This window comes from Choloepus didactylus, chromosome 6 (genome assembly GCF_015220235.1).
Source record: "Choloepus didactylus isolate mChoDid1 chromosome 6, mChoDid1.pri, whole genome shotgun sequence".
Taxonomy (NCBI): Eukaryota; Metazoa; Chordata; class Mammalia; order Pilosa; family Megalonychidae; genus Choloepus; species Choloepus didactylus.
In genome coordinates this window covers 58014754-58303111 of record NC_051312.1, presented here as the reverse complement: position 1 = coordinate 58303111, position 288358 = coordinate 58014754, and the positions used below count along the sequence as shown (strand labels likewise).

The 288358-nt window shown below is 37.1% G+C and overlaps 4 protein-coding genes and 1 pseudogene across 8 annotated transcripts; 1 reads left to right on the top strand and 4 right to left on the bottom strand.

The window, feature by feature from the left end:
* Nucleotides 1–37839: 37839 nt before the first annotated feature.
* Nucleotides 37840–41095, bottom strand: FANCF (FA complementation group F). The gene has a single exon (XM_037841281.1). It carries the CDS (start codon nucleotides 41055–41057, stop codon nucleotides 39975–39977), a length of 1083 nt encoding a protein of 360 aa, XP_037697209.1. The 5' UTR covers nucleotides 41058–41095; the 3' UTR covers nucleotides 37840–39974.
* A 29431-nt stretch (nucleotides 41096–70526) lies between these two features.
* Nucleotides 70527–218413, top strand: GAS2 (growth arrest specific 2). 5 transcript variants are annotated; one of them, XR_005217529.1, is made up of 10 exons: nucleotides 70765–70784; nucleotides 72081–72167; nucleotides 78648–78812; nucleotides 89471–89592; nucleotides 136891–137032; nucleotides 148351–148414; nucleotides 156498–156639; nucleotides 163219–163326; nucleotides 176798–176854; nucleotides 217140–217195. XR_005217529.1 is itself a non-coding variant. In XM_037841071.1 (10 exons), exons 2-10 carry the CDS (start codon nucleotides 72083–72085, stop codon nucleotides 217356–217358), a joined length of 1101 nt encoding a protein of 366 aa, XP_037696999.1. In that variant the 5' UTR covers nucleotides 70766–70784; nucleotides 72081–72082; the 3' UTR covers nucleotides 217359–218413. The 5 variants fall into 5 exon arrangements, 4 of the variants coding, with proteins under 4 accessions (XP_037697001.1, XP_037697002.1, XP_037696999.1 ...); XM_037841071.1 differs by having other exon boundaries at nucleotides 70766–70784; nucleotides 176801–176854; nucleotides 217140–218413; XM_037841073.1 differs by lacking the exons at nucleotides 70765–70784; nucleotides 72081–72167 and adding an exon at nucleotides 70527–70678 and having other exon boundaries at nucleotides 176801–176854; nucleotides 217140–218413.
* Nucleotides 218414–246786: 28373 nt separating this feature from the next.
* LOC119538275 (small VCP interacting protein) lies at nucleotides 246787–258289 on the bottom strand. Its single transcript, XM_037841143.1, has 4 exons — nucleotides 258119–258289; nucleotides 256158–256208; nucleotides 255500–255613; nucleotides 246787–251828 (listed from the first exon to the last, which is right to left on the bottom strand). The coding sequence occupies exons 1-4, from the start codon at nucleotides 258170–258172 to the stop codon at nucleotides 251814–251816; spliced, it is 234 nt and encodes a 77-aa protein (XP_037697071.1). The 5' UTR covers nucleotides 258173–258289; the 3' UTR covers nucleotides 246787–251813.
* Nucleotides 258290–270544: 12255 nt separating this feature from the next.
* Nucleotides 270545–271884, bottom strand: LOC119536946 (annotated as a pseudogene).
* Nucleotides 271885–282472: 10588 nt separating this feature from the next.
* CCDC179 (coiled-coil domain containing 179) lies at nucleotides 282473–285380 on the bottom strand. Its single transcript, XM_037839606.1, has 3 exons — nucleotides 285295–285380; nucleotides 284359–284403; nucleotides 282473–282628 (listed from the first exon to the last, which is right to left on the bottom strand). The coding sequence occupies exons 1-3, from the start codon at nucleotides 285337–285339 to the stop codon at nucleotides 282473–282475; spliced, it is 246 nt and encodes an 81-aa protein (XP_037695534.1). The 5' UTR covers nucleotides 285340–285380.
* Nucleotides 285381–288358: the final 2978 nt, after the last annotated feature.

Genomic DNA, 288358 nt, shown 5'->3' with positions numbered 1-288358 from the left:
GAAATTTGGAGAGAGCTGAGAGAAAAGCCCCAGAGAATCAAGCAAGGAAAAACACACACAGAGAAAAGCCCCAGAGATGCTAAGAGAGGACCCACAGAAGCTCAGAGAGGAGACCACTTGTAACATGAGCTGAAAGCAATGAAACCTGGGAGTGAAGGCGCAGCAGACGCCAGCCATGTGCCTTGCTATCTGACTGAGGAACCCCTGATGCCAGTGGCCTTTCTTCAGAGAAGGTATTGTCCTGTTCATGCCTTAATTGGGACATTTGCATGGCCTTAGAGCTGTAAATTTGTGAACTAATAAATCCCCATTGTAAAAGCCAACCCATTTCTAGTATATTGCATTCTGGCAGCCTTAGCAAACTGAAATATTGGATTACCATTTTTTTTCAGTCTGTTGTAACAGATGGTATGTTATAACAGTTTCCTCACTGCCTTTCCAGCTTCCACCAACAATTTGATCACTATTACTCCAGACCTTGCTATGTTACTGCACTATCTTTTTAGTCTCCACCTACCCACCCAATTCCCAAGCCAATGCCATATGTTTTCAGTTTTTGTTACAGCAGCACTTCACTCCCAGTACCATTTTCTGTATTATTTTGTTCCTAATGAGTAACAAACCACTCCAATACTCAGTGGCTTTAAACAACAACCACTTGTTTAGCTTAAAATTCTGTGGGTCTGCTAGGCAGTTATTCTGGTCTATGCAGCTTTCCTTATCTCTACTGTGCTTTCACATATATTACAGTCACCTAGAAAGTTGTAAAATTCTATCATTTTGTCTTTCACTCCTAGCTCATGATGACTCCTTAGAGACAGAAGCCATGCTTTATATCATTAAATTCCCACTTTCCACTGTGTTAATATTGAGCATATCACATGCTCAATAAATATTTGCTGAATGAAGGAAGAAAAGAAAATTTGTACTCTGTAGTAGATGATAAAATCTGAATGGAGGGGTGTTTAACAATCCCGTAAATAGCATCATATCCTGGGGTTCAAAGCTCGAATGCCTATAGGGGCTGATAGCTTATACAAATGAATTAATCAGGATAGGTGTAATACAAACAAAATAAATCTATCATGAGGGGTGGTTCACAGGTTACTGGTTTGTGGCAATCTATAGACCTTAAACTTCTAAGGCTAGTGCAAGGCACATATATTTATTCCCTAATACGAAGATCTTACAATGTGTTATAAAGATTTTTGGTTGTCACATTTTTAAGAAGGAGGACAGTTTAGAAGCAACTTTTTCTGAACACAAGGAACCATAAAACCAACAAACCAACAATAGCTAATACTAGATATGGTATACTTTGTTTCAGTTACTGTGTCCATAGAATCTCATTTAATCTTTACAGCTACCTTATGAAATAGGTACTATCATTTTTCTCATTTTACAAATGGGGAAACTCAGAGTTTAAAAACTTGCCCAAAATCTAATTATCGGAACTGGGATTTGAAGCCAGGTAGATCCAACTACAAAATCTAAATTCTTCATAAATTTGCGATATGATCAGAAGTCTCAAGCCCTAGTTGATATTTCTTTCACTTTACTACTCTGCACCTGCACAGGCAATATAGAATTTTTAGATAAAACATTCAGATAAGACATTTTGTGATTCTCATCAGTCTCACAATATTCAATGAATGAGATAGTCTGTTTTATAAATGAATTTTAAAGATGTTTATGATTTTATATAAAATGATTTAAAAGTCTAAATGACTTTGAATGAACAAATTGTAAGAATGAATTTCCTTCTTCACAACTGTTCCGGTTTGCTAAAGTTGACAGAAATGCAAAATACCAGACTTGAATTGTTTTACAATGGGGGTTCTAAGTTCTAAAGCCATGAAAATGTCCAAATTAAGGCCTCAAGAGGTAGATACATTCTCTGAGGAAAAGGCTGATGGCATCTGGAACACCTCTGTCAACTGGGAAAGCATGTGGCTGGCATCTACTGGTCCTTTGCTCCTGGGATGTGTTGCTTTCAGCTGCTGATTCCAGTGTCTTTCTCCTTAAGTGTCTGTGGGTTCTCACTTAGTTTCTCTGGGGCACACTCAAGGATTCATCTCTTAGCTCAGCATCTCTAAACTTCTGGGTCGGTGTTGGCTCTGAAGCTCTCTCTCTCTCTCACACAGCTTCTTAAGAACTCCATTAAAGGAATCAAGACCCACCTTGAATGAGTGGGGCCACATTGCCAAGGAAATAATCTAATCAAAAAGGTCCCATCTTCAATTGGGTGGGCCACATCTCCGTGGAAACAACCTAATCAAAAGTCCCACCCACAGTAAGTCTGCACCCACAAGAATGGATTAAAAGAATATAGTCTTTCCTGGGGTACATAAGTTTCAAACCAGCACATCCATGCACAGTAGCACTCCATCATAAAATGGAAATGGTATATATGAGAAAGAGTTTGAGCAGGTCCTGAAGGCACAAGTAAGTTAAATGAAGAAGTGGCCCAAATGCCCATTGCCCCCACTCCTGCCACAATACCTTGTCTTTCCCAGCCCAGAACTATGGCCTCTTGGGGAATTCCTTGCAGTCCATTGACTGATGAAGAGAAAACTCAAGCCTGGTTTCCAGATGGTTCTGCACAATATGCAGGTACCACCCAAAAGTGGACAGCTGCAGCACTGTAGCCCCTTTCTGAGATGTCAGTGAAGAACAGTGGTGAGGGGAAATCCTCCCAGTGGGTAGAACTTTGAGCAGTGCACCTGGTTGTTCATTTTTCTTGGAAGAAGAACTGGCCAGAGGTGCATTTGTATACTGATTCATGGGCTGTTGCTAATGGTTTGGCTGGATGGTCAAGGACTTGGAAGTAGCATGATTGGAAAATTGATGACATAGAGGTCTGGGGAAGATTTATGTGGATAGACCTTTCTGAGTGGGCAAAAAACATGAAGATATTTGTATCCTGTGTGAATGCTCACCAGAGGGTGACTTCAGCAGAGGAAGATTTTAATAATCAAGTGGATAAGATGGCCTGTTCTGTGGATACCAGTCAGCCTCTTTCCCCAGCCACTCGTATAATTGCCCAATGGGCCCCTGAAAAGAGTGGTCATGATGGTAGGGATGGAAGTTATGCATGGGCTCAGCAACATGGACTTCCTCTCACAAAGGCCAACCTGGCTTTGTTCACAGCCCAACCTGCCACCAGCAGAGACCCACACTCAGTCCCCAATATGGCGCCATTCCCCAAGGTGATCAATCTGCTACCTGGTGGCAGGTTGATTACATTGGATCACTTCCATCATGGAAGGGGCAGCAATTTGTTCTAACTGGAATAGACACATACCTCGGATATGCGTTTGCCATCCTTGCATGCAATGTTTCTGCCAAAAAGGACCACCTGTGACTTACAGAATGCCTTATCCTCCATTATGGTATTCCACACAGCATTGCTTCTGATCAAGGAACCCACTTCACAGCAAATGAAGTGAGGGAATGGGCATTTGCTCATGGAATTCTCTGGTCTTACCATGTTCCCCATCATCCAGAGGCAGCTGGGTTAATAGAACTGTGGAATGGCCATTTGAAGACTCAATTATGTCACCAACTAGGGGGCAATACCTTGCAGGGCTGGGGCAGTGTTCTCCAGAAGGCTATGTATGCTCTGAATCAGCGTCCACTCTATGGTGCTGTTTCTCCCATAGCCAGGATTCATGGGTCCAGGAATCAAGGGGTGGAAATGGGAGTGGCACCACTCACTATCACTCCTAGTGATCCACTAGGAAAATTTTTGCTTCCTGTCCCTGAAATCTTAAGCTCTGTTGGTCTACAGGTCTTAGTTCCAAAAGAAGGAGTGCTCCTACCAAGAGACACAACAATGATTCCATTGAACTGGAAGTTAAGACTGCCACTTTGGGCTTCTCATGCTCTGAATCAATAGGCAAGGAAGGGGATTATTGTACTGGCTGGGGTGATTTTTCCTGTTTATCAAGGGGAAATAGCACTGCAACTAAGCAATAGAGGTAAACAAGAGTTTTCCTGGAATACAGGAGATCTCTTTGGGCATCTCTTAGTACTACCATGCCCTGTGATTAAATTTAATGGAAAACTGTAACATCTCAATCTAGGCAGGACTACCAATGGCCCCAAAACTTCAGGAATGAAGGTTTGGGTCACCCTACCAGGCAAAGAACCACAGCCAGCTGAAGGGTTTGCTGAGGGTAAAGGGAACATTGAATGGGTAGTGGAAGAAGGTAGTGATAAATATGAACTACGTCCATGTGACCATTTACAGAAACAAGAACTGTGATGGTATGAATATTTCCTCCTTGTTTTGTTATATGTTTTTATTTGTACTTAAAGCAAATATCCATCTTCCCTTATATGACATAAGTTGTATTGTTCATTTTGTAGTATTTAAGTTGTAGGATATCAAGTTTAAAAATGAATGTTACCCAAGGACTTACACCCTATTCTGGAGAGATTTAGTGCATTTCCCGCTATACACAAGACAGCTGAGTATTGTTAGGTGAAAATATGTCTATTATTATGTTCTATTTAGAGATTAAGTATGGTTTAAAGTGATGTGTAAAGCTTCCAAGTTGACAAGGGGTGGACTGTGATGGTTAGGTTCATGTGTCCACTTGGCCAGGTGATGGCGTCCAGTTGTCTGATCGAGCAAGCACTGACCTATCCATTTCTGCAAGAACATTTCATGACTGGTTTATTAAATTATCAGTTAATTGATTGCATCTGTAGTTGATTACATCTACAGTCAATTAACAGAGGGTCTTCCATAATGAGCTAATCCAATCAGGTGTATTTAATTTAATCAGTTCAAGACTTTTAAGGGAGAAGAGAGAAATTTCATTTTTTTCTTCAACCAACCAGCCTCTTCTGGGGAGACCAGAAGACCTTCATCAGAGTTGCCAGCTTGCCCTATGGAATTTTAACTCAAGCATCCCCACAGTTGCATGAAACACTTTTTAAAAATCTCGTAGTTACAGATATCTCCTGTTGGCTCTGTTTCCCTAGAGAAGCCTGACTAACACATCAACTGAATAATCTGAAATTGCAAAAAACAGCAAGCATTTAGAATAAAAGCATTTTGATTGATCAGACTTTTTCTCCCACTCTCTATTTATCTAATAAATTAGCTATTCTTTGTCAGTTGTCCTATTTCTGAGGTATGGTAAAAAATTACTTTCATGGAAGTCTAGTAATCATTTTCTTTTGTATCTAGGATACTTTAAATGGAAGTTGATGTTCAGATTGATGGCCTCCAGCAGTATTAAGTTGCCATCATCAAAGATTGAATGACATCACCCCACACATAGTAAGGCACCCCTCAGTCAAAAAGAAAATCCACCCAATGAAAACATCTTATAACCCAGAAAGTTCAACTAATCCATTGGACAGCTGAAAAAAGGATGAGTAATAATAAGGGCAAACTCTGTAAAAGGATAGGAAGGGGAAAACATGATTGTGGAACCCAAATTCAATGATGGAGAATCAACACTGGGTAAGGTGGACTGTTCTTTGCATTGGCCAGAAACATTGTGCAGGAAAAATAATTACTGTTAATGAAAAAAGTATAATTCTGTGAGAGAATTTCCCAAGGCCTTATGCCAAGGTCTACAATTTTATTATTATTTTCTATATAAATACGTGTTCTGTAAAATGGACCCAGGGTGTTTTAACATGAAGACCTCATTCTTTAGCAATATCCAATAAATAACACCCATGACAAAAACCCTCACAGAGCATCTAATCCTGTGGCACAGTTACTTACAATATGGGCTGTAACTAGAATTGTGAAGTTATTAGTTTTGAGATTTTATTGACTAGCTTTAATAGATTCAGTATATTCAAGGCATATGGGGTGGTACTGAAAGACCCTTATGGAGTTTTCCATTAAAGTTAGCTTAGGATAATCCTCTAAAGTACAAATCATAATTCATGTGTAAGAGGGTGTATGTATAAGGATTTGTTAAAGTATGAGCACATAACTAAGGATTCATTTTTTATAGAGTGAATATTCTACAAGAAGGAGTCTGATGATATACAACTAAAGCAATCAATAAATAAGATAATTTCTGATGGTTGTAAGAGGTATGAAAAAATAAAACAAAGTGATATGATAGAAAGTAAGTGGTGAGAGGGCAGGGAGCTAATTTAGGGAAGAGTAACTGAGGTGAAGGCTGAGTTGAGACCTAAATTATCAAGAAAGAGACATGCTGAAAGCTGGGTGCATAGAGTAATGCCTACTTCCATTTGATACCACCTCTGGTTTTGTGTTGGCCTTTCACCATTTATTTTATTTTATTTATTTATTTATTTATTTTTTTTTTTTTTTCAGGTAACTGGGTATGACTCTCTAGATCTGAAGCTGGTAATCTCACAATTCATGGATCTGGTTATCCTTTCATGTTATCCCTCTTTGTAGTCATGTGCATCTCTGTAGCAAAGCCCTGTATCTAGAGAACCAACTCAAAATATCAGTGTTTCCTAGAATTTCCCTGAAAGTATACATCTAAGTGTGTGACTATCTGATTGTGTGAGCTGATAATGTTTAAATTACATGCTTTGGGGAGTATGCTACTTTTCCCGTTTGATACCATACTCAACTCTTAGTGAATAGAAAGCTATAGAAAATATGGAACAGGTTCTCTAAGAGGTTGAGGAATGATGGCTTGACTAGTATTGCTAGAAGAGCACTTCAGTTTTTAAAAATATTGGAACACTGATGCCATTTTACCCAAGGGGAACCAAATGGATTAAAAACCCATTGCTTTTAGTTCCTTAAATAGCTTGCATATGGCACAAAGAATTTATAATCAAAGGCAAAATCCAAGATTAATGGGGAAGAAGGGATGACATAAATAATTTTATTAATAGATTCAGTTCAGCTATTCATAGCTACACTATGTATTTCAGAATCATGGGGGAGGGGTATTGATCTGTCTAATATTGCATGTCCTTATGTTCTTGAATGGCTCAGATTTACTTCTTAAATTTACATCTTAAATATTACCCTGTATTATCTAACCTTGCCAGCCATTAGCATGGTAGAAATTCCTGCTCAAATAGGTATTAGAGAAATCATTAAATCCTGAAAAATTAAAAAGATATTATCAAATGCCCAGAACTCATCATGGAAAGTATAATGAATAGAAGGTATTTTCGTCAAACATTTATATGTTTTTCTATAATGACTAAGGAGACAGTGTATTTAGAAATTGAAACATATGTCCTATTCCTGGTTTCTACAATTAGGTCACTGATGTTTTCTATAGCTTTCATTTCAGCACTTAAAATTCCCATGCTATTTATGTTTGCCAGGTAACTGAACTTTAACCTAGTAATTTGACATTTTAACTTCCTGTGTAGTAAGTGAAATAAGAAAACAACAGATGTGTAAATACTATTTTAAATCATTGAAACATTCATGATTCTGTAGCCAAGTTCTCTGAGATGAGAATGGACCATGTCCTGTTCTCTAGATTGACATGCTCAATATCTTTTCCACCCTCCTTTTAGAGTCCTTTCCTGTGTACAGTGTCTAGAAAGGTAAAAATGAAATTTCAGACTCCCTTGAAGTTAGGATTCCAGATGTAATATTGGTTCTGCACTCTGTGGAGAGAGTCAAAACCTACAGCATTCAATCTACTGGATCAGATCCAGCAGGTGGAATGTGGATCTGGACCCAATCTTTTCTTCCGTTTCTTCCTAATTTCCATATCACTGCTAGGAAATGTGTTCTGGAGAAAAGGATATGGTAGTGGCAGCAGGTTCCTAATTGGATTGTGGATAAGATTATGTGGTGCTAGAGCCAGCAGTTGGTTTACCGATTTCCTGATTATTCACCCTCTGCATTGTGGAAGCTGAGTGACACTAAGCTTAATAACACTTAGTAAGCTAGTGTTGCAGTTTATTCGGAGTCTTTCCTGGACATCCCAGTGTACTCCTTCAGCTCTTCCAGTGATTTTATAAGCACTTAGCTTATATCAAATCTCTTTTTGCGTAAATAAGCAGAGTGGTTTCTGTTACTTGCAACTAAACTCAATATTACTGAACTAAGAGATTAAATCCTAAACTGGTGAAGATTTATGATTTTAAGGGTAGAAGAGGTGTTTCTCTCTTGGTTAAATTACTGTTTTTAATTGTGAGAGGGATTGCTTTATAAGCCTCATGGTTAAGTTCCTACCCAATATTCCTGACACAGTCCCTCACTGTGGTAGAACTGTTCAAATGAAAGTACTTAAGTTTGCAACATTAAAAATTCTCCTTAAAGATGAAAAAGGCTGTTGCATAATTCTTAGGGAGGGGGAGTTTTCAATCATCCTCCCATGCCAGGAAAAATCTCTGTTCATCCAAAGGGAAATATATATATTACATTTATTTCTAGATTACAAACACTGATTGAGACTTATTTGCTAGAAGTGAAGTTACAATGCACCCATAAGAATGCTATGATGCTAGGTAGGTAAACTGAGTTTTACTTCTTCAGAGCAGAAACAACCATCTGGCTCTTTGCTCCTGATTTCTCCCCTGCATACTAGAGCACTGCCATTCCTCCTAAGTCAGAGGCCAGCTTAGGGTAAGTTTTCAATTTGGACTAAGAAGAAAGATGGAGGCCCTAATTTAAACCTGATTTTCCAACAGAGCTTTATCAGAGTGCTACATTAAGTGATATCAGGCACTTTTGCTAATAAAAAAGCAATACTTAATTCTGCTATTGTTTGAATGTAGAGCTTTCTGTGGGACTTCTTAAAACATGGACAGAGGCAATAGTTATTCTTGAGTTCTTCATGATCATAACATCAAAACCTCTCCCTAGAATAAGGAGTGGGAAGTAGAGAATTTTTTCACTACTCTGCTGGTAATTCAATATTTTAATGGGCATATGGCAATCTAAGCCCTAGACTATAAAATGAAAAGAAATAGACTTGCTGTGTTTTAGATAAATATTCACACTTAACAAGATAATATTTGCATGAATCCTTGGCTTACTTGGGTAAAGATAGTTGAACTGTCAGGCATTCTACTTAGACCACAAAGGAGTTAGTAAAAGCAATTACAGAAATAGCTAGAATTCAATCACTTATTGGGCAAAAAAAAGTAATGTTTTCTTGTTACCATTTTTTCATGCTTTTCCCCCTCTAAAATAGATATTTAGTTCCCATTTTAAACTGGTATATCAAGATGAAAACAAGCTTCCCAACTACTTAATAGTCCATTATGCAAACCTGGTCATTCAAATTCATTTGATCCACGATAAACAAATTCTCAAGTCCTTAAAAACCATGAGTAATTCTGGTCTAAGGTCAGATACCTCATTCATTAGCTGTTTAAAAATGTGTATCACACATGTATAGATTCTTGCAGCAAATTTAAACTTTTCTAGACAATAGACCTCTATTTGCTGTGTGATTGGTTCTATGGTTTATAGTGATCTGCACACTGACAGTCTGAGTGAGAATCTTGATCTATTTCATTAGTGTGATTCATTTGGACTCCAACTAGGCTGTAAACAACTTAAAGGCAGGGGTTGGTTTTTAACACTTTTACCTAATACAGAACTTGTCCACAGTAGAATTTCAATGAAAGCTTGTGAAATGAATTAACTATTTGGCAGTTTCATTTCCATCTATGTTGATGACCTCAAGAGTGCTAGCCAAGTGCTTCTCAAACTAAAGGGAATATGATTACTGAGGGTTTTGTTAAAATTTAGATTCTGATTCAGGAGATCTACAGTGGGGTCTGAGATTTTGCATTTCTAATAAGCTCCTGAGTGATGTAGACACTGTTTTTCTTTGGACCATACTGTCAGAAGCAAGGGTTTAGCTCACTTCTAATGGTCCTATTTCTGTGAGGCAATGTTCACAGCAATTAAGAGCATGAATTGGAGTCAGTGAGATGTGAGCTCACATTCTAGTTTCATCACTTACTAGTTGAGTAAGTGTAAAGAAATTATTTAATTTCTCTGTGCTTTAATTTCTTTATTAAATTTTTATAATAATAGCATTTTTTTCATATGAGTATCATGACATTTAAATGAAAACATGTAGCAGAATGCCTGGCATAAAGCAAGCACTCATGAGTTCCCCAACCCATCCCTGAGATCATAGATTCAAAGAATTCTTTGCAGGCTAAGGGAGGTCCAACCTCAAACCTTTCCCAGTTAGAATCTCCAAATCCCCAATTTGTAGAAATTGATTTGCAAATTCAGAAGGCCTAGGATTGTGAGGTAGGTCTGAGTGAAAAAGTATGACTAATGAAAAACAAAAGTCTTTTGAGGTGGCAGGTAATAATGGGAGGTTTGTCACTGAAAGGGCAGGATTTTCATAGGAAGTTAAAGAAGAAAAGTCAAAAGAACATATAGAAAACCAGTCTCTTCAATGGGGGAAAATGGAAACATATGCACATAATATAAAAATGATATTTTAAATGCTTCTATTTGCCATGTCTCAGGTCAGTGAGCCAGACGAAAGATCTTGAGATAAGGATTCATGGCAAATGGTATATTAAGGAAATGCTCTCAGGGAAAACCATAAGGGAGCATGGGAAGCTGACCAGGGAAAGGGAGAAAACCAAGCAAAGGCAGGCTCTCAGGCAGTCTCAAGACAGGTAACTTCAACCCAATCCTTCAGGGAATTCCTCAAGTGTAAATTTGCCTCAAAGTTGTCCAGACCTGAAGGGAGGGAGCATGGGTTACAGGCTTCACCAGAAGAAAGGAAGTGGGGCCAGGTGGGGGTTAGGGGAGCAGACCTGAATTCAAATCCCCACAGACTTCTAGTTCTCCACAAGTGCAGCAAAGCAGGCAGCAATAGCCTGAGAGCAGTCTTCTAAAAAAAAAAAAAAAAAAAAAATCCACAGGCACAGGTCCTGGATGTTCTTCACTACATCATACAAGAAGAAAGGAGGGAACCCAAAAATGATGGATGCCAGAATACTAAATATTAAATCAGAATGAAACTATTGTTTATAGCTTCCCAAGACAATTACTAACAATGAAAGTAGTTATTCATATCTGTGATTCTTTCAATGCTCACATGTTTCCTACTAGTCTGGAAGATTTTTCAGTATGAGCTCCTTTTATTGGTTTGTTTTTGCTGTTGTTGTCTCATTTTGTTTTAAAACCCTTCAGCACAAGATCCAGTGAAAGTAAACACAGCAAAGGATGTGTTAGTAAACAGTACCAGCATATATAGAAATTGGAATGACAGTCAGCTATAGCCAACTTCAAAAGTAGTGCCTTGGGAGGAGGTGGGACAAGATAGTGGCATAGGGAGGTGTGGAATTTAGTTAGTTCTCTGGAACAAATAGCATATAGCCAGGAACAACTAGAAAATAGTCTGGAACAACTGCTAGGGGACAACTGTGACCGGACAAACATCATACACCAGTTTGGAATGGGTGGAATGGCTACGATCACAGCATAAGAACTGAAAATAAAGCTCCCCAAACTGTGGAGCTGATGCACCGCCCCCCCCACTGGCATGGCAGGCAGAGTTGGAAAACTTCCCTGTGGGAAAAAGAACAGTCTACTAGGAGGAAGGGAAGGTAGCTCAACCAAGCTCCAACTGCAGTTTTAATTAATGAATTTGTACTACTGAATATAAGCTATGAGCACAGATAAACCCAGAACAAGCAGGAAAGGAATCCAGAAGTTTCTCCCAGCAGAGGGGAGGTGGGCTGGTGGAAAAAAATACATAAATAGATAAAAACAGAGGCTTTTGAAATTGGCTGAGCTCAGAATACTGGAAAAGGGATGTATCCCAAGAAAAGGGACACATAGAACTGGGCACCAACTCCGGTTCTTGATTAGTAATGGGGTGGGTGGGGGGCTGGGGACTGGCTCTGTAAAGGGGATTTTTTTCTTTTTCCCTTTTTTCTCGCATTCTAAGTAGCTCATTAGAGAAAGCCTCAGGCATTTTCCGTTGTCAGTGCTGACCCAGGCAAGAGTGAAGTTAAGATGGAGAGTCAAAAGGAAAAGTCAAGAGTAGGAGTTAAATCCCTAAAGGCTTATCTTCCCTAAGAAAAGGGGGCAGTGGTGTCCACCTCAAGTGGCTGCCCTCCCTCGGAGAACTCAGACCCTAGGGTCTGAGGAAACAGAAATAGCTCTAGCTTGACTTCTGACACTCTCAGCCCCAGTCAGGGACAGGATCTACTAAGAATTAAAGACAATACACCTCTTTACACCAGTGGGGAGCTGTGGGCTGGCAAGTGCCACCTGCTGGGTAGGATAGGAAAAGCAGAGCATCTAGAGGCCTCACAGGAAAGTGACAACTTGCTGGATCTCATCTTCAGGGAAACCTGATACAATTACACCCTCTTCCTAAGACCTGGGCCTGTCTGGTCTGGGAAAATCTGATTGGTGTAATCAAGGAAGCCAGATGCCTAGAAAACAAAAAACTAGGAATCACACTAGAAAAAATGATATGGCCCAGTCAAAGGAACAAACTTATACTTCAAATGAGATACAGGAGTGGAAACAACTAATTAAAGATATTCAAACAAATATGTTAAATCAATTAAAAAATCAAATCAATGAGTTGAGGGAAGATATGGCAAAAGAGATGAAGGGTATAAAGAAGACATTAGGTGAACATAAGAAAGAACTTGAAAGTTTGAAAAAACAATTTACAGAACTTACGGGAATAAAAGGCACAATAAAAGACATGAAAAACACAATGGAGACATGCAATAACAGATTTGAAGAGGCAGAAGAAATCATCTGAAATCCTACACAAAAAAGAACGGAAAGGGAAAAGAATGGAAAAATAAAAGCAAGGTCTCAGAGAATTGTATGACAACATGAAGTACATAAATATATGTGCCATGGGTGTCCCAGAAGGAGAAGAGAAGGGAAAGGGGGCAGAAAGAATAATGGAGGAAATAAACACTGAAAATTTCCCATCTCTTATGAAAGACTTAAAATTGCAGATCCAAGAAGCACAGTATACCCTAAACAGAATAGATCTGAATAGACCTACTGCAAGACATATAAAAATTAGATTATCAAATGTCAAAGACAGAGAGAATCGTGAAAGCAACAAAAGAAAAGTGATCCATCACATACAAAGGAAGCTCGATTAAACTATGTGTGGATTTCTCAGTAGAAACCATGGCGGTGAGAAGGCAGTGGCATGATATATTTAAGATACTTAAAGAGATAAACTGCCAACCAAGAATCCTATATCTGGAAAAACTGTCCTTCGAAAATGAGGGAGAATTTTAAATATTTTCAAACAAACAGACACAGAGTGTTTATGAACAAGAGAACTGCTCTACAAGAAATACTAAAGGGAGCACTATAGGCAGACAGGAAAACACAGGAGAGAGAGGTTTGGAGAAGACACTATAAATGAAGACTATCAGTAAGAGTAAAAAGAGAGAGAAAGAGAAAATAAAAATAAGACGTGAAATATAAAATCCAAAAGACAAAATGATAGACAGTAGACATTACTTTGAGTGAAATTAGCCAAAAACAAAAGGACAGATACTCTATGGACTCACTAATATGAACTAATATTGATGAGTGAAATTTGTCAGGAGATAGGAAGAAGTTAGAAAATAGGTGTTTGGTGCTGAACGAGTACATAAGGTTTAACAGGATTGCTTGTATAGATCCAGAAATGGATAGCATAATACAGTGTGATGTTAGCACAGTATTTTAAGTACTCTGAACAAAGAAGAATATGATTATGGTTGAAAGTGGAAGGCTAGGAGCGTGTATGACAACAGAAGGAAAGATATGATGAAGACTGGGATTGTATAAGCAAAACCTAGAGTGGTCAATGATGGTGATTAAATGTACAGATATAAGAATGTTTTTAAAAGAGGAAGAACAAATGAATGTCAACATTGCAAGGTGTTGAAAATTGGATGGTATAGGGGGAAAAATGCAATCAATGCAAACTAGAATCTATAGTTAATGGTAACCTTGTAAGATGCTTCAATTAATTGTAACAAAGGCAATATACCAAAGCTAAATGTCTGTAAGAGGGGAATATAAGGGAGTGATATGGGATTCTTGGTGGTGTTGTTTTTGTCTGATCTTTTCATTGTATTTTATTTTATGTTTATTTTTCTTCTATCTTTCATATTTTTATTGTTGATTTTTTTCTCCTTTTCCTCTTTCTTTGTGGAAGAAATGGAAATGTCTTCATATAGATTGTAGTGGTAAATGCATAATTATGTGATTATACTGGGAATCATTGACTATTTACTTAGAATGGATTGTATGGTGTGTGAATAAAACTGTTCAAAAATAAGCAGAAGGACACAAGTGCTGGAGAAAATGTGGAGAGAGGGATGTACCAATTCCCTGTTGGTGGGGAAGGAGAATGGGGCAGCCCATCTGGAAGGCAGTGTGGTGGTTCCACAGGAAGCTAACTATGGGGTTGCCACATGGTCCTGCAACCCTGTTATTGGGTACATACTTGGAAGAACTGAGAGCAGGGATACGAATGGTCATTGCACACTGGTGTTTATGGCAGCAGTATTCACAATTTTCAACGGATGGAGGTGTCCTAAGCATACATTGACCGATAAATGGAATAGTGAACTGTGGTTTATACATTCAATGGAATATTGAGTATTGGCAAGAAGAAATGAAGTTGTGAGGTATGCAACTAGGTGAATGGACCTTGAGGACAGTAGGTTGAGTGAAATAAGCCAGAATCAAAATGTAAACATTATAATGCCTCACTAAAATGGACGAACTATAATGTGCAAACTCTGAGAATTGAACCTGAGAGCACAGGTTATCAGGGGAAGGCTTATTAAAGGTTCCTAGATTGTAGCTCTTACAGTAGACACATCTATTCATGAGTTGTAATGGTTATTTCTAAATTCTGAGATTATGAGCTATTTGTGTATAACCTGGTCGGTCCCTGTAACTTTGGGTACCTGTGGAACACCTGGGGTTCAGAGCCAGAGTTTGGCAGCTATGAATGTCAGCATTACCCCATTCTGCAAATGTTAAAGAAGGTGAAAAAGAGATCAGACTTTAATTAGAGATATTACCAAAAGGACTTGGTTAGAATTAAGGTAAACCAGACTAAAGGGAAAAGGGTGATATTGACTGTGTTTTAACTTCAATTTCTATGTGAGACCAAAGGAAGAGATATTTATTTGGTGGAAAATCTGTATTTCCTGTAGCATGCTATATAATGTAACTTGTATGGTCAGTTTACTCAAACACCATAATTACATGGAAACTTGAATAGGGGGTGAAATCTAGTTGGTTTGTACAGGTTAGCATGAAATCCTGATATATCCCAGAGTAATTTGGGTAGGGAATAAAAAGTATTTGCAAAGCCCCCTTGAGGGACTGGGGAAAAATTGGAGATATTAAACTTCTCCACCTGGGGAATTCCTCATGCTTTCTCAAGCACTGGGGACTACCATTGTAGTAGGCCAATCCCTTGATCTCAGGGCTTGCCCTTATGAAGCCTGTTACTATAAAGGAGAAGCTAAGCCTACTTATAATTTTGCCTAAGAGTCACCCCCAGAGAACCCCCAGGCTCAGATGGTGGCCTCCCTCTCTAAGCCAACACTGCAGACAAACTCACCGCCCTCCCTGAATAAAAAGAGAGGAATACAATGTTCCCAGATGGGAAAATGTCAAAAAATTAAGAAAATACCAGCCCTAAGTTAATATGAAAATTAAATGTAACCCAACGAAAAGGCTATTAAAATTTTAGATGGAATTTGGTTTGCTAATGCTAAAATTCACCTGCAGTAGTAAAATGTGAAAGAATAACTAAGAAATTCTTGGGAAAATATAATGCAAGTAAACTTACCTGACTAGATATCAAATCACATTATAAAGATACAGAAACTAAAGCAGAGTAGTTTTAGTGAAGAAATAGATCAAAGAAAATAGAGTCTAGAAACATCTGCAGTGGTCTAGATTTTAGTTTAGTTTATAAAATGGTATCATTGAAAATTAGCAGGAAAAGTATGGACTAACTCATAAATGCTGCTGGGATAACTGTCTATCCATTTGTATCAAGTAAAGGCAAAAAATAAATTCCAGGTGGTTTTAAGATAAATCTTTAAAAGAATTAAATATAAATTTTAAGACAATATATAAACATTAAAGTAAAAATATAAAATTTTAGAAGAAAATAAGTATCATTTTGATAATATTGAGGTAGGAAAAGCTACCCTAAGTAAGGAAATCATAGACAAAAGAAAAAGCAGTTTTGGCTTTTAAACATTGAAAACATCATTACTATCAAAGGTGCTGTAACGACAGTTAAAAGATAAGGGGCAGTTTGGAGAGAAAGTATTTAGAAAATTTTTAACAGATAAAATACAAATATATCAAATATATAAGGGGAGCAAAACCCTATAAGTTAAAAATAGGAGTAAAGGTATAAACAGGTAATATTCACTAAAAAAAAAAATACTAGTGGCCAATGACCATGCAAGAGATATTTAATGTCACTGATAATCAGGAAAATACATTTTAAAATGAGAAGTTAGCATATAAGATATAGAGTACACTCATAGGCATATTGGCAGCTCATCTCTTACAGGCAATTACTGTGATTGCTCTGCTGTGTATTCTTGCAAAAATATTTTAGGCATTTATAAACGATTATAGATTGAATCCTGTCTGCCACAAACACATGTTCAAGTTCTAACCCCCGGTCCTGTGAATGTGAGCTAATTTGTAAATAGGATTTTTTAAGATGTTGTTAAAGGTGAGGCCAGACTGAATCAGGGCAGGTAGCAGATGGCGATGGATTGCTGATAAGCCACTACCAGAAAGAACTCTGCAAATTTCAGAGGAAGCTTGGCCCTACCGACACCTTAAATTTGAAGTTCTAGCCTCCAAAACTGAGATAATAAATTCCTGTTAAGCTGACTAGTCTGTGGTACTTTGTTATAGCAGTCCTAGCAAACTAAGACACAAGTAAATACACAATGCTCTGCACTTTAATTTTCACACATATATACATGGAGCTTTCTAATTCTATTTAATGGCCTTATAGCCTTCCATTGTATGGTGCTGGATATACTGGTTGATTACAGTGCTACAAAAAAGAAAAAAAAAATATGCATGTCTTATACAGAATAAATTTCTAGGAGTAGAATTGTTGGATCAAGGGATATTTGAGCATTTGTAAATAAGTACTGTAGGACCTCATTTTGCATGACCAATACATTCCAAGACCCTTCACATAAGTTGAAAAACAGTCATAACAGTGATCCCCATTATTCAGTAAGTATTTCTTATGTGAGCATATTTAGCACACTTTTTAAATAAATAAAGTAAATAAACACTCTAGTATCCAAGTAAACAAAATTAATGATAGAAATAATTTTTTAAAAGTTTAATTCTCTTTGCCTTTATTTTTTTTTTTGATTGCTAGTGATGTATACCTGAATTTGAATTTGCATGTGTTGAGTTCACTTAAAACAATGTCCTACTATATAGCCTTTTGAGAGAAAATTTGGAGATAGCTTTAAAATTTAAAATAGATATTCATTGGACCCAGAACCTATCCTCCAGAACTATTTTTTAATGTTAAATAATGAAGTTTTTAAACATTAAATAATGAAGTCCTTAAAAAGGATGTATAGTGCAGCATTTTAATAGCAATAAATTGGAAATCTAAATGTCTGTGTTATGGGATCTGTCCACATTACAGAATAATATGCAGCTATTAGAAGGAATGGGTTAGATCTATATGAATGAGGTTGGAAATATCTACAAGATATAAAATTAAGTGGAAAACAATCAAGTTACTGAAAAATATGTATGATAGGATTTATATTTACAGAAAGAACCACCTCTTCTCTTTGAAAGAGTATACATTGAACTGTTAAAAGTGATTATCTCTGTATAATGAAGAGAAATTGGGAGTAGATGATGGGGGCAGTGTGAAGGAGAATGTCTCCCTTTTTTTGCTCTAGGTACAGATTTAAGTTATTTTTAAATTAAAAAAAGAGAAAATATTAAGAACACTACCTGAGTTGTGAGAGGCAGGGACATATATGAACTCGTAGGAAAGGGCCAGCTTCTGAAATCCCTTGATGGCCACACACTGAGATCCTAAGGTGTAGACTGTGCATAGGACAGCAGGGGAAAGAAAATGTGTCACCAGCAATGACAGTCTGCCCAGGTCAGCACAAGCAGAATGTGGACTTCCTTTGCTGGTGCATATGGTATTTCCATTTTAAAACTGTCTTTTCTGCTAGAAGTAATAAATCTCATTTTAAACTAAAAAACAAAGAAGAAAGCATAGCTGCAGTCTGCAATTTTAAAATGATACAATGTGATAACTTTGGCACAATATAGCAAATGCTTTTTATTTAAAAAGGAAAATGTGGAGCTAGTTTAAATAAATTATAGTTTATAAGTTATTTGCAATTGACTGCATCATATGGATCTACCATATGAGCCTACACTTACACCTTATAAACATGAAAAAAATAACTAAATCAGCAGGAGGGATTTCTTTCCCTCAATAAAAGAACCATATGCCAGGTAAAAACGTAAAATAATCAGGTCCATCAAAATTGCTTCTGGAGCTCTGTCCCTGCTCAGCAATGGAAGTGTAGCAGAGCTATACCATCCATTTTATATAATGACTTGCAGTAGTCTTTTTTTTGCTTCTATTTTTTTTCCTTGCAATTTTATTGAGATATGGTCACATACCATATAATCATCCAAGGTGTACAATCAGTTGTTCACAGTATCATGATATAGTTATGCATTCATCACCATAGTCAATTTTCGAACGTTTTCATTACTCAAAAAATAAATAAAAATAAGAATAATAAAAATGAAAGTAAAAAGAACATCCAAAACAACCCATCCCTCCATCTTCCCTCCTATTATTCATTTACTTTTTGTTCCCATTTTTTTCTACTCATCTGTCCATACATTGGATAAAGGGAGTGTGAACCACAAGGTTTTCTACAATCACATGGTCACACAGTATACGCTATATAATTATACACTTGTCTTCAAGAAACAAGCCTAATGGGTTGCAGTTCAACAGGTTCAGGTATTTCTTTCTAGCTATTTTAATACACTAAAAACTAAAAAAGGGATATTTATATAATGCATAATAACCTCCAGAATGACCTCTTGACTCCATTAGAAATCTCTCAGCCCCTGAAACTTTACTTTGTTTCACTCCCCTTCCCCCTTTTGGTCAAGAAGGCTTTTTCAATCCCATGATGCCTGGTCCAGACTCATCCTCAGGAGTCATGTCCCATGCAGGGGGATAGGGCAGTGAGTTTACCTGCAGTGTTGGCTTATAGAGAGAGGCCACATCTGAGCAACAAAAGAGGCTCTCTGGGGGTGACTATTCGTCACAATTATAGGTAGGCTTAGCTTCGCCTATGCAGTAACAGTCTTCATAAGGGCAAGCCCCAAGATCAAAGGCTTGGCTTATTAAATTAGTAGTCCCCAATATTGGCAAGAATATAAGGAATTCATGGAGTAGTCTTTACTTATGATGTAAGTCAATAGGACAGCTAAGTAGAGAGACTCAGTTGCTGATCTGATCACCTGATAACCTACACACAGAAATAGTTCTAGTGAAACATAGGTACAGCTCACAGTATATACCTGGTGTACATGCCCTTTGTCCCTGTCAGCAGAAATTAATCCGCAAACACTGAACCCCAATATGGCCTTAGAATCCCTCTCAGCTCAGCAATTCAGACAGCTGCTATCAATTAAAAAGAATTATCACAAATCTAGGTGACAATGAAAAATTCATTTTGCCATTTGAATCTTTTTCTCTATTACACTACTTATTGTAGGTCAAGATATTTGGTCCTACTATTGATTTTGATAGTTTAGTCTTGTAAATTTCATTGAACTTTCTTCTGTACTTAAAATGATCACAAACTACTTGTTGGTTAATTGATTATGATCCTATTTGAAGTTCCTTTTATTATTTCCTATTTATATTTTATATAAATATTCCCATTTGTAGAAAATGCAATATTTTCTTTTTGGAAATGTTTGTGTTCCCTTTAGGAAATTAATAAGAATACCAGATTTAATGAAGAAATGTTTTTATTAATCTCACCTGTTTTCTATTAAAGTCACTGTGTTTTGAGTTATATGGAATATTAAGAATTTAATAACTTACCTGGTAGCTTTTTTAGTACTCCATATTGAAAAAAACTGTAAAACTTATTTTTTATTTTAAAAACAGTTTTGATTTATACTTTCAGAAAGTTCAGTTTTTTCTCACAATATTAGAACTAATCATTACTTAATATTTAGCATATAAGTTCATCTGCTTCCCAAGCCTCGTGACAGAGAAAGTTCATTTACAAATACCTCAGTACAAAAACAGGACAATATGAGGTGTCTGCCTCTTCTGGATGTCTGACTTTTATCATTTTAAAGTAAGTTTTTTTTTTTCTCTCTAATCAAGCATTTGTGCTTGCTTTTCCTTTACTTTCAATACCTCTAGATAGAAAAAAAATCACTTATTAAAGACTTTAGAAGATTCTATTTATTATTTACGCAATAACAAATAAGTAGAATTTTATGAAAAGGGATAAATCAAATAAGGAAAATCTTGCTTGGTATATGTTCTAGTTTGCTAATGCTGTCAGAATGTAAAACACCAGAAATGGACTGGCTTTTATAAAGGGGGTTTATTTAGTTACAAAGTTACAGTTTTAAGGCCATAAAGTCTCCATCAACAAAGGGTACCTTCACTGGAGAAGGGCCATTGACATCCAGAAAAGCTCTGTTAGCTGGGAAGTCACGTGGCTGGCATCTGCTTGCTCCAAGGTTGCATTTCAAAATGGCGTTCTCCGAATGTCTGCATCAGCTTCCAACGGCCATCTTCAAAATGTCTGTCTCAGCTCCAGCTATCTATGAGTACCTTCTCTCTGAGCTTATATAGTGCTCCAGTAAACTAAACAAGGCCCATGCTGACTGAATGGGTGGGGCCACGCCTCCATGGAAATTATCCAATCAGAGTTACCACCTACAGTTGGGTGGATCACATCCTCATGGACACTGAACCAATAGGTTCCAACCCAATCCACACTAATACATCTGCCCCCACAAGAATGCATTAAAGAATATGACTTTTTCTGGGGGACACTGATAAACAGACCGGCACAGTATAAAACTAAAAACTTAGCAAACGTAGAACTTAGGGCCCTGATTACATTTCCATTGTCAAAACTAATTATCAAACTACTTAGTTTTAAGCCTTGTGGTTAAAAGTGGATGACAATGTTGTTTATAACTTTATGTGAAGAGCAACTCTAAATTTCATAATGTTGTATTTCATTGTTGAACTAATTTAATTGCTAGTATTGTTTTCCTGAGCAAACAAATCTTACACTATAAAATAAGTGTGTTTATTTTCTGCATTTGCTAATTTCTTATCATGATCAGAGCCTTACCTGGTTGGAATTATGATAGGTTGTTGATTGGGTAAATGAAGGAATGAATGCACAAATAAAGTGAATGAGGAACACTTTTTTTCTTTTGATAAATAGATGCTCTGAATAGAGGTAGACATTTGCAGTAATTTTATTTAAAGGATGATTAAGAATGACGTATTATGCACTGATTTATAAAATCTGTGTATATTCATTGCACATATATATAAAGGAGTCACATGTCTTTTCATCTGTGTTGCCAACCTTTATAGTCAGCAGTTCACATATTTTCCAGGTTTAATGTGATAATGAACCTTTCAATAAATGGCACCTTATAGTTAAGGAAATAGAGTAGTCTCTTCATTTACAGTTCAAACATTCCTCTTTAGCCACCTCCTTATTCTAGGAATATGAAGATGTAGCCAGAAGTATGTGTAAACAACACTCACACTCAGTGTTGAATTATAGTGATGGATGGCCTGATTGCTTTACCATAAAGCTATTTTGGAAATTAAAATATGAAGACATTTGACAAGTGTCATATATCACTGGAAATTAGAGACCTAAAAGTTTTCTTAAATACTACACTCTGTATTATTCATATATACTCAGTATAAATATATCATCGACACCTAGTCATTTTTCTTTCCTGGAATATTAGACATATTGACCAGAAAATGACTCAAAAGCAAAATATATGTAGAACAGTAAAATGAGTTTTGTTACTTGTATCTTTTAAAATTAGAACATAAGGTCCAAATGGTATATTATGTTGGATATATTTTAATGTGCACTCGAGTTTCATTTTAAATGTTATAACTTGCATTGCTAAACTGGGTTGGTAATCTTTTCCAAATACATACATACATTAGGGGCACAATTAAGTCAATGCAGTGGAAATTCAGCCATTAATTTAAATAAAAATCTTTATAAAAGGTGAAGTTTAAAAGACAATATATCAATTTATGAAAATCTGCTTTATACATATGGTAGTCTAAAATATTTATCATATTAAAATAAACAGAAACATAGCAGCTTTATTTCAATAAATAATTGTATATATTCACCAAGGAACCAGGAAGTAAATCATTAATTTTCTTGTAAATGGCCCCAGGGAAATAAGATTTGATATAATTCAGTTACCATTTATTATTGAATTAATATAATGTAACAAAATTATGCAAAGTTCTGCATTATTTTATTGGAATTTATTCATGACTTGGGCAATGTGCCATTGTATTTTGGCTGGAAAAATACCTTATGTTTCAAACTTCTCAGGTTCTTAACCTGAAATCAAAATAATATCACAGTAATCCAAATGCAGAATTCATTTCCCCATGAAGGAAGAAATATATTTGAGATAGTGTTACTTAACAGTTATAAAGGCAAATACCTAAAATTGCACACAGAAACTGACCAAATTTGGAAATTTGTTATCAGAATATATCCATGTGAGTACCTAATAAGACTAGTACTGGGAGACAAATTGAGCACAAAGAAATGAGTCTGTAGTCTTATTTGGGGGAAATAACATATTTTCTCTCTGTATCTTTTATTCTATGTATGTCTATATTTGTCTAGGTGTGTGTGTTTATTTCTTATCTGTATTTAGTCTATAAATTCCATGATATATCCATGTTTATTAAACTCAGCTAACAAAGGGTAGGTAGTCAACAATATAAAATGTCTCTCAATTAGAAATTAATGATGTATACTACCATACTAAAAGTTCTGACTAGTTTTTCAGTAAAGGAAACTATTTAACTTTTAAATTCCTATTTTGCAAGTTGTTCACATTCTTTAAAATCAGGCTCGTGGAATTTATTTTGGGAAATGATAAGCTAATTGCAACTTTCCAACTCTGGCAATTATGGTCGTAAATATTAAATATGAAGGTAAGAGAAGAAAAAGACTGTCATGAGGACAATTATCCAAATCAAAATATATGTTTAGGGCACAACTTATTTTGTCATCTATCTGGGAATTAAGCAATCTTTGCTGAATACAGCTACTTTTTCAGTGGATATGACTTAATTGTTAGTTTATTTTGATTCCATACACATATTGTCAGCTATGTATGAGCAAATTACTGTTTTAATACCCTCTTTACCTGGATAATTTTCCCATGCCCATGTTAACCTAAGGTATTTCTAAATCTTGCCACAATAGCAATGTTAAATACTGTGCTCTTCTACAATATTAAAAGGCCTACTTGATAACTGATATATAGTTATGGTGATAGTCTTCTAGTTTGCAACAAGTCCATATTATTGATAAAATTTACTGTTTTCATATGATGAATTTTTATGTAGATGCAACACAGGCTTAATCTTCCAAGCTTTGGTTCTGAGATAAATCTACTGTAAAAACATTTAATACAAACATATAGGTATGTATATATTATGTGTGTATATATATGTATTATTTATATGTATATATATATAATACATGCATTATATAAAAGTGCCTTTTGCATTCCTACTTTACCCATCTGCAGCTGCATTTTACATATTTTTCTATTGTTCTTGCAGCCAAAACTACCAATAGTAATAAATATATTGACTTTTGTTGCTTAGGATATAAACTCTAGGAACACAAGTCTAGCGATAAAGCAAACCTTGTTTTAATGGTTGATCAAAATGTATTCAGTGGCTATGTCAGTCAAATAAGTAAATCCTTCAAAGGTAGGAATTGATCATCCCCCCAAATTAATAAATGTAAATTAAATAAAACTTACTTTTAAGGAAATTCTCTGTGGCTGTAAGAAGTAATCTTATACTCTTTCCCATTCCCATGAAAAATATTATTACAGATGCAGAAAATGTATATTATGTATTTAATAAAGATAAACTAATTCTCTACGCATCTTCAAATCTCTCTTAAGAAATTACGTCTTTGATTTTTTGTTTTTGCGTAACTATATGAGAATGGAAGATAATGGACAATCACTTTTTAAATAATCCTCATATTTAGGAGTCTCAAATTATACCATTTTTATCTTCCCATATTTTATAATTCTAGCATAGTAATTCATATAGTACACATGATAAGGAACACATCTTTCTGTTCACCAATTGGTATTTTATCTGATCATCTCAATTTGAATTCATCTCTTCCTCCTATATACTTTCATATGTTTCCTTTACTATTCTTCCTTAGAATTACTTATGCTATATCCCTCATTAGACTGGATGTTTCTGGAGACTAGAAAATCTCAAATGTTGGATTTCCATTGCTAAATATATGAACCAGGATAGGAATATCTGAATAATTTTTCTTTCCCAACTCTTACTGCTCCCAGATGCCTGATATTTTACAGTGGAACTGTTTCTTAAACACCAATGCATACTGCACAATTTTTCAAAAAATATTATATATGTGTTAAATTATCATTTGTGATTAAATAGTTTTGATAATAGTTTCTAATTTAGAATGTAGAGATTTTCTTCTTAATTTAAACTAGAAATATATGACAGCATTAGTATATGGATGAAAAATTAGTAAACCTCTTGCAAACAGATTGAAACTATAAACAAATACTAGTTGCCTTAGCAGTTCTTATTACCTATATACCTTCCATTTGGATTATTCTGGCATATTATGCAATATGAGTAGGTTTTGAGAATATCGCTAGATGAATAAGATACTTAAGATCTGGAGCGGCACTGTATGATACAATAGCCACTAGCAACATGTGACTATTTAAATTTAAGCTAATTAAAGGTAAATAAAATTTAACAAAATTAAAAACTCAGTTCCTCAGTCACACTATTCCATTTCAAGTGCTCAATAGGCGCATGTGTCTACTGTATCGGACAGCACAATTTATAGACTATTTTCACATTCACATAGGAGTTCTATTGCCTTCACCGGACTGGAGAATTGACATAAAATCAACTGTAGCAAGTAGAAGGTATTTTTTCTGAAGTCATAAGTTGCATATTAATAATTCAAGGTTTTCCTTCTAATCTCCCCCAATATTTCAGTGTCAGAGGCAGCCATTAGGTAACAAGTAATGTTTCCTGCACCTTTCTGACAGATGTGACATGGATGTGATTATTTTTTTATATTTCTCTGGGGTACATCTTGCTTTGAGTTCACTGTGGTACTATGCCACTAATTCCAAAGATTTCATCACTCTTTTAGACTCAAACATTTCACTGTGGCTGAAAATCTAATTTTCAACTTGCTTGATGTAAATTACTTTTCATCATTACTTGCTGCCAAAGAACAAGGATCCTAGATTAGGTAATAAGGCTTTCTGATATTGGATGATTTTTTCATGAGAAAAGAATATTAGGAGGTTCAGTGCTCTTTTCCTATAATTTAATATGAGGTTTTCCTCATATTAAAGGTCTGAAAAATCCTTCTAGTTTCATGAATTCTCTCCTTCCAGATGACCCCTTGTGATGGCTGTTTCATAACTTCTTTCTTCTTAAGGTCCCACTTCCTTCCCTATATCTTCACTTAGAGCAAATGATTGTGCAATATTTCTCTTCAGCAAAATCAAGGTCATCCACCTGTGCTTTCATATATAAATCTTCTATTACCTTTTGCTTCCACACATTCTTAAGTTTTTATATTATATTTTTGAACATTTTTATTTGTCCCATTTGGGGGATTGTCTACTCCAAAGACATCAAATACTCTATCTTTATCCCTCACATCTCTTATCTTTTTTCTAATACCATTAATTTTTAGTCTCACATTCCCCCTCTAATTACTGGGATTATATCAAACTTTTCTCTTTCTTACGGATTTAATTTGCTTCTTATTTCCGTAATAGTAGATGTAGTCCACAATTTGTTACTTTAGTTCTTGAGCTCTCTTCTTCATTTGCTTCTGTGTCTTTGAGATGTTGTTTCATTGAATCCATTAACTTATTATGTTTTCTACAGCATGAAGAATCACTGGGGTATTTTCTGCTTTTCTTTGGGTTATATTTTCTTTAAGACTAAGTTCTTCCTTGATTATAACATGCTAATTTTCTTTCTTTCTTTCCTTCTTTTGGTATATTTGCATAATTTTCATACCATTTATTTTCATTTTGTTTCTGCTTAAAATGGGCAGCTCTGCCAGACCTGCTTATTATTAGTATCCATGAATTAGGAATATTAATTTGAGGTCTCCATAAATGTTTTACTGCCCACATGTTGTAAATAATTGCAGTCAAGAAAAGGACTATGTTTTGGAAAGGATGAAACTTTAATCCTCTCTCTTTCACCTACTAACTGAGTGATCTTGAGCAAGTGATTTAATCTCCCTGAGCTTCCAATTTCTAATTTTTAAAATGGAGATGATGCTATTTATTATTGTGGTGATTAAATAAAATAATGTAAATAAAAAGCCTACCAAAGCAGCTGGCAAATAATACATGCTCAATAAATATTAATCTCTCTCTCTCCACATCCCTGGACTCCCCACCCATCACTCCAATGCTTTGTTCATTTAACTAGACATTCCTATCTCCATTAGAAGCGCTGACATTCTTAAGAAAGAAAATGATTGGTGAATGTGAAATAAGACTCAAGAAGTTGTAAATTATGCTCATTTTAAATCTCACTTCCAAGGATAACCATGCTTTCCTTCCCTTCTCCTCTCCAAATCAAAATTAAAAGTATATCAATAGGATTCTCCATTGTTCCTTAAAGGTACACTCCCAAACCTTTTTATTTGTTGGACTTTTTAACCTACCTTTTTCATACTGTGGCAATGTAATATTTTGATAATCATTGTTCCTTGTGCCCTCATTTACCCTCTCCACCAGTGAGGAAGCAGCATTTATTGCATTGGAAGAAGGCAAATAAAACTTGGAACAATGATATCAAATAGGATTCTAAACACATTTTTCAAAACTTTTTTCATGGTTGTTTGTCTCCTCTTGAATCCTGAGAATATAACTCTGCATAATTAGAATGCATGCCTGGAAGACTCAGACCATAGGATTATACAGTTAACCACAGAATAAGCAAAGGGCATGTGATGACATAAAATCAGTCCTTCCATAGAAAAATAAATTATTTTTTTTTTCTGGGATAGTCATCTGGGTTTGGAGAAAACTTGGGGGACAGAGTAAGAGAGTTTAGATGTGTACAAGTCTCCTCCAACGTTTGCCTTCCCTTGAAGTAAAACTGTCTAGAGGGGTCATAGGAAACTCTCGATAGGTTTGGCCATCCAAAAGCAAAGGGAACTGAGGGACTTTTGCAACAGTCCTTATCTGTAACTCTGAGAAGAGACCATCATGCAGAATGTCCCGTGCTATCTTGTAGATGTTGCAGCAGAGGGAACTGCAGGGCCCAGGAGATAAGGACTTTAGATTCCTCCTCATCCTCCTCTTTGAGTTTACTTAGCTTCATCAAGATATTGACAAGGTGTGAACATTTCTAGCATGCCTGAGATTTGAGAGCCTGTATGCCTAATGAAAAGGGGTGCATGGGGAACCAATAATGGCAGCTAGGGGATGGTCCTCCAAATCTGCAGCCCCAAGAAGGATGTGACTATTTCTCATGGTGTCACTACTGCCAGCAGCACCAGAGCTACGGGCATACGCATCAGGGAGTGACCACCAAGCTCTCCGTTCACAGCCTATGCCAAGAGAACAGATAAGTTACACCAGTAGAGTAGTGCCCAGAAGTGAGAGGCCCTTCCCACAAGGATGCCAGGATGACATGTAAAGCCCTCCTGGGCTGAGATCACCTATGGAACACAAGGACAGAAAGGGGAGTACTTATCCAAAGAAAACTGATGTTTGAACTACAAGAAGTTGTGCTGTCTTGTAGTTGAAAAATCAAGATTTCTGCCATCAACAGCAATAAAGCTTTGAAAGCTAAGCTTAGTCCAGTTTTAAGAAAATAAAATTAACAACATTCAACACCTTATGATGTAGTCTGAAATTTTAAAGTAGCTATGGTACCAGGGCATTTATTCGAGAAAGAACTTCATGATTTCCATGTAAGTTCTTATTTGCAAAATTGGAAAATAATAGTAACCCACCTCAGAGAGTTGTTATGAAGGTTACATACATTAGTATATGCAAAAGGAATGGCTAAATAAATATTAACTATTTATTATAATTACTGATTGTGTCATGGACTATGTCGATTTTGATAAAGCAGCTTGCTGAACAAACCCCAGACAGGATAAACCCAAAGAAATCAAACTTCTGAAAACTAAAAAAAAAGAAAACAAAGCAGCAAGAGAGAAATGATATCTTACCTATTGGAGAAAAATAACTCAAATGACAAAATTTTCATCAGAAACTATGGAGGCCAAAAAGAAGTGGCATGTTTTTTGAATGCCAAAAGAAAAAAAATGTTAACCCCAAATTCTATATCTGGCATAATTATCCTTCAGGAATGAAGGAAAAATAAAGACATTTACAGAAGAAAGAAGAATAAGGGAATTTGTCATAGCAGAACTACCCTAATAGAAGGGCTAAAGGAAATTCTTGAATATTTATGCTCTTAATTGTTTTACTGAAGGAAGATGTAGTTAATATTCTTATCTAATTGAAACATAGACCAAAGAGAATTTACCCAAGGTTGTTCAGAGATAGCATTATCTTATAAAAGTCATTTATAAAGGGAAACCATTTTAATTCAATTAAAAATTTTTTTTTCTCTTTTTTCTCCATAATTACCCTTTAGTTTCCATACCATGAATAAAATTGTTGTTTATTTGAATCTTTTTTTACCCTTAACTGGAATTATGACTTCTATTTGTAATATTTAGTTGTAATTTTAATATTCCATTCACAGAACTAGATTCTAAATATGGATATAATACCTTTAACCAATTGCAGAAACCATATTCTTCAAATATCCTGCCTTAGCTAACATCTATAATGACAAACAGTGGAATTATTTTTAATCAGCCGGGGCCAATTTGTAGTGCAATGCACAAGGTCCAATGCTTTCCAGCTATAATTAGAAAATGGCACCTGCTCTCAATTAGTTTTGGTCACTATAGTAATTCCATATGCAACCTATGTCTGCTGACTAGTGAACTATATCGTGTATCTTCTGTAAATTGCTCTTGTTAGTCACTTGCAATTTATTTTATGTTTCCAACAACAATTCAAACCAGCCATGTCAGGAACACATGTTTTGCAATTATTGGAAAAGCAAAATAAAGAATGTATACTTCTCATTCCCACCCCTACTCTTGGCTTTTAATGTTAAAGTAAACAACTGAATATTTTAAAAAATCATTAAAGAATATGAACATGATTTTATGCTTTCATGTTTTTGCAAATTTTAAGATAGAGAACATACTCCCATCTGCCAAGAATATTTATTACAAAATTATGAGATCTCTTTACCCCTTGAAGAGAATATAAAACAATCTACAAACTGCCTTGTTTTTCCTTTTAAGTATTTTGATAGCCAATTTGACAGTGATAGATTATTTAAAATTTCATCTTAACATTTATTGTGGATTCAAATTAACATTTTTAACATGCCTACAGTGTACCTGGTATTAGCAAAGATCTTTTGCCCATTCTCATTCTTGAGTGCATTCATATTCAGTGAAAGCTAACAGCATACTATTTTCTTATTCTATCTTGGCATGTTATCAATGCTCATGAATATACACATAGCCTCCAACAGAATACCTTACAAAAAAAAGTATTGATAATATGCCAGATGCTTGAATGACAATGAATATTTCAGTAGCTACCCCACAGAACTTTGAACAGTTATGGAGGGTAAAAAATCTAATATTGGTCTACACATATATCTATACTTTACATATTGCTTTCCACACTTAATTTCTTAACAAACTGAAAAATTTTTATAAGATAAAAAAATACAAACTAAGTAAATTGATTCATAATAATTTTTTAGCACATTAAATCACAGCCTAACATATAGCAGGTGATCAAATGTGTATTGAACAAATTGATTAGTAAAGCTTTGTGACACAAATATAAAACCAAGAAGTTATGTGTAAGTAAGGAGGCTTTGTAGTGAAAAACAAATACATGTGCCTTTAGAATAAATTTATTTTAAATATTGACATGCAAAATCCAAATTTCAAATACTACAATGTATCCCCAACATTTATAGTTTATCATAGACTTCATCCAGAGCTTGACAATCCTATTCATATTATATAGATAGATAAACCATAAACTGATTATTCACATTTTATATCCCTATGCTTATACTTCTGAGTCACTGCTATATAAAATATTTCTAAGATTTAAGTCCTGATCATCCATGAGATAAAAGGATAAAACCACAATGGGACTTTAAAACACTGTAATCCCTTCTAAACTCAACACCTTTCCCCCAATATTAAGAGTAATGAAGCTCCAAGAGACAGATGTATACTCATTAATTATTGTAATGATTCAAGCTTCTTTCCCTTAGGGCCACCATATTTCTAAGCCAAAATGGATTTCTTAGCCCACCATGACAATTAGCATCTGATGAATGATCCTATGGCCAGACTTCTAATATAGCGATTGATCATTTCCAATTAATTCCTGAAAGAAATCAATATTTTTTTTCCTAAGGCATTCACATCAATTAATTTATGTTAATAATGAATACCCTGTATCCACAATTTGCCAGGGAATATAGGCCATTCTATTTATAGCTGGTTTATATGTTAGAGCTTTGGTATACTGTTTCAGAGGTCCAAAAATGCATAAAAGAGCTATATAGAGCAAGTAAGACTGGACAATTTAACCACAGCACTAAATGCAGACATTGGTGAATGTCAGTCTGACTCAAATGGAACAAAGTGGCTGTGGAAAATTTTTCAGATTGTGAGTTGTAGCTTGAAAATATTACCATCTACTGGGGCCTCCACTCTTTTTGTTTGGATTTATATTCCTTGTAGCCACTGTTAAGTGACATGTTTCTTAAAGATATGACCCAGGGAATGATTCCCTAATTGAATGTTCACTCCATTCCTTGCCAGAGATTTTTCTTAGAATCTTTATACAATCTCCTGCCTCGAATAGATGGATGATACTCATTCAAAAATAGTTATCAGCTACTTACTATATGCCAGTCATGGCTAGAGTGGCTTGGACATTCAATGGTAAGCAAAACAAAAGCGGTCCTGCCCTCACTGAGTTTAGAGACTAGTAGAAAAGATAGACAAAATCAAACTACAATTTATAGGGGATGGGCTGAAGGGAAAGAAAACGGTGAAGTATATTTAAAAAAGGTATTAAGATGAGAGGATGAGAATTAAGCTGAGAAGCAAAGGACCTGGGTGAGAACATTCTTGGCTGAAGGACTAAGGTAAATAAAAATTCTCTGACAGGAAAAAGCTCAGCCCATTACAGAAACTGAAAGAAGTCCTGTGTTCCTGGAGTTTTGGAAAGGAGAATGGCAGATGAGCCTGTCAAAATAAGTGGGGGTTATACTGGCAGGTCCTCTAAAGCAAGGAGGAGAATGGAAATGGAAAGCCATCATAGGGTGTTAAGTAGGAAACTGAAATCATAAAATTCACTTCATAAAAGCTATTTTACTCATTCATACGTTCATTTAACAAATACTTTTTGAGTTTTCACTTTGTACTAAGAACTATACTCTTAGGATGTATTACTGACTAAAATAGACAGAGAATCCTCTCCTAGAGGAGCTTGCATTCTGGAAGATAGAAATTTAAAATATGTATCATAAATGAATGAATGAATAAATAAATAAAGTGATATATTAATAGGTGATGGAAAGTGCTAAGGAAAAAAGAAAGAATGGAATAGCACAAGGGGATTATGAATGGGGGTGGTGAAACTGGGTAAAATCTGGTGGTTGGGAAGTTTGCTATATTAAATAGAATAATTAAAATAGGCCTTAAAGAAGTGAGAGTTGAACAAAGAATTGAAGTAGGTAAGTAAGTTAATTAAGCAGATAATTGGGGGAAGAGTTTTCCAGGCAGAGAGGACAGCCATAATGTAGGAACATGCCCAGCTTGTCAGAAGAAGAACAAGGAGGGCAATGTGACTAGAGCAGAGTGACGGGAAGAGTAGGAAGAGAATAGGTGGGAGAGGTAAAGGGGAAAATGCTGATCACGCAAGGCTTTGTAGACCATTGGAAGGACCCTGAATGAAATGAGTAGCCAGTGCAGAACTTTGAGAGGAATATCAATATCTTTCTTATATTTTAAATAACTCTTAGCTACAGTATTGAGAATGGATAGTAGAGGGACCAAGATGAAATTGAGAAGTCCTGATTAAAAGGCTATTGCAGGAATCCATGTAAAATATGATGGTGGCTTGGACTAGGGGGTTAGCAGTAAAGAAGGTAAGCAGTGGTCAAATTCTGGGTACTTTTGGAATATTGAACCAATAGCCCTGTCAGATTAGATATGTGGCGAAAGATAAAGAATCAAGTGTGATTCAAAGATTTTTGGCCTGAGAAACTGGAAAGATAGAGTTGCCAATAACAGGGATGAGAAAGACTGTAAATCAAGCAAGTTTTGGACATGTTGAGATTGAGGTATCCAAGAAGAGGTCTTTAGTATACTGCTGATACAAGTCTGGAGTTTGAGAAAGATGCCTGGGCAGCAGAATATATGAATCATTGACATGCAAATGATTTTAAAGGCATGGACTGAATGAGATCAAAAAGAAAGTATGTGTAGATAGAGAAGAGAAGAGAAACTAGGACTGAGCCTGGAAGGACACCAATATTAAGAGTTTTCAGAGGAGAAAGAATACAAAAAAGGAGTGACAATGGAGGTAGGAGGAAAATCAAGAGACTAAAGTATCCTGGAAACCTAATATAAAAAGTATAAGCAGGTGAAAGGAATCAGCAACTGTGTCAAAATTTACTGATGGATTAAAAAAGATGAAGCCTGAGAACTGGCCATTGGATTTAACAACGTGGAGGACTCTTAATTGGCTGTAAAAGGGCAATTTTGATGGAATGAGAGGGTGGGTGGGAAAAGCATGACTGAAATGGTCTTATGGGAAAATAGGAGGAGATGAATTGAAGACAGTGAGTATAAGCAATTATTTCAGAGTTGAACAGTAGCAAATAGTATAAAGTAAATGAAGCAGTAGTTGGTAAGTGAAATGGGGGCAGAAGTTCTGTTTTGTTAAGGATGGTAGAAATAGCGGCATGTTTGTAAGCTGGAGATGTAAGAGAAAAAATTGCTAGAGCCATGTCCTTTAGCAGGTGAGGAATCAGATCTGTAAAAGAGCAGAAATTAGCTTGATATAGAAAAGTTTATCACTGAAAATAAGCAGAAGTTGAATTATGTGGGTAAAAATGTTGGCATAGAGGTAGCAGTGAGAAGCTTCCAGCTGCTTCAAATATCTCAGTGAACGTAAGCCAAAACTCCACTACTTGGACAGTTAGGTGAAGAATGCATTGTAGAAATGCAATAAAGTCAGCAGGGAAACTAGCAAAGTCACAATTGCAGTGATCTGACAGTGACCATATAAATTATTAGCCAAACCAGAGCATCTTAGAGAATAAAGTGGGACACTTTTAATAATTATTCCAGACAACAAACTAAATCTGTACTGAGCAAACAAGTATTTATGGTCACATAGCCCATACTACAATGATGACACTAGAGAAGGGAAAAAAAAAAAATGGAAAGATTTATGGAATCGATGTGGTGATTAGGAGAAAGGAACAATTCAAGGATAATTTCCAGTTTTTACTGAGCAATATATAGGGATAAACAGACTTCTATGGGGATAAAACTAATTCTGTTTGGGATATGTTTGATTTGGGAGGCCTGTGAGACTTTCAAATGGAGATATTAAACCTGGACATAACATCCTGAAGTTCTAGTGAAAAGCTGGGCTGGAGGTATAAATTGGGCAACTGATTGCAAACAGGCAGTGTTTAAAACCATGGGAATGGATGAGATCATGTAGGGTGAGAGTGTATACAAAAGAAGAAGCTGGCTGTTACTAAACTCTGAGAAATCCCCAACATTTAAAGATTGAATAGGGAAGGAGGAGCCAAAAATCAGAAATCAAAGAAAAAGTAGTTACAGAGGTAAGAGGAAACCAGAATAAACTTGTCATATAAATCAAGAGAATAGAATTTCAAGCCCAGTTTCAAAAAAGGAGGAAGTGGTTAGAAGTGTCTAAAATGCTGCTAAAAGAAAAAAATAACTTGATATCAGAAAAGTATCTTTTCAATTTGGCATCATGGAAATGATTGGTGACCTTGAAAAGACATTTCATGGAGTGTTGAGGGCAAAAGTTTGGTTGGTGTTGGTTAAGGGGAAAATGAGGACTTCCACTTCTGGCAAAGTAGTGACTAGCTACTCCATAGGGCCCAAATGCCATGAAACATTAGATTCTAAGTAAAACGTATTTTTTAATGCCTTTTTGGGATTTTAGGAAATAAGGAAAATTTCCAAGCCACCCTCCATGTCAAATATGTAAATAGAAAACCAAAAGCAAGATGTGAACAGTGTGCAAATGGGATTTTGAAACCATGCTTTGCGCAAGCTACAAGTTAGAGAAACTGAACATAAAACCCTTGCATTAAGCCAGAGATACAGCCAAAGTGGTCCCAGCTTGACAATGTTCCCTACCATAGGCAGAGACAACTGAAAATCCCCTCCCAGGGAAAGAATATCCTATTTAGACCCAGAAGTCTAGTAAAGAAACAAACAAAAATTCAAACAAAAAGAGCTGAGAGAGAGAAATTAAACACAGAAAAATCAACACAAATAGAAAGCACAAAGTAGCACAGTAAAAGTCCAAATATATCCATGACAACAATAATAGAAAAAAGGACTTTACAGCAGTCAGTACAAAATAAAAGGTTCAATTCATTAAGATGATATAACAATTCTACACTCATATGCATATCATAAAATATCTCAAAATACATAAAAGAAACACTGATAAAACTTCATGGAGAAACTGATAAAACCAAGTTCATAGTGTGGGATTTCAACACTACTTCCTCATTTATTTCATCAGATAGACAATACATAAATAAATATCTAGAATAATTGAACAAAATATTAACAATTAATTTTAAAAACATGTAGAATTTGCACCCAACAATTGACCCTTACTTGAACAATACAACAAGTCTCAAGAAAGGTTCAGTATAATAAAACTATATTTTTCTGACCAAAATAAAATTAATCTGGAAAAGAATAACAAAATTATAATTTTTTAAAAACCTTCATCCATTGAGGAATTTTAAAAATGATTCTAATTCTCATGGATTAGAGAAGAAATCATTGTGGAAAATATTTAGAACAGATGATAATGAAATTGTCACCAATCAAAACATGAGACTTTCAGTAGAGTTAGAATTTATAGAACATACTAGAAAACAGAAAAAGGTTAAAAATTGATGATCTACCAATGTGGCTTCTTTCTCTCTAAGCCCAACTCTGCAAATAAACTCGTTACCCTCCTGGCTACATGGGACATGACTTCCAGGATTGTGAGTCTCCCTGACATTGTGGGACTGACAATGCCTTCTTGACCAAATGGGGGAAAAGAAATGTAACAGAATAAGGGTTCAGTGGCTAAGAGAGTTCAAATAGAGTCGAGAGGCTGTTCTGGAGGTTACTCTTACGCAAGTTTCACCTAGGTATCGCAAATTGCCATGATATGCCCCCACAAATTGCCATGGTACACCAAGCCCCAACCAACAATATTCCTGAAAACCCTAAAGAATACCCAGGGCTCTAGCTGAGATTCTATAAAAAAGTTTCACTCACTAAGTTTATTGTGCAGAAACTTACTGTGCAGGAACTCTAGATTGATCCTATCCCAGGTAAGTCCTGAACAGTGTCTGCAAGAACATCAACCAATTGCATCCCCCTACCTCATAATGTCGACACCCCTTTTCAACATGAAGAAATTAGAATGGTCATTGCCCAAATGTTCCTTAAGATTGAGACAATGATCAAATGAGAGGGAGGAGTTGTAACAGAGGATAGCATTTAACAAATGATTATGACTACTGAATCATTATATAGATTTTTGTTTTTAGTTTCTAGTGTATTAGAACAGTTATAAGGAAATACTTGAAATGGTGGAACTGTAACCCATACTATACTTTGAAAATTGCTTTATAACCACTTGTTAAAATGTACTTTGAAATTTATCACTTTTCTGCATATATATTTCACAATAAAAAATGTTAAAAAATTAATGAGCTAATAATGTTGGGTCCAGATTTTATTAGAGAAGAATCCTATAAAACTCTCAAAGAATTGATCATTCCAATCTTATAAAGCTGTTCCAGAAAATAGGGGGAAAAGGGAATACTCTCTAACTCATCCACGTGGCCAGTATAACCTTGACATTAATTTCAAACAAAAGAAATGCAAGAGAGAAAAATTACAGGCCGATCTCACTTGTGAACTCAGAATCAAAAATCTAAACAAAATAGAAACCAACTAAATTCAAGAGAATACAAATAAGTTAATGCATTATGACTAAGGTTGGTACTGCAGAAATGCAGAAGTACATTAACATTAAAAAAATAAAATAACAATGAAAAGAAACCTCAACATTGTCATCTCTTTAAGTATAGAAAAAACATACAACTATTATTTACTGAGGGCTTACTCTGAAAGTGGTGCTTATGGCCCTGACGTTAATTTTAAAGACTACATAAACATGAAGATATTTGATAACTTAAAAAACCTAGAAATGTCATGCACACATTACAGCTATGGAAATAGCATACATATGACAAAAAAAGAAAAAAAGGAAAGGAATACACAAAAATGAAAATAGTGCTAGGGGGTGGGATAATGGATGGGGTTTATCTATTATATTTTTCCTCTAATATTTTTATTTTATGTCCAAAAAGATGTATTTAAAAATCAAATTCCCAATCTTGTTTTCTTTAATGGTTAAATCTTAATGTGATGATTTCCATTCCTATTAGTTTTATCTTTGGTCATTTTTCATAAATATTGATGGCTTAGGTGTGGATCATATCTTTTAGACATTTATTTACATGTTTATCAATTTTAAAAAGAGAAAGTAAGTGAATTTGCCTGTTCATAACTTCTGACATCATTTTCATATGCATTATCATTTATCCTTTAATTATGGCAAGTCGGTAGAAAAAGTTGAATTCTTCCATTTTGTAGATGAATAAACCCTGATTCAGAAATTGAAGTAACTTGGTAAAAAGCCTACCAGTAGCTAATAATCCACATTTAAACAAAATTCAACAAATATAATGCCTCCCATATGCTAGGCCCTATGTTAGTTTTGGGAACACAAGAATGATATAGACTTTCTAATTCAATATTGGTTTTCAATCACCAGTACAGCTCCCTAAAATAGATTTGTGGAAAGGATTTAAGTCAGGAAAGATCTGGATCCTTCTTTGCTCTACCACCTAAAAGCCATCATTGTTGGACAAATCACTACCCGAGACTCAATTCCTTTATTAATAAAATTTGAGGCTCATAGCACATTGCCCTAATTTATAGTTATATTAAGAGGTTCTCCTAAGATGATGTAATGGCAGGACTCTGTAAACCATATGGCACCATATAATGCAAAGCGTTATTTATTCACTAAAGCTAAATCCTACAAATTGTCCATTAGAATTAAAACCTTGAATTGCATTTAATAGGTAGTCAGTGTATAGACAACATTCAGATTTTAAATATTCTAATATACTCAGTAAATAAACAGGCAGGGGAAGGTCTAGCACAGCATGAGATTTCTGTGATTAAAATAATACTAACAGGAAACACAACAGACATGCAGTCATTTTATGTGCTGGCTCAAGAAAGGCTTGAATTTATTCAATTTTCCATTCTTTCCCCTCACTTTTTTTTTGTCCTATACATAGATTCTTAGATAATAAGCTTAGTTAATTAAATGGCATCATTTCAGGTCCTTAATTTGATTTATAAATGCAAGTATACAGATGTATAGTTCTACCCTGGTTTCATTTATTCACAAATCCGGAGTACCCACCACATGCCAGGCACTGTGCTAGGTTCTGGGAAACATTTTACTTAATCTTTCTTAGCTCATATCTTTATTTGTAAGAATACAGTTTGGGGGATAAGATTAAATAAGGTAATGTATGTAATGAACATAGTATGGTGCCTAAAATTAGGAGCTTAATAAATGGGAAGTATAAATATGGATTTTACAATGTCCTCCACTTAAATCTATAACAAACAGTCTTTATCATTTTATCTTAAATCATAGTCTCAGATATAACTGCAGAAATGCGGACAGTTCTGAAACATACCGTTCACCGTTCTCTGAAATGAAACCTAATATTAGGACTTTGCCCAGGTAGAACTCTTCATTGGGTTTCTTTTCCTGAAAAAAGAAGAGAAATTGCCTTTCTCCTTGCATTAAGGACAAATGCATTGTAAAAGATGGCCTACATGGAGTACAGCTAGAAAATGGAACTGGACTATGAGAAATAAGAATGTGCTAGTGTAAATCCAAGATCATCTAGAAAAGCATATTTGCTAGTGGAATAGTTCACCCGAGGTTTTACCATAGAATAAAAAATTCTGTGAGATTATGTAACTCCTCTTGCTCTGAACTCCATTCTCACCAATTAGCTTTCTGAATACCAATTTGTCTTCTAAGGACTCTAACTATCTGGTTATGGACAAAAATACCTTTATTCCTAAAAAGTTTTATCCCTTAATAAAAACGAATAAATTGCTCTTAGATTTGGTTATTGGCAATCACTGCCAGTTGGTGAGCACTTTTGTAAACTGACAGAATTAAGTTTTCACACACACTCAACAAAAATTCTAAACTGTCCCCATAGGCCAGGTAGGTACCAAGCAAAAAGAAAGTTTATTTTATTCTAAACACTTCATTTTACAGATAAGGCAACTATATCACCAAGGTTGTGACATACTAACCTAGTTACTAGTGACAGAAGCAGCACTAAACCTTCAGTCTTCTAATGTGGACTTTTGTTTTATTTTACCAAATGCTAAATTAATATCCAAAAGCATATATTTGTATACAGCATGCTTTAAACAGCTAATTTTGTCTTTGAGTCAATAATTTAAATTAAATTACTATTTGGTTTTTTACCTCTCAAAGAGGAGTAATTTACAGAATGAGAAACAAACTTTCTGAATAACAAAAATTTTAATACATATTGAGGCTGGTTAACTGGATAGAACGTTGGGTTAACAAGGCCAAGGCTCAGGGTTTACATCCAAACAGTCCAGTTAGCTTTTCAAACCAACATTTCTAACAAAACATATTGATTAAAGAAAATTCAGTACTGAAAAAACAACTGTAAATGTAAACTATACTGATGGTAGGAAAAGGGTGGGTTTTGTTTGTTTTTTTACAGCTCCTATTTGTTGAAAAGTCCGTATTTTTTTCCCCTGGCATTCTTAGAAAGTGGCCTTCTAAAAGGCCATTGCTAGTTATGGCTATAAGTGAAGATACTTCCAAAGCCACCTCCTCTATCCAGAAAATACATGGCCAATTATTTTACATATTTATAATTAGATAATAAACCACTGAAAATTAGCACCTACAAAAATTGTATTTTGGACACATGAAAATATAGGAGATTTGTTGGAACATCAAATTTTTAATTATGTAACCCATATGTTCAAGAGATCAATTAACAGAATGTTGCCCGTGGAGAACTGGGCTGAGACCTAGAAATTGTCTTTTCCCAGATGTTGTATCATGCACCACACCCAAGAGCTAATAACAGGTCTGTCCAGATGCTAACACCGGGGACTTCGAAATCTCCATCCTGCGCCTTACAGGACTTCAGGGCAGTCAAAACTTCGTCTTTCAGAGGTGGAGGGGACTGGCAGAGGCTTTGAAACCTGTCGTACAACTCCTCCCAGGGAACATCCTGGGACTCAATTCCAACCCACGTGCCCTTCTGTAGGTCGTACTGCAGATGTCGACCCCAGTCAGTTAGCAGACTCAAATAGACCCGGGAGAGTTCTGGGTGGCACCCTGCCACTGAAGCTAAAAGCCTGGCGGGGAGGTTGCGGCAAAAGGCAGTCATGATGTCAGACTTCCCCAGAAGCCAATGGACCAGCTCCTGACCCCCCTCTCTGGGTGTTTTGGGGCTGCCCATTTCAAACTCCTCTCCACCGGACCCGGCAGAGCAGGACGGAGGCAGCAACAGCGCGACCGCTACCACCTTTAGGAAGTTGTTCTGAGGCAAGCGCTCCCACAGAAAGCTGAGAAACCTGCTGGGTCCCTCCGCTTCGGCCTTCCCCACCTCCTGCAGGCGCTCCAGCAGCAGCTCCGCCTGGGTCTTCATCAGCGAGTCCTCCTGAAGGACCGGGTTCTCTCTGTAGCCGTTGAACAGCAGCATGTGGACGGCGGAACGGCGGCGGGCGAGGCAGGCCAGGCTGTCTTGGAGCGTCTCCTGGTTGGCGTCCGGGTAGCTGGGGCCCGGAAAAAGCTGCTGCAGTAGGTGGTGACAGGCGGCATGCCCGAGGGCTCGGTTCTCTAGCAGGCGAAGAGACAGAAGGATGTCACAGCGCCCCAGGGACTGGAAGTTCGTCAGTCCGGAGACTGGACGGGGCCCAGGACCGCCCTCCAGTCTCCACAAGTTGTGCAGTTGCTGCTCTAGAGCCTTACGAATGCGGCCATGGCAGCCAAAGCGCCGGTGGATGTGGCGCAGATAGCGAGCCCACTGCAGGGCCCGGCGCACGGTCTTTGGGTCCCAGGTGCTAACGCGGGTCGTGCAGGAGACCGCCAGGACCTCAGAGAAGCGCTCCAGGTGCTGCAGGAGCGTCTCCATGGGGAACGCAAAAGCCTCACTTCCGCTTTCATCCTCTAGACGGCAACTCGCTGCGGGCCGATTGGGCGGTCTGTGAGAGGATACGCCTCTGTACAATGTTATTGGACCAAGTCCCTGTCAGTCTGACAGCGGCTTTAATCCGGGTTCCTTGACCCTGGGACCCAAACTAGAGGAAGTCTCCTGCTGTTGATCTTTGCCGCCGCTATTGAAAATGCTGTGGGTAGAGCGAGAACAAATGTAGGGCATCCTAGCGAGAATTTTCTTAGCCGTGTGCAAAAGTATGATAGTTATATGCGTCCCCCCGCTTCCTTTCGCTTCAAGAATATCCCTAGTAGAAATTTTTTGAGCTTTGCCTGAAAAGAGGATCTGTGTGAAGGTCTATTGTAATTAGATAATGCCGCCGAGTATGAGAACGTTAATAAATGAAATATTAAGTTCGATTTGGTAAAAATGTACTGCTCTCGTCGTAATTGTCAGGCACTATGCTGAATTCTAGTCCTTCACAGTGCTTTTTCGTTGTTAGAATGGAAGCCCAGATGAATTGGAACAAAACAATAAACTTCAAGATCAGTATTTTATTAAGAATTTTAAAGGAACTGAACATTTTATTTCAAAATAACGCTTTTAAAATTTTTGTACCTTTCAAGGCAAAATAAATGGCTTGCTTGACTTATTTCACAAAAATAAACAACTGATGGAAAGAAATGCAGAATGGCATTTAGCGAAAGCTAAACAAATGTTTTACCAGAGATTGTGGAAAGAAAAAGCAGTTGGAAGAAGGGCCCATTTCTGAATTGTCATCTGACAGTAGTGAACAAGACAACAGCTCTGAGTTTATGTTCATCCTGTTAATTTTACAGTTAGTAAAGATAATGGTTGGAACAGTTTCACTCTAAACTCTTGCATTGTCCTAAAATCCACAATTTCTGACTTACTGGACTTGACATAATAACTCTTTTGAGCTGAATTTCTTCCCAGTCCTAAAGACTAGTGTGGCAATTTGGAGGCTATGTACCCCAGAAAAGCCCATGTGCTTTTAATCCATTCCTGTGGGTGCAGACCTGTTGTGGGTGGGACCTTTTGATTAGTTTATTTCAATTTGAGCTGTGGCCCACCTCATTCAAGGTGGGTCTTAATCCCTTTACTGGAGTCCTTCATGAGGGGATAAAGGACAGAAAAAGCTGAGAGAGCTTGGAGAGAAAAGCCCTGGAGAAGCCAAGAGAGGACCCACAGAAGCTCAGAGAAGAGGCCACTATGAAACCTGGAAGTGAAGAACCAGCAGGCCCTGGTCATGTCCCTTGCTATCTGACAGAGGAACCCTGGATGCCAGCAGCCTGTCTTCAGAGAAGGTATCATCCTGTTAATGCCTTAATTGGGACATTTTCATGGCCTTAGAACTGTAAGTTTGTAAGCTAATAAATCCCCATTGTGAAAGCCAAACTTACTGGTATATACATTCTGGCAGCTTTAGCAAACTGAAACACTAGCCAGAACTAATAAGTAAGCAGAGTTGGTGTTTTACTTTAACAAAAAGGGTAAGAGGAGCACAGATTTAGAAAAGGGGGAGAGTCAGTTTTCATTTGCTGAAATGTGTTCACCCACAACTTTTAAAACATAAATAAAGCAACAGTGCCCATGCTGTTAATTCAGATTAATTATTTGATTTTTTTACTCAGTTAGCTTGAACTCTCAATTGTTCCTGAACTAGTTATTTTATTTCATCCTAAGAAACCATGAATCCTAATATTCTTTGTCTTGGCTACTAGAAAACACAGCCAAATGTGCCGTCTGCCTTTAGCAAATGCATGATTCACTCATTCGTTCATTTATTCTTATATTGAGAACTTATGTCACATAGACAATGCAAGAACCTAGGGATTTAGTGGTAAATTAAATAAACATTGTTTTTGCCCTAGGGGAGGAGTCCATCTTGTAACGGTTATGAGAGAGTTTGAGCAAGTAACCTCAAATGTGATAGGAGGAAATAATGGAGGAGGGGTACCAAGTCTTAGGGGCTAGGGAAGTCCTCTTTAGAAACTGATTTGTCAACTGAAAGCTGAAGCATGAGTGTCAAAAAATGTTTCTCAGGCCAGAGGAACAGTTGATTGAAGGCACCTGAGTTGAGAGAGACCAAGGTGAAAGAAGTCTGCTAAAGCTGCCTTCAGTCCAGGATTAGGGTGAGAGCATATGGCAACAACTGTGCATATTAACTTCTCCAGCTCCATAAGTTTCTATTTTCCTTATCTAAAATTTAATTTTATCTTAAATCTTTGCTTGAGCATTAAACTATATAAACATACACATATTTCATATTAGGCTATTTTCAATAAATAAACAGGTCTGTGTAGTATTCCTCTTTAGAAGAAAGAAAACCTAGAGTTTGGAGCATCTCCTCAATGTTCCGTCTATTTCAAGAAAATTCGGTGTGTATTTATTAAGAACCTACTATGAACAAAGTACCAGGGATTGAAAGATGATTAAAACAAGGTCCCTTCAAGAAACCCACAATCTAGGGGTGGTGTATTGCAAATCAGGTTTTATGAATTTTAAAAAGTGTACGAGTGATGTTATGAGAGACCAGATATCAACTCTGACAAGAGAGTTCTGGGAAGGCTTTACCGAGGACTGATATATTCTTTAGGCCTTAATGACTTTTGAATAGTCATGGGGTAAAGGAAAACCCAGATAGGTGCAATAGCATAAAGCAAAATTTATAAGGGCATGTACCTGTATAGTGTATGCTACAAATACCAGGACCAATCCCCACCTCTTGATTATGATTCCTAAGTTTCTGGAGGCAGTAAATTATGACAGAGACTTGACAAGTGAAATTTAAGGAGATTTTATTAAAAGATAATGTCAAAGGAGCCAAGCAACATAAGCAACCGAGGATCAGAAAAAGAGACTTTCACAGAGAACGTACCTCATAGGTCCTGGTGAAGATTAAATGTGATAAAATGTAAGATGCCATGTTGGATGTTGTGTTTTGTCTTTTAGTAGCCAGTCCACCACCATCACCTCTCCCATTGCATAATAACCTTGCAATTTGGGATCTGATCCCAGCTCAGCTCAAGTAGTGGGGCCTGATAATTTGGAGCCAATCATGTTAATCTATCCCTCTCTTAATCCAGTAATTTAAGAACCTGATCTTAATCTATTGATGTATCCGTCTTAAGTCTATCAAGTATAGCATTCCCTAATGGCAGAAATTTCTTCACAAATGGTCAGGTGACTCAATTTCAGCCTTGACCTACATGAATAGACAGGCATAATAGACTGTGTGGGTGTGTACAAGTGAATATCAGACATGCTTAAGAGACAGTTTTTCTCTTCCTCTGGATATTATTATATGAGTATAAGAAGCCCAAAACTGCCACAGCCATTTACTTCCCAGGACCAAGAGAATCTCGGAATTACAGAGCATAGGACATTGGATTAAGACAACCATCAAACTAACCCTGTTTAGAATTATGTAACCCTGTACATTTCCTGATTGTTTTTACCAGTTTCATTTTTATTTTCTGTTGCTTTCAGCTAAATGCACCCAGCTGATACAAGCCCTTAGAACGGTGTGTGGCACATACTAATGTCCAATAAGCATTGATTGTTGTTAGTATTATGTAAGCTCCCAATTTTAACATCTTCCCAAATTTTCTCCCAATTCCATTGCTTCTCAGTATAACAGAGCCCCATCAACTTTGTTATGAGCAGTGTGAAGGTAATTTTATCAGACATAGCTTGCAACTGCAACATTTACTCCTGGTCCTGAGAGGTTTTTAATACAGTTTTGTTCAATGGCATAGTAAGACTTGAAAAATCAGAGTTGTTTCCATTCTCTAGGTTAGGTCAATTTTTTTGGTTGTTTTAAGATAAGCAATAAGCCAGAAATTATAGGACACTATGAAATTTAGAGAGCAATGACAGCTAATTGTTCTGATGTCTCTTTATGCTATTTTGAACAATATTATATCCATATATTACCACACTGATTTCAAATCTATACTTGTTGAAATAAGGTTTTTTCTTTCATATGAGTAGCAGAACTGGAGTCCCCATCTTTAGGCAAAGCAGATGAAAGTTTTTCCCTCATCCTAGAATCTGCTCAGAAAGGAAAAGTTTCAAGTTTTTTACAACTCTTAGGGGGCAGATATTATGGGCAAAGAAGACCTGATTGACTCCATTACCTCATTCAGGACAGGTGTAATGGTGCATCTCTCTATATATTGTTGAATAGCAACAATGAACAGGAGGCTGGCACAGTTTTTGAAGAGATTTTCTGTAGAAACTTTACAAATGTTATTTTGTCATTTGTTGTGACAATGCACACCCTAAGTTTTGAGAAAAGGGAATACAGATCTTAGTGGGATTTACTTCAGTAAATTAGCAGTCACAATTTTCCTATTTAAATTTTCTCATTAAATTCCCTTACAAAAGGAAAAATATCAAATGTATGATAATGGACACATAAAGGGAAATATGACAAAGGTTTCTAGGAAAAAATGGCCCTGACTTGCATCCTATGATATTACAACTAGTCCCTGATCAGACTGTAGAACCCTAAAATAAATCTCAAAAATATTAAGTTTATACCAGATAGAAGAAAATACACATATTTTTACTTTTCCCACCTTTCAAATTGTTTTCAGAAGACTATAACTGACTAACTAAGCAGAATTTATCTTGAGTCTGTGGCTTCCCAATCAGTGCACTGAAGAGTTATAATTGCATGCCTGAGATATTGATCTAAGGCCGTGGGGCATCTGAATGAGGTGCCAAGAGACTGGGATCATTACTGAGATGAAGAGATGCTTGATAATCCATCCTGTGTCCCTCCTTGGACAAGCTCTACCACCTGGACATTTATTCAGTGGCTTCAGAGAGTGCACGTTTGCAATCCGTCATGGACAAGGGGCCATGAAGTTAGTAGAAGAGTTCCAAGTGTCCAAGGAAGACAGAGAAGAGCCCTTGTGAATTCAGAGGAAGGTAGAGGAGGAGGCTTTAAAGGTTGATGTTTCCTTTTGGGCACAGATCTAGATGATGGCTCCAAATTGCTGTCTTCACAGATATCAGATACTGCTTTTATTTGCAGTGGATGTGCCTTAAGTGCCCTCAAACCTAACAGCAGAGAGACTGCTGTAACAGTGCTTGTGCATTCTGCAAATTAGAATGTCCTCAAAATTTTGAAATACTTGATATGAAAAAGTTCGTCTGAATTCAAAATTCATTTCCATCAGTAGAGTGACATTCAACATTATATTGCATTTAGAAGGAAAGAAAAATAAGAGCTTTTCTTTAAAGACAATTTCATTTCTTCTAAATCTGTAATGGATATAAAAATGGTTTACCCATTTTATCATTACTGGTCAATGGTGACTCTCAATAATATGAAGAGAACTTTGATAAAAAGTCTTGATCATAGATTACAATTAACAATTTCAAATAGAAAACCCAATATTAAAAATTACGTTTATTAGATGTAAGCTTAATTTTTCTCTTTAGATGTTCTTGGGAATTTCAAATAAATTCAAAATTTAATATCATTTCTATTACTTTATATTTTATTTTTTTATCATAATGATATAATACAAAGTGCAAAGAATTTCTTTCTCACCAGGCCTTTTGTATCTGCCTCCCAGCTCCTCTCTGGTTGCCCAGATTTGGAAAAGTTTGGAAAGCACCACTGCTAACCTCCAATATAGGCATTCTACCACAGTTAGCCAAGAAGGCACAAAAGAAAGGTCATTGTGATTCAGATTAGCAAATTTGAATTACGTTTCTGCAAATAAGAGATGAAGAAATATATTTGGTTGGTTATTCTCTGTTTGTCCTTCCGCCTCCAGCCCATTCATTTTCTCCCCTTTCCCTGTTCTGTGTAAGGGAGTGGCCTGATTCTTGTTGACTGTCTCAACCTAGTTCCCAGCCCTCTGGCTTGCTGCTGAGTTTGACCTATGAGAGGCATTAGCAGATAGTGCTTCTACTTAGCTCTGCTTAGGCACCAGGATTCTAGTTCTTTCCCTATAATACAGTTTTATAAGGCCTCCGTGGAACTCCAGTAACATCTGTTCCTCTCTGCTGCCCCAAGGGCTTCCTGCTGTTGCTAATCTCTGAATGCTCTAAAGTACCTTATTGATTCCTTTAACCTTGCCCATACTTCTGTAAATATTGCTCTATTAAATTATTTTTAAAATCCCTGCTAAGTGTGTCTATTCCCTGCCAGGACCTTTACTGACACAATTGGTCTGAGTTCTCAGCCATGCTTATAATTAATTAAGGCTCTGAGTCATAATATTATCAATCACTATGTGTTCTGGGAATGGTGAGTAGTCTAGTGCAGTGATTTCCAAATACCCGTTGTTCTGATTTGCTAATGCTACCATTATGCAAAATACCAGAAATGGATTGGCTTTTATACAGGGAGTTTATGGTTACAAATTTACGGTATGAAGGCCATGAAAATGTCCAAAGTAAGGCATCAACACAAATATACCTTCACTGAATGAAGGCCAAGGGCTTCCAGAAAACCTCTGTTAGCTGGGAAAGCAGTGGCCAGCATCTGCTGATCCCAGATTGTGTTCCAGCTCCACTCTCAGCTCCTGGGTGTTCTTCAGAATGTTGCTCTGAGTTACTTCTGTCTGTGAACTCCCTTACAGGACTCCAGTGATTTAATTAAGACCCATCCTGAATGGGTGGAGTAATACCTCCGTGGAAATTATCCAATCAAATGTCGTGTCCACAGTTGATTGAGTCACATCTCCATGGAAACAATCAATAGGTTCCAAACTAATCAATACTAATACATCTGCCTCCACAAGATTGCATCAAAGAATATGGCTTTTTCTGGGGAGACATAATATATATATGAACCGGCACATCTGTTATTGTCATATACCACTGCCAATCTATGACAAAATCATCATTGTTACAATGATAAATGAAAAATATATGACAGAACAATGTGAAGTGTTTTCATAGACTTAATTCATTCAGTGAAGGGGAAAAAACATCCTTTTATGAAATAAGGGTGGTATCAAATGTTAATTTTGTATTTTCTAAATTTAGAAAAATTAAAGTGTTTGGAACATTATTTTTAGACACCTACTTAAAATATATATATATCTTATTAGTCTGTGAAATCCTTAATTCTGAAAATCTCCTGACTGGTGGAGGAAATGGTAGAAGTCTTTGTATACAGAACTGAAAAAAGAGGTTGGTCCAGATTGTGAAGAGTTCTGTACTGAGGAATTCAATCTGTGTTCAACTGGCACCAAGAAACTGTAGACAATTTTTTAGCATAAGAATGACAATTATATCTAGAGAATTATATTTAGAGAATTAACTGTAGCTGGCTGGGACAATCTAGTGGAGGACCACTAGAAAAATATGGTAGCAGTCCAGGTGAGCAAAAATGAGGGTCTCACTAAGGAAATGGCAGAGGAGTGGTGATAAGGTTTGGAAATTATTTCTAAAGAAGAATCATTAGATCTTGATACTCTATTGGATGTTGGAAATAAGGGAGAGGGAAGAGCCAAAGATTACTATGCATTTTGTAGTTGAAGTGATTGGCTAAAGTTTCTTTACCTTTGGATTGGAATTTGGATTAGTATTGATTTGAACTGATGCCAGTAATTGGGAAAGAGAAAAAATAAAAACACAGCAGAACATTGGCTCAGCAGAAATTCTTATGAACTTGTTTTATTAATCCCCAAATATTTTCAACTTCACATTCTATAGACCCTTGTGGTAGATTGAATCATACACACCAATTTAGACATGTTTTTAATCTTCAACATTTTTGTGGGTTTAAACCCATGGTGAATAAGTTCTCTTGAAGGTGTTTTTTAAAATTAAGGTGTGGCCCAACTGGAATGAGGTGGGGTCTTAATCCAGATTACAGGAAGCTTTATAATGAGAAAGCAACTGGAAGCCAGGGTGCGAGAAAGCCAGAAGCTGGAAGTCAACGGAAACCTGGAAGAGAAAGGAAAGGGCATCACCACATGACAGGAAAGCCAAGGAATCCAAGGACTGCAGCCAGCCAGAATACTGCCAACACTGGGAGAAATCAAGCCTTCTACCCTCTGAAATAGTGAGCCAATAAATTCCATTATTTAAACAACCCATTGTGTAGTATTTGTCATAACAGTTCAGGAAAATCTAAGACAAATTCCCTGGATTAGGATATTAGATAATAGAATAGATAATTCATGAATACTATGTTAACTCTGGAAGACATGTAGATTGCATAAGAAGAAGGATAATTTATTAAAATCATAAATTAAATTATTCAAAAGAAAAAATTTAAACAGAATTTCTCCCTTTCTTTAAATAATCCCCCATAATCTGATTATTTAACTTGGTATCTCTTTCATTTTACAGCCCTGGATTTCTATTTTCAGAATCCTACTTAAATATTTGAATTAATCATACTGGAAGGGGCTCCTCTGACTTTTTTCATTTTTATACTTTCTACCTCATGCACATCTCTTTTGAATAAATATATATATATTAAAAGGACAACAGTGAAATTTATATTGATGTATCTTATCTTGAAACTATATATCAATAAACATTGTACATGTATCCTCTGTGTATATGCATGTCTTTGGATAGTAGTTAATGAGAGGAAATTCCTAAGAAGATACATTAACTAAATAATTGAACTAAATTTATTTTTAAGATTTTATTTTTCTTTACAGTTGGGGGCATTTTTTCTAATGTACAAACCAGAGAGAAGAAAGTATGAATCAGGCTCTCTCTTTACCTTTGAATAGAAACTTGGATTTCATGTAGGGGAGTTCTGTAATAGTGTCTGGATGTCTCTATTTTTTTTTATCCCACAGTTATCGGTATATTACTATATGAGTACATGCCAGGAAGGACTTTTTTCTGGTTCAATAACTTTTTAAGTGTCTGTTGTTCCCATTTTCAAGTCTTCAAAACTTTTATGTGGATTCTTTCAGCACATTTTTTTCATTATTTCCCAGACTTCTTTTTTTTCTGGATGGCTGAGGCTTCCAGACATATAACCTGAAATGTCCTAAGAGAATTTATATATAAAATAAATAAAACCAAGGAAATGGAAAGCAAAGAAAAGTGTACATGTATAATGCATGTAATAGAAATCTAAACTCATTTTAAATTTTCCTTAAAAATATAATAGATGAATCTAATTTTTCTTATTAATACTCTCACTGAATAGCAAATATAGTGAAAAGCTATCAAGAAACTTGTTTGTTAAAAACTTCTTAGTTCTTAGACTCTACTAGTCTGTTAATATCATTAATGTTAAGGAATGTTTTCCCAAAGATTCTAGTATTTCAGAATAAACTGGTTAAAATAAGTCAAATAAATATTAAAACAAAATTCACAATATAATAGAAACATTTTACAGGAATGTAAAAATTATTTCTGGTAATGTTTTTATCAGTTAGTTACCAAATTTTAAATATAAAGGGATGCTTTAAAGGGAATATCCCATCATATTTGAGGGAAACACCCCATTTAGGGGGAGAAACAGGTGTTTGAAGTTGAGTGACTACCTAATAGTTGTTTCCCCTTTATTCTTTTGAATGTATTAATGAATGTTGCAATTTTCTGACAGCTTACATATCCTTATTTAAACAGGTGTAGTGGGTGGAAACTACCATTTCTTGTTATCTTGGGATATGGTGTGCCTTAATCTTTCCCTTAGTTGATGTACCTTTGGTATTCATTTATTGATGCTGGACATAGAGAAGCAGATGTATGCATTCAAGCAACATTTTTCTTACAGGGCTTTGGTAGTACCAGGACCCATTTGAAGATTTTTTAATAATCCGTGACCAATTCTGTATGCCAGAAAATGCCAAGAGTTCATTGGATAAGATAACTGAGGACTTACAGGGTAGAAGGAAAGTAGTGGTAAAAATAAAGGCAAGCTTTAAAAAAATATATAGCAGACTACATTTGATTATATAGTGGGAAATATTGAGAAAATTTACAGAGCATCTATTTCCCTAAATAATAATGTTATTAAAATATTACCAAGTTAAGAATTAAAATTGATGATATAATTTTAAACATTAAAAGAATGTTAAATTTTTAAAGTAAAAAGTTTTGATAGCCAAAAATTTTTCAAGTCCAGTATTCTTAACTTTTGCTAGTTCTGTCAAAGTTTTCTTTCTTGGTGTTCTTGGTTTAAAAAAAAAGCAATGTGTATTTTATTTTATTCATTTAGTGAGAAAAAACAATTTGGTGTTCATATCCTCTGCCCAACCTGGAGAATATCAGATAATAGCTGCAGTTTTGTATAATGGGAAATGATTCAACTGAACACTTAGTTCTCCTCTGGCTCTTTTATATGATGGTTTTTCTTAGTTTGTTTACAGATTTCAGTAAAAAGGGAGGGAAAGGGCCTAATTTAATTTTAATAAGATTACTGAATGTCTCCACAGAGTGTTTTAGGATCAATTTACCTTTTATTGCCTATACTAGGTGCCAAATTTTCCCCCATGCTTCTCTACTTCTTAGAGCCTAGAGTATACTAGCACTTAAGTTCTAGGAGTCCAAGTAGTATCAACTTTAAATCTCGCTCTGTTTCTTGCATTTGGTAATCTCATTAATATATGGTTAAGGAACATTCACTGTAAATTTTAGTCTGATACCCAGATGATAGGAAATTGGAAGAACTTCTGGCACAGCATTAGAGGAAATGTGCAATTGAAATTGCCAATGGAAAAATCTATTTTGAGAAAGCAGGAATGTTTTGGAAACAGGGAGTCATAAGACATTTAGCTTAACTGCGCTTAACTGTATTTATCTGGCATCTCTTTTACTAGGTAATCTAAAAAACAAAAACCTGCTTCATACACCTTCCATGGTAAATCCATGGTAGTATTAGCAAGCCACCAAGTTTACATTCTAAGATTTCCTTCCTTCCTTCCTTCCTTCCTTCCCGCCCTCCTATATGTTTACTCATTTGCTTCTATATGTAGTAAGAATAAGACTCACTAAATATGCAGGATGCAAATATTCTCATATATAACAACTCAGAAAAGAGAAGCTAGTATTATTTTGTCTAGTATAGGAGACTGGAGCAGTCAAAAACATATGCAGGTTTTATTTTATGAAGTTTTCTAAAAAAAATACTCACCATACCTCTAATTAGACCAAAGTAGTCTCATTTCTATGTCAGAACAGTCTTCTTCTTTCTTTCCTCAACCCCTTTATGCCTAATGTTTCTTGCATCTGGAAGTACTGTCTTCCCTTCTGCTCCACATGAAACACTCCCTTCTATGCTACAAAGCCCAAATCAAATTCTACCTCTTCTATAAGTCTTCCCTGACAACTCCAGCTGTAATTGGTCTTTTTCACTCCAGGTTCCTATAACACTTGTGGTTGGATTGTTAATTTGCTCCCATAAGGATTCAACAACCCAGGTTGATCAGGCAAGCTACTTCCTCCCCCCCAAAAAGGGCTAGAACACACAGGTCAGTTACCTTTTCAAGTGGATGTGTGCAGCTTTTCAAATGGATGTGTGCAGCTGAGCTCCAACTTAAGGCTTTTGAATGTGATGAACATTTTTAACGTGATTTTTAATCTCCACAGTACTTACTACAGCACCTAACAAAATGTAGGAATTCAAGATAATGGAATGTAAAGAATATGAACTTTCTTAGATTGGGAGACTTCTACTTTTTCCATTAAACTTTGACCTTCTAATGGGCAAGGGCTGTCTTTGTACCTTTGGTTCCCAGCATATTCACTGACACATGGTGTTCAGTGTTTGTTGAGTTTGAGGATATTTTGGAGTAAGGCAGTCCTGGATTTAATATCAGTGTTGCTTTTAGCTTTACTTTAGGCCAGCGATTTAACTCTCCTGAGTTAGTTCCTTCACCATAAAGATGCCATAATAATACTTATCATGAAGTTGTTATGAGGACTCAATGAAATCATCTTTACAAGGCATCTAGCACAGTGCCTGGTATGTCATCTGCATACAATTGATATTAGGCAGTTCCCTTCTTTCTCTTTTCTCTAATTAAGGAATTAGATTCTCTAATTATATGAATTGGTAGAAAGAGTAATTCAGAGAATATTCTAGCTATGAAAATTAGCAAAATGAAAATATGAGCAAGATGCATTTGGGAAATAGTTCATTCATTCTTTCAACTAATACTTTTTGAACCAATTCAATATGTCATGCCAGGTTCTGGAGATATAATGAAGAAAATAGAATCCACACCAGCCAGACCCGGTCTAAGAGTGTAGGAAACTTCAAATGGTGAATAGTTATGATTAGGATTGGGTTTTCAGGTGTGGCAATTTTTAAACATCACCCAGAATTCTTTGAGACACCTTCTGTTGAGAGGATGGGCTTTTGGCTGCTGTGGCCAATATAAAATAACAGAAGTAACACTGTATGAATCCTGAGGCTAGATCCTAAAAACCAATGCAGCTTCTACCTGCTCTCTTGGATCACTAGTTCTCAAAACACTCCCCCTAGCAACACTCCCTTTGGAATTCTGGCTTCTGTGCTATAAGAAGTCCAAGTCACATGGAGAAGCCTTCAATCATCCCAGTCCAGGCAACAGACATGTGAGTGAAAAAGCCCCCATATTATTCCAGTCCCCGACTGTTTGAGTTTTCTCAGCTGAGGCCACAGACATTGTGAAGAAGAAATGAGCTCTCCCCCAGTGTACCATCTAATCCCTCCCACAGAATTCATGAGCAAAATAAAATAGTTGTTTACTCCACTAAATCAATAACTGGAACATTAGGTTATGTCTGGGTGGAGGAGTGCTTAAATCAAGACCAGAGGAAAAACTTTGATGCCTTTGTCACTTAGTGGTCTTTGGTGACTTAAAACTCTATGTACCCCAGAAAAGCATGTTCTTAAAGTTAATCTATTCCTGTCGGTTTGAACCCATTTAAGTAGGACATTTTGACAAGGCTATTTCAGTTAAGATGTGACCCACCTTGTGATGATTAGGTTCATGTGTCAACTTGGCCAGGTGATAGTACCCAGCTGTCTGGTCAAACAAGCACTGGCCTAACAATTGCTGCCAACATGTTTGTGGCTGGTTAATAAACCAACAAGCTGGTTTATTAAATCAGCAGTCAATTGACCACAGCTGTGACTGATGACTCACCTAAGGGTGTGTCTTCCACAATGAGAGAATGCAATTGGCTGGATTTAATCCAGTTAATCAGTTGGAGACTTATACGCGAGACAGACAGAGGACCTTCACTTCTTCTTTGGCTGCCCAGCAAAGCGTTTCCTAAGGAGTTCGTCCAAGTTGCTGGTTCATTTCCTGAGGAGTTCATCGGACATATTCCTTGGAGTTGACAGTTTGCTGACTGCCATACAGAATTTGGACTCGTGCATACCCACAGTTGCATGAGTCACTTTTATAAATTTTATAGTCATAGACACATCTCATTGATTCTGTTTCGCTAGAGAACCCTAACTAATACAACTTGGTACCAGGAGTGGTTCTTGAGAAACAGAATCTTAAAATGGGCTTTTACAATTTGTTTTCTACTCTGATTAGATTCAAAGGCACTAATGACTCTATTTCCAATAATCAAGAGGGCACTGACAGTCCAAGGCATTAGTTGGCAAAGGAGATGTAAAAAATAGCACCATTTGATTCTCCTAATCATACTCTAGTATGAAGCAAGGCTCTGGGTGACAGTGTTTTTGACACCTTCACAGAGTTTTGCAGAATTATGAGGTATAATGATGTTGGCTGGCTGCTCTTAGATACTTTGGATAAAGTTGTAAGAGAAAGGGACAAGCTAAAGGCTTCAAATTCAAAACTTAAATGCTGTACGACAGATGTAAAGATTTCTGTGTGTTCCCTGAAAGAAAATCTTATTTCCTATGCCTGCAGACTTGAAGTTTCTGAAAACCAGATGCAGAATCTCATTGTGTGAGTAGCAAATTTACAACATAAACTAAAATCTCAACCTCTCAGGGTGTCTGCTGTTAAAGTAAAGGCATTAATTGGAAAAGAATGGGATACGGAAACTTGGGATGGGGACATGTGGGTTGATAATAATGGCAGTGAGGACATTGGAACCCTGAATTCTGTGGAGTCATTATTAGATTTGCCTGTAGAGGGCTGTCCTGAGGAAACAGCTTCCCCACCTCCAGTCTGCCCTAAGGAGCCTGCCATTCAACACCTACCTAAAGAGATTAACCCTTCAGTGGCTGCTAATCCTGTAATCACCTCCCCTGAGGAAGCAGCCCTCACTCCTCTGGAGAGATTAATCCAGTTTTAAGAGATGAAAATGCAACAGAATGTCCTGAGGTAAATGGCTTGAGGGATAATTCTAACTCTTTTCATGACCCACCCTCACCATCAGTCTTTGCTTCAAGACCTATAACTAGGCTAAAGTCCCAACAGGTCTCGAAGGGTGAGGTACAAAGTGTGACCCATGAGGAAATACACTATACTCCAAAAGAACTGTATGAGTTTTCCAACTTATACAGACAGAAACCAGGGGAATATGTGTAGGAATGGATATTAAGGGTGTGGGATAATGGTGGAAGGAATATAAGGTTGGATCAGGCTGAATTTACTGATATGGGCCCACTAAGCAGAGATTCTGCATTCGATGTTGTAGCTCAAGGGGTTAGAAAGGGTGTTAACAGTTTGTTTGGGTGGCTGGCTGAAACATGGATCAAAAGGTGGCTGGCATTACCAGAGGTTGAAATGCCAGAACTGCCCTGGTACAATGTGGAGGAGGGGTTTCAAAGGCTTAGAGAGACTGGAATGTTCCAGTGGATTTATCATGGAAGACCTGCTCACACACCCCTGGAGTGTCCAGAGGACACACCTTTTACCAGGACTGTGAGGAATAAATTTGTGAGACTAGCTCCATCATCCCTGAAGAGCTCTGTAGTCACCCTTCTCTGTAGGTCAGATATTACTGTAGGAACTGCTGTCACTGAGCTAGAATCCTTGAACACAAAGGGGATAATCAGGTCATGAGTCCGCAGAAGCCAAGTGGCTGCAGTTAATCGCCACAGACAAGGTGGGCATGGCTACTATAATGCAAAGCAGACTCAAAGTGGCAATCAAAATAATATGACTCACAGAGACTTATGGAGTTGGCTAGTGGATCATGGAGTACCAAGCAGTAAAATAGACGGGCAATCAACTAAATTCTTGTTTGAACTATATAGGCAGAATTCTAGGTCACATGAACAAAAGTCTCCCTTGAATTACAAAAACAGAGAGTCACAGCCCATTAATCAATTCCCAGACATGAGACAGTTTACAGATCCAGAGCCCCTTGAATGAAGGGAAGGCCGGGTACCCTTGGGGAAGGACCCTGTTACACTGCCAAAAATTTGTTCTGTTAATCTTCCTCCCAGCCTTCCCCAGGGGGACCTACGGCCTTTTACCAGGGTAACTGTGAATTGGGGAAAAGGAAATGATCATATATTTCATGGATTATTAGACACAGGTTCAGAAGTGACATTAATTCCCGGAGACCCAAAATGTCACTCTGGTCCAGTCAGAGTTGGGGCTTATGGAGGTCAGGTGATTGATGGAGTTTTAGCTCAGGTCCATCTCACAGTGGGTCCAGTGGGTCCCTGGACCCATTCTGTGGTTACTTCCCCAGTGCCGGAATGCATAATTGGAATAGACATCTCAGCAACTGGCAGAATCCTCACATTGGTTCACTGACTCATGGAGTGAGGGCTATTATAGTGGGAAAGGCCAAGTGGAAGCCACCAGAACCACCCTTGCCTAGCAAAATAGTGAACCAGAAGAAATACTGGATTCCTGGAGGGAGTGCAGAGATTAATGCCACTCTTAAGGACTTGAAGGATGCAGGGGTGGTGATTCCCACCACATCCTCATTCAACTCTCCTATTTGGCCTGTGTAGAAAACAGATGGGTCTTGGAGGATGACAGTGGATTATCATAAGCTTAACCAGGTGGTGACTCCAGTTGCAGCTGCTATTCCAGATGTGGTATCATTGCTTGAGCAAATCAACACATCCCCTGGTACCTGGTATGCAGCTATTGATCGTGCAAGTGCTTTTTTCTCAATTGCTGTCAGTAAGGACCACCAGAAACAGTTTGCATTCAGCTGGCAAGGCCAGCAGTTTACATTCACTATGCTACCTCAGGGTTATATCAGCTCTCTAGCCCTATGTCATAATATTGTCTGCAGGGATCTTGATTGTTTCTCCCTCCCACAAGGCATCACAGTGATCCATTATATTGATGATATCATGTTGATTGAGGACCTAGTGAGCAAGAAGTAGCAACTACTATAGATTTGTTGTTAAGGTATTTATGTGGCAGAGGATGAGAAATCCAACAAAAATACAGGGTCCTTCCACCTCAGTAAAATTTCTAGGTGTCCAGTTGTGTGGGGCCTGTTGAGATATTCCTTCTAAGGTGAAGAGATAAGCTGTTGCATCTGGCCCCTCCTATGACCAAAAAAGAGGCATAGCGCTTAGTTGGCCTCTTTGGATTTTGGAGACAACATATTCCTCATTTAGGTGTGCTACTCTGGCCCATTTACCTAGTGACCAGAAAAGCTTCTAGTTTTGAGTGGGGACCAGAACACAATGAGGCTCTGCAACAGGTCCAGGCTGCTGTGCACGCTGCTCTGCCCCTTGGACCATACGATTCAGTTGACCCAATGGTGCTGGAAGGGTCAGTGGCAAATAGAGATGCTGTTTGGAGCCTTTGGCAGGCTCCTATATGAGAATCACAACACAGGCCCTTAGGATTTTGGAGTAAAGCTTTACCATCCTCTGCAGATAACTACTCTCCATTTGAGAAACAGCTGTTGGCCTGCTACTGGGCCTTAGTAGAGACAGAACACTTAACCATGGGCCACCAAGTTACCATGAGACCTGAGTTACCTATCATGAGCTGAGTATTGTCTGACCCACCAAGCCATAAAGTTGGGAGTGCACAGCAGCACTCCATCATAAAATGGAAATGGTGTATACAAGATAGAGCTTGAGCAGGTCCTAAAGGTACAAGTAAGTTACATGAGGAAGTGGCCCAAAAGCCCATGGCCCCCACTTCTTCCACCTTACCTTCTCTTTCTCAGCCCACAGCTATGGCATCTTGGGGAGTTCCTTACAGTCAGTGGACTGAGGAAGAGAAAACTCGGGCCTGGTTTACAGATGGTTCTGTGGGATATGCAGGCACCACCCAAAAGTGGACAGCTGCAGCACTGAAGCCTTTTTCTGGTATGTCACTGAAGGACAGTGGTGAGGGGAAATCCTGCTAGTGGGCAGAACTTCGAGCAGTGCACCTGGTTGTTCACTTTGCTTGGAAGGAGAACTGGCCAGAGGTGCATTTGTATACTGATTCCTGGGCTGTTGCTAATGGTTTGGCTAGATGGTCAGGGACTTGGAAGGAACATGACTGGAAGATTGGTGACAAAGAAGTCTGGGGAAGGAGTATGTGGATAGACCTTTCTGAGTAGGCAAACAACATGAAGATATTTGTGTCCCATGTGAATGCTCACTAGAGGGTGACTTCAGCAGAAGATTTTTAATAACCAAGTGGATAAAATGACCCATTTGGTGGATACCAATCAGCCTCTTCCCCAGCAACTCCTGTCATTGCCCAATGGGGTCATGAACAAAGTGGTCATGGCGGTAGGTATGGAGGTTATGCATGGGCTCAGCAACATAGACTTCCACTCACCAAGGCTGACCTGGCCACAGCCACTGCTGAGTGTCCAATCTGCCAGCAGCAGAGACCCACACTCAGTCCCCAATATGGCGCCATTCCCCAAGGTGATCAGCCTGCTACCTGGTGGTGGGTTGATTACACTGGACCACTTCCATCATGAAAGGTGCAGTGATTTGTTCTTACTGGAATAGACATATACTCCAGATATGGGTTTGCCTTCCCTGCACTACATGCCTCTGCCAAAACTACCAACTGTGGACTTACAGAATGCCTTATCCAACGTCCTGTATTCCACACAGCATTGCTTCTAACCAAGGAACCCACTTCACAGCAAAAGAAGTGAGGGAATGGGCATTTGCTCATGGAATTCTGTGGTCTTACCATGTTCCCCATCATCCAGAGGCAGCTGGGTTAATAGAACTGTGGAATGGCCTGTTGAAGACTCAATTATGGTGCCACCTAGGTGGCAATACCTTGCAGGGCTGGGGCAGTGTTCTCCAGGAGGCTGTGTATGCTCTGAATCAGCGTCCAGTCTATGGTGCTGTTTCTTCCATAGCCAGGATTCATGGGTCCAGGAATCAAGGGGTGGAAACAGGAGTGGCACCACTCACTATCACTCCTAGTGATCCACTAGGTAAATTTTTGCTTCCTGTCCCTGCAAGCTTAAGCTCTGCTAGTCTACAAGTCTTAGTTCCAAAAGGAGGAGTGCTTCCACCAGGAAACACAACAGTAATTCCATTGAACTGGAAGTTAAGACTGCCACCTGGCCACTTTGGTCTTATTATACCTCTGAATCAACAGATAAGGAAGGGGATTACTGTACTGGCTGGGGTGATTGATCCTATCAAGGGGAAATAGCACTGCAACTCCACAATGGAAGTAGAGAAGAGTTTTCCTGGAATACAGGAGATCCCCTAGGGCATCTCTTAGTACTACCATGCCCTGTGATTAAAGTCAATGGAAAATTGTAACAACCCAATCCAGGCAGGACTACCAATGGCCAAGAAACTTCAGGAATGACGGTTTGGGTCACCCCACCAGGCAAAGAACCACAGCCAGCTGAAGTGCTTGCTGAGGGTAAAGGGAACATGGAATGGGTAGTGGAAGAAGTTAGTGATAAATATGAACTATGGCCAAGTGACCAGTTACAGAAATGAGGACTATGATGGCATGAATATTTCCTCCTTGTTTTGTTATGATTATGTTTGTATTTGTCTGTAAAGCAAATATCTTTGCTTTCTTCTCCATCTTATCCTCTTATCATATGGCATAACCCATAGTGTTCATTTTGCTGTATTTAAGCTAAAGGAAATTAATTTTAAGAGCTAATGTCACCCAAGGACTTGCACCCTATTCTGGAGAGATTTAGTGCATTTCAACTTGTACACTGCACAGCAGAGTATTGTTAGGCAAAATATATGTCTGTTATTGTTATCTACTTAGAGATAAAGTATGGTTTTAGGTGATGTTTATAACTGCCAAGTTGACAAGGGGTGGACTGTGATGGTTAGGTTCATGTGTCAACTTGGCCAGGTGATAGTACCCAGCTGTTCTGCTCAAGCAAGCACTAGCCTAACAATTGCTGCCAGGACGTTTGTGGCTGGTTAATAAACCAACAGGCTGGTTTATTAAATCATCAGTCAATTGACTGCAGCTGTGACTGATGACTCACCTAAGGGGGTGTCTTCCACAATGAGAGAATGCAATTGGCTGGATTTAATCCAATTAATCAGTTGAAGACTTACAAGCAAGACAGACAGAGGACCTTCATTTCTTCTTCGGCTGCCCAGCAAAACGTTTCCTGAGGAGTTCGTCGAAGTTGCTGGTTCATTTCCTGAGGAGTTCATTGGACGTCTTCCTTGGGGTTGACAGTTTGCTGACTGCTCAACAGAATTTGGACTCGTGCATACCCACAGTTGTGTGAGTCACTTTTATAAATTTTATAGTCATAGATATCTCTCATTGATTCTGTTTCCCTGGAGAACCCTAAATAATACACACCTCATTCAGGACTGGTCTTAATCCTCTTACTGGGGTCCTTTATAAATGGAATGAAGAGAGAGAGAGAGAGAGAGAGAGAGAGAGAGAGAGAGAGAGAGAGAGAGAGAGAACACACCATTGAAGCAAGAAGCTGAAAGAAACAAAACCAGGAAGAGAAGGGAGAGACAAGTAGATGCTGCCTTGTGCAACTGGTCTTTGAGAAGAAAGGAGTGCCTTGGTGATGCCTTGATATGGACATTTTTCTCTGCCTCAAAACTGTAAACTAATAAATTCTATTGTTAAGCCAGCCCATTTCATGATACCTGCTTTCAGCAGTCTAGAAAACTAAAACGTGGTCTCGATTGTATTTTTTAAATCTCTGTAATTTAAATTACTTACATTATTTTCTTTCTAAGTAAATGTAAAATGACTTGTAAGACTTTGCGATCAAGGTGATATTAATTAATAAGTAACATAAAAGTTACCTATTTATTTTTCTGTTAAAGAAGACATTCCTTTCCAAAATGTCTCCCTGAAGTTTTATTATGAAACCAAAAGGTAAGCCATAAAGAAATATGGTTAACATAGAGCTACATACTATTCCTCGTGGTTAGAAAATGAAATCTTTCATCAGAATTAAAACATACGTAGGGGTATAATGGTTAAACATGAAATAATCAAAATTGTTACAAATTAGTTGAAACTTGAGTTACACTATTAAAGAGTTCAAACTGTTTAAAATGTTATTCAAAAGCATCTACAACCTCATCAGAACCTCATCCCTCCACTTATTACCATCCATCAACTGAACCCCCAGGCTCTCCAGACTGCCTCCCATTCCATGAAGACTTTGCACAGGTTCACACCTCCTACTTGGGCTCAATTCCTGCATTTAACCTGTAAAGGCCATCACACCATACTTGTCGACTCTAATTCCCAGAGATGCAGCAATCTTACTTCTCTTTGCTCCTCCGTGGAGCTTTGCTTGTATCTATATTTAGCCCTTATATTATTCTGTGTTTGGCTGGTTGTTCATACCTCTATTTTCCCCACAAATGGAAATTACTCAAGGGAAAAAATTTATCTAATTCACCAAGATAATAAAGATTTCATAAATGTTAAAAACAAGAGAAAACACAGTGAAGTAAGTTTGTCATATGGCAAACAAGTATTTCAAAACATTACAAGTCTCCTCTGCTCTTTCATTGTTCCAAAATTTACTCTAAGTACTTGGGAAAAAAGAAAGAAACAAAAATCACTGCATTTTGTTGAAACCATAAACTCCTAACTGTGAAAATTTCAAATTTGTTTTAGTCAAAATGGGTGTCTGTGTCCAAGTTTGCCAGGACTGCTCTAACAAAATATCACAGACTGGCTGGCTTAAAAATATGAATTTACTGTCTCACAGTTTTAGAAGTCCCAAACCATGGTATCAGCAGGCCATGCTTTCTCTGGAGTGTGTAGTATTCTGGTGGTGGATTGTGATAATCAGTCTCTACCTCCATGACACAGCGTTTCTTTCCTTGATCTCCTGTGATTTCTTTTTTTGGGGGGTCCAAATTTCCTTTGATTATAAAGATTCCATTCATATTAGATTAAGGCTTACCCTTTTTAGTTTGATCTCATCTTAATAGGATCTTCAAAGATCCCCTTTATAAATGAGTTCACACCCACAAGACCAGAAATTAGGACTAATCAATCTACCACAGTCTCTATTCATGATGAAATCTGTATAATTTGGTTTCACTTACAAACTCTGCCTCCATGAAATAAATTACTGTACAATTTGGTCTGGCAGGACTTATAAATGTCTTGTCTGCTAGCTCAGCAGAGAAATTAAACCAAATCATGAGACGTAAATCATATTCTTCTCAGTGCAAAGCTTAGCTTTATTTCCTTTTCTTCTATGTCTAGAATGTCCTGTTGTCCTCAGAATTAACGCAATGTTGAAAGCTGACTACATGAGATTTTAGTATTGATTATTTAAAAGTTCTGAGAAAGCGTTAAGCAAAAATTTTGTCTGTCCTATGTTTCATATTTCCTCTGCCTCTTGAAGAATATTTCCTGTTATTTCATAGAAATATTCTTATTTGCTAAAAAAAAAACAAGAATATATTTATGGTGTCATATTGTCTGAATAAAACTGCGATAAACTTATCCATGATTGAGGAATTTAAAATGTTTCAAAACAAAGTGGAAAAATTTCATTTCAAGCACATGCATAATTTTTACAAACTGTAAAAGCATAGCTTATACTAGTTGCCGTCATCTCTTCTAATTCTTGGCTTAGAGCTTTAGGTCTTAAATTTGGATATATTTCCTGAAACTTGAAACGTTTCATACTCTCCTTATGAGTTGCAGCAACATATGTCATTAATGAAGGGAGTTGGGTAACTTCCCTCACTATTGTTCTTAACTCAGCACATGAAAGACACCACCACCAATTAGGGGGATATGCCTAAGGCGTATTATCATTGAAAATAAAGATCTGTTGACACAAAGAATATTGATATAAGGAAAAGAAAAATAGCACAGAATTTGTGTAGTGGAGAATTGGAATGACTGTATAAAGAATATCCACATATTGGAGTAAAAAAAGAACAATACATAATCTAGGTAAACTATGAGAAATTATTGGAATTAAAAACACACTTATAGAAAAAACACCTCAAAGTAAATCCTATGATTTGACAAATCCATGACCAAGTGAAAATCATCCCCATACTTTATTCATAAGCCATAAGATGTATGAGCTAGAGAAAATTGCTTATGGTAGAAATGGCCAAAAGTAGTTCAAATTACATTGTATATCAAAAAGAGGTATTCCTTATTTTCCTACTGGAGGAATCCATCATGGTGTGTGTGTGTGTGTGTGTATACGCGTGCACATGTGTGTGTAGGACTTAGAGCACTTAAATCTTTTTATGTTCTGTAATGGGCATGATTTATACTCTATGCTGGACATTTTCATTTTTACTCTATTAAAGTTTTAATATTTTCTTACTCATTTCTTTTATTTAGTCTTAAATTTTATGAAGTATTTTGAGATACATTGCAGAAATCCTTGAGCACAGGGCAAGTATAATCACTGTTTCTATACAGAGGAGACAGTGAGAAGGAACAAACATTTTGAAAGAGCAGGAAAATGAAGCAGAAAGAAATGGTAAGCATACAAGAAAAGAGGAATCCTGAAAGTGTAAGATGAAGAAAGGGAAGTAAGTGGTCAGAATAAAAGCAGGCCTTTCCATCCTTTCATCCTTTCATTCCCTGAGCCAAAAAAAGAAAAGGAGAAGGAGGAGAAGAGAGGAGAAGGAGGAGGGTAGCAGCAGTGACAAAGAACAGAGAAAGTAGAAAAGGTAAAAACAGAGTTGGCTGTCTCCTGATTAGAACATGCTTTATGTGGTTATTTGCATTTTAATCCACAGGATCCTGGCCATTCTCTCCTCAAGCTCTTTCTCAACTGAATTATGTGAGCATCAGAACTTGGCCACAATCACACATTACTCCTAATGCACTTTGCTACAATTTTAATTCTGTTTAACGTTCAATAACAGAGTTACTAATCCAGAGTTATACCACAGGTAGTTTACAACTAAAAATGGTATTTACTATTTCTACCTTTATTCAGCATTTCATCAATATTTAACATTAAAGAGTTAACACAATATGGCTTAAAACAATCTAGACATATTTGTGAGAAAGGGAGAAACAAAGACCATTGAGTATTTGTATATACAAAAAGGTTTACTTTTAAAAGACACAATTATCTTTGATTCACCCTTGTACTGGCTTCCACTGACCACACAGTATCTCCCCTTGGATATCAAACAGGCACCTGAAAGTTAACTTGTCTAAACATAAACACCTGCTATGTACTCTCTTCAAAACAAGATAAGTAAAAACAAAACAACTCCTTCCCCCAAAGTCTTTGCCATTTTAGTAAATGGCAGCATAGTTCTTGAAATTGTTAGCTACAAATCCCTCGCGGTCCTCCTTGATGTGCACAGTCCTTTATTCTTGTATCTGGTATCTTTCCCATTCCCCAGTGGCACCCCCTTTTTCCCTTTCAGGTAACTGTGTTTTGGGGGGCTCATTTATTCATTGATCCAATCATTCAATTACCTTCGGTTTGTTATTGTGCTAAGCGCTTGATATACAAAGATGGATAATTTAATCCCTGCCATCTAGTGACTCAGTTTAGTATAAGCAAATACCTGTGATACTGCATTATAAATTAGTAGAAAAGAAAAGCCCAATTGCTCAGAGCATTGAACAAGAGGATCAAGCAATAATTTGGTCAGGAAGATCAAGGGAATCCTAAAGAACATGATGATTAAACTCATCCTGGAAGAATGTGTCTAATTTCTGCAAAGGGAGAAAGTAAAATGTAAAAGGTCATTCTAGTCAATATAAGGTATGAGGCTGTATGATATTTGGGATGTTGTGATGTTATATCATGTTAAGTCTATCACCAAAAATATACATACACATCAGTTTTTGTACCTTATAATGAGATCATCTGTTCATTGATACACTATCCCAATTTTGATTGATATTCACCTTAGTTTCCCTTCCTTAAGTCAGTTTTTTTTTCCAAACTGATGGTCGTGAAATAAATTAAGCAGTTCAAAAACAGCATTTCTTTTCAACTAAATGGCATAGAAAAGACTAGAATAAAGTAGAGTAGAAAAATATCAGAGTGCACTCACTTAGGAAATTAAATATTCTTTGTGAAACATGTTTTGGTTATGTATGTTTGAGTGAGTTTCTATTTGCCTCTTACATAATGCATTTCTTATTGTGGGTCACAATCAAAAAAGGTTGAAAGCCACTGCAGTAGTGATATTTTATATTACTTTTCATTGCACTCATATTATTTTGGTTATGATTGCACCTTGAGCCCAAAGCAACCTTGGTTTTTAATGAAGTGACAAGTGACACAGACTGACCTCATTTATAAGCCTGGCACTCAGGCAAGCATCTGTTTTAGTGAACTCTAGGTACATTTTACCAGATGAAATGCTTCTAGCTTGGGAAAGAAACCACCATTTGTAACACTATTGTGACATTATTTTTCTATTGAATTCCAAACTGGGAACTTAAACACAATATATAAAAATATAACCAATTAGTAGTAAGTTACCTAAGAGACTGTCTTCTTTTATAATAATTATTCAGTTATTCAGCAATTATTTATTGAGTACCTACTGTATGCCCAACAGTATTCTAGATGCTGGGGATATAAAGTTATACAGAAGACAGACAAGGTTATTGAAACAAAAGATTTTTATATTAAGCATTTGTATTAAATCTGAGCTTCTTGCAATTAGGATAACATATGTATTTTTAAAAGATTTAGAAATCATGCAAATGTTTAATGAAAGAAAAATAAAAGAAAGAATTCCAACTTAGACAAGGGAACTCCTAATAGTCTGTATTGCATAAGCTATTTAAAACTAGATCAAGTGGCATATTTCATGAAGTGTTTTCAATCTGTCCCCTGTGGAAAAATATCAGATATATGCTCATACGTAACACATATTTTGAAAAAATATGAGTCTTGCACAGTAGGGAAGGAATATCTATGCTACTGTTGTGTTGTATTTATAAAGTTTAAAGTTCTCCATTGAGAGTAAATCTATAGATTTTTTTTAAGTTGCATGTCAAACAGAGTAAACCTTGAGCTTTCCACATGAAATTTTTCTTATTTAATTATTTCCTTGTAGTTTAATATATGGATTGTAATGTAAAGTAGTAGCATTTACTGTTTGAAATTTCAGAAACCAGTCTCTTTTTATTCCTAAAACTTTTTGTAATTACCATACTAGGACTTATAAAATCCATTTCGTTTGACTTATGAAACTTTTAAAATTTTTTATTCAATATATATTTATTGACAGCATACTACGGACAAAGATGCTACGTAGGGAAAGATATTTTACATCATTGTCAAAGTTATTTCAATAAAATATAAATAAATGTTGTAACTTATTACATTGTTTCATATCCTTTTTCTATTTCCTTGCCTGATTTAATATTGCTATCTGTACTATTATCGTCACTTGCTTCTAAGGCTATCACTTGCTATTTTTAATTGCCCTTTAGAAGCTATTTAGAGATATGAGAGTTTCTTAGTCACCTTTGGAAATTTATTTTACTTTAATCCAGTGTCTGTTTCCACGTTATTTAACTTTTATTTCTGAGAGTCTCTAGTCTCCATTATTTATTGAAGGCTCGCTCTACTTTTTGGAATAAATGAGTATATATTACTTCTATCAGGAAAAACAGAGAGGGAAAAAGACTAAAATCAGGAGAAAAAAACACCAGAGAGTATTTTATTGCTCATTTAAAATATATATTTTTTCAGAACAGGGGCCATTTTATCCATGTTTGACACAATGTAACACATATAGTAACCCAGAAACTTTTAATATTAATATCCTTTAATTGGGAAAATATAAAAAAAACAACTAAACTCTGTTTTCTATAAATTTGGTTTGACTTTTTTTATGGTATTAAATTTTAAGGATGTATTTAGACATTTTCCACCTTGTTAGCTGAGGCATAAACCTTCACATCAAGTAGGTTATATTTGAATCAGTGGACCATGGCTTCCTAAGGTGAACAGGCTTGGAGTGAGAACAACTAAGACAACTCTTGGACAAAAAGTTTGTCTTTGACAAATATATTAATGATTTATTGGAATACATAAATAGAAATATTAATTTTAAAAAGAACAAAATAAAAATCAAAATAGAAATATTAATTTTAAAAAGAACAAAATAAAAATCAAATGAGAATCTTTACAAATGCTGAAACTATCCAAGGAAAGCACTATTTTGATACCTCTTTTGTATTACTTGTCTTTTGTCACCAGAAAGATACTCAGCACCTGAACTCTTAGATGCCAAGGGAAGAAAATGCATATTCTTTAAATTTCCTGCTATTTTCATTTTGGCTCTTGCTTAAAGGACAGAGGATCTTATGTAAGGCAGAATTTAAAACTAAAAATACCTGGAGGGAATGATTTTGAAAGATCATGCTTTTCCAGTGCTTCTGTATGTCTCCTTAGTTTTCCAAAACTGGGTTTAGGTTGTCCCTGAATAAACAAAAATAGTGCCTTACACTTTGTTTTTCATAACATCAATATTGAACATCTTATTGAATAATATTAAATATTTATATCTGGATAGGAATAGGATGTAAGAGTCTCAAAATCCAAGACAAAGTTTTTTATCTCATTATATACCCTAAAAGTGCTTAAATTAAAATTTATTGGCCAATGATCTTTTTGTTGTTGTTGAAAAGAAGTAGATTTAGAATTAGCCAGCTGGATTCAGTTTAGGTAATACCAAATTTGTTGGCAACATTCAAACATCATAGTCGGGAACATGTTGAACTTATGCCTTCTTTCTCCATCAGGCCCCTTCAAGATGTTGACTTTGGCCATGCCAATGTCATGGAGTTTCTCCACAGCCTGTTTGATCTGGTGTTTGTTGGCCCTGACATCCACAACAAGCTCAAGTGTGTTGTTGCCTTTGTTCTTCTTCACAGCTGACTCAGTGTCAGGGGAACTTGATGATGGCCTACTGGTCAAGCTTGTTTCTCTTGGGGGCACTTTAGGAGAACATTGGCTGTATTCAGAGGAGCAGCTTCTTAGGCTGCTGGAAGGTGAGTGTCATGTGGGATATTCTTTTTTTGTGGCTGCACTACCTTCTTGCCTTCGTGCTGGTTTGGATGGGATGTATTATGTCCCCCAGAATGCCATGATCTTTGGTGCAATCTTGTGGGGGCAGACGTATTAGTATTGATTAGGTTGGAATCTTTGGATTAGGCTGTTTCCATGGAGATGTGACCCACCCAACTGTGGGTAGTACCTTTGATTAGATTATTTGCATCGAGGTGTGGCCCTGCCCTTTCAGCATGGGTCTTAATTAGTTTACTGGAGCTCTATAAAAGCTCACAAATAGAAGGCCCTGAGAGCAGCTGCAGCTTAGAGAGGCATTTGGGAGAACACCATTTTGAAACACAAACTAGGAGCAAAAGCAGATGTCAGCCACGTGCCTTCCCAGCTAACAGATTTTTACAGAAAGCACTGGTGATCTTCAGTGAAGGTAGCCTACTATTGATGCTTTTGTTTGGATATTTGCATGGCCGTAAGACTGTAACTTTGTAGCCAAATAAACCCCCTTTATAAAAGTCAGTCCATTTCTGGTATTTTGCTTAAAGGCAATATTAGCAAACAGGAACAGCCTTTAAAACTTCTGTTTTGGCTTTGGTTTTGAGAGGGACCGGGGCTTCCTTCTTTGCTTTCAGTGCTGTCTTCATGAAAAGCTTGACTATTGCTCTTTTGATCATGAAAAATTGTCATAGATGTTGTATAGGTTCAGAAAACTCAGAATGCTTTGATGGAGGCTCTAGGAATACTCAGATCTGGCTAAGTTTTAAGAAATTTTGAACTGTATGATTCTGATTCATTTGCTCAATTTCATCAGTAACTTGTTCTGATATTTTATTGTTTCTTATGTATATCCAAGCAATTATATAGGCTTTGTATGATGCTGTTTTTCTTTAAATGAGGAATGTTGCTTTTTTCTGCCTTCTGGGAAGCTAAGGAGGAATATGGAGCTGACAGCTGCAACACAAAATTGAACTAAAATAAAAAACTTGGAGTCCAACGCTGTCAAACATTTCAATCTGTTTTCTCCCCTTCCTTCTTAATTATTTGTACTACTATTGCAAGCAAATAACTAATGCTGTTTCTAGAGCAAATAACCACTTCCAGATGAAAGCAATACTAGGGGCAAAATTCATTTTTTTAATTATACCTAAAATTATCCAATTTTTCACATTCCTTTGTTATTGTGGATCTACAGATAGTTTATCTGTCTCCTTTTTTTGGTGGTGGTGGTAGGGAGTGTTTGATGAAGGTAGGTAACTCACATTTTAACAGTGTTTTCCAGGAGAGAATAAGAGTATCTGTGCCACCTCCATCATGTACATTAGATGGAGATACAGAAGAAAGTGATGAATATGAAAAAAACAATTTTTTTAAGTGTAATAACTTTTCTACTACACACCATGGAAAGTGGTAACCTGACACCATGGGGGCACTCAGCAAGAGACCACGTGTATGTTAGAGGTGAAGCAGATACTTGAACAACTGTCCACTTCATGGGGGGCTTTTCATCTCAGATATTGTACTAACAAACAACAGTTGGGGAAAATTGTCTATGACATTCAACATAATGCTGAGCTGAGGCTGAGCGTGGGAAGGGTGGAATTGTATTTCCTTTTGTAAAACGAAAACAGCCGTGAGTGTAAGCTCTTTAAGCATCTGATATTTAAAGAGAATTGTAAGAAATCAAATGTTCAATTTAGAGCCACAGAGTGGCCGAAGTTACTGGAAAGCTCATTCCTCGGAGTCTGCAAAATCACTGGCCAGGAAAGTAAAACTTTCCAACACCCAATTTTAATACTGTGCTAAAGCCATTGACTGTTTAAACCCTGGAATTAAATACGATCTCCTCCCCGCCCCCAGCCTTTCCTCTCTTAGGTTAGTGTTTGGGGGACAAGAAGGGGGCTGGAGCTTGGCCCCAACCACGGAATTGCTGCCAAGGGCTTGTAATACAATCTCTCCCGTTTGAAGGGTAAATCAGTGTCAATTGCGTTTGCTGTCTACTAGAAAAAGTAAGCATTTTACTTCCGCTCGGTCTATGTGGACTGATGAAATGTAGGAAATCTGTTTCTGGCAGGCGGAAAAATCGTTTTCCCAAACAGCACCAAGAGGAGCCATCAGAGAAGTATGAAGAGGGGCAGTGCGGCTGGAGCTGCTGCCGCTGCCGCCCGACTGTTGGGGTGCGGAGAGCGGCTGCTGCAGGACCTGCGCAGGGAGGGGCCCGGCCCCCAGACGCTGCAGGAGCCGCGCTGGGAGCCTCGGCGCCTGTGAGAGCCGCCAGCAGCCCAGCTCCGGACGCGGGGGTGAGCAAGGCGGGCTGGCTCAGCTCGTCACCAACGCTGCTGCAGCGCGTGCGCCTCTGCAGTCGCGGGTTGCGGGAGCCGCTGCCTGTCTGGTGCACTGGTGGAGGTGGGGGAGAGGGCAGTCATTGAAAATAATCTCAGAGACTTGGCGGGGAAGGGCGAGCAGCAGCTGGACAGGCTCTGGCGCTAAGAGTGGGTGGTCACCGCATTGGGTGACTCTGATTTTCTGGAAACAGCCAGATATCCCTCATCCCTATTCTGGAACAGCCCAAATGACCACAGCACGAAAAGCCCGCTGGGGCGGCACAGCCAACCAGGGAAAGAACCAGGGTTTCTAACTGGAACATCGATTATAAATGCACACGTATACATTAGTGCGCAAGTGTGTGTGTAATGCATGCTCAGCCTTGTCTGTTGCTGAGGGGGAGGGCGGGAGTGGTCTCGTGGATCGATCTTGAATATTTTGTTTGAGTCAAGGGGTCAAGGGGGCCAAGATGGGAGGAGAGCGTGCCACACGTGTGCTGTGTGCTTTGAGGGTATACTGGCTATTTTCGACTGATGAGTTTGACAGAGTTGAGTTTTTTTTTTTGTTTTTTTTTTTTTTTAACGTGAATAAACAAAGACTAGCTATGAAGCAGTCCCCTCTGCAAAGCTTTTACACAGTATCTTTGTTTTCGTCCAGTCGTAAGAACAGGGTTTTGGAATCTGAAATTGGTCAGGGAGTAGAGCCGCCAACTTTGCTTTGAAAGCGTTATTATCCTGGCAAAATTAAATTGTATCAGTTCAGTTAGGTAGATTGCAATCAGCAGCCCAGACACCCAGTTTCTACCATGCTTAACAGAGAGGGAGCTAAAGCAGGGCTTAATAGATTCTGTTTTCTACATTCCCGTGCAATTAGAGAGGGTTCTTCAGTATTTCCCCCAGTTAACCTTTTTGGAAATCACAGCCCTTATCTTCCCTGCCTTCTTCAACTTCTTCCTCTCACCTCCATCTTCATCCTCTTAGAGTAAATGGTTTGCAGAACTTTACTGTCCCTATTGCAAATCCCCCACCACCACTACCCCCACCTCACCCATAGGAACCTTTTCCAACAAAGCTAGATCAATTGTGTAGGGGGACTTTTTGTAGAGGAAATTAGATCCGCATGTGCACAGGAACACCCATTGGGCCTCCTAGTGTTAAAATAAAGTCTCAGTCACTTTGGATGTGCCAGCCAGGCAAAGGAAGTCCACCTCTCCTCCCCACCTATCCCCTGAGGTTCCTGGAGTCAAGACTAAGAACAAGCCCTTGTGCTCATTGCTGCTTTCCCCAGCCTCCTCGCAGTTTGGACACTGATTAACTACAGCTGGGATCTGATTTGCCCAGCCTGTCTTTGAAATTGATCAATGAGTTCCTTCTCTAGGAATGCTCCCCCCTAACTGGGGAAGAGGTTGTGGCTGTGGTGGTCCTCTCCGACATGGGCGTCCTGATTCTAACTGCCTGAGAGAAGGTAAGGGCAGTTGTCTTGAGGCATGGAACAGGCAGCCTTTGGAATGTATAGTGCACCTTTGCACATGGCCCCCTGAATGGCTTTTAAACAGCAAGATAGTTTGGATCTCAACCTGTGTGGTTTGGGGCTTATTTCTTGACTGCCAAACACCACACTTGGGTGATGAGGCCTCTACTTACACTGGGAAATAAATTCATATGGCAAAATTTATTTCACCTAGAACAAAAGGTCTTCTGATTGCCACTGCATTTTCTGGTAGTTGGGGTAAGAAACTAGTTAAATCTTAAGCTTACAGGTATGGTGAAATATAAGGTCTTATTTTAGTCCTAAACATATTGTGTGTTATTTTAGAATTTTGCTTCAAGGCTGGAATCCTGCATTAGGACTTCGGGAGACTTTGGAAGGAACTAGTGACCTTGGTTGAAAGCAAATAATGAAGCTCTTAACAGTTTGTTTGCAGTAGGACTTTTGTTAAAACTGTAGCTGGTATTGTAAGGCTATTTTGATGTCTTTATGATTTTGATATTGAAGTGACAAACAGGATCAGATTGTTTCTATTTTTACTGAGTGACTATTAAGGCTTTCCATTCAATGTTTTCTGCATTTAGAAAAGAAGTGGAGAGAAGGTATTTAAATATCTGTCATTGGTAATCAAATTGAGTAAGATGCTTGCACAATTTTTTATCTGAAATATCTTCAGGGTCAATTCAATTGTCTTTTTTTCCCTGTTACATGACGTAATTAGATATATTTTTTAACTGAATTTAGTACGTTACTGTCTCTTATCTACATTATTGTTAAAACAAATATTTTTATTAGATGCAAAATAAAACAAAATCTTCTCATGACTTAGGTTTACTTTATCAACTTGGATGAAATTTTGATGTAAGCCTTTAAATATTCTAATTGATTAATGACTTTCAGATGGTTTTCCATTCAAATTATGTTCCAAGTTAATCTGGTATGGGTCCAGAAACCTGTGCTAAATGGTTTGGAGGCATAGTTTAGTAGAGAGTTTAAAAAAAAAAAAAAAAATCTCTAATGCTATGAAAATATAAGAAATCAATTCCCACTGAAAGGGTTTTTTAAATGATTTGAGAGGAATTATTCTTGTAGATATACCATCAGTTGGTTCAAGATGAATCATGAAGAGGCTGCAGGATAAGAAAGATACCAGGAAGAGTGTCCACACTATACATAGGATTGAGCAGCAGGAGGGTCGTGTAGGACACTGTTAATGACGTGGACTGAACAGCCTTGTTACTTCGGACAAAATATTTTTTTTAAGGCCTCCAGTCCCCTCTTCATAACCAGGAATTTGACTAGATAAGTCATCTAAGTTCCCTTTGGGTTTGAAGATTTTATTACATAATTAAATGAACTAGTGATGAACATTATTTTGCCTGTACTTCAGTGCTTTTTTATTTGTGGACAAGTTGCTCTCCTGAGTCAGAAGTGGAAGTCCAATTCTAAGATCTAAAATTAACTTTCTGATGAAATTTTGGATATTGTCTTCTGATTACAATCTTAAATTAAGATTTTGCATTGATGGCATTGGTTTAGTATATATAAATTAGCCAAAATGAATCACCTAGGAGGAAAGAACCCAAAATGGTGAAAGCCATCTAGAGCCATCCGTGGCTGCTTATTCTTTGAGTCTAGCTTGAAATGCATTTTTTCCTTCCAGATTTTAGAAAGGTGTTCGGTTCTGAGTGTTTTTGTCTTTTTTTAATCTTTAAGAATGGTGTTATTGACCTATGCGTTACATGAACTTTGTTTCTTTATTGTTTCACTCCCATAACTTGGAGCTACACTGACAATTGACCAGAAATTGGTGAGGTCAGTGCTGCAGATAAGAGCAAAGGTGGCCTTCAGGCACTGTTACTGTGGATTCATTATGACTTATTGTTATAAATGGCCACAATTAAAGAGGTTTTCTTTTTGAGGAGGGTGAGATCCTCTACGAATTATTTTGAGAGGTGACTCACTTTCCTATCTTAAAAGTTTAAGATTCTTAACTAATGCTAACAAATGCAGTATAGTTTGTTACTAAATATTTTTAAAAACACATGTAAACTACTCATTTTAGAGATCAACATTTTATCATCATCTTGGGGGAGTCATCTTTTTCAATTTGAAGAAAACTTGTCATTTTCCATTACTGATGGTTGCATTTCATCAATACCTTATCTGTTTTCATGTGTGCCTACCCCCCCGCCTTGTTTTTGATGCTTTCTTAATTGCTTAGAGGTCTAAAATATATATTCTTATATTGTTACAAAAGTGCTTTTTTTAAAAAAAAATATAAGTCAATGGAAGTTTTATTTTGGCACAATTCCTGTGGTGATGATTTAGATTTAGTTAGAAGTTGCTGAATACAAAATATATACTGAGCACTGGTACAAACATTGAATCCCCACAATTATCTCTGAGGTTGTATCCTCCACTGTACATACTAGATTACTTAGGCACAGAGAAAGATGTGTATGACCAAAATAAAACAGCTACCAAATGGCTAGGTAGTGGAGCCAGTATTTGACCCCAGGACTCCTGATTCCAGTTCCTATATTCTATCCATTAATCAGGCTTCTTAATGGAATCTCATAGCAGATATTAGTGATACAATGTTAATCCTTTTATTCTTATGTTTCCTTATTTCCAGTTTATTTTCTGTGCTATATTGCAATACATTTTCTCTAACTTATCAGCCAAGTAGCAAGATTAACCAGAAGTCATTATGGCCATAATCAAAGCACACCTCCAGGTGGCGAGAAAGAATACTTCTTGAGAGTCAAACCTGTGATATCTTCAGCTGGGATTCTGGAGCAACAGTAGGCTAGACAAAGTCTTTAAACGTGATATTTTACTTATGGAGTCACTAATTTTTTCTTCTTCCCCTGGGTTAGTTCAAGTCTCATCATATTGATAATTGTTATTCCAGAATCACTTCCACTATGGAAAGAAAGAAAAAAAAGAAAGAAAAATATACACACACATTCTTTGAAGAATTCTCTATTAAGTTTCTGCATGTTTTTCCTCTTAAAAGTTATTTTTTTGAATTCCAAGTCCTGAAGGTTGAGTTATCTACTTTTAGATACTCTGTAAAGCTTAGAGGAGCCATACCGGGGAGGAGTCATAGAAACATTTTAATTCTTACTCCTCTTTTCAAAGGGGTTGGTTTTGCTTGGTAATTACCAAAGTTGTTTATTAAGATTTTTAAATATTTAGATTTTGGAAATTTTATTGGTAACACCTTTCAATGTTTAGATGTAATTTCCAAATTTTTTTTCTTTCTAAACTAATTTTTTTTTTCTTCAAGTCTAGTTTATCACTAATCATTTCATTTCACATCTCTAAAAACTACCTCAGCACATTGGCATCGCTTCTGGTTTTAGGAGAGTTTTAAGTGAATTCAAAAGATGAGAAATTACCTTTTTGTTATTGTTTCTTTGTGATATAATTAAACTAATGCACACTGGTTAAAAATTATACAGTTCTGTAATGATCTTTATATTTGGGTAATATAAATTTATCTGTTCTTTCTTTACCACAGTTTAATAATTTGAATTAGAAACTACTTCACCATGGAGTAAATGCCTCCCCACTAAAAATTTTGATCCTGCTAAATAGACATCCATCTCCATGTTTCCTGTTGTCTCTGCCAAATTTAAATCAAAGACCTCCACATGGTGCCTGTCAGCTAAACCAATGAGTCATGCTAAGTCTAATGGTAATGTGAAATACGAAAAAAGGATCAGGAGAAATGGGATTGACAATCCTAATTCTTTTCTGAAGTGATGTGAGAAGAGGAGTCACAGTCTATGACAGTGACTTTAGATTCTACATATTTGGCACACATTTAATTATTTACCTTCTCTTGTATGTTGATTACTCACTAAGTCTTCCCTTACCCACTTCTGCCTACTTTGAAAAATATAATTCTCTTGCTTTTTATCCCCAATAAACTTGATTATATATGAAATAACATAAGAAAAAATGGCTTAATTACTCTTACTGTTTTTACTTAATGATCATCTGTAAACATTAGAAGATAGTTTGAATTACATTTCTTGCAAAACACAGGACAGATTACATGAGAAATAAATGTGCCACTGTCAAGGAAAATAAAAACTTCACTGTTTAGAAGTATTAAGGGGAAGGATTGTATCCCTCAGGCTCATTGAAACTGTTACATGCCGTTAGGTTTACTGTAAACTATCCCTTGCTGAATTCTTTGCTGGACAATGAGTTTAAGAATCTGAGGTGGCTTCTTGCTTTTATAGAATAAAATAGGACTCCAATGGTTAAATGGAAGTTGCAGAGCACATAATAGGGTGAAGGTAAAGTTACTGAATTACCGCTTCTCACTTTCAGGAAAGTAGTAGGAGAGATTGTGTCTTGAGAAGAAAGCATTTTAAAGGTAACAGTTTTAAGGTTTCAATTTGTTATTTAAATGTATGAATTACTGTGCTTAAATATATTATTACTTAAATGTTTCTGAGGCTAACTAGCTTATAGGAAGTCTAACCAGCTATAGGGATATGTTTTATTTTTCTGGATCTGGAAATATTTTTGTAAGAACTGGGACAAAAATGTTTTAGGTTTCTGGTGTTTAATCATAGAGCCTGGAGAAATTTTAGTGCTCTATATGAATAATGTCATTAATAAATGCAACAGTATAAACAATGGCAATGCTTGCTTACTATACTGACAATATAGTAATATGGCAAGTTGTATTAAAAGCACTTCACCAACTGTATGGTTTTGCAGCAGAGGCATCAAAAAAAAAAAAAAAAGGGAATTTGTCCCATTTAAGTAAAACACAAACATTTACACTGGTTTGTTTTCGAAATTTAAATATATAGAGAATGTTTTTCAAAGAAAATTTGTGGTAAATGTTTTTCAAAAAATTACTCTAAAGAGTAATTGCTTTGGAAATGAAATTAGTTGTGCTTTAAAATTGTATGTTTATAACACATTTCAGATGTTTACTCAACTCCCAGGAATCCTGTTGTAATGCTACAGCAGAATGTTTGGGAGATAGTCACATTTTGAATTTTTCTGAAGACTGGTATCTTATTTTTTTTTCAAAAGCAGCCTCTAGAGGACAAAAATTATCTTATGCTACATCAATTAGTGTTGTGATTCACTGGAAAGGAATACTATACAATATTTCAGATAAAACCAAGAGAGTATATAACTTCTATTGGTAATTTAAAAATACCATATATATTAAAATACATCTGAAAATCCCGTTATATTTTATAAACCTTGCTTCTTCTGGCCAGTTGCAAAATCACTTTTCATTTTCATCAGTTACAATGGTTTTGGTTCTTTCATGTACATTATTGTGTACAGAGTAGAATCCTATGTACTGTCAAACTTATTCTGAGTTTGTTACTTTAGCTGCATCTATATAAATTCTGTGGTCTTAGCTCCTGTAACTAATGCATGCAAATATGCTACATTCAAGGCCAACTAGATATTCAACCACCTTTTCTACAACCCACACAGGGGGTGTGGCTGCTCATAGGTGATCAGGTTAATGAAGCCATCTCATGCTTTACAGATGCGAGATATTTAATTTCTTTTGTTCTAAAGATGATTACAAACAAAACCAAAAATGTAAAACATAAAGTGGGACATTGCAAAGAAAGAAAGAGGGGACAGTAGTGGACAAAAGAAAAATCTGTGGCAATATTTTTCAGATTTATGGTCTAATTTTTGGATTACCTATATAGGTCATTGATGAATCTATTTTGTAAAAATGTGTCATTCTGGACTCAGCATATGAAGACCCAGGTTCAAACCTGATTCTGCCATGATATATTTGTATGATTTTGTCTAAGTCACTTACCCTTTCTGGTTCTTATCTTCATTGTCTATAAAATGAGAGAAATGTGGTAGAGACTCTCTGAAAGCACTTCCTGCCTGGTTCCCCACCAGTTCTCTCAATTGTGAGTCCCTGATTGCTTAGTGATCTGTAAAGAACCAAGTGCTGTACTTAACCTTTTAGGCAATAGTCTTAAGAGTCATGAACATATGTTTGCAATAATGTCATTACCAGCACTCAGTCCTAAAATTCTGTGGAAATCTATGGCTTCAAAAATGAACCCAAACAATGGAAGTTTACAAATTGGACATTAAAATTATAATTCAACTACTTTTGTAGTTTGATTAAGTGGAATTTCTTGCCTTAGAAGCTGAATTTTCCGCAATATAAGATTTTTCACAAACTCAGAGCTTACTGTTTGATTTTCTCTTTGACCTTTGATTGCCACTGTTTCCTACCAAGTGGTTAGCCAGAAGTGTCAGGGCCAGTACAGATAAAGCAAACAGTGTTTTATGGAGTTTAATAATTAATAACATGACCTGTCAAGAAAACAAGCCATGGATCTGGTTCATTACTATGCCCCTGATGAAAGATTTGAACAAGAGAAGTCTTTGTAAAAAGCAATTGCTCCTTTGTTTCCCAAACAGGTATTAGAAGTGGATACATAATGTGCTCTGCTTTGAGCCCGAAGGTACGCAGCGGTCCTGGCCTCTCTGATATGCATCAGTATAGCCAATGGCTGGCCAGCAGACATGAAGCTAATTTGCTACCAATGAAAGAAGATCTCGCCTTGTGGTTAACCAATCTATTAGGTAAGATTATGAGATCTCATACTGTGAGCAAACAGGTTTTTTCCTACCGTAGCGTCCTTCACCTGAGCATGTGTCAACCCCTTGGAAAGAAAGACTTTCATTATTTGGATACTTCATCTAGGAAAACTGAAGCATGTGGAAAATTTAAATTAATTTCTCAATGTCTCTCACATTAACTATGCTTAGTAAATCCAGAGTCATGCATTGGGATGTGGAAATATGTGGTCAAATTGGTTATTTTGTCTATATGCTGGTCTGATTTATATTTTAGTTTTCTTTAATACAATTGATCAATTTGACTTATTCTTTTGACATTGCATACAGGCCACAGAAATGCGACTTCTAAAGCTAGATTTCTGTGCCCTAGTTTTATAGTACACCTTGTAAAACTGCTGAATACCCGAATTCAGGAACAAAAATATTCATCCTTTGTCCAAATGAGCTGACTAGAGTCATTCAACCTTGGACTAAAATTTTTCTTTTCAATTCTTTATATTTTTTAGGTAACTTTCCAAAGTATTGTTATGTAGAAAAATGCTACTTCATGCTAAGGCTGCCACTTTTTTTGTTTGTTTCTATTGTGCTGACATGTTCATAGGATAAAATATAAACCATGCCATAATGGAATAATACATTTAAGGGTATAACAATGCTATTTCTACTGATAGTTTATCGTAGAGGATAAAATTGATTGAAACCTGAGGGAAGGACCTTTATAGAGTTTATAAGATATAAAGTTTGAATATTGATTAAATGTAGACTCTGTATGGTGCATTACCATTTGCAAATGGGGTTTCCCCAATATTATTTTATTATTTAAAGAATTCCTCAAGATAAGCATTATTCCCACTTTCTAGCTGATGAAACTAAAAAGCTTCGGGAGAAGCACCCCGCCCATCTGAAATTTTAGCACAATTTTCCTTGCTTACCATGGTTCTGGAGTTTTGCATGGATACAGTTAGCCCTGTATCCTATGGTTTTATGTTTCCTTTTTTCCCACCATGTGCATACTATTTTGGCAACTTTTTGTAGCCTAACCAAGGCTACCATGTATGGGTATACAAGTTACACCCTTCTTAAGGGCAATCAGCCAAGGACAAAAATGCAGAAGGTAGTTCCCAGCAAGACCCTGTACCCTGGGGTGGTGCTACACCCACCACAAGGAAGGGGCTCCCACCTTTTAGGAATTCATTATGCAGAGGAAGAGCTTTTGTCTACTTCATGCAGAGAGGGTCTATGAGCTAGCCTCAGCTTCAGTTCTAGCAATTGATTCAATTTAGCCTAAACAGATGGACACTCTTTCTTTTGTCCTCCCAGGGTTCACTAATGATTGTTAGACTGTTTTAATAACTTTGGGCTGTTTGCAGAAATAGGCTATCACTGATATGGCAGTATAGAGTAGAAGTTAAGAGCAGAGATTCTGGAGTCAGACTGCCTGTGTTTGAACCCCATTCTGCCACGTACTAGTAGTGTGACCTCGAGCAAGTTACTTGACCTCTGGCCTCAATTTATTCATCTTTAAAGAGGTATTAATAATAGTATCTACTTTGTGTGTTTGCTGTGGGATTAAATGATTAAATAACTATAATACTTAGAATACTATTCTGGTACATAGTAAATAATATGTATTATTATTGGTCTCTTTCTTGTTATATAGTTCAGTGAAACTTAACTTGGTTTTGTGCATAAAATTATTCATTTACTCAACAAATATTTGAGTGTGCAGCAACATAATGTATTGGTTAAAAAAGTGGACCCTGGAATCATAATGCTTGGATTCAAATCTCTGTTCCGTCACTTAAAAGCTATGTGGTACTGGGCAAGTGTCTTAATAATCTGTGCCTCAGTTTCCTCAACTGTAAAATAAGTTTAATAATAGTATAAACTGCAAAGGATCATTTGAGTTTTAAATGAGATCGTGAGCTTTAAGACAATGTCTAGCACATAGTAATGAATCATAAAATGCTAGGTGTACTGATTATTTTATTCCAGACAGAATCTGCCAGGTCCTGGAGGGTAGAGGCTGATTAAGAATAGACCTAGTATTTGTTCTCATAGATCTTGGAGTAAATTGGCACAGAAGCATATTAAATAAGTAAGTGAATAAATAATTTATTAATTTCACTTGTCATAATAAAATTGTAGGTTGCAATAAAAATGTAAAATTGAGTTGGTGGGGATGGGGCAAGGGATCCAAGGATTTGGGGAAATCTTCCTTAAAGGGACTTCAACTGAGAGCTGCAGAATAATTAAAAGCTAGTCAGACAAAGCATAGGAGAGGCAGCCTGGGATCAGCCTGTGCTGAGGTAGGAAGGAGTGTGGTACACTGGAAGAACTGAACAAAGGCCAGTGTCAACAGCCCAGAAAAGAAAGGCAGAGTTTCAGGAGTCTAGTTGGGGCCAGATCATATATTGCCTTGAAAACCATATTAAGGAGCTTATGCTATACACTATGATCAATGAGTAGCCATTGAAATATCCTAGGCAGGGGAAGAGCATGATTAATTAGAATAGAGCCAGATTATGCAGCTATGCTCCAAGGTCCCATGACTTGTCATCAAAGTCATTTTATTTAGTGAATATAATCATTTGCAAAACAGCTTGAGTAGTGTGAGCAGTTCAAGATAGCCTCAAAGAATAGAGAGTCAGTGTGTATAATGGAAATATTCCTGGACTAAAAGTCAGGAGACCTGGCTTCTAAATCGGCATCAGGAGACCTGGCTTCTGGTTCTGGCTCTGCCACTTGGTAGGAAACCTGCCCAAAGTCACTCAGCTATCTTTTCTGGGCTCAGTGTCCTTAACAGTAAAATAAAGGGGTTGAAGTAGATGATCTCTGAAATCCTTTCCAGCTCCAAAATCTAAGTATCCAAGAAACCATCCCTTGAGACCCAGTTGGGGGCAGCTGAAGTCATCAATAAGCAAAAACAAAACAAGGAAAAGACAATTTACATAAATAAATGGATTTTCTTTTGAAGAACTAGAAGACTGATATTTTGTGTTTTTTTTTTTTTAATGTTAGCAGTGGTAAGACAAGTACAATTGATGGCTTGTGAAATTTTCTCAGAAAAGGGAATGTAAAAGAATGTCAAAATTTGGGAAAGGATCACCTTGCATTGACTTGAGTTCATACACAGTAGTTAGATAGACTACTTCAAATAGATATCCACTTGGTAACTTGGCAAGTAGATAAATAACTTGAGGTTATTTAAGGTGGTAAAACAATTGTGGATGAGAAAAGGTGTTAAGTACCAGAATATTGGTAATAAGGAGGGGATGGAAAAATGTATGGCCTTGTTAAAGATATTTTTTTTACACATAATACATCTGGTATTCACATATTTTGGAAATGGAGCCATTAAAGTAAATTTAAAAGTTATTTATTACTGACCTTTTTGTTACCTCAGGAATATTTGCAAATTTATAAGTTTATATCAAATTATAAACTGAAATATAAATGTGTATGTCAAATCTTGCTTTTTACCTACTTAAAAGTAAGATATCTCATGAAAGTGGTTTCAAAGTTTCATCCTGTCTTCATATGAAATTTCTGAAATTTTTGGTATGGTAGAAATGCAGTTACTGAATTAAAGCTTTTCATTAGGCTTGTCATTAAAATGTGGGACCTTACTTGCAAAAAGACTTTCTGCTTGTTTTGTAGTAATTCTTGGCTAAAATCTAACTTCTTTTTCCTTTTATGTCATTCAAAAGGAGAATTAATTATATCCTAAATTTTATATTTCTGATCCTACTTTTAAAACGTTAATGAAAAATGTCAGTTCTTAAAGAGCATTCAACTCTTATTCATAGTTTTTATGTATAAGAAATATATGGTAGAGTAGAAAATGATTTTCCACAGACCAATATTCACATTCATGCCACATACACAAGTTTAATCCTATAATTTTCGGGTGCTATGTCATTATGTAATCAGTAACAGTGATAAATACCACTTTAGATTCCAAGGCATAGAATTAAATCAGCAATAGAACAATTTTAGGTCAACTAAAATTTATATATTAGAATAAAATGACTGCCATCTTGTAATAAATTAACTAGTTAGGGTAAATACCTGGTTGGGATTTTGGTTAATGGGTAGCATACTAATGTGATTCATGAGATCATCATGTAATTTACTGATGTTGGAAATGTCTACTGACCTTAGAAAAAACAGTCCTTTTAGTGTGAGAAGTATGTTTTCTAATAATAGCTAGTGCCATGAAGCAGTTTTATGACCCACATTCAGAAAAGACAGCAAAAGAATCATGAGAATTCTTTTACCCTTTCCTATTAAAAAAACGTTTCTTTGGTCATCATCCTTTGTTACACATTAAGTATACTCATTTTATCTCTATTTTAGGCCCTCTGTTTTGTTATGTTCATGAACCAGCCATTGCCCATTTGTTTTTTAACTGTGTCCTTCAGACTTATTACAACATCCAAAGATTATACAAATATGTCTTGGGAAAAAACTTAATTGTCACATTCAACAAATAGCATGTTATTAAATTAATTGTCCTAGAATATAGCAACTTCCCATGATTCAAATAGGTAAGAAGTCTGATTTGTAACAAATACAAATATAAGCATTTTCTTATTTCTTGATTATTGATGAGCTTTAGAAAATTGTTGTCAGCCTTGATTTGACATGAATATACTAACATAAATGCTGTCACATTGTTTATTTCACTTGCATTTCTTTAATGAGTTGAAAATGTTGGTTTAACTTTATCTTTAGTTAATATTGTCTAATAACACTATATGCATCACACAGGAGTATATTTTTGAGAAAGGACTGTAGCCATTAAATATCAAAGAAATTGACATTGTTCCTAAAAGACTTAAATTTTTAGTATGTATTCATATGTTTGTATGCAGGGACTTAGAGTAAATCGTAAGATATATTACAAATCAAATTATGTTGAATTAATTTTATTTATATATAGAAAATACATTTTAATATTACAGTTGATGTCATGGTGATTTTCTCTAACCTTCCTACAAGGAAATAAAAGAAAATTCAATTGTTTTCTTTTAATACGATCCTTATAGAATATTTCCAATTTCTCAGTTACTTCTAAAAATAACATATGTTTGGCATTAAAAAAGTTAAATACTTGTTTGTTGGGGTTGCTACAGTCAAATACAACTGCTGTCAAATACAAATGGGTTTGCAACAGCTTTCTCTTTTTTCCCATTAAGCCCTTATTTTTACCAGATACTTATCCTACAGAATTCTCATAGTCTTATTATGATCAATAAAATTTCTTTAGGAAAGGAGGCATCTTGTGCTAGTACAAAAGTTTAAAGAATCAAATTCTTGTTCACAAGTTGACAACTTTCAGAATAGTTAGTGCCTAATTTTTTTACTAAGACTTTTCCAACAGAACCAGCTTTGTCTTTTCTTTATATAAATGCAGGGTAGACACTTGGGAACCAGTATGGAGCAGGTGCTGATCTGGGGTTTCTGAATATAATGAATCATTTCCTGTCTCACAGTCTTCAAAGTTCAGTCTCAAAATGCTGAATAATTAAGGTTAAGATAGAAAATGGGTTGCTTTGAGTTCTCCAATTAGGAAGCTATATTGGAATTGAGAGATGCTGTAGGGACAAAGGCAGAGTCTGGAATTTTGGATCACCTTTAGAGATTAAAAAATATACCAGCTTTTTTTCTGCAGTGTATCTTGCCAAATATTTGAACATGCTTTAGTTGCATTCTCAGCCATTCTTCAGTTTGGAAGGTGGACTGCTATACATTTCTGTGTACCGCTATCCTCTGCCTCAAACTGCTCTTTTCCTGAAGGACTGTCTGTTGAGTTTCTCTAAAGAAAAAAAAGCAAGTGTGCTAGAAGAATGCATTGTTATAGGAAAATAGTCATTCATGTATACAGCAAATATTTATTGAAGTAATCAAACATAGTGGCTAAAGGCATAGACTCTAAAACCGAAGTTTTGTGGCTTAAAAAGCCAGATTCTTCCGTATGCTGACTGTGTTACCTGAGGCAAGCTACTTTATTTACATACCTCAAGTTCATCATTTGTAAAATGGAAACAATGGTAGTACCCACTTCACAGGTTGGTGGGAAGATTAAATACATTAATACATGTAAACTGCTTAGAACAGGGTGAGGCATATAGTAATTCAAATGTTAAATATTATTGGATGTCATATTTTTCAGAACCTGAGTTACTAATTACTAGTTTATTTGGAGGAAGACATTTTTTTTTCTCAGCAATATAGAGGATAACATAAACCTTTTGTCCAAATGGCTCCAGTCTAAAGCACTTTATAGGTTAATGCTCAGTTTTTTGGAAATTATGGCAAACAGATATTTTTGAGAGGAATAAACTAATGTGTATGAGCATGAATGTTGATTTTGTTTACCAGGTGAAAGATTTCAGACAGATGTTTATTTCATATCATTGTACCCTAATATTTTAAAGGGAAGTGACTAACCATAATATATCATCACCCGCCACCCCCCCCCCCCCAACTCCTGGATCTCTGTCTACTGGCAAGCTGTTGATCATGAAGTAATTTGTTGGTGTGAAGTTCAAAGTCCACAATAACAAACCCAGGACATAAAGATACTGTTTCTGGACTAGGATTTTTCAGATTAGTCTTCAAAATAGTCTTTATAACACAGTGTAGGTCGGTACCTCAAGACAATTTAATCATTTCTATATTTTATTATATACTCCCTGTCCTTTCGTGTCCTAATTATACTAACAACATGGAAAGGATGGCATTAGGAAAGAAATGATTCCCTGGTGCTAGAGTCCCTCTGCTCTGGTATTTATAATCTGACATGTCAAACAAGCTATGCAATTTAGATTAAAGAATATCTAATTCTAATTATCAGAGATATTTAGGTTCGTATGTCTTGTTGTTGAGAAATTGCAATTATTTCTTCACAGCCTGTTCTTATGGGTCTGTCAGGGTTAAGTTCAACTAGCTTTATATTGTTTTTTTTTTTTTTTAAATCTCTACTGGTACTATCAATGCAATATATCATCCCATGCAAGGACTATAACTGATTTCTTATAATTATGTTGTACATTTGTTTATTTTATTATTGATCTTCAGATGGAAAATATATTACATATGATGGTTTTTCCTTAATTCTCAGTCTTGCATTTTTTCCTTCATTTGAGGCCATGTGTTTCACCTATAAAGTATGTAACAGTGTCTGTTTTAGCCAAAAAAAAGAAAGAAAGAAATCCCACCTTTTGGAGCTATAAAATATACAGAATTGAAAGCTGACACTTAATATAGTTTTCATTAGATACAGATGTTCAGTGTAAAATTCTTTCTTAAAGTATTCATGAAAAGCAGGATAAAAAAGCTTCAGATATAATGCATAGAAAGTAAAAATCATACCTTTTGGTAAACTGCAGATGGCTTTTAAATGAAAGTCATTTTTCATTTTATAATTCTTTTGAGTTTATTATAATCATCTTGTCACTTAACATTATGAATGACATCTTTCAATTGCCATGGAACTCAAGTGAAAGAAAAATACTTAAAGTTCTCTTCCATATGTAGAAAATCTTACTTGTAATTTATAAAGGATTCATTCAACAATTTAGGGCCAAGTTTACCTTCTTCCTCTTGACATTTAATTACACTTGAATAAAGTGTTAATTTTGCAAAATTATTTCTAATATTTTGTTTTCATACTTGTTTGTAAAGTATTTATTATTGTTAGAAAATGCAGGCCCATATAGTGAATTAAAAACACAAATTCTTTTATACTGGCTTTTTTTTTTTATCTTGAGATGATTACTTTCATTGCTGAATTGAGTTAAGATGTATACAATTTTGAAATAATAGTAGGCTACCTCTGTGGTGAATATTAAGAGCTACTGATGTTTTGCCACCTGCAGAAGTCATTATTCTGACTGGAGGCTAAAATATGAACTATCCAGTAGGGAAAAAAAAGAAACGTAAAAAATATATATATATATTTTTCCTCCTTTATACACTCTTTCCCCCAAACTAAAATAAAAAAAAATCATTTTAAACAGATATGTCTTGAAGTTTAAATATAATAGATATAGTGAGTTTTACTTTAAACAAGTAGTTAACCTGATGTTCCTATTGGGTTATATTTACTTTGAGTAGTCATGGAATTGAGCTGCATGCATGTATCTCAAGATAAAAGGTAACTAGACATTTAACCTATGTGAGTCTCAATATAAAACTTTAAAATATCTCCTTTTAATGTTTTGCTTTTAATGTAACTACTTTTCACAAAATTCACACCCAACGTTTTCTCAAAGTTTCCCAGGAGCTTATTTCTTCAACTGCTAATTCACATACTCACTGAATACATTTACTGGGTACGGACTGTTTAAATAAGCTTCTATAGAAGATACAGAAAAAAGATAGCTCAAGAGATATGCAATATATTGAGGAAAACAAGAACTTTATATAAAATAGGTTACCAGCAAATAAATGCCAAAGTGGGTGATACCCATACATATGTCCTATGGAAATGAGATTGGTATGTACTAGGGAAGCCCTTTCAAGACCTGTGATTAAGGGAAAGATAGCACTCGGCCAGCCAGGTAGGAGGTAGGGGAGGATGCTGAAGGTAGGAGCCCTGGCACAATGTCATGGCAGTAGATACGAGGTCTGCCAGAGTAACGGTGAGGGCAGGGTACAGAGTAGCAGCATTATATGGAAAAGTTAGATTGGAAAGGTAGATTAGAGGCTGTTTTAGTTTCTCTGGCTACTAAAACACATACCCAACAATGGGTTGTTTAGAAAGCTTGGTTCCTCATGAAGTCAGTGTCATTCTGGTAATCCTTGAGGTTCCTTGACTTTTCCGTAACATGGCAATGCCTCTCCTTTGTGTTTTGAGTTCCACTGACTTCCTGTTTCATCTCCTACACTTAACTTTCTTTTCATAAAGCTTCCAGTAATAGGATTAAGGCCCAACCTCATTCAGTTGGCCAGACCTTACCTAAAAATAGCATCTTAAAAAGATTTGCATGGGTTCATATCCACAGGCATGGATTAAGATTAACAGCATGTTTTTTTTTTTTTTCCTGGTGTACATAATTCAACCTACTGCAGAGGTACATGGGGAAACCTTTGAACACTGGGCTAAAGTAGATAGATTTCATCCTCTAGGTAGTGAATATTAGGAATTGTGCACTAAAGGTTTCCGAGCGGAGAATAATCCAGTGAGAATAGCATTTAGAAATAGTTATTTTAGCACTGAGTGTGGCCTGTATTGGAGAGAGAAGAAGACACAAGAAACCCCATTTTTCTTGTTGCTAGAAGTTTAGATATCACATCACGAAGATTTTTATTAAAATTATGGTACCAGCAAGAGAAGTAAGTCTGAATCTACAGTACTTGCAACTAATAAATTACAGGAAATTAATTCAGGAAAATAACATATTCTGAAACTTAAAGAATTAAGAATTGAAGAATTAGTAATAGTAACCAGGAAAATGAGAGAGCTTTGGGAGAGATGAGTTTAAGGTGAATTTAAGAAAGAAAATACTGGTTGTCTAAGCCTGGGGAGAATGGGGAAATTGTGGTGGGAGGGAGAATGGCAGCTGAAATGTACAGGGTTTCTTTCTAGGGTGATGAAAGTGTTCTACAACTGATTGTGATGATAGTTGTACAACTCTGTGAATACACTAAAAGCCATTGAATGATATACTTAAAATGGGTCAATTGTATGGTATGTGAATTACCTCAGTAAAGCTGTTTAAAAGAGAGCGAGAAGGAGGGAGGGAAAGGAAAAGAAAAAAGAAAATATGCTTTTAGGGGGCATATAAAAAGGGTAGAATATACCCTTTAATGGGAACTAGTTAAAAGTCAGGGATGAGGAATACTGAATCATGTTCTTAAGAGCAGTAGTTGAAACTGTGAGGATGGTTGGTGTAAAGAGAAAAAAGAGATCCGAAACAGAATTCTGCAGTTCAAGGGCTGCAGTAGGAAGGGGAAGGGTAAAAGAGGTAATGTTTCCTATGAAAGTTTATCATGTGCATTATTTTTACCTGTTTTATCTTAATCAAGAAAACTAGTTCAACAGCCTTTAGGGCATGGCTTTCTGCATTGACTATTAAAGTTGTCACTGGTGGTTGGTGTTTAATATAATTTAATATAATAAATTGTTTTAAGTGAAAGAAAAGAATCTATGGCCTTCTTTTAATGAAAGACATATATACCTAACACAAAATACCAGCCCTATTTTCTGTGCTGCCTTGGTGGCCAAAATAATTGAATGGGCCTCTGAGGATGAGAATTGAGTGAATTACCCCAGAGGCCAAATTTCTGTTAGTGCTGGTTCTTTGAATTTCATTGACTGGTTGGTTTTCATTCCCTCTGATTGTTAAATGGTAGGAATCTTTCACCTAGGATTTCATCTTTGTTGCCTTTACCAAAGGATTATGTGAAATAAAACTTTTATGTAGGTATAGCTATATTATAAAAATATAACATGTTGAAAGAGACTCTTTTGCTATGAAAGGAAAACAAAATTCCAAAGAAAGCATACTTCTTGTTAAGTACCTTAACAAAATACAGCTGGCGTAGAAATTTTAGGGATAAAATTGTGTCAAATGAGTAATTTAGCATGAATCTGACATTTGTATTGGGGCATGATTATGGTTTTATATTGGTTCTTTTTGTTATTGAAGGGAAAGAGATTACGGCAGACACCTTTATGGAGAAGTTGGATAATGGTGCTTTGCTCTGTCAACTTGCAGAAACTGTGCAGGAGAAATTCAAAGAGAGCATGGAAGCTAACAAGCCCACAAAGGTAAATAACCCTAAGCAAAGTCACTGTTAGGAGGTAGATTATATTTGTAGTTGCTTATGAATTGAGTTTAATTTGAGGATTTTAATGTGAATGGATGCATCAAGGTCTCTATTACAACAAAGCACAGAGGGTGTTTTTTTAATTAGGTAATGTTATTTACACACTAATTGCATAAATTACATAATCCTTTTGGTAAGTCTAATTAAAGGAAAGGTTATGAAAATTGATGGTATTCATACAATGAAAGTACTGTGTATGAACTGGCTGAACCTGATGTATTGATTAAAACTTTTACAGAGAAATAACTTGTTTCATTGGATAATAAACACAGTCTAGCCAAGAAAGATTTACTGAACAGATCTTTGCTTTCAAAAATATTATTGCATAATATTGGACCAAAATATCTGGAGTTCAGTTTTTTGTTTGTTTAAAGTAGGTGGTAGCGTTGAACCTATTAACTTTGGACATGTTATTTATTTTTTTTCTGACAGCTGAGATTTCCTTTCTACACATCACTTCTAATATTATTTCCTGGTTACAATTTAATTAGAAAACTTGTGAACAGATGTAATTATTCTTCATAAAACACATAATAAAAGTGCAGCATTTGATATTTGTAGAAGAAAACAAGCTAGATTATTCCTTTCTTAATTTTTAATACAGAAGGAGAAGAGGGAAGAAAAATAAGATTAAAATAATGTTGAAGACAGCTTAAAATAAAATTAGAACACCCACAATGTTAAACTGTTTCAGCAACTCTGGCAGAAAAGAGTAAAAATGATTATTTATATATTGTTTCTTTATGTTTACTGAGCTAATATTTGAAAAAATAAGAAAAGATCAAGCTCCTTGAGACAATGTTGTTTATATCACTGTATTTATTTTAGGGATAATATTTTATGTAATTCCATGAAGCTTTATGTAATAAACCCCCCACTGTGTTTTTTTTTTTTTTTTTTTTTTTATCTTAAAAGCAGCTTTGTGAAGATATTCAGTGGCTCCCTCCCAAATTTTGCTGCACATTGAAATCATCTGAGCATCCTTAAACACTACTTCTGACAGGCTGCAAAGCCAGAACATTCTGATTTAATTGCTATGGGGTGCAACCTGGGCATTGGAATTTTTAAAAAAACTACTGGAGGATTCTAATGTTCAGCAAAGTTTGGGAATCACTGAGTTCATTTTAACCCCTATTATATAGACCTAGACTTGAAGTCATTTGCACAAGATCACAAGGCTAGTAAGTGGCTGAGCAAGAATTTCTTTCCAAGTCTAGTGCACCCTCATTTTGGTTCTCTTTAGGTAGCACAGACGTGGGGACACTGTTTATGAAAATGCTTCATGTCAAGTGTTAGTGTTAGAACAACACTTACTCTTCTGCTGTGGATTCCGTGGTAATGTGACTGGTCTCTAATTAGCTTGTTGATGAAAAAACATAATCCCTAATAGGAAGGAAATTTGTCTAAGGAGTTTATTGTAAATAAATTAATATAGGAAAAAATAGTGTTGTGCCCAGACTTTATAGGAGTGTTACATTAGTCCTGTATAGGTCCTGAAACCTCTATTTGTATTGCTTGTTGCTGGAAAAAGAGAGCCCAATGCCTGTGTTAAGATTACTTGGACTCTGTAGTAACAAAGAATAAACAACACTACTTCAGCTGTTATGCAGTTTTCAGGTTTTGTTTTGTTCTGTTAGTGTTTGCTTTTTAAAACAGAAGCACATATCCCCAAATAGAATTGTAGTTATTTTATCAAATGCAAGATAGTCCCAAAGCATTTGTCTACAGTTCAAAGACTTTGACATCGAACAACTTTTGCTTGGGTTCTAGTTTCATTATTTATGAATTGAGAATCTCTGATCCTTAGTTCCCTTGTCTGTAAAATAGTATTAATAATTATGTGTATATTTACAAAAAGGGCTCTTGATATATATTTCCTTCCTTCCCTACATGAAAGAGAAGGGGCAATTACGAGATCCTGATTAAAATTTTAGCTTAAGTAGAAGAAACTTAATCTAAAATTTATAAGAAAATAAAAATAAGTACTTTGTAAATTTTTCCTGTGTAGCATGATGACAACTATGTGTGAATATATAGACATCTGACCTAAGTCTCCATGATAATATGTATTATTTAGAATAGTTACAGGTCAGGTTTTGATATATGTTTTCCTTTGAAATATTTATTTCAAAATTCTATAATATTTAAAATAACACTATAAAACATAAAAGGAAACAGAGGAAAAATTCCCTTCAAAGTGAGAACTGCAATGTTGTATTAAACTTGAAATATTTCCTTGACCATAAATAGTTTTGCTCCAAGATAGAGCTCAAATTTATCCTGATTATGAAAATTTAATTTGGTTTATAAACACAGCTATGTTAACTGAACAAATATAGGTTAAAAAATACCCATTATGACCTCCCTTTCAATGCTCAAAAATCAAATTTAATCTGAGTTAGAAAGTTGTCATATATTAGTGTTGCCACTAATTTACTCTTGACTAAATTGCATTCTGTGCCCAGGCAACATTTTTATATTTCATAATTGACTTCCAGTGATAACCAGCTTCCATCAAAATAGCATGTACCTTACCATGTGAAAAATTCAAAGAAGGCTAGTTTTTCATTTCTACATTTTACAAGGAAATTCTCATAAGATGAGAAACCAGATGGTTAATATCTTCATGCTATTATTGTTCATAAACATACTTTTGTCAGGGCTCATGTTTTCAGTCCTTCTTTTGTAAGCAAAAATAGATGTTATATGAAATTGTACAAATTTTGTTATTATTAAATCTAAATCGAAATTTAAACAAGAATGGATTCAGTAACCGAGGTAGTTTTATATTGAGTATTTCCCATAGGAAAATGGAGGTTTTCAAATTGGATTTAAATAAGCTGGAGGTTATGATATTGTCTGTTTTTCCTTTTGTGGAATTATTTTCTACCTTGGTATTTTGAAGTTTAGGGACAGAAATAGTGAAGATAGATGAGCTGCTAAATTCCTTCTCTGAATTAGTGATTATGCATAGGGAGATGTTAAAACAGAATTACGTTTAAAAAATCAATAACAAACTTGATCCCATTCAAAGTCATATCGTAGGAAGACCCTGATAATTTTCTTTCAGTAGTTTAAATTTCATTTCCTCATTCTCACAGCAATATTTTTACTTTTGCTGGTTGATAAAGTTAATTTGAGGGTTTTACAACTGTATAAACACATTCAAAAGAGTAACTTATGCCTGGTGTGTGTAAAATATGTCTATGTTTAAGAATGATGTAAATATTCCTAATATTTGAAAGTAAATTCTAATAAATATGTTATACAGTTTACATATTTAATGTTTGGCTACAAATCTATGCCTTTTTATGTCTTATTCTGGTGATAAAACACTATGAACATTAGTAAATTATATTCTATGATTATTTTTTCCAGGCATCCATAGATCCATTTTATGATCTTGCATGAAAGAAATACAGAGATTTCACAGAGTTAGATGGTAGTTGTAGGGAAGCATTTAAGAATAGTGTGCAACAGTTTAATGTATAGTGTAATTAGTCTATATACACCATAATTTTATGGAAATTCACTATAACTATAAATGTTAATATTCCTTGGGCTGAGAACCTTTAAAGGCAAAAATCTAAACAAAACATATCTTTCTAATGTTCTATCAAGATGGCAAAACCAAAGACAAGTGGCAAGTCCAAGGTTAGGGTTTATGCCTTTCAACTTTTAGTTACCTGACTCAAAGTTGGCATCTTCAGTCAAAGCAGAATTGTTACATTTACGTATAAACTTTCACTTCCTGGTCCAGATAGAGTCAACTGTAAGGACCCCTTCTTACTGTGTATTTATTCTGTTCTTTTTCCCATCAGCCATGTTTGCTGATTTGTGTAGAAGATTCTAACCATGGGACAAGATAGTCAAAGAGTTCAGCCGCTCTTCTTCTCCAATATTCCTTCCCATTTGTCTCATTTATTTTAAGTCTTTGCCTCGGTCATCAGTGTTTCCCTGGGTTCAAAACTTCCTTTGAGTTCAAAGAGCCCTAGGTAGTTAGACCAGGTTTGAAGCACATGAAGCAAAAAAGAAAAGAAAAAGAAAAAAACAGAAAGGAAGTTCTGTTACTTGGTAGAATGCTACATTATGCTCCAAGGAAGGAACCAAAAACCATAGTCTAAATGTAGAATCCAGCCCTTGTTTGAGGGAAAGAACATCCTCGTCAGATAGAGCCTAAGATAGATTTGCCCATCAAGAACACTCTGGTTCCTGAGCTATAAGATAACAATAGCTCAGGATGTTGTACCGTCCAGGAATTAAATAAGACATGAAGATTAGAGTTTTTATCTTCAAGAATCAATAGAATTTTCTGTTTAGAAAACATCAAGGTTGAATTCAGAGAAATTCAGAGATTTGTTTTTACTGCTGATATTTCTGAAAGAAAAAGAGACTGTGGAGAAGTGATTAAAAATATTTTCATGCAAAGAAAAAAATACCTCAGCTGTGATTAATCCAGAGTCTTCTGTATCTGGCTGCACAACTAAAATGATTGCATATTCCGTAAGGGATTCATGGTTCTGAAATGCTAGGATTAAACCAACAGAAACTGGATTGTGAAGAGATGGAGGAAATACAGATCAAGTGATGTGAAAGAAATGATTTTTGGTGGTTGTCTACCTGCCTGGGACTAGAGGAAAAAGAAAAAAGTAAAAAAGTTAGCAATCAAGTTCAATTCCTCTGATTTAAAAAAAATAAATATTTGTATCTTCAAGTTTTAAATACACTGAGGTACATTATTTCCTAGTATAAAATTAAATTTCCTTCTCACCATTTATCTAGTCTTCCTGCTTCTGAGACCCTTACTATCTAGCCAAACCTTTGACCTTCTAGATCAGGGACAAAATGTCTTGCTTAATGGTTTTCTTACTAGGAGAGTTTCTGTTCTACAGTCTCTTACAGGAAAGTTATGCCTAAATGGGACTACGATGCCACAGCAATAAATAAATAGAAGAACTTGATTTTTTTAACCCATAGTCAACTGGGCATAGAGGACTTGATATGGGTTATATGTGCAGGTCGACAAAACCAGTGGCAGTGTGAAAAAGCAGTCATGAGAGGGAGTGAGTGACGTGCTGATGGCACTTATCTGGGTCTTCTGGCCTCATTGGGCTAATTCCATATATGGCACTTCTTGATAATAATCGAGTGCTGTGAGGCACAACCAAAAATATGGTCAAGTGGATTATCCAGCACTAAGTTCATGATAAACAATTTAAATTCCATGGTCACCTGAAATCCCGTGTTTACTTTCCATCAGACAATAGCAAGTTAGAAATATTTACATGGTGGCCTTTGCTAAGAAGGCAGTGTTCTTACCTGGCCCCTACTACTGGCTCTAGAAACTTCATTTAGGTGGCAGATCTCCCCTCCTGTGTTTTTGTGGGATTTATGTTCTGCTCTCTGGAATGCAGGTATTTTATAAAGGTATCTGGTTTGCATGCTAATCCCGTTCTCCAAAGTCAAATCAGCAAAATATCATAAGGTAGTAGATGTGTTTGATATCCTATAGGATGTTGAAATGTCTCTGGATTATCACACAGTGCTTGAGTTTACCTACGGGATAGTAAAAGTGTTCTGTTGTTCTGGTCAGGTGTGTAAAAACTGCTTTTAGAGTTTTCTATTTGTCAGAATTAAGAAAATTGCATTTTCCAGACTGGCAGGTGCATACCAGGTACCAGGATCTTGGCTGATATACTTCAGCAGAATGACTACACCTGGAACATCAACTCTAAAGTTGTTACTTCATTATAATTTCCCTGCTGTTCTCCAGGTCCCTTCAGTCTATTTTGTATTGTCTTGAATTGAATGGAGATGTGATAGTAATCACTTTCCTTCCATTGTTAAGTCACTGAGAGCATGAATCTCTGATTTTTTTTACAGAGATGTGATTTGCTCCAATTTTATGTGGTCTTTTTTGTGATATAAAAATGTATTCCAGGGATAAAAATTCTAACAGTTCCTGAGAATATCCATGCCAATTATACATTCAGAAAAAAATATAAAAATAACCTCCGATGTGTTCAATGGCCCACGAATGATAGTGTAAGGTGGACTTGTGTCAAAAATTCATCTATCACCTGATCATCATAAGGTATTTCCATTTGTGTAGACACTTCGGTCTGCTAGATAAAGATTAGAAGGAAGCTTTACAGTAAAAGGTTAGAAGAAAGCTTTACAGTAAAGACTTGAGGTCATTACTCCCTTCCTTTAAAAGGACTGGGGATATAAACTGGCTCTAGTATGCCAATTGGATGATCAGAAAGATTCTCTCATGTTTTGTTGTCGTTTTTGTTATACAAATCAAGTTTGAATTTAGGGGTCTTAACTAAAGGCCCTATGATTAAGCACAGTCAGGTTTTTTTGCTGGACAGGTAATTCTAAGAAATGTGATTAGTCTGCTTTGCATTATGGCAACCGTGTCTACCCTGCCTCTAGAAGCGAAGGGCCACCATGTGTTTTCTGCCACCAGGCCACCAAAATGAGGGAGCATATTTCAATATCAACTCCTTTCACCAGCATTCCCATGTGTAAGAGAAAAGCCACATCAAAAAGTTCTGGAATTTTCCTCATCAATGTACTCTTCAAGTGTTATTGAAAAATAGATTCTCTTGGGCTCTACTGAGTGACAGAGTCAAAAGTGTGGTGGAATGAGGTACACATTCTGGAGTGCATGTAGCATTTCATACTTCCACAAGTTTTGAATTCCTTTCTCTACCTTACACCAAATGATTTCTGGCCTTTTATTATCATTTAGTGTGGTTATAGTATGGCATCTAGGTTTGCATAAAATCCATTACATAAATAGAAGAAAAACAAACAAACAAACAAAAAAACCAAAAAAACCTCTGTCATAATGCATTTAGTGGTACTCCAGATTTTGAATGACTATGTTGAGGCTGTGTAGCAAGTTTGTCAGGAATTCCTGAGTCTTGGTGTGAGAAGGATCTAAATGTATCCTAAGCTAGGCTGCAGTATTTTGATACCTGGTGGAGGTTGTCACCTCTGGCTTAAAATATAGATTCTTTATCCAGTTACTAGCTGAGATTTTAAGGACAGAACAATGGTTCCAGGAAGTGCAGGTTAAATTGTATACTTTTCTTAGCCTGATCCAGGGATGCTGCGCTAGGAGAATACCAGGAGTGGGGGATATGCCATCTACCTTCTCTGCTTCCTGAGAGGGAGTGCTTGCTATTTCACCTCCCAGCCTGCCCCTCCTCTTCATGTCTCTGCCCCTCCTCCAAGAGAAGGAGAACTTTTGAGAACTGGGATTGGGCAGGTGACTGGAGATAAGAACAGGAGCCCATCCGAAACATGAGTCATATTATTATTTGAATTCTTTGTATCACAGCTATTCTGTGAGAAATGGCAATGCTTCCCTATGTTTTCTTCTAGAAGTTCTATAGTCTTGATTCTTATTTAGGTCTTTGATCCACTCTGAGTTAATTTTAAAAAAGTGTACAGGTGCTCCAATTGATGGGAAAATCATGAAGACTTAAGCCAATTCTCCCTAGTAAGTGTATAGATCATAAAAGGCATCTCTCTTTTCCAAGCCCTTCTTTAGGCGGTAACACATTAATTTTCTTTTGGGAAACAATCTCTCCCTCATTGTATACAGTCTTTGAGCAACTGTCAATCAAGGTACGAGGCCAAGACCTGGCCAGAGAGTTAGTCGTTAGGTTGACTAATCAGACTCTCTCTTCCTGAAATTTGAATCTTGAGTACAATGATATAATCAATTTAAATAGCTGATCCTTACAAGGCACCCATATTTACAAGGTACTGCTCAGTGCTTATGTTTATTAACTTATTTAGTCCTCATAACAACTCTATACATAGGTATTATTATGTACATTTTATAGATTATAGGTAAATTATCTATTACTGATTGTAGATAAGGGGCAAATTATTATTTGAATTCTTTAAAATTTGGTAGTTTACGTATCTTTCTCCCTTTACTAGACTCTAAGACCCTTGAGGACATGGTCTGTGTTTTACCCATCTATGGGTCTAATATAATGTCCAGCACATCCTCAGTAGATGTGTTTTTGGATAAATAAATAAATGAGTCAATGAATGAATGGTCCAATATAGATATTTACTTGTAGATCCAGAATGCTGTTATCAGTAGGTTTTAGCAATTCTCAATTTTTAATCCTGAAGACTTTTTATTCTTACCAAGTGTGAAATTTCTCGCTTTGCTGGATTTGCTTAGTTCAAAAGTCTTTGATGTGCAAAATCACTAGGAACAAAGCTGACTTTTTAAATACGGGATGCGACAGAGGGGATTGAAGGATTTTAGGGTAGTACAGGAGAAGAACAAAGATCTGAAGACATTGAAAGTGCTGAAAAGAGATTGGCTGAAGTAATAGACTCCCTGGTGGTCTATGAAGTAGGTGGATCCTGGAGGAAGTTGATTGAGTTTATTGAAGATATTATCATATAGGTTCAACAATGTGCTATTATTTGAGTTCAGAGCATTGTCAAAAGGTAAAAATGATGACAAAAAGGAGACTATTAACTATCCAAATGCTTCATTCTATCTGAGGAATTTTTTTCAGGTCTTTATAGCATTTATCATGATTCCAATAGCATAAGGATCAGGTGAGTTTTATGAATTTGTTTCATAATTGTCACCATTGAGAATTAGGAAAAAGAATAATTGAAGGGCTTTCATGACAAAGGTGCTCAAGAGATGTTTTGACCTGAAATGATGTATTGTTACAATAGTTAAGGTTATTGTCTTTTAATTAATAAAAAAGCAATAAAGATCAAATCTCTTTTTTTAAGATTTTCTTTTGCATCCTTTTACCAAAAACTGCCCCTTTTGTCCAATAAGATAGTTGGTAAGTGAAATGTGAGTATAAGAACATTTGTTTCTTCCTGGAGTTCTTAATTAGCTATTTACCAAGACACTATTTAACAACCAAGGTAAAAATGCAGTTTTAGTAAAACTTTAAGAGAATAATACACAATAAATATTGCTCTTGGCATTCTGAAATGTGTTATTTTATTAATCAATGGGTAATTCAAAAAGAAGAAACAATTTTCATAGAGTACAGCAAGTTCATCATTTTAGCAACATTTAATAATTTGGAATATTACCAACTGCAAACATTTTATAATTGAGTACTGCTTATATACATTATTTTAAAATTTGACATATTGCAGGATGAGATGCTATTTGCTGTGTGTGTTTATGAATGTGTGTGTTGGTGGTATGACTTAGAGACAGTCACAATCCTATTCCTAGAGACTTTACTGTTTACTAGGGGAGAGCAATGATGTGTGTGGTAATATATAGTCTTTGAGATCAAGCTTGCAAAATGATTTGAAAACAAACTTGATTGCAAACCATCACAGGTCTTAAATAAGAAAAAGCCAATATTTTATTGTATGACTGATTTTAGAATGAAACTTAAGCATATAGTAACTATACATTGAAAGTTGTTTTTTAAAGGTTTGAGTGTATTTCATCTGCCTCCAAAATCAAAATGGATGCCAAATAGAAATAATAATACCTGCTTTGTAGTGTATATTATAGCTGTGCATACATTACAGTGCCTGAAGTGCTTATATATAAGCCTACTATAATGATTTTTATTAAAAAATTAAGTTTTAATTTTGAAATAATTTCAAACTTACAGGACAGTTGCAAAAATATTACAAACCTCGTACAGTAAACTCCAACTAACACCAAACCCTCAGATACTCAGATACACCAATTTTAACATTTTGTCACCTTTGCCATCTCACTCTTTCGGTTGATCGCTTGGTTGCTTGGTCTGTCTGTCTGTCTGTGTATCTGCCTATCTATCATCTGAGCATTTGAGAGCAGGTTGCATACGTCATACATAGTATTTACATATGCATTTCTTATGAGCAAAAATATTCACTTAATGTGTCACCTTAAGTGAAGTTATCAAGTTCAAGAAGATTAACAATGATATAAAGCTTACCTTCTGTATTCCAATTTTTTCTAACTTCCCAAATACATCTTTTTGAGTGTTACTTCTCCATTCTTATATCCCATCCGGTATTATGTATTATGTCTAATTGTCATCATTTTATTAGTTTCTCTCTTTTTTTTTTTTTTTAATTGTGGAAACATATACAATATAAATCTTCCCAACCCCGTCAAAGCATACCATTCAGTGGGATTAATCACATTCACAATGTTGCAGTATCCTTACCACCGTCCACTTCTAGAACATTCCCTCACCCCAAACAGAAACCCTACACTCATTTTATTTTACCTTCCATTGCAGCTGCCTCTACCCCTGGTAATCTGTACTCTGCTTTCTGTCTCTATAAGATTGCATATTCCCTGATATTTTATTTTTGGTGACCATGGGGATTACATTTAACATCCTAAATCAATAACAATATTATTGGCTTTGATACCAACTTAACTTCAGTACTGCGTTCCTACCCCTCCGTCTCCTTATCTTTATGTTGTTGTTGTCACAAACTATATATTTATCCATTATGAGTCCAAAACTCCTGATATATCATTAACTTTTTGTGCATTTGCCTTTTAGATCTTATAGGAAATAAAAAGTGGAGTTACAAACCTTGTACTGGTACTTCTATTACCCTATGTCATTATTTTTACCAGAGATCCTTATTTCTTCATGAGGTTTCAGTCACTTGTCTAGTGTCCTTTCCTTTCAACCTGCAGAACTCCCTTTAGAATTTCTTATAGGGTCAGTCTAGTGGTGACAGCATCCCTCAGCTTTTGTTTATTTGAAAATGTCTTAATCCCTCCCCTACTTTTGAAAGGCAGTTTTGCTGGATATAAAATTCTTGGTTTGCAGTTTTTTACTTTTAGCACTTTAAATATGTCATCCTGCAGTCCTCTTATCTCCCTAGAGTCTGATAAGAAATCAGCATTTAATCTCATTGAGGTTCCCTTGTACTTGACGCATTGCTGCTCTCTTGTGGCTTTCAGAATTCTATGTTTATCTTTGGCATCCAATAGTTTTATTATAATATGGTATGGTGTGGGTCTCTAAGGTTTATCCTGTTTGGAGTTTGTTGAGCATATTGATATTGGATGTATGTATCCATATCTTCCATTAAAACTGAGAAGTTTCCTGCCATTATTTCTTTGAATATTCTCTGCTCCTTTTTCTCTTTCTTTTCCTTCTAGGGTTCCTGCAATGCATATATTTGCATGCCTGATGGTGTCCCACAGGTTCTGCAGGCTCTGTTCACTTTTCTTCATTCATTGTGCTTTCTGTTCCACAGACTGTATGATTTCAATGGTATTATCTTCAGGGTTCCTGATTCTTTCCTCTGCCTGCTCTGGTCCACTGTTGAATACCTTTAGGGAATTTTTAATTTCTGTGACTATAGTCTTCAGCTCTGTTTGGTTAATTTTCATAATTTCCATACCTTTTTAATAATTTCCATCTCTCTATTGATATTCTCTTTGTGTTCACCTATCATTTTCCTGTTTTCCTTTATTTCTTTCTCCATGTTTTCCTTCAGCTCTTTGAGTATATTTAAGACCATTTTTTTTTTGAAGTTCTTGGCTGGTTTGTCCCAGGTCTGATTCTCCTCTTCGGTGGTTTTTAATGTTTCAGTCTTCTCTTTTGCTTCCTGTTTCTTTGTATGTTTTATAATCTTTTTGTTGAAACCTGGATATTTTGATATTTTAATGTGTTATTGCTGGAATTTAGACTCTGATGCATCTGTTCCTCACGCATGTATCCAGCTAGTGCTATGACAGAGTTTTTCTTGAATGCCAGGAACTACCCGAAAAAGAAAAGAAAGAAAGAAAAAGAAGGAAAAATAAATAACACATTTCCCAGTCTTTGCAGATTTCCCTGTGCAAGTACTTTCCTTCAGAACTTATCCATACAAAGAGTTTAGAGAATAGCTCCTGGCCAAAGTGTAGGGAATTCCCTGGTCCTTTCTGTGCATTAGTCTTGTCTTAGGCATGCACATTTGGGCCTAGGAATTATCCATTTTATGTAGATCTAAAAATAGTTTTCTCACAGTCCCAGGCATTGAGGCACTGAACTGTATGTCTTACAGCCAGCAATCCCTTGCCCCAGACAGCACGACTTAACTAATCTCCTGCAGCATTTTCTAGGAGAGTTCCTTGTGCTGCCTTCTATCTGTAGGGCAAGTTCTGGGATGGCGAGTCCCTCAGCCCACCACCAGACAGACTGGATCAGACATACATGCTCCCAGTATGTGCAGGAGGGTTACTCTGCTCCTGCCACAACTGGGCCCAGGGACCTGCACTGGGATCCAAGCCTGCCCCGTGCTGAGATGGTCAGCGGTGGGGGAGGGGCTGGCCAGGGTACCATAAGGTCTTACACTTTTAAGAAGCTTTTTTTTTTTATTCAGTGCTCACCCTGTAATTTCAGTCCTTTAAATGTTTTCTGGAACTTTGGGAAAGATGTTTCTGTCAGTGCTTACTTGTTGTTCAAAGCTTCTGTGGAAGGAGCCTTACATCTTCCCACTCTACTCTCTTGATCAGGATGGAGCCTGTAATTATTTTTAGTGGGTTTTAATAAATAATTTAAGCATGCTTACTACCCATACATTATTAAATTCTTTACTTTTACTTTTGATGATAATAATTTATTGTTTTTATTATCATAATCTTAATTATTCTCATTTGGAAGTCCTCAATGAATCATAATGGGAATTGTCACCTTCCCTTTCATATAACTCTTTTGGTAGGCAGCAGAGAAAGTTAGTGTCTAAGAAGGAGGGCTGAGATTTTTTAGGAAAATAATTTAAAACAGTATAGGGTGTTTGAATTATCTGTAGGATGAATTCTCAGTTAAGCAAAACTATATTATGGCTTTATTTACTTAGAATTATTTCAATATGTATATAGGTCCTTACCCCTTGGAAAGTTACCTTGTGCAATGCATGGGATTGATCATTCTGACATGCATTCATGTTTCAGATGGCTTTCTTTTTATGTACAATGAAGAAAATTACCAAAATCTTAATTATTTCAGAATTCTTCTCAATTTTCAAGAGGGTAAAATGCAATCTGTTGTTATAATATTTGGCCTCTTTCTGATTTTTGCAGCCTAGCTATCCTTTTTATATGAGCAAGAAAGTCATCATTTTCCCAAGTCCTTGTGCTCTCCACATGGAGGTTTGCTTGTAATGATGTCTTTGAGCCAGGAGATCTGAGGGAGGGGAGGACATTTCTAGCCCTATTTTATATTCTGCTGTGGATACCTGCAATCCAGAGCAAGAGACAGAGAAAGAGAAAGACCAGGTGGCAGCATCTCACTTAGGAATTTTGCCAAGTATTCAGAGGCTACAAATCGATGCTAATTGACTGATAAAAAGGACTCCTCTTCAAAACTATTCAGAAGTTCTTTCCTCTCAAAAGCTCAAACTGTAAGTTATTGTTTGGCAGCTTATGTAATGGTTGCATTAAAGGCATGTAAACAATAAGAATAAAAATAGAACATGTTGAAGTGAAACTCTAGAAAGCGTGGAAAAACAAAACAAATCCTGGATTGGAAGAGGGAGGTTGACTTTATTTCCATCTACATGATTTTGTAGCACAAGCAGAATGTTGCCCCCTGAGCACTAAAGTAAACCTAACTGAATTTTTCCAGGATGACATCATCTCTTCCATTTACAGGCACACATGCATTTAACCTTATGCAGGCACATCAGCAAGACAAGATTATAAAAGGAGTGTAGCTGGGGAACTGTTGTTATGATATTCAATAGCACTAATTGTGGGCACTGCTCTTTCAGAGTACTGTGCATATGATATACTGTGTCAAGAAAAGTCACTCTCACCATATGAGAAATGGAAAATTAATTATTTTAAAATGAACTGTTACTAAATACTTTGGAGAAATTCACATCATTTGAACAAATCAATAATGAATATGCATGTCATTTTTTGAAGGAGAATATTCCAAAATCTTATAATAACTTTTTTTAAGGGACTTAAAATTTGGGGGAAAGAGTTGCTTTTCACTTAAAAATGTCTGATACTTGCTGGGTGATTTAAAATGTAGGTGCTTGCCATATTTATGTGTGTGTGTGTGTGTGTGGTCCAAGGTTTGTGATACTGGCACATTACAGAGTAATAGCATAATGTTTTTTAGATGAGGTAATTAAGTTTACAGTATATAGAGTTCTTCAACTGTTTTTTAAGCTTTTAGAGGCTGACAACATGAATACATTCTGTTGTCTCATCAGTAGTTTGAAAATGTGTTATGTGTTACATATCATGCATGAAGCCGCCTATTATATGCTTTGTATTTATATTACTTTGCTACTAATGTCTAATTTCACCCAAAGGCAGGCTGCTTGTCAAATGGATGACTTGCTAGCATCACTGCTCCATTGTAAGAAATAATGTAGCAATTTGAACAACTTGCAGCCAAGAAAAAAAAAACCGCAACAAAAAACCAAGCAGAAAACACCACCACCACCACCATGCACTTAGCTCAATCAACTACTGTTTAAAAAAAGAAATAAATCTTTTGGAGTGAAAAGGAGTAAAGGAATCTTAAAATGAGGTCAGCCAACTAAATTCTGAATAAATTCAGGAAAAATCCTGAGATCCTATTTTGCAATAGGTGTTGTGAAGCATATAAAGGCAAGTCACAGATTCTTCTTGTTAAATCAGGAATACAGATATTTGATAGTTTTGTGCCATGGCTTGCTTTGGCATTGGGTGAAGTCTGTGGATCCCTTCTTATAATGCTGTTTTAAAATACATAAAATAAAATGTATAGGATACCAAGGGAGGCACTTATACTGAAAAATAGTATTTACAATACTAAAATAAACATTAAAACATAAATTAAAAGTAAGGAAACAATGTGCTTGCTTTTTTTTAAAAAAAAATCTGGCATTGGTTCTTATAAATTCTGTAGTCTTACATAGGTACCTGTACCTGCAGCATTTGTAATGTAAATTAAAATGATCTGCGATTTCTATTGGTGACAAAGTCAAACATACTGCTAAAATTTTGTGTTTTTTGGGCTTACATTCATAATTGAAGGAAATACTAAATTTCAGGTAAAAGCTTATGGAAATGAAGATAATTTTTCCAACACACAAAGTTCATGGCCCTCCCAGAACAGGAACCCTTTTTCTGGATGATCACAACCTGATGAGGAAGATAATCATAATATATAAAACTCAGAATAAACAGATTTTTGATAAGTATAACAAAGTACAATAGAAAAATTAAGGCAGGAAAGACGAGTTTTATCATAAATGTGTATGTATGTATCTATATATTTTTAATTATAAGTGAGGAATCAAAACATATTTCCATCCATGGTATCATGTTTGCTGTATTTAAACATCAGTTAAACATTGAGAAATAGAATCTTTTTCCTCAGAGTTAAGGAATGCTGTGAGAATGCTAATAAAGCAAACATTTAGTAAGTGCTTATTCTGTGCCAGTGCAGGTAAGCTTTTTACGTTTAGCTCAAAATTCTCCAGTGGCACCTTGACTTATTGGGAGTAAAAACCAAAATCTTTATAAAAAGCCTGCAAGGCCCTATGTACTCTGTTCCCTGGCTACCTGTATCATCTCATTTCCCATGACTTCCCCTCACATCACTTTGCTCCTGCCCTACTGGCCGTCCTGCTTTTCTTAGAACCCAACAAGCATATCCCACCTGCTTCCAGACCTTTGCACTGTTCTTCCTTCTTTTGAGAGTACTCTTTTCTCAGCTAGGCTGATAGTTTGCTTCTCACTCTCTTACATGTCACCCTTGCCAGAGGCCTTCCTTGAACACCCTATATAAAGTATCTTTCAAGGATGCTTTTCTAGATTTTTTAACTGATAAACATTTCAGTGCTAAGTGTGCATCAGATACTGATAAATAAAAAGAGGAGGAAATAATTGCTATTTCCTCTCAAAGACCTTAGTCTTCAAGAATTGGGGGATTTATTGGCTCATGGTTTCAGAAGCTAGAAGTCTAAAATCAAGACATTAGCAAGGCTTGCTTTCTCCCCGAAGACTAGCATTCTGGTACTTGCTGACAAGCAATCCTTGGCGCAACTTGGTTTTTATCTCTCTGTTATCATTGCAAAGTCTTCACCTTTCTTGCTTCTGTGACTTTGAAGTCCTCTAATAATCTGGATTAGGGCCCACCTTAATTAAAAATAACAACTTCAAAAGGTCCTACTTTCAGTGGGTTCACATCTACAGGGGCATGGATAAAGATTAAGAACGTGTTTGTTGTGCATAATTCAAAATAAAATATGAACATAAAAGTACAGATACCAATGGCAAGTGCTAAATCAGTGATATACACCATGATTCTCAAACTCTGTATCATTACATCGATGACATGCATACAATTATTCAACAGATATTTATTGAACACCTAAAATATGCATGGCAAGGTACTGGATGCTGATATGGTTCTTGCCTTTGTGCACTTGGGGAGAATAACATTAAGCTATTAATTTGGCAAACAGTGAATTATAACTTATAAATGATGGGAAAGTCTAAGTACATGAGGGGCTTTAAGGGGAAGACTAAACTAAGTCTGTAAAAAGGATATTTTGCATTGTTATGAACCAGAAATAGGAGTTAGTTGGGCAAAGAGGAAATAAACAGTGTTCCAAATAGAAGTAGAGCACAGGAGCAAGTTCTTAGCTGTGAGGTTGCATGATGACTTTGAGGAAATAAAGGAAAATGAGTGTATCTGGAGACTAGTATGCAACAGGGAGAGTGTCAAGATGAGACCAGATGTAGGTCTTGTTGTATATTGGCATTTATAGCATTAAACCATTGAAATGTTCTGAACAAGTGCATGACATAGTCTTTTTTTTTTTTTTTTTACATTTTTTATTGTGAAATATATATACAGAAAAGTGATAGCTTTCAAGGTATGATTTAGCAAGTAACTATAGAGAAAATTTCAAAGGATGTTATGGGTTATAGTTTCACCATTTCAGTTATTTCCTTCTAGCTATTCTAATACCCTAGAAACTAAGAAAAAAATATTTCTGTAAAGATTCAGTATTCATAATCCTTGGTTAAATACTATCTTTTCTGTTGCTCCTCCACCCTCTTGTTTGATCACTGTCTCAATCTTAAGGAATGTCTGGACAGTGACCACTCTAATTTGTTCATGTTGAAAAGGGGTGTTGACATTATGGTGAAGGGTGATGCATCTGTTTCATGTTCTTGAAGAGGCTGGTGCCTCTGTATTTTGGGACTTCCTGGCATAGGAATACTCTGGAGGATTTAAGTTTCTGAAAAACAACTTAGTGAGTGAAACTTTTATATAGATAGGGACCTAGGTATTCTTTAGTATTTTCAGGACTACTGTTGATTTTGGCTTGGCATACTGTGGCCATTTGGAATATCTAGCTGAAGCTTGCATAAGAGTAATATCCAGGCTAGCATCTTGAATCTATCTGAAATCTCTTAGCCACTGAAACCTTATCTTGTAACCCTTCTTTCCCCTCTTTTTGTCAAGAAAACATTCTCAGTCCCTTGATGTCAGGGCAAGGCTCATTTCTGGGAGTCATGTGCCACGTAACCAGGGACACTCACTCCTCTTGGAGTCATGTCCCTTGTAGTGGGGAAGGTAACGAATTTATTTGCAGGGTTAGGTTTAGACAGAGAAAGGCCACATCTGAGCAAGAAAAGAGGTTCACAGGAGGTGAGTCTTAGGCATAATTATAGGTAGACTTACCCTCCTCTTTATAGCCATAAGTTTCACAATAACAAGACTCAAGATTGAAGGCTTGACTTAAGTAGGGAGTTCCTAATTTCACATAGCATACATTCTGTTCAAAATAAACAGTGTCTCACATTATCTTCACTTAGTTGTATAATCGCATTACTTTCAATATGAAACAGTTATCATAACCCAAAACACCCCAAAACTCTTATCAGCCCCTAGTTATTTCTCCCTAGTATTAGTGTGGTACTAGTGAGGTATTTCTATTAAATAGTCCATAGTATGCATGTTCTAGTTTGCTAATGCTGCGGAATGCAAAACACCAGAGATGGATTGGCTTTTATAAAAAGGGGGTTTATTTGGCTATACAGTTACAGTCTTAAGGCCATAAAGTATCCAAAGTAACACATCAGTAATCGGGTACCTTCACTGGAGGATGGCAAATAGTGTCCAGAAAACCTCTGTTAGCTGGGAAGGCACATGGCTGGCGTCTGCTCCAAAGTTCTGGTTTCAAAATGGCTTCTCCCAGGACATTCCTCTCTAGCAAGCTTGCTCCTCTTCAAATAACATCACTCACAGCTGCACTGCATTCAGTCTCTTTGAGTCAGCATGTTTTATATGGCTCCACTGATCAAGGCCCACCCTGAATGTGTGGAGTCACACCTCCATAGGAGTATCCCACCGAAGTCACCACCCACAGCTGGGTGAGGCACATTCCAAGCAAATCTAACCAGCACCAAAACGTCTGTCCCACAAGACCACAAAGATAATGGCATTTGGGGGACACAATACATTCAAACTGGCACATTCCACCCCCTGGAACCCAAAATGACATTATCTTTCCAAATACAAAATACATTCATTCCATCACAATACCACAAAAACTCAAATCATTTCAGTAACAAAAGTTAAGTACAAAATCCCATCAAAATCAATTTAGACGTGGTCAGTCCTAAGGCATAATTTTCCTTTAGCTGTGGATCTGTGAACCTAGAACAAGTTATGTGCTTCCAATATACAAAGGAGAGACATTCATAGGATAAACATTTCCATTGCCATAAGGAGAAACAGTAAGGAAAACAGGGTTAACAGGACCAAAACAGTTCCTAAAACCTGCAGGACAAACTCCATTAGATTTCAAAGTCTGAGAGTCATTTACAGAACGACGTTGCATCCTTGGGGCTTGAGAGAGCGGGAGCCTAACCCTTCCTAAGGGCCTTTCTGGCAGCCCTTTCCTCTCCAAACGCTTAGGTGAGTGCTCCAACATTTCCACACATTGGGGAGACCACCTTCTCGGCCCCACCCTCCTCAAACATCGGGGCAGCTCCCGGATTCCCTTCCATCTCCGGGTCACACGCTCAACCCCTTCAGAACAGTGTGGTGGCAGCCAGGCTCTCCCCAATTCCCTGGAAATGTGCTCCACCCTCTTTGGGACCTGAGGTGGCAAAACTCTTCCAGAGCATCGAGGCGGAAAGCCCGCCCTCGACCTCCAGGGCAAACTCACCCTTTCCATGCGTGTGGGCTGCTCCACTCTCCCAGCCCGAGACCTCCTGACTCCAGACCTCAACCTCCATGGCTCTGTCTTTGAAGAGATTTTTCCTTTAATTTTTTCCTTGTCTGTCTCCTCCAGTCCAGACTGGCAATGCCTCTGTCTATAAAGATCTCGCAAAAATTCTGTTGGCTTTGCATGAAGCACGCAGGGGTCAAAGCCATCAGACAATAGGACTTTCCACAAATCCTTTCTGCTTAACTCCTTTTCCAATCTTGGCTTGTACTGAAATGGCTGCTGGGTTCCATGTTTGGTTATATCCTCATGTTGGTCTGTAGCTTCTGGGATTCCACCCCCTGGAAGCTCGTAATTTTCAGCTTCTGGTCTCTTTGAACCCAAGAGTACAGTTCTAAGTTTACCTCTTTCTGCTCGCATTTTACTATAAGCTGCAAGGAGAAGCCAGGGTATATCCTCCACAGGTAGTCTGGAGATCTCCTCAGCTAAGTATTCCAGTTTGTCACTTTTAAATTCTTCCTTCCATCTGATACCAGGACTCAATTTTGCCAAATTCTCTGCCACTTTAAAACAAGGTTCGCCTTTCTTCCAGTTCACAACAACACATTGATCATCTCTGTTCAAGGCCTCATCAGAAGTATCTTTAGAGTCCATATTTCCACAAACAGTCTCTTTAAAGCACTTTTGGCCTTTTCTATCAAGCTCATCCCAATTCTTCCAGAATCTTCCCCTTATCCATTTAAAAAGCCGTTCCAACATGTTTGGTATTTGCAAACACAGCAGCACCAACACCCCACTTCTCTGGTACCAAAATCTGTCTTAGTTTGTTCTAGTTTGCTAATGCTGCGGAATGCAAAACACCAGAGATGGATTGGCTTTTATAAAAAGGGGGTTTATTTGGCTATACAGTTACAGTCTTAAGGCCATAAAGTATCCAAAGTAACACATCAGTAATCGGGTACCTTCACTGGAGGATGGCAAATAGTGTCCAGAAAACCTCTGTTAGCTGGGAAGGCACATGGCTGGCGTCTGCTCCAAAGTTCTGGTTTCAAAATGGCTTCTCCCAGGACATTCCTCTCTAGCAAGCTTGCTCCTCTTCAAATAACATCACTCACAGCTGCACTGCATTCAGTCTCTTTGAGTCAGCATGTTTTATATGGCTCCACTGATCAAGGCCCACCCTGAATGGGTGGAGTCACACCTCCATAGGAGTATCCCACCGAAGTCACCACCCACAGCTGGGTGAGGCACATTCCAAGCAAATCTAACCAGCACCAAAACGTCTGTCCCACAAGACCACAAAGATAATGGCATTTGGGGGACACAATACATTCAAACTGGCACAATGCATTAGGTAGTTTTTCCATATACCACTGTTATTAACTCTTTGTACCAGTGTGACACCTTAGAAGTAGATCATGCAAGCACTTATTTATATTTGTAGTGCTAATCTGTGGGATACATGCCTGTAAACAACCCCTTTCAATTATGTTAGCCTTCGATGTGGCACTGGTAGTTTTAATCGATTAATGGATTTTCATCACCCCTGTCCACTTCCATACATTTAAGTTCAATCTTGTTAACAGGTCTGTACATATTAGGTAATCACTCCCCTTCTCTAGCCTCTGTCTATCTCTAGGTCCTCTATATTTTACATTATAAGACACTGATTGTACAATATTCAGAGAGAGAATATTAGTGATAACATACAATATCTCTCCTTTTTTTCTGACTTATTTCAGTCAATAATATGTCTTCAAGTTACACCCATGTTTTCACAAGTTTCAGGACCTCATTACTTCTTATTGCTGCATAGTATTCCATCATATGTATACACCACATTTTGTTTATCCACTCGTCTGTTGAAGGACACTTGGTTTGTTTCTATCTTTTGGCAATTGTGAATAATGCCACTGTGAACATCGGTGTAAAAATGTCTGTTCATGTCACTGCTTTCAGATCTTCTGGGTATATACATAGTAGTGGAATTACTGAGTTATAGGGAATTTGATATTTAGTTTTCTGAGGAACCACCATACTGTCTTCCACAGCGGCTGAAGCATTGTACATTTCCACCAGCAGTGGATAAGCATTCCAATTTCTTCACATCCTGTCTAGTGTTTGTAGTTTCCTGTTTGTTTAATGGCAGCCCTTCTTATTGGTATGAGACGATATCTCATTGTGGTTTTGATTTGCATTTCCCTAATAACTAATGAAGATGAGCATTTTTTTCATGTGATTTTAGTCATTTGTATTTTCTCTTCAGAAAAATGTCTTTTCATATCTTCTGCCCATTTTATAATTGGGCTTGTTTGTACTATTGTCCTTGAGTCGTAGGATTTCTTTATATATGCTGGATATATCAGTCTCTTATCAGATATATGTTTTCCAAATATTTTCTCCCATTGTGTGGCTGCCTCTTCACCTTTTTGGCAAAGTCCTTTCAGGCACAGAAGCTTTTGATTTTGAGGCATTCCCATTTATCTGTTTTTTCTTTCATTGTTTGTGCTTTGGGTGTAAGGTCTAAGAAGCTACCTCCTATTACTAGATCTTGAAGATGGTACTATCTCTTATACTAGGTATCTGAACCATTTTGAGTTAATTTTTGTAGAGGGTGTGAGGTCAGGGTACTCATTCATTCTTTTGGATATGGATATCCAGTTCTCCATGCCCATTTGTTGAAGAGACTGTTCTGTCTGAGTTCAGTGGATTTGGGGGCTGTGCTGGTTTGGATATATTATGTCTTCCAAAATCCATGCTCTTTAATGCAATCTTGTGAGGGCATATATTAATATTTTGATTGAATGTTTCCATGGAGATGTGAGTCAATAAACTGTGGGCAAGACCTTTGATTAAATTATTTCCATGGAGATATGGATCCCACCCATCAGGGTGGGTCTTCATTAAATCACTGGAATCCTTTAAAGAGAGATCACACAGAAAGGAGAAAGGGAAAAAGCACCCAAGAGAAGCTGCAAGAGAATTTTGGAGATGGCTTTTGAAAGCAGATGTTTGGAGACATTTGAAGAGGGTAGCCCAGAGTTTGCCTGGGAGAAACTAAGAGAGACCCCTCAAATGGTTAGGTGCACAGGAGCTGAAGAGGCTATGAGAGAAGCCCAGAGACATTTTGGAGAATGTCATTTTGAAACCAGAACCCAGGAGCAACGGATCAGCAGATACCAGCCATGTGCCTTCCCAGCTAACAGAGATATTCTGGATGCCATTGGCCTTTCTTCAGCGAAGGTATCCTCTTGTTGATGCATTAGTTTGGACACTTTTATGGGTACAGAACTGTAAATTTGTTACCAAATAAATCCTCTTTATAAAAGCCAATCCATTTCTAATGTTTTGCATAAAGAGAGCATTAGCAAACTGAAACAGGAGCGTTACCAAAAATCAGTTGACTATAGATCTGGGAGTCTATTTCTGAACTTTTGAGTCAATTCCATTGATCAATTTGTCTATCTTTGTGCCAGTACCATGCTGTTTTCACCACCATGACTTTATAGTAGGCTTTAAAGCAGGAAGTGTAAGTCCTCCTACTTTGTTCTTCTTTTTTAGAATGTTTTTGGCAATTAGAGGCCCCTTTCAAATAAATTTGATAACTAGCTTTTCCAAGACTGGAAAGTAGGTTGTTGAAATTTTGATTGGAATTGCATTGAATTTCTAGATCAGTTTGGGTAGAATTGACGTCTTAACATTAGCCTTCCTATCCATGAGCACAGAATATCTTTCCACCTATTTAGGTCCTCTTTGATTTCTTTTAGTAAAGTTTTGTAATTTTCTGTTTAGAGGTCTTTTACATCCTTGGTTAAGTTTATTCCAGTACTTGATTTTTTTAGTTGCTATTGTAAATGGAATTTTTTTCTTGAGTGCCCGTTCAGTTAAGTCATTACTAGTGTATAGGAATATAACTGACTTTCATGCATTAATCTTGTATTCTGCCACATTGCTGAATTTATTAGCTCAAGTAGCTTTGTTGTTCTCGGGATCTTCCAAATATAAGATCATATCTTCTGCAAATAATGACAGTTTTACTTCTTCTTTTCCAATTTGGATGCCTTGAATTTCTTTTTCCTTCCTAATTATTTTGGCTGGAACTTCTAGCACAATGTTGAATAATAGTGGTGACAGTGGGCACCCTTATCTTGTTCCTGATCTTAAGGGGAAGTCTTTCAGTCTCTCACCTTTGAATACTATGCTGGCTGTGGGTTTTTTATCTATGCTGTTTATTATACTGAGGAAGTTGCCTTTAATTCCTACTATTTTGAAGTGTTTTTATCAAAAAAGGATGCTGAATTTTGTCGAAAGTTTTTTCAGCATCTATTGAGATGATCATTTGATTTTTCCCTTTTGATTTCTTAATATGTTGTATTTTGATTAATTTTCTTTATGTCAAACCACCGTTGCATGCCTGGAATGAACCCTACTTTGTTGTGGTATATAATTCTTTTCATATGTCTTTGGATTCAATTTGCAGGTATTTTGTTGAGAATTTTTGTATCTATATTCATTAGTGAGATTGGCCTGTGTTTTCATTTCTTGTAGCATCTTTATCTGGTTTTGGTATTAGAGTGATGTTAACTTCATAAATGAATTAGGTAGTGTTCCTTTCTCTTCAGTTTTTTTTTTTTTTTTTTTTTGGAAGAATTTGAGCAGGAATGGTGTCAGTTCTTTTTTGGGAAGTTTGATAAAATTCCCCTGTGAAGCTATTGGGCCTTGGTTTTTATTTGTAGGAAAATTTTTTGATGACTGACTGGATCTCTTTACTTGTTATTGGTTTATTGAGGTCTTCTATTACTTCTTGGATTATTTCTTCTAGGTTGTTGATATGTTTCCAGGAAATTGTCCTTTTCCTCTTAGTTGTCTAATTTGTTGGCATACAATTGCTCATAATATCCTCTAATGATTTGTAAAATTTCTTTGGGATTGATAGTAATGACCCATCTCTCATGTCTGATGTTGTTTATTTGGGTCTTCTCTCTTTTTCACTTTGTCAGTCTATCTAAGGGTTTGTCAATCTTTTTGATCTCAAAGAACCAACTTTTGTGTTTTGTTTTCTTTTTATTTTCTCTATTATTTTATTGTTCTCTAGCTCATTTATTTCTGCTTTAATCTTTGTCATTTCTTTCCTTCTATTTGCTTTAGGTTTAGGTTGTTGATCATTCTTTAGCTTCTTTAGTTGTTGAGTTAGGTCTTTGGTTTTAGCTCTGTCTTCCTTTTTAATATATGAGTTTAGAGCCCTAAATTTCTCTCTCAGCACCACCTTCACTGTATCCCATAGGTTTTAGTATGTTGTGTTCTCATTTCCATTTGTCTCTAGATATTTACTGATTTCTCTTGCAATTTCTTCTTTGATCCACTGATTGTTTAGGAGTGTATTGTTTAACTTACACATATTTGTGAACATCCTTGTTCTTTGGTGGTTATTGATTTCTAGTTGCAGTCCATCTTGGGCAGAGAATGTGCTTTGAAAAATTTCAGTCTTTTAAAATTTATTGTGACTTCTTTTGTGCTCCAGAATATGATCTATTCTGGAGAATGTTCCATGAGCATTAGAGAAGAATGTATTTCCTGGCAACTTGAGATGTAATCATTTGTATATGTCTGTTAAGTCTAATTCATTTATCACATTGTTTAGGTTCTCAATTTCCTTATTCGTCCTCTGTGTAGTTGTTCTATCTATAGAAGAGAGTGGTGTATTACAGTCTCCCACTATTATTGTAGAAATATCTATTGCTCCCTTCGGTTTAGCCAGTGTTTGGAGCTCCTTGAGTGGGTGCATAAACATTTATGATTGTTATTTCTTCTTGGTGAAATTTCACTTTTATCATTATATAGTGCCCTGCTTTGTCTCTTGTGACATCTTTGCATTTAAAGTCTATTTTGTCTGGTATTAGTATAGCTACCCCTACTTTCTTTTGGCTGCAGCATGCATGGAATATTTTTGTCCATCCTTTAACTTTCAATCTCTTTGTAATTATGAGACTAAGATGGGTCTATTGTTAACAGCATGTCAATGGCTCATACTTTGTAATCCATTCTGCCAGTCTGTATCCTTTAATTGGGGAGTTTAATCCATTCACATTCAAAGTCATTACTGTGTAGGTAGTTCTTGAATCAGCCATCTTATCCTTTGGTTTTTATTCACCAGATCTATTTTTATCCACCCCCCTCTCTTTTTTTCCTTGAAGTTACCCTTACTAATATTCATCAGTTCTTTGCCCTTCTCCAGGCTTCTCTTTCCTTTCTTTATATTTCATCCAGTAGCGCTCCCTTTAGTATTTCTTGCAGGGCAGGTCTGTTGTCAACAAAATCTCTCAGCATTTGTTTGTCTGTGAAAACATTAAAGTCTCACTTTTGAAGGAGAGCTTTGCTGGATAAAGAATTTGTGGCTGGCAATTTTTCTCTTTCAGAATCTTAAGTATGTTATACCACTGCCTTCTTGCCTCCATGGTGCCCACTGAGTAGTCACTACTTAGTCTTATGTTGTTTCCCTTCTATGTGGTGAATTGCTTCTCTCTTGCTGAGTTCAGGATTTTCTCCTTCTCTTCAGCATTTTACAGTATGATTAGGTATATGTCTCTGAGTGAGTCTATGTGAATTTATTCTACTTGGAGTTCATTGAACTCCTTTGATTTGCATATTTATGTTTTTTATAACTTTTCCCAAGTTGTGTCTTCAGATACTCTTCCTAGACTTCTACTCTTCTCTTCTCCTTCTGGGACACCAAATATTCTTATATTTCTGCAGTTCATGTCATCCTTGTCCATCATTTCCCTGAGATCCATTTCAAGTTTTTCTATTCTGTCACTGTTTTTTCTTATGTGCATTTGCATTGAATTTCACTATCCTCTAATTCTTACTTATTCTTTCTTCTGCCTCTTCAAAGTTGCTATTGCATGTCTCTAGTATATTTTTAATTTAATCTACATTTTTTATTTCAATAAGATGTGCTCTTTTTATATTTACTCTTTCAGATTCTTCTTTATGCTCTTCTAGTGTCTTTTTGATGCTCTTTATATCTTTAGCCAACCCATTGAAATTGTTTTAGAGATTTGTATGCGCTTCTTTGATTAATTGCTCCAAGTTCTGTGTCTCCTCTGGCTTTTTAATCTGGTCGTTTGGCTTATCCATATTTTCTTGGGTCTTCATGTGCTTTGTGATTTTCTGTTGACTATGGGGCATTTGCTTATCTTGATAAGGTTTTTTTGGAAATGCATGATTATTTGAAACATTTTTATAGAATTTGACAGAACTACAGCTTGCTGGAGTGCACTTTCCATGTCTTCCCAGCAGATGGCACTCTTGACCCACCTCTTATCCTCAAGCCAGCTTTTTCCTAACTGCAGCTGCACTCTGGGCATGGTCCAAACTAGGTGGAAATCCAATCAGCACAACCGTTCTCGGTGTGCATTGGGGATTGCCAGCCCTGGTGGTGGGGGTTGGCCTTTTGCTGTTCTGCAGGGAGTGTACTTAATGGCATGGTGGGTCCGGTGATTTTCGGGCCTCCAACTGGATCACTCTCAGGCTGTGGGGCTGCACTTCTCACCCTCCAGCTCAAATGTGCCCTGGTCCCTGCCTGCCATATGCCCGTGAGCCTCTGGGGTTGGGGAGAGTCTCATGGTGCTTCCGTCTGGCACCATCACTTACCCCACCCACCCACCCAAGCCTGTGCACACCATGGGCTTCTATGGTGAAAGAATAAATGCACTGTGTTTCCTGTGTGCAGTTAGCACAGGTCCACTTTTTTCTCTAGTTCCCTCACCTGAGCTACCGGCCCTCAGGGCTGAGGAGGATTATCTCCCCAGCTAATTGCAGAGATGGGTGCATGAGAGTGGAGAGCTGCTCCCTCCCCTGCTCATTGGTCTGTTCACAACTCCCATTCCCTGGGGGTCCTATTTGAATATACTCACCCTGTCCTCTCAGATGTAATTTCCCAGCTTTTTCATCTAATTCCCCACTATATATTTTGGATATCTTTCTCTGGCTGCTTGTACCCTGGAACCACTGTCCTGGGCATTTTCTGCCTTTTCTCTGTTTTTTTCATGGATGAGTAGCTTGCTTTGCCTCTACTATTCCACCATCTTCCCAGGAGTCCCCCTGACACAGCCTTTTCAAAGATGACATAAGCAACGTGGAGACTGGATTGGAGGGGAAAGATGAGAGTGGAACTGGGGACCACTGTTGAGAAGCAATTTCCCAGGTCAGGTGAGATATAATGTGCACTAGCTTTGGGATGGTGGCCATGGAACTGGAAAGAAGGAAATGGTTTTGAGATACATTGAGTCTTTGCAGACTTGGCAGGAATTGATGGTGAATTGGATAGAAAGGGTAAGGGAGGTTGGTCATAATTGATGGACGGTGATGCATTATTTTGAAGTTGGAAAAGTCAGGGAATCATAAGATTAGGGAAAGATCCTGTATGGATTTTGAAATTGTGCCTCTGTGTTTCCCTGAGAGGTTCATGGAAGCCCCAGATTGAATTTTGTATCAAGTCCTTTGGCTTCCTCTTGCTTCAGTTTCTAGCAGACACATACTTTAGCTTTACTATGTGCCAGGCAGTGTTTCAAGAACTTTCCATATAAACTCATATGATTCTCATAGCAACCCTATGATGTAGACACTATTGTTATGCCATTTCACAGATGAAGAAACTGAGGCACAGAGAGGTTGAATTACTTGCCTGAAGTCACACAACTAAGTGAAAATCCAGGATTCAAACCCAGGTAGTATGCTCCAGAGTTTGTGCCCTTAAACACTCCACTCTGCTGATCTCACTGGTGGTAATAAGACTATATCTAAACTCAAATTTATGTTTATTCCCCAAATTCCATAACTATTATTGATAGGTATTATGTGAGGTACTGGTGAAAAACTGGTGAATGAAACCTGACATGGCCCTAATTACTCATGAGACTTATAGTATGGAGAGAGAGATAGTCACTAATCAATTACTCACACTGAGGTATATACCATGAGCATGCTAACAAAGTGGATTTGACCCTAATATAAGGAAGTGAGGTGTGGTTTTTTTTGAGTAATTGGTCCTTCATCTGATATTGAAGTTAATGGGCAAAAATGTGTAGATGGGCAAAGTGAGTGTTTATGTGAGGGCTGTGTGATTGGAAGGCAGCGTGGGAACACGCAGGATGGGAACAAAGCGTGTGTGCTTGTGGGAGAGAGTGCGGGGTCTGCGGTGCTAGCTAAAACCGGAAGAGGTAAGAGCCAGGCTAATACTTGACATGGAGTCCAAATTGTGAGAAGTTTTCTCTTTATCTTAAAAGCACTGGGAAGCCATTAAAAGTTTTAAAGCATGGGAAACATGATCACATTTGCCTTTTGAAAAGCCCACCCTGATTAAAGACATGCACATAGTGGTAAATAAAAATTAGAAGATAGATAAAAATGGTTTAGATTTTAAAGCATTGTACACATGTAAGACATTTGTTTTAAATTTTATTTTATTTTTCCTATGATCATTACATGTGGGCTATTAGTTTAATGGTTAAAATGCAATTACAAATATGATTACGTAGTTATTATGCAACCCCCATCAATTAATTAACATTAATTGAAGATCAAAAGTTGTCTAAGATTGGTATTAAGCACTTTCCAAAACAACTTATTTGATTCTCAAAACATGTTACAAATGATGAACCTGAAGTTCCAAAAAGTTAAATAGATTAAGAAACTGTTCTTGTTGACAAAGTCTTATAGTTGATGAGCTACAACTTCAAGGCTTAACTTTTTCATCTTTCAATTGCTCAGAGTTTAACACCACCCCCTGCCCCCCACCCTGTTCAGTATTTAACATCTAGGGAGGGAGCATCAGTCAATTAATGGAGATTCACAGTGTGCCCCCAAATATTCTGCAGTATAGTGGAATTAAAAAAAAACAAAAGGGATGTAGTCTTTGCTCAAAAGTATTTAGGAATCTGTTCGGCACTGAAATAAAGTGGATTTACTAGAATCTATCCATGAAGCAATCTTCAGACTTCTGAAAGTGCTTCTATTTGTTGGATATTTTACAGATCAGCACCAAAGTAATTTGGACTGAAATATTAGCATCAGTGACTCTGAACTCAAAATGTGCTGCCAGTCATTAAAAAATATTGCATCTTAACAAGTGCAAAATGTTAGTTAGAAATGAAAAATTTAAGATTAGTTTTAAAATAATTTCTTGCCTATGTCCTTAATTCCTTGATTGTGAAAGGGACTCAGAAAATTGGCATACAGTCTCGAAAACAATTTTGGCACTATCATTCATTTTGTTGCGTATCATAAGGGCCTGAGGGACTCTCATGTTTGGTGTCCAACACTTGTTTCCCTCCCTAGGAATCATTCACTGTCATGGAATCAACTCCTTTCCTCCCACCTAAACCTGCTACTCTAGCTGTGCTTTAGTGATTTCTAAAGATAGAAGTGGTAGGAGGAAAAATCACTGTTTTCAACTTTCCTAGAATTCTCTCAAAATTCTTTTATTTCCCCTTCAATGCATCCTTTAACAACATAATTATTTTTCCAAAGCACACATATATTAAATATATTACCTCTTTGTTTTTAATATTAAAATCTTTTTGTGTCTCTCCATTATGAATCCTGAGATGGTAAACCAGCAACTACATCAGCCTAGAGATTAAAGTGTTAAAAATCAGGATTGTTCACATTGAAGTTTGTAGATTTCCATATACTTTTGAAAATTGAAAAAATCTAGCAATGTTGAGACTGCATTTATTTAAAACAACAATGAGAACTCAATAAATATGGCCGTCTCTTCTGGATATGGCATGAGTTCTTTAGTTTTCCACAATTGCCACCACTCCCTGTAGTTCCCTGGAGCTAGCCCAATTCACTCCTTTATTTAATCTGCCTGGCTTCTTCTGGGCCTTTGAGTTCATCACTCCTTGTTGTTATTGCAATGTTAGTGGTCCTTGGTTGGCAGAAAAAACCCTTTGTTATCCTGACCCAGGAGTTACTTACACCAGAAAAACATGTTTTTAAACTTAATCCATTCCTATGGATGTGTACCCATTGTAATTAGAACCTTTTGATGAGGTTACTCCAGTTAAGATGTGGCCCAGCTCAATCAGGGTGGGTTTTAATCCTATTGCTGGAGGCCTTATAGAGAAGGCCACAGAGAGAGAAGCCATGGGGAGAAGCCAGAAGCTGGAAGTCAGCAGAACTGGAAGAGCAAGGAGAAGGTGCAGCCTTGTACATTGCCATATGATGGAAAAGCCAAGGAACTCTGAAGACTGCTGAGCAGCCAGAAGTTACCACCCCTGGAGGAAGCAAGCCTTCTAGCCTCTGAAACCATGAGCCAGCCAATAAATTAGCATTGTTAAATCAACCCATTGTATGGCGTTTGTTTTAGCAGCTAGGAAACTAAAACACAGGTCAAATTTCCTAGTCTCATCTCCTCCTCATGCATTCTGAATTAATCCTTAACACCCAGGCTTATTCAGGCTCTGCCAAATGGTGTTTAACTTTATGGAATGCAATGCCTGTCTTGTAAGATTGGTGAGAGCACCTACTGATCCTTCAAACCTGTAAATGTCTATTCCCTTGTATGACCTTCCCTGACCAATGCACAAACAATTGCTTCCCAATGTTTAACACTCCTTCCTTAAAGTTCCCAAAGAACTGTATTTAAACCACTACTTAAAACCTTTGTTATAATTTTTACCATATAATATTATGATTTTTAAGCCTGGTTTTCAACAGCATAGGGAGGATCTCTAGAAAGGATCCTTTACCTTAGCTTTTTTTTGTCTTTCAGTTCCATACTGCCTAGTATTATAACTGGTACAGACCTGTGGTTTAATAATGGGTTGATTGAATAGAATCAGTATCAATTTCTTTTTCAAATTCTTAAATAACCCCACCAATTAACTGAATTTGGGACTAGACTTTTAGAGTTTTTAAGGAGCAAATCTCTGCCTATTCATGTGTAAACAATTAGTTGGTAGAACAGAAACTTTTCATAGTAGCCTAGCATTTAGATAATGATTCCCATGTGGATGCATGTGTAAAGTAGGCATAATGCACATAAAAATGGAAGAAATGTGTTTGTTGTTGAAATTCCTATATTTATACCTTTGTGTAGCATTTGTTTCTCCTTAAACAACTATCAGGAAATAATAACTTTTTATTTTATATCTCAAGCTTTTAAGTCTGAAGTTTGAGAACTAGTCTTGATATTCATTTCCAGCATCATTGTATATTATGAAATGAAAATGCTCAACATATTTTCTAACTTTTTCATTTAAATTACTATCCTAGAGATTTTGCAAAGAACTCTGCTGGGAGAAATATTTTTCATATTTCCTTTTTATTTATGTCAGTATTCTTATGGTATTACAGAATGAAGATTACACCAAAATTTCACTATCACACCCATTGTCTGTAGAGTGGAATTTATTATGGGGAGGGAACAGGAAGGAAAAGGCTGTTTTGCATTCAATGTCAGGGAGTTCAGGTGCTGCTATATTAAATCATAGCTTTCCCTGGGGGCTGAGTTGCTATATTGCAGATTCCGGAGGAGAGGACTTTGGCACCAGAGAAGGTTCCCCCCCTATTTTTAACTTCTGTAATTTTGATCTTGGAGAATGTATTTCTTCTTCTCTAAAGGCCGTTGGTAGTTATATTTAGATAACTTGATACTGTGAATGTTCAAAGAAACAATTTTATGGAGAGAGCTTTTTTTTTCTTTCAATAAAATACATAGTGAAACTAAAAGCAGCAGGGGGATACAAGTGGAAACATTAATTCCACCATGGGAAGAGTAACTTTATTATGTGCATATTTGAACAGTACTTTCAATATACCCTTTGGAAAAAAGAAAGATATTAGTTCTTGACAATTGCCATGCCTTCTTTTATATCTCTTCTGTTTTATATCTGAAATGTCTACTAGATACAATCAAGGAGAGTAATTTTTCTCACATTTTTTAAAGAATGACTTATTTAAACTAATTTAACCTACTAATACTAAATTTTCAGTTCACAGCTTACAAAGAATTAAGATGTCTTCCCCTGCCCCCCCTCCTGGCTTGAATAGGTGAAACAGAATTCACAGTTCTTTTATCATAATGCTACCTGGCCAAAAAATGGGAAAGTAATCACATGCTGAAATATATTCAATTCAAGGCATTGGTGAGATATTAATGAACAGTTAAAATTGTATGAGTGTTAAAGACTGAGTGATTTGATTTGAACTGTGTAGGAGCTCAGTTTCTTGATCTAGCAAATGGAGATAGCAATACATACTTCATTCATGGTGCCATTTTTTGAAGAACCTGGTACTCCAGTGCTCAGTCAGTTAGATAAATTAAAGTTATAGACTATTATAAGAGGAATTAGTCACTACCGTCCTTTTAAGGCTGTAATTCCTGTGACACCATATCTAAGATATAATGTTGAACTTTGTATCATATAATTAAAATATCTGTAAATGATCAACATAGTTACATGTCTCAGTTATTTAATCCTGGGGAGTCACTGAATTTGACAGGAATGGAAAGGCATGGGGGAAGTGTTTATAGTCGAGAGAGAAATTAATCAAGTGGTCAAATATTGGATATTATACAACACCAAATAATGGTTTTACTTTCCCTATTAAGAACATGCACTCTAATGTGATAGCCACCATCCACATGGGGCTATTTAAATTGCTTAAAAGGAAATAAAATAAATTCATTCCTGAGTCAAATTTGCCACATTTCATGTGCTCAATAGCCACATTGACTTGTGGCTACAATATCTGAAGGCACAGATACAGAATTATGTTCGCAGAAAATTCTGTTGTAAAACTTCTCTAGAAGCTGAGGTTATGTTTGGGGAAAAAGGTAGGGAGAAATAAATTGTTTGTCAGTCTTTTACTGAATTATTGTATCCTTAAAGGAAAGAATAAAATGTTTGCAAGAAAAAAAGGGAGAAGGAAATGATAGGTAATTTGCTATGTTTTTACTTGCATTGATGATAATGATAAATAACCTTCTTTATTTAATTCACATTTGCACACATATAACCAATGAGATATGTATTGTTTTCTATATGCATTGTATAGAAGAGGAGACTGAGGGACAGAGACATTAAGTAATTTGCTTTTGCCCAAGGTGTCATAGCTAGTCAGTGATGTAGATTAGAGTGGACTCCAGAGCCTTAGGGAGTGGTTAACCTGAGAGGTAGTGAAGTGAATGAAAAGCCTTAAGAAGATATTTAAATTATTTTTATTGTGACCTATCTTGGCTGTTTTCTGAAGGTAATAGGGAGGATAAATGTGGAATTCACAACCATTTTATTATATGCTAATTAACTAACCTACTGTTTTGGGGACCACAAGTTAATGTCTCACTGAGATGCAGAGAAAAATAGCAGGCTTTTGATACTTTCTCTGATGAGAAAGACACATATATATTCTGTTGACCACTTGCATATAATCTCTGTAGAATTAAAAAAACCTTGGCTGGTCTTTGTCCCCAGTTCCTGGGGAAGCAACCTCTGAATCTTTGGGATTTCCTGTGATGGGGGTATCTTTTTTTCATGGTGGGCCCAACCCCACTCTTGATAATTACAGGGTGGAGCCAGCCAACACCACAGCCTTTGTGTGTGTGGGGGGGGGGAGGGGGGGCTGGCCACACCAAAAAGACCAGGGGAGCAATTAGGGGATTGGAGCTTTGAGCCATTTTATATGAGCCCACCTCCCTGACTTCTGAGAGGGGAGGGAGGTTGCAGATTGAGTTCAGTCATGTGGACATTGATTCTCTTCAGTCATGCCTGTGTAATGAGATCACATGTATACTTGGGACACTTGAAGCCCTGATGAGCTTTCACAATTGAGAAAATATGTCACTGTGCTGGGAAGGTGATTTGTTCTGACTCCTTGTTGCAGGGGACATGAGTTTGTGTTTGAGACCCACCTAGACCTCCTACTATGCATCTCCTTTTACACGTCTCCTTTTATTTGTGTCCTTCTACTATGAAAAAGCTGTAATTTTTCTTAAGTAAAGCACTTTCAATGAGTTCTGTGAGTCCTTCTGGCCAATTATTGAACTCAAGGGGAGTTGTAGTCAGTTGGTGAGAAGTCAAACTTGCAATTGTTGCCTGAAGAGAAATCTTTGTAAAAGATTGTCCTTAACCTGTGGAGTCTTGCCTAACTCTGGGCAGAGTTGGAATTGAATTGTTACTGCAGTCTTTGCAGTTGTTGATTGAGCTTAGATAGCCTACAAGATCTCAAAGGCTTATTGGTAGAAATTTCTCATACTGCTAACACAAAATATTTAATTCCACACTATGGAGGTTGGTATACAGTAGAAGACTCTTTTTGAGTGAGCCTAAGTGTCCTCTCCATCTCAGTTCAGCTTGTCTGTTCTGTACTCATCATTCCATATCCAATAACTTTCTGTTTAAAAAAAAAAAAGTCCTGAAGATGTCACTTATATTTTTCATTTATGCTTTTCTGCATTTATAGGAAGCATTTTATGTAGAGTAATATAAATTCAGAGAATTTGAAGGTCCTAGAAACATATTCCTAGGGAATAACAAAACTCTAATACATAGTATTTGGCCCTGCCCTCAAGTTGATTATCATCTGGTTTGAGGGTCAACTCTAGCCATTCATTCATTCATTCACAATCATTTTTTGAGGATATGTTGTATACCAGTGTTGTGTCAGATCTGGAAAAACACGAGTAAACAATTGAAGACAGTATATAATCGAAGTGCTGTAGGAGTTCTTTGGAGAGGTGGGCAGTAAAGGGAAAAGTAAGATGGAAGACATATCAGAGTAGCTATATGTGGAGGTTCTCTTTTGAACCTGAAAGAGCCCCTAGTACTAGATCTCTCAGTTTCCAGCTTTGATGATAGGAACACTGCGTTAATCTTTATAAAAGCTCCCTGTAATTATGTTCCCTAGTCCCCAGTGGAGGTGAAAACACTGCTGTTATCTTTAACCTTCCCTAGGTGTGCTGACCTTTCTGACAAAGGCAGGATCTGTCAACTTGAACAGTAAACAGATTCCCACCCTTGATCAAGGGTTCCCTGACCAAATGTTTACCCCATGCATCTTAGTTAAATTTTGGCATACCCAAATAAGAAACTAGATTGCCCTCCCTAAACTTTTGATTATACCCCTAAACTTTTTTAAACAGCAGTGCACAAATATACCTCAAATGTTTTAATAGAATTTAGTTTTTCCATAAACTATCTTTTCATAGTCAAAACAAAACAAAGAAAACCACACCCAATGTTAAAACCACTTAATAAACTTAACTTACAAACTTAAAAAATTAGACACTTCAAGTAGGCAATAAACTTCATATTATGAAAGCAATATATTCCAAGTTTCAAAGATTGACAAGTTCTGTAGAATATCTTTCATCAGTAGATGGAGACTTTCAAATCCATGATATTTCGCCAGGTAGGACTGGGTATCATTCGCTGGTTTGAGGTTGAATCCATTTCAAGGCATGTTGTAGTGGTACCATAATGGTGAGATGCCCCTAAAATGCACTCCCTAACTTTCCTCATTTCCTGAAGAATCCATAAATACCATCCCCGATTTTCCTTTGTTTCTCCTCAATTCTCTTTGTCCAAATAAGGTATACAAACCTAGTTGTTGCCGTCCTTCGACAGGTCTTAGACCCTGAGTTCCCTGTCTCCGCCGGCTGTTAAATCATTTTCCTTTGCGACCAAACTGGTGTGATGTCATTTTTTTGCTGCCCTGGTCAAGGACCCAAAGACCACAGGGTCCCCTTCAAACCTTCAGTTTTTATATCTGAGGTATTTTTCTCCATATCTGTGGAAAAATTTTCAGTATTCAAGTGCATACTTCCGTAATTACTCAAGGCAGTGATTCCTCAGGATTTCTTCAGAAAGGTGAAAGTTTATTTTGTTCAATACGTCAGTTTGTTTTTATTTTTACTTATTTATTTATTATTATTAAAGTACAGGTGATAGGGCTGACTTTCATTCCAGCGTTTTCATGAGAACTGAGAGTAATTAAGAAATTAAAAAAAAAAATTACAGAACTGGAAGAGACCTAATTTCTAAAGTTTTCAGTACTTTATAAATATTTCAGGTAAAAATATGTCAAAAATATTAAGTTCCAAAGGTATTTGGAACAGGTATTTTTGAATCCTTTGTTCTTTAATTCAAATGAAATCTAGAATTCTTCTTTAAGATTCCTATTCATAAATGACAACACAACCTTGAGGAGACTATTGGCCCTTTGATTTCTGGTTGCTGTACAACCGGAAAGTGTTAGATCTCACAAATCTAAGCACTACTGCTCCAGTCAATGGGCCGAGGTTCCTATTACTAGTTATATGTGATGGACTTCATAGATGCTGTATGTGAGCTCCATGAGTCATTTGGATTAATGAGGGTGACTTTTTTTTTTAATTCTACCAAATAAAATGTTTCATCTGGATGAAGATTGGTAGCTTCCATTCACACTTTTTACAGTTTCCCAGTCTTTGGCTGACATGGAAGCAGCGAATCTAACCATTGCAGAAGAGAAGCAGATACCCCCCAAATCACCTAAATGCCAAGTTGTTAGTCAGGCCAGACTTTCTGCTGAATTCTTCTGCATTGGAAATTCCCAAGTTACGGTGTACCAAAAGCCAGCTTTCGTAAAATAACTTTTATTTCTTCCAATAACATTGCATTTTATTATAAATACACGCTTAGATTGTAGTGTATGATATATAGATAGATGACTTTGTAAAGAATATAAGCTTGCAGGGAAAAAAAAGCTATTTTCATGTGTATGTTCAGTGCTTGTCCTTGTAAATTCTTAAAGAGTGGGCTGAATGAGTTTTGAGGGCTGGTTGCTTGAATATGTGCTGTTTGGTGGATTCAGTGTCAAGTCCATCTGTCAGTTCTTCAGTGCAGAATGGATATTGGATTCCTTTTTTGCCACATACATCATATACCACATATTCTTTAGCATGTCTTTAGCTATGTCAAATATTTTATGGTTCTTGTATGCAAACTCATTCATTGGTTTGAAATGGTTTTTAAAGTTGTTGATTACTTGTTTGTTCCAGGATATAGATGGTAGACCTTAAAATGGCACGTATTTGTTATGTATTTTTTTAAAGATAATTTTTGCTTTATTACCCTCACTTTTAAAAAGACTTACAGTCACCTCTTGGAGACTTTTTCAGAATATCCCTTTTTTTAAAAAAATATTTTGACTGACATTTAGCTACTTTGATTTTTCTAATTTGAAAATATTGAGAAAAACAGTAAAAGTCACTCAAAATCCTACTTCTTTTGGAATTATATAAACTAGGAAGTAAATGATCCTCTATGCACCAATTAATTCCTTTCCTCCAAGTTAATTACTGTTATCAATTTGATGTGTGCCCTTCTTAAATTTTTCCTAAGTTTACATTATACAAATTTATAAACATACTATTCACATATAATGTATAGCATAATATATTATGTAATATTTACATGTTATATATATATGACTATATCCATACCCATCTATAGTGTGTGTTTACACACTAATGTATATGTGTATCCACATACATGCCCATACCATAAAATGGAACATTATACATATCTGTTTAAAAATTGTTTCTACTTAACAGTATATTCTGAAAAATCTTCCCAATTCAATCCATATACATTTACCTTATTCTTTTTTAACTGATTCTAGAGTTCTATTGTACTTGTATATTATATATTATTCTACCAGCCCTCTTTTGATATATTCTTATATCTTGTTTTTTTCCTATTCAATCAATGCTGCAACAAATATGCTTGTCCATTAATATTTAAGCACTAATACTATATATATTTTTAGGATAAATTCTTAGAAGTAGAATTGCTAGGCTGAAGAATATATGTATTTTTTACTTTTAAAAAATGCTAGCTAGTTGATTTCCATGCATATTTTATAAAGGAAACTTACTGTATTATGCTATTTTTTATTGTTTTTTTACAATTCACATAGGAAGATATTTCTTTGAAACTCATGACTAATATCTGGACCAAATCATTTAAGGTAGTATTACAGAGGTAACCCTATATATGGTTTGTATATCTATAATGCATAAAGTACATATCTGTATACATGTTTGTGTATAAGACTTTGATTATATCTACCTTAAATCAAGTTCAATCAGCAATAAAGAGTTGGATCTTTCCGACTGGACAGACACAGCCTCTAAGTGATATAGTAACCGAATGTTTTAATTATGTAAACGCAGTCATAAAATCTGTGGACATGAAGAACTCTAATAATCATTTGCTGTTAGCAGGACTTCATCAATGCACTTAGGCCAATACTTCATTTTCTATAACTGTCCTTGTAAATCAGCTCCACAATTGACAACATTTTAGTTGAATCTTCTGGTCCATAATGAAGAGAGGAAACACCCCATCTATGAATTTAAATCACGAAGTGCTTCCTCCACCTTGATCTTTTAGTTACCTTATTTGCCTTTCATGTAACAGTGAAGTGATTCTTTGACTTCATTGAATGCCATGGAAACTTGTTATATTCTATTTAAAAAAAAAAAACAACCTTTTATTTTTATTTTTTTATTTTTTTTTTTAATTCAGTTTTATTGAAATATATTCACAAACCATACAGTCATCCATGGTATACAATCAACTGTTCACAGTATGATCATATAGTTATGCGTTCATCACCACAATCTATTTCTGAACATTTTCCTTACATCAGAAAGAATCAGAATAAGAATAAAAAATAAAAGTGAAAAGAGAATACCCAAACCATCCCCCCATCCCACCCTATTTGTCATTTAGTTTTTACTCCCATTTTTCTACTGATTTTTTTTCAATTTTTTAACTTTGTTTATCAAAAAATTAAAAACAAACAGGCAAACAACAACCAAAAAAACCCCACAACATTTCAAACAAAGCAATGGATTAAGGAAAACAAATAACCTAAAATAACTGCTTTGCTTCCAATATGTTCCTACCATACCCCAAGAAAATTAATAAACCATGTCCAAACAGAGGAGTAAGAAAAACAAATAATCTAAAATAACTACATTGCTTCCAACATGTTCCTACCATACCCCAAGAAAATTAACAACCCCTAAGAAAACAAAGGAATAAGAGAAAAAAAAAACCTAAAATAACTCTATTGCTTCCAACATGATGTTACTATATCCAAGAAAGTTTACAAACCATAATCATTCCTGAGCATTCCCATAACATTGAGATTACCCTCCATAGTTTATCTGTTCTTATTAGATTATCATTCCCCCTCCACTAATTGGTATCTCTAGGTCCCCTACATTCTACAGTATAAAACACTGTACATTTTTCACAGAATTCACATTAGTGGTAACATACAATATCTCTCTTTTTGTGCCTGGCTTATTTTGCTCAGCATTATGTCTTTTTTTTTTTTTTTTTAATCTTCATTTTATTGAGATATATTCATATACCACGCAGTCATACAAAACAAATCGTACTTTCGATTGTTCACAGTACCATTACATAGTTGTACATTCATCACCCAAATCAATCCCTGACACCTTCATTAGCACACACACAAGAATAACAAGAATAATAATTAGAGTGAAAAAGAGTAATTGAAGTAAAAAAGAACACTGGGTACCTTTGTCTGTTTGTCTCCTTCCCCTATTTTTCTACTCATCCATCCATAAACTAGACAAAGTGGAGTGTGGTCCTTATGGCTTTCCCAATCCCATTGTCACCCCTCATAAGCTACATTTTTATACAACTGTCTTCGAGATTCATGGGTTCTGGGTTGTAGTTTGATAGTTTCAGGTATCCACCACCAGCTACCCCAATTCTTTAGAACCTAAAAAGGGTTGTCTAAAGTGTGCGTAAGAGTGCCCACCAGAGTGACCTCTCGGCTCCTTTTGGATTCTCTCTGCCACTGAAGCTTATTTCATTTCCTTTCACATCCCCCTTTTGGTCAAGAAGATGTTCTCCGTCCCACGATGCCAGGTCCACATTCCTCCCGGGGAGTCATGTTCCACGTTGCCAGGGAGATTCACTCCCCTGGGTGTCTGATCCCACGTAGGGGGGAGGGCAGTGATTTCACCTTTCAAGTTGGCTTAGCTAGAGAGACAGGGCCACATCTGAGCAACAAAGAGGCATTCAGGAGGAGGCTCTTAGGCACAACCAAAGGGAGGCCTAGCCTCTCCTTTGCAACCGTCTTCCCAAGGGTAAAACCTGTGGTAGAGGGCTCAACCCATCAAACCACCAGTCCCCTATGTCTGTGGTCATGTTAGCAATCATGGAGGTGGGGTAGGCGAATACCCCTGCATTCTCCACAGGCTCCTCAAGAGGGCACTGCATCTTTTTTTTTTCCTTGTTTTTTTTTTTTTTTTTTTTTAACTTTCCCTTCTTTTTTAAATCAACTGTATGAAGAAAAAGTTAAAAAGAAAACAAACATACAATAAAAGAACATTTTAAAGAGACCGTTACAAGGGAGTAAGAAAAAGACAACTAACCTAAGATAACTGCTTAACTTCCAACATGTTCCTATTTTGCCCCAAGAAAGTTACCTAATACAGCAACATTTCTGTGAACTTGCTCCTACTATATCCATCAGAAATTAACAGACCATAGTCATTCCTGGGCATCCCCAGAACATTAAATAGCTTATCTGTTCTTCTTGGATTATTGTTCCCCCTTCCTTAATTGCTCTCTATTGCTAGTTCCCCTACATTATACATTATAAGCCATTTGTTTTATATTTTTCAAAGTTCACATTAGTGGTAGCATATAATATTTCTCTTTTTGTGCCTGGCTTATTTTGCTTAGCATTATGTCTTCAAGGTTCATCCATGTTGTCATATGTTTCACGAGATCGTTCCTTCTTACTGCCGCGTAGTATTCCATCGTGTGTATATACCACATTTTATTTATCCACTCATCTGTTGAAGGACATTTGTGTTGTTTCCATCTTTTGGCAATTGTGAATAATGCTGCTATGAACATTGGCGTGCAGATATCTGTTCGTGTCACTGCTTTCCGATCTTCCGGGTATATACCGAGAAGTGCAATCGCTGGGTCGAATGGTAACTCTATATCTAGTTTTCTAAGGAACTGCCAGACTGACTTCCAGAGTGGCTGAACCATTATACAGTCCCACCAACAGTGAATAAGAGTTCCAATTTCTCCACATCCCTTCCAGCATTTGTAGTTTCCTGTTTGTTTAATGGCAGCCATTCTAACCGGTGTTAGATGGTATCTCATTGTGGTCTTAATTTGCATCTCTCTAATAGCTAGTGAAGCTGAACATTTTTTCATGTGTTTCTTGGCCATTTGTATTTCCTCTTCAGAGAACTGTCTTTTCATATCTTTTGCCCATTTTATAATTGGGCCAACTATACTATTGTCATTGAGTTGTAGGATTTCTTTATATATGCAAGATATCAGTCTTTTGTCAGATACATGGTTTCCAAAAACTTTTTCCCATTGAGTTGGCTGCCTGTTTACCTTTTTGAGAAATTCCTTTGAGGTGCAGAAACTTCTAAGCTTGAGGAGTTCCCATTTATCTATTTTTTCTTTTGTTGCTTGTGCTTTGGGTGTAAAGTCTAGGAAGTGGCCGCCTAATACAAGGTCTTGAAGATGTTTTCCTACATTATCTTCTAGGAGTTTTATGGTACTTTCTTTTATATTGAGATCTTTGGTCCATTTTGAGTTAATTTTTGTGTAGGGGGTGAGGTAGGGGTCCTCTTTCATTCTTTTGGATATGGATATCCAACTCTCCCAGCCCCATTTGTTGAAAAGACCATTATGACTCAGTTCAGTGACTTTGGGGGCCTTATCAAAGATCAGTTGGCCATAGATCTGAGGGTCTATCTCTGAATTCTCAATTCCATTCCATTGATCTATATGTCTATCTTTGTGCCAGTACCATGCTGTTTTGGTAACTGTGGCTTTATAATAAGCTTCAAAGTCACGGAGTGTAAGTCCTCCCACTTCGTTTTTCTTTTTTAGAGTGTCTTTAGCAATTCGAGGCATCTTCCCTTTCCAAATAAATTTGATAACTACCTTTTCCAAGTCTGCAAAGTAGGTTGTTGGAATTTTGATTGGGATTGCATTGAATCTGTAGATGAGTTTGGGTAGAATTGACATCTTAATGACATTTAGTCTTCCTATCCATGAACATGGAATATTTTTCCATCTTTAAGGTCCCCTTCTATTTCTTTTAGTAGAGTTATGTAGTTTTCTTTGTATAGGTCTTTTACATCTTTGGTTAAGTTTATTCCTAGGTACTTGATTTTTTTAGTTGCTATTGAAAATGGTATCTTTTTCTTGAGTGTCCCTTCAGTTTGTTCATTTCTAGCATATAGAAACATTACTGACTTATGTGCATTAACCTTGTATCCCGCTACTTTGCTAAATTTGTTGATTAGCTCTAGTAGCTGTATCGTCGATTTCTCAGGGTTTTCTAGATATAAGATCATATCATCTGCAAACAATGACAGTTTTACTTCTTCTTTTCCAATTTGGATGCCTTTTATTTCTTTGTCTTGCCGGATTGCCCTGGCTAGCACTTCCAGCACAATGTTGAATAACAGTGGTGATAGCGGGCATCCTTGTCTTGTTCCTGATCTTAGAGTGAAGGCTTTTAGTCTCTCTCCATTGAGTACTATGCTGGCTGTGGGTTTTTCATATATGCTCTTTATCATGTTGAGGAAGTTTCCTTCAATTCCTACCTTTTGAAGTGTTTTTATCAAAAAGGGATGTTGGATTTTGTCAAATGCTTTTTCAGCATCTATTGAGATGATCAATTGATTTTTCCCTTTTGACTTGTTAATGTGTTGTAATACATTGATTGATTTTCTTATGTTGAACCATCCTTGCATGCCTGGAATAAACCCCACTTGGTCATGGTGTATGATTTTTTTAATGTGTCTTTGGATTCGATTTGCAAGTATTTTGTTGAGGAATTTTGCATCTATATTCATTAGGGAGATTGGCCAGTAGTTTTCCTTTTTTGTAACATCTTTGCCTGGTTTTGGTATTATATTGATGTTAGCTTCATAAAATGAGTTAGGTAGTGTTCCATTTTCTTCAATGTTTTGAAAGAGTTTGAGTAAGATTGGTGTCAGTTCTTTCTGGAAAGTTTGGTAGAATTCCCCTGTGAAGCCATCTGGCCCTGGGCATTTATTTGTGGGAAGATTTTTGATGACTGATTGGATCTCTTTGCTTGTGATGGGTTGGTTGAGGTCTTCTATTTCTTCTCTGGTCAGTCTAGGTTGTTCATATGTTTCCAGGAAATTGTCCATTTCCTCTACATTATCCAGTTTGTTGCCATACAGTTGTTCATAGTATCCTCTTATAATTTTTTTAATTTCTTCAGGATCTGCGGTTATGTCACCTTTTTCATTCATTATTTTGTTTATATGGGTCTTCTCTCTTTTTGATTTTGTCAGTCTAGCTAGGGGCTTGTCAATCTTGTTGATCTTCTCAAAGAACCAACTTTTGGTGATATTTATCCTCTCTATTGTTTTTTTGTTCTCTATGTCATTTATTTCTGCTTTAATCCTTGTTATTTCTTTTCTTGTACTTGGTTTAGGATTGGTTTGCTGTTCATTTTCTAGCTTCTTCAGTTGATCCATTAGTTCTTTTATTTTGGCTCTTTCTTCCTTTTTAATATATGCGTTTAGTGCTATAAATTTCCCCCTTAGCACTGCTTTTGCTGCATCCCATAGGTTTTGGTATGTTGTGTTCTCATTTTCATTCATCTCTATATATTTAGCAATTTCTCTTGCTATTTCTTCTTTAACCCACTGATTGTTTAGGAGTGTGTTGTTTAACCTCCAGGTATTTGTGAATTTTCTAAGTCTCTGATGGTTATTGACTTCTAATTGTATTCCATTGTGGTCAGAGAATGTGCTTTGAATAATTTCAATCTTTTTAAATTTATTGAGGCTTGTTTTGTGTCCCAGCATATGATCTATTCTGGAGAAAGTTCCATGAGCACTAGAAAAGTATGTGTATCCTGGTGATTTGGGATGTAATGTCCTGTATATGTCTGTTAAATCTAATTCATTTATCGGATTGTTTAGGTTTTCAATTTCCTTATTGGTCTTTTGTCTGGTTGATCTATCTATAGGAGAGAGTGATGTGTTGAAGTCTCCCACAATTATTGTGGAAACATCAGTTGCTTCCTTTAGTTTTGCCAGTGTTTCTCTCATGTATTTTGTGTCACCTTGGTTGGGTGCATAGACATTTGCGATTGTTATTTCTTCTTGCTGAATTGCCCCTTTTATTAGTACGTAGTGGCCTTCTTTGTCTCTCAAAACATCCCTGCATTTGAAGTCTATTTTATCTGAGATTAATATTGCTACACCTGCTTTCTTTTGGCTGTAGCTTGCATGAAATATTTTTTTCCATCCTTTCAATTTCAGTTTCTTTGTGTCCCTGTGTCTAAGATGAGTCTCTTGTATGCAACATATTGATGGTTCATTTTTTTTGATCCATTCTGCGAATCTATATCTTTTAATTGGGGAGTTTAATCCATTTACATTCAACGTTATAACCGTGAAGGCATTTCTTGAATCAGCCATCTTATCCTTTGGTTTATGTTTGTCATATTTTTCCCCTCTGTCTATTAATATCCTTTATTGTACCGATACCGAATCTCTTTAGTACTGAACCTTTCTCCAAGTCTCTCTGTCCTTTCTTTGTTTCTCTGTCTGTAGGGCTCCCTTGAGTATCTCCAGTAGGGCCGGTCTCTTGTTAGCAAATTCTCTCAGAATTTATTTGTCTGTGAAAAATTTAAGCTCTCCCTCAAATTTGAAGGAGAGCTTTGCTGGATAAAGTATTCTTGGCTGGAAATTTTTCTCACTCAGAATTTTAAATATATCGTGCCACTGCCTTCTCGCCTCCATGGTGGCTGCTGAGTAGTCACTACTTAGTCTTATGCTGTTTCCTTTGTATGTGGTGAATTGCTTTTCTCTTGCTGCTTTCAGAACTTGCTCCTTCTCTTCTGTGTTTGACAGTGTGATCAGTATATGTCTCGGAGTGGGTTTATTTGGATTTATTCTATTTGGAGTTCGCTGAGCATTTATGATTTGTGTATTTATGTTGTTTAGAAGATTTGGGAAGTTTTCCCCAACAATTTCTTTGAATACTCTTCCTAGACCTTTACCCTTTTCTTCCCCTTCTGGGACACCAATGAGTCTTATATTCGGACGTTTCATATTATCTATCATATCCCTGAGGTCCGTTTTGATTTTTTCAATTTTTTTCCCCATTCTTTGTTTTATGCTTTCATTTTCCATTCTGTCATCTTCCAGGTCACTGATTCGTTGTTCAACTTCCTCTAGTCTTGTACTATGAGTGTCCAGAATGTTTTTAATTTGGTCAACAGTTTCTTTAATTTCCATAAGATCATCTATTTTTTTATTTAGTCTTGCAATGTCTTCTTTATGCTCTTCTAGGGTCTTCTTGATATCCTTTGTATCCCATACTATGGTCTCATTGTTCATCTTTAGTTCTTTGAGTAGCTACTCTAGGTGCTGTGTCTCTTCTGATCTTTTGATTTGGGTGCTTGGGCTTGGGTTATCCATATTGTCTGGTTTTTTCATATGCTTTATAATTTTCTGTTGTTTTTGGCCTCGTGGCATATGCGCCTCAGGGCCCTTCCCCTTTCTATGTTCACTGGAACTCCAAAAATCCTCCGCTTTTATTTTGGAGTTTTTCATGTTGTTTTTTTTCTATGCCTGTCTCCTCTCTGCTGGGCTGGCTGCTCTCAGATTCTCTGGTGTCTGGTCTCAGTCTATCTATGGTTGGAGTTTGAATCAGTAGAATGAGTTTCCGATAAGGGCAGCCACTGCAGTTCTCCCTTCTCCTTCCGGAGCTGACAACCCCTCCTCCCCCGGGACTGAGCCTGGCAGGGAGGGGCGCGGGTCCCCTGGCCGCAAAAACTTACAGATTTCACTGATCTCAGCAGTTCCACGTTTTCATGAGTGTTGTATGAAGTATGCCCAAAGTCAGATTGCTCTGTGGTGTCCAGTCCACGCAGTTCTTGGCTTTCTACCTACTTTCCTGGAGGAGTAACTAAAACATACAGCTCACCAGTCTGCCATCTTGCCCTGCCTCTACATTTTTATACAACTGTCTTCGAGATTCATGGGTTCTGGGTTGTAGTTTGATAGTTTCAGGTATCCACCACCAGCTACCCCAATTCTTTAGAACCTAAAAAGGGTTGTCTAAAGTGTGCGTAAGAGTGCCCACCAGAGTGGCCTCTCGGCTCCTTTTGGATTCTCTCTGCCACTGAAGCTTATTTCATTTCCTTTCACATCCCCCTTTAACAACCTTTTTATAACACTTGGTATATTGCCAAGAGAGATTTGCTGACTAAAATTTTATGAGAGACTGCTAATTGGAAAGACTGTCCAAGTTTGCATTTTTTTAGTTCCCAGAAAAGAAATGATGCAGAATGGAAATAGCATGTTAAAGAGCAAATAAAGTTCAGACCAGAGTCATTTTTATAGTATAGTTACACGCTATGGTTTAAAAGAAAATAGTCTGGAAGAAAGACAGTAGAATGTTGTCAAAAGATTTTTAATATCTCCTTTTTTAGGTAGTGCTGCTTTCTTTTGACTTTGACTTTATAATTCTTCTGTAGTTATTATAGTATGCGTATATGTATACACATAAGAATTAGGCATATGTGTCATGTATCCAAACACTATATTTGTGTTTCCCTTACTCCCCTTTCACAAATAAGAAATCCATCTATAAATGCATGGTGAGAGATAATGATAAAATGTGCAGATGAAAGAGAGGGCAAAAAATACTAATAACAAGAAAGAGAAGAGGCAATCCTAACCAGGAAAGGGACTACTGTATTACTACTCTATAATAAAAATGGAAAGATACATTTACAGGCACAGATTTTCATCATTTATTAATGTAGTAAGTTTCATTAGTATTTTGTTTCCATTTCTGCAAGTTCTTCAAATCCTATTTAATGACAGGAGGACATTCTAAAGCATTTTGTTGAAAACAAAGATTTATTATATGTCCCTGTGATCACCTTGCCAGATATTCCACCAGAGTAAAATTTCTTTGTTTTCCAGAGTCTTCCCTTGAAGAAGATTCCATGCAAAGCCAGTGCACCCTCAGGCTCCTTTTTTGCCAGAGACAATACAGCAAATTTCTTATCCTGGTGCCGAGACTTAGGGGTGGATGAAACTTGTCTATTTGAATCGGAAGGTTTGGGTATGTATCTCCTTCAGAATTTTAGCTGACAAAATCTTTTTTTTTTTGCTTGTCTTTGCCAGTATAACTATCAAAACATTTCTATATGATGTCCACAGATGGTTAGCTTACAAAAATCTGAGTTTGTTATAAAATTTGCAGTTTGTTGCAAACTTTTGAAAATGGAAAAATGCATGCCATCTTAAAAACAAGGACCATTAATGCAAAATTGGGGGATATTTGGAACATGTAGGGCTAAATTTTACCCTTAGGTTCTAACCAGGATTAGAGGGTGACCTTGTATGCCCCAGCCATGCAGAGGACTATTGCCTTTTCTTCTCTACAAAAGTACAGAAATACCATCTCCCATAAGCTCTGCCTTTGTTGAAACTGCAGTTGTTTTCTTCCTTCCTTCCTTCCTTCCTTCCTTCCTTCCTTCCTTCCTTCCCTCCCTCCCTCTCTCCCTCCCTCCCTCCCTCTTTCCTTCCTTCCATTCATCTCTTTCTCTCTCTTTCTCTCTTTCTCTCCATTTCATTGATTATCTAATCATCTATCTATATTTTTAGGGAGTTAAAAATCAGGCAAGCACACAAAGGTTGAGATAATTGAAGAGCAGGAAATAAAAGACAGACACCCTAGTGTTTAGCCCTACCCAAAATATTGTAGGTTTTTTATTCTGAATGAATTTTTGCAAATTCACTTACAGACTATAGAGTGAGCTATGTGTTTCCTTGGGAGAAAGCATACACTGGGCTTTTCCATGTTTTGACACTATTCAGTAACCTAGAATTAAATGTTCAAACCTCCTCTGCAGGCTCCACCCCAGTACAACCCTAAGGTGGAGAACATTTGTTTTAAGGTCCCCTTCTAGTGAAATAGAACTGAGTGAAGACAGTGGAAGCCCAGGGAAATGAAAGCTTTGGTTCCTTTGCCTGAGGCTTTAAACAATCAATTTACAAAATCACATAATACCAAATATTAATGTCAAAGTAAGCCAGCCATCCTTGAGATACAAATTACCTTCCAAAGAGTCAGAATAACCTTTGCCCCTATCCCCCACAAAACAGTATTTCCCTGATGAACCTGGGAAATTGATGGTAACAGCTGAGATCTTACTCATTTTAGATGCAACAGGAAATTCGTGTATTTCTAAGAGGAGTTGATGTGATATGGAAGACAGCCATTAAATTTCTAAGAATCCTCTCAGCAGAAAATAACACAACTCTAGACTGGGAGAAAATTTTATACCTGAAAGAAAAAATAAAACAGAATAATTGCACCATAGTATGCACTATTGTGTGCCTTAAAATGTTCATTACATGGTTTCATTCTTACTATTTTCTAAAATCAAAGTAAAACAAATATGGTGGGATGTGTGTATATATGAGACATTTTTTTTTTTTAGTTCAGTAATTTTACTACTACATTTTAACTTTCAGTTTTATAGGAAATTATCTGAGTGGACAATTATACAAAAGGAGTGTGGAGGAATTATTTGAGGAAGGAAGTGAAATATTTAATAAATAAATGTATTTAATGAATATTTTAATAAAAGTGAAATATTTAATAAATATTTAATGAATAATAAATATTTCATAAATATTAATCACTGGGAGTACACTCAGCACCTATGGAAAGTATCATGATTTAAAATGCTGGAGTGCTACTGCATTGCCCAAAGGACTGTCACATGGACAAATGGCTTTATTGTTAATTTGTTAGTTTGTTCATTCTACAGGTGTTTGTTAAAGAAGCAATTTTTGTTTCAGTGACTATTACAGGTCAAGTGCATTACTAGGAGCTACAAATGTAAAAATGATCTTGCTTTCACTTTACTCACTATTCAGGAATCTTTTTGTTACTTGAACTAATACAATTTTCAGATGGGATCCAAGATGAATTAACTAATACCAAATTGTCTCTGTAGTAAATACCACTATATCTGATTCTAGTCTTGATGGCCCTTAAAAACCCCGTTAGGTAATAAGTAATACATCTTATCCTAAAATAATAAAGCCCAAAGAAGCTTTTATAATAATGACTCTGGTATATAAATACATAGTCTGAAGCATATAAAATTATGTCAAGAAGAATTTTGAGATGGCCGAGTTCTTCATCCTATTTTGAACAACGACAACAAAAAGCAGCATTTTAAAAAGAAAGTCCATGATGATTGATATATAATGACTATTGAGTATATTTTAAAAAAATTGATTTTTATTATCCTCCAAATTATAACTCAGTTTATAAGTTGCTATTAAAATATATTTATACATCTAAGAAGTTTTAATAAGCATTTTCAAGGATATAAAAATTTAAAAATCACTTTTAATCAGCTCGTAATACCAAACTAAATCAAACAAGCTCTCTGTTTTGCTGCTCAATGGAAAGATAAATTTGAAATTTCTGCTACTTAGAACAGGACATGAGGTTATATACAATAGGCCCTGGGGAGATGGAAGAAAGGGGCCAATATTATAGCATTGACTTTAGGATTATTCAGAGAAAGGAAACAGCTGTGCCCAGAGATGTTAATGATAATCAAGAGAAGGGACGTTGAGAAATTCCATTTCCTCAAGTGGATCCCTCTCTCCTTGGATTTTTCTTATTATTCACTGTGGGTGAGGAAGTGATTGAGCCGCTGCTGATGGCCTTGGACTGTGTACTTCGAGAATTGACTTTCTTGCAACAATAACGCTGTGTACTCTGCTTGATGCCTTTTCACACTTCCCTTTTGAAAGGGAATTTAGGACAAGGGTTTTTTTCTCTTTTTTTCCCTACCTCAAGATTTCATTTCAGTGGCACACAAGATGAAGGGCACTCTTTGTGTCTTAGTGTTTTGAACAGCAAATAAAATGAAAAGATGTCCTGATGAAGGGGAAAAATCTGTTTGAATGAATGATAAAGTAGATCAGTGTACGGAGTGTGTATCAAGAGGCTTCTGTTTTTAGCTGTTCAAAGGTCTTTGCTTGAATAAAGCATCCTTATCTTTGTGGCAACTGATATGTTACCCTGTGTCGCAGTGCTTTTTTGTACAGTTATTTGTGAGAGGATCTTGACTCACACACAGCTCACTGAATCTGTTCTCTTTTTAAAACCGCTAATGACAAGAAATCGCAGTGGGTGGAGGACAGTGTAGTATGATGAACTGAGGAGTATGAGCAGCAAATTATTCCTGATGCTTCTTGGAAGCTTCTTAGCTTCTTGATTCTTGGCAGATAACTTCCTGTGCCATGTGATGCCATCACGTACAGATTATGGCACGGCAGTTTATCGTCTTCAGAATTCTTGAAAGATAATTTTTACCTGTGAAATGTCAGGTCTCAGATTATAAGGTCACCATAAGCTGAATAGAAATGAAAATATAAGCATTTAAAAAATGAGCCAGTAGAAAAATGGACACAGGTCATACATAGGCAATTAATGAGACTTATAGAAAGCCAATAAAAATGTTGGGCAATTTAGAAAAAAGATAAATGTAAATAAAAATTATGAAATACTTTTTATTCACATACCAAATTACCAAAGATTAAGAAATTGTATACTTAGTCTTGGTGAGGATGTGGGAATACAGGATCTTCTGTACAGTGCTGAAGAAGAGAGGAAATTGGAATGCCTTCTTTGGAGGACAATTTGACATCCCGTATCAAAGACCTCAGAAGAGTTCATATCCTTTGATCAAGTTTTCTGTTTCTAGATTTATCTGAAGGAAATAAATTGGCACAAATATTAATGTACCACGATGTCCACTGAAAAATTTTTATAATAGTAAAAAATTTATGACATTTTGGGAGTAGCTTATGCAAATTATCGTCATTCAAAGGTGCTAAACAAAAATAATATTCTTGAAAACTATTAAAGGATATGGGAAAATTATGATGTATTATGAATAAGAGGTCACACATTTATACCTAGTACATAATAAAAATTCATATTCAGAATGTGAAAGAAAAATAAACGGTAATTGCACTGTAAGTGGTATCTATTTTCTCCTTCAATTATCTGTTTAAGAAACTGTAGGCTGAGGACAAGTATGGCATGTAATCTGAAAAGGGAACAATTAATTTTGTTTTAATTTGTACCAATTTACATAGGAAATTGTTTACTGACCTAAAATTCTACATATCAGTGTGTTGTTAAGTGTTTTTCATATTGTTGAAGGTAAGCTGACATTTCAAGTGATTCTAGAATTGTGTGCTGCTATAGTAAGAGGTGACATAGATTTTTGTGTGCTCCATAGGGCATACTCTAACCTTAAGGGTCTAGATGAAGTGCTCACTCCCCACCCCCACCATTCAAATCAAGCTGACATATAAGTCAGTGACTGGAGGAGATTTTGATTTTCATGTCTTTGATTTTTGAAGAACAGTATACTTGGTTTCATTAGATTCCTTGAAAATGTTTAGTAGTGTGCTTTTTATTAAAAAGATCAACATGGATGTTTAATTTAAAATTATGTAATATATCAGTCAAGAGCAAAATATTACCCCAATAATTCTTTTAAAGGAAATGAATTTTTATTTTAACTGAAGAGTAAAGGGGGAAAAATTGCTAAGAACACTCTATGGGTGAAAGTATTTCTGTTTTCAGTTTCACAGAGATATGAAAGTTGTTAGAATGTATTGGGTCAATGACCTTCCTAACAGTAAATTTAAGCATTTCTATGAGACTAAGTTCAATACTTTAATAACCACCTTTTCTCAAATAAAGCCAAATATTTCTATATGGCTCATTTTTATTGTTTAGACTAATACCAGAAACCTATGCTTTATTTTTAATCTTAAATCAGTTTTGTGTTATGAATATAAAATGGATTCTTTTATATGAATTTTTTCTAAGATATTTAAAGTTGGAAATCATGTCTTTAAATTAGTAGTAATTTTGTATTGTGGGGTTAATTATTTATAATTTGTATTAGTACAATGATTGTCAGGTTAGCTTACTTATTTTTTCCAGGGCCTTGTTTGTTTTGCTTTATGTGGATACATTCTGGTAAGTTGGGAGATGGAAGAAAAAGGGATGGCGAAAACTTCTAAAATATACAATTTTTTTGCTTGCTGTAATTTTGTCAATATCATTGTGTTATTGGATGATTATTATAGGATGTGGAGGCCAGTGAATATTCTTCATCTGTCTCTCTGGGAAAGAACCTACTCAGCAAGAAAAGGGTTTGCTATATGCTGTGCTAGCATGCAAATGTGTGTGATTTGTTTCAGTATCACTTTTTTAAAAATTTTATTTTCTGTGTTTGTGTTTGCTGTGTGTCACTGTCTTCTTTTGATGCAGCACTCTGATAAACACAGTTTTACAAAATCCTTTTTTCAATTACACATTAGTCAGCATTTTTTTTTAGAGGCAGACACTGATAGAAATGGGTCTGATGTTGCACAAAAGTGAAGAGGATTTTTTGGATTTTTAATTGTTAACATTTTCCATTTTATACTTTCAAGTCATCTGTTGCATCAGAAAAAGAATCTATGCCTGTTCCAGTGTTTGATAAATCGTCCCTTTTAGTTGTTGTCTATATTGTGGACTATCAGAGTATCCCTGTGGAAATGACTCTTCATTAGTACTAATGTAGAATATGTACTATATTACTTTTTATTAGTGCTAATGTAGAATAACAATTTCAGGACACTCATTGAGCTCTGGGTTATCTATATTCACTTTATTTATTTCCTAGGACATTTTATTTCATGCTTTTTGTTTAACACCTGTTCTTATAAACTGCTTACTCTACTGGCATCTCAATTCACTTTTTACTTTTGAACTCAAGAAACTCTGTCCAAATTTGACCATTTTCCCTATACCAGAGCAAATGTGAGAGGGAACAGTATTGAATACGATTGAAAGAGCCACATATCCTTCCAGAATGACAGGTTTTATCAAGGGCTTGATGGATTCAAAGCAGAATTAGGAAAATAGACATATTTCTAGCCTTTCCAGGATAAGAATTTCACTGTATAATATTTGATAATAATAGTCATAAGCTCAATAAATGGTAGTGAAGAGGTTCACATACACTACCACCTGCAATGCCCTAACAAACATTTTATGGATGATAAAACTGAGACATAGAGAATTTAAGTCTCTTGCCTAATGTCACACAGCTTCTAAGTTGCACAGTGAGGGTTTCAGTTCAACTCCATTTACCCAGTATCCTGCCCTTGTGTAACCAAAATTCATGCTTTGAGTTAATTTTAGAAGTTTATATAATTATTTCCAGTAAAAAATTAAATATGTAACACAAATTAGAAAAGACTCTTGACTCTGATGGCTGGTCTTTGTAATAGTCACATAATCTATTAATTCAACAAGCTTTACTTAGAATCTACCATTGAGTGCCAGGTGCTGGAGACAGAAAGGACACTCCTTATTCCAGGAAATTTATTGACTTAAGCAGTTAACCACATTTTCTTGGGAGGCATCTTTTGCACCTTGTAGAACCTGGCAGGAGAGAAACACCCATAATTTCAACACAAGAATTCTTTTCTCTCCATTCATATTAGACATTTAAAAAATATATTAGTCACATAGATATAGGGATCGAAATTAATATTTATTGTTATAATTCTAACATTGATTCATACAATGCTTCTCCAACTTTAATGACTCATCACCTGGAAAGCTTGTTTAAATGCAGATTCTGATTCAGTAATTTGGGGTTGGAGCTCTTTAATTTGCAGTTCTATCATGCTCCCAGGTGACGCTAGTACTAGTGGTCTGCAGACCACAGTTAAGTAGCAAGGAAGTAATGTTTACTGCGTCCTTTCCAAATACACTTAACCATAACGCTACCTCATGAGGAAGAGCAAGCTGATGGCATGACACCTGTTTCAGAGATGAGGACATTATGCAGCCTGGACTTGAACCCAATTCTTTTGACTTCTAGTTTAGAATACCTTCAACTATACCATTCTCCCTGATTTGTTGGAATCTGTTCTCTACTGTAGGAAGGTGGGCAGCTAATTAATTAAAAATACTTCAAGATTAAACAGCATTCGGCAAAAAAAAAAAAATCTTTTCAATTTTTCTTTCTAAATGAAAAGCTAAAAAACAATTTCTTTCAAGACTAACATGAATATCATAGCCTCTAAGTATATAGAAACCAAACAGACAAAACAGTTTTTCATGCTTTCATTTCTTTGCCCATCTGTTAAAATTTAATAATATTTCGCTCAACTATGCATTCACGAGCTAATACAGTTTCTCCTTGCAGATTTTGTGACATTGACACTCTACCCATTGCTTTAGCAGAAGGCCTTGTTTTCTATTCCTGGACCTAGCAGCATTCCATTTGACATTTGATGCCCATGAGATTTTTATAGAATCCAGGATATGAGATTGTGTCTCTTGCCGCATATTTTTGAATAGGGATCTGTGTCACTTTTCCCGGAGGAGTTCTGCATTGTGTTGTTCTTTGAAATGGTTTTGATTATTTAAAAAGAAGCCTCCAGTGATAAACCTTTTGCATAATGATCACCATTGACTAGAGAGTGTTTTATTTGTTTTAGAGAGAAATTTGTTCAGAGGAAAAAAAGCAGTAGCCATTCCCTCTTCTACCCTTAACTCAAAGTAAAAGACCATATTGTTGTGTACAATTATACAGTGAAAATTAAAATGTGTACTCCTGTAAACTTCAGGATAAATGGAAGTTTCCTTATTTTTTTTGAAAAGACAAATCAGTAAATACATTTAAAATGAGTAAATCTATAAAAAGGCAAACTTTTTAATGAAGTAATTTTAAATGTAATTGCCATTCTGTCTACCTATGACTCAATGGAAAGGCTTTAGTTCCAACGTAAGTCACTGAAAGCTGCCACTCTATTCATACAGACAGACATGCATTCAGTTATCTGATCTGAAATATACAGTCAACCTAGGTAATTTATTAAAAACGGAATCATCTGAATTATTTTATCCTCAGAGACAGAGGAAAATTAATAGCAAAATGTTTTGCATTTCAAAAAATGATACGTGTCCTAGTGTAGCTGTTATTTAAGCTTTCTACTAACACAAACTCATAATAACTACATGCTGGCCAATATATGTAGGCTGGCCAAATTGACTGATTTAAGTTGAAGTTTGATTAAATTTAGGATTAACTATCTCTGATATAATATAAATGATAAAATATTCAAAATACACTCATTATAATAGGGCCACTCTAACTTATACATACCTTCCAGTAGTAATTTTTTTTTTATTCCAAGGTTTCTTCTACCACTTAGTATAGTGACTATCACAATAGGTATACAAAAATACTTATAGGATAAAAAGTGAATTAATGTATATTGACCAAGTAGTTGGAGATAATCTCCAAGGAAATAATAGTACTAATAATCTGAATAACAACAACAACAATAACAGTAATAAAGTAAACAAATAACTAACATTAGGCAAGTGTTTACTATGTGCCAAGTATAAAACAATATTGGGAACTAGGGACAGAAAAATCAGGTCTTATAAAGTAAACTCTCAAAATAATGTGACTAGTAAGTGTCAGAACTGATACTCACACATCTTTCTGGCTCAAATCCTATGACCACTATACCCCTTTCATTAAGTTTAGTTTCAAATTTGCCTTGGTCCAAAAATCAAATAAGGTCACCTCTTCTGATATGGATACATAAAGACTCTTGGGTTTAATTTTATAACAAAAATGCCTGCTTTTGCCATTAAATAAATATTTACATAATTTAAATTCTTGCCTTTTTGAAAGGTGCTGGATAGGTAAAATTTTACTCTTTATTCAGTTTTTTTCATTGTCACCAGCACTGTCGCTACTATATAATCACCACCATCCTTGATATTATGAGATCTGATATTTACTGAGGAATTACCCCATTCTAGGCATTGTTCTAAACTGCATCTCTAAAGCCTAATCTCATTTATTGCTTACTTGTCATCAAACATTGAGTTTTGGTCATTATATGCAGGCATGATATCCCCAGTATGTGGGGAAAAACATAAGCATGTGAATCATTTATAGGTGCATTTTGAAGTAATTTTAATGCTTTATAAAAGATGATATTTTCCAAGAAACTTGGAAGTAAATCATATTTGTTAGCATTTTCTTAAGAGGCGAGGCAGGGGAAGAGATTGATTTGTCTTAAATTCTGTAAGCTGGTATTGTTAAGAAGGTCATGTGGTTTCTTTTTCGTTGTCCAAATTGATTTTTTACAGAGTCCATGGTAAAGTTGGCATTTGAGTTTTGGCCTCTAAAACCTGCTTTAATGTGGTAGCTCAATTGAGAAAGCAAGGAAATACAAAATAGTGATGTATCCTACACATCACACAGTGTATTTCTTTTTTTACACTCATTATTGTGTTTTATTCAGAATCAATTTGATTTACCACAAAACTTACATATTTATATACCAGTTCTGATAAAGTCCTCAGAATATGTACAATAAATTGGCTAGAGTCATTATATTTGTGTATTATTTTTTATATTTTTTTACTCTTTACAATAGGTTATTGCCTGCACATCTTCAATAATTTGTTTGGTTCACTAATAATTTTCATATACTCACACTGTTTCCCATCAAGAAATGCATGAATTATATCCAGGGCTCCTGGAGCTTCAGCTACTTGCCTTACACAGCTTTCACTTAAGAGGACATTAGCAGGGCCCTAAAAATATTCCTTTCCTTACCTTTTATGTACTCTTTTCTCTCACTCAAACTCATATTTATTATTTTGTCCTATGGACGAGGTAAAAAAGTCTGAATCAGAAGAAATTGATTTTCTAGACAGGAAGATTGATATTCATCTGTTTGTATCTTTTCATGATGTTTGCTCTCTGTTTGAAACTGATGCATTTGTAGTATTACATTCTGTATGTTTCATTACACTGAATTTTTTTTAATGTATCAAAAGTTAGGAAGTTTGTATAATTTCTAGCCAGAGTCAACTAATAGCACATTTGAAATTGGAGGTGTAGTAAATACCTTTATTTTATGCCCCCTTAATTAGGAGTATTTTGAGGCTTCCTTAATTAAGATTTTGTGACAAGTCACTGAAAGTCAGCTGAAACTAAAATTTGCAATTTGCATGATCAAGAATGGAAATGTTCTGAAATTCAGATTTTACATGATTAAATCTATTTTAATGAACAGTGCCAATGAGATTAAAACTTTCTTTTAAAAAAAGCTTTAAAATGTCATTTTCTAATTAGAGAATAATAAAATTGTATTTATGTTTAAAGCCAAATGAAATCATATACTTTTTTTTATTCAAGTAAAATTATTTTTCAACACACACTGCCACAAAATTCCATTCTGGTTATCAGTGGGCCAAATATTGCCACTACCACAATTTCTGCAGAGAAGAAATTGGAGTTAAAAGAGTAGAATATTGTTGGGAAACTGAATTGTTACAAAATTCTGTGTTTAACAATTAAAGTAATATTGCCATTTTTCTTCAAGGTTTTCAATAAGCTAAGCTAATATTTTCTTTTATCAGGATCTTAATCATGTCTATGCAAAGACTGTTCTCAGTGCAAAAATTTTTCCAATATCTATTGTCTTTATTAAGTGTTGTATATAATAACAATTTTTAAATTACCTAAACTTGGTTAAAAAAAATAAGTAGTATAAACAGGACCTCTTTGGTAGGCTCAACAAATGCAAGTAAGATTTTTCAACATTACTGTGTCCCAAGCTATCAGTAAAGCAGATGTATTAAGTAACCAGAATATATTCGAGTAGAAATATCAATGTACAGTGCTGTCTTCTAATTTTCTCATTTAAGAGTTGAGCTGACTGATGGCACATTTGTACATATTTACAAAATCCAGTCACTTGAAAGTGATTTTTTTTTTAAAAAGTATCATTTAATCATATTTATTAGGAGGGGACAAGTTTCAAGAACTCATTTGACATTCATTATTATTTGATGAATAACAAAGAACTTTGGTATATAATTTTTGTCCTTATTCATTACATAATTTCTGCTAAAAATCACTAGTACAGGTAGACCCAGGAGATTTGAAAGACCAGTCTTTGCTCTATAGTTTTCCGTATACTATTTGTTTTTAAATACCTATCAACTAATTATAGCATAATTATAGCTACATGTTTCCAATATTGACTTACTAATTGAAGAAAATATTTTTAGGTGAGATTTACTCAGGGTAAAATTTTTCGAGACTAACAACTTTTGGAAGAGAGATTGGGCAGAGAGTTTTGAAAACTACTTTTAAGTCTTTAGAGCTAAGTGTACTCTGGTATAGGATGGTTTCTTTGGGATAGGAGTCATGGACACATCTGTTCACTGTTGAGCTGCTTTACAATCCCTTCTATTGTAAAGATATCCACTTTTGTCTTGTCTTGCAGTCCTCCACAAGCAACCCAGAGAAGTGTGCCTTTGTTTGCTAGAGCTTGGCCGGATTGCAGCCAGGTAGGTTGAGCTATGAGTACTATGGAGAGACATAGACCACCTTAGCATCCAAACAACAGAGAAGCTTGCTGGCTTTTCATTAATGTGTTTAACCTGAATGTAGAGAAACTACTCATTCAAATATGATCAATAGAAACATCTCAAGGGCAGCTGTCTGATCAAAAGCCTGCCACCAATATTCTTAACATCAGGATCTTGTTGTCAGGGCCGCTCTGTCTAAGCATTTGCTAAACCTCCTGTAATCAAATACATTTTTCCTTCCAATCTTTTCTTAAAGGGGAGGGGGTTGAAATCTTGCACATGAAGTTTAATGTAATAGTTTTCCTTTCCTTAGTGGAAATTCTATTTCCATTTCTCTCTCTCTCCCTCCTACTTCACTCCCTCTATCCCTGTTTGCTCTTAAATATTCACCCTCTCGCTTTGTTCTTCTTCCTCATTTTTTACCATTCAGCTTCACATCCCTCACTTTTAGTTTCCATTCTTGAGTGGGGATATATTTTAAAAATCATTCTCTGATTTTGTGATTAGAGAAAGTAATAGAATTTTATCTTCCTTACGAAAAGACTCTTTTGAATCTGTTTCTTCAAAAATCATAGTTAAATAGCTAAAAGAAATTGCAGAAATCATAACTAAAGAGAGGAAGGTAATTTATTAACTAAGCATACTTCTTTGGTATCACACCTTTCCTTTTATTATTTTGCAAACCATCAAACAGGGCTTCTGATATTCTATGGAGCCCCCAAGAACTAGAACAGAAGGCATAAATGTTTGGAAGATGTCTTGATGCAAAATAAAAATTCAGAATTAATTAGGAAATGTTTTCTGGTGTGGACCTTGGTATATTTTTGTGATTGAGATCAGATGAATCAGGAAGATAAAGTAAAGTTAGCTCTGGGTGTAAAGTCTCAAGAAGAGAATTTATAAAGAAAATAAAAGTACAAGATTCTTTACAGAATTCTTCAATTTAAATTAAATATGACTGAGTCTCCACTCAGCAAGCTGTGAAGATATCAATTTGAGACATTTGGAGGTTTTGCTACTCTTCTCCCCACACTCTGGGAGAGCACGTCTGGCCTTCAGTTCCTCTCAGCTCTCTACTATTCCGGCGTTGTTTGAGCCCTCAATGACCTTTCAGTGCTTACAGTGTCCACCTGTTTCTTAGGACTCCATTCCCCTCTCAGTGTTGCTGTCTCCCTGGGTTCTGTGAGGACAGAGGACAGAAGAGCCTCCCAAACGCATTCCCTCCCAAGCTCATTCCCTCCCAAGCTCATTCCCTCAACAGTCTCAGGGCTTCTGGCCTTCAGGCAGACTTGAGCCAAAGGAATAGGAAGGTCTCAGCAGCCATCCCCAAGGAATGGGGAAGTTAAAAATACAGGGAGGAAGAAAACAAAGAAAACCCTTAATAAATGAGCTGCCGTGAGTGAATGTTGGAGCAGCATCGATGATCTAGAATGCCAGCCTAACAGAGAATTAGGCAGAAAATTTTTGGTTTAGTTCTTTGTTTTAATTGTACTGCTAAAATATTCTAAAATGCCAGATTCCATTTTGTTGATTTAATTATTTAAATATATAAATCATACAAACAGCATGATTCTGAGAACCACGGAATAGAGATAGAGAGGGAGTTGCACTCTCTTCTGAATAGCTGGGAGTTGTATTTCTCCCATTATTTTATATTATTTGCCTGATATCTGGATTTTATTTTATTCTTTGTATATTTGCTTTCTAGTCCCTGAGCACTCTGTTTAGGTAGCTTGATGAACTGATTTTAGCTATGGTCCATTCATCAAAGAGAGAAGACCTGCTAGCAATGATGAAATGCCTTTAGTGATCACCCTTCTCCCAGCTCTGAGTGTGACATAAATTGCCACTTGCCATATACTCTAATGCCAATTATAATATCAGTTAATGAAAGGAAATCATAATGGCCTTGTCAATTTCAAGGGGAAGCATCATATGGAGAATTTTCTTTTTTTTTTTCTTTTCCAAATACTTGTAAATTGTGATTCTGGGTTACTCCATTTCTGACCACACTTTATGACCATGCAAGCCAAAAAAAAAAAAAAAAAAAGTGATTAATCATATTAGCAAAAAGTATTATTGATTTAAGGAGGAGTCATGTAAAGATTACAATAACCCTTAAAATACAATATTCAATTTGTAAATTTTGCCATTAATCTTCATCACCTACTTGAGTTTTGTGAAGTACACTATGTTAAAAAAGAAAAAAAATATGTTACTGGATTATTCATGATTTATTTTCATTGCCGTTGTGTAGCATGTTAAGGAGTTGAATACAAACTGGATAGATTGAATATTTAAGTATAAATTTCTATTTAGGTTTTTATTATTGGTACATGTTTGAAGATTTTTTTTTTTTTAATAAATAGAAGTTCTGTTGTGTTTTACAAACAATTGCCCAATACACTCAAATCTCAATATTGTTCCATCTGTATTGAAGCATATCTGTTAAAGGGAGAAGGGAAATTCATCCTTCCAAACTAATTTTACTCTTAAATCTTGCTTTAGAGATACTAAAACTATATCTGGACTTTTAAATTTGTTTTCCCTCCTCCTGCATGGTATATTTAACAATTGATTGAGTTAAAATAGCTGAAGCTAAGATTAGAAGTGAGTTTGGGACAGCTCTTAAGTAACACAACATTAATTTGCATGCACAATAAATGGTCTCTGACTTGAAGAACATCCCCATTAAAATCTTTTGAGTTTTGATAGATAATGCTTTCTTTTATTTGATGATGTTTCTTTTTGCTAATGTTGCTGTTATACAAAATGCCAGAAATGGATTGGCTTTTATAAAGGGGGTTTATTTGGTTACAAATTTACAGTTCTAATGCATAAAAGTGTCCAAACTAAGGCATCAACACTGAAGAAAGGCTGATGGCATCTGGAACACTTCTGTCATCTGGGAAGGCATGTGGCTGGTATCTGCTGATCCTTTGCTCCCAGCTTGCATTGCTTTTAGCTTCTGATTTCAGTGGCTTTCTCTCTAAGTGTTTGAGTCTTCTCTTGGTTTCTCTGGACTTCATCTCTTAGCTTAGCATCTCCAAATGTCCTTCTGTCCATGTCTCCAGGCATCTCTAAGCATCAGCATCATCTGGGTCTATATTGGCTCTTAGCTTCTCTCTTAAATACTCCAGTGAACCAATCAAGACCCATCCTGAATGGGCGGGGCCCCACCTCCATGGAAATAATCTGATCATAAGTATCACCCACAGTTGGGTGAGTCACATCTCCATGGAAACAATAAAAATTTTCCACTTAACAAGATTGGGTTAAATGAACATGGCTTTTGTGGGGGACGTAATATACCCAAACCAGCACAGATGTTAAACAGTTTCTTTTCATACTTACAGAAATGTCATCTTAAAAATGTCAACATCACCTTGGAAATGATTCCTGGAATGTTTTCTGATTCAATGTCATTTTACCTAGGGATACTCAGTGAAGCTTCTTTGAGAGCTTTGGGCTTCTCTGAGTTCTGAGATGGGAGGATGAAATCACTTAATTTTGTACTCATGGGTAAAACTGCCTCTTAACTTCAGCTAAATAGAGCTGTCATCACTGGAGAGTGAAATCTTTCTGAGTGCTTTGACATTTATTGCTGAAAAATGCTATAAATTCAACATTTTGACGGTCTGTAAAATTAAATTTATGATAAAAGTGAAAAAATTCTTGATGTTTTGAATTGGGGCCATAATCAATAATAATGTCATAGTGATCGTAGTGAAGCTTTCTGTGATTTTTTTTTTTTTTTTTTTTTTTTTTTAGTAATTCCTTGATTTTGATAAAAAATTTATGGCTACCCAAAAAAAACATACTTTGTGAATACTTTCTTTAGTTTCCCATTTCAATACATGACCTAATGAAAGGAAATTCTATTTAAAAGCTAAGTATTCTTATAGCAGATTATTAATTGACTTATCCTATTTAAACCACTTGATTCTGACTTTTAAGTGTATCATGTGTTTTCACAATGTTGAAATTTCCTTCCATGTCAAAATCTATCTTTAAATTGCTTTAAAATAGAAGATAGATGGGGCCAAAAATGTTTTGCAAGAATCCATAAACTATCCATTATATGCCTAAAAGGGGGGAATTTGTCTTATTTGGCTGTAAAATTTGTCCCTCTAAGCTTAGCAAAATGGGGCCCAGATGTCTTTTCTTTGAAAATTATACATAGGCTACTAAATAGTTTGAGTAAATTTCCAGTTTGAGACTCAGTTTGGGGGATCAATTATTTTATCTAGACTAATTTCAAACATTATGTCTTGTACCGGAAAAGTGAGAAGTCCATTCCCAGAATCTCATCATAAAGCCATGAACCATAAGGCCCTTTTGTAGCACTTCGTCTATTCTTTATTCTTTTAAATGAGACAAAAAAGTAAAAATACATTGCCCTAGAATCTTCACCCTACTTTCATATCACTGGAGAATACAGATGTGAGGATCTAGTTTTAGTGATTTCAACTTTCTTGCTATCTTAAATGTGATCCTTATTCAGTTTGAGAACAGCAGCTGTCCCTGCCAAGGCTCTAAATTCACATAGTTGGAAAGGAATGGAAGACAGTATTAACTTGTGAAAAGTTCATAGACTAAATAGAAATGTGAAGTAGTATAGAGTTAATCATGGAAACCAGAACGAAGCAGGCTTTTAGAAACGAGAAAAAGACCTATTCGATGACTAAGTTGGCTTACAGATGCAGGCCCCCAACCCAAAGGGAATTTCATGATTTACAACCTGTTGACATCTCCAGACAGACAGGAAGCCAGTGAATCGTATTTAAGTGTGCATTTCTGGAATGGCTAACTGAAACTTAGGCAGCTTGAAGTACTCAAAAGCCAATATAAGCAGAGATTTGGGGCTTATATTTGATTTTGTATGTTCTGTGGCATAACTAATTTTCAGCATTCCCAGATACCAAAAAATCTCCAGGGCAAGGTTTTCCATATATGACTTTGTTACCAATTTTATTCAATCTAGACTACTTTTTTTGTATGGGTATGGAGTGGAGCCTATTGTTCCTCTAATTTTTTTAAAAAATAAAAGTAAAATTATATAACCTGTTCCTGAAAAGTGGTATGAATCCGCTTAGTTACAAACGAAATAATATTTTCCAATTGACCTAATTTATACTTTCAAATATGATTTTTCATTGATAACTGATCTTTAATTAGCTGTGACGTCTAGCATATTAAAGTCTTCTAGCTGTACCACCAAATTTATGTTATTCTCTTAAGAAACTTAAATATAACCAAATTTTATACCTTGATGGAACTATGCCAAAGAAGTCTAGAGAGATTAAAAGAATTGGCCAAGTTCATCTGGTGAGTCAGTAGCAAAGCTGAGTTTACGACTTGGTCTGTTGAATTCCAGCACTAAGATGTTTCTGATATTCCACAATTCTAGGAAAATCAATATAAAGGAAGCCTGAAGTAAATTCTCTTGGAAAGAATATAACAATAGTTATAATATAACTTTGCAGCTTAGCAGCACCTTAATTTTTGATGATGGTTACATACTCTCATTTAGTGGTATAATATATTCAAAAGGACAAAAATTTTGGCAACAGAACCTCAGAGCTGCAGTTTTGTGGTTGTGCAGCCCTTGACAAATTATTTTAGCAATAGCAATCTCAGGTTTTGCCATGTGTCAGACATTGTACTGGCATATATTACATACTGCTTTAATTCCTTGTAACAATGTTAAACATAGGAATTAGAATTTCCATTTTACTTCAATAGTAAAATGGAGGCTCAGAAATTGTCAGGATGCCAAACTGTGCCAGACATATTGAAGATTTTTCATAGCAGATGTTTTTCTAATATTCTTCCTGCTCCCTCCCCTCACTGCTGGAGTAGACCTCTAAGGAGGCTGTTGTCGTCTCGGCTTTCCTGAGAGAAAACAGACTCCTAGAGGTTTAGGGGTTTGCTGAAACTTAAAGAGTGGGTTAATGGCACAGTTAGTTCAAGTCTGCCTCAGGGAAGAATGATGAACAAATCTCCATGTATTGTTAATTCTTGTCAACAGTAATGAGATGCTGTGTAGACTTCATGATAATTAAATAAAATAAAAATATGTGCTTTAGCTTCATACAAGGTTTAAGGACTTCTAGAAGAACTGTTTTTGGGGTAGAGCAGTTTTGTACATTTAATATTACCTGAAGTTATAGGTACATTCAGGATCCAAAACACTGAAAATAAATTTAGATTTGGAACCTGAAATCTTTGTTATATGAGAATAAATGGAATATTTTTCATTCAAATGGTAGTTACTTTTTCAGTCTAGCATATGTTTCTACTACTGTCCCATTAACTGGCTAATATGTGTAAAAGCTTATAAATATGGTAAACAGTTGTTAGGGCTTTTAGCTAATGATTTATGTAACTAAAATTACTCTGTTCACTAGGGGCAGTCCTCAAAACAGCAGTTGTTCAGTCAAATTGTGCCAACTTCACCTGTTTTCCTCAAGGGGTACCCAACATTTAGCACACTCCTTCCCACATGAATTTTCAAAGAATTAGAAAATAAAAGAGTGGCAGATGGAACATCAAATATCACCTTTATTACTGATGAAATATAAGTTGGAAGACATGGCATAGTGTCTTTCACTGAATTCCAGAATTAGGAAAATTATTTATCCAGTGATAAGCAAAGATGAATCAGGTGGGGTTCCCCATGGGGCCTGGCGTCCCTGTGGGCAGCTCCCTCCCTAGAGAAAGAAGGGTGAACTGAGTGAAATGTGCTCAGTTTCTTCTTGTTAGATTTACCAATTTGATAAAACACTTCGTCTCCTGGGGAAAAGTAATTAATGAAGGAGAAAGACCAGGAATTATATTAATTGAGTACGCTCTGTAAGAACAAATATCTAGAGTTGCGAAATTGCTTCCCCTTACAAGTGTAGTAAATACATGTAATAGTAAGCCATTAGAACGGAACAGGATAATAATTTAAGCATTTACGTTTAATGAAGTATTAACACACTATTCAATCTAACATACTGGACACACAGTCAATATATTTGCTCCCTATCTATAGATTATTTAGTTTGTAGATTATCCATGATCCGTTTTTTAAATCTCCAAGTGACTTTTTCTCTTATCGCTAACACATGTACAATCACTTGATTCAAATGTCAGAGGAAAATGGTGTTGGCCCTGAAGTCAGAAAGTCTGTGTATGAGCCCTGGTCCTGTTCCCAGCTAGTTATATACCTTCTTTGGATCTATATTCTTATCTATAAAAATGAAAGGATATAACCTGATAATCCCAAAGATTCTTCCCATCTCTCAGGTTCAAGAATTATTTTTGTCTTTCCTCACATTGTTCAATATGGATATATCTAGGAGACAAAACCTAATTTTAAATTCAGCCTAGAAAAAATGTAATTATAGGAGATAAGTGTGCTTGTAATATCATCTCTCTCTTTTTTCAAACTTCTATGGCATTTATAATTTATAGCACACAATTTATCACTTGTTATTCCATATTATTTCTCTAAATGTTTTCTTTTCTATTCTTCTTTCCCAGTTACACTATATGTGCTTTCATGATGTTGTTCTTAAGAGCATGATCTATGATACTGTATAATCCACAATGCATTGTTCTTGGGCCCATAGAAAGTGTACAATAAACAATGACGCTCTTCTCTCTTAATCATTTAAAAATGTTATTCTGGGTATTGCTATGTTCCACCTTGACCATGGCCCTCTGACTTTATCTCCATCTTTAACAACCTATCTTCAAAAATAGGATTTCAATTACAGCACTTAATGTTATTAAAGCTGGTAAATGTAAATGCTGAAGACTAATTTTATATGATTATTCATGTTCTTACCTTTAGATAATGAGCTTTTTATTTGTTCCTATTATGCTATTACGTGTGTATTTATGAATTTACACATATACATAGATAGCAAATGTATGTGCTTTTCCCGTGCTAAAAAGGATGCTGGTTTCATAACTTACCATTTCAGTGCCAGAAAAGTTAGTGTTTTAAAAGGCAAGCAAATTGCTTCTTTGGTTTTCATAATCAAATCTAATATATGGTATGTTTTAAAAGGTATGGTGTGGAACCTCCTGGTTTGATAAAACTGGAAAAAGAGATTGAACAAGAAGAAACACTCTCTGCCCCTTCTCCTTCACCTTCTCCCTCATCAAAGTCTTCTGGAAAAAAGAGTACGGGGAACTTACTGGATGATGCAGTAAGTAAAATTTGTCAGACTTCTTACCAACAGTCAGTCATTTTGTGAACTATGAAGCTCATTCTGTACAAACTCAAATCAGTTTAGCCATTACCTATTTCAATTTCATTGAAATGCATTTAAAAACCCTATGAAAAAGTTTGAAGTTCTGCAATTCATTTTGAGATTCAAAAATTGAGCCAGTCATTTAAAGTACAGCATCACTGAATTCTGCCTAGTAGCATTGAAATTTTTAGGAAAATAAGTCAACTTCCTGAAAATTGTATTTAAAAACACTTATGCTTTGTTGTTATTGGTTCAAGATTCCCTAGTATAAAAATAAAAAACCTGAGGATTGTTAAAGGAGGGAAAGCAAACATGTTACAGAGAAGATAACTACCCTTTACTGGTTGCCTGCTATGCACCAGGGACCATTGTAATTGTTTTTCAATTACTCTAATATCTTTAAGGCACGTTTCTTATTGAGGAAACAGAAACTTAGAAGTGTAAGTAGTAACCAGCTGAGAGGAAGAGATGCCCTTAGATTCAAACCAGTTTTTTTGTGCCTCTCTGAGGTCCCAGTCCCTCTATTCAGCAGTCTTTGGTCACAATTTTTGACAGATTAGAAAAGATTTTCAATATGGCCTCATAACCACAATTTCAGTTCTAGTAACTCCGGGTGTAACAGCAAACAGGATGGATTAAAACTCAGGTTTCCTCTGTTGTCTGTTAAGGGGTCCTTGGATAATAACCAATGTGTTTGATAATGCATATGTATATACCCAAACATATATATTTGGATGAAAATGTTAAAAATAGTAATAAAAGATGGAAATCATGGGTGACCAGGATGCTTTTTATGTACAGTTTGCATTTATGGAATTGTAGTTGCTCATGAATTCTATAGAAAATGGTTTCATGTACATGGGGAGAATCTTGGAAATCAGCACCAACTACAATGTCAGCTGCATAGAATAGGCAGGACTGAAAAGGGCTGCTGGTCCCTAGCTGGAAGGTTCTTTCTGCAGAGTCTGAGCTGAAAAGAGCTGGGGAAAGAGCCCAGTGACACTATAGATTGCAGAAAGAGGGCTTCCCCATCTTTTATTTTTCCTCATGTGGCGCTATAATTTATACTTGCAGATTGAGATGAGCAGAAATATACCTATTTTTCTGGTAGACTGAAAACCCCCATTTCTCAAAGGTCAGCACACACATCAAGGCATCTCAGCCTATTGCAGTATTGTTTCTTTGGGATAATTATTTAATCCACTCAGGGCTTAAATAATAGACAGGGTAGTTTTGTTTAAATTTTATAATTACAGGACTGTTTTTAAGGACTGGTCACATGCCTTGCTTGTCATACTGTTTCATTGTTTATTTTGTAAGGAAATTGAATAACATTAATAGCAGATGATGCATTATTTATATAACAACAAGGGCAGTTTTTCCTCTCTCTGTTACATTTTGTAATTAGACTTACTTTAGGGTAGGATGTTCTTCTAGTCTTTTTTTCACTTATAAATGTCTACCTCTGTAGCTGCTATATTTGCTTCTCTTCTTTTTCTCTCAACTACCACCTCCATTCAGTTTCTATCACCCATTGTGTCAGGGTTCCAGCCCATTGAAGATTATCTGGCCAATGTCACCCCACCCTTAATCTCCTAATGAATGAGTTTCTAAATCAAATGAATTTTTCTTAGTCCTCAAATTATAAGACCTCTTGTGGCACTTGACATTGTTGGCTACTCCCTTCTTGAAAGTCATCTCCATTAGCATCACTGCTACCACAGAGATCAACCTACAAGCAAAGCAGATTTGTTTAAATTCTGCAGGGAATTCCTGTAACATCCAGAGTAAAGTCCAAATTCATTTACATCTCACATAAGCCTTCCATGTTCTGGCCCATTGCCTATTTCCTGGACTTTTCACTTTCTGGACTACTTGCATTCTGAGATAGCCATTCTAAATATGCCTGCAAATACTATATTCCCAAGTATATTTTATACCCTGTGTTTTTCTTCACTTGCTTTCCTCACCACACTTTTGCTTACTCATCTTTTAATCTACTTTTAAATGCATTATAAAATGTATTTTACCTTCTCTATAAAGCTATCCTTGGCATCTCCTATCCCAGGTAAAATTTACAAATTGCTCTATGGTGCTCCTGGTATTTGTATACACTTCTATCATAGCATTAATGATCAATTATTTACCTTATGGGGCATAAATATCCATTATTCTCAAAAGTGAGGTCCTTGTCCTCAAAGTCAAGGTTCATATTTATTAATCTGTATCTATTCAGCACCATGTTTTTAAAGTTGTAAAAAGTATTGCCCCCCCCCCCCACCTTGTTCTGTTACCTGGATTGGCCGTTTGCCCTGGACATGCACCCATTTCTCAGTTCTGCTGTCGCTTTTCAGAGGGAGGAGAAGGTGCCACTTGAAGGCATTTGTGTGAATCAGAGAGAAGTAGCTAGAGTGGTTCCCTTTCTTGGCCGATGTGCCGCATGTCTAGCCATCCCTCCTCCTTGGAAGGGAAGAAGAGATTCAGGAGAGGAGTGGTGGTGAAACAACCATGAAAATGATTTTGGAGACGTTTTAGCAATATCCCGATTCGAAGGTGGAGTGGAACAGGACTGCCCGTGTGGTGATAAGACAGTCGCTTCTTGGCTGTTCTTTTCTATTCCAAGTTCTGTTCTCTGAACTGAAAACAATGGAGGGGGTTTCAAAAGAGCAAAAAAAACCCTTTTAAAGATTACCCAATAGACTGGTAACATAACCATATGTTTAGTCACGGGGTTTTAGTCAAATGTAGGAAATGTGCAAAGTGAGTATCTCTATACTCTCACCAGCTAGAATACTGTCCTCTGCAAGTCTTTAAACCAGAATTTTTCAAAGAATGTTTAAGTTAAACACTAACACCACCAGATGCCCCATGGGGAAAATGACTTCAATGGTTAACTACTTATAGTTACCACCTAGAGCTGGCAGTGAACGTTGGTACAGCAAAAACACTAGTGAGTTCCATAATAAGATCTTGTTTTACTTGGAATTTTCCAAGCTTATTTGATCACAGAATTCTCTTACAGTCCCCTCCATTTTACTTTGGGGATAACCACTGGAATATTTACATTCTGTTTAAGTGATAGTTTTCCACTAAAGGGTTTTATTTCAGGAACAGTGGAACACATAGAAAGTAATTTGAGCCTCACTTACGGTTTAGATCAGAGCTTCATATGTCTAATGTAAAAAGCAAATAGTTACTATGGCAACTGTTTCACTGCATGTAAAGCACATATACTCGTTGGAAGGTAAGATTCAAAGATCTAAACATGTGCTTTAAAATAGGGATATAAAATGGAGATTGCTTCCAAAATTTATGTGTAGTCAATAATACTATCTGTCCTTTGTCCAAGTTATTATCTGCAAAATTAAAAAATAAAAAACAGAAGAGAAATAAATGAAGGCAAAAAGAGAGAAAGAATAAAAGAAAAAGACGAGAGAAAGCAAGAGAAGCAGACCTGTGTTAAGCTATTATATTCCAGTGAACAGTTTCAGCAATAACTGCCAGTTTTTAAACCTTCAATGTTTCCTCACATTTCTTTATTTGATACTTAGGGGGATAGTGGAAAATAGGGAAAAAAATAGGTGACCCTTTATGTGTCTAATGCATCCCATCTCCTTTAATCAAGATACAAAAGAAACACAGTAGAGTCTATTCAGATTACTTTATTCTCCAGTGATTCAGCGGTGATTCATGGGTGATAAAATGGTGGGGTCAGGTTTAGTTCTCTTTGCATTCCCTCTAGTTGCTTGGGCTAGTTCCCACACAATGAGTTGAATAAAGTTCTAAGAAAACCATTCTTACTTTCTTCCTCTTCTCCATCAACTTCCTCAGTCTGGGGATGGGAGATAGTACAATTCTGATTAATCAGGCTTCTCTTGAAATCCCATTTCAGCGGAAAACTGGCTGAGTTCCTGGCCCCAAACCAGAACACCTGCCAGACTGACTTATTCCAATGTAATATAAGAAGCACAGATGTCATCAGTCACTGTTTACTTAACAATATCTTTCCACTACCCACAGTCTGGCCTTGTCTCTTCCCTTTCTCCCTCCACCTCTTGCACAACTACAAAAATAATTGATTTTTAAGTCCATTTTGAAAGCTAGGAAGGCATTAGAGAAGGACAGTCTACTTGAGAAAATGTTTCTTGTATTTTACTTCATTTGATACCAGCAGTTTCTGTGTTCCATCTAAGAATACTGCTAGGTGAAATTACTTCTCATACATACTTGTGATTGTTATTTCTTAGCAGAGAAACCACTTCAACAGAATTTACTGTTTGTTCTATTACTATGTGGCAGCAGAGCTGTATCAAGCTTGGCCTTCCTAAAGTTCAGGCAGTGTATGTTCATGATGCTGTCTGCTTGTTTCTTCTGAATGGCAACAGCCCTCTGCCTTCCCTCCCTAGCTCCTTTCTTTCATCCCTCTTTTCTTTGGAAGCCTTGATTACAGTGATAAGGAAAACAGTACCCCTTTTAGTAATGACATGGAACATAAATTTTATGCATGCACACATTTTTATAAACACATGCAGAACAAGATACACTTAGAGGAACAACTGAAAACCCTCAGCCGCCCCAGAATGTGTATTATGGAAGGACTGACACATCCATTACCCAACTTTTGTGCTGCTTGTTTTATTATTGTCATCCTATTTAGCAATGTCCCTTCAAAATATCCCTAGGAACAGAATTCCATTCTTCTGGGTGAGTGGGTGGATGCATCTATGAATCAGGTTAATGTGGTGGGAAAATTTCAGAACTCAGATTCAAAGTCATGCATCAAATGACTGACTTGATGTTAGCCAGTTTCCTCTTCTTTAAATGCAAGCCTTCTCTAAGGTTCTTTGAATCCACTTTTGTTCTGTCCATCCAGTTTCCCCCTGTGTCCTGTGTAGTGTCATCTTCTTGTATATCCATACATTTATGTATTCAGTGTGCATTTGTGGAACACATTTATATGCAATGAAGCCTTGTGCTACATATCAAGGATTAAAAAATGTAGTGAAACAATGTCTTAATATTTAAGGAACTTACTTTCTGCCAAGAAGGCATTAAGAGAACCAATAACTGAAATGCAGTATGCAATATAAAAAGAAGTACCAAGAATTTTAGGATTGTAATTTGGTAGAATTAGAAATGGCAGAAGGGACTGATGGAAAGATATATTCTCAGGTTGATTCTCTCATCTCTTCCCCCAGAAACAGTATCATTCTTTATAGGTCTTCACTGAGGTGCAATTGTATGTGCCTCAGATAAATTTTGTTTCAGGATTCCTCCACACTTTCTGTTTCCCCTTCAGTGTCTTTTGCTTTCGTAATTCTCTGGAATCTCCATTATTCTAGAGAAACTGTGTTGTTTAATTTCCCTATTCCAAAATATCAGTGAGTTCCTGTGTTACTCTTCCCACAAATTTTTGCTAAGTAGAAGTCTAATTGAAGTCAGGCATTTGACTATTTGAAGGAATGACTGGATTTCTTTGAGCACAGTTTCTCCATGCCCCATGACATCTTTGTGGAAGAATGAATTTGGTTGAGGAAAATCCAGGCCAGTTTCTTCAGAATCTAAATTTCTCTCCAGCTTCTTAGAAGCAGACAGCACCTTATATGGAGCTTTCTGTTACCTTCAAGGACACTTTTCCTCACAACACAGAAAATTATGCTTTGGGGTTGTTTGCTTAGTTGAAGGATGGTGAGTTTTGTGACACTGAAAGACAAGTTCCCAATTAAAGAAAATTTAACCATATACCTTATACCTAAAATCAGGATCTATTGTGTTATTGCCTAATACCCACAAGTATTGATAGGCAGTTGTGCATATCTCATTTAGATTATCAAACCATGGAGAGAATAGATATAATAAAGATAAAATCTGATATACAGACATGGATTCCATAAAATGCACATAAACTATAAAATATGGCCACAGAAGTAGGGTTGCCTAGGTTGGAATTACTAAGATGGAGTGAGTTGCTATCAGAACATAGAGATGACTTAGAGAAAACCTTAGAGTTCAAAATAAGGTGAAACAGTCTCATTAAAACAATAATTTGTTTATTTTGAAAGTGGATAAAATTCGTGTCATTAAAATTATAACAAGGAAACAGTCTATGTTAACAGAATTTCGATTCTAGTTTTCAATATGTTTCACATACACATATTCTATTAGAGTTTTCAATATATTTATCTTGACAACCCAATGTACATGGTCTTTTTAATTCTCCAGCCCATCATGACTAGACAGCCAGTCTATTTTCCTCTCCTCACCACCACCACCACCACCACCATCATCACCACCATCATCATCATCATCATCCAGCTATGTCTTAGTGCCATTATTGGCCTTCAGAAAATGCCTTCAGGATCTGACCTTACATAGTTATGATTTAACGTGATATTCCTGCACTCAGATGTCTACAGTTTGATGTGAAACAAATTTTAAAGCATTGATGCCTGGGGGACTGTTGAACCCTCTGAATAAATTGATCCAAATGAGACTCCACTAAGGAGAATGAACTTGCTTGCTCTTCTATTTCAGGTGAAACGAATTTCTGAGGATCCTCCTTGCAAATGCCCAAACAAGTTCTGTGTGGAGCGGCTCTCCCAAGGAAGATACCGAGTTGGAGAAAAGATCCTTTTCATTAGGGTAAAAGTTTTATTTTTCATTTGATATCTTGTCCTTTATGAGAATATTCAGGGCTTGAGATTGGGGTTGCCAAGGAAATATGACAGATAAATAAGCATGTACGTCCGCTGTGGTGCTTACAGTTGGTTTGAAGATGCAGTGTATCAATATGCATTATTGCTGAGCACTGAATAAATAGAATTATCTTTCTCTTTTTAAACACACAAACCAATACATCAAATAGAGCATAGACGTGAAATAGAATGAGGTTGTGCATTTAGTTTTCAAAGGAACTAAAACCCTTCAGTAAGGAATAAAAACAGTGTTCTGCTCTTTTTTTCCATACCCTAAGTCCAGAAAAATAATCACCCTATTTGTCCTGGTACCTTTCAGATTATTTGAACATGCTTTTTAAAAAAGCCTGGGTTGTGGTCCAAATTGAGGAGTGGCAAAGTTCAGTAGAGTAGCCATAGTTAGTAGGGACTGTCATTTCTTATTTAGAGTTTTGGGTCAGAATAAGTGAATATAGATCCAGGCCAATGAATGATTTGGAGGTCAGTCTGTTTACCAATGCTAATAATTTATATCCTGACTAGACATTATGAACAGTTTTAGATTGTAATTTCTGGTTCAGTAAAGTAACATTCCAGATGTTTCACTTGTGATCTGTTTTGCCAATAATCAGGGGAATTTAGTCTCTCAAATTTTGAAACCAATAATTCTTAGTTTTTAAAATATAAGAAAATGAAAAGCACTGATATATTCCTTGGAATTTGAAGTTAATAGTGTAAGTATATTCTGCCTTATTTTTATTTAATTCCTAAATGATAGAAGATTATGACTCAAAGGAGATGTGTTCTCTTCTATTTTGAATAATTTAAAAATAGCTTGCTTTTTATTTTGTAGAACAGAATGATCTGAATGTGTACATATAGTAAAATTAGTTCATATAATACTCATATCAGTGATGACCCAGTAGAAATTTTGTCAGTGTCTTTTAAAAAAGTTTGATCATGATTGGTCTTAAAATATGTCAATCATTTTGTATCTTAGCCTACTTTTAGATAAATGGCATGATTATTTTTTGATTTCCAGGTAATAATTGCTCTTCTGCTTTATAATGGCAACTAAAGGGATAATCACTATACTATTACTAATGTGTTTGCGAACAAATTTAGGTGAATGGCTTCACTAGGAAAAGACAGCTACCTGAGTCATTGCTTATTGTTCTGTTATTCTTTATTGCAAGGAAAACACACATGTTTATTTTAGCCGAGCTGTCTGCTTTAATTTTGGTACATTAAATAATAGTATTTAGGCTCTCTGCAGATTTGTTTAAATTTTACCATGTCGAACCTTCTCAGGCTCCTTTAGAATATTAGGTCCTAGAGCCTAGAATCACAACATGGGCTTTTATTTTTTTAAACAATGATTCCCTTTTATAATAGAAGTATTAATTGACTCCATAATTAACGAATCAGATAATTTTCTCTCTATTGCAACCTAATAGCTTTAGGCAATGTATATATCTTATGTGTCTGTGTCTGCCTCTCTATATTTAGTCAATTGTCAGTCAAAACATTTAATATCTATATTAAACAATAGCATAAGTTCACATAATATTTTGATATTGCATTTTTTTTCAAAAAATGGTTGCCTTTTTGGTAAAATTTATCCATGTATTGTTGTTTATAGAGAAGTTGAGATTTGCCTGACTGAAAAATTGCATCAAATCCCTTAGTGATAGCATTTGAATTTAATTTCAGTGAATACATCAGAACATATTGTGCACATTCAGTTTCATCCCTGTAACATTCAGGTAAGCCTGCACTAAGAGAGTTACCATGGTATTGTTATAGCATCATGCTACTGTGATGTGTTTTATAATAGTGTTTTAACAGACATTTGTCATTCACTTTCTTGATGTTTTTCCCTGTCCACATTATATCTGTAATATTTTTACAAGATTTATTTTAAAATCAACCCATTTTTAAAAAACATAGCTTTTTTTAAAAAAATAAAACTGTCTCTACCTAATTGAAAACCCAATCTATTTGTTAAAAGGGAAGATATCCATTAACATATATTCACTGAAATTCTTGTCCTCTGGCTGGCAAGGGGTCCAGCTCCAGCCTGATGGAGCAAAGTAATTCTAAAGAGGCTCCTCTTCTTCTGTCTGATTTTCCCTAGAGGCTTTTTCCTTTCTGTTCCTTTGTTAGTTTAGGGACTTAAATTTCTCAGACAGGCCCATATGCCTTTCTTGCACATTTCCCTACTCCCTCTTCTCTATATTGAATGAATGAACTAAAATGCCTTGTCAATTATGTGCACACTTTGGCTAATACCTTTTGGCTTGTGGTAGGGACTATATTTAATTGGTTGTCGTTCTTCTCCAATTCATCGTAGGGCAATTAACTAAAAAAACTCAGAGGTATTGAATTTCTTTTCAAATGTTCACACAGCTATAGCTGCTAATATTTTAACTTTAAGTTTCTTGGAATACCTGGTTTAAGTAGTATCTGTAGTCAAAGTCTCAAACATGCTAGAGAAATGACAGCCTCACAGTTTCTCCACTTCTGTGTTTTAGAAGCTTAGTGTTTTTAACATCAGCATATTTTAAACTTTGGCACATCTTTTTTGAAGCTGCCAGAATGGTCATACTTACTTGGCTACATTTATGTATGTTGTTTATAAAAATGTACGTATAATTAAATATACATGGTATCTTAGCACTTATCCCCTATTTTCCTGCCCAAACCTAGAGCAACAGTATATTCATATGGCCATAATGAACCTGTCCAAGCAAAGACAATTTAGGACCATTTAAGGCCCTTAAGACTGTTAACTTAGCTCTTACCCAAAGATAACATAATTATCACAACAGTGGCTGAGAAAGAACTCTCCATTAGAAAGTCATAAATAAAAGATTTTCTTAGTAAGCCTGTATCTCATTTTCCCTTGATTTACTCTTTTCAAAATAAGCTGGAATTTATAATTCCATTGCAAACCACCTTTCAATGTTTGTTGACACAACATGAAGACTTTACTTAGATATGGTTTTATGATCGTGTATGTATATATAAGCAGATCTTTTTACATGTTCAAAGAGATACAATGAAGACAAATAAGAATGTAAAATATAAGAACGTGTACAGATTTCAGAAAAAAAGCTAAGAAAACTTTTTCTGGAGAGAATATCTCTGCTTAGCATATGTCTTTTCTATCAATTTCTAGAAACCTGTGTATGAATAGATACTTCCCATACATTGCTATCTTAGGTGTACTTAAGTGGATACATTTATGCACTCATGTAGAGATGTCTGGGTATATGTACGTATCTCCATTTAGAGATGGGGAATTAATCTCTATCCAAACATAGAGAAACCTTTAGTACAAGGGAAAATCTCTGAGGTTTTTGACTGTGTTTTTTAGGCAAACATCATCATAATTCCCTGCCAAAGTGGGAATTTTCTTGTTTCTGACTTATCAAAAACAGTTTCTCAAAGCCAGATTTTTGCCCTGGACCTTCCAATGAGCAGCATTGTCTTTTGAAGTATCATGGACAAGCGAGTTAAATGCAGCTAATTTTTGTTTTCTGTGGATACAGATTTACTCTCCTCCAAAGTTTAAGTATTTAAGTTATTTTTTAATGACTTTTGAATTTGGGCAGTGATGATAAAAAATCCTTGACGATGTCTTCAGTAACAGATTCTGGTATTGCTGTTTAGCAATACTGTGTATCTTGGAAGTGTCTGATGTCTCAAATCTTGATTTGGGGGAGGAGAGAGTTCAGAATTTTCTCTTGGTATTTTGTTCATTTGCTCAATTGGTATCTTCCAAGACTTCTGTTATCAAGAAGTTGGCTGGTGATATGAATTCCTATAAGCTTTTAGGAAAGCACTTCGGAAATATGTATTAGATGCCATAAAATATCTAGACTCTTTATCAACCTCAGTTAGACAACTATGTTCTATATAAATAACTTAACAGTGATTTTTAAAGTGTGGTCCCCAGATAAGAGTATCAGCATCACCTGGGAACTTGTTAGAGCTGCAAATTCTTAGGCCTTACCCTAATCCTACTGAATCAGAATCTCTGCAGGCAGGGCCCAGTCATCTGTATTTTATCAAGCCCTCCAAATGATTCTGATGTGTGAAGTTTGGAAGCCACTCATATAAAAAGGGAGTGACAACTGTAGGTAGGAAGATATTTGTTGTACAACAACAAAATTGGAAATCATTTGTATGTTCGACCGTGGAAGAGTATAACCATTCAGATACTAAAAATGATAATTATGAACAGTTCTGTATATTATTGTGAGGAAATGCTTAAGATAATGTTAAGTGGTAAAAAAAAAAAAAAAGACACTTGGAATTTGTGTTTAAACCAAAAAAATAGCTCTGTGTATATATTTATGATTAAGACTTATTGAGAACAAGAATAATTGAAATAGGTTTTTACTTGTTGAGGGCACAGAATCATGAGTGATTTTTTTCTGTTCTGCATTTATTTATGATGAGACTTAAAAATATCAACTCTTTAAAAGAAGAGAAGTCAGCTACTTGATATAGTTAAAAATTTGAGAATAAATAAAAGGCTTCTAAAAGTTGTCAGATTAATTACCTAACTGATCATTTTTATGGTTCTTTTGCTAAGCTTCCCATCTTCAGGAAAAGGTTAGGAAAGTTAATGAGAGCCGTGGTGTTATTTATACCATGGAAGATTTTGCATTTTGTCTTGAACTTGTAGCATGTTTTTCCTTGGATGCAGCTCGCACCTTTTCTTATCATACTTTGCCATTTTATCTTTCCATGTCATTTTGAGAACTCGCATTGTTTAGGGTTAGCACCAAGAAACATGCAAACATTTTTGAACTGTCTGGATGATGTCCTTTCTCTTTGAAGACCCCAGCAGTGAGCCACATATTCAATTTTCTCTCTACTGGTCATAAAGCTTGGTCTCCCGTTCTTTGAGGGCTCAGTTTTTGTGACACGAATATGACCCAATATGATAAACTGATCTGTGCTAATGCATGAAAAGGATACGAACGGCTCTGATGCGTAGAACATCCATGCAGTAAGATCTTTACACTGTTAACAAAGTTGCTCTAATGTTCTGGTAGTGGAACTTCCTGGCAAAATAGCAGCCAGTGGGACACCTGTTGTGAGATAACTGATTTTTTTGTGCTACTTGCTTTGGGCACTAATTTGATGAATACTTTTTTACTCAATTACAATTTGTCACTACCTTAACACTATACTCTAGGGTTGCTCAAAGGGTGTTCCAAAGAATAACTGTTCCAGAAGATGGTTGTATTAGTCACGATTCTCCAGAAAAACAGAACAGATAGGGGACACACTCACACACACACACATAAATATTAAGAGATTTATTATAGGAATTGACTCATATAAATGGGGATTGGCGAGTCCAAATTCTGTAGGCAGGCAGCAGATTGGAAATTGCAGTGAAGTGAAATTGCACTCCCCAGGAAAAGCTGGCTGGCTAAAGCAGAGACAGAAATTATTCTTTCTGACTTCTGAAATCCTCAGTTCTGGCTTTAAGACCTCTACCTGATTAGATAAGGAGACTCCCCTCATTCCTAAAGGTAATTTCCTTTGTTGCTTGTAGATACAGTTCACTGTAGATGTAATCAACTGACTATAAGTGAAAATCCATCTATGAAATGCCTTCACAGTGACAGGCCAGAGCTTGCTTGACAAAACAACTGTGACACCATAACTAGCTAAGTTGACACATGAAATTAACCATCACAATGTTCAAAGACATTATTGGTAAAGACGAGTTAACATGGTAAAGAGTTTAAAGGGTTTTTACAATAACTATTATTATTGATAATTGACTTTGCTAGGCTCTGTATGAGTACTTGACATATATTATCTCATTGTACTCTCTGATCCCAATAGGGTAAATACTTCTGTCATTCCCATTTTACAGATAAGGAAGCAGAGAACTAGAGGTTAAATAATTTATCTGAAGTTAAAAGCTAATGAGCAGTGGCAGTGAGGTTCAGATCCTTGCAGCCTGATCCCTGAATTTATGTTCTTCACCACTCAGCAATTCCAATTTATTTCTTTACCTAGGAGTTCTTGGAGGGCTCAATAGACTAACATGATCTGTAAATTCCAAAGGGAGATGTACTGTAGCTTTTTCCAAATGTATTTAACCATAGAAATTATCTCTTCCTCACACTTCTTATCCGGATCATCATGCTGTGTTAGGAAGTCTTGAAAACATGCTTTGGGAAACACATTATCAATTGGAGCAAATTTTAAAAATAATTTGTAGTATAGAATTATTTTGAAATAAATGTTTTCTACATCTCACTACAATTAAAGCCCATATAATTAAAGTACTAGTAAGGAATATTGAATTTGGGTCCATTTTTGCCTTCTAGTTCCATTTGTAATTGATGATTTCCAATGAAATAACTGGAAAACCTTTAAAGTAAAGAGGGCTAAAATTTAATAAGAGTATCATTTATGCCAGGCATTTTGCCAAGTGTTTTATATACATCATCTCATTAAATCCTCTATCAGATAGCTGGGAGATTGTTTTTGTCCTTTCATTAAAGGGGAAAAGAAAGTCTCAGAGAGGTTAAGGTCTCAAGTAAATAGTATAGCACCAAAATTCAAGACCTGGCTCCCAAACCCATAACACACTCCGCTCAAAGCTGCCTCCCTGTGACATGTCCATTAAATACAAATATTTTATTCATAAGGTTGGTCCTTTAAAAGGGATCTGCCCCCTTTTATGATATATAGAAGCTCAACAATAGTAAAGTATTCCTTATTCTATTTTTACTTTAAATATCTTCAGAATACAAAAAAAGCATTATAATTACATAATCAATAGTGGCTACTGCAAAGAAAGGAATTTATAGTGTTTACCTGACTATATTATGATAGTGATCAAAATTTTAACAGCTTATTTTATGTTGACTGTATGCCAGATACTGTTCAATGTGCCTTATAGAGCCAATCTCATGTAATAGGCAAAACTAATTAGAACTCTATATACATTATTATTTATTGTTGTCTGCCCTGATAACTTTTGTAGTAGAGGACAGAAAATAATTCTTCTATATTGCCAGCATATTATTTTTGAGTCTTCTCTTGATAATTGTATATTTTTAAAAAATGGGTTAGCATTATTTCAAGTCATTTTCAAACAGACCTTCACATTTGGGTAAAACCATTTGAGATTCTGTATGAACTCTCTTCTGGTTCAAAGTTTTTTATTTTTTTATTTTTTTACCATTTAGAAAACATGATTACTTTAGAAGGTGAAAGAAAAATAATTAGAAGTCAGCAAAGGGATTTGAAACATTGTGGGATCACCTTCTTTGTGCTGCTTTAGAGTGAAATCATCACAAATTAAGGGAACAGTCACACACACTGCTACTGATTTTGTATAGTTTCTTCCTTACCATAAAAATTCTTCAGGATTATACTTGCATGCTAAAAATCAACTCACTGTAACAACCCGAGCAAGAAAGTCACCAGAGCTGTGTTGCTATAGCAACCAAACCTAGCAGTGTCTTCTGGGACTTGCTCTAAGAAAAGGTCCAATGATTGTGAGTGATATTACTTTGTTTTCTTCTCTTATGACACATATTGATTTACTGTGAGTAAAAAGTAGCATGGTTCAAATTGCATACCCTTCCTGGTAATGAAAAATGGGATGTTGTGCAAAAATGCAAAGGAGTTTTAAATAAGTAGCAAGGAAATTAAAAGCTTCATTTATCTTTGTGGAAAAATTGCTGAAGCAGCCATTACTCAGCAGCTGGAAGACAAAAATCAACTTTTTGAAAAGCATATGTAGACAAATTTCGTCTGATTTAACAATTCATGAGGGCAGTGATTATGATTTCAGAACTATACGATAACATGATTTATGTTCATTTCCATGGGAAAAAAAGGAGCCATGTTTACTTCTTTTCTGTGTAAAATCGCAGATATTTACAGTGCTCAAATCCATGGTGGGAGAAGCATGGCTGTTGTTAGTAGACGACTATTTTCAGACAGGGTCCCTTTCTTTGCTCAACTGCTTCAAAACTGAGCACTAATACAGGAAAAGCAAGCAGTAGCATTTAAAATGCATTCAAACACTATGTTTTAATTTCAGTTTAGAAACTCTTGTTTTACAATGTTTTTGCTTTGAGACATTCTCATTTGTTTGTAATTTATTCATGTTCACTGAGGCTGTGTTAGTAACATGGGTGTAATTTACACTTGGGTAACACATCTCTCAAAGGACTTGACTTTGCGAATGTTAATGAATCCTGTTACCCCTCCTCTCTGAGAAACGCATGTATCATGGATGGCAAAATAAGAACATGATGGCTGGCCGTTGTTGTAAAGAATTTGAATGGTGAGGGGTTGTATTTCTGAGTTATTCTTTGAGATTGAAAACATTTAAATATAGAAAATTTAATCCTAACTTTGTCCAAGATTGCAGCCCAACACTACATTCCATTTGCCACCATTTTGAAAGCAAGAAAAAAATGTAAGTTGGTACCTGGTACAAGAATGGAGAGATTAGCTACTAATCTAAGCAGGTCTCCATATCTTATTTAAATTAAATAATTCATTTCTTCTGTTTCCATTGAAGTATTGAGATATATATCAAATGTAAAAAACAATAAATAAATGAGGGCTCAAATATCAAAAAATCATTCTTCCCTGAGAATTTGTCACTGTTGGTTACTTAACAATGAGTAGGTTTTAAAATTTTTCTACCTTTCACCTGACCTGACAAATTTATCTCCAACCTGATTAGCAAGGTTTACCATGCCTTGATATGTAACTTGATTTAAGCTTGAGTTTGTTTCCTTGCCATCATGCTGCAACTAAAATAAACAGACAATTTTTTCACTGGTTACAAATCAAAATTATTTCGATTTTGATTTAAATAATCTGCATTCCCAATTTCCATATAACTGTAGCCTTCCTGCCATTAAGATAACTTTGGTACATACATATAACAAATAAACATGCATGTGTGTGTCTTATATAGTGATGTGTATATATATGTCTGTATGTATATTTACATAAATGCATACATACAAATACCTATCTACCTACCTACAAATATGTATTTTATATGTGTAGTGAAAAGGCATGTTAGTGATTTGAATTAATCCAATTATTTGGCATTTTAATTGATTTTAAAATAGATGTCAGATTGATTTTTCTGTGCCAGAAATTTAAATCCCAGTCTAGAATTTTGTAAGAAAAATAAAACATTTATTATGCCTACATTTCTTAAATTATATATATATATAAACTTTGCTGAATGCTTATTGTGTCAAGTGCTATTCTAAGCATTTTGCTTGATTTCTTTTATTTAACCCTCATAACTCTGTGAGGTAGGGGCTATTATTATCCCCATTTTACAAATAAAGAAAGTGCTAAAGAACTAATTACTTGCTAAAGATCACTCACCTAATAAGCCTCAAATCCTTTTTTTTAATTCAACATATCAGACTTCAGAGCCCACAGTTTTAATTACAGGCTATTACTTCTATTTCAGACCATCTAGCCTTTTGGTATGTTTTTTTGTGAATATTGCTGCCCAGCTTCTTCAACATCCACTAATAATTGACTTGCACTTAATGTTTAGTTCTTAATTTGCTTACTGCTTTCCTGTGTACTTTGGCAAAGCAGGGAACTTAACAGCCAGTCCTTTTGGAGAGTCAGAAGAGAGCATCAAGAAACAAAACTTTTACGAAACAGCAACCACATATATACCAGAAACCCAATTAGCATGGTTTTCACATTGTTCAACATATTTATTGATTTTCTTTTCAATATTTTGAACAGAAAGAAATGAAGGTATATTCTCAATTTAATACAACTATAATTTTCCATTCACAATTTGCTTTTGCTCAGGTTATCATTAGATATTGTTGATTTACTTATTTGTTAAAGGATTTTCTGACTATGCCATGCAGGTAGGTCAGGAGAGTATTTGTCTTTTATACCTTTTTATACTCTTATTAAAGGGTCTAAATTGAATTTATGTTAATGTGCAAACCAAAACTTTTAGCAATAGCAACTAATACTTTTGAAAGCAAGTTCCCTAAAATTGGATGTCAAGTAATTTTTAAATAACAGTTTTCTTAACTGTTTTTATGTAATTCCTGATGGCAGTACAGACATCCTACTTTTAAATGGTTTGCAAAGTACATTCACATATGCATTATCTCATTTTGTCATTACCACTACAATAAATATTATTATGATTATTAATTTACACATCTTATTGGTAAGGAAACTGCAGCTAATAGAGATTTAGCGACTTTCCCAAGGTAATCCAGCCAGTAAGCAGCTGAACCAGAGTTAAATAATATTATAAAATATTTGAATCTTAAATTCCATACATTTTAAATTTCATGCAAAATTTCCCTTTGAAGTTTGTTTTTCACAATTTAGCATAAGTGAAAACACTGAGTTGTTTACTATATTATTGATGTAGGGATCTTTTGCTTTGGAGTACAAAATAGACATTATGTAGTAATGTGAAATTGCAAAGTTTATGAAATTTTTCTCTTCCTTCCTTTGGTATTCTTCCAAACTAGTCCATTTCTTGGTTTGTATGTTCTATACTGATAAAAATGAGAATAATTTTTAATGATTAAAGTGTGAATGGTTTTTTGCAAAGGGAAAGGAAATGAAACAAATATATCTAATGTGTTCTGTTCTTGAATTATTGATGAGTCTTCTAGAAGCCAAAGCATAAGCCTGTGAAATATCTGTCATTATAAATTGTATAGAGTTCTCCCATGGGCCCAAGTTGCATAAACAGGATGAAGCCAGGTTTATTAAAAAACATGCTTTGCAAATGTGGCATCTTAAGTTTGTACTGGATGTAGTCAAGCATGGTGGAAAAATTTTGCCATTACAACATTCACCATAATAAATTAGAACTACATTTAGTGAGAGCTTTTTCAGAAAGTTAGATAAATTTCTGCATGTATTGGTCATTTTAGATTTTGCATTTCATCTCTAATACTTGGAATTTTGAATTTCAGCTCCTCAGCAGGTGCTTCCATCACCTAAATTTCCAAAACTTCCATTGCAGAAACCTTAAACATCAAGTCTTAGTTCACTGGAATGGTGTGTTCCAATAACATCAATATTAACATTTTCATTTTAAGCTTGGTTGCCTGTTGTTTTGTACTATTTCCTGCCATCTTGTTTAGTGGAGTTCGTGAGCATACTAAGAACTTGGGGAACTCTCTGGGTATATTTTGGGAGGGACAAGATATACAAATTGGGGTTGACTATTGGCTTTAGAATATCATTCAATTTGCTTTGTAATGAAAATCATATGTTAGAAGAAAAAAGCACAACAGGTTATTCAGTGGTATTTGCCATGTTTCCCTAAAAGAACACCAGCAAAACTACCACATCAAAGGCATTAATTCTTCCCAATTACAGCTTTCTCTTATATCACCATCTCTTTTATACAACAACTTCTTATCCTCCAGCAATACATTTGCACCTTGTCCTTCTAACACTCCTGTCAATTATGGAGAGATGCCTTCCCTCTTTTCCAGGATCCGTACAAGTTTGTGTTGTGTACAAGCTGTAGGAGACTACAAACTCCTTGGGAAAATTTTAAATATGAGAAGTCACCATGTAAAAAGCCTTTCTCACCTTTTTCTTTCTTCTCTTCTCTTCTTTTCTCTTCTCTTCAACCCATCTACCATTTTATTTGTTCTCTTTCCCAAAAACTGACACCTTTGTTAATAGTCTCTTTCACTGTGAACAAGGTGATTTGTCATATTTTTCCTGAAATCCAGTCTCACAGAACATGGGCAGCAGAGATAATTGGAGAGTTCCTTTGAGGCCTCATTTGAAGGCTGGTAAAGGGCAGGCCTGATTTCCAATCTCTCTTCTAACTTTGGCATTAGACTTAAGGTCTCCAAGAATCCCATTATAAAACTGAAACACCCAGACAAAGAGTAACACATTAATTCATCATTATCTACCAGTGTGTTAGCCATGATAATGTTACCCACTGTAGGACTCTTGTTCTGATAAACATGATTCTTTAAAGTCCTGGATTAATAGAAAAATAATATAAACTCATGGCACACAGAACCTTTGGAGTTTTATTAATGTCTGCTCACCTGATAGGACTAAGATTAAGTCAGATTTAAGCCTTGCACAAGAAGATGCTTTTGCCCATAATGAATATGTCACAAAAGCCCCTTTCACACAGTGATGTTTTCAAAACCCTTTTCTACCTGCTGCCATTTCCCTAACAACCTACAGCCACAATGATAAGTAACCAGTGGGAGTTCTCAGGAGCAAAGTGAGAAATGTCTCTGATATCCAACCTTAGAGTTCTCATCTCCTGTATTTCCTCAGCGTTTTATAAAAAACGAAATCCTCCAATAAGCACTGAAAGAATTTTAGAGGAACCTGAATTTAATGACTTCCGGGCACCAAAGGTATGACTTGGCTCCTGTCTCATGTACAGTATTCATAGATGCAATGGATAATACATTTGCAGATATCAACTGAAGGAAAGGTGAAGTTGGGATAGCCTAAGAATAAAAGATAACATAGAAAACTTTGACTAACAGATAAAGAAATTCCAGCTGTAATAGTGTCTAATCATGGGAAACCAATGTCTCCCAAAGAAGACGTACCTTGGAATCCTGAAGCTTAGGCAGAGAATCTGGGTATATCCTCAATTCTAACTGAGGATCCTTCAACAAATTACCTTTCTGATAAACTAGTTGTTTCCTTCTGAGTATGTGACTCTTGTGAGTGTGGACCATTGCATAAGTGCATTTTTAATTATAACAGAAGGATGTAGTAGAACAGAAAATTTGCCTCCTATACACAGTTTTCTGTGGGGCATTATATTGGGAAGGCCTTGGATGAAAGCAAAAGGTCAGCATGGGTGAGCTGAGTGGATACCAGGGAAGTCAGAACAAGATGGCAGGCTATTCCCCCCAAAGAGGAAGTTTCACACTGAAAAAAAAACCAACCTTCATTTACTGTGCAATTTTCCCCAGGACTTTATTAGATATACTCTATAGTCTGGTATGGTTCTCTTGTGGAATTGAAAGGCAGTCTTTATCTGTTTCCTCACCACAATTATTTCTTTACATTTATCTCTTACTTTTACAATAAACTGAGCAAGGAACAAGATACCAAAGAGAAATGACTCTAACTTTTGTGTTTTAAAATGCCAGCAGCCAACATAGTCTACGATTCTCAGACAATGTATGCTCATGTATCACCTAGTATGGATTATTATGCAATAAAACTTCTCTTCACTATAGGATATGAAAGAATATAGGAGTAGTCATTCTTGTAACAGCAACAAAAAAGATTTTCTACAACCTCGTTACAAAAAGATCACAGTTTGCATTTTTAGGTTATGTTCGTGTGCCTTTCTGGATTCGTGATGGAGAGCATTTTATGAACTTCATATCTTCTTGTTTCAGTAGGGTCTTCATGGTTGTGACTATGTCTCCACAGCCAAAGCAAGGCAGACGTTGAAGGTAATTACTTAGATAATTAAGGGGAAAAGCTCTCCACTTTGCTTTCACTCTGGAGCTTTTGGCCACCAATCAGATGAGGGAAGTTGGGCAACAAAATATGAATATTTTACCTGTTTTTTTTGTTGTTGTTTGTTTCCAGTTAGGTACTAAAATGCTGTTTATCCTTTGGTTTTCCCATAATGCTTTGTAATATTGGCAATCTGGAGTTTATTATGGGTCGGTGACTGTCAGTAACCCAATAATTTTTGTCTTTCGTAACGTAAGTTCCAAATGCTCCAGTGTGTTCCTTCACTGAACTTATTATTAAAATTATTCAAATGTATAAACCTGGGTTTAGCTTCTTATGCAATACCATCTTGGCCTTTACTTTAAAATATATAAAATAGTACACTTGTGGAATAAAAATTAAGGAGCATGTAATTTCAGAATGTTTCCATTCTACTCCCAATGCACAGATTGCCCCGTGGTTTCATGCATATGGAACCTCATGGGCCCCGGCCAAATTTCTGCTCCTGACATCACATCTAACCTCCCACATGTGTCTGCAGTGCTTTAACTAACATGTGTGATTTATTATTCCAGTACAATAAAGGTTAAAGTGAAGAGGAATGGGACAGGATTTAAATTTGAGGTTCTGAGGTTAGGAGGATTGGCTCAAGTTTAGATTTTAGAATATGAGCAATTATGATCTGGAAGGAACAGATTACTTGGCTGTCTTGTCTTTTATGCATAACTACAAAAAATTGTTAGAAAAACCCCATTTTGTAAATTATGCTTTAAATAGGATGGATATGACTAAACTACATTATGAAATTAGTTTTGATTTTTAGGAAAGTACTGCTAAAGGCATTCATTTATCCATCATTTATTTCTTCATTTATCTAATACACAAGTACATGCCATATGCAAAGAACTGTTAGAAATCTTGAGGATACAATTTTTCTGTAAATACTGTATTCTTTCTAAAGTTTGTGCTTAATTTAAATAGTCATAGACTAATATCTGCTCTGATGCTTGAATATCATTTAACTGGTTGTCTCCATTAATCGTTGACAAATAATAGAAAGAGATGAGTTCCTAAAAAGTCATTTCACTTCTAAAATCTCAATGAACCTGTAAATACATTAGAAGGAAATCATTGTGGGTTTGGGTGGGGGTGGCAGAAACACCCAATGTAACTTTCCCTGTGATCTGTTGAAAGATGTTGTATAAAGATTTATGAAGCAAGCTATAAACTTGAAACCTAAGTCTGTGGAGCTAATCTGACTTTGTCAGCCTTGACCCCTATTCATCACCAAAGTTGCTTCAGCCAATCTTGTTGGTAGGTGTTAGTTCCCCTTTTCACTATTCAGTTGTCACTTGATTAAAGAGGAAGATGTTGCCTGATACGTTTTGTTTGTTCAAAGAACATGAGTATCTGTATTCTTTTGACTACTTAAATTGCCATACCTCTCCTTGCTTTTTTCAAAAAATAATTTTTTACTTTTTATAAGTGTCTTTTAAAAGTGCATTTGTATTGAACTAGAAAGACAGGAATGTCATTATCTAATCATCTTAGTCATGAGTCTTCATATTTTAACTGAGTCTAAAGAAAATACAGCTGGCATACTTTATTTTTTTGGATCAGTTCAAATCCTTCATTTTTTTGGAGGCTGAAAACTATCTAGATTTCTCTTCTCTCCTTTTCTTCACCTTCCCTCATTTACCAAAGAAGATGAATACAGAGGGGAGGATACTTTGCTAAGTTTTGGGGGTGTCATCCCCATCTTGGTTCCTTGTTTTTCTTTCTATCTATATACATAAAATGACAACACTGGCATTCCGTTAAATGACATGAAATGCACTAAAAAAGAGCAAGACTCACTTCCGGAAGGCATTTCTCAGAGACCCCCAGATGCCCAAAGAAAGAGTTTGCAGCTAAACTACATCAGTTGTCCCTTTTTTGGTCCTAAAGCAATCAGAGGGATCTTCACTGAGTGCAGCCCCTTTCAGGGTCATTTCTCCTTTCACCCTTGAATGCCTGGTTGTTCTGGGAGGGTGTTAAGAGTTTTCTAAGAGTGGCAAGCAGGGTTTGGAAGGCTGTCACACCTTGAAGCTGAGGGCTGAAACATCTGCAGGCTCCGGAGGGCTGCATAGCACCAACCTCCTGTTTCTTCCCCTTCCTGAGGGCTGCTGTTTTGTTTGCACATCTCAGATCAATTATTTTCACCCTCAAGCTTCCTCCTCTTGACCCCTTTCCCACAGCAGGTCATGAAAACAGACAGTATCATTTTAACCATTTAGATTAGAGCAGCTTTCACAAAACTGGAGACAGGTGAGGGAGATATTGAAGTATTTTAAAATGCCTCTACCCCAGTATTTGCAGTCCAGAAATTGCTAGTGAAATACATCAGAGCTCCATTTTCATTTTACATGGGATTTCATACTCATTGATCTCTAAACCTATTTACTGTGTTGCAAGGGTTTCTCCAGAATAACCCAGTACTTTCTCATATTACCAAGCATTGGAGCCCCACATGGCTTGTGTTCATCCATGCTTTCTCTTTGATTTTCTTAAAGTGAAGGGCTTTAAGACTTCTAGCTTTAATTAAAATGTATGTAGCATGCCACTTAAAACAGAACACTTTTATCATATTTTAAAATAACACTCTCTGGATTTGTTTGGTAGCAAAGCATTTGAAGATTTATCTGAGGGACCCTTGGTTGAATTATCTGAGAGAGAACTTAAAGCAATACTTGCTTAGTACATTGACTTTAAGAATTGAGATCATGTTGGGGGCACATCAAAGTTAAGTTTCAGCTCCACCTTTCATTAATCTTTCACATGACACAATTGTTAGGTTAGATTTGGGGTCAGAGTTCCCAACAGAATTGAACCTATCATGATGTTTGTGTATTAATCTGGACTTTAGGGATCAGGAAACACTTTTAGGAGAAAAAATGAAGTCTGAAATAAGACTCAAGGACTAGGCAGATGTTAGCCAAACAAAGAATAGAAGGAAAAGTGTTTCAACCAGAATCAGAAAGGAAGCACTGCTGCACAAAAGCCCAGAGGCACCAAAGGAGAAGGTGAGAGGGAGATGGAGATAACGTGAGCCATTATCGAAACGTTAGAAGTGCTGCCTTCTGAGCAGAGGGCAAGTTGGAGAGTGGCATGAGCAGTGGGAATGGCAAGGGATGACAGAGGCCAGGTAGGCACACAGAGCCTGCTCCTGAACAGCCACCTGTGTTAGGAGAGCGAGCTGTGGCTTTCTCCCAAAGGCACCATGAAGCTACGGAAGAAAGTTTGGAAAGGGTGACCAGATGACATTGTAAATCACTCAGGCTGTAGTGTAGAGAATGGACTGAAGGGGTGTAAAATTGGAGAAGCACCCTCAAACCATATGGGCATTGGTGAGGGTACCAACAGTGGCATCCCAACCTAGCCCATAGAAAGCCCAGATATATTTTGTATTAAGATCTCCCGGATGAGGCTCTATCTTATGTATAGGTTATTTAAAATGGAAACACAGTTAAGTCCATCTTTGCCCCTTAAGCAGAATAGCCAAAAACATGTTGATTTGGGCTTGTTCTGGCCCATCTGCCTGGCATGGAGAAGTTGGCTGTGTTTCAATAGGTCAGAATTTCCACTTGTTAATTAGAGCTTTCCTTGGTGAGAATTTTACGTAGAATAAAATTGTAGGATACTTGTGGAAACAAAAAGGGAATGATGGGAAATGGTGTTTTTATATTTTACAGCTGTGGTGGTTTTTCTAGAAAACCCCTGGGTATATCAATTGACCAGAGTCAAATACATTAATAAAAAAGCGTAGGCTGGTGCTCCTATCAACAAGCTTTTAGAAATTTGTTACCCTAAGTTCTTATTCTCCAGATGTTACCCAGCTTCTCAGTTGCAGGTCTGGTGATCTGGTACATGTTGCGTTTCGCATAGCCAGGTTATAAAAAATACAGTGCACTGCCCTGAGTAAGCCCAGCAGTGAAACCAAGACATTTTATATTAAAATTGTTCATTGAGCCAAGAATCCTCCCCAGAGTGTTCTTTGGCCATTTACAAATTTCTTTACATGAATTCATTACATATATACCCAGAAAGTAGTGATTCCAGATGTGTGACTGAGTCCAGAGCTTTGGGGACAAGGTAACATAATTTACCCTTCTGTCAAGTCTGTAAGGTCAGTCAATGACAGATATTAGATACCTACTAAGTGCCGGGCACTGGATAGAGATAGAGCAGTGAACCAAACAGTCTCACTCTGTCGTATTCTGGGAATGGGAAGACAGGCAATAAACACATAGATCAAGGGTCAGGTAGTAAAAGGACAGATATAAATACTTTAGGCTCTGTGGGCCATACAGTTTCCATCACAGCTGCTGAAATCTGCTGTTGTAGCATGAGAGCAGTCATAGACAATATGTCATGAATGAGCATGGCTGTGTTCCAGTAAAACTTTATTGACAAAAACAGGCACTTTATCCTGCATATTATAGTTTGCTGACCCCTGACATAGACCAATGAAGAAGTAAGCTCATCTCATGTACTAGTAAGAGCTAGAATGAAGACAGAACAGGGTAACGTGGAAGAAAGGGTCTCGGTTTAGCTGCTTTGGCTTTTGGGTTGCATCAATGTCTGAGCAATTAAACAGCAAGTTGTCAATAGTATCTATCTTTCTCTTAAAAATATCTGTAAAGCTATGACAGTTAAATTATAGATTTCAAGTTTATAGAAGGCAGGGACCATGTAGAAGATGCCTGATGTGTGCAGGGAATCAATATTTGTTCGAGTGTTGCTGAAGAGAATCTCAGAAAAAAAAACTTCCCTTAATGCCCCAGCCTTCTTTAACTCACTTTTATTAAATGACGATGCTTACTGAGCACTCAGAAGGTGTAACATAGGTCAGTATGTCTTTGGTGTCTGCTGCCCTGACACCTGGGTGGTGTTTTATACTTATTTTTGTCCTGGGTGCCTAATTTGGTGTTCTTACGTAGTGGGCACACCAACTACTGGATTATGATTTCATGAGGGCCATAAAAGTTAAAATAAAAATGCAGCTGGGATTCCAACAAGAAATAGCTCAGACTGACATTTTGCTTTCACAGCATATCTGAAACCAGCAAACCTACAGCTGTGCATTATCTTTTGTAGCAACTGAATTATTTTATAAAACTAGCTTTTATTCATATTATATTCATATTATATCCTTGAGAAATAATATATAGTTAAATAGTCAAACCCTGAATGAAAGTGTACTAACCTTTGATGTAGCCAGAAGACAAACACTTGAAACATTTTTAAAAACCCTCATTGAACTATAGTCTAAGACTTTTGAAGTAGCCAGAAGCAAATGCCTGTAACTACTCTACGGTCCTGGACTGCAACCCACATGCCTGGATGTTTCAATAACACTTTATTAAGTTGATATATAGACCTTATCTGTAAATGTAGGTTTCGTAAAAAATGTGACACCTCTTAAAAACTTGTAACTGACTGCCCGCAAACTCAGCAAACTTATCTTGTCTTAGTGTCTGTTAACCTCATAACCCAGACACCTGAATGTTTGGATAATTACATCTTACACTGTAACTCTTGACAAGCTCTTATCTTATTTCACCACCCTGAAGCCTAGTACCCCTGGATGTAACCCCCTGATAATTATTAAAATGGCATGTGTCAACCCAGAATTAACCACTTTGCTCATTACCCTAAGCCAGCCTGCCTTTGTTTAAATACTATAAAACTATCCAGGTTTCTGCAGTTTGGGAAGACAGATCTGAGGTTTTTAACCTCCTGTTTTCCTTGTGCTGCGCACCACAGTTAAAGCTCTTTCTCTCTTTGAAATCCTGGTATCTCAGAATCAGTCATTGAGCACATCAGGTGGCGAATCCAGATTTGTATGCATCACATCCATGCATAGTAAGTTGGCTATGTGGAAAATATTTAACTGAAGAAAAAGGGGCCTACTTTTGAAAGTCCAGTGTTCTTTCTGTTAAGATATGTAGGGCTAGTTGTTTTATGTGTAGTCGTTGTCGGATCCTGAGCCATATAACAAAACAGAGAGTATAAGGTTATTGATAATATCTTAGGCTTGGCTTACTTGGTGAAAGTATGTGTGATAACCTGTCAAGTAATAGATTATTACCTCCTGTGTGTAAGGAGCTGAATAGGAGTCATGGCCTCAGACCTCAAAGAGTCCAGTTGTAAAGACCAGAGAGTTAATAACAGAAATAAAAGAACAAAATAAGACAAAATGAAAGGAGCCGTAAGAAAGGTCATGATGTAGACCATAGATTCATTAGTTCGTTTGACACAACTTTGCTGAGTACCTGCAGTGAGTGGAGTGCTGTCCTTAGGCTTTGTGAATTCAGACAGCTGGGATCAATGTGCATTGGATTTATCTTGAAATATTTCAAAGAGAAGGTGGAAATTCATCAGTGTCTTGAGGAATGTATGGGATTTCAATGTGAGAAAGAACTTTGGAGGCTATTAGGAGAAACATGATAGAGGAATAGAAAGAACATGGTTTGGCTGGAGTTTGTATAGGGAATTTAAGTAGGGGTTAATATGAGAAAATTAGGATGGAGGGCAATTCTGGAGAGCCTGGAATGTAAAGCTAAAAAAATTGTATTTTTAACCTGAAGGCTTTAGTCAACAACTGAAGGTGTTTGAACAGAAATAAACAAGCCAGAATTGAAGTTTAAGGAAAGTAATCTGGCAGAGGTTTTTATATAGAATGTAGATTGGAGCAGAAGAAACTGAAGATAATTAGGAGGTTACTGTAATTGTTCATATAATATAAAAGCATTATCTAAAATTGTGGCAGAGAGAATGGTAAGGAAAAGGATGGATAATGTGAATAGAATATTGAGGGCTGACTTAGTTGGTTGGTAATGAAATAGAGGGAAAGGCAAAGAAGAAACTAAAATTTTGAAAATGATCTTCTTAGTAGAAATTACTCCCCCCAGCGCCCTCCTGCCCACACACACTTACACATACACCCATACACCCTGGACAAATGAATTTGGTTGAGAAGAAAAGAAACACTTCTAACTTGAAGGTGGTCAGGTGATTCTGCCATGGACTTGTTGCATAAACTTTATCAAGTTATTTAACATCTCTGTGACTCATCTGTAATGTGAATTATAATAATACTCGTTATAGAGGGCTGATCATTCTTTATTCCCCAAATATTTCAGAAATTCTTTTCTAGCTCCTGAGAATAGAGTGGTGACTAAGGCAAAGTTCCCTACATTCTAGTAGAGACAGATCCTTTTCAAGTAAGCAAATATGCAAAGTAACTTTGGATTCTGATAAATGCTAGACGGAAACAGTTCCTTATAACAGATGCAGGATGGAGTAATGGGCTCAGGAGGGGTTACTTCAGGTAGAGCTGAAAGGGACAGACTATCCAAGGCAGTGATTTTGAAGAGAGACCTCGGTGGTGAGAAGGAGCCAGTCTTGAGAAGAGCAGGGGACATAATTTAAAGGTGACAGGAAGAGCAAGTATAAAAGTTGGCTTATTTGAGGAGCAGTATAGTGGACTTTCTACCTAACAGTTGAACAGTTCTGGAAAATGGGACTAATTTAGGTGTTGGTGGCATTTAGTAATCAGTCTGTGAGTGGAAAGTAAGCAAGTTTAAAGGAACACATGCCCTCTAGTGTCCTCCATAGAATCTTTAATCTTCTTCAAGTCTTTCCCAACTCTTTCCTCAGTACACAGTGTGTGTGTGTGTGCACATTTGGTGAAATGCATTATTTTTTTTTTTTTTTATGTACGGAACAAAGAAACAAAAAATTCTGAGAAGTCAGCTTCTGTTGAAGAGAGATTTATTAGTTTTTTCTTGTAAATGAGAAGGATAGGAGACAGGGCAACAAGAAATGTTCTATTGAGAGGAATGACTTGCATATTTTACTTTGGTCTGTTCATTCTCATATAAACTAGGGCAAAACAATGATCCCATTAAGGATTATCTTTTTTTTTTTTTTTTTTTTTTTACTTCAGTGTTTTTCTTTTTTGAGTTAAAAAAACTAGAATCAGGGAATACTTTGATTTGTGGTGTGTGTTTACATTCTATCCCCTCATCAACCAGAAAATTCTGAAAAATATGGGCCCTGGAAGTTTCCTCTTCATGTATCCTAGCCACCCCTCATTTTGTGCTGCCTCTACCTGGTTTTGAGGGTGGTGGGGAGACAATAGAGAACACAGAGAGAATTTGGGGAAACTTGTATCTGGTGTCCTTCTTGCTCTGCTCTAGCTGTTTTGGACTTCTCTTTCAACACACTATGCTGTTTCCTGCACAAGGGCCTTTGGAAATACTGGTTCCTCTCTTTCTGGAATGTACCTCTCCTCTCTGCTCATTGCTCAACTAATTTATCTCATTTTTCAGTCATTTCTCTTAACGGTCTGTCCTTCAACAAAACTTCCTTCCTTCCTTGGTTTAAGTTTCCCAGTTAAAGGATGTTGATCCCAAGCACCCTGTACTTCTCCTTTAAGACACTCAAGATGTTGGAACTACTTTATGGTGTTTTCTTTCCTTCATCACTACCAAGGATCTTAGGATAGGACTTGCATTGGAGTTGCAAACTGCCCTCTCCCAATCCAATCTACCACTCTCCCATACGTTGCCCAGCATGAGGGTTGCTTAATAAATATTTGTCAAATAGATTGAGCTGGAATAAACAAATATTGATGAGGCATAATACAGTATTCTTGAAATTTGAGGAATTCTGCCAAAAAAAGTTAAAAAAAATAGTGAAAAAGTAATTTTATTGGTTAGGATTGGGGTTGGTTATAATAGAAACAAAGTAGCAGTGGCTCACTCTGCCATCACTGTTGGGACTCAGACACATGGCCCGAGGAAGCTCCATGTCCAGGCAGAAAGATGGAGGAAAGGATGAAGAAGGGACAAAGTGCGTGTGCCACTTAAAAGTTCCTGGAAACCATCACTTGAGTCTTCTGCTTACATCTTATTGTATGCACCTTAGTTGCAGGGGAGGCTGGGAAAGTAGCCTTTATTCTGGGCTGCTGTGTGCCCAATCAAAATTTCTACTGCTCTAGGTGGAGAGAGGAACAGCTACTTGGGGCTCACTAAATCTTTAGCAGGAGGTCATGGTAAACATCACAGTGATTATGTATAAACTAACACTTGGCAGATCATCAAGCATTAGCTGTGGCCTGCGATTTATGTCTTTGATTCTATGATTCACAATAAAAATTAAATAGACAAGAGTTACTGATACTAAAACAATTTCATTTTGAGTAAGCGTTTCCATTTTTGTTTGCCATTTTGTGGAATCCTAATAGGAGTTGTGCAGGTCAAGGGTGGTTTTATTAAGGAATATCATGGTTTGGGGAAGAAATGTATTGGCTTGCAAGCATCTTAGTTATAACTTGGATCCAAGATTAAATTCAATCATTCATCTAAGTCTTTAACTTTCAAAAAAGTATGGAAAAGGAGAGTAAGTGTGGTTTAGAAAAAAAGACCAAAAAAAAAAAAGGTCACAGCAGCTTAAGTATATGTAATGCCTGACCATTTACAAAGCACTTTAAGTTGTACTATCACATTTGACGTTATGAAAATCCCAAAAGTTAGAAAGATTTACAGGTGAGAAACTGAGAAGTTAATAGGCTAAGCCCACACCAGAAAACTTGTGTTAGGATCCTGAATGAACCATGTTGGTGTCCTTTTAAGCCCAGCTTCTCCCTCCTGTCCTCAAAGGCATGTCAAAGCCTGGTGAGGGGGTAAGTGGAGATAGGGATGAGAAAAGACGAGTGTCTTACATGCTTTCTGAATATGCCAGCTATAGGAGAGGAGCACGCATTGTGATACTTGGATGGATTGCTGGTATTCTTAGTCATAGAGAAATTTTGTACAGAAGCTTCCATGGTTGGGGCTTCTAATTACTTAGTGCAGCCAAGCCACAAGTGCAGAGTGGCAGGGTATGTTATTTATTGATAAACCAGGGCAGCATGCATGCACACACATGCACATACACGCACAGCCCCACTAAAGACATGTCCTCTACAGTCTCGAGTCACTAAGAAACCAAGAGCAGGCTTTGTAGTCTGAGCTATTGGGGGGATAGGGAGGGTGCTTCTTCAAGGCCCTTCAGTACTAGGCCTTATGAAGGGCTAGATTAAATGAACTTCAAGGATATTACGGCTGTTCTCCCAGGGTATCTGTTTCCTGACAGTGCCCCCGCCTCTGCTACTGCAGCAGGTCATGTTGAGTGCAGCTGCCACTCGTCTGATTCAGAATTCTTCATTCACAGGTTTAATTAAAATTTCCAGCAAGCACCATCTATCATTTCTCTTTTGCAATTTTTCTCTCTCAGAGAGGAAAGGTCCATGCTTATTACCTCTTGCATGTTTATAGTGCCTTTGTTTCTATTGCAAGAGATTAGCAATCCTTTTAAAACTCTTATGGATTTTCACTAGGAAGTTTAGGAAAGCAAACCATAATTGTTGGTTGTTAGATCAGTCTGTACCTATAGCTATAGATACATGGGTAAACTACTGAGGTTTCAGATTTTAATGTAGTATCATGTATTAAAGGGTTCAGAAATAAAGTATCAGTAGGGATTATTTTTTATAATAATGTAACAAAGTAGTTCATTCCCACCTTGGGATATATAGATCTCCTGGTCTTGTCCTGTAGAAATGGGGATTCATGGGCTAATTTCAGTACCTTAGAGGCAAAACAGAGCTTGAACCTTTAGCCATGCATGGTAAAGCTGCATGGACTCACCAGAGCATCTGGTTTCTTTTAGAAAAAGATTTATGTCCAATTAATATAATAATGGTTTCTTTATACTTATCAGTTGATGCTCCACATAGCAGATATACATGTTTCTTTTATTTTAGTTAAAATGGGGACTAAGTTATTTCTTACCAAGTTTTGTAGACAGAATCTTCCAGCATGATATGGAAAAAGAATGCAGATTTTGTAGTAAAATATAGGATTAAGCCACAGTACTATTTTGGCACTTTAAGAGTGAGGATGAATTTGCTCACTTATACAAACAGGTTTCATAGTATCTGTGACAGGATTGTTGTGACAACTAGAGAGAATACCTAGCCCAGTCACTAGCACACAGTAGTCTTCAAATTATAATTCTCACTACCATCGACATCATCATTCTTATTTTTCTCCAAAAAGTGGGGTTTAAAATAAAAATAAAATAAAATAAAATAAAAATTAAAAAAAGTTTTGTGAACTGGTTGGGAAGCACTGAGTGTTCAACAAAGTTAAGGCTCAGCTGGTCTGGGGATGTATTCTCCATGATAAAGCCAACTTGGGCAAGTCAGGACACCACTTAAGGGTTCCTTGTCCTCACCTGTGAAGAGGAAAGCATTGGTTTGATGAACTCTAAGGCATATTCTAGTTTAAACAGTCTCTATTCCTCACCACCCAACCAAGACTTCTACTTCCAGCACGGCACACTGAAGGTGTTGCCTGGCAAATCACTGCGCTTCTGTGAGCCCAGGTTTTCTCATCTATGAAATGGATATAGAAATATCTGCATTACAAGTTATTGTACAGAAAGATCCTGGCATAGAGTAAAAATTTCTTAAATTACAAGTGGCAGCTGCTCACTCTCAGGAGTTCACTCGGCTCTTCCCACAAACTTGGATAGGTTTGCCAGGTTCTTCACACTCTCTGCGTACCCTCCACGTTGCCTCCTTGGATGGAGGATGAGCCTGGGAATCAAAACAGTCCTACCGATGTGTTCTCAAAGTGGTCCAGAGCCTCCGTGCATCTTCTGTCTTCCACTCTTATGTGAGGGCATTTAACTTTCATTTCTGAGACTTCCCTCTTATCATTCTTACTACCTGGTTTTCTCCTCTAACTATAAGGTCTGAGGTCATGGTTTAGATTATTTTGCAGACTACTTTGCATCTTCTGGCATGGCCACTGAAGACTCCAGTAAACGTGACCTGTGGCTGCGAATGCAAGTACCTCCCCACTCTTGGAGGACCAAAAGGGAAAAGAAAAGAGAAAACCCCAAAGATCCTCTATCACACTCTAAACACTGCATCCCCAGGGATTCTGAATGCCAAGGACAGCTTGTTTGCCTGTGAGAGTTGTACCTGTTTTGTCATTTGAGCCCGGCCTGCACTACATATCACTGGCCCATACTTTACAACAGCAATACTGTGGGAAAACACAACAAAACAAAAACTCACAATACTCAGAAAATACATCCTTAGAGCCTGCATGAACAAAGAAGGTCAATATTCTGTCTTCTCTCGTGCTCTCAACTAGCCTCTCTGATTCACTCTGACACATTATCCTCGTTTGGAAACTGCTTTTGCTTTCTCCTGACATGTCCTAACTGTGTCAGAGCTGTGTTTAATCAGGAAGTGCCAGATGGCCCTGAATCACTGGCTGCTTAATATTCAAGAGCAATATTATGTACAGAACAATGTACGTGTTGATTAAAGGACTTTGCTGATGTCTTGGGAATCAGAGAATGCCCCAATCACCTCCACAGCTGTGCCTTGAAAATTTCTATGGATTATAAGCTTCTTGGGAGCTCTTTGCTAAGTGTTTCTCCACCTTTACTTTTGTTACCACATCTGCAGCATTTGGAGTTTTTGCTCCAAGCTCTCTGCCATTAGAAGTACGGATGGTGTGCCATCTTCCCTGGAAGAGCTGTTAGAAACCCCAGCAAGAGGAGTCTGCAGGAATGGAAATGACCTAAAACTTATTAACATGGGTATTGCTACTTTTTATGGAGAACTGACATTATAATTGTGAAAGATATTAACATGTTAGCACAGCCAGGAACTACTGTCACGATAATGCTGTGAGTTATATGCAGTGATCTGAAACTGATTCTGAACATAAAGGAGTACAGTACATATGTGGGAGACTTTTGGATAAATCCCCCAAAAGCATCAACTTAGTTTTCCTTGGGGAGATTTGGTTCAAAACCAAAACCAACAGAAAGGGAGATACTCTTTTATTGTTTTAACTTTCCAAAGAAATTATCTATTTCTGATTCAGAATAGCTTAAAATGCTCCTAATTATATCTCATGGTTCTGTTAGAACAATCACAAATCTTTCCAGACTTTCATTTCTAAAAACAGACCTGCATTCACTTTGATTGAGTTAAAAAAAAAAAAAAATTGTAAAAAAGGAACTTTATCTGAGCTGTCACCATCAGTCTGTGTTATTTTAAAAACAACTGTCTTTATAGAAACACTGGTAGAGATTACTAAGAATGCCTTGAAGTGGATTTTTGAAGATTGACCAATAAGAACAGGCACATGTTTCATCTCTTAAATATGATTTCCTTTTATCCGTTTATTCATGGATAAATGAGCATTTATCCACTTATTCATACAGCAAAGAAGTCATCACTTGTCCAATACATGCCAGGATCTGTATTTAATAATAGCAATGTTTCTATATTGATAATAAACCACATTTCAAGACATATCCTTAACAATGTGCTGAGATCCTGGAGGTTAATTAGTAATGTAGGAAAGAAACTATTTGAACTGTATCTACCACTAATTTCTATGAAAGTTGGTCTTGCATGGAAATGCTGTTTATAGAAATGAACAAAAGTAGATCCTTCTTCTATCACTGAAGTCACAAAATTGGTCACAAAAGGGTAGAACCCAAATGATGAGTCATTGTGTTGGTGAGCTGCTAACATGTATCTCCTCAGGTGGCAAACATCACTTCCCATGACCTTCTCCTGAGCTACTTGGTATTTTCAGTTCTATCTTTGCAAGCTTATCAATAGACAAAAAGAGGTGAGAAAAGGCTTCTACAACTTCTCAAAAGTTTACTCTCATAGTCAATACCCTATGTATTCTCAACAATGGCTGCCTATTAGGATCACCTGGAAAACCTTAAGAAAATCATTCTCCATAAGAAATTCTCTTTTAATTTGTTTGAGGGGTGGGGTGAGGCTAAGAATCAGCATTTTTGACAGACATCCCAGTAATCACCCTCATTACCCACCCCCATGAAAAATTTTTCTTCATTACCATAAAATGGACTCCAGCTATCATTACAGCTGATTTAATACATTTGTTGAGAACTTTGGTGCAGGAGAATAGAAAACAATAAGATCTCTGACCTTGAAAAGCTTACAGCCTTAGAGCTCTGAAATGTGTAGTAGGAATCTCAGTTCTGTAGCTCATGATGCTGTGTGACTCTGGCTAAGTTGCTCGAGCTCTCTGATCCTTGCTAATTAAATGGCAAAGGGAGAAAGCTAATACCTTCACCACAGGCGGTTAAAAGTATTAAATGAGATAAAGTGTTCAGTAGAGAGTACCTATTATTTTTATCATTATATTGTACTTAACATTAAGATCATTATGAATTATATACATATGATTTATATTACTGTGTAGATATATCTATATATGTATGTATATATATGTGTACACACACACAATGTTACTCTCATACCAAGAAACAAATATTCTGGAGTGAAAAGATTTATTGTGAAAAAAAAAAACAGCTTAATTATTTTGAGCACTGTAAAGTGCATATGAGGCAATGATGAGAAATGTTGGGGGGAAACATGCTTAATTCTTTTGTACCAATAGAATTTAAACAATGCCGTGCTACAGTTTTATTCAGTTACTGAATCCACACACTAATATGCTGCTGCCACCTAGTGTTTCCATTCAGTAACTGCAGTTTTGCTATGTGTTCCTTTCACTGATAAGTATTCAAGTTGGAAAACAAGCTTGGTACCTTGTTAGTAAGAAACAGATGTCAACCAATTTGAAGAGTGTTTGTGGGTATTTGCTTCCCTTCCTTTTAGAGTATGCAATAGTGCAGAGCTGGCCAAGGTGAATAGTTTACTGGCCTCATGCTGGTCATGTGGCTCATCTTTCCTTAAGGTGACAGGGTGCCTCTGCAACATGAAATGTTATCCATTTCATCCAGGCTGCATTTCAGTGTGGCCCTTCTGCTCCACAAGGAAAAGGAATATAGTCCCTGCCCCCTTCTACTGTCACTGTTACTGTTCCTAAGGTAAAATATTATCTTGTGAATCTTGCATTTTAATTGATCTCATGGTAGTAAAGGTGGCACTAAAAGGGCTAGGAGAAACAAGAAATTTAGTTGTAGATTGGGAAAATTACTAAAATGTGTGTTTTTCCTTTATACAGGAAAGGTTTCAATATGATTTGACTTCTTGGTATGAGCAGCCATATAATATAGAACGGGTTTTTGGCACTATTAACATATTGGATTGGTTAGTACCTTGCTGTGTGGGTGTCCTGTACACTGTGGGAGGTTTAGCAGCAGCCCTGGCCTCTAACCACAGATGCCAATGCAAACTACCCCCTGCCCCCACCCCCCCCACACACATATACACACACAAGTTGTGACAACCAAAATTGATGCCAGAAATTTCCAGCTGTCCTCTGGAGTTGAGAACTACTGACATAAAAGCAAGCCATAGTAATGACATATAAACAAGTGTTTTTTCTACTTTTAAGTTAGCCTAGGGGTTATAGTAGTTGGGGGCAATACCTAATGGCTTGCCAGCAAATTCATTCAGTTCATTCATTCATATATTCAGGAGAGACAGTATCATCTGAAGCTGAATCCCACTTCTACTACACACTAAATTTTGTGACTAAATACAATACTTATTTTCTCTAAGTTCCATTTACTTCAACAGCAAAATGGAGATGGTAATCTATTTCATAGAATTGATGTGAAATTTAAATGAGATATTGCATTTACATTACTTAGCAATTAGTAATCACTCACAAATTATAGTAATCACTCACAATTAGTAATTACTCACTAATATAGCAATAGCTTAATAGTTGTATATACCTGCTATGTGCCAGGGATTGTAAAGGCACTTGGAAGATAATGGTGGTTAACCCAGCATAGTAAATCTAAAGTAGATTAGGGTGATGGTGGAGAAGGAAGTTAAATAAAGGTAGATATACTTATTTTGTGAAAAACAGAGGATCCGATTGGGATTAACATTAACTTAACAGAGATGGCTTTAGGGAATTAACTGCTATTCAATAGTTAATACACTGAAACAGAAGATGTACAATGTCCTGGGACAGTATTATGGCCTCTAGCTTAAAAAAATCAGTATCACTTTATGTATACTTTAAAATTAATTAGCAGACAAAATATTTTTTACCTCTGAATGCTGACTGAGCTATAAAGTAAGAGGCATGTTAAAGTGACGATTGAGTACAATACATTCATTGCAACAAAGTATTTTTCTAACGAGGCATAACTTACAGGCAAGGATCTCAGAGCCTGTAGTGGAAATTGCTCTAAAGCGATAAAGCATTTGGTAAGCCAGTTGGGGAATACGTGTACCCACCCACTCAACCTCACGTCGTCAGAGAAAATGACATGATCCCTACCTGGGAATCAGTGGTGCATCTGGGAAAGAAGATAACATAAATCCTGGGAGAAAAAAGGGATGAAATTGATGTAATGGGACAACTTTAAGAAATAGTGTAGCAGGTTCACCATACTTGGTCCAGTCAACTATCTCTGACTTGGACTACTGCTGTCATCTCCGAACTAGCCTCCCACATCTTTCCTCATTTAACATTGTTACCACAGTGAACTTTTAATATGTAAACATATTATTCCCCTCCTTAGAGTTCTTAAACTGCTTCGTATGGAATTTAGGGACTAGAATCCTTAACTGGCCAATGAGCCTCCTGCTGGGCTCTTCAGGCTAGCCTGATGGCACTGTGCTTGCTCCTTTCCTCACCATCATCACCACACACACTTCTGTTAGCATCGTCTCTGAACCAAGAGTGCTCCCACATCAGTTTCTTAGCCCAACCTGATTCCTGTGGCTGAATACTCTTTTCTTTCTGCTGCTGTCCCTAACTTCCTTTGATTAACATACATACATCCTTCAAGTCTTGGCACAAAAGGTTTGTCTTCCAGGATGCCTTTTTGGATTTCCCTATAGTGTTAGTTTCCTTTGGATCTATTAGGATTGCATTTGGTTGTATATAATAGAAAGTTGGGTTGACAGTGGCATAAATGTCACATACTGAGCAGTTCAGAGGTTAGTTACTGCAGTGATACCATTAAGGACAGAAGCTCTTTCCTTCTCCTACTCTGCTGCCCTTAGTGTGTTAGCTTCCATGTTCACATTTCTCTCCTTGTGATTCTATGATGGCGTCTGCAAGCTGGAGACCTTGTGTCTGAGTTTAAGGCAGGAAGAAGGTGGCAGAAGTTGGTCAGCCATGGCTTCCTTTCAGACATCTTACCTCTTGTTGGTCAGCGGGGTCACTTGACCACCCCAGCTGCAAAGAAAGCTGATCATGTATTTAGATTCCCCAGCCTTTAGATTACAGGCAAGAAAGAGAGGAGAAGATTGAGAATTGCCACTAAGTTGGCTGACCTAATTTTAGCTTTCAAATTCGTTACTTGATTCATTATCAGTCTGAACTTGTGCTTTACAGCACTCATTACATACGTATTTACTTGTTTACTGCCTGTTTCCTCGGTAGACTCTAAGCTCCATGAGGGCAAGGGTGTGTTAGATGTATTCTATTTCATATACCTAGTGCTTAATATATTATCTGCTGCATAGTAGATGCTTAGTAAATATTTTGGGGGAAAGAATGAATAAAGAGTATAGATAATATTGTGTTGGTGCTGTGGAGGACAAAATGTTGGGTAAGACTTCTTGATCACAATAAACATTTATTTTTCCCTTTTCTTCAGGGAATAAGATGAATGTACAAAAATTTATAAAAAGAATTTCTAAAAATTATTAGAGAGTGATTCCAGGGAGGGACAAAAGGCATTTGATAATAGATAGGAAGGCGTGAACACATCCATGAAAGAAGTAGATTTGGCTGATAGTTTAGAGTGAGGATATTCTAGGCAAATAAAATGACAGCATGAGCCAAGGTGTGCAGGTAGGGAAAGTTAACAGGGTTTTCAGGAAACAGTAATATACTTTAGCCAATACCTAAGTAAGGTAGGCATCTATGAGGAAGAAGGCTGGGAGAGCCGGGTTCAGCCCATGATTTAAAGACCCTAGAATGCGGGTACCAAAGATTTTTCAGTGAAGGATAAGTTCAGCTTGGTAGCAGTGTAGAGTGGCCCTGAAAAGAAAGGCAGATCAACTGGAAGCAATTACTTCTTGTTCAAAAAGATAACAAAGATATGAAAATGGGTGACAGAAGTAAGAAAGTAAGGAGCTGATTTGTGAAATCAAAAATTAAAGCCTACCAGGTCTGGCAACTACATAGAGTAGGGCAGCTTTTCAGCTTATCTGTCTTGTTTCGAGTCTGTTCCACGTTTCCTCTGCCCAAAGCATGCATTCTGACACATTCCGCAAGCCTTCCTTCATTCATGTCTAAAATTCCCTTTTAGTCCATCCCCAGGAACATACCCTTTCAAACCTGGGATCCCTTAACAGTGTGGTGCCCTATCCAGGGTTAGAGGAGATTTCAAGAAAAGAGTTGAAGTATAATGCTGACCATTGTATGTTGTCTTCTTTAAAGCAAAAGAATGGCTGGAGGGTGGAATATCTTACTTGGAAGTGAAGGTACAGCAGGAAGATCACTTTAAGATGTCCCTTTCTCTTTGTCCCGGCCATTGTCATCTCTTTCCTAGACACTGGAAAGCCTCCTGTCTATTCTGTCCTGCTCCAGATCTTGACTTCCTTATGGGTCTGCTGGAGGAATCCTTGTGTAATAGAAATCCAATTATGCCAATCCCTTACTTAGAAAACGTCAGTGACCTTCCCTATCCCATGTGCTATTGAAAGGCGTTCAAGTTCATCTTACACTTGGTCACAGTTTGCCTCTCCAGCTGAATCTCCTTTCAGTCTCTCCCCATCCCTCTCACATTTAGGCTGTGGTAACAGTGACCTACTCAGAGCTGTATATATACAGTGATGCTTTACATTTCTGTGCTTCTGCATCTGCTTTTCCCGCAGCCTGGGATGCCTTTCTACCCTTTATTCATCCAACTAAATCTATTTTTCTTCGAGATTCAGATTGTTTCCTCCAAGAAATGTTCACAAGACCCCTTTCTCCTCAAACACTAAGCTAACATTATCTCTGGTATGCTTTCATAGTTTCCTGTGCAAAACTTTATCCTAGCAAACTCGACAAAGGCATGTGGGAGATTATTAAACTTCTGTTAGAATAAAAAGAAATTTAAAATATGGTTAATTAAGTGCAGAGAGGACCTGTTTGTGTTTCACAGTGTCAAAGAGAATTTGAAATAAAATAGCCTGTAAAAACGTACATTGGGGGAGGAGTAAAAAAATTTTGAGAGCACAAATAACAACAAAGTGTCTACAAATGTGAAGAAATTCTAGCAAAAAGTAGCTGCTGTCAGAGATCAAATAGAGTAGAGATGAAAAGAAAAGAAGATCAGGCAAGATTAAGTCACCATCCTGAAAACCTTTTAGGGTATGAGAAAGAGGAAAAAGGTGCTGGATTTCAGATTTAAAAATGAATAGATGGTGAGAGTCCTGAGAGACTGGAGTTTCTTATGAAACTTTGTAACAAGCTAGTAAAGGTATGGAGAAGGGAGGGAGAGTTCTTCAAATGGAGAACTCGGTAAGAAGAGAGAGGTGCTGACATCACAGTTCAAGCACCACTGCCAGGCTGGTGTAGACAGATACTACGTTTTGTCTTGTAGGCCTCAGTGCTGAGCAGTCCAAGACCTTACACAGTCATGCTTCTGACAGCTACGTCTAGACGCTGATGGGCAAAAGATGGAACATCCATCTCCATTAAATGAAATGTATTCATCATATTATGTACAAAAGGAGAGAGGAGGGATCTTAAAATCTGGGGGTTGCTAATGTGACTTTAACATTAATTTAGAGTTTGGTTTTGAACTTGCTCCACAAGCTGGTTAGGATGCTAAAGGGCATGAATCACAATGTGGCAGGCCTGAAGGTCACCCTGCATGACCTTAAAAGATGAAAGAACAAAAAAAGAGGAGACATTCAAGACCAAAAAAAGGATTCGAGTTAGAACAAGTTACACCACTGCCAGCTCTGCTTCCCTAGACCCACACTGCAGGTAAGGGGAAGGCATCTGCATTGGTGGCATTTCTGTCAGCAAGTTAGGGGCAGAGTCTGAATTTGAGGCCCTTATACAAACAAAGCACATTACTGGCAATTTAGCTAAGGTGAAAATAAATTATTAGGAAATATAGGTTAGACTCGTCAAAGAGGAATATATGTAGGTGCTCTTTCCGCATCATGATTTTTAATTAGAATAAAAGGGACCGAGGAAGGTGTTTATCGGAATAACCATAATTTCTCATTGACATGCAGAGATATAGCTTTCAGGTACACCTCTGAAATGTGGGAAGGTATTTGTACAAACAAAAACATCATCACAAGCAATGGGTGGTTGGGGAGAGATGAGGAAGTGGGCAAAGCACCCACATGGCTGAGGATTTGTACTGAGGATTTTGTCACAAGGAAATGTGCATCCTTTGAGAGAGATGGACTGAACAATTAGGAAGCTGTTCCAGTTTGCCAGCAAGGCCCTAGTTAGACAAACATCCCTCTAACAATAGCTGAGGTTATAAAGACATAGAAATGGGGATGGGAGAAATTTATATAAATTATTGCACACACATAGGAAAGACTTTATAAAACCATGGGCAACATTACAGAAAAGAGTGAATAGATATACGAAATTATGTAAATAAAAAGAATTGAAGATGGGCTGGTATGAAAATGTTTAGTGTAAACTTTGAAAGAAAAAGAAGATACTAGAATTTGGGGAGGTGAAAATAAACTAAAGAATACAGAAGGACAACATGGGAGCTTTGGGAATTCATGTCTGAAAACAGGGTCCCTTTGAGCAGGGAGTTTCTGGTGCTGACTCCCTGGTGCATTAGTTATGTGTGGTTTCTATCAACAGGGTTTGTGTCATCGTCCCACGGGGACCTCTGAGTGGCCCCATGGACAATTGGCTCATTTAGAAATCAGTGCGTGTACCAGGCCCTGAAGCAGGGTGGGACAGGCACAGTCAATGATGAATTGTTTAATTCTTCTAGACTTCATCTTTGAGAAGACTGAACAATTTGGAAGGGAGCTCCAAACTCCACCTACTCATATTGGAAAATGAAGAGTAGGATTAGAATATTCAGAAAATAAAATTTTTGAATGCAGAATAGGGAACTTAAATTTGTGGCAGAGATTATAGCCATGTGGAAGTTAAAAGATTAAAAAAATATATATACAAGTTGTTTTGCTAAGTGAGATTGGTTTAGACTTTTCTTCTATGCAGTAAACTGTTTAAATAGCTTGGTAACTATCTGATCATTAAAACGTTGAAAGAATTTACCTACTAGTATAGTCTGGGCCAAAAATGATTGAGAAACAGAGTTAAAAGAAAAGGAATCTTTTGGTCTCTGTATCAGAGGGTTCTGGAGCCAATTAGGATTACATAGAACATTGTGATCAAACTCTGGAATGTGTATGGCATTTTTTAAGACTGTAGGGAGAAAAAGAAAGAACAACAAAGAACCACAATTTTGGAAAGAAAGATTTTGACAAGGAAATAAAGACTTACAATTCTTTAAGAGTCAGGAGCATCTTACAGAAGAGGGGAGGATAAAGCAAATTAAGGGTGAAACAATACAAATAACAAAGCTTTTGCGTTCCTAACATGGCATTATTGTGTTAGAATATTCTGATGATTTTGTTTGGTGATGGAAAAATGAGAATGTGTTTTTAAATTAAAAATTACTTAAAAAGTAACATTAGCAAATAAAAGGAAATATGAGACAGGACTTGAGAAACCATAAAGACTATTGCAATGTTAGGAACCTGATTTGAGATTAAGGTCCATATACTGTTCCATTATTTGCTATACCTGAAATATGTTAAGGGGGGAAAAGATCATTAACTTTATAGTAGTTGCAAGTGAAATTGCATCATTATGGAGTGGTATATATGAGAGCTTGTTAGCTAGTCTATAAAAGAAGAATAAGTTTTTCATAGCAGTAAAATAATTTTCTGGATGAAAAAATATTTTTTTCAACTGTGTTGACATTTGGGAAATTCTATCTCTCCCCTTTTGCTGTTTTACTTAAGTAGCAGACCTGGGTGTTTTAAATTGAATTTTGTTTTTTATCCAAAGCATACTTGTATACAGTGCTATAAGACAAAAAGCAACAAACTTGCCCCATGACTTCTTGTCCCTTTTCACACTTTCTTTCTCCTGAGTCCTCACCAGAGGCAGTTAGTTTCACACCTTATAGCTTTTTCTTCTTGTATGTATCTCCAAGTTTCTAAATTGTATGGTTATTCTGTATCTTAATTTTTAAATTTTAGGCATTTTCTGTGGTATACCCATAGACTCAAGGTAGTAGGAATAGGAAGATGAAGATTTAGCTACTTTATACTGCCATTACCATCACACATACATTCCCCTCCTCCTATTTTCCCAGTGTTGTTAGTGATTACATAATATTGATTAAATTGGTATTCAGCATTTACTGTATAATGATCATGTAAATATTGTAGTGTACCATGGTTACTTTTCCTTTTTGTAACAATTTCTATTTTCCTTGAAGCCAATGTCTCGTTCTATTGTCCTAAATATCACTAAGAAGTCCTTAACAGTTCCCCTTAGAGCATGGTAAAATCCATGGAAATAAAGTCACATGCAAACACGCCAGTTAATCTATGTTTCATTTCTGGCCCACTACCCCTAGCCTGCCTCACCATGTCATCCTGAGACTTCCCTGCTTTCATGCTGGATGTCCTAGTTCCTGGATCTCATGATCTTCTTTTGATTATCATCTTACTTTCTTAGAGCCATCCTGAGAAAATGTGTAATCATTCATTCATTCATCCAGCATATATTTATTGAGCATCTACAGTGAATCAGACAATGTTCTAGGAGGTGAGGGATAAATCAGAGAACAAAACAGATGATCCCTGACTCCTTTGAGGACCTTATATTAGTGTGTGTGAGTGTGTGTTTGTGTGTGTGTGTGCACGCGTGCGCTGGGTGCTAGGGCTGCCAGATAAAATATAGGATACCAAATTTAATTTGAATTTCAGATATTTAGTATAAGTATGTCCCAAATATTGCATGAGACATACTTATGCTAAAAAATGTTTGTTGTTTATTTGAAATTCAAATTTAACTGGGTGTCCTGTATTTTTATTTGCTAAGCATGGCAACCTTAGTTGGGAGGGATCATACTGTATAAATAATAAACATAATAAATATATGAATTATATAGTTTGTAAGAAAAGGGTAAATGCTAAACCATGGTGGGAAGAAGTAGGGCAATTTTAGAAGAGTGGTTAGGGTAAACTTCACGGTGAAGGTGAAATATGATCAAGAGCATAGAGTAAGAGTAAGGAGTTAGGAGTTAGAGTAAGGAGTTAATCCTGCAGTTATCTGATATCTGGGGGAAATGTATTCTAGGCAGAAGGAACTCAAATGCAGAGGCATGCATACCTGGAGTGGGCCTGGAATGTCGAAGAAATAGCAAGGAGGCCTATGTGGCTGTGACAGAGCATATGAGGGGCACAGTGGTAGGAGATGAAGTCAGAGCAGCAGCCTGAGGCCAGGTCCTGGAGGACCTTGGAGGCCATTGGGAGGACTCTGGAGTTTACTCCGAGTGAAATGAGGAGCCACACAGGATTTTGAGCAGAGTTTTCTGTTTTAACAAGATCCCTCTTTTTGCTCTGTTGAGGATAGACTGAGATCAAGAGTAGAGGCAGGAAAATCAGTTGGAAGGTTACTGCGGTAATCCAGGGGAAATGATGGAATCTTGGACCAGGGAGATAGCAGTGGAGATGGTAAGAATAGGTTGGATTCTGGATGTCTTTTTCCTCTAACATTTAATGTGAAAATTAAATTCACATCCAGAGGAGTGAATACCCATGAAACTATCTCTTGGGTTCTATAGTTAGTATTTTGCTATCTTTGCTTTATGACGTATCTGTCCTTCTCTCCATCCATTGTGCCTGTGTCATCTCCCTGTCTGGAGAATTTATGATTCAGTTTCTGCAGAGATAAATCGCCAGTCTCCTGCTGAGATGACATAGTTCCCAGAAATATGGGCTAGTTACTAACATAGTAAAGATTGTGGGGTGCATAAAAAATCTGGGGGGGGGCTAACCAATCCATATACTGACTTTCAACCAATTCTTTTTCTCAGATGTATTTCATTCCTCACTTGTTGGAGAAAGCTGGGGAGTCTAAAACCTGAATTTTCTAGAATTTCAAGCCATGATTTGACTTGTTCCTTTTTGACAACTGCCTTTTCAGGTTTTTACATTCAGCTCTCTGTACCCTTAGTCAGTTACAACCCATCCATCTATTTTTCATGGTCTAAAAATTTGTTGACCTTTCTTGACTGCTATTATATCCTCTCAATTTCCCTTTGTCCTTGTGACTTTATAGTGTGTTTATTCCTCACTGTTCATTTGAATGGGGCTTTTGAGAGGGAGGAGACTCATATTTTGAAATACTTTGTCCATATAAAAGAATGGAATTTTTTTAATAATATTTTATTTTCCATTTTAATGGATCTACCAATGTGGTAAAGATACATTAAAAGCAGTGGTAAAGTAGTAGTTTTTCAGAATATCTGGATTATTAGAAACAGGCCACAGACTCTGTTGTTACCTTTCAGTACAGAGGACACTAGATTGAAAACCACTGATGTGCCTCCAACCATGAAAGGTTAACCAGTGGCTCTCCCAGGGCTTATTCTGGTCTGTTTCTGGGTCTAGGCATTGCTGTTTAAAGTAGAGAATGGAGTTCAGGTTGAGTCAGTTAAACATGACCCTGTTTGCTTAGGGAAGGATGGTTTTTTATTGACCCTTGGAGCCCAGCTCCCCTTCTTGAATAGTTGTTATATCTTTGGGGTAGGTGAATTCTAGTTCTACTCTGGCATATACGAGATACAAATCATTTCTTTAGGCAGCTCTTCCTTCCAGCACCAGCATTTTCTGCCTGCTGTTTTCACCATGCTGGTGTCATATAAAATATTCATCATATCTTTGCCCTCCCTGTCTGAAATGGGGCCATAGATCGATAACTGGATTTCAGCTCAGCCTTCTTAATTTCATTTGGTGCAAAGCTTGGAAAATGGAGACTGTGTAACAAGGAGATGGGAACTGATATGCAGTTGTCATTAAGTGCTCCTCCACATAATTCCGAGCAGATGCAAATGGAATTTTTTGCCAGTTGATCATTTCATGTCATCTGCTAGCTGCTTTTCTCATGTTTGCTTCCAGAAGGAAGCTACTGTGAGTCATTTGTCTCTACAGTGAACTGGGATGTGCACTTTTCTCCCCAAGGGAAATGACAGCAGGCTAGAAATGGCCAACCCCAATAGCTCAAATATTTCTGACTCAAGGCCCTGTTCATATTGGAGGATTGGCTATCTCCATTTAGGAGACTGCAGTACTTCAAATGAGAGTTTAAGAATTATGTTCGTACTAATGTATGATTTATTACTGTGGATAATGAATCAGAAGACTAGTGTCTATATTCTTGCTATGCATCCATAAGCCATCCACTTAACCTCTCTGTGGATGTATTTATTCATCTGTAACATGGGAACATTACTACCAGCCTGCCTACCCTCCGGGTAGTTGTGATAACTAAAATGATATAAAAGAAAGTACTTTGCAGTCTGTTAGGGAATTCTCTTAACGTGGTTTCATTTTGGAATGTGGGGCGCAGGGTAAAGCACTCTGGGTACACTTAACTTTCAAAAACTTCAAACAGGTGAAATAATCAGGTTCAAATTCAAGTAAATCCTTCTAAGCAGGCTGTAGTAAGCACCTTCTTTGTTCTGGGTAAATGTGATCATCAAGGGCTGTCACAAATGGGGATATCATAAACTGACTGGATTCTGAAAGAAAAGTGGCCCATGGAAAGAGTCTGGGTAAGGACTCATTCAACCAAGACCTTTGGAAAAGTCCTTTTAGGGTGTATAGTTAAGTGGTTATGAGCCTTGTCTTTGAAGTCCGAGACTCAGGTTCAAACATAAAGTGTACAACTTCCTAGCCAGGTGACCTTGGGCAATTTACTTACTATCTCTGAGCTACTATTTTCATCTGTAAATTTGAATATTAATGCATGCCTCTTAGAGTTGTTCCAAGGATTCAATTAAAGTCAGTAAGAAGTCTATCATCATCACAAGAACCATATCGTTTTAGTAATATAATGATGGCAGCAGCCTATTCTTGAGTGTACAGCACATGCCAGGCACTGTTGTTAAATGCTCCCATGCATTAACATCTTTCTCTCAACCACTCTAGGAGGGAGGAATTACAATCCTCATTTTACAGATGAGAAACTGAGCCACAAAGAAATTAAATAAATTTCTTAAGATCATATAGCTGGTGAGTGGTAACCGTATCTTAGGCTGTCTGGTAAATATAAAACAAAAGGTAGATGCTGCTCTGATGGCTGCTGTTTATCTCTTGGAATCTTTATGCAATGGGTGTAAAAACCGGAAGGACTGTTATAAAGATAAAAGGAGATGATAAATGTGGAAACAGCTTTGTGAACAATAAAGTGCTGATTATAGAATCTTGTTCATTTGGGCAGAGATTAACCCATTTATAATTTAAATAGCTAAAGAGGTTGAGATGAATCCCTAATCCTTGACAACGATGCTTTCAGATGGCTTCCAGTAAGGCAACCTCAGTTTGCCTCGCTAAAGATAACCTTGTCTGTTTTGAAAGTGCTGGTATTAGACTTTCAGCATGGCAAACGATCAGTTGAACACCTGCCACATTACTTCTCCAGGTGTCAGGGTACCTTAGGCAAATAGCTGAATTCCCAGTCGCACAGTTTTGAGCATATGCCATTTCAGATTGATATTAGACGATGACAGAGTCTGTTGCCTTATGAATTAATTTAACATTCTTCCTCTGGAGAGCAGATGACTGCGTTCTAAAAACAATATTTTCACTCAAGTTATGATGGCTTGTAAAAACACACAGTGAACAGGGTTGACAAGGAGGTGTTCGGAAGCATATGATATCCCAGGGGACTGGGACCTAAATTTAGGTGGGTTGTTTTCTCTAGGCAGCTAGTGTCGGATAGAGTTGCCTCGTAAGCAGATGGTTCCGGTGGAGAGCAATTAACAGATTGGGCAGAAATATGAGCCTCTCATATTTCTTAGTTGAGTGGCAAGAGGCTGCTGCAGGATGGTTCTGAGTGACCCACAGTGCTTAAACATTAAGCGAGAGAAAGGGAGGGGATCAAAATTCTGTGAAGTAATTTTTACTGCTGTGAGTGATGTTTTTAAAAATATGCATTCCAGGTGTTATGAGGATTTGTGAAGGAAGATCATGAAGAGAATAATATATTTAATTCTGGATTCATTCCCTGGTATTTTCTTCTCTCCTCTGCTCTCCCTCTGCCTTTCTCTTTCTTCTGTTTATTTCTCTCATGGTTCTCAACACAACTTCCCTCTTTCTTCTGTGACTCCTGTTATGGTTTCATTTTCAGACCCAAGGCTATCTTTCTCTCTCAAAGAAACTCTCAGCAAATACCCATCCTGGCTATTTCAGTCTCTCTCCCTTTCATAAAAATACATGGATCATTTCACCTTTCCTACTACACCTTAAGTATTTTATGTCTTCTACATATCACATCTGTAATATTTGCCACGTTTATAAATCTGAATAAGTTACGGCCTCTTAGGGAGCTCACAGGAGGTAACCTACTGCTCAGAGAGTACAGAAAACTCTTATAAAGGCAGTGATGCTTGGTCAGAACATCAGTAGGTGTTAACTTCATTCATTCATTCTCCGGGCATTTACTGAGCATCCATTGTGTGCCAGGCACTGTGCAAGGCCCTCAGGGTTACGCAATTTAGCGAGAAATAACCTTGCCTGGCACTCAACAAATATTTGTTGAATGATTGAAGGAAGGGATTCACCTGATGAATGTGGAACAGTTCCCTGCATGTAGAAAGCACACCACTTTCAGGGGATTCTAAGGAGTCCACAATATCTGCAGTGTAGATAATTTGGAAGATGAGTCTGAGCAAAGATAAGCAGAGCCACAGTACAGTTCTGTAGTTGTACAGTGCACAACCTGGCATAGTGAGAGAGAAGGTGGGAGAGGAAAATAGTAGCTGTATCATAAAGCATTTTGTGTGTCAGATTTGTTTTTCTCAGTGTAGGGGAAGTGGAGGTTAGAGGTAGGAGAAGGAATGTCAGAAATGCTGAAGAATCGTTTCTCCAAATTATATATACTTCTGCCCATCCTGGAGATGCTGATTCTGTTCCCTCTCCATGCCACACAAACACACAAACACACACACACACACACACACGTGCACACGCTGCTGCTTTCCCAGAATCCTTGCTGCACAGATTGATTTATTGGGCTAATGAGAATGAGTCACATCCCTGAGGTGGGATGGAGCTAAAAATGGCTGAGAAACACTACAGACAATGGGTTTTTAAGCAAGGCAGTAGAATGATCGGATTTCCTTTTAGAAAGATCACTCCGGCACTGAAGTGGAGGGTGGATTAGTGAAGGGTGAAAGATGATGAGGGCACCCTGTTGAAAGCTTTCCATCCTCAGGGTCTAATGACATCAGTGTTCAGGGCACTTGACGGATGCTTGTACTTCCCCTTGGTTTTCAAGGCCACCAACACAAGAATCAGAGTCAGAATGAAAGAGATTCGTAACTGTTGTCCTGAGAAGGTGATGACACCTGCAGCATTTCATAAAATCTGTGGTTTAGGACAGACATGGACATTCAAAGCAGATCCTTGTTGGGGTATTAATAAAACTATCAAATATGAGCATGAAGCTCTTAACTTTAAATTCTGCTCATCCAAAAGATATTCCCTGTTACTTGTTTATTTTTGTTGGTGGTGGTTTTGTTTGTTTGTTGTTTATGTAACAGAGCTATACACAGCTTGGTCACCTTGAAAAACAAGTACCAGTAAGTCCTTATTTATTTTTTTTTTCAAGGTCTCCTATGTGATCATCATGTTCCAATTAGTAAAAGTTACTGTTCATCTGGGCTCTACATAAATATGGGTTTTCCCTTGTCAGGGAAAACTTAGTTGATGTGTTTCTGTTTCTGAATACTAACTCATGTCCTGAAAAGGAAGAAAAATGGATTCTTTTCTTTGCTCTAAGCTCTTAATGTCTACACCTAATGTGGCTCCAATCTGCCTCTCCAAGCTACCTAGGTAGAGGGGAATTTAAAAAAAATCTCTTTTCTGAAATTCTGTTATCTCATATTGTAAGAGCCAAAGCACTGAACTCCTGATTCCACAGTGACCTCCTCAAGGTTTGTAGGGAGTTGTTGATCATTTCTACAACTTAAGAATTTTCCATCACAGTCTAAGTTGACACAGGAGAATTAACTTATTTCCTTTCAATCTGTATTTTGTTTCTTTTTTAAATTGGATTAAATATCTGTATGAGCTACCAAAATTGGTTGGTTATGGAATAGTTTGTTACCCGAACAAAATATGCATTGAATTCAGTAAAACAAAATGGTGACTTATCTGACATGTTAATAAACACTGCTGGATCAATATATAAGTGAGTCACCCTCCTTTAGATGGTATGTTCATTTTTAGAACAAGAATTTTAGAATAAGAATTTTTAGAATAATACAGCTCTTCAAGTTGTAAGGCCATTTACTAGATTGGGAATAAAGGGGATGTGATTCCTAGCCTGGCTCTCTGTGAACCCCCTGTATGGCCTTCTGTCTACCTGTTCATACATCCATGAAATTAGACCATTGTCAATGATCTCAATGTTTCTTTTTATTCATTTTAGTTCAACAACCTATTTGTAGAAGGGAGAACTTAAGATAGCGGCTAGGTGACACAGGGCAAAAAAAATCTCCATGAAAAATACTAGATTACAAGCCAGAAAGTGACCCAGAACACCAGTTCCAGTGATGCACCAGCTGGACAAGGTCTGCTAAATCCACAGGACTGTGCACTTGGTGAAACCAGGAGTCTGCATTCTGAAATGAGTGAGCCTGCTGAATGTCCGGCGGCCGTGCTGCGGTGTGGGGAAGCTGTGGGTTGGCATTTGGAGGCGGACTAGTTCTTTTACAAAAAAAAAAAAAACCAAAAGCAGCTGCAGATACAGCAGTGAGAACCACACAGTGAAGCGTGGCAGGAATGGGCTGTGCGAACATCTCAATATCTGTCGTGGAAGACAGCCTTTCGTACACCCGCTGCTAATTGTCTCAGAGCGAGGAACATAAAGGTTACCCAAAAGGGGAAAAAAAACCCACACCCCTTGCAGCCATCTTCATGGTGGGCTGGGAATGCTCCTGCCCGGCGCAGGTGCCACAGCCCAGAGATGCACCAAGGGACCCAGTGTGACAGAAAGTGTTCCCAGCAACATGAGCACATGCCACAATATCGGGCATGGACAGTAGCCTTTAGTGCACCCACAGCTAATTGTCTCAGAGCTGGGAAGGTGGAGCTGTGCGGAAAGGGGGAAATTAACATGCCCCATTCAGCCATCCTTACAGCAGGCTGGGAACACCCCTGCAAGGCCTGGTGGCCCAGAACTTCCCTTGAGGGACAGAGTGCACTTGTAACATAGCACAGCCTTCCCTCAGTAGAGGCCCTAAGAAGGTCATGGCTGGGAAGAGGGACCCACTCAGAAATCCCAGGGACCATATGCCAATACAAGGACTTGTGGGTCAGTGGCAGAGACAATCTGTGGCAAGACTGAACTGAAGATTTAAACTCTTGGAACAGCCTTAAATCTCCAGGAACATCTGGGAGGTTTGATTATTAAAGCTGCCCTGCCTCCCTAACTGCTCAGACACATGCCCCACATTCAGAGCGGACAGCACCAACAATACACTCAAACTTGGTGCACCAATTGAACCCCACAAGAATCAGACCCCTACACACCACAAAGACAAAGTTGGGGAGAACTGACTTGAGGGGAATAGGTAACTTGTGGATGCCATTTGCTGATTAGTTAGAGAAAGTGTATGCCACCAAGCTGTAGATCTGACAAATTAGAGATTGGTGTTTCAATAATCCTTCAGATCCTAAAAGAACCCTATCAAGTAAAGCAAATGCCAAGAGGCCAAAAACAACAGAAAATTTTAAAGCATATGAAAAAACCAGATGATATGGATAACCCAAACCCAAATACCCAAATCAGAAGATCAGAGGAGACACAGTACTTGGAGTGATTAATCAAAAAACTAAAGACAAACAACGAGAGCATGGCACAGGATATAAAGGACATGAAGAAGACCCTAGAAGAGCATAAAGAAAAAATTGCGAGAGTAAATAAAAAAATAGATGATATTATGGAAATAAAAGAAACTGTTGACCAAATTAAAAAGACTCAGATACTCATAGTACAAGACTAGAGGAAGCTGGACAATGACTCAGCAACCTCGAGAAACACAGAACAGAAAATGAAAGAACAAAAGAAAGAATGGGGAAAAAAATTGAAAAAATCAAAATGGATCTCAGGGATATGATAGATAAAATAAAACATCCATCATTTAAGACTCATTGGTGTCCCAGAAGGGGAAGAGAAGGGTAAAGGTCTAGAAAGAGTATTCAAAGAAATTGTTGGGGAAAACTTCCCAAACCTTCTACACAATATAAATACATGAAGTATAAATGCCCAGCGAACTCCAAATAGAATAAATCCAAATAAACACACTCCAAGACATATTCTGATCAGACTGTCAAATACTGAAGAGAAGGGGCAAATTCTGATAGCAGCAAGAGAAAAGCAATTCTCCACATACAAAGGGAACAACATAAGACTAAGTAGTGACTACTCAGCAGCCACCATGGAGGCGAGAAGGCAGTGGCATGACATATTTAAAATTCTGAGAGAGAAAAATTTCCAACGAAGAATATTTTATCCAGCAAAACTCTCCTTGAAATTTGAGGGAGAGCTTAAATTTTTCACAAACACATGCTGAGAGATTTTGCTAATAAAAGACCTCCCCTACTTCAGACACTAAAGGGAGCCCTACCGACAGAGAAACAAAGAAAAGAGAGAGAGATATAGAGAAATTTAACAGACATATACAGAATGTTACATCCCAAATGACCAGGATACACATTCTTCTCTAGTGATCATGGAACTTTCTCCAGAATAGACCATATGCTGGGATATAAAACAAGCCTCAATAAATTTTAAAAAAATGAAATTATTCAAAGCACATTCTCTGACCACAATGGAATACAAATAGAAGTCAATAACCATCACAGACTTAGAAAATTCACAAACACCTGGAGGTTAAAAACGAGGGGGAGATGAAAACATTCCCGGATAATCAAAAGCTGAGGGACTTCATCACCAGTAGATCAGTCCTATAAGAAATGCTAAAGGGAATTGCATAGGCTGAAAGGAAGGGACACTGAACAATTGACTGAAACCACATGAAGAAATAAGGATTTCCAATAAAGATCACATGGTAAATATAAATACCAATACTACTGTATTTTTGATTTGTAACGCCACTATTTACTTCCTACAGGATCTAAAAGACATAAAGTGTAATGATAAATCAGTGGTTTGGGATTCAATGTAAAATATGTAATTTTTGACAAGAACTACATAATGGTGGGGGAATGGAGGAGTATAGGAACATAGTTTATGTGTCCTATTGAAGTTAAGTTGGTATCAAAGAAAACAAGATTGTTATAGATTTAAGATGTTAAATTTAGGTACCACAGTAAACACAAAGAAAGTATCAGAGAATATGATCATAGAGATGAAAAGTAGAGTATGGGTTACGAGAAGTGGGGGAAGGGGCATTGGGGAGTTAATAAGAAATGAGTGTAGGGTTTCTGTTTGGGGTGAGGGGAAATTTCTAGTAATGGATGGTGGGAAGGTGATGGCATTGCAACATTGTGAATGTGATTAATTCCACTAATGGAATGCTTGGGAGGGGTTGGAATGGGAAGATTTATGCTCTATATATGTTTCCACAGTTGAAAAAAAAAAAAAAGACAGTCTAAATAGATAATGACAATTAAATGCCAAGGATGATCCTGGATGGGATCTGAGGATGGAGGAGGGGAGGCTCAAAGGGACATAGTTGGGACATAAAAAAAAGTGAAATATAGAATGTAAGCTTTGTATCAATCTTGAATTTCTTGAACTTCTTAGCTGCATTTAATGTGATTGCATAAATCAATGTTGTTCATGGGAAATGTATATGTGAACTATATTGTTTGTTCAAGGATGTGTGCAGCTTGCTCTCATATGTTCAGAAGACAGAGCAATAGATGATGGATGATAGGGAGGGAGGGAGGGAAAGAAAGAAAGAAATGGTGGTGTGACAGAATGTTAAAGTTGGTGGATCTGAGTATAGGTGGAGGGGGTTGGGGTATGCTGGAGTTCTGTGTATGGGGTTTGTATTGTTTTTGCAACTGTTCCTGTAAATTTGAATTTATTTCAAAATAAAATTTAAAAAACAAACAAACAAACAAACAACCTATTTGTAGATTACCTGGCACATCTTAGATGCTCTAATACTATGTGACTCTATGACACCTTGGGAAAAAAGATTCCCTTTTGTGGGCACACATAGTTGACATCATAATAGGAAAAATTCATAAAACAAAATTCCCTTGAAAAGAAAGTAAATATTTCTTTGATTACTGAGAGAAATTGTTAACAACAAAAACAAAACTTTGATGCATATTGATTCTCTTCTCTGGATAAAGAATGTGTCACTCACAGACAGGCAAAAAGGAACGGTCTGCAATTTTTTCTGTAGGCCCAGATCTTATAGATCTTCATTAAGATGACTGGGAGAAATGGTGAGACAAGATTTTGGTTTTTGTTTTGTATTTCCCTTTCAGCATTGAGAAATGTTAACTAAGTCAGTAATCGATCATTTTCCCTTTGCTAGGATCCAAGGCATAAGGAGGAATGAGGCTGATTATAGAAAAGGGCAACGACCAGAACGGGATCTCACATGCAAAAACTGCTGCTTTGTGACATACGGTGTTGGGGAGTTTGTAGCAACTCTAACTTGTTTGTGTTTACTTGAGAAGAAATACAACAACACAGAAAACCAATATTAAATGCTGACTTGACATATTATGTATTGATGCTTCTGCACAAGAGGGCTACCTTTTGAATGGAGAACACAACATTGTTCAACATTGTGAAGCATCAAAATAGAGAACCAGTAAGATGTACACTGAACAGAGCCTCACCATCCCATCCTACTTACGCCAACATATACCTGGCTATGAATATAGTCTATCCTATTACGTGCTCTTGCCACATGTATATTTCTGAAATAATTAGGGCTAGTACAGGATAATCTTCAGTAATTAAATTTGGTGTTTATTTAGGGTTTATCAGGACACAAAACAACAAATCATTTTAAATTAGCATTTAATCTACTTAGTAATATTTCTGATATTAATAATTCCTTGCCTGTGCTATGTTATCAGTAGTAAGTAACTAGGCAAGTATGAAAAACCAAATCTAGGTATTTTATAGAATGTGAGTGTAGTGTACTAGAAGGATTCTTGTCTTAGTTCTGCCATGGATTTGCTGTGTGACCTTGGGCAAGTTGCTTAACCTCTTAGAGCATCAGTTTTCCTATCTATAAAATAGGAGTAATACTGATAATGGCATTATAGGTTAGGTGAAATAAGTGGAGCCTATAGAAATATAAACACAAACAAGTATTATATGATTACAGTATTGAAATTTTTCTGAGCTTGCATTATGTGAGATTCTAAAAATGAGAGATACATTACCCCTTTCCTCAAAAGCACTCATACTCTAGAAAAATGGGGACAGAAACTAAATGAAAAATTGGGTGGGGGGGGATGATTTGGGTATTCTTTTTTACTTTTAGTTTTTATTCTTTCTGGTGTAAGGAAAATTTTCAAAAATAGATTGGGGTGATGAATACATAAGTATATGATGGTACTATTAACACTTGATTACACCATGGATGATTGTATGGTAGGTGAATATATCTCAATAAAACTGAATTAAAAAACAAAAACAGAAACAAAGTCATACTCTGAGTGTCATGATGAAATCATGTGTAAACTAAACAGTAAGGAACGATTCACTTATCTGGAGAGGGAGACAATCATGGAAGACTTTTTAGTTGGAGGTGATATCTGAATTGGGAGGATATTGGGGGGTTCTGATTGGTAGGGATGATGGAGCAGAAGGCAGAGGTGTAGAAGCATGAAAGAATGTGCTGACTGTGAGTGTGGACATAAAAGAATTTCATGGGTCCCAGAGTGCAGAGTAAGGTAGATGAGGCTGTGAAAAGGGATTTCTCTAAAATGCTAGGGCTGGTCATGGAGAAAAATATATGCAAATAGGGAACTTGAACCTCAGCCTACAGGAGAGAGGGAGTTAGTGAGGACATTTGGGCAGGAGACAAACAAACTTGCATTTTAGAGAAATACCTTTCATGGCAGTTTACTAAATGGATCAGAAGGGGCAATGCTGGAGGCAGTAACACCCTTTCTTATAGTCGTCTAGGGAAAAGATGAGGCAATGATTTAAATAGTGGTGATGGTAATGAAGACTCTAAGAAACATTTAGGGGGCAAATAAAAGCTTTCTGATATCTAATTACAGAGAATGCTGATGCCACCAACCCTATTCAGAAAGGCCTGTGGGGCCTTCAGGTGGACGGTAAAAGCCTCCCTGCCATTGCATTCTGAAGCTCAGTGAAGAGAGAAAGTCTTGAGTTATAACCTGGGAGACAAAAGTACATGGTAGTAGCGAGCTTTCAAAATGGAGGAATAGGAAGGAAGCTGCAGAACCTACTTCTCTCCCCAAAGCAGCAAGTAGCCAGGCAGAAACTGTCTGAATCAGTTGTTTGGGGGATCTGGAGATCAGGAAAGTTCAGTACAACATCCAGGCAAGTGCAGGACAAAAGGCTGAGAAACCATGGTCAGAAAATATGAATAATTCCCTCCATGGCTCCTGGTGCCCATCCCCCACCCAAAAGGGAAGCAGTGATGGGTGGCCTGAACCTTGCCTGGTGAGTGGCTGTGAGTGGCATGGCTGCAAGAGTCATCCATCTTACATACACAGGGGAATGCATGTACTGAGCCTGATATTGGCCCTACTAAGTTAGATCATGCGATCCCACAGTTACAGCCTGACCCAGTCAGACATCACTGGGTGCCATTTTTCAACCATGTCAGAGGTGGAACTGGCAAAGAGCCATAACAGCCTGCCTTCATAGTGCTGAGGGGAATAGGTAGCTGAAGAGCTCCATCTGCTGGGCAGATGGGAAGGTGCAGCCTGATGATGTAAAAGAAAAAAAAAGGGCTTTTTGGAGTCTTTCCTGACTCTCTCCCCAGGCCCTTTGGATCTGGTCTATGCCCCCTGCACAGGTGCCTGGCCCTGTTTTAGCTGAGCTATACTGAATAACCAGCTGACAACAAAATGCTATACAAGAGAGAGAAACTGACCTTCAGAATAAATTCATCAAACTAATCAGATGCCTAGATACCAATAAAAATCACAAAGCGTACTAAAACATGGAAAGACAGGACCCAGTCAAAGGAACAAGTTGAGGTGATGGCTAAAGAGATAAAGGATATTAACATGACACTGAGTGAGCACTAAGAAGAATTTGAAAAAATACAATGAAAAATAACATCTTAGGAAATGAAAAGACACAATAGAAGAAATAAAATATACACTAGAGATATACTATAGCAGATTTGAAGAGGAAGAGGATCAGCAAGCTAGAAGACAGAGCATCTGAATTGGAACAGACAACAGACAGAGAAAAGAAGGAAGAATTTGGTCTTAAGGAAATGACTGACAACATGAAGCACACAAACAGATGTATCACACGTGTTCCATAAGAAAAAGAGAAAAGGGCCAGAAAATCTCTGAGGAAACAATGGCTAAAAATTTCCCAACCCTTCAAAAAGACAAATATGCAAATCCAGGAAGCCCAATGTACTCCAAACAGTATAAATGTGAATAAACCCATCCCAAGACACACACTAATCAGACTAAATTGATATCAACTTAAAACCCTTGTAGCTCCCAAGAATGGCCAAAGTAGGACATGGAAAAAGGTAATGTTTCAGCAATTGCCCCTCCTCAATAGCAAATCAATATTTTTTGAGGATGGAAAAGTCCCCTTTAAGTATTATAGATAAATACATGTGCACATGAATCATGGTTGCTTAGGCCTTTGAAAAAATATTGTATTGAATAAGCCCTAGAAGAAAGGTATTTATGTTTTAATGTAGAAGTTTGTTTTTATATATAGCATAGAAGCAAAAGAGAAAAAAAATGAGGGAGAGAGAGGAAAAAGTAGGCTAGCTCCAAAGCAAGAGAGAGGAATTTAACTGTCCTGAGAAATTTATAAGGACCCAGGCTACAGAACTGTGGCTAGATCCACATGTATGGGAAGATCAGGATAAAACTGTCTTTGGAATAATTGGCAAAACCAAACAAGCTGCTGAGGCTGAGACCTAATAACCTAATAGGGAAGGAGTTTTCCAGGAGAGTGTAACCTCCAACATCTGATTTTAGGATTAGCAATGCCCCAGTTCTTGGAGTGTCTGACTATAGCAGTGTTTCAAGTTGACTACATAAAAATCTTTTACAGGAAGTTATATTTGTTTCTAAAAAGGAAGAATCTGTCTTACTAATTTTGGGGTAAAGGGAAGAAATGTAGGTGTACTGTATTATCTCTTCATTGTTTGCTTTTGAAGTTTGGAGATGGCGGGATGGTCAGCATACACTTTTGGAGGAAAAACCCTCTTCAGTGATTAAAGTCAAAAATTGAGATAATTGCATAAAATATATTGATTCAGATTTCAAGATGAGAAGTTTTTCAAATCTTTATGGGAAATAGTTAAAAATAAAGTGAGTGCCAGATATTTCATTAAAACAGCAAACAAAAATATCACCAAAGCACACAATATATCAATCAACAAAGATTTAACATCTCTGCAAAATTCTTTATGCTTCTTCCCCAACTGTAGTTCTCATTAAGATAAGAGAGTTCAAATGATGAAGCTCGATTTCGGGAGACATCAGTTACCCACAAAAATACAGTTGTGTTCATTAGACTCTGCTTACCAAGGCAGGAAGGTAAAACTAGATATTTTGTTATTTTCTGCTTAATCCTCAGCTATTGACTGTGGCAAGAAAATCATACCTAAATCTACGTCCACTCTAGGAAGGATGTGAAAGAGAAGGTGGGCGGAAATTTAATTCCTGTACTACTCACATTCAGTGTGTCTCTGTTTCATTTTGGAGCCACTTTGCATGGTCCTATGGATTCATTAAAGAATGCACAAGCAGATTATGTACCTAGATGATCAGCAAGTTCCAGGCTGAAAAAGTCTTTCTAACACTGTGTCCCAGAGTTAACTAGTTTAAATATGGTTCTGACTGGTGGTTCTTTTTGGTTAAAATAGTCTACTCACAAACACAGCCAAGTGAATTTGGGCTTTCTACCAGATGCATTCATACTGAAGATGTTTGGAGGCAATTCTTCAATGTAATTTGCAAGGCCAGGAGGTGCCAGAACTTAAGCAATAGGCAAAGCCACTCAGGTAAAGGGTAAAAGTGCTGATTTGTTCTGACTTCCATAATTTTTGTGCAATTCCATGTTATGGAAGTAGGCAGTAGAGGCCTATAAAGGAACTTGCAGGAATAAGAACACACCAATCAAATTATAAAGCCCTGATGGATTTTATATTTTAAGAAGTCACTGTCATGGAAAAAGCACTAGACTTGAAACCAGGAAATTTGGGTCCTCATCTAAGCAAATCATATCAAAGATCTGGGTCTCAGTGTCCTCATCTTTAAAATGAGAACATGATACCACTGGCAGGAACAGGGGTAGGCAAAGCAGTTTCAGGTTAAATCCTGACTGCCTTTACTTGCTATATATTTTGGGGTTTCCTCTTAAGATTTTGTTTAATGAGTAGATTCTAATGCTAAAATAAGTTTGATGTCTTTCAGCTGGAAGATGTTCCCTAAGGTCTCTTCTATTCTAAAATTCTAATACTCTAAGCAAGAATAACCAGTAGTTATATTTAATTCTTGTCCAATTGTTTGTTTAATTATTGTTACCCAGCACATTTTATTACTTGCATAACTCTTTATTTTGAAAACTGCTCCATATCAACCCCATCAATCAAGGTTTCTTAGATTGACTCCATGGATGGGCTTTGGGGAGTCTATGAAATGTCTAAACACACATGCGCAACTTTGTGGATGGGGGAATATAGAAGGAGAGTCCAAAATTTTCATCAGATTCTCACAGGTTAAATGAAAGCAGTAGGAACAGAAGCCATCCCCTACTCAATGGGAGCCAAAAAAGTCTAGATCTCAAGCAGACACATAGTGAGAAGAATCCAAATAGAATTCTGTAAGCTATATAAGAAATATAACTTCCCCAACCCCTCTTACAACTACATTCCCTCCAACATTATATTATTACATTGCCTGAACATACCATAATATTGTGGGATGGGGAGCAGGGAAGGGTTTTAGTGATGGTACAATATCCCCTGTTAATCATAAATTTTCTGATATTTGAAAGCATCCAAGGTCAAATTCTTTGGCTCTCCATGCCAAACACCGTGACTCTGATATGTTTTTACTAGATAGAAAGAACCATCTATTCTCTACATTTTCAATCTGTAAACCTGTTAACCTGGAGGTCTAGATGGCTCGTGGTGATGGAGGTAAATGTTTTTAAAAAGATGCATTCTAAACTAATTAACTAATAAGAACAAGAGTGAAGAAAACCATACATGTTTGGCTATTAAAAAATATCTTGCCTTGAAGGACTTAGATGATGACTAGGGAAGACTTCAAGATTTCTGAGTGCATTTTTCATTCTATTTTATATTGAGTATTTGTGTGATTATTAACATTAACCCAATAGCAGGCATTTCCATCATCTTTTAAGTCCTGAATTCAGATGGGAATAACCTGATGGGAGAAATGGAGCCCTGGTCTGAGGCAATATGCATGGACTGAGGACTGAGATGAAATATCAAGTGTCAGAGAGAAGTCTCCAGACAATTTGAACCAAGGAATTATACATAGACTTTCATTCCCCAGGCAGGGCAAACTGGATCCTGGGGATGTGTACCCGTGATCCATTTGCGTAGGAAGACAAGGCTTCTTTCATAAACTGGTTGCTAACTCAGTCACTGTGCACCAAGAAGGAAAACAATGGAGCATGGAAAACAAGACAGACAAAATACATTAATTTCACTAGAACTGGAAGTTGATTCAAATTATTGTAAGAATTCTTGGAATTTAACACTTTCACTCTTCTTTCGTTTCAGATGCTGCACAACAAACATGTCATGGTCCGCGTGGGAGGAGGATGGGAAACTTTTACTGGGTATTTGTTGAAACACGACCCCTGCCGAATGCTACAGATCTCTCGTGTAGATGGCAAAACATCCCCCATCCAAAGCAAATCTCCAACACTTAAGGACATGAATCCAGATAATTACCTGGTAGTCTCTGCCAGTTATAAGGCTAAGAAGGAGATTAAGTGAAACAAGTTGATCACTACAAGGGGACTCTCATAATGGCCTGTATCCACTTCTCCAGTGTAGTCAGTTTAGTTCATATGCTCTGAAAACTATTTTGGAAAAAGGTGTCACAGAGAGAAAAATGTCATCATATTGAAAGATATTCAAAGAGTAGCACTATATTTTTAATGCTTTTGTAGAAAACGACCTATTCAAATAAATTCTAAACTCAATTTACATTAGACAAGTTGTAGACAAATTATTACTTCTCAATATTTGAATATTTAGAACACAAAAACAATATTAGGAATACAAGTCTAGCTAAAAGTTGTTATTAGCAGAAAATATTTAAGATTTACAGTTAAGTCAACAGAAAGTGCCTGCTTTATGTCTACAGAGTAAAAGCACCCCAGACATTTTTATAATTGTAGGATTTTTAAGCTAATTTTTTTTTAAAGTGACAATTAGTGTGATAATGTGCTACTAAAAAAACCCAACAATACTATAAATAAGTATAGAGGATTACAACATTAAGACTTTACTGGAAAGGCCACTTCAGAAAAGTTTACATTCACTTGGAAGATTGCCTTAAAGTTTATCTCTTATCTATGACCAAATATCTGGGGTACTTTTGGAAGTTTTTAGTATACCCCCTTAGAGAATTGCTTGTGAATTGTTTCACACTTTCCTAAGCACGTGGCTGTGTTTAGAACAATTTAGTGTAATTCACACATATAAGCTAACATACATTTATATTTTGACAGAGTAAATTGTAAAGTCAACTATTCGACTTCATATTATTTTAAAGCATTTTCTTATTAAAATATCTCTTTAGTTAATTCTACTTTGCTATGCTATCTAGTAAAGTAAGTTCACTGTAGCCAATGACGTTACAGACTTATGTATACCCTTAAATACCTGGGACAGGGCTGTTTTCTGCCAATAAATGGCAAAATATTGTTCTCGCTGATATAAGAATTAAAAGGATAAATTTAAATTTTTTTTTTTTTTTTTTTTTTTTTTTTACCTATTTCTGTGTCAATGTCTCATTCTGAAATAAAGTTGATCTTCAAATGGCAGCTTTCTCTGAGAGTGTTGGGAGGTTAGATTATGGTTACCAGAACCTCTTCACTTTGGGCAGTTGGGTGATGGTGGTGTTTATTTTAGCAGTGGTCCTAGAATTTAACATAGTAGTTTCTAATAAGCACAGGCTGCATTTATTTGCCATTTTCTCTTTTTTTCAACAACAACAAAAATAACTCTTTTGCCCCAAAAATTCAGGGAGGAGGTATCTCAGTTCATCACATGACCAATTTATTCAAAGTATACATAACCTGTTAATTGGGAAGTTTGTAAACTGCAATGTCCTTCACCACAGGCATTGTATAATTTAGTGGTACTGGAAGTGATGGTAATCAGTGAAACTCAAAAAAAAAAAAATCTATGTAGGGAAAAAAACACCTTAAACAGAAAATAATTTAAAATACAGACATTGAGTAATCTGATCTTTATTTTACAAAACTGTTGTTAATACTGACTGTATTAGGGTTCTCCAGAGAAACAGAACTGAGAGAGAGAGAGAGAGAGAGAGAGAGAGAGAGAGACAGATTTATTATGGGAATTGCTCATATGGCCTTGGGCATTGGCAAATCCAAATTTCATCGGGCAGGATGCAAGTCAGAAATTTGATGAAGGTGATGAAGAATTCCTGAGAAGAAACTGGCTGTACAGGATGAAATTCTGCTTTCTGACTGCTGAACTCATCAGTTCTCCCTTTAAGGCCTCCAACCAATTGGATGGTGTTTTAGTCTGCTATACTGCCAAAATGCAATATACCATAAGATGGGAATTTATTTGTTTACAAGGCTTACAGTTCTGAGTCCATGAAAATGTCCAAATCTAGGCATCATAAAGACGATATCTACTTCCTGATGACAGGCTGTTGGCTATCCTGGACAACTCTGTCAGATGGCAAGGCACATGGCAGTGTCTGCTGGTCTCTCTGTTTTTGTTTCCGGGTTTTGTTGCTTCTAGCTTCTGGCTTCAGTGGCTTCCTCTCTATTTCTATGGCTTTCTCTCTCAGCTTCTGTGTCTTTCTCTGTTTTTCTCTGAATTTCATCCTCTTATAAAGGACTCCAGTAAGAAGATTAAGACCCACCCTGAATTGGGTGGGTCACATTTTAGCTTAAGATCCTACTCATCAAAGATCCTACTTACTATGGATTCACACCCACAGGAATGGGTTAAATTTAAGAACATAATTTTCTGGGGTCCATAAAGCTGCCAAACTATCACATTTTACCCTCTGAACCCCCTAAAGACATGTTTTTTTTCCCATAGGCAAAATATATACATTCCATCACAATATCCTAAAGCCTTAAATCATTTCAGTAACGATATTAAGTACAAAGTCTCATCAAAATCAGTTACATGTGTGGTCTGCACAATTCCCTTCTGGCTGTGGACCTGTGAAACTTGGACCAAGTTATCTGCTTCTAATATACAAAGGAGAGACAGTCAGAGAGGAAACATTCCAATTGCCACAGGGAGGAAAGGAAAACGGGTCATGGGTCCCAATCAGTTCTGAAACCCTGTAAGGCATACTTCATTAGGTTTCAAGGTCTGACAGTCATCTATAAAATGATGCTTTGTTCTCCACACTTGATGTAGCAGCAACCCCACCCTTTCCAAGGACTTGCACAGTGGCCATGTTCTCAGCCCCACCCTCCTCAAGCATCAGGGTGGTGGCTAGACTCTCTGCAATCTCTGGGGCACAGGCTCAAACCCCACAGAAGTGTGGGGTGGTGACCAGACTCTCCCTAGTCCCCCAGGAATTTGCTCCACCCTCTCTGAAGTCTGGGGGAGCATCACTCTTCCTGAACAAGCCCTCTTTAAGTGCTGGGGCACACCCACCCTTTTCACATACATAGGTGGGTCCACTCTCCTGGCCCAAGGTGTCTTTGCTCCAGACCTCAACTTCCAAGGTTCTGCCTTTGAATTCATTTTTCCTTCCATCTGTCCCTTTTAGTCTAGGCTGGCAGTGGTGATGTTCATACAGATCTCACAAAAAACTTCTCACTCTTGCACACAGCACACACAGTCCCAAGTGTCAGACAGTAAGTAGGCCTTTCCACAAATCATTTCTGGCTAACTGCATTTCCAATCCTGACTTGCACTGAAATGGCTGACTGGGAGCTATGTTCAGTTAAACCCTCACAAGAAGCATTATTCTCTGGGGATTCATTTTATAGACACTCAGAAGTTTCTAACCCATGGATTTTTGGTTTCTTTGTACCCAGGAGTTCATTTCTCAGCTTATCCTTTTCCTCTTGCATTTTACTATAAGCTGCAAGAAGCCAGGCTGCACTTTCCAGAGTTAGTTTGGAAATCTCCTCAGATAAATATCCATGCTTGTCACTTTCAAATTCTGCCTTCCATCTGACATCAGGACTCAATTTTGCCAAATTCTCTGCCACTTGAAAACAAGGATCACCTTTCTTCCATTTGGCAATGACGTTCAACATTTCTGTCCAGGGCCACCTCGGAAGTACCTTTAGCAGCCATATGTCTACCAACAGTCTTCTCAAAGCAAACTAGACCTTTTCTATCAAGCACCTCAGAGTTCTTCCAGAATTTTCCCCTTATCCATTTACAAGCCATTCCAGTACTTTTGGTATTTGCAATCTCAGCACTCCACTTCCGTGGAACCAAAATCTGTTTCAGTTTTCTAGGCTGCCAAAATGCAATATACCATAAAATGGATTGGCCTTTCACTATGGAAATTAGTTTATATGCTTACAGTTCTGGGGCTGTGAAAATGTCCAAATCTAGTCATCATTAAGATGACACCTTCTTCCTGAGAAGGCTGCCAGCAATCCTGGACTCCTCTGTCAGATGGCAAGGCATATGGTGGCATCTGCTGGTCTCTCTCTTTGCTTTCAGGTTTCATTGCTTCCAGCTTCTGGCTTCAGTGGCTTCCTCTCATTTCTGTGGCTCTCTCTCTCAGCTTCTGTGTCTTTCTCTCTGGGTCTTTCTCTGAATTTTATCCTCTTATAAAGAACTCCAGTAAGAAGATTAAGAGCCCCCTGAATGGGGTGGGTCACAATTTAAGAGACCTACCTCACCAAAGATCCTACTTACAATGGGTCATTTTGCTCATTGGGCAGCAAATCCATGTTTTGTCCAGTTCTCAATTGCTGACCCAGATGGGAGCAAAGGGTTGTAAAGAGTCCATCTGCTTGAAGTTCTTGAGCTCCAGCTGGACAAACTAGTCTTTGTGGCCACCTAACCTGGTTCGTCTAGAGACTTGGAGACTGGGCTTGTCCTGCCTGGCTGGCGTTCCAGGCTTGTTGGTACTTCAACATGTTAAAGGGAGAAAGAGTTCCAAGACCACACATCAAATTGGATGTGTATGTTATTAAGTCAGAAGTGAACTGGGAGGAAAGAAAAAAAAAAAAAAAAAAAAAAAAAAGAGTCTTTTGGACCTGATTTGAGGCCTAAGGGCCTAAGGTCCTGCCTTCAGATGGTTCCCCTTGCTCTAACAACTTTTCCATCTAAAAGAGGGTTGGAGTCCCTCAAATTGGGGTTTGAGTCCCCTAAAAATAAGGGTTTGAGTCCCTGAATGTATAAGTACACCTTGTATTTTACATATATATATACATATATATATATATATACATGAAAGCATATGTAGTTACTGATGTATGATTGATTGTTAAATGCAGAACTTGGGTGTCATTAATAATTAGTGTTGTTAACATTAATAAGCTAGTATTACAGAATTATTGATATGGGGAATACTAATACTATTCCTGAACATAGCCCATTGGGCTGTGTTCTAAAGATATAGAGTGAATTTGTTTATGCACCTATGAAGAAGCAGAGAATGATGGTTCATTACTGTAACACTAGCTTGCCTATGCTTTAGAGGCAGAAAAGAAATAGCTTAAAAATTGAACAATGGATAAAGATATTTCACAGCAGTTAGTTCTATTCTGTAAAGGAAAGAAGAAATGGGATGAATTAATGTATGTTGAATATTTTATTTGCCTTTCCCAACAAGCTGTACAATTAAGAAATGGTAATATCTTACCTTTGATGTCAGGAAAAACTCAAATAGAAGTATAAAAACTGTCTTCCCTGATTCTAATCCAGAGGACCCAACAGACCCTGTATTAAGCCTCCCACCCACTTCTCTGCCTCCACCTGACAACCAAGGAGCTGGAGAATCAGGAGGGGAAGAAATATCTTTCTCCCCTCTCATCTCCTTCTCCCACTGCACCCTTTTCTCCCCTTTTGCATCCATCTCCCTCCTTTTCTTTGCCACTTCTTCCCCCTGTACTTTCTCCTTCAACTTTGTATCTTCTGCTACCCAAATTTTTAAAAATCACAAACAGGAATGGTCTCCCCCTCACATACCTGGTAGGGTACCCAGTCTGGCCAGGATAGCTCTCTAAAACCAGCAGCAAAGCCACCAGAAAAAAACTGCTTTCCCTTTGATAACTACCAGCAGGAACAGACAAAACAAGGGAGACTGAGATTTGTACAATTGGAAAAACAGCAATCCTCTTTATAGAGAAGGCCCTAGGAGAATGCAAAGTTTAATCCCTTCTATATTTGCAGCCTATAATTCTAGTTGGGCAGATATAAAAGCTTTAATAAATACACTAATCATGGGAGATAAAAGGAGGATGGTAATAGAGAAAGCAAAACAAGAAGCAGATAGAATACAAGGTGAATAATCCAGCAATCTAGTACACACCAGAGCACATTTAACTCTACCAATAACAGACCCAGGGTGGGACCCAAATGATAGTGGTGACAGAGACAAACTGGAACATTATAAAGACTGTATTAAAGTGGGCATACAAAATGGAGTTCCTAGACCCAGAAATTTGCAAAAAGTTCAACAAGCAGTACAAGGGCCTACAGAAAACTCCTCAAGAAACAATCTGAAGCAGAGGATCAATATATGGAGAGACAACCAGCCCTTACTGGAGCAATTATCAACTAATGATGAACAAGACCTTCAAAATAGGAAAAAGTAAGACCTGAGGCCTACCTCATGGAACCAAAGAAGTCCCTAGAAAACTGGAGACTGACCAAGTACATATTGCAAAGAAAAAGGGCATTGGAAGACGGACTGCCCCAGTTCCCCTCAGGGGAAGAGTTGGAGGGAAACAGGGCAACTGAAATTCCACATGCCCTGATGAGATAGCAAGATAGTGATTTCCAAAGAGGCCCTGGGGCTCTACTAAAGGAGATCTCACTCTTCTCCATCTCCCACCAGGAGCCTCCGTGACTATGCAGGAGGGAAAACAACTAATTGACTTTCTTTTTGATACAGGAGTCACATGTTCAGTGCTAAACAAAAAAATCTAATGTGATTTCTAACTGATTAGTTGCTAAAACAGGAGTATCCAGTAAAAGCACATGGAAGCCTGTTTCTATAACCTCTAGATTGTTTAATCAGAACCAAAAATTTAAACACAGTTTCCTGTATATGCCCAAATGTCCAGTCCTCTTGTTAGGAAGAGACTTATTAACTGAACTCAATGCTCAAATAACTTTTTCCCCCAGAATATTTATCAATAGAAATGTCTCCCAGACAGGCCTGGGCTCTACAAGCTGCATTGATGTTCACAGAAGGAGATGAAGATGCTATCCCTATCCCAGATCTTGAGAGCTGTAAACCCTGAGGTTTGGGCAAATGAGAAGCTGGGACAAGCAAAGACTGCAAAAATAATTCTGGTAAAATTTTGACAACCAGGTACCTTGAGAAAAGTTTAACAATATTCCCTCAAGCTAGAAGCTAGAGAAGGAATTGCTCCACTAATTGAAACCTTTCTAAAACATCAATTAAAACAGCCTTGTCAATCCCCTTATAATACACCAATATGCCAGTTAGGAAAGCCAATGAGATAAGTAGATATTGATTTGTACAGGATATCTGAGCTATCAGTCAAATCACAGAAGGAATACAACTTGTAGTTCCCAACCCCTATACTTTGCTCATGACCTTATCAGAAGACCATGGCTAGTTCACTGTCTTAGACCTAAAAGATGCCTTTTATTGTGTATTTCTTGATTCAAAATTTCAAGAACTCTTGCTTTCAAGTGGGAAAATCACACTACTAAAATAAAACAACAGTATTGTTGGACTGTATGATGGTTAGGTTCTTGTGTCAACTTGGCCAGGTGATGGTGTCCAGGTGTCTGGTCAAGCAAGCACTAGCCTAACCATTACTGCAAGGACATTTGTGGCTGGTTAATAAACCAGGCTAGTTTATTAAATCATCAGTCAGCTGGCTGCAGCTATAACTGATTATATCCACGAAGGGTGTGTCTTCTGCAATGAGAGAATTCAATCAGCTGGATTTAATCCAATCAGTTGAAGACTTTTAAGTGAGAAAGGTAGAGGACCTTCACTTCTTCAGCTAGCCAATGAAGCATTTCCTGAGGAGTTCATTGAACATCTTCATTGGAGTTGCCGGTTTGCTGCCTGCTCTTTGGAATTTGGACTCGTGCATACCCACAGTTGCATGAGACACTTTTACAAAATCTTATATTTATAGATATCTCTTATTGATTCTGTTTCCCTAGAGAACCCAGACTGTCCTACCCCAAGGATTCAAAAATGCCCTGACAGGGGAAGCATTAGCTAGAGATTTAAGGGAATTACAGCTCCAAGAGGGAATATTATTATAGTACATAGAAGAATCTTAATTGCAAGTTATACTAAAGAAGCCTCTAATAAAAATACTAAACAGACTCTAAGCTTTCTGGCTGACAGTGCTATAAAGCTTCTAAGAAAAAAGCCCAAATTTCACAGCCATCAATAAAAAACTTAAGATTTAAATGATCAATAGAACAAAGAGATTTACTGCCTAATAGCAAAGAAGCTTTAGCCAGAATAGCAGAACCAGTCAATAAAAGACAACTTTGAGGATTCTTAGGAATGGCAGGGTTTTGTAGAATCTGTATTCTTAACTTTGGACTTACAGCAAAACCATTACAAAGCTCTTAAAGGACCTGAACAAGAACCCCTAGAATGGACTGCCAGATGTAAAAAGGCCTTTCAAGAAATAAAGAAAAACACGATTAACAGCCCCTGCCTTAGGATTTCCCAACCCCAGAAAGCCATTTGACTTGTTTATTCATGAAAGGCAAGGGATTGGATTAGGTGTACTCACAAAAAACTTGGGAAATACTAAACGTTCTGTGGCTTATTTCTCAAAAAGGCTAGATTATCACCACACAAGGATGGCCAGTAAGAGCTGTAGCAGCCACCTGTGATAGTCTCCAAGAAGCCAAAAAATTTTCTTTAGAATAGCCCACTGCTGTAAACACATCTCACTGTGTGTTGCCCTTATTAGAACAAAAAGGCAGATATTGCCTCACTACTGGCCAATTGAGTATCAAACCATTTTATTAGACCATCTAAATGTTGTCCTAAATGCCTCCTTGTGTTTAAAACCAGCTACCCTTTTTCCCATTGGGAAAGAAGAACCCATACATGATTGTATACAAATAATTGATGAAATCTATTCCTGACGATGGGAACTGATTCATCAGCCTTTAGAATACCCAGTCATCGAAACGTATACAAACGGCAGCAGCTTTATAGACCAAGGACTATGAAAAGCAGGTTATACAACTGTATCTCTACAAGTAGTACTAGAAAGTGGAGCTCTTTTACCTGCATGGGCATGACTTATTTTCACCTGCATGGGCAGAACTTATTGCATTCACTGGAGCCCTACATTTAGCAGAAAACCAATGAGTAAATATAAATACTGACTCTAATTATGCCTTCAACATAGTAAATGTTCATGGAGTCATGGAGCGATTTGGAAAGAAAGAGGACTTTTAACCTCTGTAAAAAAAAAGATCTAACATGCACATATAATTTTAGCTTAAAGAAAGTAGTATAGCCACACAAAGGGGATACTGAATCTATAAAAGGAAATCAAAAAGCAGGTTTAAAAGCTAAAGTAGCAGCTAAATAAAAATTCTGAACACACCACTAATACAGTCTCTTACACCAGATGTTGGAAAATTCCACTCTTAATATGGGCCTTCATAGACAGCATATCAGGCAAGCCATTTTGTAACATTCTGTGGCCACTGAATCCTGTTAAAACCTCCCTTCCCCAGTTGTACACATTCCAATCCGTAAAAGGAAAAAAAATCCACAATTCAATTCTCCATTGGCTCAACACCATTCCTCCTCAATGCCCACCCCGGCCATCCCTCAGGACCAAAAGCCATTTGACTCATCAACTACACCCCCGTCCATCCTTGCCAACTCCCACCCCTAGGAGCATAGCTTAAATACAGCTCTCCCTTTCCCTTGGTGGGGCTGAAGCTTTACTTCAGACCCCTGCCTTGCTGATGCATGAATAAGCTTTCCTGCCTGAAGTCGACTGGTCTCTGTGCCCTCTGTGACTGTGTGCCTGAAATCCCTAACACCAGATATGGAATTAAAAGACTTTACACCTCACAACTAGACTTATGATTTACTCAGAGCAAATGAATGGGGTTTTGCTATAGATGAAACAGATACTAAGTATCAACCCAAGTGTCCCTATGATCAAACAGAGGAAGGATGGATCATTAACAAAGATGGGGTAAATTTTATCCCTGGATATCTAATGGAAAGAGTTCTCACTTATTTACATCACAGCACTCACAATGGAAGAGATATTACCTATCAATGGCTAAAAAACTAGATAATAGGGCCCCCAAAATGCAAAGAACTATTCATAAAGTAAGACAAAATTGTTTCACTTGTGCTAAAAATAATCCCATCTTTTTTATAGAATTTGGTTTCCTAACTTTGGACTTATAGCAAGGCCATGATACAAAGATGGGACCCTCACCTCCAATAAAGGGCATGCAAGCAAGAGTTGTTACTCCCATTGAAGACTGGCAAGTAAATTTCACTGTTATGCCTAAAACATGTGGAAGTTACAAACATCTTCTCTTTGTTGAGCTTACAAAAATTACAGGATGCGTAGTAGCTTTTCCTTGTAGAACAGAACTACCAAAGTAGCTAAAACACTTCTAAGGGAATTAATCCCATGGTTTGGGCTCCCATTTTCAATAGAGAATGACAATGGGGGGACTTTTGTATCAAAAATACCACAAGAATTGTCGGGAGCTCTGGGCATATGCTGGAAGCTACGTGCTTCCTGGGGACCAAAAAAGGAACTATACTTTAAAAAAGACATTGACTGAACTCTGTCAAGAAGCAAACTTAACATGGAATAAAGTGTTCCTAGTGGCTCAAATGTGGGTAAAAGTAGCACCCAGAAGCAAGCTCCTTTTGAACACCTTCAAAATGGTATATAGGAGAACATTTCTAAAACAAGATGATATATGTTCCTGGTCCAAACAAGTCCAGGAATTAGAAACAATAAAACGTTTTCAGTCCTTAGGGCCCAGAGTGGAAGCTATCACTAAGTATGCTTCAGACAGACTCTCTTTTCCTACAGATGTACCATTACATCATTTCTTGCCTGAGGAGTGGGTTCTCTTAAAAGAATGGAGATACCAACACCCCATAGATCAATGAAATGCACAAAGAGAAGGTCCATACAAAATTTTATTAACCACACACTCCTCGGTTAAACTTGTGGGTATAAAACCTTGGATACATCATTCTAGAATAAAAATAGTGCTTCCTAATCAAATTTCTCTTCCTAGGCCTCTTCACAGGGAGACCACCTGGAATGAGCTCACAAAAACTACCAAGAGAAGAGAAGAACCTAACATTCCACAGACAATCAAGTATCGATGCAAACCCCTTAAAGACTTGAAATACATCTTCAAATGAACAGATAAGAATAATAACAGTAACAGATCTGATAATTCTAGTTGAACAATATTGATTGATGCATATAAAATATAAAATAGGTTTACTTGTGATAAGTGAATATATACATACTTAAGTTATAAATTAACAAGATACATATCTAAGTTTATAAATATATATTTCTGGTATTATATATTAACTTTATGTCCATATTATAATAAAGCACAAGACATTACATTTTTACAATGAGCACAATCTAACGCTAATTCTATGAACCAACCCAATTGTTGGGTATGTGGACAGTTGCCCATATCTAGTGTCTCTGTATATCACCTCTCCAAAGAACTGATTGGATAGAACTAAAAAAGTTTATTTAAAAAACCAAGAACAAACTGGGGTCCTAGAAACTGCAGATATCACAAATGCTGATCATATAAGACAGCCAATTGGCCTAAAGGCCCCAAGGCCCCAAGTGTCCTTCTTTTATAATACAACTCTAGAGAAGGCCATCCGATATGCAGAAAAATTAGGTGATCAAAAAGAGCAGTTCACTACTAGAGAAAAAGAAGGATATCTACAACTTTGGGATGACTTAGTTTGGTTAATACCCAGGTATAGGCAATTAAGTCAGAAGGCTCCTCTTTGCTGGGAACAAAGAAACCATTCCCAACAACATAACCTACATAATACAAGAAAATCAAGGATTGTTAATAACTGAGCAATGCCACTGTACCAGTTTGTATATATTATGCCCCCAGAAAAAGCCATGTTCTTTGATGTAATCTTGTAGGGGCAGACATGTTAGTGTTGATTAAGTTGGAATGTTTGGATTAGGTTGTTTCCATGGAGATGCGTCCCAACCAACTGTGGGTGATAACTCTGGATAATTTCCATGGAGATGTGGCCCTGCCCTTAGGTGTGGGCCTTCATTAGTTTACTAGAAAGCACTATATAAGCTCAAACAGAAGGAGTGAGTTTGCTACAGCCAAGAGGGACACTTTAAAGAACGCACAGGAGCTGAGAAGAGAGGAGCTGCAGATGAGAGACAGTTTGAAGATGGCCATTGAAAGCAGACTTTTGTTCCAGAGAAGCTAAGAGAGGAAAAACGCCCCCAAGAGTGACTAAGGGCGACATTTTTGAGGAACTGCAGTCTAGAGAGGAAACCAGGACTCTGGAGCAGACGCCAGGCACGTGCCTTCCCAGCTAACAGAGGTTTTCTGGACACCATTGGCCATCCTCCAGTGAAGGTACCCGATTGTTGATGACTTACCTTGGACACTTTATGGCCTTAAGACTGTAACTTTGTAACCAAATAAACCCCCTTGGTAAAAGCCAATCCATTTCTGGTGTTTTGCGAAAAGGCAGCATTAGCAAACTGGAATAGCCACCAAATCATAATCTTAAAAGGCAGTGACTGGTCTGAACAAACTGGCATGACTGACCTGGTATTTATTGGGTAAATAACAGAACACAGTGGATATGTGGTACCAATCTATGGCCTTGATTACCCTGATGCTGATGTACTCTAGGCCTACCCTGGACCCAAGGAAGTATTCATAAAACCTTATCACCAACAGCAAACTTACCATTTTTTAAAGGCCCAAGTGGGCTGGGCCTGATCAATATTTCAAAGATACGATCATCTAGCTGCTACATTTTTAACTTCACTAGGTATAGAAAATGTTTTGCATAGAATAGAAGCCCTAAATGTATTCACACAACATGCTTTAAATGACAGCTTGCATTGTAAATCCTTTTTAAATACTGAAATGACTTTATTACAAAAGATCATACTCCAAATCTGGATGGATTTAGTTATTCTAACTGTATCCCAAGGAGGGACATGTGCTATAATAAAAACTGATGCTGTACCTACATTCCAGATGAATCCAAAAATGTGACTAAATACTAAATCATATGAAAGATCGAATCAATTCAATAGACACTAGTCTTCCCTCCTTTGATCATGGTTTCACTCTAAACTACAAATAGGACCACTGATATTATTACTGATCATCGTAAGTATACTCATTTTCAAACCTTGCATTTGGCTACTTCCGGGAAGATGGCAAAGTAGGTGAGGCAAAACAGGCTTCTCCTCCATGAAAGTAACAGGGGCCAGAGGACATCAGGGACTGTGGTTTCAGGGTGTGACTGGCCACAGAGGGTCCCCTACAGTACATGGAGGGGACACTGACAAAAAACAGATGAGAGATGGTGGCTGGAGGGATGTGGTGAATTTGTTCCCCATCAGGACAACCTCCCCACCCCTCAGGGACAGCAGCAGCAAAACTACCAGTGGGCAAGGGAGTGAGCAACAGCTTTCCACTCCCATCCACCTACCTTGACGATTTGCTGGAGGGTGATCCTGCACAGTCAGACAGCGGAAAGCTCTGTGAGGGAACATGGCAGGCAGCATTTGCTCTCCCCCCATGGGAGTGGGGGGTGCAGTGAGGAGAAGCAGGGAAGGGAGAGGAGCCATCCCAGCAATCAGGAGCCCTTCCTACACCTCAGAAACTTGCAGGCACCAGGCAGGCAGAGAACCGGCAGGTGGGATCCATGTTTCATCTGAGGGGTCCCCTTGGTGGGACTCCCTACCTATCTGCTCAGGGCCCCCATCACAACCCCAGGACAGGTATTCCTGAGTGCACATGGAGATCCAGTGCACTGATTGGTTCCCCACCCAGTTTGGATTTTGCCCACCACACAGAATTTCAGGGAATACCTACTTGAGCACTCCACCTGCTGGTAGGTTACAGAAACTGTATTCCAGCAAGTTTCACCTCAAGAGCGCTACATGATGTTAGCTAAGGAAAATCGCACTCCAGCAAGCTGTGCCTCAAGAGCGCCGTCTGCTGGTGGAATTGGGAAACTGCACTCCAGCAAACCAAATTATTTATAAATGCTCAAATAATTCCGCACTTCCCAAAATAACACTATCAAGGAAAGCAAATGCCCCAAAGCCAACAGAAAATTACAAAGCACTTGAAGGTCTAGAAGATCTGGACAAGCCAAATGAACAAATTAAAGAGCCACAAGAGACACAAAATTTGGAGCAATTAATTAAAGAAGTAAAAACAAATCTGCAAAACAAATTCAATGAGATGGCTAAAGTCACAAAGGAAATCAAGAAGACTCTATACAAACATAAAGAAGAATTTGAAAGAGTAAATAAAAAAATAGTAGATCTTACAGAAATAAAAGACACTGTGGCTCAAATTAAAAATACAGTAGAGACACACAACAGCAGATTTGAAGAGGGAGAAGAAAGGAAAAGTGAATTTGAGGACACAGAATTGAATGTGAGCACACAAAGGAAAAAATGGAAAAAAAAAATTTTTTAAAATTTGAAATGGAGCTCAGAGAAATGATGGACAACATGAAATGAACAAATATAAGAATCACTAGTGTACCAAAAGGAGACAAGAAGGGTAAAGGGCTAGGAAGAGTGTTGAAAGACATAGTTGAGGAAAATTTCCCAAACTATCTAAATGACATAAATATGCAAATCAAAGATGCCCAATGAACTCCAAATAGAATAAATTCAAATAAACCTACTCTGAGACATATACTGATTAGACTGTCAAATGCTGAGAAGGAAAAACTTCTGAAAGCAGCAAGAGAGAAGCAATTCACCACATATAAGGGAAACAATATAAGATTAAGTACTGACTAACTCACTGGGCACCATGGAGGTGAGACGGCAGTGGTAGGACATATTTAAGATTCTGAAAGAGAAAAGTTGCCAGCCAAGAATTCTTTATCCAGCAAAGCTCTCCTTCAAAATTGAGGGAGAGTTTAAAATTTTCACAGACAAACAAACACTGAGAGAATTTGTTAACAAGATACCTGCCCTGCAAGAAATACTAAAGGGAGCTCTACCAGCTCAGAAAAAAGAAAGGAGAGAGATGTCTGGAGAAGAGCATAGGGCTTAAAATTTATTAATAAGAGTAACTTAAAGGAAAAAAAGAGGGAGGGAAAAAAAATAGAGCTAACAACTAAAAACCAAAGGATAAGATGGCTGGATCAACAACCATCTTCACAGTAATAACTTTGATTGTAAATGGATTAAACTCTCCAATTAAAAGATACAGACTGGTAGAATGGATTTAAAAATATGACCCATCAATATGCTGTTTATAAAAGACTCATCTTAGACCCCGCAACACAAAGAAACTGAAAGTGAAGAGATGGAAAAAAATATTCTATGCAAACTGCAATCAAAAGAAAGCTGGGGTAGCTATAATAATATGGCATTTAAAGTCTATTTAGTCCAATGTCATAAGAGACAAAGAAGGACACTATATATTAATGAAAAGGATAATTCACCAAGAAGAAATAACAATTATAAATGTTTATGCACCCAGTCAAGGGGCTCCAAAATACATGAGACAAACACTGGCTAAACCGAAGGGAGCAATAGACACATCTACAATAATAGTGGGAGACTTCAATACACTACTCTCTTTTATAGATAGAACAGCTAGACAGAGGACCAGTAAGGAAATTGAGAACCTAAACAATATGATAAATGAATTAGACTTAACAGACATATATAGATCATTACATCCCAAAGTACCAGGATATACACTCTTCTCTAGTGCCCACGGAATGTTTTCCAGAATAGATCATAAGCTGGGGCACAAAACAAGGCTTAATAAATTTAAAAATATTGAAATTATTCAAAGTACATTCTCTGACCACAAAGGAATGCAACTAGAAGTTAACAACCACTAAAGAACCAGATCTTTCACAAATATTTGGAGGTTAAACAACACACTCTTAAACAACCAGTGGGTCAAAGAAGAAATTGCAAGAGAAATTGGTAAATATCTAGAGATGAATGAAAATGAGAACATGACATACCAAAACTTGTGGGATGCAGGGAAGGCAGTGATGAGAGGGAAATTCATTGCTCTAACTGTATATATCAAAAAGCAAGAAAGAGCTAAAACTAAAGACCTAACTGAACAACTGAAGAGGCTAGAGAATGATCAGCAAACTAACCCTAAAGCAGGTAGATGAAAAGAAATAACAAAGATTAAAGCAGAAATAAATGAGCTGGAGAACAAAACAACAATAGAGAAAATAAATAAAACCAGAAGTTGGTTCTTTGAGACGATCAACAAGATTGACAGACCCTTAGCTAGACTGGCAAAGCCAAAAAAGAGAGAAGAACCAAATAAACAGAATCAGAAATGAGAAGGGGATAATTACTACAGATCCTGAAGTAATCAAAAAAAAAAAAAATCATAAGAGGATACAATGAACAACTGTATACCAACAAGTTAGACAATTTAGAGGAAATGGACAATTTCCTGGAAACACATGAACAACCTAGACTGACCCAAGAAGAAACAGAAGACCTCAACAAACCAACCACAAAGCAAAGAGACCCAATCAGTTATCTAAAATCTACCTACAAATAAAAGCACAGGGCCAGATGGCTTCACAGGAGAATTTTACCAAACTTTCCAAAAAGAATTGACATCATTCCTGCTCAAACACTTTCAAAAAAATTGAAGAAAAAGGGACATTACAAACTCATTTTATTAAGCTAATATCACTCTGATACCAAAACCAGATAAAGACACTACAAAAAAGGAAAACTATAGGCCAATCTCCCCAATGAATATAGATGCAAAAAATCCTAAAGAAAATACTTTCAAATCAAATCCAAAGGCACATTAAAAGAATTATACACCACAACCAAGTGGGGTTCATTCCTGGTATGCAAGGGTGGTTCAACATAAGAAAATCAAGTAATATAATTCAACACATTAACAAACCAAAAGGGAAAAATCAAATGATCATCTTGATAGATGCTGAAAAAGCATTTGACAAAATTCAACATCTCTTCTTGATAAAAACATTTCAAAGGGTAGGAATTGAACGAACCTTCCTCAATATGCTAAAAGGTATATATGAAAAATCCACAGCCAGCATAATACTCAACAGTGAGAGACTGAGAGACTGAAAGCCTTCCCCTTAAGATCAGGAATGAGACAAGGATGCCCAATGTCACTTCTACTATTCAACATTGTGCTAGAAGTTCTAGCCAGAGCAATTTGCCAAGACATAGATATAAAATGCATCCAAAAGGGAAAGGAAGAAGTAAAACTATCCTTATTTGCAGATGATATGATCTTATATTTGAAAAATCCTGAGAATTCGACCACAAAGCTACTTGAGCTAATAAAGTCAGCAGAGTGGTGGGATATAAGCTTAATGCACATAAGTTGGTAATGTTCCTATATACTAGAAATGACCTAACTGAAGAGCCAATCAAAAAAAAAAAAAAAATCCACTCACAATAGCAGCTAAAAAAATCAAGTACCTAGGAATAAACTTAACCAAGGACATAAAAGATGTCTACACAGAAAGCTACAAAACTTTACTAAAAGAAATAAAAAAGGAACTGAATAGGTAGGAAATATTCCATGCTCATGGATGGGAAGACTAAACATTGTTAAGATGTCAATTCCACCCAAACTGATCTACAGATTCAACACAATTCCAATCAAAATTCCAACAGCCTATTTTGCAGAATTAGAAACACTAGTTATCAAATTTATTTGAAAGGGAAAGGGGACTTGAATTACCAAAAACATCCTAGAAATGAAGAACGAAGTGAGAGGACTTACACTTCCAGACTTCGAAGCCTACTATAAAGGTACAATGGTCAAAACAGCATGGTATTGGCATAAAGATAGACATATTGATCAATGGAATCAAACTGAGAGTTCAGAAATAGACCTGTAGCTATACAGTCAACTGATTTTCGATAAGGCCCCCAAATCCACTGAACTGGGACAGAACAGTCTCTTCAACATATGAGGCTGAGAGAACTGGATATCCATATCCAAAAGAATGAAAGAGGACCCCAACCTCACACCCTATACAAAAATTAACTCAAAGTGGATCAAATACCCAGTATAAGAGACAGTACCATAAAACTCCTAGAAGATAATGTAGGGAAAACATCTAAAATATCTAGTATTAGAGGGTCACTTCTTAGACATTATACCCAAAGCACAAGCAACAAAAGAAAAAATAGATAAATGAGAACTCCTCAAAATCAAAAGCTTCTGTACCTCAAAGGAATTTGTCAAAAATGTGAAGCAGCAGCCAACACAATGGGAGAACATATTTGGAAACCATGTATCTGATAAGAGATTGATACCTTGCATATATAAAGAAATCCTACAACTCAATGACAAACAGCCCAATTATAAAATGGACAAAAGATATGAAAAGACATTTCCCCAAAGAGAAAATACAAATGGCTAAAAAACACATGAAAAAAATTTCACCTTCACTAGCTATTAGGGAGATGCAAATCAAGACCACGATGATGTATCATCTCATGCCAATAAGAATGGCTGCTATCAAACAAACAAGAAACTACAAATGCTGGAGAGGATGTGGAGAAATTGGGACTCTAATTCATTGCTGGTGGGACTGTATAATGGTACAGCCATTCTGGAAGACTGTTTGGCAGTTTCTCAGAAAACTAGATGTTGAATTATCCTATGATCCAGCAATTCCACTTCTCAGTATATACCCAGAAGATTTGAAAGCAGTGACATGAACAGATATACTGATAGTCATAGCAGCATTGTTCACAATTGCCAAGAGATGGAAACAATCCAAGTGTCCTTCAACAGACAAGTGGATAGACAAACTGTGGTGTAGACATACAATGGAATACTATGTAGCAGTAGGAAGCAACAATGTCCTGAAACATATGGCAACATGGATGAACTTTGAAGATATAATTCTGAGTGAAATAGCTCAGATACAAAAGGAGAAATATTGTTATTCTACCACTTCTTATAATGTAAGTATATTGGGGACCTAGAGATAGACAGTAGCTAGTGAGGGGGAATTGACAATTTAATATGTTCAGATATGTTAATGATGGTGAATTCAAAGGTATAGTAATGGACGGGGTGACAATTGCTTGTTAATGGGATTGTAAGTATCAGCACTGTATTGAAAGTGAATAGGATTGAAAGGAGCTGTTTAAAGGCATGTTTCTCACAGATCAGCACCACAAATATAGACAGCTGCTTGCACGATATACTTGCAAGGTATGACAGTAGCACAGAGAGTTGACAATAGAAGGGTATATGGGAAAAATCTACCTAGGCATACTAGGGACTATAATTAATAGGACTACCATACTGGTATTACAAAAATACTAGGGACAAATAATTGAGAGCTGACAGGAGCTACGAGATGTTTTGGGTCATGGGAATTGTTTAAAATGGAGAGTGATGAGGATTCTACAGCTAAGTGATGATAATGTGAGATATGGATGGATTATCACGGACATAACATATGCCATGTGAACTTAGGAACCCCATGCTTTACAAGTCAAACCCTCAATGTTGAGGCTTGCTCTAGTGAAACTTATGGTTGGGAAAGGGAGGCTAAGCCCACCTATAATTATGCCTAGGAGTCACCACCAGAGAACCTTTTTTGTTGCTCAAATGTGGACTTTCTCTCTCTAAGCCTAACTCTGCAAATAAATTCATCACCCTCCCCCTGATGTGGGACAGGACCCCCAAGATGAATGACCCTTCCTGGCGATGTGGGACACAGATTCCGGGAATGAGCCTGACTCTGCCATCAAGGGATTAAGAGTGCCTTTTTGACCAAAAGGAGGGAAAGAAAAGCAACAAAATAAGGTTCCAGTGGCTAAGAGAGTTCAAGTAGAATCAAAAGGCTGTCCTGAAGGTTACTCCTAGGCAAACTTCACCTAGATATGCCAAATGTCCACAATATAGTAAGCCCAAGTCAACAGTAGTCCTGAAAACCTTACAGAATACCCTATCTGGGACCCTATAAAAGTTTCACTCACTAAGTTTATTCTTCAGAGATTTTAATCCTTTAGAGTGTTCCTATGCCAGCTAAGCCCCCAAACCCAGAGGCAATGGCCTCTTCAAGAACATCAACTAGATGTGTCCCCTTTGCTCATAAAGTTGACACCCCTTTTCAACATGAACAGGTTTGGGTAGTCACTGCCTAGACATCCCTGAAGACTGGGAAATGTATTAAACTAGAAGAACGGGTAGTAACAAACAAGATGGAATTTAACAAAGGATTATGAATACAGAATCTTTATATAATTTTATTTTTCTTAGTCACTAGGGTACTAAAACAGCTAGAAGGAAAGAATTGAAATGGCTGAACTGTAACACATAACATCCTTTGAAATTTGTTTCTATAGCTACTTAAACTGTAATTTGAAAGTTATACCTTTCTGTATATATGCAAATGTTATATTTCACAATAGGGAACTAACGGAAACTATGGTACTATAACTCATAACAACTTTGGAAATTTCCTATATATTTACTTGTTAAACTATACTTTGAAAGATATTACCTTTTTGTATATATGCTATATTTCATAATAAGGAAACAACTGAAACTATGGAACTGTAACTTATTTTTGAAATTTACTCTCTACTTGTTAAATTGCACTTAGAAAGTTATTACTTCTATGTATATGTTATATTTCACAATAAAAATATATGATTAAAATAAAAAACAAACTTGTATTTGCTTTCTTATCCCAGCCACATAAGAACAAATGCCAGAAACAGAACCAGTCCTTCAGTCAAGTGGTCAATCTGCACTGACCGCCAAAGAATACATACAGCTACAACTAAAAGTTCTGTTCCTCATACCCCTAAATTCATGTCCCTCTCTCTCTCTCTCTATGTGTATATATATATGTGTGTGTGTGTGTGTGTGTGTGTATGTGTGTGTGTAGATATACACACGCAGTAGTCAAACCTTAAATGAACTGTAACCCAAAAGGCAAACACATAAAATATTAAAAGCCTCACTGAACTACAGTCTTGAGGTCTGTAACTTTGAAGTAACCGGAAGCAAACACCTATGTAACTACTGTAAGGCATTTGGAGTGCAACCAAGATGCCTGGATGCTTTGATAATAATACTTTATTAAGTGCATACATACACACACACACACACACACACACCCCTTATCTATAAATGTAAGTTTCTTAAAGAATGTAACATTTCTTGAGAACTCCAGACTGGCTCTGCCAGCAAATTCAGCATACTCTTATCTTGTCTTAGTGTCTGCTAACCTTTGAAGCAGCAAATATTTATAACTGTTAAAAGCACTGAACTGTACCCAGATATCTGAATGTTTGGATAATGATTATCTTACACTGTAACTCATGACCAGCTTTGCCAAGACTCCCTATCTCAATTTATGTAACTGGACAGTAACAGGACCCTCATCTTATTTTACAAGCCTGCAGCCTGATACCCCTGCACATAGCCCCCTAATAATTATTAAAGAAGTAACACGAGTCAGCCCAGAATTAACCACCTTGCTTATTATCCAAAGCCTGCCTGCCTTTGTTTGAATACTACAAAACTATCCAATTTTTCTGCAGTTCGTGGAAGACAGATCTGAGGTTTTAACCTCCTGTTCTCCTTGTGCTACACACCACAATTAAAGCTCTTTCTTTCTTCAAAATCCAAGTGTCTCAGAATCAGTCATTGAGCCCATTGGGCAGCAAATCCACATTTTGTCCAGTATCAACATCTACAGGAATGGATTAAGTTTAAGAACATAATTTTCTGGGGTCCATAAAGCCTCCAAACCATCACAGGTGGAGACTCCTCTCATTGCTAAAAGCAATCTCCTCTACTGATTGTATATATAATCAGCCACAGATGCAATCAACTGACCAATGACTTAAATCCATGAAATACCCTTCAGAATAACAATCAGGCCAGTGCTTGCTTGATCAAACAACTGGACACCATAACCTGGCCATGTTGACACTTGAAATTAATTCACACTGACTTACTCTGTGTAGTCACTGATACTAAATATTTCCATCAACCCTTTTTCCTGTTCTGAAATTTCTCCCACACACATATTTATGTCTTTAAAAATAAAAGTTAATTTCATTACTTTAATTCCAAAAATAAGTCTATCTTAACAAAAGTAGAAGCCTATCCATTGGCTGTTAGTTTTCTATTGTTGCCTTAACAAATTACTACAAACTTGGCAGCTTAACACAAATAGGTAAGAAATCCAATAAAGTACTCACTGGACTAAAAGCAAGGTGTAGGTAGTGCTCCTTTCTGAAGAATCTGGGGGAGAAACTATTTCTTGCCTTTTGCAGGAGAAGAACTGCATCCCTTGACTCAAAGTCCCTTTCCTTCATCTTCAAAGTCAGCAACGCAACATTTCTCTGACCCTTCTTTCTTCACAGTCTCTTTGTCTAACCACAACTGGGAAAGCTTCTTTGCTTTTAAGGATCCAAGTGCTCAGATTGGATCCACCTGGATAGTCTGGGGTGGGCTCCCCATTTTAAGGTCATTAACTTAATCGTGTCGGCAAACTCCCTTTTACCATGTAACATATTCCCAGGTTCTGAGAATTAGACATGAACATCTTTGGGGGAGGGGGGCATTATTCTGCCTGCCTCACGTATTGATGTCTTTTGCCTCCATGCACATGCTCACAGTAGACATGAGTCAAGCTGCTAGCTGATAGGCACTGAACAGCGATATGGAAAAAGGAGATTACATTTAGAAGGAAATGACCACCTGCTGATGGTTCTTACTCACTGACTCCTTAGTGAAAACAGGCCAGGCAGTAACTTAGAATGAGGTAGGATCTCCTTATTCTCAGCTAGATACATGATGCAAGGAAGAATGCTGAAGAGGAAGAATGCCGCAGAGGGGGTCCTATTCCAAATGAATAAAAACTTGTGGGGAGCCGCTTTCCGGGTTAGGGCCTAGTGGACACGCCGCGACCTGCTCTAGAGTACACCCCTCCCATCGAGTGAGCCAAGATGGCGCCCACATCCTGCTTCCGCTTTGTGATGTATGTGACAACCCTCTGTATTCACCAATCATGCTTGTATGCGTGGCGTTTGCCCATTGGATATACGTAAGGTTTATAAGAAAGTTCCCGGGCAGAGCTCGGGGAGACAGCCCACAGGGAGCCGTGCCTGACGGCCGCATAGAGGTTGTTCTCCCACGGGGTATAGGGCCTCGTGTGGAATATGTAACAGAGAAAAGTTTTTCCTGATTCCAGTAAAAGGTTTGCGCTCACAGCCATTGTGTGCCTCGAGTGTTAGTTTGTCTGTGTCTCTCTCTCTCTCCCTCTGTTCTCCTCGCCGGCCGAGGACAGGACGCGCGGGACAGATCGAGGGGGCGCCGGACAAGTGGTGGCCCGTACGGGGATCTCGGCACCAGCGGACTTCCCGCGCCTGATCAGCGCGAGAGGGTGAGTGTTTCTTTTACGTGAGGGTCAGGGCCCGTGGGTTCTCAGGCGATCCCGGGGACTCGGAAGAGCTCTCCGAGTGGTTAAAGTACAGTGCCGACTGCAAGCATGGGGCAGTCTGGAAGTTCGCCTTTATTGGCTCCTTTAAAAACCCTCCTGAAGCAGAGGGGTATCTCAATTAAGAAAAACTCCCTACAGAGGTTTCTTGATGATATTGAAACTTTTGCCCCCTGGTTTCCCTCCACCGGCGGCCTCAGTCTACCCTCTTGGATGAAGCTTGGTCGCGATATAGACCGGGCGCGTCAGAAGGGCATTTGCTTAGATCCGATTCTAGTCCCTATATGGGAGACCATCCGCGCGGTCCTTGAACTGGAGTTAGCTACAGGCCTAACTCCGTCTTCCGCCTTGCAAGAGGCGCGGCACGCTCTCCAGGAAGCCCAGTCGGTGTCATCTGCGGCTGGCTCCCATAAAGGCAAGCAGCCAGAGTTGAGTGGTGGTAGCTCGGACACCTCTGCCTCAGAATCGGATAGCGATGACGGTGAAGGAGCGGAAGCGCCTCCGTTAATTGATTGGGAGGAGCCTCCCGCCCCACCCACGAGGCCTTCCGCCCCGCCGGCATCTGTCGCCGCGTTACAAAAAACGCCGCGGCTTCCGGTGGGCTGGTTGAGCGGCTCCGCCAAAGGCTCCTACCGGGGGCTCCCCCTAGTGCCCGAATCCGGTAATTTCGCTGATCCGCCTTTGCGGAGCCGGGAACCCCTTGCAGACGGGCCGGGGGAGGGGTATCCACAACTGCTTCCCCCACCAGAGTACCCAGGCCCCTTAGACCCCATATCAATAAAAGATGGGAGGAGGCATTTCTGGAAGTGGGTCCCCTCTTTAACCTTTAGACCTTTCGGTGTACTAGGTGGGTATCAACCGCTTAAGCCTGAATCAACCACAGAAATGTTCCCGGTCATTATTAACCACCAAGGCAACAACCAATATGAAGCATATGATTACAAACTTTTGAAAGAGCTAAGGCAGGCCGTCCATCAGTACGGCCCCAATGCCCCTTATACCCTGAACATGGTTGAAAACCCCTCTGGCATTGGCCCCAATAAAGTCATTAACCCCCTTTTTCCACAGCCCTCCAGCCGCACCTTAGCTTCAACCAGCCGCACCTCAGCTGTAAACAACACATCACCAACCCCGCCACCCCAACCTTTTCCACCCCCCTCTCATTACTCCTCTCCCCTCTTCAGCCTTATCCAAGCAACCTTCACCTCACTAAATGTCTCCTACCCCAATCTTACCTCCTCTTGTTGGCTTTGCCTCTCCACCTCTTCCTCACTGTATGAGCCCGTCGCCTCCAACCTCTCTTTTTCGGAAAGTACAGAGAATAGCCCCTCGGAATGCAATTGGAATACCTCTGCCGTCCCCCTAACCTTTCATTCGGTTTCCTCCACAGGAAAGTGCATCCGCCCTCTCTCATACAACTCTCCCAACCTCACAACTTGTGCCAACTACTCATCTCCCAGCAGCCCTGCCAAGTTTCTTATTCCCCACAACTCCTCCCAATGGCTCTGCTCCTCTACAGGACTTACCCCCTGCCTTAATGTGCAAACCCTCAATACAACTAAGGAAACTTGCCTCCTAATTGTCCTTATCCCTAGGGTCCTATACCACAGCGAGGAAGACTTCTTCCTCCGCCTGGAAAGAACTGCAGCTCCCGCCACTCTGCAAAAGCGAGAACCCATCACCGCCCTCACAATTGCCTCCATCTTAGGCCTTGCAGGTGCGGGTACCGGAATCGCCGCTTTGGCCAGTCAAGGTTCCACCCTAGCTCACCTTCGGGCGGCTGTTGATGAGGACATCCAACACCTACAAAATGCTATTTCCCATCTTAAAAATTCTGTCAATTCCCTCTCCGAAGTCGTGCTCCAAAACCGCCGAGGTCTTGACCTTCTCCTCCTCAAGGAAGGAGGCCTTTGCGCCGCCCTAGGAGAAGAGTGCTGTGTATATGCCAATTCCACAGGTCTCGCTGAAGACAGCCTAAGGAAGGTCCGAGAGGGACTGGAACAACGCAAAAGAGACCGTGAAGCCACCAACTATTGGTCCCGCATCTTTACCTCCATCCTTCCTTACCTCCTCCCTCTCCTCGGCCCCCTACTAATAATTATTTTAGCTTTCACTTTAGGGCCCTGCATTATCCGCAGAATTGTCCAGCTTGTAAGGAAACAAACGGATGCTATTTTTGCCTCGTGCGTGCAAGTCCAGTACCAGCCACTCGCCACCACTGAAGAAGTTGACCGTCCACAACGCCGCCATTCCCGTCCATCCCGCAAGCAGCGAGGCCCTTCTCGAGCGCCTGGGCGCCACACCAGCATCACGCTCCAGCCTCTTTGACTCTGGGGTCTAGTGACTATCAAATGCCTGTTTGAACGCCTGTTTCGAGCACAACAGCAACTGCGCGTTGCCACTATGAGGGCTATGTTTTCTAATCTGTAATACTCCCCGATAGTAGCTTCCACACTGATCGGTCCCCGTCCCGGCCGCTCAGGGTGGGACACTCTGGGGCCGGGTTCGCGGCAAGGTCCATGGCCGTTTCCCGGATATAACTTATGCTCCTGCAACCAGAATTTTTGTCTCAGGCGAGTCTCTCGGGCGGAGTCCCAGTTACGGCCGGACTGGACTCTGGCCATTGCACAGAGACGCCTAGTGACGCTTTTGACGCTGGTTGCCACTCTCCTGCCCCAACCGTCTTTCCCCAGTTACAAGGCAAAGCTCTGTAGGGGGAGTCACGTTGCTTCCAGCTTACGGGCTCTCCGGTCTCTATATGAGGTAAGCATTCTGGTCGGTGCCAGAGGTTCCGCCAAAAATTGGCAGGGGCCTAGTCCAGACTCCCCAAAGCACCAAAACATATAGTGGGTCACTCAGGCCCACGGGAGTACACTCATCAATGGAGACACTGGGTTGAAATATATAAAAAAGGGGGAGATGTGGGGAGCCGCTTTCCGGGTTAGGGCCTAGTGGACACGCCGCGACCTGCTCTAGAGTACACCCCTCCCATCGAGTGAGCCAAGATGGCGCCCACATCCTGCTTCCGCTTTGTGATGTATGTGACAACCCTCTGTATTCACCAATCATGCTTGTATGCGTGGCGTTTGCCCATTGGATATACGTAAGGTTTATAAGAAAGTTCCCGGGCAGAGCTCGGGGAGACAGCCCACAGGGAGCCGTGCCTGACGGCCGCATAGAGGTTGTTCTCCCACGGGGTATAGGGCCTCGTGTGGAATATGTAACAGAGAAAAGTTTTTCCTGATTCCAGTAAAAGGTTTGCGCTCACAGCCATTGTGTGCCTCGAGTGTTAGTTTGTCTGTGTCTCTCTCTCTCTCCCTCTGTTCTCCTCGCCGGCCGAGGACAGGACGCGCGGGACAGATCGAGGGGGCGCCGGACAAAAACTTACAAATATAAGCAGTCTAGAAACTTGGTTGAGAACAGAGAGGAAACACCCTAGAACAGAGGTCTAAATAAGGAAGCAGTGTAAACACCCACAGACAGGAGTGATAAATTAGCACAGTGTGTAGACTAGGATGATTCTGGAGTCGTGAAGGGACTGCTGAAATCATTTTCATTCAGTTTCTTTGGGTGTAGGTTGGAGCACATCCTGTACAGTCCCTACAGGAGAAATGGTGAAGGGTCTTAAATCAATTCCACATAAGGAATGAATGAAGAAACCCAGGAGAATGTTCATTTTTCAACTGTTAAGAAATGGGTCAGGGAAACTGTTAAATATCTTGTCTGGAGATGGTTTTGTAATGGCCAAAAGGGTAGATATAGGGCCAATGAGTAGAAACCAGTGTTGCTCAAAGGAAAGAAGAACTTTGTAATAAAAACTACCCAAAGAAATTTCCTACAGAGCTACTTGTTAAATCATACTTTGAAAGATATTACCTTTTTGAATATATATTTCATAATAAGGAAATAACTGAAACTGGAATTGTAACCTATAATATTCTTTGAAATTTGCTAACTACCTGTTAAATTGCACTTGGAAAATTACCACTTTTATGTATATATGTTATATACTACAATAAAAAAATATGATAAAACAACAACAAAAAAAGCTACCCAAAGATACGTCTGCCTCAAAAGATGCTGAGCCCCGTCACTGGGAAGACCATACTGACTGCATGTTGACTTGAGCAAAGATGACTTTTAAGCACTGGGTGAGTAAACTAAATTTAAACTGGTTTAGGATTAATGAAAATTATTCTCAGGTTCCTCTCTTTGAATAATTATTTTTGAAAAGTTGTCCTTACGGTCTTGTAAGAGTGTTGATGAGATATCTGGTAGAACATGATACGAGCTTTTCTATAATAGAGTATGAAGAAGGAAATCAATATTTATTGAAAATCAACTAGATGTCACTAAGGTGCAAACTATCTTTAGAGTAACCACAAAATTATTAAATCATCTTGCTATTATCCCTTTTTACACTTAAGGAAGATGAGGCCTCAGAAAATTTGAGTATCTTGCCCAGGGTCACAAAGCTAATGGCCCTGATCCCAATGCTATTTGCCACTAAAATTCCTAGATTCCATGACTGATCATATTAACTCAAAAATCTCGCCAGGTTGTCTTACATCCTTTTCAACTTGGCTTATCAAAGTTTAAAGGCCAGGATTTGGCATTCTGCAACAAATCAGAGTTGCTGTAGGAAGGCGGATGGCTGCCGAAGGAGGTCCTCACATGGTCCCTTAACCTCAATGAATTGGCCAGGCTTGGAGAATGGCTTAGATATCCTGTTCCATTAGTGTCTCAGAGTGGATCAGGCTTTGGAATTCAGACTCATACTCTCTGAAAAGCTCACAGACCCCCCATCTAAGCATGTTCCAAGTGGACAATTCCTGGCAGACCAACTCCAGCATACAGACTGCATGGCAAGTAGATCACTGTTATGGAAGGATACATTAGCCTAATAGAGCTGGCACCATCAAACTTTTGACTCCCAAAACTGACTCACAAATCCCTGGCATGATTCCATGCTCACTGTATCACCTTTTTGTGATTTCTAGGGTCACATACAGTAATAGAGTGAATCATGTCCCCCACAGAGACATGTTCAAGTCCTAACCCCTGGTCCTGTGGGTGTGAATTCGTTTGTAAACAGGATCTTTGAAGACCCTTTTAGTTAAGGTGAGGCTAACCTGAATCATGGCAGGCCTTAATCCATTATTATTGGAGTCCTTACATGCAGAGGAAATTTGGACACACAGTCAGTAAGAGACAGAGAGTAAGACAACTGTGTGATGGAGGCAGACTGAGTTACCGATTGCTAACAAACTACCACCGGAATGCAACAAATTTCAGAGGAAACATGGCCCCGCTGACATCTTGATTTTGAACTTCTAGCCTCCCATACTGTGAAACAATAAATTCCTTGCAATCCATGAATGGTATTTATTATAGAAGCCCTGGCAAACTAAGACACATACTATATATTCTATTGCTGCATATTAATTACCATAAATTTAGGAACTTAAAACAATACTTATTTATTAGATCACAGTTCTCTTGGACAGAAGTCTGGGCCAGCTCAATTAAGTTCTCTGCTCTGAGTCTCAGAAGGCCAAAATCAAGGTGATGGCTAGGCTGGGCTCTAATCTAGAGACTGTGGGGAAGAATCTACTTCAAGCTCATTCAGGTTGTCTGTCAAATTTGGTTTCCTGAGATACCTGTTTCTTTGCTGGCTGTGAGCTAGGGGGCCCTTTCAACTCTGTAAGGCCATCTTAATTCTTTCTAATGTGGCTCCATCTTCACAGCTAGCTTCAGTGCATTCAGACTTCAAGTGTCTCCAATTTCTCTTCTGCTACCAGTGGGGAAAAAACTGCTCTTAAAAGGCTCATGGATTAGATTAGATCCACCTGGGAAATCTCCTTTTCATAAGATCTACCTCAAAACTAAGGTTTCTAGCTAAATGGACAAGACATACACTTGGTTCCTACTGGTCAACTGAACTGAGATCCCAAGAGAAGTTGGGGGTGGTCCTACATGTGCTGAGAAAAATTCAGTGCAAAGCAAGAATGAGATGAATGAAGATGCTTAGAGATGACAGAAACAAAAGACCAAGTGGCTCTAAGAATGTTGAAAAGACTAAATTTGAATCCCAACTTCTAGTTCCTAGTTCAAATCCTTCATGGGCCCGTTATATTTCACAACCTTGGATTTCATGAAATACTATACTTTTTATTAATTAAGAAATTTTAACAGATTTCTTGAGTTACATTTTTATACTATCAAATATATCTAGTGTAAAATTCAATGATTATTAGTAAATTTATAAAATTGTACAATCTTCACCATAGTCTAGTTTTAGAAGTTTTCATTACCATGAAAATTTCCCTTGTTCCCATTTGAGTTAATTTCTGCTCCCACCCACAGCCCCAGGTAACCACTTAGGTATAGATTTGCATTTTCTGGAAATTTCCTATAAAAGGAATCATGTGATCTTTTGTGTGTGTGTTTTCTGTTTTTGAGGTTCATCCACACTGTAGCATGGATCAGTAGTTTGTTCCTTTTTTATTGCTGAACAGTATTCCATTGCACTGATAATAACACATTTTGTTTACTCATTTGTTAGTTGGACATTGAAAATTTTTTCCAGATTTTGGCTCTATGAACAATGCACCCATAAACATTCACATATAAGTCTGTGTATGTACAAGGAGTAATGTTTTAGGTTCTTGTTCATGTTCATCTTTTTTAAGAAATTGCCAAACTGTTTTCCAAAGCGGCTATAGCAGCAATGTATGACAACTGATATTGTCAGTCTTTTTTATTACAGTCATTCTGGGTAGAGGGAACTGGTATTTTGGATTTTACTTTGCATTTCCCTAAGGAGTAATGATACTAAGCACCTTTCCATTTGCTAATTTTTAGCCTGTCCTATAGTTTCTTTGCTGAAATGTCAATTCAATATTTTACCCACTTTTAAACTGGGTTGCATTATTTGAGTTGTTCTATATATTCTATATATTCTAGATATATATATTGTTCTATATATTCTAGATACAAGTTATTTATTAGATACATAATTTTAAATATTTTCTCATACTCTGTGGTTTGACTTTTCATTTTCTTAATGATGCTTTTGAAGCACAAATGTTTAAGTTTTACGAAGTTCATCAATTTCATCTTTTATGATTTGTACTTTTGGTATCATGTAAAAATCTTTAACTCAAGATTATTAAGATTTATCCTGTTTTCTCCTGGAAGTTTTATGACAACTTCATTGAAAATGAACTGACCATAAATGTAAAAGTTTACTTCTGGACTTTCTACTTTGTCCCATAGCTCTAGAATTTTTATCCTCATGCCAATAACACACTTTTGACTACTGTAGTTTTATACTGTCTTATAATAAGGTAATATACATCTTCTTGGTTTGTTCTTTTTTTTCAAAATTATTTTGGCTATTCTAGGTCTTGCATTTCCAAATAAATTTTAGAATCATCAATTTCTAAAAAGCAGTTTGAGAGGATTTTGCTGAATTTATTGCTCAAATTGAGAGCCACCATCTTGACAATAGAGTCTTCCTATCCATGAATACGGAATGTCTCACCATTTAGAACTTTTATTTCTCTCAGCAATTTTTATAGTTTTAAATGTCCAGACCTTTCACTTGTTTTCTAAGTATTTTTTTCTTTTTGATCTATTGTGATTGGAGTTGTTTTCTAATTTCTCTTTTGGATTATGTGTTGCTTATATAGAGAAATAGAATAGACTTTTTGTGTATTGATTGTGTATCCTGCAACCCTGTTAAACATCAGTTCTAGTAGGTTGTGTGTGTGTGTGTGTGTGTATCTGTATGTGTTCTGGTAAATTTTAGAGATTTTTCTATATACAGGACACTAGATTTATCTAACTACCTGAAGTACGTCTGTTACTTACAACTTGACTACCCCTATAAGGAGTCTAGGATAACTCCTTGATTCTGACTTGTGTGACTAGGTGGATTTCAAAGAAATAGCCTAGAGAAACAGTTTATGTACAAAACTAAATAGTTCCTTTTGAAGTAAGACTGAAATCCTTGCTAAAAATGGTTCATACCTGTTACTATGACTAGAGAACATTAATCTGTTACTCAACACAAAAGTCATTAGCTCAAAAGACAAGTATGGTGCTCTAAAAATAACCCATGCAATTCAGGCTATAATAAAAGTATCATATCCAGATCAAGGGATTTATAAATATTCAATTATTAGGCCATGGTGATCAGAATTAGAAGCAATATTTGCAAAATGAAGCAGGAATAGAAAAGGGAGAACAAGACAATAAAAGGCATGTCATATGAGAAATTTGAAGTGTTTGAGTTTTTGGGATACAAACTCGTCTGTGTCAAGCCAAAACTTCTATAAAAGTGTGCTATAGTCACAAAGGCCTTGTGTCAGTGGCATCTGAGAAAATCAAAGAAAGGGCACCAATACCACATATGAATCAGCTTAGAGCATATACAGTTGTCAAGGGAACTTAAAATGCTTGTCATGAGCAGATGTTAAAGAATAAATATTAAATCTCAGATATGCATATTTACCCACCTCTTACTGAACAATTATGTAAAAATTATAATTCAAGTCTAAAACTGACAAGAGTTACTTTTTTCTTCTAATGGTGTAGCATAATTCTCACCAGTGAAAGGAAGTAAGTCAGACTGTTGGGGAAGAAAAGGAAAATTCAAAGCTTATGTCAGTTCTCCTGGAGTATCAAGGGTGATAGTCTTTTCTGTAAAACAGTTGGCTAAAGCCAATTTTTATATAGAAAAAATGTATATTTATATTACCAAAGGCAATACAGAATTTTTAACAAAACCACATGTGGGAAAAGTATTGAGTTACATTCCAAATACAATCGGTGAGATGAGCAGTATCACATACAGATATTTTTAAAACATGCAGCATATCAACAAAGGGGCTTCTATAGTAATACACAACTTTTTGTTACTAGCCATATTAATAGTTGGATGATTAGAATTAAGAAACAATGATTTAAGCATTTTACATCATAAAACATTTCTCATACACATACATTTTACTGTTTGAGTTATATTTTAGTAATTTGGTTTGGGAGTATGGGTGGACACAGAAAGAAACAAAACTGATTCCTATTTAAATTACACAAATTGACTCCCAGTTACGAGTTTTCATCAGGAATTGATTCATAATTTTATGAGGGAGATGCCTGTATGTATGATATATGGGTATGTGTGTATATGTATGTATATGTGTGTATATATATATATATACATACATGAATTTAGTAGTTATTTCTGGTTTCCTATCAGGTATCCAGTCTCCCCCTTTCCCTTCCTTTCCCTAACAGTATTCCTAACATTTGGGTATTCACCCTAGTTCATGTAACCCATGTGATTTGGGGGAAAGCTGATCACACCTACACAAGCAGGCCATGTTTTGCTGATGCAATCATAGCCTATTGTTCCCAGAAAGCTATATACCAATATATTCCTGGTTCAACAGTAGATAAGCACAGTATTTGGGGATATAATTGTTCTCTAAGAAAATTAGAGACTAATATTTCTCCTTTAGAGTATCACAAAAGGAATATGCCTAACTATAAATTCAAAGACTGTGTGGACACACCAAACAGCCCTAAGCTCTGTTTTCATTTATCTCAAAGAGATGAAAGCATCCCTGAGGTTACCCTGACCACTAACCCAAGTTCTCATTCTTGAAGATGTAAGGGTAAAACTGTTCTCACTATATTAAAATAGTAAGAAAGATTTGCACATATTTCAAAGATGGAATGCTCTAGTCCCAAATGCATTCAGCTATTAAAGACACCTTTTCTTTTCTGTCTTGGAAAAATTAATCATCTTCATAAAGAAGATTCCACGATTTCACTATCTTTTATTAACAAAAACACTACTAACCTTCTAACAGGATGAAGAAAATTGAGCTTAATTATGTCTTGACTAGATATTCACAGAATATTTCACACCATGATTTAAAACAGTAGTTTTTTCCAAGAGGAATCAAGAGATCTGTATCTCTTATAGTTCAAACTCTAAAATGAGCACATACAATATACTGCAATTTAATAAAGGTCTTGTGGGAGAGATGGGTGAAATGGTGGCTCAGTTTCCTTGCCCTAAATCAAGTGAACTTGGTCTAATTAATTTACAGTCTGTATTAGCACTTACAATCTGCAAATTCTAATTTAGGTTTCAGTATGTGGTCTTGCCGTTCAAAAGAGTTAGCAATTATAATAGATGATCAAAAGGAGTAGTAATTCTTATATTTTGGCTTATTATATATTACAGAAAATCACAAAAGTATAATAAAATTTGTGTTTCTAATAAATGAAAATCTAAGTTTATGACTATGCATCACATAGACTTAATTCATAGTATTTATGCTTGAAGTAAATCTTTTTAAATACAGTACCTATATGTTTCTCATATGCTGATACTTTCCTTGCCAATTTCACATCTGTATAAATCCTATAATCATTCTTTAATAAATATAAAAAAATGTTAAATGCTTATGAAATTTAGACAAATACATTAACACTCAGTATAACCCACCCAGATTTTCAGTTTAACTTGGCCAATTACCGCAAAGATCTTTACAGAGTGGAATCTGATATTATACAAAAGTACATCACTGCCCTCTGATGGTATCAGTATTATATCATTTTAAGTTGAGTAAAATATTTTTTAAAAAAACCAACCTTCAGTATAATGTAAAATACAATATGTTAATTTTATAAGCTACAGCAATAAAAGTTAGGAGAAAATTCAACATCTTCTACAAATATTCAATACCTGTTAAGCTATAAAAATTTACAGTGTTCCTACACATAAGCCCTTTAAATGATTTTTCAAGGTTTTCCCGGGTGATCAGTTTAAAGGCACTAAATCTATAACTTTAAGCAAGTGTTCAAATATAATGAAATAAAAACAGATATATGGCTTAAGGAGCACACTATAAATAGCTAGATACTTTCATAAGGGAGAGAAAATATAATTGCAAATTTTAATATTACAAATGTATGCAGAGTTTTTACATGCAGATGTATGTATATTCACTATTTAGGTCCATGCTTTAACTGCTAAAAAAAATGGCACATACTCACTGTCTGCAGCAAATGTAGGAAAATAAGTATTTAATGAAACATAAGTCTGACCATTTTCTAAGTTTGAAAATCAAAAGCATTTACAATCTTTTCTATATAGATTTAGTACTGTATTTAAGGACACTAAAATTATAGTCTGAGTCTTCTTTAATTCAAAGAGAGGAAATTAAATTGAGACAGTCCACTTGATTGCAGATATTAAAGTTATTGGCAGTAAACTCTTCCACTCATGTTGTGCATTATGAAACTGTCCACTGGAAAAGATAAAAATATACAGAGAACAGTCAAGTTTACTCAGTTATGTAACCATATTCCAGTGAACAAACAGGTAAAAAGAGGAACACAGAAAAGCAAAATGATCTCTGTAAACAGCAGCTATTAATCAAATTTTACTTTACAGTCAGAAGTCTGAAATAAAATGCATGATGGTGTAAAAAGCAAAGAAGTAAAGTGGAATATCTGGGCAGATCAATGGGTAGCTAGATCCCATTCAATAATCAATACAGGGAAAATATTAGAAAGTAAAAGTAAGCCACTCTACTACCACAAAACAAAAACAGCCATAAAATCACAAAATCAAAATAAAGAATTATTATTTGAGTTCATCGGAACCAGGAAATGGTAGAAATTAACAAATAAATGGTTTGGCAGAGTCTTTCCCTTGCTTGAGTCTACAAAATGTTCCATTTGTCATTCTGTTTAACTGTGTCTGCTGTGTCTGTGATAGAGAGCCAGTGGGAAAGAAAGAGAGATATTTACCCATCGAGAAGGTCTCTTAAGTAGTTTCCAAATAATCCAAGGAATTTTACTGGGTGTTATATATAATTTAAAAATACATGTTTAAATAGATTTAGAAAATTATGAGTTAAATCAAGTAAACTTGTTTTTCTTTATTGTAGGACTCCCTAGAGATTTTATTACTTTGCCTGTTTTAATATCCAAGAAGGCAATTCAGTACACAGTATAGTATTTAGAATTTTAAACATTTTTAACCATGGGACTCCTATTTCCACAATAAATCTCTTAGGACTAGTGTTGAGAAACACTAGAGCAGAGATTCTCAATCTGGCTTCATGTTAGAGTCTCTTGGGGAGCTTAAAAACATCCTGATGACTGAAACCCGCTCTCAGAGATTCTGACTGGTTTGTGGTGGGATCAGGCTTTTTTGAAAGCTCCCCATGAGACTCGACTGTGCACCAGAACTTAGAGCCACTACACTAGAGGACTGCCTCCGTTCCTATATTGGATACATCCGGTACTGATGTTAATTTGCATCTTGATGTGGTCATCACACTGGCTACTTAAGGTAAGGCTGCCTTTCCAGAGGACAGTGAACCTTCCTGATTGGAATGCGAATCACCCCGGGAAGAGGCAGAGCTGGTCAGAGATGAATCCATGGAGGCATAAAAACAAGGAAAGGAAATGTTTTCCTCTTAACGATGGAGCCTGGTTAGGAGAAATCTAGCTATTCTACAGGACACTCCAGGCCAGCACACAGAGCAGGCTGGATAAGCAGTCCTTAAAGGACTGTACTCAAGGGGTTTGAGGATTAAGTTACTTAATCCTGAACTGTATTTTGGAAGCCTTTCTGTTATCCTAGAGCCTCCAGAAATGTATTTTGAGCTACACCTTATGCAGGTGATGTGCTGTGCAGGTGGTCAAGGAAAAAGAAGCATGCCCTTCGAAGCTAGTGTGTTGGTGGCAGAGGTGACTGGAAATATTCCAAGGGAAAATGGCTCACAGTAGGCAACAGCAGTGGTTTATGAGAGTGAGCCACTATTCTCCTGGGGAAAATCCTCCTGCCACTGTACACCTTGATGGCCCTGACAGTCATTTTATTAAGCGGATCAGAGAGATGTTTTAGAAGAATAGTACATAAAGAGAAAAGGCAGTAAATTTAAAATTGGGAATGTTCTTCATTTTGAGCACTTCTGGGGGGACCAGTAGCAATATAAGACCTCACTTATTTTTAATATATAAGCTTCGGGGGCATAGAAGCTTCAGTTTTAATTGAGAAAGTTCCTTTCTTTCTTAGAGTTTAAAAATCATGTTAAATAGGTTAGTAAGTACCTTCTTAATTCTGACTAAATTAGAGTAAATTATCCTTTTCTTATAGTATTATATGCAGTTTTGATCAAGTCAGTTTCTTCTACCATGAAACAATTGACCTCAACATCATTCCAGTTCTATAATTTAATTTTCATAAAGTTTTGTTTGCTTTTGAGAATCCTATATAAAGTAAACCTAATGACATATCTTTGTATCAACAGAATATTGAAAGAAAGCAACCATACTTCTGATAAAAGATCTGAGCTTGTATCTTTCAATTGTTTTATTTCACACTCAATCTAGTCTATCCTATTATGGAGTATTTAAGAAACATAAGCAAAATGGTCATAGCTAGTTACATTTATTGAAACCAGCTATTTCATACATTGTTAAAAGTTAACTTGTTTTCTTTTAATATCATTCATTAAAGGAAACTACATAAAGTAATATACAAAAGTTAAGATACAAAAAATAACTCTATCACTATGTAATATTCTTGAGCCAGAATCACCTCTGCTCAAGAAGCTCCTAAATTGCCTGCCCCATAAATTAGGGATTGCTGGAGACTAAATCATGTCCCCCACAAAAGGTATGTTCACATCCCAACCTTTGGGGCTATGAGTGTGAACCCACTTGTAAACAGGATCTTTAATGATGTTATTAGTTAAGTTGTGCCCAAACTGAATGAGGCTGAAGTCCTTATAAGCAAAGAAAATTGGACACAGAAAGAGAAGCCACAGGGAGCAGCCAGAAGCTGGAAGTTAACAGAATTCAGAAGAGAAGAGGTCATCACATGCATTGCCATGTGACGGAAAAGCCAAGGACCAAGGATCGCTGGCAGCGAGCCCCACAATGCCACAGTCTTTGGGGAGAATGCATCGCCTTTCTAATGCCTTGATTTTGTACTTCTCCTAGACTCAAATCCCTGAGCCAAATAAATTCCTGTAGTTAAGCCAACCCATTGCATGCTATTTGTTTTAGCAGCTGGGAAACTGAAACAGTGACGTGTGTGTAAATACATATTTTCATATATATATATATGAATTCTGAGACCAAAAACAAAACTGAATTGGTAAGATAATGAATCAGCTAAAAAAAAATACTAATAAATCAAACATTGAAAAGTTAAATATAAATGACTGAAATTAAGGACATTATCTCTTTCACAAATATACTTAATTTCCTTTAAAAATGGACCAAAGAATAAAATCTTAATATTGAAATCATTACTTTCCTGAATATTAATGTATAAAATAAAATCTTAACAGTCCTGCTAGACTGTAAGGATTCCCAGATTCAGGGGCCTTATTAATTTGTGCATAATTATATCCTCAATGCCTACAGAGGCAATTGCTACATAGGAGTTAGGTGTGTGTCATGCCTACACTTGTACACCTCCATATTAAAATTTATGTAACTCTGACAAAAGTGACAATGAAAACTACAAGGATCTCAAATCACTGGGTGAAAAACAGAATTTATAATGTAATCTGATTTAATAAGATTGATATATAGGTAGTGATTAGAAATTATGTCTGTCAAAAAGACAATGGATTTGGGGTGATTTTTACTTTCTCCTTTGTATTTCTCAATAGTGCCTGAATTTCTACACATTTAAGATTTGCATTAAAAATTAAGATACACTATTAAAGTATCCAGGAAAAAAATCAATTAGCATTTTGGGAAAAATGAAAGCAAATCTATTCCAATGAATGTTAAAATAAACTGACACTTCTTCCAATCCACTAAATGCATGTTTTTCAGTTAACTCACAATTTTCTTATAATATATTTCAAGAGGAAATTATTAAATGGATTGCTACTTAAGTTTTTTTAAATGCCTATTTTTTAAACCTTAAATAAATTTTAATACTTACTCTAAGTCCACCTTCTGGTGGCAGTCCAGATGTAGCGATTTGTTTTTCTAATTTTTCCTTTTTCTTTCTCTTTTCTTCCACAGATTGAACATCCAAAATGCCCCGAGATGCAGCCTTTGGGAAATTGTAAGGGTATTAAAAAAAAAAAAAAGAAGAAAGAAAGAAAGGCAATGTCCAGTGTCCAAAAGGTGGTTTGGTTGGTTGGTTGTTTTTTATTTTGTAGGTTTTTTGTTTGTTTGTTTTTAGTAACAAACAGTTAGAATAGATCTACACGTGCCTTACATAAAACACAAAACATACTATCATTTCTTCATTGGGTATTTTGTAATCATACAAATTTTTCCCCTAAACTTACTTCATATTGGTTAGGGTTTCACAAGTTTCAGTTATTTTATGCCAAGGAAGAATATTATTAAAGGCACATTTCATCTTACAGGAGACATCTGTAAGTTAGTTTTCATACATTAAATGATATAAATATATTCATGAAATTTATAAAAACATGAAAATTATTTTGGAAAATGATCATTTTATAATCATAAATTTACAGGCTATCAGATATGTTTTGCACTAGAGAATCCTATTACTAATATAAACATTTATGGAGAATAAAGTACAAACTTTATCTAAATAGGCAGGATTTTATTTTTAATCTCACCTCCCTCTGTCTTCTCTCTGCAGCTTCTGCAAGTTTTGCTCTTTTCTCTTCCTAAGGAAAATGTGTAATACAATATGTTTTAAAATAAAACCAAACCTTACCATGGATAAACTATACACCTATGTCTTATAGGTAATATAATGGTTTATCAAAATATGTAGTACTGGCCAAAAATGTCCCAAGAAGAATGCCACTATTTAAAAAATTTATAAAATACTCTACTTTTTGAATTTCATTCTCCCAATCAATATATCTCCAAATAACACATGCTAAGTCTTAAAAACATATAAAATAATTGAATAGCTTGGCTATAAAATAATCTATTCACTTAAAAAGAAATGCTTACAAGCTGGTTGGGGCAATAATAAAAACAAATGACATTAAATAATATAAAAGGAAGAAAATATAGGGCTTGGTACTGCCTATTAAAAAGAAATTTGGAAGAGGCTGGTTTTTTAAGGAAAAGTTCATGAATGAGCTAATTTCACTGTGTAGAAAGGGAAGGACTGGAGTAAATTTATGAGAGATAGTGTTCCATGTTGGAAAACAGTGAATACTATTTTTTTATATACTAAGTACTTAATTATAAAATCATTAAATATATAGGACTGTAAGTAGCATTTTCTTGGGGGCTGGCTTACATGCCCATGCCATTGGGGACACAAGGACAAATTTAATCAAATAATTACGTTTGTCAGATGGTAATTAAGTGCTTTGGGGAAATATAAAGAAGAACATAGTGAATATGTAATGGGAAGATGGGGGAAGGTAGTATAGGGAGGGTATCCATTTTATTTAGGGGAATCAGGAAAAGCCTCACTAACAGCGACATTAAAGCAATGATCCCCAGGAAGGAAAAGAGCAAGCCATGTGTTTATCTGAGTGAAGAGGGTATAGAGTACAGGAAGGGGTGGTGGGGAGCTTAACAAATGCCCACAGATTGGTATTTCATCAACAGCTAGATAAACAGAATTAACATTTAAAAGCAACAACAGCAACAAAGACAAACTGAACTTTCCCATATCAACTTACAGGTCATTTTTAGTACCTACAATCTGATAAGAGTTAACATACTTCCCTAAATACCACATTTTCTTCCATTATTTTTTATCCAGATAGGGGAGAAGTGTCATCAACTCCCTGTAAGGAGAACTAATGTAAAGATATTGTTAATAACAGAAAGCTACAAAAAGTATGTATTGTACCCCAGTTAAATTTGAATTTCAGATAAACAATGATTAATTTTTAACATATGTCCCAAATAATGCATGGAACCAACATATTAAAAGTGTATTCCTTTTTTATTTGAAATTCAAATTTAACTGTGCATCCTGTATTTTTATTTGCTTAATTTGGCAACCTTACAAACTGTGCACTCCATACACTAACATAGAATATTCTTAAAAAAAAAAAAAAAGGAAGAACGAAAGATAAATATAAAGGGAAATCACTGATGAATAAAATACCCAATAAAGTGCAGGACTATACGCGACTTTATTGAGCACCTTCTTTAAACAGTTGATACAGACACAGGAAAACGCACATCATCTAGAACAGTAAACACCAGTTCACGGAGGAGGAGGAATTTTCTTTTTGCACCCTGACTGAATCTACCGCATCTCCAAGAATGGCCCATACACAGCGCCAGCTGCGTTAGCCGGCGTTCTACGACTTCCCAATTTAACCAAAGTGCGTGAAAGGTAAAAAGACCCTGGAGCCGCCTATGGACAACGTTTGTTACGAAAGGTGAGAGCCTGACAAGGAGGCAACAGCCCGAGTCCGCCGGTAGGTCCCAACGACCCCCAGGGCACGCCCACACACCCACGCCACCAGTCTCTCGCCCGGAGCCACCGCGTCCAACGGTTCCCACGACACTGGCAGCTCCAGGTCCCGGCGCGCCCCTCCAGGATACAGGTGCGCGCGGCGTGGACAGGCGGCCGCGGGGACGCAGCCGTACTCACCGGGTCCGGCGAGGGAGGCTCAGCCTCCCCGGGGCAGGGAAAACACAGGCCCATTGGGACAGCGGCTATGGGGGTCCCTTTTCGGGGCCCGCCCCGACCTAGGCGGCGCTGCGGGGCCAAACGCGCGTCCCGGGTCTTCCTGCTCCCCCCACCACCCCCAAACCCTGCGATTTGGCTCCGCTCCCCGCTTCCCAGCGGGAACGCCCCGCCCACACCCCACCCAAGCAGCTCAGGCGCTCCGTAGGGCTTCTTTTCCTAGCGGCAACGCCCCACCCCCGCTGCGCCTTACGCGTCCCGGCTCCGCCCCGCCCCGCCCTACGCTCCCAGACTCCACCCCCGCGACGATCCCCACCCCCCCACCGCCAGCGGACCTGCTGCGCCCGGCCCTGCTGCGCCTGGCAAGCGCCACTCGGGCCTACAAGGCCTAGGTCCCAGGAGACACCTGCTGTAAGCAGCGTGCAGGGAAGTGACGGAAAAGCTTGGCTATGGTTCCAGAGCTCTTCCTGGTTCCTGTTGCCTTGTATTTATAAATTAACGATGCGATTCTGCATTGTTTATGCTACTTGTTTTATGGGATGGGACGCTGGCCTCCAAGAAATTAAAGCCGAAATGGCGAGTTGACATCTACACCCTTTACTGCCCTCTTAGTGACTGTCAGCACTATTTCATTTGAGAGGGAAGAACATGAAATCCATCGCGATGTTTTTTAATCCAGCATTAGTTGAGATTCCCACTAGTTTCTGGTATTTAGGCATCACTTATCACTTCAAGGCCAATAATATTCTGCCTTTTCTTCAAAAGTATTTAATAGAGTGCTTCTGAAGTTTTAATAGATAAGACTCATCTGGGCATCTGGTTAACGTGTAGATACTGAATTGGTAGGTATGGGGTGGGGTTTGAGATGCTTCATTGCGCATAAGCTACCACGTGGTGCTCATGTTACTGATGTCACCCCACAAATGTTTTTAATTTTTTTTTTCTTGCGTCATATTACTTATTTCTCTTAGGTGGAAAATTTTCCATTACAAAAAGATAAGACGTAAAGTGGCAGTGTACACCTCAGAAATCACCGTAAACATTTTAATGTATATTCTTCCCAGTTAATTTTTTATAGATATATAATTTATATCTATAATGCATGATTTAATTATAGACTTAACTCATATTTTATAGATATATATACCTGTGTAGTCAGCAACACAATCAAGATACTTTCATCACCCCTCAAATTATCTTGTGCCTATTCCCAATCAATTTTCTATCCACACACGGAGCTCTAGGTTGCAATCATTAATCTGCTTTACAGAATCATAAACCATGTAACTTTTTGTGTAGGGCATATCGTTGTGAGGATTCTTCCATATTGTTGCATGAAATAGTGGTTCATTCCTTTTTAATGCTGAGTATTATTCTGTTATATGGTCCTGCCACAATTTATCATTTTACCCATTGTTGGATATTTGGGTTGTTTCCAAATTTTCATTATCATGAATAAAGCTGTTACAAACATTCTTACATAAGTCTTGTGGTGGACATGTTTTCATTTCTCTTGGGTAAATACCTAGGAATAGAATTGCTGAGTCAAATGGTAACTTTATGAAGCTGCCAAACTTCCAAACAGGTATATATTTTACATTCTTATCAGGAGTATATGAGAATCCCAATTGTTCCACATTATTGTCAGATATGGAATTGGTCTTTACAATTTTAGCCATTCTAATGGCATTGTACTGGTATTTGGGGGGGGGGGTATAAAATACATATGATAAACATACCCATTTTTACTGTACAATTACATAAGTTTTGACAAATGTATATTCCCACAACATGATATTGAACATTTCCACTACCCCAAGGTTTCCCTCATTTTCCAAACAGCACCACCCATCCTCCCCTGGCCCAAGGCAACTGCTGATTTGCTTTTTTTAACGTTTCGTGTAAATGGGATCATATCCTATGTACTTCTTGTATCTGGCTTTTACTCAACATAATGATTTAAAAATTCATCAGTGCTATTGTTTGTTTGTTCCTTGACTAATATTCCATTGTATAGATGTATCACATTGTTAAAAATCAACTTGCCTATTGATAGACTTTGGGGCTGTTTCCAGTTTGAGGCTGTTATGAATTGAAATGCTATAAATATTTGCATGCAATTCTTTGTTTTGATTTCTCTAAGAGTAGAATAACTGGGTCATATTTTATCTGTATGAAAAACAGTTTGGAAATTTTTTTTTAAAGTTAAAGTGGTTGTACGATTTTCCATTCACACAAGCACTGTGTTTTTCTTTCTAGACAGCAGTTGATATGGTCAGTCCTTTTACTTTTACTACTTATGATGGGTGTGCAGTTGTATTAATTTGCATTTCCTGTCTTTTCATATGCCAATTAGAAATTCATTTGTCTTCCTTTTAGAAATGTCAGTTCAAATCTTTTGATCAAATCTTTTGTTGGATTCTTTATATTTTTGAGAAATTATAAGCCATTGTTTATAAATCGTGGATAAAAATCCTTTATGTGATATAACTATTGTAAATGTTTGTGCCCAGTCTTTGGTTTTCTTTTCATTTTCTTAATGTTTACCTTTGAATAGAAGTTTTTAATTGTGTTTAAGTCCAATTTAACATTTTTTCTTTAATGGTTTATAGTGTCATAAGAAATGTTTGTTTGCCCCAAGGTCACAAAGACTTTCTCTTATGTTTTTCCCCCAGAAGTTCTATAATTACCAATATAGTTTTTTTTTTTCCTTTATTAGAGAAGCTGTGGGTTTACAGAACAATCATGCATAAAATACAGGAGTCCCATATATCACCCTATAATTAACACCTTGCATTGGTGTGGGACATTTGTTAAAATTGATGAGAGCACATTTTTATAATTGTACTGTTAACTATAGTCCATGGTTTAACTTAAGATGAACTGTTTTTCTTGTGCAGTTCATGGATTTAAAAAACTTTTTTCTTCCGTTACCTTATATACAACCTAACAGTTCCCCTTTTAACCGCATTCAAATATATATTCCAGTGCTATTAATTATGTTCACAATGTTGTGCTACCATAACTACCATCCATTGCCAAAACATTTCCATTGTTCTAAACAGGATCCCTGTACATTTTAAACCTTAACTTCCTATTCCCTATCCCCACCCTGTTCCCTGGTAACCTATCTAGATTCTGACTCTACAAGTTGCTTATTTTAATTGTTTCAAATCACTGAGATCTTACAATATTTATTCTTTTGTGTCTGACATTTCACTCAACATGACGTCTTCAAGGTTCATCCATGTTGTCGCATGTATCAGTACTTCATTCCTTTTTACAGCTGAATAATATTCTATTGTTTGCATATACCACATTTAATTTATCCTTTCATCAGTTGATGGACACTTGGGTTGCTTGTATCTTTTGGCAATTGTGAATAATGCTGCTAGGAACATTGGTGTGCAAATATCTGTTTCAGCCCCTGCTTTCAGTTCTTTTGGGTATATACCTAGTAATGAAATTGCCAGGTCATATGGTAATGCTATACTTAACTTTCTGAGGAACTGCCAAACTGTCTTCCATAATGGCTGTGCCATTTTACATTACCACCAGCAATAAATGAGTGTTCCTATTTCTCCACACCCTCTCCAACAGTTGTAGTTCCCATTTTTTAAATAGTGACAATTCTAGTAGGTGTGAAATAGTATCTTGTTTTGATTTGCATTTCCCTAATAGCTAGTGAAGATGAGCATCTTTTTGCATGTGTTTTGCCATTTGTATTTCTTCTTTGGAAAAATGTCAAGCCATTTGCCCATTTTTTAATAAGGTTCTTTTTGTGTCTTTTTTTTTTTTTATTAAGTTGAAGGATTTCTTTTTATATTTTGGATATTAAACCCTTATTGGATATACGGTTTCCAAATATTTTCTCCCATTGTGTAGTTTGTCATTTTACTTTCATGATAAAGATATCAATATAGGTTTATGATCCATTTTGAATTTTATAATTCTAAAATTAAATGTTTGTTCTGAGTTCATCTTTATATATGATGTTGAGGTGAAATTCAGTGCTTATACTTTTCCAAAGGGATAATCTGTTGCTCAAGCATGAATTTTTGAAAGGACCGTCCTTTCCCCATTGAATTGTTTTGATACCATTTTGGAAACTCAGTTGACCAATTATGTATAGGTCTATTTCTAGACACTCTATTCTGTTACACTGGTGTATACATCTATCCTTGCACCACTATCACACTATCTAGATTTCTGTTGATTATAATGCCTTAAATTGGGTAGCATTAGGTCCCTCAATTATGTTCTTTTACAAAATTGTTTTGGCTGTACTAGGATTTGTGCATTTTTGTTTAAATTTAAGAACAAGCTTTAAGTTTCTACATTTATACACACATACATACACACACAGACACTCACAAGGCCTTCAAAGATTTTGATTGGGATTGCATGGAAACTATAGATCAATTTTTTGAAAATTAAATTCCTAACTATGTTGAGTCTACTGATTAATGAACATAGTATATCTCTTCATTTATTCAAGACTTCTTAAATTTCTCTGAGGAAAAGTTTATCATTTTTAACAAACAGATCTTGGACATATGTCATTACATTTATCTCTAGGCATATCATGGTATTTTCCCACTTCTAATTGTTACTATTATATTGAAATAGTTATTGCATATTGTGTGTGTATCCTGCAAATTTGTTTAGTTCCTTTACTGGTTCTCGTGGCTTTGTAGATTCACTAGGATTTTTTATGTAAATGATTATTGCCAGTGTTCCAAACATGTGCAGTTTTAGTTTTTCATCTGTATGCCTTTTATCTCTCTTTATTGCCTTACTATGCTGGCTAGGACTTAGTACGATGTTGAATAGAGGTGATGAGAACATTTCCCAATCTTAGAAGAAAAACATTCACTCTTTGACCATCAAGTATCAAATTAGCTATTTATATTGTGTAGATTCCCATTATCAAGGTGAGGAAATTCCAACCTACCTATATTATTTTATCAAAAATCATTTGAAGTGCTTTTACTGCATTTATTGATATAAGAATGTTAAACTTACTGCTGATACACACCCCACTTTTTCATGACTATTATTGTTTTTATATATTGTTGGATTCAATTTGCTAATATATTTAAATAATATTCAAGTTGCTATTCATGAAGGATGTTGGTTATATTTTCATCTGGTTTTGTTATCAGGGTAAAATTGATTTAATTAAATGAGTTGGGGAGTGTCAGCTCTTCCTTTGTTTTCTGATAGAATTTGTGTAAGGTTGCTGGGGAAGTCAAGGACACATGTAGGGGCCATCTCCCAGTCCTCACCTGAACCCTGCTTCCTTTTCGATTGTGTGCGGATGTTTCAATGTTTCATTCCAAAGCCTTGGGGAGACATTACGTCTAATGGAAAGACCTAACCATACCCTAAACCAGGAAACCAGGAACAAGCATCCCCAGATATTTATCAGGGTGAGAACTCTCACTGACAGGTCCCCCTCCTCCCCGGGTTGTATAAATACCCCACCCTTGGGCAGCACAGATTTGTCTCTCTTTTAGGTGTGAAGTGGGGCCTTCAGAGCTGCTGTCCACCAACCCTGACCCAGCTGTTGGCCTCTGCAGGAGACCAACCACAAAGGGATCTTCTCCCCTGCTCTTGGCCCCTATGTGCTGTGTAAGTAATAAAGTGGCCATTTGCTGAAAGTTTCTGTTGTGCCTGACTTAGGGTTCCTATGATGTACCATATATATTGGTATTATTTCTTTCTTAAAAATTTGATAGAAATCACCAGTTTACCCATCTGGACTTGGAGAATTCCATGAAGGAAGATTTTAAATTATGAATTCAATTTCTCTAATAGAAATAGACCTATTAAGATTTTCTATTTCTTCTTGAGTAAGTTTTAGATTTGGGTCTTTTAAGGAATTCATTCATTTCATCTAAGTTATCAAATATACTGCCATTAAATTATTTATTTTATCTTTAAAAGTAAATTCCCTGGTGTAACTGAACAATTACATGCCCTTTAATATAATAATGCTACATTTATTCCATGTTATGCTGAGTGTCTGGGTTTTTTTTTTTTTTAATTTATCAATTTTTAGCTTTTGCCAGATTTATTTTATTCTCTATATCTCTAAATTATGCATATCTACACATGTATATTCTTGTACATGAATTTTTAATGTCACATCCTACTACCTGTATTCCTCCACTGTGTCTATCCTAAGTACAAAAATATTCACTTATACATCTGCAGTACAGTTAACAATTTCAGGAAATTGAACATCATTATATTATTTTAAACTGTAGGCCATATCCCAGTTTCATTCATTATCCTGAAAATGCCTTTTATAGCATTTTTTCCCAGTCCAGAATCACATATTACATTTACTTGTCATGTCACTTTAGTCTCCTTTCCTCACGAACAATTTTTCAGCCATTTGTTATTCATGGTACTGACATTTTTGAAGAATACAGACCAGTTATTTTATATAGTGTCTCTAAATTTGGATTCTCTGGTCTTTTCTCATGATTAAATTCAGGTTATGTATAAGTGACATGACTTTTTTAGAGGGTTGGGGGGAAGAAGGTAGATTTTAAACATGATTTAATTTTTTGATGTCTTTAGGTCTATTCAAATGAATTTCTTATATGGATTTCGATAAAATTTTAACCCAGGAAATTGCCTGTTTCATCTTTATCTTCAGAACTCTTGGCATATCCTTAGTTAGTTAGTTCTCCTTTTTTTTTTTTTCATTTTATTTTTTTATTTTTTTATTTTTTTCCTTTTTAATTTTTATTGGGATTGTTCAGATATCATACAACTATCCAAAGATCCAAAGTGTACAATCAGTTGCCCTCATACAGCTATGCATCCATCATCACACTTAATTTTTGTTCAATTTTTAGAAACTTTTCATTACTCCAGACAAGAAATAAAGTGAAAGATGAAAAAAGAAAAAAGAAAAAAACTTGAATCCTCCCATATCCCTAACCAACCCCCCTCAATTGTTAACTCGTAGTGTTGGTATAGGACATTTGTTACTGTTTATGAAAAAATGTTGAAATACTACTAACTGTAGTATATAGTTTGAAATAGGTATATATTTCTTCCCTATATGCTCCTCTATTATTTACTTCTAATTGTATTGTCATACATTTGTTCTGGTTCGTGGAAGAGATTTCTAATATTTGTACAGTTAATCATGGACATTGCCCACCATAGGATTCTGTTTTATACATTCCCATCTTTTGATCTCCAGATTTACTTCTGGTGAAATATATGACTCTGAGCTTCCCCTTTCTGCCTCATTCACGCACCATTTGGCACTGTTATTCTCACATCTTGCTACTGACACCTCTGTTCATATCCAAACATTTAAGTTCATCCTAGTTGAACTTGCTGCTCATGCTAAGCAAGCACTCCCCATTCTTAAGCCTCATCCTATATCTTGGTACCTTATATTTCATGTCTATGAGTTTACATATTATAATTAGTTCCTATCAGTGAGACCCTGCAATATTTGTTGTTATGTGTCTGGCTTATTTCACTCAGTATATTGCCCTCGAGGTTTTGTCATCAACCCCCCCCTTTTTTTTTAATATGGTTTTGTTCACACACCATACATTCCATCCTAAGTAAATAATCAGTTGTTCTCTGTATGGGCATATATTTACGTGTTCACCATCTTCACCACTATCTATATAAAGGCGCCTACATTTCTTCCACAAGGCAGGAGACAGAGTCAAAGAAGGTAGAGAGGCAAAAGAAAGAGGAAAAAAAAAATGACAGCTAGGAAGCAGCAAGAGGAAAAATAACCTTAAATCAAAGTAGAGTAAAGAGTCAGACAACACGACCAATGTCAAGTGTCTAACATGCCTCCCCTATCCCCCCATCTTATTTGCATTTACCTTAGTATATAGCCTTTGTTTCATTAAAGGAAGCATAATACAATGATTCTGTTAGTTACAGTCTCTAGTTTACATTGATTGATCCCTCCCCCAATGCCTCCCCATTTTTAACACTTTGCAAGGTTGACATTTGCTTGCTCTCCCTTGTAAAAGAACATATTTGTACACTTTATCACAATTGTTGAACATTCTAGATTTCACCAAGTTACACAGTCCCAGTCTTTATCTTTCCTCCTTTCTTCTGGTGTCTCACATGCTCCCAACCTTACTCTCTCAACTGTATTCATAGTTATCTTTGTTCAGTGTACTCACATTGCCCAAAATTGTGTTACAAACCACATACTCCTGTCTTCTCCTATCACTCTGTAGTGTTCCCTTTAGTATTTCCTGTAGGCAAGTGTCTTGTTCACAAAGTCTTTCATTGTCTGTCAGAAAATATTTTGAGCCTTCCCTCATATTTGAAAGACAACTTTGCTGGATATAGGATTCTTGGTTGGCGGTTTTCCTCTTTCAGTATCTTAAATATATCACACCACTTCCTTTTTGCCTCCATGGTTTCTGCTGAGAGATCCGCACATAGTCTTATTAAGCTTCCTTTGTATGTGATGGATTGCTTTTCTCTTGCTGCTTTCAGGATTCTCTCTTTGTCTTTGACATTTGATAATCTGATTATTAAGTGTCTTGGCGTAGGCCTATTCAGATCTCTTCTGTTTGGAGTACGCTGTGCTTCTTGGATCTGTAATTTTATGTCTTTCATAAGAGATGGGAAATTTTCATTAATTATTTCCTCTATTATTGCTTCTGCCCCTTTTTCCTTCTCTTCTCCTTCTGGGACACCAGTGATATGTACATTCTTGTACTTTGTTTTGTCCTTAAGTTCCCGGAGATGTTGCTCATATTTTTTCATTCTTTTCTCCATCTGCTCATTTGCATATAGGCTTTCAGGTGTTTTGTTCTCCAGTTCCTGAGTGTTTTCTTCTGCCTCTTGAGATCTGCTGTTGTATGTTTCCATTGTGTCTTTTGTCTCTTGTGTTGTGACTTTCATTTGCATAGATTCTACTAGTTGTTCTTTTGAACTTTCGATTTTTGCCTTATGTATGCCCAGTGTTTTCTTTACAGCCTCTATCTCTTTTGCAAAATCTTCTCTAAACTTTTTGAATTGATTTAACATTAGTTGTTTAAATTCCTGTATCTCAGTTTAAGTGTAGGTTTGTTCCTTTGACTGGGCCATAACTTCGTTTTTCTTAGTGTAGGTTGTAATTTTCTGTTGTCTAGGCATGGTTTCCTTGGTTATCCAAATCAGGTTTTCCCAGACCAGAACAGGCTCAGGTCCCAGAGGGAAGAAATATTCAGTATCTGGTTTCCCTGAGGGTGTGTCTTAGAAAATTGCTCCACCCTGTGATGCCTCAGGTCACTGTGCTTTCCTGCCCAGCAGGTGGCGCCTGTTAGCCTATAATTCTTGACTGGTGTGAGGAGGTATGGCCTGTTCCCCCAACCTCTGGGGTCTGGTTCTGAATGGAAAGGGCCCCACCCCTTTCCTCCTAGAGAAGACAGAGCCCCCAGGTGGAGGTCATTAGCATTTGAATGGTCTCACTCTCTGCTTGTGCTGTCTCCACCCTTCTCTGAGTCTGAGCACTGGGAACTGAAAATGGCTGGGGCTTTCTCCACTAGTCCAAGGTGACTCTCCGGCTCGCCAAGGTCAGTTGTCACCCAAAGCCTCTGTCTGTTTTGGGGGGATTTGTACCTGTAGTGAGCAGTTCACACTCACTACTTAAAACCCCAGTTGGAGCTCAGCTGAGCTATATTCACTTGCTTGGAGAAAGCTTCTCTCTGGCACCACAAGGTTTTGTAGCTTGGGCCATGGGGGAGGGGGGTCTCATGACTTGGATCTGCAGGTTTTACTTACAGATTTTATGCTGTGATCTCAGGCATTCCTCCCAATTCATGTTGGTGTATGATGAGTGGATGGTCTCATTTATCCCCCCGCAATTATTCTGGATTATTTACTAGTTGTTTCTGGTTTTTTTTCAGTTGTTCCAGGGGGACTACTTAGCTTCCACTCCTCTCTATGCCTCCATCTTCCCTCTCTCTCTGTGTCTGGATTTTGTAGTCTTTCTGTAAAGAATGGTGTGCTTTGTTCTGGTGAGCAATTACTTGTGAAAGAGGCTAATTTTTTCAAATTTGTGTTTATACTTCATTAGGGTGGTGTAGAGTCATCTTTGTGCTAGAGAATGTTCTACTATTAAGGCATGATCCTTCTGGGGTCTCTCCTGAATGCCCCATTTGATCAATGAAGATACTCTGCTCTGGTTGGCCCGTCCTTGGCTATCTCCCCATCAAAGTGTGGGCTCTGCGGATTATTCACCTTGCAGCTCTCAGCTGTTCTCTGTCTGACTTTATGGAGTGAATGGACACATATGACCTCAAGGAGTCTCATCTTAATCCACATGCAGTTTAGCATTCAGAAAAGACTCAATGTGAGCCATATGCAGATTTACAAAATTTTTTATCTGCATATATGGATATATGCTCTATGGAATTCTGCCCCACAACTTCCAGCTACCTCAAACTTTCTGAACACTTATATCTGCCTCAACTCAGAGAAACTGCAAGATTCCTCTCCCTTTCTGCACCATGATCTGAAATGTTCCTTCAAGCAGAAACCATGGCCATCATAGGGTTCATCAATTTTTTTCCTCTTCTCTCAGGTATCACCATTCTTTTTTGCTATTTGTTCAACTTCTTAACACCATTTTTTCTTATATTTTGTCCTGTTTTATAGTTGCTTACTGTGGGAGCATAATTTTCATACTTCTGTCATATCCAGAAGGAGAAATCTCTGCATGTCACTTTAAAATGGCATATGGGAGATAGCAAATCAGCCAATATTAATGTTCATGTTAATTTCATAGTTGGTAATTCTGTAATTTAGAAAATAATTGTGATAATTTCATTTTCATAATTAGTACATGTGTAATCAAGCAGTCATTTTATAGACATGTAATTATCATTTATCACACAATTTCATGAAAAATTTCATGAAATGTTAATTCTGTATTCAAATTTTGCCTTAAAGATTATAATTTCTTTATGGTTTATTTGCAGTATCAATACAAAACAATTGTATAAAAAGCAACTTACTGCATGTGATGGTAAGGTTCATGCGTCAACTTAGCCAGGTGATGGTACCCAGGTGTCTGGTCAAGCAAGCACTGGCCTAACTGTTACTGCAAGTACATTTGTGGCTGATTAATAAACCAGAAGGCTGGTTTATGAAATCATCAGTCAGTTGGCTGCAGCCATGACTGAGTACATCCATGAAGGGCATGTCTTCCACAATGAGAGAATAGAATCAGCTGGATTTAATCCAATCAGTTGAAGACTTTTTTTTTAAACAGTTAAACAGAATATTTTATTTACTATAGGTCAGCTGGGAGTAATTACTTGCATTTATACCTTAAGATATCTCGCCTCATTGAGAAAAAAGTTCAATGTTTTATTAGAGACTTTTTTTTTTTTTTTTTACACAAAGGCAGGCGAATCAGGAGCTGGGGACCACGGGGGGCCACATGGAGGCTGGCTGCCCCTAGGGCGGACTGTGGGCTCATAGTTATATCTTTATTTTTTATTTTTCTTTTAATTTTTTATTCATTTTATTGAGATATATTCATATACCATGCAGTCATACAAAACAAAGAGTACATTCAATTGTTCACAGTACCACCACGTAGTTGTGCATTCATCAGCAAAATCAATCCCTGACACCTTCATTACCACACATACAAAAATAACAAGAATAAAAATTAAAGTGAAAAAGAGCAATTAAGGTACAAACAGAACACTGGGTGCCTTTTTTTGTTTGTTTGTTTGTTTTTTTCCTTCCCCCATTTTTCTACTCATCCATCCACAAACTAGACAAAGGGGAGTGTGGTCCATATGGCTTTCCCAATCACATTGTCACCCCTCATAAGCTACATTTTTATACAATCATCTTCAAGATTCAAGGGTTCTGGGTTTTAGTTTGATAGTTTCAAGTATTTATTGCTAGCTATTCCAATTCATTACAGCCTAAAAAGGGTTGTCTATATTGTGCATAAGAGTGCCCGCCAGAGTGACCTCTCAGCTCCTTTTGGAATCTCTCTGCCACTGAAGCTTATTTCATTTCCTTTCACATCCCCCTTTTGGTCAAGAAGATGTTCTCCATCCCATGATGCCGGGTCTCAATTCCTCCCCGGGAGTCATATTCCACGTTGCCGGGGGATTCACTCCCTTGGGTGTCAGATCCCATGTAGGAGGGAGGGTGGTGATTTCACCTACCAGTTGACTTAGCTAGAGAGAGAGAGAGGGCCACATCTGGGCAACAAAGAGGCATTCAGGAGGAGGCTCTTAGGCACAATTATAGGCAGGCCTAACCTCTCCTTTGCAGCAACAGTTATTAGAGACTTTTAACTTTCAAGTGTTTGCTGCCCTAGATTGAGAAAATGTTCAGCTTTCTCCTGTAATATGTACTTCAGTATTATGACTCCTCATCAAAAGGTGTATGGCCCAAATTTCCACTTGCTGCCATTGACTTCTTGCCAGAAACAAACTTCTTTGCAGCATTTATGATATCAGTGGCAGCCACCAAGTCAATCTGCTGAAGGACTGTGGTTGGTGGCACATACAAACCAGTAGCTAGAGCCTGGGACCTGACTTCATCCAGGAAACCTTCAGAAGACTCTTCCAACATTAGATATCCAGCTTTCAGCTTGTTCTTGGCAACTTGGACATCCGTACTGGAAAGGTTTCCCTGAGCGACTGTTTTTGCTTGGTTATAGGTGGCCATGATAACATCTCCAGCAGCTGCAGCCTGCAAGACAGTATAAATCCCAAAGAGTCCAGAATCTGAGTAACTTGAATTGAAAGGGGAAATGTCAAATGGCTGGTGAATTCCCTTGGCAACAGCCTGGTATAGAGAGCTGGTGGAGTTGCTGCCCCTCTTGACATGTGGTCCAGCACCAAGGATGTGCTGGAGAACACTAAGTACATTGGCTTCTGTGCTTCCTATGGCAGAATTTTCTGCAAAAGAGCAGCATGGACAAGACTGTCTCCATTCTGTTCTTGAGTATCACCTCCACAGTACCTGGCCTTTGTGCCAGCTAAACTAAGCCCACCTCTCATGTTGCAAAACTGTTCAGCAAGTTGCTTTAGAACAGGATGACTCACACCAAGTCCAATCAAAGCCATTCTTGCACTTGCAAAATAGTTCTGAACATAGTAATGTAACTCTTCTGGTGTCACTTTTCCAATCTTAAAATCAAGACAATATAAGGAATTAGCCAAGGCATTCTGGAAAGCTGCAGCATGTAAATTTTCAATGATATGTGCTTGTGGATTCTGAAAAGCCATAACTTTGTCAATCTTCAGCTGAGGCTGAAGGGTAGAGACTTCCCAGCAACCAAATTCTGGTGCTATGGTGACACTGAGCAGGAGCTCCATGAGAATCTCAGTATCATCCCGCAGGTATTGCCTTGTTGCAGTCACACTTAATTTACCACCAACTGCTTCAATTCCATGGCTTATCTTGAAAGATGAAGCACCTTTTGTAGTCAAACTGGATGAAAGGTGCAGCAAATGAGAAGTTCCCAAATTGTTGGAGTCTTCCTATCTACCACCTGCTTTAATGAAAAAATCAATTCTTGATGTAGGAGCATAGCTTTCCAGAGAAGCAATCACTAAGCCATTTGGTAATTTGGTAAACTCAGGATCCTGAAGATGTGGAGGTGCTCCTGGAGGGGCAGCTGTGGCTTTAATTTTGGAAGCAACTTTGAGGGACTAAAACCTCGAAAAGGAGCTGGTTCTTGTTAGCAGCTTCATGGCTCAAGATTACTCTGATCGGCTGTCACTGCTGGCTTAAAAGAGTTGAAGACTTTTAGCCAGACAGAGGACTCTCACTTCTTCTTCAGTTAACCAGTGAAGCGTTTCCTGAGTAGTTCACTGAAGTTGCCACTTTGTTTCCTGAGGAGTTCATCGAACACGTTCATCGAAGTTACCAGTTTGCTGCCTGAGGAGTTCATCAAATATCTTCATTGGAATTGCCAATTTGCTGGCTGCCCTATGGAATTTGGACTTCTGCATACTCACATTTATGTGAGACACTTTTATAAAATCTTATATTTATAGATATCTCTTGTTGATTCTATTTCCCTAGAGAAACCTAACTAATACAACTTGGTACCAGGAGTGGTTCTTAAAATGGCCTTTTACAATTGATTTTCTACTCTGATTAGATTCAAAGGCACTAATGACTCCATTTCCAGTAATCAAGATGGCATTGACAGTCCATGACGTGAGTTGGCAAGGAAGATATGCAAAATAGCACCATTTGATTCTTCTAATCATACTCTTGTATGAAGCAAGGCTCTGGGTGACAGTGTTTTTGACACCTTACCAGAGTTTTGCAAAGTTAAGAGGTATAATGACGTTTGGCTGGTTGCTCTTAGATACACTGGATAAAGTTATAAGGGAAAGGGATGAGCTAAAGGTTTCAAATTTGAAAGTTAAGCACCGTGTGACAGATGTAAAGGTTTCTATGTGTGCTCTGAAAGAAAATCTTATTTCCTGTGGCCACAGACTTGAGATTTCTGAAACCAGACCCAGAATCTCATTGTGTGAGTAGCAGATTTATAATGTAAACTAAAATCTCAACCTCACAGGGTGTCTGCTGTTAATGTAAAGGCATTGACTGGAAAAGAATGGGATGGGGACATATGGATTGATAATAATGGCAGTGAGGACATTGCAAACCTGTATTCTGCTGAGTCTTTGTTAGATATACCTGTAGTAATTTGTCTTGAGGAAACAGCTCCCCCACCTCCAGTCTGCCCTGAGAAGCCTGCCATCCAACCTCTACCTGAAGACATTAACCCTTCAGGGTCTGCTAAACCTGTAATCACCTCCCCTGAGGAAGCAGTCCTCACTCTTCTGTCTGGAGAGATTAATCCTGTTTCAGGAGATGAAATTGCAACAGAATGTCCTGAGTTAAATGGCTTGAAGGATACTTCTAATTCTTTCCATAACTCACTCTCATCACCAGTCTTTGCTTCAAGACCTATGACTAGACTAAAGTTCCAACAGGCCCCGAAGGGTGAGGTACAAACTGTGACCCATGAGGAAGTACACTATACTCCAAAAGAACTGTATGAGTTTTCCAACTTATATAGACAGAAATCAGGGGAATATGTGTGGGAATGGATATGAAGGGTGTGGGATAATAGTGGAAGGAATATAAAGTTGGATCAGCCTGAATTTACTGATATGGGCCCATTAAGCAGAAATTCTGCATTCAGTATTGTAGCTTGAGGGGTTAGAAAGGGTGTTAACAGTTTGGATGGTTGGCTGAAACATGGATCAAAAAAAAGGTGGGCGACATTTCCTGAGGTTGAAATGTCAGAACTGCCCTGGTATAATGTAGAGGACGGGGTTCAAAGGCTTAGAGAGATTGGAATGTTGAGTGGATTTATCATGGAAGACCTGTTCACACACTCCTGGAATGTTCAGAGGACACACCTTTTACCAGGACTGTGAGGAATAAATCTGTGAGACTAGCTCCATCATCCCTGAAGATTTCTGCAGTTTCCCTTCTCTGTAGGTCAGATATTACTGTGGGAACTGCTGTCACTGAACTAGAATCCTTAAACACAATGGGGATAATTGGATACTGAGTTGGCAGAAGCCACATGGCAGCAGTTATCATCAAAGACAAGGTAGGTGTGGCTACCATAATGGAAAACATGCTCAAGGCAGCAGTCAAAATAAGCTGACTCACAGAGGCTTATGGCATTGGCTAGTAGGTCATGGAGTATCTAGCAGTAAAATAGGTGGGCAATCTACTAAATTCTTGTTTGAGCTGTATAAGCAGAAGAATTCTAGGTCAAGTGAACAAAAGTCTACCTTGAATTACAAAAACAGAGACTCACATCCCCTTAATCAATTCCCAGACTGGAGACAGTTTATAGATCCAGAGCCCCTTGAATGAGGGGAAGGCCAGGTACCCTTGGGGAAGCACCCTGTTACACTGCCAAAAATTTATACTGTGAATCTTCCTCCCAGCCTTCCACAGGGGGACCTATGGCCTTTTACCAGGGTAACTGTGCATTGGGGAAAAGGAAATGATCAGATATTTCACAGATTATTAGACACTGGCTCAGAAGTGACATTAATTCCAGGAGACCCAAAATGTCATTCTGGTCCACCAGTCAGAGGTGAGTGATGGAGTTTTAGCTCAGGTCCATCTCACAGTGGGCCCAGTGGGTCCCCAGACCCATTCTCTGGTTATTTCCCAGTTTCAAAATGCATAATTGGAATAGACATACTCAGCAACTGGCAGAATCCTCACACTGGTTCCCTGACTCCTGGAGTGAGGACTATTATGGTGGGAAAGGCCAAGTGGAGGCTGTTAGAACTGCCTGCCTAGCAAAATGGTAAACCAGAAACAATACCAGATTCCTGGAGGGATTGCAGAGATTAATACCACTCTTAAGGACTTGAAGAATGAAGGGGTGGTGATCCCCACCATATCCCCATTCAATTTTCCTATTTGGCCTGTGCCAAAAACAGCTGGGTCTTGGAGGATGACAGTGGATTATCGTAAGCTTAACCAGGTGGTGATTCCAATTGCAGCTGCTGTTCCAGAAGTGATATCATTGCTTGAGCAAATCAACACATCCCTCTGGTACCTGGTATGCAGCTATTGATTTGGAAAATGCTTTTTTTTCTCCATAGCTGTTAGTAAGAACCACCAGAGACAGTTTGCCTTCAGCTGGCAAGGCCAGCAGTTTATATTTACTCTGCTACCTCAGGGTTATATCAGCTCTCCAGCCCTATGTCGTAACATTGTCCACAGGGATCTTGATCATTTCTCCCTCCCACAAGACATCATGCTGGTCCATTATGTTGATGATATCATGTTGATTGGACCTAGAGAGCAAGAAGTAGCAACTACTCTAGATTTGTTAGTAAGGTATTTGGGTGGCAGAGGATGGGTGATAAAGCCAACAAAAATACAGGGGCCTTCCATGTCAGTAAAATTTCTAGGTGTCCAGTGGTGTGGGGCATGTCAAGGTATGCCTTCTAAGGTGAAGGATAAACTGTTGCATCTGGCTCCTCCTGTGACCAAAAAAGAGGCACAATGCTTACCTGGCTTCTTTGGATTTTGAAGACAACATATTCCTCATTTGGGTATGCTACTCTGGCCCATTTACTGAGTGACCAGAAAACCTTCTAATTTTGAGTGGGGACCAGAACAAGATGAGGCTCTGCGACAGGTCCAGGCTGCTGTGCTCTGCCACTTGGAGCATAGGATCCAGCTGATCCAATGGTGCTGGAAGTGTCAGTGGCAAATAGAGATGCTGTTTGGAGCCTTTGGCAGGCTCCTATAGGAGAATCAGAATGCAGGCCCTTAGGATTTTGGAGTAAAGCCTTACCATCCTCTGCAGATAACTACTCACCATTTGAGAAACAGCTTCTGGCCTGCTATTGTGCCTTGGTAGAGAAAGAATGCTTAGTCATGGGCCACCAAGTTACCATGAGACCTGAGTTACCTATCATGATCTGGGTGTTGTCTGACCCACCAAGCCACAAAGTTGGGCATGCACAGCAGCACTCCATCATAAAATGGAAATGGTATATACAAGATAGAGCTCGCGCGGGTCCTGAAGGCACAAATAAGTTACATGAGGAAGTGGCCCAAATGTCCATGGCCCCTACTTCTACCATATTACCTTCTCTTTCCCAACCTACAGCTATGGCATTTTGGGGAGCTTCTTACAATCAGTTGACTGAGGAAGAGAAAACTCGAGCCTGGTTTACAAATGTTTCTGCACAATATACAGGCACCATCCAAATGTGGACAGCTGCAGCACTGCAGCTCCTTTTTGGGATGTCCCTGAAGGACAGTGGTGAGGAGAAATCCTCCCAGTGGGCAGAACTTCAAGCAGTGCATCTGGTTGTTCACTTCACTTGGAAGGAGAACTAGCCTGAGTTGCATTTGTATGATGATTCATGGGCTGTTGCTAATGGTTTGGCTGGATGGTCAGGGACTTAGAGGGAAGATGATTGAAAAATTGGTGACAAAGTCTGGAGAAGAGGTATGTGGATACCTGAGTGGGCAAAAAACATGAAGATATTTGTGTCCCATGTGAATGCTCAACAGAGGGTGACTTCAGCAGAAGATTTTAATAACCAAGTGGATAAAATGACCTGTTTAGTGGATCCCAATCAGCTTCTTTCCCCAGCAACTCCTGTCATTGCCCAGTGGGCTCATGAACAAAGTGGTCATGGTGGTAGGGATGGAGGTTATGCATGGGCTCAGCAACATGGACTTCCACTTACCAAGGCTGACCTGGCCACAGCCACTGCTGAGTGTCTAATTTGCCAGCAGCAGAGACCCACACTCAGTCCCTGATATGGCACCATTCCTTGGGGTGATCAGCCTGCTACCTGGTGGCAGGTTGATTACATTGGACCACTTCCATTGTGGATGGGGCAGTGATTTGTTCTTACTGGAATAGACACACACTCCAGATATGGGTTTGCCTTCCCTGCACAAAATACTTCTGCCAACACTACCATCCGTAGACTTACAGAATGCCTTATCCACTGTCATGATATTCCACACAGCATTGCTTCTGACCAAGGAACCCACTTCACAGCAAAGGAAGTGTGGGAATGGGCATTTGCTCATGGAATTCTGTGGTCTTACCATGTCCCCCATCATCCAGAAGCAGCTGGGTTGATAGAATGGTGGAATGACTTGTTGAAGACTCAATTACAGAACCAACTAGGTGGCAATACCTTGCAGGGCTGGGGCAGTGTTCTTCAGGAATCTGTGTATGCTCTGAATCAGCATCCACTCTATGGTGCTGTTTCTCCCATAGCCAGAATTCACGGGTCCAGGAATCAAGAGGTGGAAACAGGGGTGGCACTACTCACTATCACTCCTAGTGATCCACTAGGAAAATTTTTGCTTCCTGTCCCTGCAAGCTTAAGCTCTGCTAGTCTACAAGTCTTAGTTCCAAAAGGAGGAGTGCTTCCACCAGGAAACACAACAATAATTCCATTGAACTGGAAGTTAAGACTGCCACCTGGCCACTTTGGGGTTCTTATGCCTCTGAAGCAACAGGCAAGGAAGGGGGTTACTATATTGTCTGGGGTGATTGATCCTATCAAGGGGAGGTAGCACTGTAACTACACAATGGAGGTAAAGAAGAGTTTTCCTAGAGTTTTCCTAGGAGAACCCCTAGGGTGTCTTTTAGTATTACTGTGACCTGTGATTCAAGTCAATGGAAAACTGCAACAACCCAATCCAGGCAGGACTACCAACGGTCAAGAAACTCCAGGAATGAAGGTTTGGGTTACCCTACCAGGCAAAGAACCATGGCCAGCTGAAGTGCTTGTTGAGGGTAAAGGGAACATGGAATGGGTAGTGGAAGAAGTTAGTGATAAATATGAACTATGACCGTGTGACCAGTTACAGAAATGAGGACTATGATGGCATGAATATTTCCTCCTTGTTTTGTTATGAGCATATTTGTATTTGTCTGTAAAGCAAACATCTTTGCTTTCTTTATCTTATTCCCTTATCATATGACATAAGCTGTATTGTTCATTTTTCAGGATTTAAGTTAAAGGAAAACAATTTTAAGAGTTAATGTCACCCAAGGACTTGCACCCTATTCTGGAGAGATTTAGTATGTTTCTGGTTGAATGCAGGACAACAGAGTATTGTTAGGTGAAATATATGTCTGTTATTATTCTCTACTTAGAGGTAATGTATGGTTTAAGGTGATGTGTATAACTGCCAAGTTTACAGGGGGTGGACTGTGATGGTTAGGTTCATGTGTCAACTTGGCCAGGTGATGGTACCCAGGTATCTGGTCAAGCAAGCACTGGCCTGTTACTGCAAGGACATTTATGGCTGGTTTATTAAATCATCAGTCAATTGGCTGCAGCTGTGACTGATTACATCCACAAAGGGTGTGTCTTCCACAATGAGAGAATGCAATCAGCTGGATTTAATCCAATCAGTTGAAGAGTTTTAGACGAGACAGATAGGGGACCTTCACTTCTTCTTTGGCTAACCAGAGAGGTATTTCCTGAGGAATTCATCAAAGTTGCCACTTCATTTCCTGAGGAATTCATCAAACACATTCATCGAAGTTGCTAGTTCACTGCTTGAGGAGTTCATCGAACATCTTCATTGGAGTTGCCAGTTTGCTGCCTGCCCTATGGAATTTGGACTTGTGCATATCCATAGTTACATGAGACACTTTTATAAAATCTTATAGATATCTCTTGCTGACTCTGTTTCCCTAGAGAACCCTAACTAATACACTACATAAGGGACACTTAATGATATAGTCCTGGGGAGGAAAGAATTTTTAACATTGGCTTTAGTTATATTAAAACCTTCTCAGGACTATTTAAAGATTTTTAAAATTTTGTTTAAATACATGTCATTATAAGCATAAAGCAGACGAATGTTTTCCCCATTATTGAAGCATAATTCCAAATATCTACATAAGTCATAAGATTCATTACAAAACAAAATTTAATCATGTATATATTACTTTCAAAATCCTACAAATATTCATTGTTATTTGTTGAAAAGTGGCAAATCTCAAATTTATCACAGAAAAGAAAGAGGTAGCAAGATATGGTATTTAATAAAATTCTATAGCATGTAGTCTGGATATTAAATGCTTGCACTGTGTTTATTTTACTGAAATGGCAGAATATTGCCCTTATTTGAAAATGAAGTCAAATCATGAAATGCTGCTTGACTGCAGAAATCAGCAGGTGCTTGGTCTGGCACATGGCTTCTTCCATATGGACTCCAGCTTTATCAAGGTGTCCACTAGAAGAGACAAAAATACAGAAAGCAAAATGAATTCAATTAAAATCTGCATAGAAAAGTTTACACAAATTATTAAATCATGTAGAAAAGTTCTCAGAAGAAACTTTTCTTATAAAAATGTATTATTTGAAAAAACAGAGACAGCATTCGAGATTAAAATAAGGTCCTATTATGATAGAAGCCAGATATGAAATGCTCTATTATCTGATAAATCATATCTGGGGAAGGATATGATATAAAATAAGTTTCTATGAATCAGGCAACAAACATTGGAAACAGGAAGAATTTGGAGAAAGCTTAGATTATCAGTTTGTAGAAAGGGTCAAAGTCATTTCTGAAATACTATGGATATGACAGAGATGTTCAAACAGGGATTTTTTTCCCTCCAAGTCTGATGGTCTGTGACTGGGTGAGAAAGCATACCATATACATTTGTTGAGTCTTTTAAGACTTGAAATGACTCAGAATGACATGAGCAACAGGAACAGATTAATGAAAATGGAAAGATACATATATCAGAATTGGCAGGAATTTAACCTGCCAAAATATTTTGGGATAATATTAATATCCATGAATACTTATAATTAATATAATTAGGAGAAAATGTTATATTTACTTTTAGCAGAGAAGAGCAAAGAATCTTTATATGTGGAAGATAGGGAAATAAAAATTATATTTCCCATTTAAAAACACTTTTCCAAACTTCTTTTCACAACTGGGTTTCAAACCTTATCATGCATGCAACCGATGTTCTACTGGGCATACCCATACCTCAAGAAAGCACTTATTTGTATGGATGCAGGCCTTTACTTTCATCTAAAACCATTTTGACAAATACTGTGAATGTATCCTTTCTTTAAGCCAAAGATCAATGTAAGCAAAATGAAAATGAGAAGAGGCTATTAGTAGGGATGCTGCAATTTGCACAAATTATAAGAGAAGAAAATGTGAAAAGAATCAGTATAGGTTCAAGAAGATCCTCTCAGTGGGGTCTGAATTCTGGTGCAAAAAGATTAGTAGAGAAGCTGAGAGAAACCATTTATATACTTGTATAACAATTTGATGCTGCTATGATATTTTGATTGTATATTGCAAAAGTATTAGTCTACAATGGATTGAAAATATTAAAAAAAATCAAAATTGATCTTTCACCACATTTGAGAGGCACTTTCAGCATTGATTTTACATAAGAGATACTACACATCTTGGTCAACGTATATCAAAATAAGTCACAAAGGATTTTTCACAGTCCCTCATTGCTATTATTACACTTTGGCAAGTGATGAGGAGAGCCCTTTAGCATAGTGTTTACTTTGGGCCTTTGAGCCCCTTGATATTCTTTCTTGGGAAAAGGGTATATTTTCTCTTTTACAGGACACAGAAGCCCTCATGACTCCCTAATTCTACCAGTAGAATATATCTGGATGGTCTGAAGATAATTCCAGAATCCTTGTATTAAGGAGAATGAATACATGAGTGCCAGACTGTGCTCTGGTTTTCCATATATCATGCATTATTATTTTTATATTATTTATTTGTGAAACAGTTCACTTGTTTCTGAAAGCTTACGTTGGTGGGATGATTGATAAGGAACAAGTTTGTAGATGTTTGCATAAAAAAATCTAGCAGCTCAAGAAAGTAAAGGGGAGCTTTTTCATGGTAAACCCTAAATAATCTGGTATTGAGGAGTAAATCATGAAAGAAGGAGAGGAAATACACTAGATTATTTGAGCTGGCAAAGGGACAGAAAGTATAATCAAAGTAACTATGTAGAAATGAATCAAGAGTCAAAGGGTTCAGAAAGTGGTGGCAATTGCCATATGCTATAGAAAGGTGGGTTCAGGAATCCCTTCCCTTCTCCCTTTCCTCCCAACATTTGACCTTATTATATTCAACTAAGGGATAGCTGAACATAGAATATGTTGTGCAGACATATTTTAATGGTCACTAGAGAAGCCATGATTATGGAGGTGGGATTAAAAACACTGGTACACCAGCAAGGGAAGGGCTTTGTAGATATTTGTGACTGTACAAGACCTCTGCAAAATTGACAATCCTGGATTTTGGTGTGGCAATGCATAAGCTCCCTTGGCTATGCAAATACAAATGCTAAACAAATCTATTGGGCCTTACCTTTACTCATAATATGCATTAACTCCAGAAATCGTGGAGGAGGGTAAATTACAGAAAGAGGATCATCACAGTCTAAAAAAGAGAAGGTTCTTTCTTCCATGCAAACAGAACACAATTCTCTTCAGAGCAGAATGAAGCTGGTTAAACTTTTCACGTCTCTAAATGTCCTCGCAGCTAGGGATGCCAGAGAACTAGTTGTGACCAATGAAATATAAGTAAGAGGCTAAGGAGGCTTGCTTCCCCAATCAAAAGAGAACAGACTCAGTCAGTATATGCCTTTTGCCATTTGTCCTATGTCCTTTTCCTCTTGGAATGTGGACATGATGCCTGTAGATGGAGAAGCCATTTTGAGACCAAGAGAATAAAAGCCATATGATAAGGATGGAGGATCAAAAAGACAGAAGGAACCTGAGACTTTGGTGACTTTTTGAACCATTGTATCAGTCAGGCTGCCTAGATCAGGGATTTTTGTTTGGAGAAAATAAATGCCCCTATTTGGTTAACCACTGCAAGTTGGTTTCTGTTTCAAGTAGCTAAAGTTACCAAGTCCTAACTGACACAGTTATTCATTAGCTGTACTTGTAAATTTATTTTTAAAAGAAAACCAACAGAAAGAAAATCTTAATTATTGGAGCTATTCTCCAAAATCTTTCAATATCAGATAGAGTCATGATCCTGAAGACTTCCCAGAATAAATCCCAGAATAAGGCCAGGGCTCTTTTGACCAGGAAAAAAGTCTCCTTAGCCTTTCACTTATATTTCATTGCTCACAACTGGGTCATTGACATCCCTAGCTGCAAGGACATTTAAAGAAGTGGAAAGTTCAATTAGCTTCATTCATTGACATATGAAAGTGGAATGGCTGAGGGAAATGTGGATTTTTATTCCAGAGGAAAAGCCTAGTTATGGAGTAACATAATAGATCTTCTCAAATATCTGCTGGACATTTAGATGGAAGGGAAATTGAATTTATGTCTGGCTACAAGAAATATAAATATGACTTATTATGTGAAAAACTTTCAAATCCTGGTCAGAGATACACAAAGATGAACTAAGCATTGTTGTAGAGAGTTTTCTGATGTTGCAAGTATTCAAGCCTAGGTTGATGACTATTTGGCAGGGGATTTTGTTATTTATTTTCTAAAGAATGTAACCCAAAAGATTTAAGTGAAACACCTTGGGTAGTCAGCTAATATATGGCAAAGCAAGAACTGAAATCCAGAACAGCCTGATTTCAAAGATCACTCTCTTTTCATTATATCACCTCACCTCTAGGAGAGGCCTTCAGAGGAGATTTAAATAATGAGCATTTTATCAGGGGACTTCTAAGGTACCTTCCCAAACTGAAATTACAAATTTCTCAAAGGAAAAAGGGAAAAAAAAAATCAGAGTGAACAGTATACAATTTTTAAATGATCATGTCTTTGCATTTAAGTATCTGTTAAATTTCAGACTCTCTAAACTTACTAGGAGTCCTGGTTCTGGAATTGGAGAAGGCCTTGCAAACCGTTTATTTAGGTGCCTCTTCTGCTTCATTATGAATTGCATACGCTGAATACGTTTAGCTGTGGACTTTAGGAAAATTAAAAAGAAACAAATCATACTTTTTATAACAGAAAAAGGTACCATGCTTGTGATAGTTTGGAGGCTTTATCGGCCCCAGAAAATTACGTTTTTGAAATTCATCCATTCCTGTGAATGTGGACCCATTGTAAGTAGGATCTTTTGTGAGTAGGATCCTAACTTAAGATGCGACCCAACTTATTCAGGGTGGGTCTTAATTCAGTGTGGGTCTTAATCCTCTCACTGGAGTCCTTGATAAGAGGATGAAATTCAGAGGAAGACACAGAGAGAAAGACACACAAGCTCAGAAAGAAAGCCATGGAAGAAGCTGACAGCAAGAAAGCCCAGAAGCGAAGGAAGAAACCAGTACCTGCTGCTGAGTGTCTTGTAAACGAATACATTCTCATTGTTAAAAGCCAGCCCGTGTCTGATATATTGTATTTTGGCAGCCAAGCTGACTAAAACAATGCTGAATATATATTGGTTTTGTGCCAATAAAAGAAATTATATCAGTGCATTCAGTTTGCATAGCTAAATAGCAGAAACCTTTTTTTCAAAATGTGCAATTCATAGATGAAAAAAATACACTGGAACATCAGTAGGATTTTTAGATTAGATTATTTACTCTTGATTCCTACTGCAAAGAGAATATGCATAGATACAAGATTCAGGGATACATGCTTTTACTTTTATTTTAAAGGGAAAGTTCATTAAAAACTTAAATGGGATTTTCTGTTTTTAAGAATAATACAAAACTTGTGTGCATTCTTTACTCCTCTTAAATGTCACGTGTCACTCACAGCTTTTTATATTCCCATTGAAGTACCAGAGACCTAGGGGATCAATCTAGATTGCTTTGAAGGTAATGAAATACAGTATTGGGGTGGAGAAAATATGAATAACAGCAGCTTTTATCATTGCCAATGGGAGTGTAAATTGTTAAATCACTTTGAAAACAATAAAACACATTTTAAAACAATGAAAAATTTGTTCTCACTGTGATCCAGCCATTCCACTCCTGCCTAAACGAGGAGATATGTACTGGAATGTTCACAGCACTGTTCATTATGAGAAAAATGTGGAAACACACAAGGACCACTGAAGGGAGAAAGGATATATGAACTGTGTGATAAATTCACAATGAAATATTAAAACAACAGTGAAAATAAAGGAACTACAACCATATCCAGCAATATAGATGGATTTTAGAAAACAATGTTGAGAAGAGTAAATCATACACTAAATTTTGCATGATCTTATTATAGTTTATAAAGTTGAAACCAATAAAAAATAAAGATATACTGCTAGAGGCAGATATGTGACAAAACTATAAAAGAAAAACTATAGGTTGGTAAACAGAAAATTCAAAATACTGGTCACCACTGGGAGAGATTCAGGGGAGGTAGATTAAGGAAAGAGCTCCTTAATGGATTCAAAGAAACACATAACAATTTAATTAAGTTAGAGGTGTAATTTATTCTGATTTACAATTTATACATGCTACCTATATTCTTGTGTATGTCTAAAATGTTACAATAAAAAATGAGAATATAAGCCATTTAGATTTCCCAAAAACCCATTCTAAACAGTAGTCACAAAACCCCAGAGTCTCAAGAAAGCTATTGCAGAGTGTATAACTAATAAAAGTTCTATTATGTTAGAAGTGACCACACATAAAGGAACAGGTGAAAAGCACAATTTTTAAATAACCAGAATTTGGTATTTTATTTAAACATTACCTGTGTTCTAGTGACATCTGAAGGATGATGCAATCTTGATCCTTCCTGCATAATATGTAAAATTTTTAAAAAGACAAAAAAGTCATGAGGAAACAAATTATTATGATACCAAGCCCATGGTACTGTTTTTAATTTATATTATATTTGACATGTTAACTGCAAGAGTCAGGACCAGAATTAGAGTATCTATTTAAAGAAAAAAAAAACAAAAAGAGAAAAAAAAAAAGAAAAATAGTATGGAGGATGGGGACAGTATTGTTATTATGAGAAAAAAGAATCAGACATGGACCATACTGCCAGCAACACATAGAGTACCGGGATTTATGCTGGACAAAAAAAAAAAAATGTTCAAGAAATCCACAAATTCATGTTTCTGCTGGAAATTGACTTTAATGGTGTCACCCTGCTCTTGACTGACGAAGCTAGACTTGATTGTCTCTAATCTGGGCTTCTAAAGCCTAGGAAAGCTGGGGTGACTGAGAAGCCTCAGCAGGTGGTGTGTTTTTTGCAGGCACAGGGGGTTTGTGTGTTAGTTTATGGGGTTCCCACCCCATTCCCCTAATTTCTAAATCGCACTTTAAATACTCCTCCCCATTTTGATCCCCTTTAAGACACAAAAGCAATCTCCTCCCCATATGAATGTGAAGAATTTTATCGCTGCTTCCCACGTGGCTCTTCCTAGAGCGAGTCCATGGGTCAGTCAACAAACGCTGTTTATAGCGCCTGACTCGGAGCCCGGGCCTTGTGGGGCTTTTCCTCCTCCCATTCGGTCCTGCAGACCCGCGCCTAGTCAGTCTAGTTTTTCCGGGATCTCCCAACCCCCACCACCAAACCGCCTGTGCTGCCGCTGGAAGCGCTAATCCCAGCAGCGACTTCTGAGCTCAAAGCCCAGGGCAGGGGAGGCCAAGGCGGAGGTAAGGGCCTCGGAGGACTCACGGGGTTGACTTGGGTAGTTTCGTCCCCCCTGCAGTACAGGCACATGCTGCAGAGCCTCCAGCGCCTCCGGCGCCGCCCACCTGACTGGACAGTGGGACCGCCAACGCCCCTGGCCCGCCCCGCCCCGCCCCCATTCGGCTCTTTCGTCACAATTCTCTTTATCTTCGCCCCGTGGGCCCCGCCCTTTCCCATGGTTGCTTTTCAACCCCACTGCCGGAAGAGGAAGCCGGTAGTATCCTGGTAGTATAGAATTTGGGCATCCCCCACCATTTCCTGTCCTTCCAGCTCTCTTGCTCAAAAAACCACGTGATAACATTTCTACCACCTCTTCTGGTCCTCGCCTCGCAACTCTCTCTCTTTGGAGCTCCCTTCACTTCTGAACTTACCTGGCCTAGACGCTATGATCTCTCACTTCAGCCTCTCTATAGTCAGCGTTCTCAGTTCCATTACTACATTGTTGTTCCATCACAGCTTACTGTTGTAACAAACCAACTGCCCTCTTCCCGGATTATACCTGGGCGCAAGAGGGAAACACTGGAAGATCGCTGCAATACATGTCCCTGATCTTCTATTTACACTGGGTCTTCACCACTGTTTACCAATTCTAACCGGTGCTAGCGTTTTCTGTTTTGAACTCTGAGACATTATCCCTTTAATCTGTCTTTCCTCCATTAAAATCTCTGAACCCACCATCTCTCAGTCATTTTCAGCAGAAATAGGACAACGATTCTTGCTTCACACCCTGATAATGGCTAACACGTAGAATGCTCAGTCCTGTTAGAAGAATGTATATATATTAATTTACCAACTCCGTACAACAACCCAAGGGGGTAAGTGCATAAATATTATCATCCAGGAAACAAGGCATTCAGATGTTAAATAATTTGCTTTTGGTTATACAATTAGGAAGAGGGTGAACTGGGATTTAAATCCAGAAAGTCTGGATCCAGAGTACTCTTTAAGAACTGTGCTATGCTACCAATTGCTCTGGAAGTGCAGACTAGAGCTACCTCATTTCCTAGCCACCTGTAAGTCCATCACCTTGTCTGTATCCAAATCATCCTTTCCCCTATAATTTTTGTTGCAATGGAAAATGTCAGTGCCTTTCCTCCTATCTCAGATGGATCTTTTCATCTCTGCAATTCCTTCCTAGGATCCTCCTCAGGGATCTTAATCTACAGATTGTTCCCTCTCCTGGCTAACCTCCTTTTCTCTATATTGCCTCTTTCCTTTAAACATTTAAATATTACTTGCTCAAATCTTCCCCTCTTCAAATTAATGAAAAAAACCCCTTTGAAAATAAGAGCAAAATCTAACTATTGCCCATCTTCTCCATTTATAGTAAAATTTGTGAGAATTGCCTGTGCCTCACTTCTCCACATCAATTCATCCAATGTTACACGTGGCTTACGGCAACCTGGCTTCCACCCTCACCACTCCACTGGTACTTATCTCAAAATAATCACTAATAATCTTTCTGCTGAATTTAATGGGCAATTTTTATTGCATGATTTTCCCATATTTTTAGAAACTGCTGAGAAGTATCTTGGAAAAGTGTGGCTTAGAAAAATTATCTTGCCCAAGAGTAGTGTTTGAAATCATTGACCATTCCCTTCCTGAAATTCTCTTTCAGTTTGCTAAAGCTACCAGAATGCAGTATACCAGAAATGGATGGGCTTTCACAATGGAGATTTATTAGTTTACAAATTTACAGTTCTAAGGCCATGAAAATGTCCCAGTTAGGATATCAACAGGACAATACCTTCTCTGAAGAAAGGCCAATGGTATCTGGGGTTCCTCTGTCTCATGGGAAGGCACATGACCAGCGTCTTCTGATCCTTCTTTCCCAAGTTTCATTGCTTTCAGGTTCTGGCTCTTTCAGTTTCTGTTTTTCCAGAGGCTTTCCTCTCCAAGCTCTGTGGTGTTTCTTTTTCTGAGCTCTCTTGACTTCTGTCTTTATTCTCTTCATAAAATAGGACTCAGTAAAAAGATTGAAATAACCTAACCAAAAGGTCCCACCCACAATAGGTCTGAACACACAAGAATGGATTAAAAGCACATGGCCTTTTCTGGGGTACACAGCAGCTTCAAACCAGCACACTCTTCTCTCTGGGAAGAGTAAGGCTTGAGAAATTATGTAATCTTTACCATAACTACAAACCAGGAATTGACTTGAAATCCTGTGCTTTTTCTAATACCATGTTGCTTCAAGAACACATGTTTTGGATATTTGTTGTTATATACCTTGCTAGGTCCTGGGAATATAAATATAAATAAATTAAATTACTGCCTTCAATAAAATCAGACAATAGGCAATAATAAAAAGGTAAAACAGTGTGTTGTGAGCTCTAATAATGACACAGGTTGTGCAGAAATGCAGGAGCCTCTAATTCTTTCTGAAGATGAGTCCGGGGAGACTTTCCAGTGGAGTAGCCAGTTTGGTCATTCTCATTGGTTCCATTCTTGTAGCTTCTTGATCTGCCTTTGACCTCAAGGAGTGATATTGCCACAGGGGAACTCACCTATAGACACTCTAATTTGTGCGACATCCTTAGAGCAGGTACAGTAGGACAAAGACAGACCTTGAAGGTGGGTTAGGAAGCACCTAAGCTGGACTTTAAAGAATGTATAAGAATTTACCAGGTAGCCAAAAAAAAAAAAGCATTCTTGTCAGAGGCAGCAACATGTGCAAATGACAGAGAATATGGATCAGTAGCATGGGTTTGATGAATAAGTAACTTATGTCAAGCTGTAATCACTTTTTATTTATCACTTCTCATTGCCTTTCCTCCTTTATTCCATATGACAACAACAAAAACAAGAGATAAAACAGAAATTAGAATATCAACTGGATTCAGGCATTGTAGGACTGACATAAAGGAATAATCCAGAGTTATCTGAGACTCATTAGGCAGTGTGGTATTGCAACTTACAGGGCTCCAAATCCATTGGAACTCACAGGGCTCCAAATCTGGCCCTTCTCAGTGGAAAGTTTTCTGATCTTGGTCAATGATCTCGCATGAGTCTCAATTGTTTTTTCTACACTATAAAATGGGAATGATAA

Coding starts and splice junctions, on each gene's coding strand:
- FANCF (XM_037841281.1), bottom strand. CDS start 41,057: ATGGAGACGCTCCTGCAGCACCTGGAGCGCTTCTCTGAGGTCCTGGCG.
- GAS2 (XM_037841071.1), top strand. CDS start 72,083: ATGCTCCCCCCTAACTGGGGAAGAGGTTGTGGCTGTGGTGGTCCTCTC. Junction 89,593..136,890: donor AAGCTAACAAGCCCACAAAG/GTAAATAACCCT, acceptor TTTGTTTTCCAG/AGTCTTCCCTTGAAGAAGAT. Junction 137,033..148,350: donor ATTTGAATCGGAAGGTTTGG/GTATGTATCTCC, acceptor CTTGTCTTGCAG/TCCTCCACAAGCAACCCAGA.
- LOC119538275 (XM_037841143.1), bottom strand. CDS start 258,172: ATGGGCCTGTGTTTTCCCTGCCCCGGGGAGGCTGAGCCTCCCTCGCCG. Junction 256,209..258,118: donor AGCCTCCCTCGCCGGACCCG/GTGAGTACGGCT, acceptor CATTTTCCTTAG/GAAGAGAAAAGAGCAAAACT. Junction 255,614..256,157: donor CAGAGAGAAGACAGAGGGAG/GTGAGATTAAAA, acceptor AATTTCCCAAAG/GCTGCATCTCGGGGCATTTT.
- CCDC179 (XM_037839606.1), bottom strand. CDS start 285,339: ATGTGCCTGTACTGCAGGGGGGACGAAACTACCCAAGTCAACCCC. Junction 284,404..285,294: donor AAACTACCCAAGTCAACCCC/GTGAGTCCTCCG, acceptor CATATTATGCAG/GAAGGATCAAGATTGCATCA. Junction 282,629..284,358: donor CAGATGTCACTAGAACACAG/GTAATGTTTAAA, acceptor ATTTTCCTAAAG/TCCACAGCTAAACGTATTCA.